This window comes from Thunnus thynnus, chromosome 19 (assembly GCF_963924715.1).
Source record: "Thunnus thynnus chromosome 19, fThuThy2.1, whole genome shotgun sequence".
Classification (NCBI taxonomy): domain Eukaryota; kingdom Metazoa; phylum Chordata; class Actinopteri; order Scombriformes; family Scombridae; genus Thunnus; species Thunnus thynnus.
The window spans coordinates 28057440-28345797 of record NC_089535.1 but is presented as its reverse complement, the minus strand read 5'-3'; the positions used below and the strand labels follow the sequence as shown (position 1 = coordinate 28345797).

The 288358-nt window shown below is 39.8% G+C and overlaps 14 protein-coding genes across 24 annotated transcripts; 7 read left to right on the top strand and 7 right to left on the bottom strand.

Moving 5' to 3' along the window:
• Positions 1-8188: 8188 nt before the first annotated feature.
• Positions 8189-55315, bottom strand: LOC137171332 (rapamycin-insensitive companion of mTOR-like). Its single transcript, XM_067575294.1, has 39 exons — positions 55228-55315; positions 47085-47221; positions 46900-46947; positions 43102-43199; positions 42884-42948; positions 42617-42748; positions 42244-42307; positions 38284-38410; positions 37932-38101; positions 37778-37845; positions 37620-37687; positions 37276-37358; positions 36182-36269; positions 35999-36089; positions 35840-35906; positions 35676-35756; positions 35477-35577; positions 35168-35333; positions 33664-33765; positions 33351-33397; positions 33056-33191; positions 32043-32242; positions 31668-31794; positions 31113-31277; positions 30937-31013; positions 30779-30857; positions 30581-30690; positions 28991-29078; positions 27278-27370; positions 27063-27169; positions 23529-23764; positions 22479-23445; positions 21337-21514; positions 21138-21222; positions 20316-20510; positions 19503-19661; positions 19277-19400; positions 19053-19191; positions 8189-9418 (listed from the first exon to the last, which is right to left on the bottom strand). The coding sequence occupies exons 2-39, from the start codon at positions 47134-47136 to the stop codon at positions 9347-9349; spliced, it is 5055 nt and encodes a 1684-aa protein (XP_067431395.1). The 5' UTR covers positions 47137-47221; positions 55228-55315; the 3' UTR covers positions 8189-9346.
• Positions 55265-64254, top strand: derl2 (derlin 2). Its single transcript, XM_067575296.1, has 7 exons — positions 55265-55414; positions 58622-58687; positions 59140-59213; positions 59908-60001; positions 61272-61467; positions 61610-61700; positions 63702-64254. Exons 1-7 carry the CDS (start codon positions 55322-55324, stop codon positions 63805-63807), a joined length of 720 nt encoding a protein of 239 aa, XP_067431397.1. The 5' UTR covers positions 55265-55321; the 3' UTR covers positions 63808-64254.
• A 139-nt stretch (positions 64255-64393) lies between these two features.
• On the top strand, positions 64394-75134 carry LOC137171333 (SWI/SNF-related matrix-associated actin-dependent regulator of chromatin subfamily B member 1). The gene is made up of 9 exons (XM_067575295.1): positions 64394-66688; positions 67800-67911; positions 68724-68832; positions 69358-69495; positions 70607-70734; positions 70852-71018; positions 71641-71831; positions 72118-72249; positions 72997-75134. Exons 1-9 carry the CDS (start codon positions 66599-66601, stop codon positions 73034-73036), a joined length of 1107 nt encoding a protein of 368 aa, XP_067431396.1. The 5' UTR covers positions 64394-66598; the 3' UTR covers positions 73037-75134.
• Positions 75135-83479: 8345 nt separating this feature from the next.
• Positions 83480-113720, bottom strand: LOC137170487 (stromelysin-3-like). The gene is made up of 8 exons (XM_067573910.1): positions 113004-113720; positions 105078-105355; positions 98420-98563; positions 95855-95988; positions 95479-95693; positions 95139-95343; positions 93536-93796; positions 83480-93369 (listed from the first exon to the last, which is right to left on the bottom strand). Exons 1-8 carry the CDS (start codon positions 113115-113117, stop codon positions 93242-93244), a joined length of 1479 nt encoding a protein of 492 aa, XP_067430011.1. The 5' UTR covers positions 113118-113720; the 3' UTR covers positions 83480-93241.
• Positions 113721-118396: 4676 nt separating this feature from the next.
• On the top strand, positions 118397-125769 carry ppp6c (protein phosphatase 6, catalytic subunit). Its single transcript, XM_067574051.1, has 7 exons — positions 118397-118590; positions 120975-121070; positions 121459-121524; positions 122318-122459; positions 122571-122650; positions 124079-124288; positions 124969-125769. The coding sequence occupies exons 1-7, from the start codon at positions 118516-118518 to the stop codon at positions 125215-125217; spliced, it is 918 nt and encodes a 305-aa protein (XP_067430152.1). The 5' UTR covers positions 118397-118515; the 3' UTR covers positions 125218-125769.
• Positions 125770-131054: 5285 nt separating this feature from the next.
• Positions 131055-159648, top strand: scai (suppressor of cancer cell invasion). The gene is made up of 17 exons (XM_067574212.1): positions 131055-131380; positions 132737-132861; positions 139679-139774; positions 140100-140186; positions 141010-141108; positions 142754-142850; positions 145038-145136; positions 145380-145532; positions 148345-148446; positions 149471-149572; positions 150018-150096; positions 150720-150819; positions 151026-151107; positions 151219-151291; positions 151518-151691; positions 152496-152596; positions 153081-159648. Exons 2-17 carry the CDS (start codon positions 132755-132757, stop codon positions 153225-153227), a joined length of 1698 nt encoding a protein of 565 aa, XP_067430313.1. The 5' UTR covers positions 131055-131380; positions 132737-132754; the 3' UTR covers positions 153228-159648.
• Positions 159649-161650: 2002 nt separating this feature from the next.
• Positions 161651-174919, top strand: odf2a (outer dense fiber of sperm tails 2a). The gene is made up of 19 exons (XM_067574475.1): positions 161651-161812; positions 162635-162751; positions 164118-164234; positions 164342-164524; positions 165747-165934; positions 167017-167158; positions 167306-167431; positions 169164-169238; positions 169461-169532; positions 169721-169837; positions 170061-170246; positions 170459-170568; positions 170817-170952; positions 171191-171301; positions 171421-171684; positions 171960-172060; positions 173257-173419; positions 173735-173860; positions 173946-174919. Exons 1-19 carry the CDS (start codon positions 161810-161812, stop codon positions 174114-174116), a joined length of 2508 nt encoding a protein of 835 aa, XP_067430576.1. The 5' UTR covers positions 161651-161809; the 3' UTR covers positions 174117-174919.
• A 9996-nt stretch (positions 174920-184915) lies between these two features.
• On the top strand, positions 184916-209367 carry sptan1 (spectrin alpha, non-erythrocytic 1). 6 transcript variants are annotated; one of them, XM_067573612.1, is made up of 55 exons: positions 184916-185173; positions 185411-185536; positions 186154-186294; positions 186952-187232; positions 187388-187532; positions 187640-187794; positions 188091-188226; positions 188363-188464; positions 188570-188707; positions 188789-188899; positions 189004-189081; positions 189195-189350; positions 189486-189690; positions 189822-190003; positions 190118-190361; positions 190480-190602; positions 190706-190923; positions 191010-191102; positions 191265-191399; positions 191914-192062; positions 194168-194366; positions 194863-194967; positions 195072-195104; positions 195227-195262; positions 195815-195862; positions 196587-196678; positions 197313-197457; positions 197571-197752; positions 197929-198028; positions 198142-198339; positions 198422-198568; positions 198661-198764; positions 198845-199007; positions 199389-199403; positions 200356-200487; positions 200867-201004; positions 201090-201194; positions 201404-201612; positions 201739-201859; positions 202522-202643; positions 202746-202878; positions 202988-203086; positions 203208-203367; positions 203659-203735; positions 203828-204037; positions 204198-204494; positions 204614-204726; positions 206288-206305; positions 206570-206632; positions 207650-207704; positions 207796-207992; positions 208082-208135; positions 208215-208361; positions 208690-208837; positions 208924-209367. In XM_067573612.1, exons 1-55 carry the CDS (start codon positions 184916-184918, stop codon positions 209047-209049), a joined length of 7467 nt encoding a protein of 2488 aa, XP_067429713.1. In that variant the 3' UTR covers positions 209050-209367. The 6 variants fall into 6 exon arrangements, with proteins under 6 accessions (XP_067429713.1, XP_067429712.1, XP_067429715.1 ...); XM_067573611.1 differs by having other exon boundaries at positions 195072-195107; XM_067573614.1 differs by lacking the exon at positions 206570-206632.
• On the bottom strand, positions 209097-214835 carry dync2i2 (dynein 2 intermediate chain 2). The gene is made up of 10 exons (XM_067573618.1): positions 214579-214835; positions 213991-214304; positions 212641-212901; positions 212436-212545; positions 212176-212333; positions 211826-211935; positions 211494-211667; positions 210258-210490; positions 209998-210155; positions 209097-209715 (listed from the first exon to the last, which is right to left on the bottom strand). Exons 2-10 carry the CDS (start codon positions 214066-214068, stop codon positions 209477-209479), a joined length of 1521 nt encoding a protein of 506 aa, XP_067429719.1. The 5' UTR covers positions 214069-214304; positions 214579-214835; the 3' UTR covers positions 209097-209476.
• A 601-nt stretch (positions 214836-215436) lies between these two features.
• On the bottom strand, positions 215437-223339 carry LOC137170329 (protein SET-like). Its single transcript, XM_067573619.1, has 8 exons — positions 223114-223339; positions 221248-221305; positions 221013-221155; positions 220691-220794; positions 220491-220604; positions 220109-220279; positions 219092-219226; positions 215437-218477 (listed from the first exon to the last, which is right to left on the bottom strand). The coding sequence occupies exons 1-8, from the start codon at positions 223181-223183 to the stop codon at positions 218457-218459; spliced, it is 816 nt and encodes a 271-aa protein (XP_067429720.1). The 5' UTR covers positions 223184-223339; the 3' UTR covers positions 215437-218456.
• A 3111-nt stretch (positions 223340-226450) lies between these two features.
• On the top strand, positions 226451-247470 carry pkn3 (protein kinase N3). The gene is made up of 22 exons (XM_067573769.1): positions 226451-226688; positions 229848-230124; positions 231813-231982; positions 232927-233050; positions 233398-233549; positions 234768-234972; positions 235122-235304; positions 235884-235993; positions 237960-238103; positions 238287-238362; positions 239530-239689; positions 240955-241045; positions 241267-241328; positions 241731-241800; positions 241957-242048; positions 243297-243473; positions 243562-243624; positions 243714-243790; positions 243965-244107; positions 245965-246072; positions 246215-246295; positions 246595-247470. Exons 1-22 carry the CDS (start codon positions 226668-226670, stop codon positions 246793-246795), a joined length of 2787 nt encoding a protein of 928 aa, XP_067429870.1. The 5' UTR covers positions 226451-226667; the 3' UTR covers positions 246796-247470.
• Positions 247471-247480: 10 nt separating this feature from the next.
• On the bottom strand, positions 247481-252967 carry zdhhc12b (zinc finger DHHC-type palmitoyltransferase 12b). The gene is made up of 5 exons (XM_067573772.1): positions 252484-252967; positions 251379-251518; positions 250834-250926; positions 249286-249452; positions 247481-249199 (listed from the first exon to the last, which is right to left on the bottom strand). Exons 1-5 carry the CDS (start codon positions 252578-252580, stop codon positions 248884-248886), a joined length of 813 nt encoding a protein of 270 aa, XP_067429873.1. The 5' UTR covers positions 252581-252967; the 3' UTR covers positions 247481-248883.
• A 960-nt stretch (positions 252968-253927) lies between these two features.
• Positions 253928-260559, bottom strand: uap1l1 (UDP-N-acetylglucosamine pyrophosphorylase 1, like 1). 2 transcript variants are annotated; one of them, XM_067573770.1, is made up of 10 exons: positions 260222-260559; positions 259793-260081; positions 258684-258888; positions 258338-258513; positions 258037-258209; positions 257185-257378; positions 255935-256075; positions 255639-255824; positions 254581-254647; positions 253928-254367 (listed from the first exon to the last, which is right to left on the bottom strand). In XM_067573770.1, the coding sequence occupies exons 2-10, from the start codon at positions 260070-260072 to the stop codon at positions 254281-254283; spliced, it is 1509 nt and encodes a 502-aa protein (XP_067429871.1). In that variant the 5' UTR covers positions 260073-260081; positions 260222-260559; the 3' UTR covers positions 253928-254280. The 2 variants fall into 2 exon arrangements, with proteins under 2 accessions (XP_067429871.1, XP_067429872.1); XM_067573771.1 differs by having other exon boundaries at positions 260277-260559.
• A 1798-nt stretch (positions 260560-262357) lies between these two features.
• slc25a25b (solute carrier family 25 member 25b) lies at positions 262358-285674 on the bottom strand. 5 transcript variants are annotated; one of them, XR_010924632.1, is made up of 11 exons: positions 284123-285674; positions 269723-269849; positions 269264-269351; positions 267873-267984; positions 267065-267223; positions 266830-266982; positions 266642-266749; positions 266016-266183; positions 265782-265932; positions 264881-265586; positions 262358-264601 (listed from the first exon to the last, which is right to left on the bottom strand). XR_010924632.1 is itself a non-coding variant. In XM_067574042.1 (11 exons), exons 2-11 carry the CDS (start codon positions 284453-284455, stop codon positions 265402-265404), a joined length of 1584 nt encoding a protein of 527 aa, XP_067430143.1. In that variant the 5' UTR covers positions 284456-284464; positions 284733-285674; the 3' UTR covers positions 262358-265401. The 5 variants fall into 5 exon arrangements, 4 of the variants coding, with proteins under 4 accessions (XP_067430143.1, XP_067430142.1, XP_067430144.1 ...); XM_067574042.1 differs by having other exon boundaries at positions 262358-265586; positions 284123-284464; positions 284733-285674; XM_067574041.1 differs by having other exon boundaries at positions 262358-265586.
• Between the last annotated feature and the right edge of the window lie 2684 nt (positions 285675-288358).

The following is a 288358-nucleotide window of genomic DNA, read 5'->3' as shown; positions in this document are numbered from 1 at the left end:
GCTCAGTTGGGTAACACTTCATTTTACAGGTCCGCAAATTTCATGGTAATTAGGTGGTAATTAGTAAGTAACTTCTTTGAAATTTCTTTGAAATTACCCCAAAATTTACCTAGAATTTCTGGTGTTTTTCTTGTACAGCCTTTTGAAACTGTATTTAGAGAGGATTTGGCATATTTTTCATGGGCGCAACCCACATACTCAGCTCTGCTGCTCATACCACAAATGCATGTTCCTCACAAATGTGGTACCATTTAAAAGGGAAATAAACAGGCTTTCCAACGGTATAAGATTTATTCCCAAGAAATATTGCTACATCAAAGAAATATTCTACCAAACACAAATTTCCTTACTTTTGTGCTATGTTTATATGTGTTTTCTGTAAATTACTTGCATGCTTGATACACAAATGAAATGTATCCTCTGTTGGACCAAAAATGCAGACTCAGAAAGACCTCCTAAGAAACCATTTCTGACCAACAATTTGAATTATGGCCTGAACTAAAAGCCTAAACTGACCCTAAGGCCGCCTGGACCTGAGAAAACAACTCCCACCTTAGATGGAACACAGACTCTTATCACCAAAGCCATAAACTAACCCACATTCCTAAGGACTTTGTTAACCCTCCCTGCAAATGTGTGGCAAACCTGAACTTCATGTAAATTAAATGTCTAATCATTATGCAACTCATATGATTATGTCTAATCATTTTGCAACTCATATCATGTTATTTGTCATGCAAATACAAGAAGAATGGTATAACTTTCATAGTTGTATGACTATCTACTAAAGAGATATGAGACTTAGATTTTATCAACCTTTGTACTGAAGCAATTGCCAATTCATTTAGATATCCCTTTCTCTCTCTCAACCCAACTGGTCAAAGCAGATGGCCGCCCACCAAGAGCCGGGTTCTGCTTGAGGTTTCTACCCGTTAAAGGGGAGTTTTTCCTTATTGCTGTCGCCAAGTGCTTGCTCATGGGGGAATTGTTGGGTCTCTGTAAATTAAAGAGTATGGTCTTGACCTGCTCTATGTGAAAAGTGCCTTGAGATGACTTTTGTTGTGATATGGCGCTTGATAAATAAAAATTGATTGATTGATTGATTGATTGATTGATTGATTGATTGATTGATATAGAGAGGCTGGATGAAGGACCTGGTATGGCAACCACTCTTCAGTTGCATCAAGCAAAGTGGCATACATCCTGCTGTCTGAAATTCAACACCACCAAGCTGAAGAGAGCAGAGAAGAAAGCTGAGAAGAGATCAGCACCTCAAGATGAACCCACCGTCATGAAGAAGTACACTTGGTCAAGTGATCAACATGAAAAAGAAGAGAATATGTGCTTTTGTTTGAAGATTTGACATCTGCTGAGCCACTTCATGAAGCATGTACCTTTCAAATTGATGGTCATGTCAGAAAATGTGCTGTAAACTTGCAAGATGAGCGACTACTAGCAAAAATGTGTGCAGGCGATATGGTTGCAATAGGGGCAAAATACTATGCACGTTGCTTAGCAAGATACTATAACAAAGCTACCAAACTGCACAAAAAAGAGAGTCATGATACCAATGACATGGTATGTCAAAGCATAGCCTTTGCTGAGCTGGTTTGCTATATTAAGGATGTCCATGTAGATGAAGAAATGCCATCTGTCTTTAGGCTTGCTGAGTTAAACAAAATGTACTCCTCTCGCCTAGATCAACTGGGGCTGGAACATGTCGGGTTAACTCCACACATTTGAAAAATAGAATACTGAGAGAGTTTCCTGACATGACTGAGCAAAAAGATGGAAAAGCTGTATTACTCGCATTTAAGGAGGACATCGATGTTGCTCTCAGATCATCCTTTCAGAATAATCTTGATGATGAGGCTGTCATTCTATCCAAAGCTACCAAGATTGTACGTTGGGATATGCATCAGATGAAGGCAAAGTTCACTGGTTCATTTGAGCAAGACTGTCAAAAGACATCTCTACCCAAATCACTGCCATCTCTAGTTGGCATGGTTCTTGATGGCCCTGACATCAAATCTCAATCTGAGGGTGTGCCTCAAGCTGTGCTCAGCATAGCTCAGCTTGTTCAGTTTAATAGCTGCATTCAGAGGCGTGATGGACACAAGAACCCAAAGCACAACCATTACCAGTGTATGTAGGACTCAGTGTTCATGCCAAGACATGAAAAAAAGACCTTGTCGACACACTCTTTCAGCTAGGACTCTCAATATCATATGACAGAGTGATGGACGTCACCACAGCAATGGGCAACCATGTGAGCGAGCTGTATCACAGAGAGCAAGTGGTGTGTCCAATGGCATTGAGAGAAGGATTGTTCACAACAGCAGCAGTGGACAACATAGACCACAACCCTAGTTCTACATCTTCGACTGGCACAAGAATTTCACTATTCCAGCATCCCATCAGCCAAAATAAGAGGATTGACCGCAGAGTGGGATGTGACCTTGATTTGTCACCCGTCTCAAGGAGAATCTCTGATCTGCCAGCATATTTCACCACTATTCAACCTACCTACCTGAGAAATACAGAAGCAACTATCCCCAAAGCCATCAGTCCAGTCCAGGGAAATGGGTCTGCTGTCATTGATGCAATGAGAGAGGAGAGAAGGTAAATATAGTGTCTTCCTTATATAACAAATATACTAAATTCATTTCTTGCATGTGAAATCATGAAATAGTATTATGATGTTGTAAGGTAGCCTGTGTAAGTGAAATAACTTTACTGTTTTTTACTAAATTTTTGTATGTTCATTCTCTTTCAGGTGGCTTGAGTCAGTGACTAAATGTGTCCTGGAAGATCAACCTGTAGAAAACATCTCCTGGGCAGCCTTTCATGCCAGTCAGCTGCAACCAAAGGAGCTCACCCCTGCCATCTCAGCTCTCCTTCCCCTTGTCCCTTATGACTCCAAATCTCTGGCCATGATTTGTCATGCAATGAATGTCATCAATCAAGCAGTACAGAGGGTAAATCCAGGGCAGGTACCTGTTGTCACTATGGACCACCCTCTGTACAGCATAGCCAAACAAATACAGTGGAGTTGGCCTATTACACATGGGGAAGATCATTTTGTCATTGTCTAAGGAGGACTGCATATTGAGATGGCGGCTCTCGAGATACTAGGGGACTGGCTAGCAGGTAGTGGTTGGGTGGAAGCCCTTGTCCAAGCCAACATAGCCACCCAGGGAGTTGCAGAGTCCTTCCTGAAAGTGTCCCATGTCACACGGACAAGGTGTGCACATCAAGTAACTGCCAGTAGTCTCCACATCCTGATGACAAAAGCCTATCATCAGTACACTGAATCAAGACTGCCTGCTGATCCGCTTGTCACCATTGACAACTGGTGTACCATGAGACAGCAAGAAAGTCCTCAGTTTCTGTTTTGGCACACTGCCCTGCAGATGGAGCTCCTTGTCTTGTCATTTGTAAGATCCCTGTGTGAGGCTGACTTCAGTCTCTATGTGGATAGCATGAAAAGGCTTGTCCCATGTTGCTTTAGCCTTGACCACACAAATTATGCACGCTGGTTTCCTGTTCATGTTAAAGGCATGGCAGGTCTCTCCAAAACCAATCCAGCTCTGGCAAAGGAATTTCTTGCAGGGAAATTCACAGTCACAAAGAGTCAAAAAGTGTTTTCAGCAATGGCTATAAATCAAGCACATGAGCAAAACAATGCTACAGTGAAGGGAGATGGAGGAGCAGTTGGTCTGATGCAAAACCAGGATTCTCTCTGTCACTGGACTGTTGCTGGACCAGAAGTGTCTCGTGTGATTGATGAGTTTGAGAATGCCATGGAGTTCAGCAGTAAGGGTGTCTCTGAAAACAGACAACATGAACAGGCCAAAAGTGTCCAGCTGAAATTCAAAAGACATGTGAATGAATTAGTTGACGTGATTGAGGGAAACCCCTTCACAGAAGACAGCAACAACCTTCTGAAGCTGGACTCAAGAGAATTAGCAGATCAAGCTGTTGTGGATGCTGTTCGGGTTGCAGAGAGGATGGGCCAAGAGCAGTACAAACTCTTTGTTGAAGAGAGGATGCAGGGCACAAAATCCATCATTGCCCCTTTAAAGGGGAACAAGCTTCCTCTTTTTAAAACAGCTCCAATAAGAGGACAGTCTAAGACAAAACTCACAGAAAAATCACTGAAAAATGACTGTGCACTGTTTTCCAGACTCTACATTGCCTGTCAGACCCGTGATAGGAACCTGGAAAAGTTCTTCAAACACAAAGATCAGGCCCACCCCCCCCCATCACTCTCCCTTCATGGTGGACTACGCTTGGGAAACAAGGCTGATCTGTTAAGTTGCCTAGAGAACAGTACAAGCAGTGCCCCAAACACTGCCTCACAAAACAGTGCCCCAGACAGTGAGGTTCAAATACTTGATGGGTCAGCAGTCATAAATATCCTGAAACCAAGTATAACTAAAACTTTCAATGACTTTTCCAGTAAGATCTTCATACCTTATATCAAAGAGAAACTTGAAAGAGCCAGCAGAGTGGATGTTGTATGGGACTGTTATGAAATTAACAGCTTAAAATCCCAGACAAGACAGAAGCAGGAAATGGGGACAAGAACAAGAGTGGATGGAAAGAACAAGATACCGACCAACTGGACAGGCTTCCTGAGAGTGGATGATAACACAACAGAGCTCTTTCACTTTCTGGCCAGGAACCTTGTGGAAATGTTGACTGCCAAACAAGTTGTTTCAACTTGTGGACCCAATGTTCTGTCATCTCACCCACAAGAAACAGATAAGATTGTCCCCTGCACACATGAAGAGGCAGACAAAAGGATGCTACTCCATGCAGCAGATGCTGCAAGAGAAGGTTTTAAAAAGATCACTCTGTGGACTGTGGACACAGATGTTGTGGTACTAGCCATCGCGCATGTGTCAGAGTTGGACATTGAGGAGCTGTGGGTGGCATTTGGGACTGGCAAGAACTTCTGATACATACCTGCCCATGAGATTGCCAAGTCTTTGGGTCCTAACAAATCCAAGGCCCTTCCTGTGTTCCATGCCTTCACTGGCTGTGACACAGTATCTGCATTTGCAACCAAGGGCAAGAAGACAGCATGGGATACCTGGAATGCCAATGACATGGCAACAGAGGCCTTCATGACTTTGTCAAAGGTTCCAAAGCATTCCAGAATAAGTCATTTCCATTATAGAGCGCTTCACAATTCTCCTCTATGATCACACCAGCAGCCAGCTCAACATTGATCAAGCTCGTCTTGAGTTGTTCACCAAAAAAGGAAAAAGAATGGAGCAAATTCCCCCCAATAAGGATGCACTGGTGCAGCACCTAGGAAGAGCTGGGTACCAATGGAGGATACTGTTGGGGACAAGCCCTTGAGGTGGCACCAAATATGCCATCTCCAACAGACTGCGGTTGGGCGGACCCAAGTGATTGGAGACCAGTGTGGTCAACTCTTCCACAGGACAGCCAGTCCATCCTTGAACTCTTAAGTTGTGGCTGCAAGAAAGGCTTGATGTGAAATTTGATGTGATAGTGTTCACAGTTTTTAGTTTTATTGACATTATTTTAATAAGTTACACAGCAAGCTAACTTGTATTGTTAGTCAGACAAAGCATTTTGCAAAGTTATAAAGTGATATACACTTATTTGTGAGTGCTGATGACTTCATGTTATATTTGTGATTTTTGGGTCAGCACCCATTACACTGTGAGCTGAGCATACCGGTTATTTTGCTTAAGCTTTTCATATTTTTGGACCGCAGTAACTCTCAAGTTTTTATAGTATTTTTTAAGGTCGGCCAACAGAACTGCTCTCAAGACTATTCTATAAGAAATATAGCTCAGTAAAGTTAGTGTAGCAGAAAAAATGTATTCGACATTCCACCACAAATCACAAGGAATCAAGGGCGTACATCTGACTGCCTCGGGAGAACCACACCGGTGGCGCATCGATCTTGGACTTCTGCTCCATTGACCCTGAAGTAAGACCGCTGCATCTGCTGGGAGGCTCTGCAGGTAAACAGGCTTGCACCTCTGTAGTAGGCCATGTAAGTGGACTCAGCACTGCACAACAATTTCTGAATCAGCTGAAACGGGCTCATCTCTGCACAACGCTCCAACAAGTAGGTGAACTCCACATCTGTCTACGATATGAGTTAATGTCGAAAAGAACTAATTCCCTTTGAGCATTTGATTATTTACCCCAGCATCCTGCTGTTCTTTGTATAACCCTTAATCACATACTTCAGTTCGCTCTTGCCAACTAAGTGATCAGGTTATCTTACTAGGGGTGTAATGGATCACAAAACTCTGTTAGGATCGTACCACGATTTTGAGTCACGGATCAGATCATTTTTCAGATCAGCAAAAAAAGGGGGGGAAACAAATAACTTTGCTTTCCATTTATTCTATAAAACACTTAAAGCCAAGAACTTTTGCCCATGGTCTTAAATGAAAACAACATTCAAGATATCCAATGTTTAAATCAAATCTTAAAATAAATAAAACATTCAATACTCAATTGTTAAATTAAATTGCAATATGAGGCATGATACTTTCCTCTTTTATACATGGTAGTGAATGAAACAACAGCCTGTGTCCACATCATCATAACTTGATGATAACTTACAAACATGAACACACGTCTTATCCTGCAGCTTAGCTTGTTGAACGAGCCACCAAACAAACATTCACTGGGGAAAATTGCACCACTAGTTACGCCTAGGACACACTGGATGCAGCATGTGCGCACCGTGGAACCTCTTGCAATTCATTTCGGCACCCATGTTAACAGGTTAGAGCAGTCACACACCCCGGCTGCTGTGTTGCGTCATCTAGAGATTCGAGGTCTTGCCTATTTTCTCTGCATGACGCGCGCAGTTATCAGCAAAAATAGGCAGGGAACACGATAGAAAGATAGGGCTGGCAGTGGCAGAAGCGCCGTAGCAGACACGCTTCCTACGTGGACGCTGCAAGCATATGAGACGCAGCAGTTCAGCGACGCACACACACTGCTTGAGGTTCACGCATCCAGTGTGTCCCAGGCGTTAGTCAGCTGCAGCACATTAAACAGCATGTAAACATAACTGCAGATGTAACTTCGGACCCGTTACGCCTGGGACACACTGGATGCGTGTCTTCGCGCATCACGCGGAGAAAATAGGTGAGACCTCGAATCTCTAGATGATGTGACGCAGCAGCACATGAGGCAGTGTGGCTGCTCTAACCTGTTAACATCATGGATGTATAAAGAGAACTGGATACAGCGTCGGAGGCGGGGCCCCGTTTGTTCCTATGAAAGTTGCTCAGTGGCGCATGAAGCCAAAAAAATCAACTTCCCGGTATGAAAGTACCCTGATCTTCCACATTGTGCGGCCGATAGAGCTTGCACACTAGTGACTTTCGCTGGCCGAGTCAGCTACTTCCGGTTTAGCCCTCCGGCTAACTTGAAATGATAAAACAATTCAATCATGCGGCTCTTCTAGGCTTTTGAAATGTGATTGGACCGAACGGATTTGATTCTGATAGTGAGACTTTCGCGGGGGTTGTGATGCTCAGAAAAATTTATCAGCTGATTTACAGACTTCTCTTTCACAATGTAAGTCTATGGGAAAAAGTCTTTTTGGGCCAGTGTGCATCACGTGACGTTGTAATTACACGGTTTGGCCACTATGTCAAATTTGCTTCAAAGCCTGGCGCTCTTCCTGTTTCCAATTCTTTTTATACATCCATGGTTAACATGGGCACCGAAATGAAAAGCAAGAGGTTCCGCGATGCACACGCGCCGCTCACACATCCAGTGTGTCACAGGCGTTAGATGTTGGTTTAGTGGTAGCTCTTCAAAATCCCTGTTGCTGACACACTGCCTGTCCATGACTTGTGGCTACAGCAGTTTGTTTACTTGGTCTCCACTTAGACATTAAATTTTGCAGTTAATCTTGGGGGGTGATCCGTACGGATCACGGATCAACTACATTCCGTTATACCACTATATCTTACCAATTAAAAGATTTCTTTTTTTATTCATGTTATATCCTTTTCTTCAATTATATACTCCTTATTAATGACTGATTTATTCAATTATTGATAGACATTTAGCTATAAATAAATGCACTCATTTATCATTGAGTTGTCTGTATGTGTTCCTTAAAGCAGATGACAGAGGTCCCTGTATCAAAAAGAATGACAACTTCTGGTTATGAGACTGTTTAATTTGGTTTATTTATTTTCCTTCTAATGAAAGTGGTGCCCCAATTTTTAAAGGGTGCAAAGATTTAATTTCTAAAAGTAGTTATATTGCTACAGTGGCAAAAAAGCCAAACAGTGTCCGAAACCCCAGACTAATACCTTAATATGGCACAATCCTTGTTGATATTAAACAATAGTTATGGCCACAATTTTTTTCTTTTCTGTTCATATACTTCTGTCTTCACATATTTGTCCCGAATGCCATTTCCACTTTGATATGATGGACTTCTTTGTGCAAATCTCAAACCCAAAAACCAAAAATAACCACATAACTGGTGGAAAAATGCTTTGTAACAACAAATTACTAGAAAGTCAAGAAATGCAAGTAACTTTAGGCTATATTAATACATAGACGTACCTGATGTCCAAAAAAAATTGCACTACATAATTATGTTCATGTTCATAAACGTTTGAATGTTCACTCAAATACTTATCAGGCAAAAACAAAACAAAACTGAATTGAATACAGTAGTTAGATTAATCAAGTGTTTTTAACTGATGAAATAAATCACCATGTATGTTCCATTAATGTAAGTGCTTAAGATTGCTAAAATTACTAGAACACAATGAAAGAAGGGGAAGGTGCATTTCTTTGTAAGTAATCACCAAACTGCATCAGTGACCGAAGATTGTCTGACTTCACTCCATCTGTTTTTACATCCTCTGCTCATGTGCAAACATCAGACAAATCAACATCTACAACAAGAGTCGTCACAATGAGGAAAAGTTTGTTGTTACTGTATATCAAAAGCACAGGTACTGTATTGGCACATCAGCTTTAGTGTTGTGTTAAAAGTTTCACTTTGGGAACACTTTTTTCATCTTTTTGTCATAACAATGGTGAGATCCAGACACTCACACAATCACAGGGTACCAGAAACAAAAGGTGAGGGGAAAAAACAACTTCAGCTGGCATCAACAGAAGTGATCAGATGGATGTACTAAGAAAATATTTCTGAAAGTTGTTGCTCCCCCTCTCTCTCATGTGTGGTGAGCAGACAGCAGCTGCAGGGGATGTTGGGATTGCAGTGAGTGAGGGGGAGAGGTCAGTGCTGGATTAGAATTCACAAACAGGATTGAGTTGAGGGTGAGTCAGGCTTCAGCCGTCAGAGGTGAGAGGGTGGAGCTGAGGCCCTCTGTGGAGACATGGACAGGATGCTCTCTGCCTCTTCATACATCTGAGAAATAGACAGAGACAGTCGATCAGCATGCAGAATGTCGTGTGTTTATTTACAGTAGTGTACTGTGCTTCAGTACCAGTAAAAGCCACAGTGACTTAACTGTTTAATTACATGAATCATGTCTTCAAGTTTGTACCACAAGCTGCTGGAATGTGTCAGCTATCGAGAAACTTTTAGCTTTATTCACCTCTTACCCACTTACTATTAAGTAGAAATAAGTAATTAAGTAGAATTTTTTTTTAAAAATTATTTTTATATATTAATGGTGATATACATCATAGATCATTAGCTCTCTTTGAAACCTCATATTTTTTATAATAAATTTTATATTTATTTATCACATTTCCTTTTTATATATATGAATGTCTTTTGTTTTTATATCATTATTATTCAGTGGATGGTGAACACTTCTGTTCATTTTGTGTGTTTCTTAGTGTCATTTATTTTCTCTACATTTTTAAAAATATTTGTTGAGTTTTTGTTTTCTAAACACTAAACTAAAAGCCTAAATTGATTGCATGAAAATGTACAGAGGTTGTTTGTGTTAAGATCAGTGGATGATGACAACAAAAGGAAATTGTTTATGGGATTTAAAACAGTCTCATTACTATTAACAAACAAATGTCAAATTACATAACTCATAAAACACAACACACAGTGCAGAGTGATTTGTATCTGTTAATATGTGTCTGTGCCTCTAATTTACCACTGATATATCATCATTTGTACATCAACTACAGCATTTTTAAATGGAAATATATTTGTGAATCTCCACCTATTTGTGTGGAATCTTTTAAGACTGTTGTACCATGCTGTTTCACACAAAATCCACAAATGCAGGGAGTACTTGACCCCTAAAATATTGCATGACTGCTGCCTCATAAAACACAATGCACAAATAAATGCAGCATGAATTCCTGTTGAGACCTTTGCACTGCACTGTATGTGTCACTCAAAATCTACAAATGCAGGGAGGATCATGGACTTTCCAGTCCATGCAATGCAAAATGCAACATTTATGGATGCCAACCGCTGTTAAACTAAATAGAAGAATAAGAAAACCAAGCGCTGGTTGCTTGCTTGTCAAGTGAAGGGGCAGGAGCAGCATAGCTAGTGATATTTCCCCCAAGACAACTTCAACTGTAAGTGCTGTGACCAGAGCTCTGGCTACCCGCCTGAAGAGATACACAGGAGAAGCAGAAGCCAGGAGAATAAATAGGATGTTCTCCACAAAACCATCCAAAGTGTACTCTCAGTGGAAAGGTAATAACATGAGAACAGGGCTGAGACTGAACACCTGGCAGCACAATTGAACCAACTGCTGATGGATGAGACGCACCCAGAGTGGTTAACCCAAGGTCGAACAGTCCTGATCATGAAGGACCACCAGAAGGGCATGATCCCATCCAACTACCGGCCAATAACCTGCCTCTGTACAACATGGAAGCTCCTGTCAGGCATCATAGTGGCTAAGATGAATAGGCACATGGCCCAATACATGAGCAGGGCCCAATACATGAGCAGGGCAGGAATTGGTAGTAATACCAGGGGTGCTTAGCACCAGCTACTGGCCGATGGAGCAGTCACCCAAGACTGCAAGACCAGGCAGACCAACCTGTGCACCGCCTGGATTGACTACAAGAAAGCCTATGACTCAATGCCACACATGGATACTGGAATGCCTGGAAATGTACAACATCAACAGGACACTAAGAGCCTTCATCAAGAACTCAGTGGGGCTGTGGAAAACGACTCTGGAGGCCAACTCAAAACCAATTGCACAAGTTACCATCAAGTGCGGCATATACCAAGGTGATGCACTATCCCCGCTGCTGTTCTGCATAGGCCTTAATCCCCTCTGCCAGATCATCTCAAAGAGTGGCTACAGGTACCACTTCCGAAGTGGAACAACCATCAGTCACCTCCTCTACATGGATGACATCAAGCTGTATGCCGGGAATGAGCAAGACATCGACTCACTGATCCACCTCACCAGGATCTACAGCAACAATATCGGAATGTCATTCGGACTAGATAAATGTGGTCGGATGGTATCGAAGAGAGGGAAGATGATCAGAACCAAGGGGGTTGAACTACCAGAAGGCAGCATTGCAGATGTTCAGGACAGCTACAAATACCTTAGGATCCCGCAGGCAAATGGGAACCTTGACAAGGCCACAAGGAAGTCAGCCGCAGTCAAATACCTACACAGAGTAAGGCAGGTCCTGAAAAGTCGGCTGAATGGGAAGAACAAGATACGAGCCATCAACATGTGCGCCCTGCCAGTCATCAGATACCCTGCTGGTATAGTAAGCTGGCCAAAGGAGGAGATAGAGGCCACCAATATCAGGACAAGGAAGCTCCTCACAATGCATGGAGGGTTTCACCCCAAGTCCCACACCCTGAGACTGTACACTAAGCGGAACGAGGGAGGCGGAGGACTGGTGAGCATCAGAGCCACTGTCCAGGATGAAACAACCAACATCCAGGAATACATCAGGAAGATGGCCCCCAAAGATGAACTGTTTAGTGAATACTTCAGGCAGCAGAAACCCGATGATGCAGAGGAGGAGGAGGTACCATCATCCAGGGACAAGCCCCTACACGGCATGTACCACCAACAGATAGAAGAAGTGGCTGATGTCAAGAAATCCTACCAGTGGCTGGAAAAGGCTGGACTGAAGTACAGCACAGAAGCACTAATCATGGCAGCACAAGAACAGGCACTTAGTACAAGATCAATAGAGGCGGGGACCTACCACACCAGATGGACCCCAGGTGCAGGCTGTGCAAAGATGCTCCTGAGACAGTTCAGCACATAATAGCAGGGTGTAAGATGCAGGCAGGAACAGCGTACATGGAACGCCATAACCAAGTGGCTGGCATAGTGTACAGGAACATCTGCAATGAGTATGGGCTGGAAGTCCCAAGGTCACAATGGAAGACACCTCCTAAGGTGGTTGAGAATGACCAAGCCAAAATCCTATGGGACTTCCAGGTCCAGACTGACATACTGGTGATGGCTAACCAACCGGACATCATGTTGATTGACAAACAACAGAAGAAGGCAGTAGTGATAGACGTAGCAATCCCAAGCAACAGCAACATCAAGAAGAAGGAACACGAGAAGCTCGAATAATACCAAGGGCTGAAAGAGGAGCTAGAAAAGATGTGGGGAGTAAAGGCAACAGTGGTGCCAGTGGTAATTGGAGCACTGGGGGCTGTGACCCACAAACTGGGAGAGTGGCTCCAGCAGATTCCAGGTACAACATCTGAGGTCTCTGTCCAGAAGAGTGCAGTCCTAGGAACAGCTAAGATACTGCGCAGAACCCTCAAACACCCAGGCATCTGGTAAAGGACCCAAGCTTGAGGAAGACACACCACCACCACCCCATGGGAGGGGGGTGTGAGGGAGATTTTTTTTTTTAAAAAAATTTGTATATATATATATATAAATAATAACTGAATAATAAATCAAATCACTTGGTCTTCCCTGCATTTGTGGATTTTGCGTGACACATGATGATGTAAGAGTGGTAAATTAGAGGCACAGATGCAGATACAGATTTACAGATACAAATCACTCAACTGTTCAGCCAGAGATAAACTCATGCATTTTTTTGTGCATTTTGTTTTACAAGTTGCATAACTTGACATTTGTTTATGAATAGTAATGAGACTATTTTAATCCCTTAATTTCATTTTAAAACTCAGCATGCACATACTGTGAAGGAATTTTCATATATATGATACATGAATACTCCTTCAACCAAGCAAGCAGAGAAGAGCAGACGGCGGTCCTCTCCATGGTTAAGCGGACCTTTCTTCGTGGCTGTTGCCATGAGAACCTTGGTGCTAAAGTAAACAATCTTATGGCAAGGTTTAGTTATGTTTTGTCTAGAGCCAAGGCTGTTTTAACTAAGCATTGCTTAGAGCTCTCCCTCCAACTTTGGGGTAAAATTCACTTCAGTGTCCAATCTGTGCACTTAAGACTGTATCCCAATGTCTCCTTGGTTGCCAATAAATCTTTTTGCTTCAAGACATCCACATCTCCTGGTGCCTCTGAATTGGCAAACTCAAGATTTCTACAACAAACTGGCATCACGAAACAGGATTTCAGTCTGGTTGGAGGCACAACACTGGGTAAAGTAAAAAGGATTTAATGTTTTCATTACCTTTTCACTCACCCTGTGCTCCACCTGATAATTTACATTTTATGCAATTTGGCTGTGTATATCTGATATCTCAATAATCAGATTTCGATGAACAGATTTCAGTGTCTGCAGACAAGGAAAGAAATCATGCGAGTTGAAAAATTGTCTTGTCTGAAATTAAATTGAAAGCTGATGTCAGTGGTCAGCAGGTAAATTTGAGGTTCCCCATTGGGGAATTGAGGGTTTTTTCTGGGACAACTTGAGGTTGTGGCCCGGCACAGATTAGTCCATCAGTGAGGTTATACCCTCTGGGAGACGTTCTGAGTAAGATGGATAAAGGCTTATTTTGGTGTAATCAAAATGTGTGGTGCGTCTGTGTCCATTGGGAAAGGGAGGCTCTGAAATTGCTTCTGGCTTTTAAGTCTAGGCACCAATAAATTGTGTACACGGGTTCATTTATTATAGATAAATAAATGGATGGATAATATCAAATCGCTGCCAATGACAAAAATAAAGCACACTAGAGAGAGCGGAGACTTTGGATGCAGAAACAAGATTTAAAACAATCTAGCCGATCCAAGATCACTCCTGTAATATAAATATCCAGCTTAGGTGAGGTCACTTCCTCTTCCCTCTCACTCACTCTCACTCTCACTCTCTCTCTCTCTCTCTCTATCTCTCTCTCTCTCTGGCTGGTTGGGATGTTGGTAAGCAGAAATGTAAGCCCAATGTTCTCAACAGATTCTTTCTTAAGTCCTCAAGAGTCAGTGGTGAGTTATGTCTGTTATGTTAGTATTGTATTAGTACTGTCACTAAACAGCTCCCCACTAGCATAGCAGTTGGCATGACCTGCTGGTGCTGCTCCCAACTTGTTGCGTATTATTCTTCTTGGTTTTTGCCCGTGGTCCTTGGAATGCCAGGTTGTTTTAGATAAGTGGCTTCAGTTGCCTCCATGATTAAGAAATCTTCTCCCATTGTACCAGGTCGGGACTATGTGGTGCATGTTCCTCATTCGGTATTGAAATTTTGCAGGGTTTTTCGTGTTTTTACAATTAACATTTGAAATGATAGAGGCACTGCAAAGGGCAGGGTAATAGAAAATGTAAACCAGACTTTGGGGTTTCATTTGAATTCTTTAGCATGCCCTGCTACTCAGCATATGACGGCAATTTGTCATTCAGGATAGGAGAGGATCATTCCTTCCAGTTCCCACATATCTTTAAATGCTCACCTCCTTAAAATCAAGCCACACTCCATCCGTTGATTGAGGCAGAAAGTAAGCATGATTGCCTTGTTGTTGTTATTGAGACGAGCGCGTCTGCAAGACGAGATTTGTTGTAGACACCAATACCTATTTCTGATCTGATTCTCTACACTGACGGTTCAGCATGTAGACCATCTGATAGCAAATACCTTGCTGGCTGTGCCATAGAGAATGACTGGGTAGTGACAGAAGCTCAAGCGTAACCTAATGGCATCTCAGTATGAGCAGCCAAACTGTATGCACTTAAAAGAGTGCGTATTCTAGCCAAAGATAAAGTTGCAATCCTGTGATCCTATGACATGTGGAAATACAGTGGCTGATTCTGCAGCCAAACAAGCTGCTATTTTCTCTTCCTCCATGGTATGTTGTGTACATTGAGGTGTGTTTCTTTCCTCTGTCCATCCTCTATGTGCTGGTACATATTGCTCATGGGCCCACACGTAGGAAAATATTGTAAAGAGATCTTTGTCTTGTTCCTCTTCATCAGAGGGGTATTGCAAAATTGCCACAGCAATCTGGGTCTGTTTCTGGGATCCTTACTCATACTGTCCTTCATTCACCTTCTACACAAGTGAATCTGTGCGCAGCTGGTGAGGGTTCAAAATCGCCCAAGATCCAGAGGTCTACCTTCCCCGAGGACAGCTCATACTTGACTCCCGGGGTGAGAAGTGACTGCTTGGGGGGTTGTGGGGGAAGACGGTGTCATACGGCATTCCCATCAGAAGATACAATATTGAAGACCACAAAAGATACTGTAGGGTAAAGATAAATATAAACAAAGATAATTTGTAATAAACAAATGGATAAATGAAATAATGAATAACATCAATGACTGTCATGTCTAGGAGAGTCTCAGAATGACTGCAGAATAATAACAATTGACAAGTCTGATATAATGTGATGTACAAATAGCATCCTCATAAAGTACTAATGGGGAGTACCTTTGACAGCCCACAAAACCACCTGCTTTGGACTGATGAATACCTGGCAGAGTATGTTCGCTAACTGACTTACTGAACTAATACTAACAGAAACGGAAGAAAGTTGATGATTTGATGATTTTTGATGAGGTTGGTGATATTGTATTAATCAACTCTCTGGACAAAGTGTTTCTGTCTCCTAGGTGGAAAAGGAGCATTTCAGGTGTTGCTGACAACAGCATCAGCAGCAAAGGTCAGAGAGTCACTTGGGTCCATGCCAGCCACTGCAAGCAGGTGTGAGAACCAGAAGAGGGATTTCCACAAATCACAACAAACCGTAGCTGAGTAAAGTTGGGTAGTTTCTTCTGGCCAAGCCTCTGACTAGGTGAGACTCCACTGTTTCCCTAATAATCAGGGAATCTGCTGAAACGGTCACACTCATGAGTGAGTGGGGTTGTTCCCAGACTACACAAAAGAAAAAGAGGACCGACAATCACAGAAGTACTTAGCAGTAAACCAGTGGTTTGAGAGTCCAGGGCATAGTAGACATGTTTGCTGACCCTGGGATCCCACCAACACTGAAAACATAACAGCTGATGGGGTCATTACCACTGACTCTCCAAAGAACTGTGTTTGAATTCCTCATGGAGCTTGTGTCTGAACAATTCTTGTATAGATGTACAGGGGAGAATTGAAAGCACTGTACATACTAACTGACCCTTACTTGTCACATATTGAAACTGCTCACCAAGATAGGACAGGAGTCACAATAATAAGCTATATGTTTGAATATACAGGTCAGGCATCCATAAACTTAGTCAATCATAGATGTGAACAACTAGGTTTATACATGACTGACAACCCTGAACCCTCAACCCTGAGAAGGTGGGAAATAATTGAAGTTAGAGTAGGACTCATCACTGTCTGGACAAATCACCCGCAGTTGAGTGACAGAATAGAGAAATCACCCTCACATGGTATCCACACATTTTAAATTTACAAAAATCAAGCTAACACTTGATTGAAAATGGTAAGACTAGGTAGAGCTGTGTTGAGATGTAGCCCCAGAGCTACACTATATGTAGTCTTCATGATTACCACGTTAATTGTGCCGACAATGTTGTGGTTCTTAGAATAGGAGGAAAGGCAGAAAATAGTACGCACCTGAAAAGAATCACTACTGCTATTCAGGCCACTCAGCAGATAGTAAGCACTGGTGATAATGATTTGGAATTGATGTATGATAACCTTTGAGGGTTTGAAGATTGGGTTCCACCGGGTAATATCTTTCATGAAATTTTGAAGATGTTGAAGAAAAAAACCCTAATAGACAGATGGTGATTCATAAGTGCCTTATGTATGTGAACTAAGGTAAACATCATGTACTGCAGAACTGAATTTTGCCGTGTGTGTTTTCTTTTGGTTTAATGATTTATTCTTAAATTAATCTTACAGTTAAGTTTCTTTGCTGATGCAATAATCATTTATGAATCATTATGTTTTACTAGACTGCAAGTACTCCTAGGAATGCATATTGTTTATTTTTTGGTCTTTACTATATATTCAATTCAATTTCGCATTTGAATATATTTTCAATTCATATGCATAGTACTATGTACTCACATGGATGTACATAACTTTCATTGAACATTGATTGATATTTTTTGTTTATTAGTACGTATTTCAGATGATCACTACATGCTCCAAACACTAGAATTACTGTAATCATTAAGTACTTTTGGATCTAATATGCTACCTAATTGTTCATTTTTCCATATGGTTATTTTGATTGATCATTCATCACCACATATTTGATTTATGTCAATTATTTTAGCCTTAATTGGCTATTCTCAGAGTCAGGTAAAATGTGTGAATAGATGTTTAATTTTGTTTCTGTGGTGGTTTCTATGGTTTTCTTAAGACTCATTTTCCTCTGTGTTAACATGTCTAAGGGTTAGATATTTGAGATTTACTATATTACACTACACTGTAGTCATCGTATTAGTACTTTACATCCATCACATGAATCTTACATTACATTATTAATTCTTGTTATATAATCTGTTCATATTTATCTTTGTATATTTTGAAGGTTATTATGGTAGGTAATTAGTGGTGATCTTTTGATCAAAAAGGGGGGAACTGTGAAGGAATTTTCTTATATATCATACATAAATACTCCTTAAACCAAGCAGGCAGAGAGGAGCAGACAGCTGTCCTCTCCCTGGTCAAGCTGACCTATCTTCATGGCCGTAGCCATGGGAACCCCGTCACTATAGTAAACAATCTTATGGCAAGGTTTAGTTATGTTTTGTCTAGAGCCAAGGCTGTCTGGTAAACAAATCCTTATCAGAAGTTTTAACTAACTGTTGCTCAGGGCTCTCCTTTAGACTTTGGGGTAGCATTCTCCTCAGTGTCCACTCTGTGCACTTGACTGTATCCCAAGTGTATCCCCTTGGTTGCCAATAAATCTTTTTGCTTCAAGACATCCAAATCTCCTGGTGTTTCTGAATTAGCAAGCTCAAGATTTCTACAACACACACTAAGTTAAAGCAAAAAGTCTGTGGAGTCAAACTGTGGACTTCTGTAAGGAATCATTTCAAATGTTCAACTTTTAACTTTTTGGTTAGAAACCAAATAATTGGACAATAGGAACTTAATGAGTAATGTTTGGGCTCCTGTAAATGGTTGTGTGTGTGTTTGTGTTTGATGTGTGCGCATGTGTATTAAGGCTGATGAAAGTTTTGGCAGACCATCCATGATAAACCATTTCTGGTACATATTTGAGAAGAGGGCAGTTAATATTTCTTTTTTGCTCCTTTTCGATCATGGAATGTGTATTATGTTGTTACAGATTACAGTCTATGTTTTGTTTAAAACTGGTTGTGAAAGTGTACAGTGAAGTGATTGAGAAAATAATGAATCAATGAATGACGAATACAGCAGGCTGTCACAGAAAATATGAGTGATTTTTTGTCAACAATTTCAGTTTTTTTGTTGCTTAATTACTTTCTCTCCACCTTTTGCAACTCATCATATGTATATTCAAATTCATTTTCAGTAAACGCATTTTGAAAATGTTGTTACACCATCACCTTATCTCTGGCTGAACAGTTGAGTGCTTTTGTGACATTAACAGTGGTGGATCACTGATAAGCAGTATTTTTTGGTTATTTCTTTGATAGCAGCTAGTGGAGAGTTGACAAAAAAAAAACTCTGCTCAGATTTCTAATAATTGTGATCTTGATTAGCCAATAAAATCTATACAAAGTATAAAGTCCTTTTATGCTTACTGGTATAAAGGGCACATCTTGGAAGAGCTCCTGAATGAAGCGACGTGAGGGCAGGCGGAACATGCAGTGAGCCAGCAAGTACGATACCTCTGAATATAGACAGATGTCATCAAACGCGTGGGGGAACTTCTCCTTGATCCTGCCAAGAAAACAAGTTCGACCACCAAATCAGAAACTGTGGCAGAGCAGGGAAACTACGTGTGTAGAGACAGCTGGAGCCTTACGTTAACAGGCTGGTTTCATGGTTTTTGGTTCCCACGGAGGAGCTGAGATTGATCACCAGACGAAGCACTTCCTTCCTCAGGAGGACCCTGCCAGCTGGAGCATCCTCTGGGATGGACTTAACACCTGCCCAGGTAGAATAAACTGAATGAAGCAATGATCTGAAACAACTTTTTGCTTAATATCACATATTCAAATATGGATGGTAAAACTCTGTCAAGCACCTACCCAAAACAAATTCTGTGCTGCGACCACTACCCCCAGATCCCTGGGACACAGAGTCGCTACATCCAGACACCCCTGACAGCTTGGCTTGGACCATGACGTCTGGATGGTTTGCTGGAGGCGGACTGCACCACTCTGAGAATGGGGTCACCTCTGTAAGATCTGAAGAAGAGGGGGGGAAAAAAGAGCTTCACTATAGAACTAACACTAAAGGCCTTTTCATATGGTGTGATTTTCATCTGTCTGAGACAAAAGTTGACAATCATGAGAGAAACGTGGTAAAATCTTTGGTCATCAATCCAAAATGGTGCTCCTAGATCTCACTGTTAGACTTGTCCAGAGTGACTTAAGACAGCATGAGGCAAAATTCTGACAGTGCCAGAAATTTAAGACCAAATTGTCACAATGACTGCTGCTACAATCAACACCTACAAACAAACCAATCAGAATGCGACATGAAATGACACAGAATATGTTGGACAGCGTGACATTTCGTAAGTACAGTTTTTTAAAGACCAGGAGGAAAAACTTGTTCTCCTTAATACGTCAATGGCACACAAAAAACGAAACGAAAAAAAAATTTGTGATTTTCAAAACATCAGAGCTGCAGATGGATGATGCGAACTGATGATGTGCCTCTGGTCTCATACTTCTTTCTATTTACATCCAAGCACTACGATTCACTACACATTGATCTCACAATCTAACAGCCTCAAATTGAGATTGTGCGGTCAGACGCAGAGGCAGCTCACTAAAATAAATGAAGCCGTGAACAGCTTTACATTGTGTTTAATTTTTCCAGAAACAGGATCCCACCTGGGTTGCTGTTTTGAGAGCTGAGGCCAGACACAGAAAGTCCAGCACAGTACAGGCAGTTGTCATCGTTGTGTTCTCGGAGACCTGTCTCCTCTGAGCCCAGGATCTGCTGCTGTTCTGCCCGGCTTACCGCCATCACTTCAGTGATATTGAGCTGAGAGCGAAACCTTGCCGGCCGACATCCACCGCTGGGGCCTGAGGATGCACACAGCAGACATCATATACTCATATACTGTAGGTGTGGGCTGAAAATGTCTGATTTACATCAAAAATTTAATCATGTCTAAGTTTCTTAACAAAGTTTCTGGTGGCTGCAAGCTTAGCTTTAGTACACTTCAATGTCCTGCTTTGCTTGTCATCCAGCTGTAATGCAAAATCCAACTGCAGAAGTCACATACGCACTCAGCGTAGTGCTGGGTGGCGGTGGCCACGTGCTAAAGCTTCCCGTATATTTGATTTGACTGTTTTGTGTGATGTAGTAACGAGTTCATGAGCCATGAATTTCAAAATTTCAAATAGCTTATAAAGAGCGAGGAGATAGAAATGAGTATTTTATTTTATAAATGAGTATTTTATTTTATAAATTCCAAAGCAATTTTTTCTTGTTTTCCACAATACCAGCTCTTTAAAAATGTTAAGGCAGCTGGGAATTGGATCAAGAAAAACTGACATGTTAAAATGTCAAACTTTATAAAACATAAAGCATAAAACAAAATTTAAAAAGGGTTGAGTTGTTGCTGGGATCGCCAAACATGTTGTGATCTAACTGTAAATATGACCATGCTGTATGTAGATAGCGTCCTGTTTCTACAATTTTCTCACCATCAGTGTTTCCAGAGAAGAATTTAGCAGAGCGGTCCTCAGAGGGCGGGCTCATCCTCTTTTGGAAATATGGTGTTTCTTGAATCTGAAGGAGTCCAAGAACAAAATCACACTCCTACTCAGTTCAGGTTTCTAGAAAATCTCAGAGGTCTTTTGTGTTTTGTTAGCAAAATTCATTCCCATGGATTATTAGTATTACCTGGAACATGTTGTTGATATTAACAGGCAAGGCAAGGCCTATGTAGTCATCAGAGGAGCAATAGGTGGCAGTGGACACTATGGAGCGTACAGAAGAGGAGCGCTGGAGTGTGCTTTGGTTGATTGGGCTCAACAAGTCTTCCTTATCCAGAGATGCAAAGCTCAGAGCTTTCAGGAATCTGGAGAGAGAGGAACCCCAGGACACAGGTGGATAAAGTATGGTTTTCAGTCCTCTAGCCCACGCCTTATTTTGCCAGCTTGTTTTACATTATCACCTACATACAGTGGAGGTTTTACGCTTCCTCAGATATGATCCAAACTTGTCAATTAAGTGTACTAAAAACGTCCATCAAATTAATTACTCCTATTTTCTTGAGAGAAGTTTAAGTTTTTTATGCAACATATTGCTAAATACATAATCACAAGATTTTGTGAAGATAATTTGTGTGTGCTCACTTTATAGCACTTTTAACAAAAAGAGTGAACTTACAAGTTATTAAAACACCATCATCTGTTTTTATGCATCTACATGGCTGGCCACATTATATTAGTGTGTTAAGAGTTTATGCAGTTGTTAGATAGAGCTGTGTGTCTGTGCAAAGTAAGCATCTTAAAATTGCAGTTGTAAACACTGTAAATCTGTTAAGATGTGTTAAATTGTTCATTCTTTGCTTGTGAACCACATGGCAGTAATAGCTGGACGTTATTGGCTGGCAATTTTCTATATTTTTGTCAGCAATGCTCAGTGGCACCCTCCTTACACAGAACTACTCTCCAGAGACTGAAAATGTGATCACTGTTCTAAGTCTTTGGAACTGTTTCTAAACAAACTAATGAGACCAAACTCTTCATGATGAAGGAACATGTCACCCAGTGCAGCGGTGTGACTCACTGATGTGTTTTTAACAGTTTTTGGACAACAATGGAGCTCTACAGCACAGAGGAATAAGATATATCAGACTTTGGATACACACACAATACAGCATAAATAGATCAGTTCATGGTTGACTGGCTTTGATTTGGCTCTACACATGAGATTTGTTGACAATAAGAAAAATATAGAAAACCAGCCTCATCCTTATGAGGAGTATTTACAGATAATATAATAATATAATAATAAAAAATTTCTAACATCACAGGTACCTTCGTGAAGGGAGTCTGGAGTCCAGACTGCCTGTATTCATGGTGATGGCATCAGTGAAGAGTATGTCTTTGGCCGGGGAGCCAAGGGCCTCGCTGTGGGACAGAGATGTCCGGATGCGTTGGTATTGCAGCCTCCTCAGAGTGGCGTAGCCCAGAGCGTCGCGAGGACTTGTGCAGCCATTATGGGAGCTGGAGTACTTCAGCATGGTGTATCCCAATGCATCTCTGGAGCTGGAGTACATGAGGCTGTAGTCAGCTAAGCTGCTCAGGGTGGTTGCTGATGGAGACTTGAGAGACTGGGCTCGGCGGGGCAAAGTGTGAGAGGAGCCAGGACGTACAAGTGAGGTTGAGCAGGACTTGGGAATTGAGAGTGGCGTGGAGCAGGGTCGGGGTGTCACTGAGTGCATGCTCTGGATGGTTTGGGTGCTTATCACAGTGTTGAGGCTGACACAGTCAGTGTCCATGGTGGAGGGCAGGGTCTCCCTGGAGGGGCTGGAGCTCATGGAGCTGATGCCGCTGGTGGTGGTGTCTGTGTTAAAGCTGTGGCTACGGCTTTTAAATTGGGCTCCACTGCCTCCTTGAGGCCCATCTTCAGCCAAACGCCCATAGCTGCTCTGCTCCGGGTGGTTCTCAACTGTCTGGACCACTGACCCATCCATATCTCCCTTCCCAATGCTAGGGGTGCTCCCATGATTCTCTCCAAATGAGTAGCTGGCAGGTTCTGCATTAGAAAGCCCCTGTTTTCCACTCAGCCCTCCTGACTGGCCTTGGCTGCTGCTTTTAGGGAAAGGGGTTGTGCTGGGCTTCTTTCCAGGGAGAGACAGAGAGTGGAGAAGGCGGTTGCGGAAGCGGCTGGAGGCCAACATGGTGAAAGTGCTTCGGTCCTTCATCAGCTTGGGGCACATGTACAAAGACTCCTCTGACAAGTCACAGCCTTCTAGCCTGTCATCATCTAGCATATACAAACCTGCAAATAACACAGCAGCTTCTTTCAACAAAGTTATCAAAGCAATCAAATCATTCTTTGACTTTATTGGGATTTGGGCTTACTGGGTTGTACTGAGTCACTCTCTCTGTTGTGTCTGGAGCTGATGGACTCGGTAAGGCTGAGGGTACTGGGGACAGAGGACAGCAGGTTGTAGGGTTTGGGCTGCGGCTCCACCTCCTCAGGTACCACAGGCCACCATGTGCTATGGCTATGCCTTACAGCATCCCAGCCCTGCTGCTTCAATGTGTCGCAACCCTGCCTCGTCTTACTGATGAGGCCCAGCACATACAGACACGCCCTGCACAGAACCCAGAGACACCTTCTAAAAAACAGCCAGATGACTTATAATGATGGCTACCATTAGGTTTGAAGGACTTTCCTTGATTTTAAAATCATGATTTCCCAGGATAATATCAGTGTTCACAGGATTTCTCAAGGTACATAAAATTTCTGATGTTTTCTTTCAAATTGAAATAGTTTATGGACCCTATTTTCCAACCAGCAGAACAACCAGCAGAAGCAGCACTGACAGTTTGGTAAACTTGATTAACTTGACAAACTCACTTTACCCTTCTGTGTGGTGTTTTGGTGCCACAGAGTGCACAGTGCTCAGGTGGAAGGTTTATTCAAATGAGGCAGTGCAAAGCAAGTTTTTGGTTGAAATTGGGCCTAAGATAAGGAGGATTTGGAAAAATCAGGATCCAGTGTTTATTTTTATTTCGGGTTTTTATTTCGGCATACAGAGTTGATCCAGTTCTTAGAACTATTTCTAAAATATACAAGGGCCTTCATGAGTTCTGTGGGGCGAACACATCTTATATAGAAGAAAAGTGGAAAAGGGAAGGGAACTTTGTAATGTCATTGGAGGAATGGGAAAACCTAAACGATAAGCAGTGGAAATCAACCTTATCACTGTCTTGGAGAGAGTTTGGATGGAAAAAAGTGGTCAGATCTTTTATAATACCAGCACTTAAACAGTCTAATGTGAGGCAGCCAGCATGCTGGAGAGCCTGTGGCACTCAGAGAGCAAATCATTATTGTGTTTTGGGAATGCCCTGGGATTTCCAACTTCTGGATGATAATCGGAGATAGCATGGAAAAGGTTTTAAAAATCTGAAATGAATTTTGTTTTCAGGTGTTGGCAAGATGCAATCAGATCTTCTTGGTTTCTTTAAATTGTATGTCGTTTATGCAGGTTGCTAGTAAAAAAAAAAAAAGCCATCACCAAAAAATGGTTAATTCAAGGACTGCCCACATTATCACACTGGTTTGCATGACATTTTTGTGATGGAGAAATAGACATTTGCTTAAGACAAACATATATGATAAATGTTTGGAAAGGATGGAGTTTGACCACTTAGATCAGATTTTCTGTAAAAAGGCATCAGTTGTACTATAACCCCCCTAGTTCTGTACAATCAATTATAAGTTACCATAATTGACTATAATGAGTCTAATAAGTTGGATAAATGATCTGTACGACACAAGGACAAAGTATAGACTCTTGATCTCTTAGTCTCTTCTTCTTTTCTTTTCCTTTTCTTATTGCATCTTGTTTGAGTCATCTCTTTTATCAATGATTGTTGTATATCCAAAAAATTCTGCATGATACCTTGTGTTTGTTGGTTTTCTGTTTCTAGATAAAAGAAAATATCAAAATCTGTGGCAACATTACTCCGCTGGTGATTTTATCTATGTGAGCAAACAATACTTTCTGCAAATGCACAACAATAACAGATTAACGCTTAAAATATAAACAATTTCAATTAAACATTTCCCACCCTGTAGAGACATTTAAATCAGCTTTTTTTAATGTGGTTAAAGCAGGAACATAAATAAAATCAGTCTGCATTGATCTATGAATGAATGTGGGTGATTCTTACAGTATCTGCTGTCCACAGCTCCATTATACTGCTTGAAAAGCTTCTCCTTCAGTTCATTTAATCCCTGTAGCATCTGAAGGCAGCAGGACAGATATGTTGATATATCTGCAGCCTCTGATTTGAGAAGTGTCTATCTATTAATCACCACGCCTTTTTGCACTTTATGTTGCTGCACATACTTTAACATAAATAGCGGGAGATGCCCACACAGTCCGTGTGGCCACGACCTATAACTACTACTCTTTTTAAAAATGACACTATTTTCAAGGTGGAAAAAACACAATGCCAATCATCTGATCTCCTGCTAAAAATAAAAAAGTCCTCACAACTCTGGCGGAGCCCAGGTCTCATCCTGAGGACAAGGATTTCACTGTTTAAACTTGGAATCTGTGTGTAATGGATAACCTGTATGGTGTTTAGAAGAACACTTAGCATTAATTAGACAATCATTCACACTATTGTTCTTCAAAGTTTTATTCATTATTCTTCTGTATGGTTTTCGATCACTAACTACTTCTGCATACTTTCAGCGATTCAGCAATTTATATATTTTTTTACAGTATTAAAATGTATAATGGAAAGTCTGTGGGAGGAATGTTTGAAGGGTGATATCTCAAAAACTAAAAGTGCTTTAGTATTCATACTTTATGGACAGCTGGCTCATGTGGAAATGCTTAACAGATTAAAACATAACACCACCATGTCGTCAGTCAGAGTGTTCTTTGGATGATGCCGATTAGACTGATATACGCTACGCCCATTTGCGCCTGGAAAAATTTCCATCATTTTGAATATTTTTGCTTCTGTTGAAACATATTTCATCTGATCCATATTTAGATGACCCTGAACAAAAATTATGTTTGTTTTTGGGTATCACATTCCATTTGTCTGTAATTGGTAACCAAAATTTTGAAGGCGTGGTCTGATGCACTTAATGGGCTATAACTCTTCTATGCTACATTTGATTGCAACCGAATTTGGGAATGTTGTACATACAGCCACACTGCACAAGTGTGTGACATTTAGTGCAATTCTACTCACAGAGGGCACTACTGTAATGTTATAACATGATATTTTCACAATTCTGTTGTCTTAAATAAAATTAAACTTGTTACACAAGTTCTCCATGAGAATGTGAACGGCATATTGAAGCATGGCACCAATATCCCCACTTATTTATTACTTTACCTTATTTATATTTACTTACCTTACTTATTAACTGCCATATCTCTTAAATGTAATATTCCATGGTTACCAAATTCAGCAAAGTTGTACAGATGGGGATGCTGAACAAGTCTGTAGCATTTTCAGGAATGGTTTGCGATTTATTTCAGCTGTCAGCATTCACACACAATTTCCGCAGGAAATGCATTTTCTAGTTATCTTTTGTTCTCTCTGAAATAAGGACCAATGTCTGTGCTGATGTTATATGTGGAAGGAGCTTATATACATTTTATAGCTATATATTGTATTTCATCAAGGAGCACCTTTTTGGCTATTCTAATTTAATGGGACATTTGTTTGGGCAGTGTTGGCAATGCTAGAGTCTAAATGCTATTTCAGCACACAGCTGGTCTGCAAGCTGCCAGCAGGTACCAGCAGCTGAAAAGTTGATCCAGTTATATTACCATAATAGCAGCAATTCCCAGTATTTATCCCTATTTCACACTGTGAGCAGAGCTGAAACAAAGTGAAGCAGGTTAGAAGCCCTACCCTCTGATGGACAGAACCTCACAGTGGTGGGCCAGAGCCACAATGTCAGGGATCACCGCCTCCTCCAACAGCAGGTTCAGACCCCAGTTTGATGAGCCTATGTTTCCCTGGTAGAGAAGGCAACTTGTGAGCATCAACTATGATTTCCTTTTCTTAAAATTGCATATTTTTAAAGAAATCAAATATGCAAAAATAGAGGAAGTGCAATTGCTGACCAAAGCCCAAAGCGCTGCTTTCAGCTGTTTGATGCCCTCCCATTTGTCCAGGACTGGAGATCGAACACTGTAGCTCAAATCAGGAACCACATTCTACAGGAGGTAGAGGAAAGAACATGAACATAGAACACCATATGAAAGTAACCAGGAAGAGAAAGGAAAAATTCACCACGGTGAAAATAATGATTTCTTAAAACTATGTCCCCTATGTAGTAGAAATGTGCAAGGCTGTATATTCCTCATACCGCTCTTAAGGGGGAATCCTACAACAACCAGAATGCATTGTGCACGTCTCGTCCAATCAGACTGACTCTACTGACGGTGTGTTCACGGCCAGCTTAGCACCAAAGACAAAGTTAGTGAGTGTTTTATCTCCTTACTGGGGCTTATTATCATTTAAAAAAGGTTTTTCCTCATCGAGTCTGGATATATTGAAACAGTGTGCAAGCAAACACTGATTCTTTTACCTATTTTAGACGACGATGAGCCGGACCAGATTCTGGTCAAAGCTGAATGTAGCCACCCGCTAGTTACAGAAAACACACAGTCGCTGTTGTTCCATTCTGTATTCAGAGTTGGCAAAGTCTGATATAATATTCTGTCAGAAAACAAAGTCAGGTTTACCAAAGCACTGCGATGTTTGATGCAGTGTGGAGTTTTCTGTTCTCATTCTCTCTGTCGATCAGCACTGGTCGAAGCTGCAAACCTCTATTTCAGCTGCAGCTGTACCGTAGCTCCGGTGGTAGCTTTCTCCTCGATGCTCTATTTTGTCTGATTACACAGAGCGATATTCGGCCTCATAAGTTGTAATAGTTGCACCACGTCTCTGCTCCGACATTATATTGTAAAGCTAACAGACAAACTTAGCAGGTGAAGACAGGCTGCAGCCGTAGCATCACTTTGCTTCCTCTTCCAGACTCTGTTGTGTCTGATTCAACAGCATGATAGTCGGCCTTGTATCATGAAACTTGTTTTCTCCCAAATATATTGATATCTTAAAGTATTTAGTAGTATGATATTTTAGCGTCTGCTTTTCCCTAGTGCTAGTGTAACATGGTAGATGGCTTGTTTTGGGAGACCCATATTTTACCATCTTTGAAGTCACCACTACAGAAAATGTGGAAATGTAGTTCATAGTCTAAGGCAGATCTCCAAAGTTCACCAGATGACGTCAGATGTCAGATGCAAACAAACAAGAGTCACAAAGAAGTAAGAGTTTGTCTAAGACTTTGTATTGTATAAGAACACCAGAATCTTCTTCCATGAGATCCAATGATTGTGTCATTTCTAAATCTTGCATGATTAGCAAGTCTGGGAAAGTACTGCATTTCATGTTACAGCCAAGATTTAGCTTACAACATCAGGGCTCATTCATGCTCAGCAACCAGCAACCAGAAGTGCCTCTTCTGCAAACAAACTCCCAACACTGCTTTCATAGCAGTGGTGTATGAAAAAGGAAAAGGTTTGGACACCACATTGCTGGTGAGGAATTTACTGAAATGTGTGAAGGCAACACATACATTTCATCCAGTGACGCAATTAAATGTTTTTTTAGAAGCCCATTACTGCTGCAAGCCTGAATGAATGACTGTCAGCTGGTGAGTCATATGCCTTCTGTTTTTATGATTCCACTGTAAGGCACACAGCTATTAATTGTATTTCCCAAAATGTCAAACAGTGTGTAGCTGAGGTGCAACAAACAGATGTACTTACCTGGGCTTCAAGAAGCTGGCAGCCAGTCTTATCATGAACCAGTTGGCTATACAAGTGCACAGGAAGGTAAACATTTGGCCTCTGTAACCTGCGTACCACACAGAAGCACAGACGTTACAATAATGACTTGTTTTTAACTTCAGCTGAAAATTAATTCCTGCAAAAAACACCATTTTATATATAAGCTTAAAAAATATGATTGTCCTGTCCTTTCTTCCTTTGAAATATATATTTTTTAATATTTTAAATTACATCATTATTTGCAAATTTTATATTATTTGTACAATTGTGCATTACATGTACAGTTTATACTATGAACATTTGCACATTCCCCGGTCAATATTTTGGAAATTCCATTCTCCATTGAACATTTTTGTTTTATATTATCTATGATTACTTGACTTATGTTGTCCACAACACCAAGGCTTGTATGTGCAAACCTATTTGGCAATAAACCAAATGTGGGATAAATGTGGATCTTTGTGATTGAAGTTAGAGCAGCATTATGTCTCTTGTTTTTCATTCTGTGTTTATTGGTGACTTACTGATCTCAGTATTCATTGGTAGTGTTTTTAATTGCCAGGACTTTGTAATGTTTTTGCCTGGAGGGAATGGTGGGGAGGGTTGGTGTGGGTGAGGCTATGGGAATAATATGATATGGTTTGGGTGGTGCTATGTATTCTATTTATTTATTTATTTTCATAACTCCTTGTTTTCTGTCTGAAAGTATTATGTAGCTGAAGTACTACACACTATTGGTAGGAGGTATTGTAGTCATTTTAGAAAAGGCAAGAAATAAAAAGGCTGAGGAAGCCTTTTGGATGAAAGGTGAAACGTCTTCAAGAATCGACAACAGGTCCAGTCACTCTTGACTCAACGCTTTTGGATATGATTTTTTTTTTTGGATCATTCTACTGTGGTACCCACATTCCTCACTACATCAGACACATTATTAAAATTACAATAATCTCCCACCAAATCTTGATATCTGTAACTACGAGTATAGCACCTACATAACTGAAGTTTTAATCTAATCGAATGTCAGCATACTCTGTGATACCAAGCTTGAAACACATTTCAGTATCTGCTGCACCACATCTATTTTTTATGTTCATTGCTTTTGTTTTATTTCTGCTGATAGAAATATCTTCTTACATTTATGGAATACCACATGTTTTTATTTAGAGTAAATGTCCAATGAGGAATTTTATTATTCCATGGCTCAGATCAGAAAGAGAAAAAAATAAAATTTAAAAAATACCACTTGGTAATAATTTGGACCTATTTATACATATATAATTTGTCAATGTGTAAAAAAAATCATAATGGGAAGGTGTTTTTTTTCTATACCTACATCTTGTTTTTGTAGCTGACATAAAGGAGAAACCTGTTTCACAAAGGTGTGTGATTGGGGAGGACAGTAAAGTCTTCACCACATGCTGATACACAGGGGATGCTCAGCTTAAATGCACCGTCAGAAATTAAATGATTATATACTGTTTATAAATGCCAAACAAGGGGGCCTTAAAGTTAAGTGTTACCGGTTTATGTTTTAAAGCCCAATATGAAATACAGTAAACAGTGAGTGACCTTTGGTTGCTGCGGCGTACATAGTTGTCTCCATTAACAGGCTTGCGGTATGTGGTGAGGGCCTCATTGAGCTGCTCCTCTATCATGTCCACATACTTCAGGTTATACTCCTGCAGGGCCACACATAACATGGCACAGCCATTTAAGTTTTTGTTAATGTCAGAAAAGAGTGATGGATATATGCTGGTTGAAATGTACCTTCTGCCATTTCTCCATCTGTTTAGTGATATATCCTCTGTCGTTGAGATAGGAGAACCCCTTTGGGATAGATAAAAACCTGGTGACAACAGAGACAAAAGTGAGAGCTGTTTTGTCTGAACAATGATGTCATAGCCAGAGAGTGGTAGATATTTTACCTTAGCAGCAGTAGCACACCCTTGTCCCCCAGGTGTGTGAGAGCGGGTTTCATCTCTATCAGTGCATGAAGGTTGGTCTGAACAATAACGCATGGGGGAGGGGGATCTGATTAAGAGCCTGTTTTCTGAAACTCACCGGTCATGCTTCATGCAGATTGTGTGGTTTGCTCCCTCACCTTGTCTTCGCAGGCTTCATCCAGGATGTCTAGTGCCTCTTTGGAAATGGTCTTATTGCGGTCGTAAAGCTGAGTGACCAGGAGCTCGATGCCCCAGTTACTGAAGAATTCCACATTGGCACGCAGTAGAACCCGCAGGTGCTTAGTAGCATACAACCTGCAGGACTATGTTCACATGATTAGACACAGATGAGGAATTACTTATACAGCTAAAAACCATCTCTGAGTGAGTAGAGTTATGCTGATACTAAAGAGTTACAACTGTATTGAGTAAAATGGAAAATAGGAATAGAAATCAAAGATCTGCTCAATAACAGTCATTCATATTGCTGCAATTTAACTTTCCTCTTTTAGCAGATGAATGTGCAAGCAAACTCTGCACATACATCATTCTGCACAGTGAAGAGAACAACATTCAACTGAAGGAACAAGAAGAAAAACACATGTTTGAGTGGAGGGGGACTTTAAAGTCAATATTGATTTATATATTACACACACTATCAGAGCTTCTCTGATTAAATGAGAATCCTGTCAGAGAGCTGTGTTGACTCTTACATCAGTGGCAGCAGTGAGGATTTTTGACAGAATGACTCGAGCCAAACCGTCTCGACTGTAGTCAAGCGTGGAGACTGTCAACTTCAGCAGGTATTCTTGATTCTTCAGACTACACAGGTTCAGCAAGCTGGGAGAGCGAATGTGAAGGAGCGGCTGATTACAGACATAATGACAGCCACAGGGGAAATGAACCAAGTAACAAGATCTGAATGTGATTGTTTCAAATATTAAAAAACAAGTGTAGTGAAAGTAAACAAAAAGAGACTACTGAGGTGCCGGGTCCAAGGCCTTTTATCTTTTGTAAATTATAAAATTGTACTACCTAAATCTTTCTGCTAACACACATTAAAAATGAACTTTACAAAAGCTGCTCACCACTGGAAGACACTGCATTTCTCTAGCATCTTGACACCATGTGGGTGGGCTGACAGGGTGCCCAGGAAGAGGAAGTAGTACTGGCTGAGTGTGGTTAGCAGCCCGCTGCCCTGCAGACTTCGGTCAGGTTTGAGCGGAGCTGAGGAAAACAGCCACTGTACAATGTCCTTCACCAGGTCTTCCAGGTACACCTGACCCTCCTAACAGACCGACAAGTGGATTAGGAGACAGGGGTGACAGGATGTCAACTGCAGCATTTACTCAAACATTGCCCCCTTGGTGGGGAGTGAAACAAAATTAATGACAAGTTTATAATGTTAAATTCTTGCTCGCTTCTGCAAACTCAAAAAATTGTAACGGGGTACCTCAGTGATTTAGTATTGAGGAACTCACAAGAGTATCACAAAATTCAAGATCAAAACCAAAGCAGCAGAGGGAGACCCTAGTGAGCCAGCAATGGAGTAGAACATGTTTCATTAGGCTCCCACTGAACCTGATTTATTGTTTCAATAATGCTATGTCTTGTGTTATACATGTAATTCAGAAAAAAAAACACTTAATGTGAACCTGGAGGCAAGTTCCAAGCGTATTTGTTCTTGGCAATGGCAGCAAGTTTGAGCAAGTCCAAGTAGCCTCAGACTGGAGTAATGACTGTGAAGATTCTTAGTCATCCAGGTCATGATATATTCAAAAGTGTTGAGTCAAGAGCAACTGGACATGTTGCAGATTCTTGAAGACGTTTGGCTTCTCATCCAAAAGTAGTCACTCACCTATACCAGCAATGTTTAAACAGCGTCTGCTACCACAGACTGAATATAACCTTAGTTTGAGTTTGAGACAAGCAGAGTACCTTATTTCACCTTTTTTCTCAATCAACTGCATCAAAGAAAAACCAACCAACCCATCTCGGAAAATCAGAGCTAGGGGCTTTCTTTTAAAATCTGAAAATTGCCATTATAAGCGAAGATACATGCAAATACTAAATGCTACTGGTTACGAAAGTTCCCCCTCACCTCCTCAGACGCCAGGAGGAACTCTATGAACTGAGAGCCCACCACAGTGAGCTGTCTGGCCTTGGGATGCTCCAGCTCCAGGCTGCCATACAGCTTACTGCTGGGCTTGTAGAAGAAAAGCAGCTTTCGCACAAATCTGCCCAGAAAAATAAACCACACACACACACACACACACACACACAAACATATACACAATAACATACAAACAAGGTATGTGACTTGCCAAAAATCAAATGAGAGCTGAGAGAACATGTGAGATCATGTGAGATCATGTGAGAACATGTGCGGTACTAACTTATGCATTTGTTCATCCTTATTGCTACGTAGACCAACATTTGGGTACTAGAGACAAGAATAAAACACAAATTAAAATCATTAGAAGCACCTTACATTCCACAGCAATACTAGCTGGACAACAGTGGATAAGTTCAAACAGAATGAAATAATCAATCATCCTGGCCTACAACACAGGCTTGTTTCTGGCATAGGTAGGAATAGGAAAGCAGAAATCATTTTTAGTGAGCCGAAGCTCCAAAAACAAAGGTAAATTTCTCCGAAGGCTAATATTTTGAAATGTTTTGATCAGTTGAGCCTTGCATGTGTTTTACCTTTAAAATTGTTCCGATAAGGCACCAGTTCCAGTCCAGGTTCTCCTCGTGGCTGAGGATATGGCAATCTCTTATGTTTGTCATCAGAGTATCCTCAGTCTCCTACAGAACAGACACAGCTGGCTTTATTTACACTTAGCAACTAATGCTATCCAGTATGCAAAACTTATTTTTGTTTTTGAATGACTGATTCATTTATTGAGAGATGGATTTGGTTTTCATCTACCCCATACTTCAGAATTCAGCATTTATTTTGGAATGATTTCTGGATGCAATAATTCCAATTTTATGTTCTTAGCTAATTCAACCAAGTACGTTCAGTTTGTTTCCACACTGTTAGTACATGGCCAACAGTGCCACAACATACTGTATTTCACTTCACTTTAATGATCACAGAGATAAGCAATTGGAATTAGTTCTTGGTAAACGGTTCAATCAACACCATCACACATACATAATATTAGATTACAACAAACACAGGGCCACAATTCACATCACATATCAACTTAAAACATACAACAACACAACAGTTACAGATTGTGCAGTTCACTCAGAGGACAGTGGGTGGGATTGGCCTGAGGAGTTCAGGGTCTGTATTACAGTGGGGGAAAAGCTGTTTCAGAAACAGGTTGTGTGCTGGGTGAGTCTGACATAATTTTTCTTTTTTCTCTCTTTTGTGGATTTGAATGTCTGAACAGTTGTTATGCATGATGTGAGTATACTTTCAACTGCTGTGTAGAAATGAAGCATGAGGATTTGTCTTATTTGTGTTTGACAAGAGATTTGAACGAGGCAGAGATAGAGGTCATCATTGAGAAATGATGAAATATTTACCAGTTTGACAACACATATGCAGCACAGCGAAATACAATGTAAATACATAAGCATAAGCAAACACAGAAAACATCACAAAATACAGAAAACACAATTTGCAGTGTGTCTCTGCATTTGATTGTGTTTCCCGCATTTGCTTGTTTCTTCTGTATTTGCATCATGTGTTCCTGTATTTGTTCTTTTATTTCAGAGCGTGCCATTATGCTGTTGTCAAATTTGTGAAAGCTGGTGAAGAGTATTTCTACTATTTACATTCTTTACTAAAAGCGAAACAGATGATAGCCCCCTTCCTCCAACACACACGCACACAAACATGCAGAAAATACAGATAGCCTCTGGCACAATGAATCACTCGGAACTTGTCATGCCCAGTTTGACAAGAGTTGTATATGGCAAAACATGGTACATGACGTGAACCTGATCAGCAGACGCACTCTCTATCGTACAGAAACAACTATCTCCCATTTGTTGTCATGTTTACCCCGCATCCCACTCCACCACATGTCCTCACGCATTACCAAAAAAACATACAATTCCCTACTATTCAGTACTCATGTTTTCTTTTAAACCCAAATATCCATAACCTCCTTGAGTTCCAGTAAGTAGAAAAAGTCCTTTTTGAGTAGTGAAACAGCTTAAGATACACTGCAGGAATATGCAATCTGTGTACCTTGACAATGAAAATGTCTCTCTGAGGTCTAAGGTGCTGTTCACGACAACAATGCGATGCTCCTGATGTGCGGAGGATGTGGTCCAAATAGAGACTGTGAGGTTTGGGTCCACGCTTCTTCTTCTCATGAAAGCACTTCAGGTAGTTGACTGCAGCACTTGCCCGTCTGAAAAAAGCACCAATTGAAGTACAAATTCTCTTGACATTAATTGTTCTTTATAACATATTAGAAGACACTAGTTTTGCATAATTTACATTCTGCTGACCAAACCTGTGGCATCACTAGCACGTCTGGGGTGTGGTACTCACAGTCTCTTCCCGGGAGTGATATCAAAAGAGGCCGCCATGTTCATGAGGGTGGGTAAGCAGTGCAGGTGGTGGCTGTGGCTGTGAGGGAGGATGGTGTTGGCCTGTGTGGGAAAAATCACATTTACACACAAAAATAATCCAAAGAATCTCCTGTTCTGATGTATATTCTATCAGTAAATGGAACACGGGAGGGAGGTACCATATGGAGGAGTTCTCCCACCAATATGGTGGCCTGTATGGATATGGTGTCATCACTGCTCGTTATCACCTCGACCAGACCCTGTGGAAGACAGATACAGTGTGATACAAACACTGACTGGGTGATAAACTCACACACTAATTCTCTGTGGTAAATGATTGTACCTCTAGTAATCTACTCTTGATGAAGGCAGAAAGCACCAGAGCCTGGTAGTTGTCCATCAGGTCCGGTCTGGAGCAGAACAAGATACATGAAGTTTAAATATGATATGATATGACATATTCGTCACATATAATGAGATATATTGCTGTCTATATAGTTACCTAGAGCGTGATCCATGTGGGAGAAGTGTTTTAGCCTCAGAGGCTACAAATCCATCAGACAACCTCCAGCTATCTTGAAATTTACTGGGATCTAAACAGGGAATAGTTTCAACTAAGCTTCAAAGTTGAATTCAGGTACGTGAAAAAGAAAAAAGTTGATCAAGGTGATTTCACTATACCCACCTACACTAATAAGTGCTTCATTGAAGTCTGTAGTTGCTACAGGTATGGTAAGCTGGAAGATATCATACAACACCTCTAACAAACCTTTCTGTGGGGGAAAAAGACCTGATTTCAGCATGGTCAAACTTAAAATGACTTTTCAGTTTCATTTGATTCTATTTAGCCTTAAAAGAGGCATTACTCAGTTGTATTACAAATATATACACAACCAGGAAAAAGACAACCAAAACAAATGAAATTAATCAAATAAAATAAACTATTAATAGCATGTATCACAAACAAGGTGTTATGCGTAAAACTGAAGCATGACACAGGATAAAAACTAAAAGTTAACATTTCTAATACGCATAATGGACATAGCACATCCTATATCATTATCCAAACAATGTCTGTAGATTATCCAGACTAACAAGGGCACTAATTCTGGAAAGCCATGTGGCTGTAGAAATTTTTACATTTTTCAATGTTTGAACATAACAAATAAAATTCACCTCCATTATATTGGGGTGAAGCAGAAATATCTGGCAGATACCTCAAAACCAGGATAAATTATCTGCAAGCCACTAAGAGAGATTTTTATTTATATCAGTTATTAAATAAGTTTGCATTTTAAGTTAATTTCTATAGCACAATATCATACAGATGCTGTTTTAAGCGCTTTACAGTGATAAAGCAGAGTAAAAAACACTTTTCATACACTGCATGACAACATCACATGTACTGTGTATTGGAACACTTCCATATCATGCTGACATAAGACACCATGTTTTTATGGCTTCGCAAATGACCTGTGCATCATTTTATACAATACAACCCTAAAATTCAGTTAAAAATATACAGTACATACATTTTTGTTTATACATATTTTAAAACACATTTGAAACTGCCTGGTTGAAATGGTTATCAAGTTTCAGTGAAGTATTTCAGAGGAAATGAGAACCATTTCATGTTTCATATTTAGACTGATGCATTAATGTCTGGATTTACAAAGAAGCTCATGAAGAAGTTAATGCCTTTAGCTGGTGGGTGAAGGTTGTGTCCTTCCACAAAGCAAAACAAACAAATGGGTCTGTTACATTATACTGAATACCTACCCGCACTTCCATATTTGGTATACAGAGTAAGCCAATAAGAGACTGGATTCCAGAGTTGCCTGACTTGCAGAGGTTAATGATGCCTGCAAGGTGAATGGGCCCAGAGGGTGAGGTTAGCCAGAGAAACACAGGTTCTAAATAACTCTACACACTGTGTGATTTGCAGCATGGTCAAATATGCTGGCATTCTATAAACAATGAAATGTTAATAAGGCATTCAGAGATGAGGACAATGTAGAGTAAGAAGAATATCTTCTTAGTGCCACATGATTAAAAGAGGTGACTTTATTGTATACATATTTTGTCTGAACAAAACTGACTGTAAATTCCGTTTTATCATTTACCTGACCAGGAGCGAAACGAGGCAACTATAGACATTTTACTGGCCATGAATCGAGCCTCCCTGTCCTCCCTGAAGACAACACATAAAAATATTTTAACAATGACAAAAACTATCCTACAAAGTTAATGTTCTATGCTTTAACAGACTCTGTGGACTCACCTAAGCTGCCCATCTGCTATATCAGGAGTGTGTCTGTAGTGTAAATCAGTGTATGGGGCCAGGATTTGCTGAGACAGAGAGATGTGTGTTTTTAATAGCATCGTTCACACTTTAAGAGTTATTGTGTAAATGTCAATTAGAGATTTGTCAGTACCTCGAGTTCAACGTCTGAGCGGACGTACTGCCTTGTGTGAGGGTGGTTGAGGAGGTGCAGGATTGTGGTGATGAGAGCTTCATTGATGCGACTCAGCTGACAGTTGGTCACGCTCTTCAGAATGGTGCTGAGACCGCCACGCTGTGCCACCACAACAGGGTTCTTCAAGGCTGCAGAATAAAGGGGCCACACAGAGTTCTCCCGACACTGTTACACTGCTGACGTCAGAGCCAAAGTGTGTACGTATGTGAGTGAGTGTGTGTGTGTGCGTGTGTGTGTGTGTGTGTGTGTGTGTGTGTGTGTGTGTGTGTATGTGTGTGTGTATGTGTGTGTGCATATTATTTGTACTCACTGAGCTCACAGATGATGGCGATGCAGGCCCGCACCATACGATCTTGCTCATGCAGCCCATCGTTGCCCACAGCGATGAGGGAATTGGTGAGAGAGGAGGGGAAAAGCAGTGCATTTACAGTGATCATCTGTAAAAAGCAGCAGCACAAACACACAGTATGGTCAGTTTTTTTTGTTGTTTTTTTTTTAACTCTTCTTAGTTTATTAGAGTCAGAGTTAGCCAAGAAGGCCCATTTACATCTGCTGTCCCTGGCCATATATTAAAAAAGTACCCTAAAAAATAGTATCAAACAACATATCTTATAAAATTCATATAATAAATATGGCCACAACCGGCAATGATTGGGATCCAAGCCAATTGGGAGCATTTGGATGCTTGTTTCCCATTTAAATGTTAATGGATTGTAGTTTTCATGAATGCACGCTGAATTGATGAGACAGTCAGTCCAAGAACTTGAAGATTTTGTGGAGGGTGGGTCAAGATCAGAATGAGATCAGAGGATCAGAATATGATCTGATTTTGATCTTGACTTTGGACAACTTTGGATATTCCGACAATGGTTATTCCAGCAAATAATTTATATCAACCAATTGATATGATTAAAGACAGACTTAAATATATGTGGAATTTTTTAGGTGAATGTATGACTTCATGCATTTGCATTAAAATTGTTCTTTTGTAAATTTACTTTAATATATTCAGAAATTCTTGTATTATATCTTTGTATTATATTATTATTATTTGAATAAACATTTATTCAGATGTACGTTTGACCGTGATTGTTTATGAACTTTGTATCATACACTTACTACAAAACTTGAGGAAGAGAGACATTTTACAACAGTGTTTCTCAATAGCTCTATTACGGAAGACAGCTTTCCATATTCTAGCACATCCATGGATTCATCTGGACCCACTGAGCCAATTTTGTCTCGGAGACTTATGGTTCAAAAGTTACAGGCCAAAATGTAAAGTTCGTTGTTACAGCACCACCATCTAGCCAATCGGTATAATTTTCTGTCCTATCTGCCAAGTTTGAACAAGAAGAATCCTAACAAATACAGTAGAGTTCCAGCAGCTTCACTGTTTGGACCCCTAAATATACACAATATTGTACAACACATATCCACAAATTAATAATCACACATACACACACAGTTAGCTGCGATCCATACTAAGTAAGTGAGAGAGAAAAACACATGTAAGAGAAGGAATAGTAGAAGACTGATCTAGGCAGTCAAGACAAGACAGACATCAAGATGGCAGCAGGGAAGACAGCCAGTATCCTAATGTTGACATGTTTGATTATTAATGAGCCACAGCTTCGACTTGCCAGAGAAAGAACAATAAGTACATAAGTGAGTTCTCTGATGTGCACTGGTACAAAATTCTATTTTTTGACACTGTAGAAAAAAACATTGACAGATAGAAGACACTTCTTCTAATGGGAGTCATACAATCTCCTCTTACGGTGCCTCTGATAATCGACTGCGTGTTCTTTGTATAATAAATGTTTGAAGTGGAGGAGGAGCAGTACTATGTAAATACATTTTCTTTAAAAACAACACAAAGATGAACATATTTTATCAAATTTCCTCAGCTCAGTAGTTAAAATGTGACAGTTGTGATCTCTCTGTCTGTCTGTCTGGATGGATGGATCGACAGAACATATATGTATATACAGATGAATCTGAAATATAACAGATGTAATGGATAATGTAATAAATATAAGAAAACTAGAAATTTAACAGTATGATAATATCAACTTTCCATTGGTTTTGATATGGATTTTCACTTTTTCATGTGAGCTCTTAAGAACAGATTGGAAATTACACCACAGACCCAGCTACATGAACTCAGACAAAACTTGTAACTTTTTCCCTGATATGATTAGGTATATTTGGTTCAGAAGCTTTTTGAAAAGAACATTCTTACATTTTTAGTTACATTTAACTGAAGGTGTGGTCGGTTTCAACCTGCTGTATCACTGCTCATTCCATTAGTAAGTTTGTGCAACCATGTTCATAGATGACTGTATCATCAGCATATAGTGGGGGTGCGCAAAATGATTTAGTTATTTTAATTAGAATTTAAGTTATTTAAAGTTTTGCACTTAGCAGTTTATCTTTGCAATCATTTTTATTTTTGTGTTAAGTATTCATTTGACCCTTTATCTCAGGGCTGCTTTGGTTTCCTATTGACTGAGTGGACTAAAGGAAAATAAATCTTACTCAGAGTTGACATTGAGTAGCAAATGTTTACATTTGATTCAGTGTGATCTTTTTATTTGAGACCTATAAAAGTGTCTACTGCAGTAAAATGGAAAGAGTTACTCAAAACATCAGTCTAGAATCAAATCTATGAATGTATTGAATTGAGAATATATTTTGAATCGAGAATCGAATCGATTTTGAATCGTGAATCGTTTTGAATTGCGAATCAAAAATTGTGAATCGAATCGTGATCCCAAGTTCTATATACATGTTCCACGTACAAATCCTTGTGGGACACCAGTATAAGTTTTAAGAGCTGTGACTGTATGATTATGAATATTGTGTTCTGCCATTTACGTATGATCCTATCCATTTCAGAGAATCAGGTGAAAATTTTAACAAAAACACTGTCAAAAGTCACTGTCTTTCTAATATCAATGAGGACAACAACTACAATATCACCCTTATCTATCATTTAACTAGTAACCTACCATGTTAATCTTTTAATTCCCTTGATCAGTTACAAGTTACTTTTGAAAATACAGTGTTAGTATGTTATTGCATTATGTTTTGGATGTTCAGGAAGTAGGGGTGGGCCCAAATCCAAATACGTTATTTGGCAAAGCACAAATAGTGGTTTTTTTATGAACATTTATTTTGTACAAATACTTTTAAAAACATTTGTTTTTGGGAAGAAAAAAAATATCAAATACCAGCGTGCTGGTCATTTACATTGCTATCTCAGTCTCTCTCCTATGCTCTGCTGTTACATCTATCAACAGGTCTCAACCAGGGGAGTCACATCCACCTGCTACATGACGCACATTTCCTTATTTGGACATCACTACCAGAGTTGGGGGTGTTCGCCAGAGATAAAGCTGAGCTACTGACACTCGCAAAGTGCTTACAAGGGATTCTCCATAACCTGTTGTTCCCCTTCTCCATTCCACAAAGTTAGGTTGTAAAAAATAGGCAATGAATGAAAAGTGCAAAGCAAGAATCACTTTGAAGTTCTTCCCTACACGTTACACAGTGTGCTGTCTCTGTGTTATGGGTGTATAAATAGGTAGAGGTCTGTCTGCACATCTACGATGCACTTCGTTTTAGCTCAGTAGTCAGCACAGTCTTCTATGATCTGGGAGACTCAAGTTCAAGACCTCATGTGGAGACCTCCTTCGTAAGGTAGTTTATTCATAAACACCTATTCTAACACTTTAAAATCCTAAAATTGAAGCGTAATAAAAACAAAAACTGGATTTTTACGCCTATTTCCACTTTTATTCAACTACAATTACAAATATAAGTAATTTTGCTGCCTCAACAAATATAGATACAAAAACAAATACTGGACTCTATGCATATCCCTATCAGGAAGACAGTGAAATGACTACAGGGTAGCTACTATTCCTGGAAAAAAAATGAAAACACTGGGCAGATAACACAAAAATCTAATAACGCTCTGGAAAAACAAGGTCAGTCACATAGAAAGGAGTATTAAAATCGTATCACCTGTCCTGTTTCCTTGTGGTAGTGTAGCATCAAAACAACAATTTGAATTAGCTAATTCTAGGTTGTCCTAGACATAATGATCTTCAAATTAGACTTACATGATAAATGCATTATTGGTCAATTTAGATGCACTGTGTTCATGCATCTGGTCAGTTTCTAATGGTAAGCAGCAGTCATGCAACTATGTGAACACCTTATAGAGCTGATGGAAAGAGTATTTATTGTAAGGAGATCTCACCTTGCGTGCCAGTCTGAGAGCCTGTGTTCTCTCAATCTCATTGCTTTGCTGGATGTCTATGCACCTGGGGTGGAATCAAGAGGACAGCTTAATTGAAGGAGAATGCTAACTGTTATTAATCACAAAGATAAAGTTATACTACTTGAAGACAACTACTCATTAAACTCTCTGCCCTGTCATGAATGCAAACTAAAGGCGCATTCAAATCAAAGATTTCACCACCTTTCTCTTACAGTTGTAAACTTTCCACTCAGACAGCCCAAAATCATACAGTGTAAATGGCCTTAAGAAGTTGGTAATTGCTAAGTCTAAGCAAGACAACATTGTTTGGACATTTGTGTTGCTAAGGCAGAGGTTATAATATTTCACCCACCTTGCAATCAAATAGTCCACTTGCAGACGAAGCACCTTCTCTAGTACACTACTGTCTCGGATCAGGTAACGCAGAGCTCGTAACCCAGCTGCACGTACTTCCTTAGCCTCATTCAGCAATGCTAATCGAAGACTTGGGAGGAGAAAATCACAGCAAATCTTGAAGATTTGATGAAGAATTCTTGAACTCTTGTTCATAATTAAGAAAGTCAGTCTAATGAGCTGTGAGCTAGGAGCTTCAGCATGGCATACATGTCTAAATACTCACCAAATACTTATCTCCTCATATGTAAAGCCAAGCTTCTCCTCTGAGTGGCCAACACTGCAGAGAAGCTATGGGAGAAAGAATAAGATTAATAAAAGTGGCTGCAACTTCAGTAAATAGAAACCACCTACAGTATATGACGCCATGGTACACTTTCCATTGTCACCATCATTAGGATTTACAAGTGGGGAATTATGTTTTTTAGTGTTATTTCAACAAACCTTTACAAAGTTGTTCAGATGACCAAGCTTGCACATATTGGAGACTCCTTGCTGTTTTGATACATTTTGAAGAATTTCACGAAGGTTCTCTGCGGGATCTGAAATCGGTGAAGAGCAGCATGACTTTCAGTTCAAAGTACTACACACACTACACTACATCTCAACAGGAAAAATAAAAACTATTACTTTAAGACAATGAAATTAAATTTGCAGCAATACATTTAGCCCAGTAGATTCTTACATATTCTCTGTCAGGTTTGACCCATACTGTGTGAGACATGTTATTAACAAGTGTTAGAACTTGTTAAACAATAATCACATTAAACTGGAACAACAAACACAGCTAGGGTAAATATTGGTACCCTCACCGGAAGAACCATCTCCTTTTCACTATTACAAAGTCAGACGTAAACAGGGTCCACTGCTTTCTCTCTATTGTGGAACAATCCATCACTGGAATAGTCAATTAAAGCATAATAAAACTGCTATAAATGAATTGTCTGAGTCAGTCCGTTCTGATATGAAGAGGAGAATGGCACTTATTAGAACATTCTTTCTGTCATGCAACATGCCATGACTCTGCCCTCCCACATCATGTAATGTAATGTAATGTAATGAAGGAAGTAAGTAATATTATTTATATTAAGTACTGCAGCCCATGTAAGGGACTCTGTTGCACTCTGTTGAACCGCTCCTCATTTTCGCTTTCCATTTTCAGCATTCTATTCCAGGCTTGAGTGAAATCATTCTGCAGAGTGAAACTGTGCTAAGTGTTACTCAGCAGATTACTGTGATTTTACAGGGACACCATCTCCCTGTAATCAAAGCACCGTCACATCTGTTTCTGCACTCACAAAAATGTTGAAGTTTATGTTTTGTTATGGACAGTGGCACTAAAACACTGAAGCGATAAATGGTGAAATGGTGAGGTGAAAACCTCATAAGAAACATCTACTGCTAGTTAAGATATCCAAACAGCAGAATACTGAGATGAAAAATACAGAAAGGACAGAAGCAAAAAGAACATGCTTTTCACAGCAGCCATTGGGATAGAGCTGACTGACTGACTGGACACTGAAATATAAAAATTGTGATGCCATCCACATTATTTCATCATGTGATTCTTTGTGTTCTACATGTTGGTGATCACAAATCTGACATCTGGCAATACTTGCCTGTATTGCAATAAGACTGTACAACAAGTAGCACTAAGCAGGCCCACAGCCAGGACATTACTGATGTAGTCTACATTTCCCCAGCGCAATCCACCTCCCTAAGACATGCTTGACTAGCCACAACATAATGATTATCTCACAACATAATGATCTAAAAGCTGTTTCAGAGTCTCCTCCACATTGCTTTCAAACCAAAACCTTTCAAACCAGTGCATGTACCAACAGCATCTAGTCAGCCTTTTCCCACTTTTCACCTCACATAAGTCCTGCCTGAGTGGTCTAGAGCTGAGAATGACTCCACGAAGAGGCAACATTTACATTTGGGCAGAAACAGAGCATGACCAATGAGTATTAGTTTTCTGGCAAGAATATTTAATAATTTGATGCTACTAAGCATCAATCCCCCCATATGTGGAAGCTGTAAATACATTCTTTCATTGAATATTAAAAGGATCCAGTGTCAGGGGCATGATGTTCAGCATATGTCGCCTCAACATATGCATATCCACGAGCTATGTGAGGTCAACACCACTCTCTTTGATAATGTAGCCTCTTCTGCTCATCCTTTACTGGAAGTTGCATAAAGTAAGCATGAATTATCTCAAATATGTCAGCCAGTTTACAATGTGCATACAATGTGCAATTTGGTATGAAGGAAATGACTGTATGTACTTTGCAACACTTGACTTTTATTTGGGGTGCAGGGTCAGCCAGTTTGCCACTTTGAAAAAGACTGGAGCTGCATATGATGTTCTTTTCCTCTTTTGTGCAGCACTTAGAAAGTTGTGATTGTGAATCCATCTTACCCAAATGTGTAGCTCCCTTTCTGAAAAGTGAAGCCAATGCAGAAGTGACTTAAACCTGGATTCACTCTAATTGCCAGCAGGGGGCGACTCCACTGGTTGCAAAAAGAAGTCAGATTGTATGGAAGTCTATGAGAAAATGACCCTACTTCTCACTTGATTTATTACCTCAGTAAACACTTTCCAAATGAGTTTATGGTCTCAGTTGCTAGTTTCAAGTCTTCTTCAATACAGCACAATGTTAATTTTGTAAATTATGGTCCTATTTAAAGTAAAACAGACGGTAAAGCAGCTTTAAGGTGTGGCTACCTTGTGATTGACAAGTTGCTACCACAGCAACAACGTTGACTACATAACGTGACCATGGCGTAATCCAAGTCAATGATCTTACCTCGGCTACACTAATGTCATTGATTATATTTCTATTCATAATACCGTGAATTAAAGATGAAACATCTTTTTGGCTGACGTAAATCTAAATCTACAGTATGTCCAAAGGTTTGACTGGTACTGCAGACTAGTATTCACACCATACTATTAAACTATCGAATGAACATCTTGAATATCAGTGGTGTATACACTTTGGCTACTTTATTAGGTGCATCTGTAGTCTAATGCAATGCAGTCCTTTACAAAAAGACCACCCGCTACAACCTCAATAATAAACATAAAAGCCTGGTTATAGTAGTAGAATAGTAGTAGAATTCAAGCCAGAGTTAGTGCATTGGATTGTATTAGATTGTAGGTGTTGCTCAAGTGGCCTGTGAGTGTATAACACACTGAAGAAGCTTTCCGCAAGAAACACATATAGAGGATGTTGGGTAGGTACTTTAGCTCTTTTAATTCAACTTCTGAGGGAGTCAGTTTTTTTTAATATCCTCAAAGGATAAAGCTGGTGTTTTTCTGTATCTTTCTTTTTGTCAACAAATTCCATGAAAACACAAAAACCAACAATGTGTTAGTCCATCTGTCAATACCTTTGAACTTCCCCACCCTGTCTGTAGCACACAGCTCTATGTTAGTTTATTGCAGGTTTTATCGTTACTCAATCAGGAGGAAATAGTGCATTTGTTGGGGACTATTCTCCGCGGCAGATGAATCCACATTTGGTATTCTAGTGAGTATTTCAAGCAGCAAAATGTTTGATCATTGATGTGTTTTTTATGGTCTGGGGAGGCTTTGGATTCACATACAATACTTATTAGTAGATCAATTAATTGTTGGTTTTGGTTGTGAGACTAACTGACAATAAGAAAAGGTATATTGTTTGCGAGTACATTGAGAGCCATTGGAAACCGGAGACAAATGTGTGTGTTGAAACACACTTGGCCAATGAAGCTGATTCTGATTCTTGATATTGCTGCTGTCTCATCCTTTAACATCATTAGAAAGTGAAAAATTTAAATGATCCATGACATTATCCATGTTGATGACAGAGAGCATAGATGTAATATTATTGCTATGATATTTATCACTAACTCAAAGTCATGATTTGCTTTTTTTTTTTTTTAAATCACTGCTACCTGCGTTTTTAATAGCACTACGAGGTTCAAATGTTTGTACTGAAAAAGGCAGTACATGTTTTGAAGTTTTGACAGTACTACTTCGCAGATTAACAGTGATGACTTTGTGCGTTTGGCACAGACAGTAAAAGCCAAACCATTTAACACCAAGTTTGACCATGACGTCACCCACGAAAACGTACCTATACAGAAAACACAGTGACATACCGGTAAGACAAGCAGAAAGTGAGCGGCAGTGCTGCTAAATGTGGCTGCTGCCTGAGTCTTCATGTTTCGGGTAACAGAGTTGAAACCTACCTCTTGACAGATCCAGTGGGACGTGTTCCTCACCGTTGTCAGTCCGACCTGTCAGCACAAACACAAAGTTATGAATGAGGTCAGCTGGTGACAGGCTCGACACAACCTCGGCGCTGATGATAATTCAGTATCTGAAGTCTTGCTGAAATTGCGGTCTAGCCCTGTGAGTGAAAAATCCGGCTCACCTCGCATCCGACTGCTCCGTAACGGGCGACCTCGGATGCTGCTGACTGCCATCTTTACAGGAGCCGCTCTGACACTATCGCGAGAGTCACTTTTCTTATCCCCTGTGCCTCATCTTCATCATCACACTGACCCCCACCTCCATCAGTGATGGTAAATAAAGGATAATGGCACGTTCATAAACAAAACACAAACACATGTAAATTACATCAGCTTATAAGTACAACTACTCATCTATCAAATAGGGGGGAATAGTAAAGTTTATGTCTATGTGTTTGCCTACATCCAGTAAAAGCTGTCATATCTTGCTTTCTTCTGTTTTGGAATTCTGCCTATTAACAGATTTTAAGGTAACAAACTTGTTCTAATTTGTCCTCGTTGGTTTTTAATGATCTGTGTGTTTTTCAGAAACACAGAGACCCATTTTGGTAATCCATTTAGGAGATTCATGTGAAGAACCATTCATTAGGGTGGAGCAAAATATAAAATAGTTTTTTTTTTATGATAATTATAACAATATACAAAATTTCATTTCTGGGGAAAGATGCCCCCTTGTGACCATGTTTTTCAGTGCAGTCGGACTTTTGTTGAAATTAATAAAAGACACAATTACTGAAATTCCTGGAAAAACTAAGACCTGACATCATGTTTTAATGAAAGGACATGAAATCAACTCATAATGCTACTAGCTTATTTGCTGTTAGCAAAACCTAAGCTAACTACAATTAGCATTCAAATTTTAAAAAAATATGATTAGTGAAGAATATAACTACAATTTACAATAATTTAGTCATTGAGCTGTCTTCAAAATGTAGAAATGTTGACAAAAAAACATTATTTTGCTTTGTTTAAGGTCTAAACCCTTTAGAGCTACACTTCATTAAAACTGCCAATTTAAAATAACTTGGCCTTTTTTAAATAAATATATGTTATTTAACTCAATATAAGAAAGGAATCGATAAAAGCAAATGCTCTTGATGAGACAGTATGCATTATGTTAATTACAAAGTCTGTAGATACCTAAAATCAAAATTACTAGAGGGGGCATCTTACCCCCTAAAATGTCCTTTAGTGTTTTTTTTGTTTTGTTTTGTTTTGTTTTGGGTTTTTTGGGGGGGAGGGTGGGGGGGGGGTTGTATTTGCTATAGAACTACATTTAACACTATACCAACATATTACCCCACAAACTGTGTTGGTTTATGCATAATGATACTGTGCACACTAAAATCACATTCAAACACCTTGTGTCTTTTCAGTAAATTAACAATGTTCTTAAGGGGGGCATTCCCCCATAATGTTTCTTCTGTTATTTGTAGACTTACTAATAAGAATGTTTGAACAAGGATGTAGAACTGGTACTTAATCTGGTACCTAATCTCAAGATAATGTCGGGTGCAAGGTTGCAATCAAGTCTAGGGTAAAGCCATCTCCAGCGTGATGATGGCTTTATGCTGAAACATGTTTGTTTTCTGTCCACAATCAAAATATAAAAGAAGATGGATTGGTGAGTGCTGTTGTTTTTGTTTTGTTTGTTTGAACGAGGATGTAAAAATATGGTTTGACATCATATTTTAATGCAATAGGGTGTAATTTTTGCAACATAAAGAGAAAAAATAAGTTGCGGCATTATTTGGAGTGAGCCCTGGTACCATCTCCAAAGTGAAGGCCAAGTTTCATATAAGGGGGGATATCAGAGACAGGCCGCGAAGTGGGCGTCCCAAGAAGACGCCACCCCAAGAAGACCGTTCCCTCACCCTGTCAGCACGTAGGCTGTCTTCTACAGATTTGTAGTCAAGGTTTGCAGGACGATATGGCCGACGGCTTTCTACCCAGACAATCTGGAACAGACTGCACGCAGCCAATCTCCGGTCTCATAGGGCTGTCATGACTGCCCTTCACCATCAGGCCCGTTTGCGTTGGTGCTGGCAACACATACACTGGAACCTGAACATGTAGAGGAACGTTATGTTCAGTGATGAGTCCAGATTCTGCCTACGGCAATTGGATCATAGGGTCAAAGTGTGGAGAAGACGTGGAGAATGCTATGCTGATTGCTGCACCAATAGAGTAACATCTTTTGGTGGAGGCAGTGTGATTGTGTGGGGTGGCATCTCGCTCACTGGAAAAAACGAGGCTTGTCATCGTTGGAGGCAATCTCAATGCAGAGAAATATCGAGATGAGATTCTGCAACCAGTGCCAATCCCATATCTCCACAGTCTGGGACAGAACTGAAAGATGACAACGCTCGCCCCCACAGAGCGAGGTTTATCAGAGACTACCTCCAGAATTTGGGAGTGGAGAGGATGGAATGGCCTGCCAGCAGTCCTGACCTCAACCCCATTGAACACTTGTGGGATCAGCTTGGGCGTGCTGTTTGTGCCAGAGTGACCAACACAACCAAGTTGACTGACATGCCATCCCACAGCAGTGTGTGACCAGGCTGGTGACCAGCATGAGGAGGAGGTGCCAGGCTGTTGTGGCTGTGTATGGTTCTTCCACACGCTATTGAGGCTCCTGTTTGTTAAATGAATAAATTGTTAAATTGCCAATATGTCTTGTTTCTTCAAACTTCAATCATCCAATCCACCAAACACCAAACAAGAGTCAATGGCAGAATAAGCTGTTTGGCATTGGCAGAGAAGATTTGGCAAATTTTTCATGGGTGCAACCCACATACTCAGCTCTGCTGTTCATCCCACATATGCATGTTCCTTACAAATGTGGCACAATTTAAAAGGGAAATAAACAGGCTTTCCAACGGTATAAGATTTATTGCTAAGAAGCATTGTTAGAACAAAGAAATAATCTACCAAACACAAATTTCCTTACTTTTTGTGCTAAGTTTATATGTCATAGACTACATGAAAGCAAAAAACTTCATATAAGAAAACAGAGCAAAATCACCATGAACTTGCAAATTAGCTGCAAAACACACCAAAAAAAAAAAAAACTAGCAGGGGGGGGGTCTCCCTAAACCTTCCCTTGCTATAACAAGAATTTGTTAAAGTCCAGGGCCCAGGTTTAAACTTCATTGCATCAGTTGCATCTTTTACATGGTGGATGCTCAGCACAGTAATTCAGAGAAAAAATATATTAATGTGACTTAAACTAAGTAAACATTTCATGTGGAACTTACAGTATGTGCCAAGAAATGCAAATACACTTAAACGCAAAATCAAATCGTGTTGGTTGTTTAATTATGAAAGTTGTCTTTAACTGAAGGTAAACTTAAATGAGATCATTGATCAGTGACAGGCCTCTCCCCCCACTACTGGACACCTTCCAACATTGTGGGTGACCCCTGTCACCCCTCCCACAGTCTTTTTACCCTCCTGCTGTCTGGGAAAAAGCATCCGAGCCAGCTCCACCACTCATCCTCACTCAACAACAGATGCACAAGCCACTTTAATCAGTGCTATCCACGCAGTGCCAAACTATACTTATATCTTGCATTTTGTATATAATAGTAAACAACTTAATGTGAACATTTTTGTATCTATAATGTATAATGTGAACATTTTTATAATTATTGTTATGTATATATTGTTAGATTTATATTCTGTATATAAACTGTATTTATTGTGCACACTTGTCTCTTGTCTATATTTGTTGCACTGTGTCCCTGGAGGAACGAAATTTCACTCGTCTGTATGTCCTGCACATACTGTGGATTGACAATAAAGCTTGATAAGTGAAAGGATTCAATTAAAATGAGAATGTGGTGTGTCAACATATTGTTACCCAAAATATTGTATTAGTCTGCTGTATTTTGAGTACCGTTTTGGGGCTCACATTTGTTATTTTTAACTTTTGGATAAATAAAAACTTTTTTTTAAATTGAAAGCCTGCATCCTACCACTTTCTGCCGAGCCCATAACATGCTGACAGAATTGTATTTAAATATTGTTTGGATCTGACATTTTTATTTGATCATGTAAAGTTATTATGTATATTTGTAGTATGATATCTAAGTCAATAAACTATATGAGTTATGGATGTAGGCTGTTTGCTGAGTTGAACCTGACATACAAAATCACTTGGCTCTTTTCTTTCAGTTCAGACCAGTTTTTGTGAAAAGATTGTTTGTGGAATCGCATTTGCATGAATACATTATGTCTGTTTATCATTATCCACATTACCTGCTCATTACTGTCTTTTGGTTCATTCCCCAGTTTAGTCTGCCTCGCTATACTAAACTCATTTACAGTGGTGGAAAGTAACTAAGTAGAGGTACTTGTACTTTACTTGAGTATTTCCATTTGATGCTACTTTATACTTCCACTCCACTAAATTTCAGAGGGAAATATTATATCATATTTATATCATATAATATCATATCAGAGCCAGAAATAAGTACCTTTGTTTTATCCTCATTTAAATTAAGGAGGTTTTGAGACATCCAGCTTCTCATAGAGTCCAAGCAGTCCTTTAAGTCAGACAGATGCTGGGATTGTCACATTTGACGGAAATGTACAGCTATGTGTTGTCTGTGTAAAAGTGGAAAGACACATTAAAACGACGAATTAGAAGGCCCAACAGTAGCATATAAATAGAAATTAAGAGGGCCGAGAATAGACTCTTGAGGCACTCCATAACTCAAGGCAGCAGCATCAAACAGAAACTTGTCTATTTGATAAATATAATAGGCTATAAACCAGCTAAGAGTAGGACCAGATAGGCCAACCCACTATCATAGCCTGTCAATGAGGATTCTATGATCCACTGTATTGAAAGCCGAGCTAAGATCCAACAACACAAGTGCAACAAAAGTCCCCAGAGCCAGCTTTTATTAAAATGCCACCTTTAGGAGAGCAAGCACTGTACTGTGCTTTTGACGAAAGCCAGACTGAAACTTTTCTTAATTACAGTTGGCTTCTAGATTCTCAATTAACTGTGTGGCACTTTTCACTTTTTCTAAAATCTTTGAAATAAAAGGTAATTTTGAGATAGGCCTGAAATTATTACATAAAGTTGGATCCAGATCAGGATTTTTGAGCAGGGACTGCACATTAGCTAACTTAACACAGTTAGGAACAACCAGAGTTGAGGGATGCATTAGTAATGGCCAATAACCAAGGACCTAACCAAGGACCTACAGAACCTATTTCAGAAATTTCTCAGGAATGCAATCATAAGGACTGAAAGAAGGTTGTAGATGTGACACTGTCTCCATTAAGCTATTGATAGAGGTGGGTGCGGACTGGTATAGTGTTACTGAATGGTTGCATGATGGGATTATATACAAATCTGTGGATGGAGCTGTGATTGATGCTCTGATGATCTTGATCTTGTCTACAAAAAAAATCTAAAAATTGTTCAGAATCAATGCAAAAAGCATTATCAGAAAATGGGGATAAGTTCAATGTCATGGAGGTGAAAACGGAGCAAAGAAATATCAGCCGATGAGTATGACAATATTAGCATTTATGATGGTGGTATTGGAGGACAGTATCAAAAACATTGGACTTATGGTGTGTGATAAAAATATCCTCCAGGCACAGTGAATTTATACTTAGGCCCAGGGTAAAAATCAAATCTAAAATGTTCCCACGATTATGTGTGGAGTTTGAAATGTTCTGTAAATTGAAAAACTGTGAATGTTTAAAAACTACAAGGTGGCCTATAGGAAGAAGCACTATCAACTGTGTGGACATTAAAACTACCTGCCATTACTACCTTATCATAATCAAGTACAATGGATGACGTTGACATGACATTGACACAAGCCGTGTTGGAGAGTTTGGTTAAAAAGGCATGATTGGGTTTTGGTGGTCGGTATACAATAACATAAAACAGGGCAGTTACAGTTGATCCAAAGCTGTAGCTTTCCATATTTGTCTGCAAGTTTTTCCATATGGAAAGTTGTCCACAAGAGGGTCTTCCACAGCCACAGCTAGAGGAATTTTTCACACTCTGGTAACCAAAAACTTGTTCCTAATAATAGCTTACAGCTGAATATTTTCTTGGACTTTGATTATTATTAAAGCCATTAATTAGCACTTACAAACCCTTTATAAAGGATGACTTATTACAAAGTTTTACGCCCAGCGTGTTTTGTCATTTGCAGGTTTAGGTATTATATAATAAAATTGTGATTTTGTCTGGTCATTTTCACTTTTTTTTTAAGTCAATCAAATAAAATTATTGACATCTTTCTCATTTCAGCCTACCCAAGATTATTTTTTCAAAACTTTTGAGCCAATAATCAAATACATTTGAGCAGTGTTTTCAGACATATATTTTTAATATGACAAAAGAGTAAAACCATTTAAAGCTGTACCTGGATGCAGACAAAATGGCAGACAGTTGTCTGCTGTCCGCAGGTGACAGGAAATCACATGACCTTAACAGCGAAAGTTGGTCTTCTTCATGTTGTTTTTACATGAACATGTGCATTGCACATGTGCGTAGTCTACTTTTGGCAGTCAGTAAAGGTGAGAGGGCGGGAGGACTTTACAGCAGTAAGAGGCCTTAAGGATCTTTTAAAAAGTTTGTTGGCTTTTCTAAGGTTTTATACAATGTTGTCTATCAAACTTTAATATATTGAAGAATCCAGCAAGCGTAGGTATACCGATATGGAGAAAATACATTTGAAAATGCCAAGTGGCTCCAAGCATTTAACATTAGCAATATTTGTCTCGATGTTGCATGTAAGCACTTTTTTAAAGTATTTGGTTAAAATGAATCCTGAGTTTAAATGACTTTAAAATAGATACTGTACTGTTGAGTTTGACAAACTGTTTGATTCGCATTACATTAGCTCGCTAATAGGAAGCAGAGGTTAGCTGCTGGGATGCTCAGTCTGGCTAATGCCTGACGTTAGAGCTTGTACTGTAGCACACAGTTGACATTAGCCTGACTATTACCACAACTAACCATCTGTAGTGTAGGGCCTGGCTTCATCATAGTCCAGGAAAGCAGCTCATAATGTAAGCTGTGTGTGTTACTGGTTAAAGTCACTTTAATGACGCCTCCACATTTTCTTTAAGTTTAAGATATGTTATTAATCATGAAGGGGTTCTGCTCAATTTGGCACATTAATGATATAATTTGCAATTGGTTTAATATAGTTTAAGCTGCCAGAGGTGCTTTGCTCCCATGCAATTCTCCACAGTGTTTCGGTAGATGATTGTAGTAAAAATGTTGATTATCTGGTTGTAAAAGTCAAAGTGAAGCTATTTAGCTGAGGTCTTCTCATGAACGCAAATGATCTTGCTTTTAATTTGACAAGCTTACATTACTAATTTCTAGTTGACATTGTGGGTGTATGTGATGTGCTATTGTGTGTAGCTTTGTATTTCGTATTATGTGTCCTGTGTGTTTTTTGCTTTGTATTGTTTGTTATTGTGCTGTTATATGTTTTAATTGTGATCTACTGAAGGGACTGCAGATGAAAATGAGCTATAAGCTAACTCTGGTACAATACATCAAATGGTAACATTTATGTTTAACACTGTACACTGGTCCCAGTAAATAAATAAGACAAGATAATACATCAATAAATAAATAAAAATAAAGAGCAGACATAAACAAAACTAATTTAAATTAATTACAAATCAAATTCATTACAAGGCTTCATACAATATTTAAATTGGGAAGTTTGCCATTAGTACAGATTTAAAAATGGACCAAGGCTCTAGTATTCACAGCTTTATAGTTTGTGCGGTATTTTAGATTGTCCAGTAGGATTTTAAGTAGGACATGAAGAAAGTAAAGTTGGGTTTCTGTATTGCAAATTTGCTGGCGTGTATATGGAATTCTGCTAATAAAGAAATAAGATTAATAATATACATTTTCTTTACAGACATTTCATTAGCTAACAATAATAATAATAATAATAATAATAATAATAATAATAATAATAATAATAATAATAATAATAATAACAACTACATATTATTTGAAACAAAAAAATATTTTAGTAATAAACATGTTTTTTTTTTTTGTTTACAGATTATTCCAAACAAATACCGAAGCAGTTTTACTAATTGTGCAATCCGGATTATCTCCGTTACATATTTATTCTTATTTTTTATACTCAAAAAAGGATGTGAATTCCCTATATACAATTCTGGTGGAGTTGTTTGATGGATAATATTTCTGGTTGGTTAATATTCTGGCAAATAACAGCAGAATTTTAATACCTGACGTAACAGCATCCCACGTGGGTGAACGCAACACCATTCGCCTTGTGAATGACGTGTCAACAAAGTGCCGGAAGCTTTCAGTCTGTCCAAAATGGCTTACCAGACCTTACAGCAGGAGTATTTACAGATCCCTGTTGTTACCAGGGCATATACAACCGCCTGTGTCCTCACAACTGCTGCAGTGGTAAGACAAATTCATAAGCTCACCGTGTTGGCTAGGGCAAAGCTTGGTGTCGCTTAACGGAGTTAAGGTAACCTGTTTACTTTGCTACTAGCTCGATGCTTTAGCTATAGCTCCTCTGAGAAGGATACGTGTCCAAACCCGGTTATCCAGGATGTTAACGCTCTGATTGAAGTTACAAAATAAGCTGAAAGCCGAGCTGCCTGTCTCCGGAGCCGACGGACTTTATTTTAATACGTGAACCAAAACTGAAGGCGCCCGGTAAGTTGCGTTTCCGTAGTTTGGCAGATTACAGAATGGCGACACGGCTATTATGTGTTTTCCTGTTAATGCTGCCAGGTAACAGTTCTCTTCTCTCAAGAGGAAACCTGCTAAAAATCCTCCCGAATGATCTAGTACCGTATCATGGTAAACTTACATTATAAACATTACATGCATGCACATTATCTATCTATCTATAAATGACAATAACAGTGGTGGGCAGTTTAATCAATAAGAATGCAACATTTGTTAGAAATTGATCATATATTATCGCATTTCTTCTCGTCTCGCTTTCTTAAAATAACGGTGAGATGTCCATATGAAGAGTGAAAGAGGTTTTCCTCGCCGTAATCATTCCTCCTGTTCATACCGGCTATTAAAAGATCCCCTTCAAATGTGCTTGTAAGTGATTGAGGCCAAAATCAAGTTTGTCCATTTAAAAGTGTCATTTAAAAGTGTATCTGAAGCTTATATGAGGCTTCATCAGTCTGAGTTAGTCACATCAAGTGGATATCTGACACATTTACAGTCTTTTTAGCATCAAATTCCCTCTTTGTGTTTCCTTGGACAGTGTTTCTCTGCTGAGCTGCGGTGGAAGTATAGTAACAAAAAGAGGGACTTTGGCACTAAGAAGACTTTGAAAGCTTCATTTCAGCGTTAGATAAACTTTTAAATACATTTTTACACAGAAGGAGGACTGTGGATTTTGTCCCCCATCACTTACATTGTAAGTGCATTATGAAGGGATCTTCTAATGGTCAGTATGAACAGGAGGAATGATTACAGCAAGAAAAATATGTTTCAATGTTCATTCGGGCTCCTAACTGTTGTTTTAAGACAGACTTGAAAAACTGTAACTCTGTCCTTAATCCCGTAGGTAACTAGTAATTCCATCTGTCAAATAAATATTTCTCTCTGACTCACTGAATAATGATAATATAGATAGAGGGACGGAGAGAGAGAGAGATATTGACAACCATTCAAAATGGTGACGTACACACAACCCTGAGAGGATGATCTGTATGTACACTGAAGTTTTGGTGTCGGTGCAGAGCATGTATGACTTGAAGAAGCAGGTGCTGCACAGGGGAATCAGCCAGAGTGTTTCAGGAGCCCATTTCACAAATTGATTCGCTAGCACTGTTTACAAAAAGGTGCCAGCGTCCTGTTTCATAAATGATTGTCACTGGAAAACTACAGATAAATTTGTGAGTCCTGCAGTCCTCTCGAAGGCTCATACTCAGGTCACAAGTGTGGTGTTTATTTTGATTAGTTCAACGTGTCCAAATGATTGTGAGAGGGAATGATCTTGTGTGTTGCAGATTTAGTGTTAAACAGGTACCTGGGTCACATATACAGGCTGCTAGGGTTTTTGCATTGGGTTCCCATAACTATAGAAACATACTGTGACTGTTGTTAAGATGTAAAGGAAGTTTTGGTTGCATCCCATAAGTGGTGGTGCCGTTGTCATAGTGTTGGTATTGTGTTTTTGTATGTCTGTGCAGCGCAAATATCCTATAACTTTTGATGCAATACAGGTAATGTGAGGATATTTTGGGTGTCACAGTCTGATAACAAGGATAAAAAAGTTGTATCACTTGACTGTACTCCAGTTTCATCATTCACTATACCACAATAAGACAACAAGACACTTTGATATTTTCCTATTTCTCTCAATGAACTCTGTCTGTAATATAATTCACAGGACAGAAGCTGTCATGCATAATGACCTTTATTTTTAGTGGGGGGTTAATGGAGTCATTTGCAACTGAGGAATAATGAAATTTAGTCTTAATCTAATTGAACTTGCATCAACCTTTACATTAATAAGCTGGCTAATTGGTCACACAATTGAAACCCTGGCCTCATTTTCTCTGTACTCTTCTCTGAAGTGTTCATACAACTGTGGTTTTTTTAGTCGACTTTCATTCTGTCCTGAGGAGAAGTGATACTCCCTACTTTGCATATGGTTCCACAAGAGAAACCGGAGGTGAAGTAGATTAGGCTGAGAATTTATTCAAGGCTGTCCGCTTGTTTAGTCAATGGTCCAATAAATGGATTTTATTGAGGGAACTCTTAATAAAACAAAACACCCAAAAGTGAGAAAGTGTTTCATTTGCACTTGTTTGGTCACCTCAGACTTATTGCGTCAAAACGGGTAATAACACGTTCACTATTCCACCTTCCGTTTCTGATGCACAAACGTGACACTGCACTCGACCATAAACCACATGCACTTCGTGTACAATATTCAGAGGTAAACTGTTGGTTTTTCTTGTAAGGTGTTGTCACAGTTTCCCCCACCCCACTGAAAATTCTCTACACTGATAGGCTGCACTTTAGCTTCATGCAGCTGGCAGCTCTTCAAAGGCTAGTGCTCTTTTCTGATGCATCGGGTAATAAAAAAATCCATATTGTCTTGTGAAGTTGATATTTCACAAAAATGATCATGAATAACTGTAATGCATTAAAGACATTAGTTTCATGCAGATGCGTGCAGATGTGGAATCTGTAATGTTGACGGACACATCTAGTCATAGGTTTTAACAGAGAGATTTCAGTGTGTTTTGGTTAAACAAAGTAATGACAGTTGGATTTTATGAGTCAACAGTGAGTCAATTTATATTCACATATTCAAATATTCTCTTACTGAGGTTATGTGTAAACACCACGTACCAAGTTTATGACTGAATATTGATTTAAAGCAGAAGCACTCTTCTAATGTCGTTACATGTATCCAAATAATACACCACAAATGTACAAACTGAAACTCCATTTCCATGTAGAGCAGTAGCTTCCGTTAAGTTCCCACGTATCATTCAGTGTAAATGTCTTATCTCAAGAGCTCAGCCAGGAAAAGATGTTTGTCACATCTGGATCATTTTGCGAAGTTCTTTATTATTATTGTTACCGTCTGTAACATTGTCTTTTGTTGTCTTCTTCTCACAGCAACTAGAGATCATCACACCCTTTCAGCTATACTTCAATCCGGATTTGATTCTAAGGAATTACCAGGTGAGTAATCTGGCTCATCTCATCTCATCCGCTCATCTTCATCCTCAGGGGTTAGTGTCAGGGCACATACCATTTCACATACTTCACAGCCTCAATTATCTCAGCTACCTGACTTATTTGGGCAACAAGTGGTTTTTTTAATGAGAACAGACATCTACCACATGGATTGTCAATGGTTTTTGCACATCATTTTATAAATCAAATATAATTAGCTCTGTTGTCCTAAGGTGGGATGGCTTGCACAAGGAACGGGTCTCTTATAATAACTGCATAAATAGTTATCATTCACGTCATGCGGCCTGCCTCACTTCAGTATGTTGACTAACTGCTGGACATTCTGCAGTTAAACAAAGCCTCTAATCACTCTAATCAAGGAAATGACCTCTGGATTTGTTTATTCTACTGTATGCTTATATGTTACGTACAGCTGAATGTTCTCTCTCTCTTTGTAGGTATGGCGGCTAATAACCAACTTCCTGTTTTTTGGTCCAGTTGGCTTCAATTTCCTGTTCAATATGATTTTTTTGTATCCTTCTCAGTTCTCAGTTTCATTGCATTTATCATGTGAAGTGAGTTTACATACTTTCTGTTTCACAAGGGGTACGTGTTTTCAGAGATGGGATGATGCAACTTCACAGTAAAATGTTGTCTTTATATATAAATGGAGTCATGTCGGTTTTTTATTTATATAACCCAATATCACAAACCACAAATGGTAAAATGGGCTACATTTTATATAGAGCTTTTCTAGTCTTCCGACCACTCAAAGTGCTTTACGCTACATTCACCCTTTCACACACACATTCTTACATTGCAGGCAGAGGCTGCCATGCAAGTTGCCAACCAGCTCATCAGGAGATCTAATTTAATACTCATTCACACACACAATCACTCACCGATGGCACAGCCTTCGGGAGCAATTTGGGGTTCAGTATCTTGCCCAAGGACACTTCAACATGGGGACTGGAAGAGCCGGGGATCGAACCGCTGATCTTCTGATTAGTGGATGACCCACTCTATCTCCTGAGCCACAGCCGCCACAAATTTTACAATCTTTATAGTATACAACATTGAGAAACTTCTACTCAGTCTTCTCAATCATTCAAACCAGTGACAAACACATATGCTGTGGCAGTTCTTCGTTATGTAGGTGATGAGGAAATCTGTAAAACGGTTCTGGCAGACTTTCTGTGTACATTTCCTTAACCATCTGCTTTCAGGTACAGATACTGTCGGATGCTAGAGGAAGGCTCTTTCAGGGGACGCACGGCTGACTTTGTCTTCATGTTCCTCTTTGGTGGGCTTCTGATGACTGTATCCTTCCCATGAAAGTGAAAAACATTTTAATATACAGATAATGAGATCCTTGTTGAACAATTCAATGACCAGTATGTCATTTATTACTTATACTGACCTCAACATTGACAGCTCTCTGGTATAGCTTGGCAGAAAAATTTAAGGCAGAAAGAAGAAGAATGTAGGATTTGTGTAACAACTGGTTGATGTTCTTGCATATTTGTCTCTTTATCAAACAAATATGCAATACGACTGTACACGTTACTAGAACCCTTTTCACATCAGCACTACTAACCTCCGTAAACCTGTTTTTTATTTAGTTTTCCTATTTTTTTCCTCATATTTTGTTTGGTATTCATATTTATCTGTTCTGCAGCTCACAGAGCTCAATAGCCTCAACAAGCCTCAAAAGTCTACAGCTACACTAGCAGCTCTGTGAGACTGTAGTCAAGCACAGTTGTGCTTTAAGCTAAATGCTGACATCAGCATACTAAAAGGGTCACAGTGACAATGGTAACATGTCCTAGTTAGCTCTACACCAAGTACAGCTGAGGTTTATGGGAATGTTACTGTTTTTTTGCAGGTATTTGTCATAAACAAAGGTATTGGACATATTTTGACCTGATGTTGGCGCCAGATGAAAAGTTTCAGGGGTCGCTAGAGTTATTAAAATTCATCCTGAAAGGGACATAAATGCCTATACTAAACTTCATGGCAATCTGTGGAGTAGTTTTCATTTTTAGTAGACATTTCACTCAAAGTCACAGATGTGAACCTTGTGGTGATTTGTTCTTTATTAGGCATATCATCAGCACAGCAGCAGTATATATCAGTAATAACCATCATGTGGTGGTGGGGAGAGGTATGTGCCAGTGGAATATAAAGTGAAATGTTATTGTCATGTGACATACCACTATAGTCAGTGGCATTACACAAAGAATCGGCATATGACACTAAAACAATATTGGCGCCCAACCAGTATATGCCGGTAAAGGGTGGTTTCTGTCAGAGGAGCATGAGTGACATAATGTTTGTATGTAAGTGCTATAAGCCACTACAACAGCAGCAGCATACCAAAACCCATAAGCATATATGATTAAAATAAGAGTAGCATGCCTTCAGCTGCTTTTTGACCTCGGACTGCACAAATGCAACTAATAATAGCAGCATTAAATAACTGGCCAAAAATATATCACTTAATGTTAGAACTCAGCATGGTGCCAGTTTGTCCCTCATGATACAGTCAGTAGAATTCACTTATTCGCCATGTTCTTTAACAAGGTTTCAGATATTTGGAACTTTTGTGAGTCTGGTGTTCCTGGGCCAAGCCTTCACTATCATGCTGGTGTACGTTTGGAGTCGACGAAACCCAAACGTTCGCATGAATTTCTTTGGGCTGCTGAATTTCCAGGCACCCTTCCTGCCATGGGTGCTGATGGGATTCTCACTTCTGCTGGGCAACTCCATCATCGTGGATCTTCTAGGTACCTATCACTGTCACCTGCAGTCATTGTTGTTTATTCCTTACTGATTTAAAACATCAGTAAGGCTGAAGGGAACTGATATGGTTGGTGGTGTACAGTATGAATGGTGCTTGTGTTAAAATGATTTTTTACCTTTCTTGAGGTATCGCTGTTGGTCATGTGTACTTCTTCCTGGAGGATGTTTTCCCCAACCAGCCAGGTGGTGGAAGGTGGCTCAAGACCCCATCTATCATGTGAGTCCCTAGCTTCCTCTAACATTTTAGGTGAAAAGCTTTACTAGCAGCTCCAGCAAATGCAATGTTCAACACACCTTACACTCTAAAAGTGCAGGAATGAATGTTAGAACTTTATTTGCATGGGAGCTAATGGGTAAGTAAATTTCATGGCAGTCTGCCTATTAGATTGTGATGTATTTGATTGTATTTTTGTACAAATTTGACATTTAGTCCTCATGGTGGTTTCAGAGGAAAGTTCACAGAGTGACCAAAATGGAGGTAGTTCCAAAGTATTCAATATGAAATAAATAAAAATGAAATATATAATCACATGAATAAATTCTGCAAAATTTATAAATGAACCAATAAGTTGTGAAGTGATTTCAGAAAGCATTAAAACTCAACTCATTATGAAATTTATCATTCTTATCTCCATAATAACAGAGTTGTATAGGACTTCATTTTTATTTCTTAATAGACCTTTTTATTTAAAAATTGCCTTTATCAAAAGTATGTTTTATTTCATAATGTCACTATTTATAAAGACGCATTTTATTTTATAATGTAATTTTCATGACAGTGGTGTTATCATCGCCCCTTCACCTTTCATCACATGCCCCTTTCCTCCAAGCAAGCTCAACAACTGCTACCAAATTTAGCCAGTTAGTTCCTGTTATCTAGACTAGAGTGACGTCGGTGTCTCCATTATCAAAAGTGACATCAGGAAATAAAACTTGATGAAAAAAAGTGTCATTGGTTAAAATACCAAAATTAAATTAAATAAAACTTTAGAAAAGGGGAATAAATGTTTAAATAAACAGTGTATAATGATATCCATTAAAATTATTGTATCGAAATGATTCATAATAATAATGAACCAACACTTAACTTTTGTTAATTGTTGGTTCAACTTAAGATACAATATAATAATAATGTTAGTCAGCTAGGTCAGTAATGGATGCAGTGCGTGGATTGTGTGTGTGATGCATGCAAACATAATGCACATCACAAACAAACAAACAAGCAAGCAACAACAAGCAAACAAACAAAACCATCTGTCTTGTGGAGGCCTTGGAGGAAGAGAACAGAGAGAGGTTAACAATGAAGCCACTTAAATAGGCTGATGCCTCAATTACTCAGGTGTAGGTAGTTTCCTGATGCCCATTGGCTTCTGAGCCAGGAAGCCAAACCAATCTCACAAGCAGAAGGCAGAGAGAGAGAGGGACTTTGGTTAGGAAATTTCATGGCTATTTTCCAATGAGATTTTTTGAGATTTCTTGTGTATGAGTGGAAATTTGTCCTTGATGAAAGGTCACAGGCTCACCAAAACATAAGGAATCATCCTTTTGGGACCATTAAAAGACATGCTAAATCTGGCCAGAAGGAGCTCCCCCGTGACTTATGGGTTAAGACACCAACCAATGAACCACAACGTCCCCATTTAAAATCCAGCTGGGGAACACTCTCCCTCGCTCCCTGCCCTCTCTACTCTGTCGTGTAGATACAAAATGCCCACAAAAATCTATTTTTTATCTGGCTAGTAGTCCAGATGTTTTGATCTGGATCAGAGTGTTTGATAGAGAGACTGATCAACATGGCAACTCTTAATGGGGCAGCTGTGGATCAGGAGGTAGAGCAGGTTGTCCACCAATCGGAAGATCGGGCAAGATACTGAACCCCGAATTGCTGCTGATGGCTGTGCCATCAGTGTGTGAATGTGGGTGAATGATTAGATTCCCTCTGATGGGCACGTTGGAACCTTGCATGGTAGCCTCCCCTGCCATCAGCGTATGATAAAAAGCGCTTTGAGTGGGCAGAAGACTAGAAAGGCGCTATATAAGTACAGTCCATTTACCATTTACCATTCCAAAGCCCCAAACCACCAACACTAACAGTCATGCAGAGATGTATTGTCTTTATTTACATAGATGTCGGCCTAAAGAATCATCACATCAATTATGAACACTTCTGTATGTCTTAAGAAATCCTGCATCATCCTCCTCTGTGTGTCTCCCACAGAAAGATGCTGTTTGACACTCCAGAGGAAGATGCCAACTACAACCCCCTGCCTGAGGAGCGCCCGGGAGGTTTTGCCTGGGGGGAGGGACAACGCCTTGGAGGTTAAATACACCCCGAGATCATCCCTGATTGTCAGGTCACTTTCAAGGACATTCCCTCCGAGAGATGAAGGGGACGAACATGGTCTTTGTTCTTGACGTGTTTGTTTAGTTCTGGATGAAGAATGCCAAACAACCAGAACTTGTCTGGAGATAACCATCTGTTGTCTTTGTATATGGGCTTAAATCATCCTCAGAAACTCTTCTTGATGCCAGATTGTTGCTCTAAGACTATTTTAGAGGACACAAGCTTTGGATGGACGGTGAGCCTTATGGCTTGGTTGATGTTTGTCTTCATCTCGGGAAAAAAAAAAAATTGACAATACAACAACTGTCATATAAAAGAGTCAAAAAATGACAGCAGTAAAATATTATCGAAATGAATTTATTCAGATGGAGAGTGCTTTTTTTCTTTCATTTCACTTTTTTAAAGAATAAATGTGTGTGGCAAATGATGCTTTGGTTTCATCTCTTTTGACTGTTGTAGTACTGCATGAAACCAAAGAAGTCTCAACTTATTAGTAGAATTGAGCCATACACATAACATTATGCTCAGTAGAAAATTGTTTTATGGATTATGGAAGGGAACTTCATTCTCTCTACACAGCAGGTCAGTTATAGTAGGTTACACAGTTTTTGTTCAGTGCATTCAACTTGAAATATAGTAATTAATACTACATTAAAGTGCCAAGTTTCAGATTTAATTTGAGGCTTACATCAATATAGAAAGAAGTGTATGGGAGATATAGTCCTTTTAACACATGGTGCCCAATGTTTAGGAGTTCGAACGTAATTGGGCAAATACACATGAAGTCAAACAAAATGACCATATCATGGAAAATCCTTTGAAGTCAATGCCTGAAGTCTTGGAGCCAAAGACAACAGCTTTGTATCTTCTCCTGTGTTGCTCTCCCAGGCCTTCACTGCAGACACCATCAGCTCTTGCTCGTTGTGGGCTCTCTCTGCCTTTAATCTGGTCCTCAGCTGGTGGATTGCAGCTCAATCGGACTGAGATCTGGTCATCAAGCCTTCTCCTGGTCATTAACAAGGAAATGTACGCCTACACCCTGGAATGCATTCTTGACTTGCTGTGCAGTCACCAAGGGCTTTTTATTCACAAGACTTGTGCTCCTCAGTGTACCAGCTTGTTTGCCATTTTCTAGTTTTCCTGTGTTCACCTGTTTTTTTCAGATGTACCCAACTATTGATTTTGGCAAAATGGCTACCTTTGATCTCTTTCTCTTGCATCTCTTTACTCATATTGACATACTACTCAATCTCAATCTAAATGGCAACTCTCAATCAGCTTTGAGCCACATGTGAGCTCTTTTGCGCTGAACTAATGTTGAAATGACACACAACTACCCAACAAAGATTGAATAGCAAGTTTTCAGGTGTCCAGATATGTTTGGGCTATATCTCCCACACAGTTCTTTCTACATATATTGATGTAATCCTGCTCAAATTAAAGCTGAGATTTGGCACTTTAATGTAGTATCCATAACTTTATTTCAAATTGAATGTGCTGATGCACAGAGCCTGAAGAACAAAAACTGTGTAACTGTCCAAATACTTACAGTCTGGACTGTATATCAAGTTTTGTACCATGTTCTCAACTTCATTCAAGGTTTTCTTTCTTTCATTTGATTCATACAGCCTTAAATCTGATATGTAGGTGTGTTACACAATCCGCTTTCAAAAAGGGTGTGAGTAATGCCTTTTATTTGTATGTGACAATGCTTCTGTTTTTATATAATGGATATTGCACACATTTTTATTTATTTCTTTATTTTTATGTTGCATGTGACCTAGTTTACTGGCCCAGCAGCATGTGTGGGAGGGATTATAAATCCCAGTAAAGAATGTTCAGCCTATGTTTGTTGCTCTTGAGAAGGGTACAAGACAAGTTATAATTCGTGGCAATGGCAAAAAAAAACCTTCATGGGCCTTAAGTTGAGTTTCTAATAATATACTGTGGATCTTATTGAGTGGGTTGAGATGAGTAATGGACTGTAAGCTTTTTCAAAAGCTATAGCTGACTGTAGTGGTATTGTTTTGTTTTTATTTTAATTTACTTTATTTTATTTTTCAGTAATCTTGTGCAAAATGTAGTTGGATTTTACTTCTACAGATACAAATGTCCTTTCACAAATCCTTCTTAGGGGTGCTGCGCAGGTCAAGTTCTAATCAACATATTGTACGGTATTTCAATGTAATATTAAGTACTTTTCATTCATATATAATTCATATTTTTATTCATATTCATATGTATGTTTTGATCTATCTAATTATAACGTTTTTGTTGTAATGCAGCACATGAGATTTACAAGAAAATTTTCAGTAATCCGCAATGAGATGGAAATAGATAAACTTTACAGATGAACAGTTAAATCTTTTTCTCACTTTACATCAGCAGGTGGTGGTAATGTACTTTGTAAATTGTTCCTCTACCTTTTTTATGAACGAAGAGTAAGGTCAATGCAGCGTTTACTATTTTCAGAAAAAAAGCCTCCTACAATAGTCGTGAAAAACCACTTCTTGGATGTGTTCACATAACGTGTTTTTTAAAGCGGGGAGTGAATCGTGGTGGTTGTAATTTTCTGATGATTTTGGATACTCTTTATATCGTTTTACACTTACGAGCAGATATGCTCTCAGTTGTTTTTTAAAGGCAGAGGAGCTTCAGTGAGCGCTATTTTCCAGGACACTCTGATGTCCCATTTTTGTCGTAGACCTGAAACACATCTGGAGGAAGGAAGGCTGTGTACGTGTAGTTAGCTGGTTAGCGACTGCGTAAAGATGCAATTGGCTCTTAGTAAAACGTTTGGCCAGAAGCCAGTTAAATTTCAGTTAGAGCAAGATGGGGACTTTTACATGGTTGGGTCGGAGGTATGTAACTATCTACTCATTGTTTTGCAATGCTTTATTTAGGTCTCTAATGTTAGCATCAGTTACCCATTCTTCTGGCTAGTTGATGCTAGCGTGCTAACGAGCACCCATTGATGGCTTCATAAACAAAGAAATGCCTCACAACGAAGGACGAGATTGAACAGGGTAACGTCAGGTCAACAACTGGCGAATGAAACATCATTTATGCTGTTCTAAATCAAATAAATAACAGCTCACAAATGTTGCTGTTTTGCATTAACTTTCTCATTCCAACTAGTTAGTTGTGCTGGACCACTAACGTTAAGTTAACTTAGCTGCATCAATGTGAAGTCACGTTAACGTGCAAGAGTCAAAATGTGTGTTTTTCTCTGATATTTAAACATTACAGTTATGAACAGGCCATGCACACGTGTTATAATATATTTAAATGTGACCTAGTAAAGTAAATTAAGCCAAACCATTTATCATATTGGTTTCGAAGTAAAGATAAAGTGTGTGCTGTAGTGTACAGAAGTCTACTGTGTGAACTGGCTGTGTTTGAAGCGCCAGGTCATGGTCTGTGTGGTCTCTCCGTGTAGAGACTGAGGGAGTGTGTTAAAGGACATCTCCAACTTTTTGCCGTGTCCAACTTTGTCTCACTGCCCAACCAGTGAGACAGTGAGTGAGTGGAAAAAGCTTCTGGGCTTTGATGAATCAAAGTTTAGCTTTTTTCACCATCAAACTTAAACACACTGATTAATGAATGTTAAACACAAGACCAGCTGCAGGCAGACACACACCATCCCCAGCATGGAGCTGATGGTGGCAGCATCTAGCTGTGAGGGGAGAGGGTCAAATCAAAGTTTTACAAAGAAGACTAAGGGAGACATTTTCATGTGCACATGTGTAAAGCTGATGCAGACATATCCAGTTACTGAATGTGTATTAATTGGACTTGTACATTATACACATTTGTAGAGATTTGTTTACTCTCTCTATTTTCTCTCTTATTAAATAGACAGTAAGAACACCTTAGAAACGTGTAGCACCTCTAAAGCTGGATGGTTAAGCTAAAAGGTGAATCTAAAGGGATGCACTTTCAGTCACAGAACATTTGCCTTTTGTTCTCCAGGTTGGAAACTATCTGCGTATGTTCAGAGGCTCTTTGTATAAAAGATATCCATCTTTATGGAGGAGGCTGGCATCAGTGGAGGAGAGGAAGAAAATTGTAGCGTCATCACATGGTGAGTGCCAACACAGTCAGTTTGGACTACTCCCAGTTTGGAAGGTCCAAGTGTTATCTATAATGGTTAATATTGCTGATTTAAATAGTTCAAATGACAATTCATTTTTGAATTAAGGACCCAGTTAGACTAGAGACTTGGTTCAAAAAAAGCCTAAACAATTAAGATAGTATCTCAAACGAAAGAATAAAGTAAAATAAGTTTTTGAACTTATGTCCATATTTTCATTTTGCTAGAGATATTCACTTAATCTTCTACCAGTGTGTGTGTGTGATCAGGGTAAGTCCTCGGGCATACAGGAGGTGATGGAGGTGGTGAACTGGTGGTCAGTCATAGCCACCATAATAAATCACCAAGTAAAGATCGACGCCTAGAGAAAACCAGGATTTCATCGACAGAAAATCCCACATTATTGTGTCACAGTAGTGGTGTCAGTGATTAACAAGTGCAAAAATGCAACAGTTACAGCAGCTTCCACTTCAGTTGTAACTAGCAACACATAATGATAAGATACAGTAACTACAGCCTTATTGGGTTGAATAAACACCTCTGAAAGTGTCGACAACAAATAAAAGGTTTCACAAAAGTAGGATCTATTACAGGACTGTGATATTAGATTACATTGCAGTGTCAAGTTTTCTGGTCACTCAGTGTAATGGTGTTTGGTTTCGGGATGTTAGCCCTCTGATGTAAGAGTGATGCAACATGTAGCCACAAAGCCTTAATGCACTTCATATTTACCACTTGAAATTTGTGCACAAGTTGTCTAGCATCTCTTTTTTTTTTTTTCCTACTCCATCGTCCATCTGTAGCCACCAGTGTTACTCTGCTGAAGGCATCAGAATGTGAAGAGATCTTCGAGGGTAATGATGAGAAATACAAGGCGGTGTCCATCAGCACAGAGCCCCCGGCTTACCTCAGGTAATCTCTATCAGATGATGAGTGATCCAGCATTTGTCTGTTTTTGTTGTTGTTGTTTACAATTTTATCATTTTACAGTTGTCTACTTGTTTTTTCCTGGACCAAACAAGCAAGTTTGTGTGTGTGTGTGGGCATGTGTGTCAGTCAATATGTATACTCTAGGTAGTAAACAGTTTAAGGAGCACTTTGCACATTTTAGCAAAGAGAGTGTTCCAAATTACAGAGAATAACCCTGTTGAGGTAATAGTGAGGTCATCATTGCGTTACAAACTGAGGGTGCGCAATTTGAAAGATATGGGCATTTACCAGCCAGGAAGGGTTTAAGGACAGTATCAAGTTGCATTAGGGGAAGTGTAGGATCCAGCTTTTATGGAGCTCGACCTGTACTAGAGAACAGAAGTCTGTGAATATCTCGGCCTCTGCTTCGTCGCTTCTGGCCATTCAGTCCAACAACTTTATGAAAGTGCACTATTGGATCACTAAAGTACCCTTCTCAACAGTATGTTTCTGATCCTTTCTGTAAAGGGAGCAGAAAGCAAAGAGGAGCAGTCAGTGGGTCCCCACGCTGCCTAACAGCTCTCACCATCTAGACGCCGTGCCATGCTCCACCACCATCAACCGCAACCGAATGGGTCGTGACAAGAAGAGGACCTTCCCACTGTGGTAAGAAAGCCACAGTATGGCACAAGCTGTGTATCCTGCTGTGTTTCTAATATTTAGTCCATTTAAATATCTACAGGAGTAAAAAAATATTAGAAACACATTACAATATGATGCAGTTAACAACACCACAAACTCAAGACTTATTAAATGAAACAGACACCTCGAGACCGACACATAAGATTGCCATCACATTTACATAACAAGGTGCGAGTCTTTGAAGAGGCTTTAGTAACATGAGTATCACTGCCAACACAGCACAAGTCTCGTTAGAGTCGGTCATATTAAAGAAAAGGCTGCAGCAGCACAAGGTTAAATAAGCAGAGAGATATTAAAATGCATGTCTTCTTCTGAAGAAAGTATAAGTTTCATAAACTTCAAAACTAGAAATGCACCAATTGCAATTTTCTTGGCCAATTCTGATTTTTTTTAAGTCTGACCTGCCGATTCCCATTTTGTTTCTTTATAAGAATTTAGTAAGAAGTATTTGTAACTTTTCTTTAATGGAATATTGAAATTCAATTGTTTGTTTATTAACTATTTACATTTTTCTTCTTGAAATCGGCGTGTTGGTTTCTTGGCTACACTGTGTGTGTGTGAGCAGGCATGTTGTCTGTGTGCGTGGCTGTCTGTAGCGTGCATTTTGTGTGTGTGTGTGTGTTGGTACACTGTCTGTGCTGCAGCTGCTGCCGTGTGCACGACGTGAACCATAGCCTGTCTATGTGCGGAAAATATGACCAGCAAAAAATCAGCTACATGAGACTGATTGGCCGGTCACCAGTCATGGCCAACAGCTGAAAACAGGACGATTTCGATCGGTGCATCTCTATTCAAAACACTGTGAATGAGTCCAATTTAAGATTCTCCTCATGTCTGATCAGAGGTGTGGGGAGGGGAAGAGATAAAGAAAAAAAACCTTAGCATAACCACAGTAATAATCACATCTTATGTTTTCAGTTTTGGGTGATCGCACACCAGGTGACTCTTGACTCCATAAATATCCTGTCATGTCAATAAAGCCATAACAAACATTTACACAACAGCCACATCTGTCTGAACACCAAAAAGCCTTCGTTTGTATATTGAGTTTTGTTGTGTCTTGTGTCTCACTCAGCTTTGATGACCATGACCCTGCAGTGATCCATGAGAATGCAGCCCAGGTAGAGGCGCTGGTTCCCATTCGTCTAGACATGGAGATAGACGGACAGAAACTGCGAGATGCCTTCACATGGAACATGAACGGTAAAGTCAGCTAGCTGCCAACATCCAAGCATACAGTATCGTTTGCTGTCTGATTTGTCTTGTGTCAAGTTATCCACTTTGAATATTTTGTCTAACCTCACCAATCCCTCCCTCCAGAGAAACTGATGACCCCAGAGATGTTTGCAGAAATTCTGTGTGATGACCTGGACCTGAATCCTCTAGCCTTCGTCCCCGCCATCGCCTCTGCCATTCGTCAGCAGATTGAGTCCTACCCCACTGACAGCATACTAGAAGAGCAGGCAGACCAGAGAGTCATCATCAAGGTTGGTTCTGAACAAACAAGTCCTCAGAGGAGTTGAGGAATATAACCAGTATCCTGGTTATGCTTTGCACATAACACCATAAACAGGATAAGCCCTGATCCTGGTTTTGATAAACCTGGACATGCTAGCTGGAGTACTGATAGAAACCAGGATACTGTGGCATGTAAACACCTGATCCAGGTTTTTGATCATTCTCTGCCATGTGTGCGGGTGCGTCATCAACTCAAGTTATGTACTGGTTAGTCTGTCATTGTGTAGATACCCAAATATCAAACAGTCTTCAGTAACTCAGCATTACAGAAATCATGGTGACATATTCGATGACAGCCTCAGCTTAGACAGACATGTTAAATCAATAGTCCAGTCCTGTTTTTTACATCTCCGAAACATTTCAAGTATTAGACCTTTTCCGTCTGCCAAAATCCTTGAAACTGTTATTCAGCCTTCATAACCAGTGGCTTGGATTACTGTAACTCCCTGCTCTCTGGCATCAGTAGTCAGTCATCTCTCTCCTGCTTACAGCTCACCCATTGTGCCTTGTTTTTTATTGTAAAGCACTTTGTAACTGTTTTGAAAAGTGCTATATAAATAAAGTTTATTATTATTTTTGTGTGTTCCACAGCTGAACATCCACGTCGGCAACATCTCTCTGGTGGACCAGTTTGAGTGGGACATGTCAGAGAGGGAGAACTCCCCGGAGTCTTTTGCACTTAAGCTCTGCTCTGAGCTGGGTCTGGGCGGAGAGTTTGTTACCACTATCGCCTACAGCATTCGTGGTCAGCTCAGCTGGCACCAGAGGACCTACGCCTTCAGGTAACACACACACACACACACACACACACAGAGCTGTTAAAATCAGCGGCTTCAGTGGTCTCACACACACACAAACACACATCGTTCCTTTCCTCCTAACAGCAGAGTGCAAGCTTTGATTCAGTCAAAAGCTGGACATAGAAAACAGTAAAAGTGTTTGACTTTTTTGATTTATGAAATAACTTCATCTGACAGTTGTGAAGCATTTTGTGTATACTTTAATCTCATCCCTAACTTTGGTGTTATGATGCACTGAATTGTGTACTGCCGTGCTTGTACTTTGTAGTGAGAACCCGCTGCCCACAGTAGAGATTGCCATCCGCAACACAGGCGATGCAGACCAGTGGTGCCCCCTGCTAGAGACCCTCACAGATGCCGAAATGGAGAAGAAGATCCGAGACCAAGATAGGAACACAAGGTGAGACAGTCAGATACTTTGAATAGGGATATATTTACTCTGCTGCAGCTGCTACCGCTGCCTGTAACTGTTGAGTCAACAGTTACAAGAACTGTAGGTTAAATCACACAGCTGGCCGCCGTTTACTGCTAGTTGTGGGAAAGAGGATCTTTAGCACACTTCTCACTCAGTAAACAGAAAATCTAGCACAACACTCCAACATCAGTTAAAAAAGTTATCTTTGATGGAGCTCCAATATTATGATTCACCGCGGCAACAAGTAAATAAAAGGCGGAGCCTCCATTTGAATCCGGAAGAGCTGGAAATAAATACATGCCTTTTATGCAGACTGAATACATCTTAACAAAATCATTGTGTAGTCCTGTATTCTACAGAAGTTTAGAATACATTGATTCATATGTGGGACAGGGTCAACCACAAGTATTAGTTTTGTTTAATAACTCCATTCTTGCACACTAAAGGAAGTTGGCTTTGTATTGGTTTCTATTTCTCTCATCTACAGTTGCAACACACTGCCATGTACACTGTGTGTTTACATTAATTTGCGTTTTTGCTACTCCCCTCCACAAGTTGTGAAGAAACATTACATGTGGACATTATGTGTGGGAGGATGCATTACTGGTGTGGTTATGTAGCTACTGTAGAGGAGCCAGTCCATGTCAGTCCTGTCTAGCTAGAGAAGGTTCAGATCATCCCTACAGCTTTAACAGAATCTTGAAATAATGTGAATAAAATGTGTTTTTCTAGGCGTATGAGACGACTGGCCAACACCGCTCCCTCCTGGTAGAGAGAGACATGAAGCTGCATCAGATGACATGTCCTCTGGAGACTCCTGTTACTTTGAAATGATCAAGCAAACTTACACACACACACTCACACACAGGTCATCCACAAAGCATCTGGACGTTCCTGTAAGCATGAATGCACTCATACATACACACATGGTCAGTGTGAGGGAACCTGCCTCTCATCAACGCAAACACACACCCAGGCATTCCTCTGCTCACACACTCTACCATCCTCATGTTTCCTTTTGCCTTTAGCACATCAGTCATGGCAACAATTCAAGTGTAACACAAGATCACCGTTAACTGGTGTTGTCATTTATCTGAGGAGTGTTCCACAGACATTCTGCATCACAGCACAGCGGACTGAGCTTAATGTATCTGTATGAATGGTGTGTGACATTACATTGATCTGGACAGCATGTGTATAACATCACCACAGCAACTTCAAATCTTCAGACTTCTGTCACATTTGCATCAGAGGTGTTATTTTTTTCTGGCTACCATGGCGACACAGGTGATAACTAATAACATTAAGTATGGTGTGTCCAGAGCCCTGTACTGACACAGTTGTATAGAATGAAGTCATCATTAATATGAATGCCACCATAAGTCAAGATGTCTGCTGGGAAAAAGGCCTGTTCTTACCTCTGTTCCACATGACCAGTGGTTGGTGTTACTGAGTCAGGGCGTCCTGCAGAGCTTTTTAATCATCATTTTCTGGGCGAAAAGAGTGAAAAATGTCTTAACATTTTTCTTGTTTTAGCTTCTCAAATGAGAGGATTTCCTGCTCTGATCTCATTGTGAATTAGAAATATATTTGCACTGTTGATTGGATAAAACAAGACATTTAAACATGTCACCATGTGCTCTGGGAAGTTGTGATGGACATATTTTCACTAATGTTTTTATTTGTTTATAGACAAAAAAAATTAATTGAAAAAACTGGCAGATAAATCAGTAATGAAAATAATTGTCCAGATGGCAGAGGTGTTGTGTTTAGTAGTGTCAAACTGACCTCACACATCAACACTTTGTTGGTGGACGTTTCCCCAGAAATAGTAAATGAAGCAGCTTAAAGCTGTGGTACCAAAACAGATGAAAAGTCAGTGCTGTAGACAGAACTTTGCAGACTTTGCTTAAAGGAATAACCCATAATGCATAGTGTGACATGATGACTTCAACATATGTTGATCTCAACAAGGAGCCAAAAAAAAAAAAACACTCCAAGGGCCCATTTCAGAGTAGGAAATTTGCGAGTAGGCTACTGCTTCCATGCAAATCAAAAATCAAAACATTGTACGAAACATCTTGATGAAATGTGATGGAATAATTTCTCCATTTCCAAACACAGTGCGTCAGTGTTTCAATTGGCCGACTGAGCACATCTGCACAAAGGTGAGTCTGAGCCGACTGGTGATCGGAACAGGAAACAGCAGAGCAGATAATTTGAGGACTGGAAGTGTAATGTGACCATATTTGCTAACTGTGATGTCAGTAGCTGCGCTATAGAATACACCGGTTCTTACTGGAATAGTGGGAATTGTTGAACAAACTATCAGAATTATTTGTCAGATGCAGTACATCTCACAAATGACCAGTGTGCATGTGTAAAATCAAACTAGTGATGTCACTGCTGTCCAGACAGGTCATTAGACACCATGGCTGGGATTTGCAGCCAATCACAGAGGAGTTGTGGTTTAAGTATGTAGCTTCTGAGCTCTGATTCTGACAAGTAATGTGCACCAGTGTTCATCTGCATGCTGAAACATAGCTAGCTCATACTGTACCCTGTGCATGAGGGAACAACTGTTCCCATAGTTGTGTGTTGCACTGTGCCTCACATAGCATTAGTGTCAGCAGACTGGAGCCTCTGTTTCACTGATGCTGTGGTCGGGTAATACAGAGGATAAAAAACAAGCTGACGTGAACCAATGGTGTCTTTTAAAGTGATGATTTTTCAACTTGAACATACTCCGTAGAATGATGTAAACGTATGTACTGACGCTTCTTGTTATCTTGTTTTGTAAAATTGCTTTACCTTTATAGTGGACTTGTTTTTTATATTAAAAGTAACAATAAAGGAACTTGTTTAAAATATGTTGTTTTCAATGTGGATATTAGGTGAATCTCCTTCAAGTATGAAATGAATAGCTTTGCTGAAGGTGCAGATGTAGCATATCCATGGGAACATGTTTCAAGTGGGGGGTACTGTAGGGATGACACAATATGTATGGAGGGGGTCTCCATCCTCAACACACACATGAAAAAGAACTTTATAAATGATATATGCTGTAAAACGTACATTGGTTTATGCATGTTTTCTTATATGATTATGGCCCTTAAAAATAAGTTCTATACTTTGATGAACATACAATATTTGTTTATGAAAGGAATAACAATCATGTAAGAAAGAACATTTTGAACCTAAAATCCACCCAACAACCACTTACTGAAATCAAATATCATTACAATATGAACATAACCAACAAAAATAAAATGAAACTTCTTCAAGTTTTTAACCATTAGAGATATAGACCGCCATAGACCGATTCTTGTCTTTTTTAGGGGGGAACAGGATACTTAGGGGAAGATAGCAGGTCAACAGTATATGCCATATAAAAGTGGTATACATCATCTGAAAGCTGGGAACTTAATTTGAGATGTAGCTCAGCACTGTGGACCAAATTTTTCTAGTCATAAATCTGTAATAAGCATTGTGTTTTGGTTAGGCGCCTATTCAAATTTTGATTAGAACATTATGATGGAAGTACATGAGGCCCATTCCCATGCTCAGTAATTTCTCAAGATGTTGCAGCAATTTTGGGGTTGGTACCATTTGTTACACAGATTTGGTGCAAAATTGAATCATTTTTGAGACCTTGAGGAACACCACAGTCAAATTCATGCTATGATTTGGTATGAAAAACCTTTGACATTTGGAGATTTCTGTAAGAATTGAATTTTTTGGTGGTTGGATGGCAAGCACTTCTGTTCTGGAAATTGCTCAGAAACCCCCTTATTATCCATATACCGAGGAGCCATACATCCTCTGAAGGCCCTAGGTCTCTAGTTTGTGGATGTAAAGTTTCACGAGGCTGTGATTATCCTAGAGGTCACATTAGGTAATTTTATACAGTGAGGTCAAGTTTCAAAAAATGGTCTCACTACAATGAAATGTCTATGGGGACTAACATCATCACACATGAATACATTTGGGCTCCATGAATCCACAAGAGTCTCAGCTTTCCAGTCATATAAAATTTATGCAATTCCAAGACTGTTTAGGGACCCCAGTATGCAGAAATATTCAAATACACCATTTGAATATTGGCAACAATAACACACTTATACTGCATGCAAAAAACTGCATGGTTTTTGCCCAAAACTGCACGGGATTAGCATAAAGTGGGCATGTATGTAAAGGGGAGACTCGTGGACTCGAGCTCTTATAATACATCCATGGTAACCACAGAACCCATTTTCGTTCAGATATCTTGAGCTGAGAGGTCAAGAGACGCCTCTGAAAATGGCCATGCTAGTTTTTCCCTGCTAACTTTGGAGCTTTATTTAGCACAGTTCCCGATAAGCTAGCATGACATGGTTGGTACCAATCGATGCCTTAGATTGTCTAGTTTCATATGATACCATGATACCTTCACTCTAGCTTTAAAAACCTGAGCCTGCTAAATCCTTGTATACGGCCCTTAAACCTCAGAGTGTACTTTCAGTTCAGTATTTATAACTTCCAATTCTAGGAAAAACACTAATATTTTTTTAGAAACTACAATTCCCCAGAGCCGCACCATGCAGCTTGATACAAATCAGTTAGAGGATTGTACAACTCAGTCATAATGTACTATTTTTATGCAATTTCTTTCCATTGAATGGAGGATTCATGGTAGATTAGGTGATTTTTCTGAGCTTTCGCACTGCAAAATAAAGGCATCAAAGGACAAATGACACGAAGACCCTCAGCTTTTTTACACTCTGAGTCTAATTCTGCACAGACAGCTTCCCTGCTGTATATGTGTCAGTGCTCCCAGTCTGTCTGTGAGCTTGGGCAACAGATACCCTTCACTTGCTACGGTGGGCAGGGAAATAAAATCGATGAATCGATAAATACAAACACGGTTGATTTCCTCTCATGGAACCAACATGCAAACTATTTTGAAACTGTAAATTTCTGCTGTCAGTCAGTCTGGTGAAGGCAGTTTGACAGACAAAATGGCGGCCACGGAGGCAGACATCTTGAACCTCTGCCTCCGCCATTGACAGGAAATTATGTGACCTCAGCAGCAGAAGTTGGTCTTCTTCATGTTGTTTTTGTGTGAACATCTGCACTGCGCATGTGTGTAGTCCACTTGTGGCAGAAAAGGTGAGAAGGCAGGAGGACTTTTGAAGATACAGCATCTGCATCTGTATCTGTATCAGTGTTCAGATACAGAGTCTGTACAGTTTTAAGATACAGAGTCTATAAAGGATCTCTAAAAAAGAGTTTGTTGGCTTTTCTAAGGTTTATTTAATATTTGATTATCAAACTTTAATACATCGAAGAATCCAGTGAGCGTAGGTATACCGATACGGAGAAAATAGATTTGAAAATGCCAAGTGGCTCCAAGCATTTAACAATGGCAATTTTTGTCTCATTGTTGTAGGTCATGTAAGCACTTTTTAAAAATATTTGTGTAAATGAATCCTGAGTTTAAATGAGTTTAAAATGGATAGCGTACTGTTGAGTACAAACTGTGTGAATCATGTTACGAGATTCAATTGGAGATTCAACAGGTCTGAGATGTCTCCCTCCGTGTCCGCCATTTTGTCTGCAGCTAGGTACTCTTGCTCAGCTCCCCAGGAGTTGCAGCTACAGACGGCTGCTTCTGTGAACAGAGATGCTGAATGCAGGTCGGAGATCATCATCTCTGGACAATGTTGAATTCATCATTTTTTCTGAAGAATGAGCTGTAGCAAAACACAGTAGAAACTATGTTTATTTGTTATTTACCTAATTGATGTGCACCTGTTTCATTTCAGCACAGTGAGAAGCTCTCTACTGCATTTTGCTGCCATTTATGGTCGTGCTGAGTTTCTCTCCTCTCCTCTGTTTCACCACGGGTGGGGCTGCCCCTCCACACCAAGCCCCCAGGAACAGCGCTGGGTTGTGAAGCCTATTTGACATAGCGGCCAAACCATGTAATTACAACATCATGTGACACTATCAGGCCCAAAAAGACTTTTTCCCATAGACTTACACTGTGAAAGAGACATCCGTAAATCAGCGGATACATTTTTTTGAGCATCACAACCCCCGCGAAATGACTTGTCTCACAATCAGAATCTGATCCGTTTGGTCCGATCGCATTTCGAAAGCCTAAAAGAGCCGCACAATTGAATTGTTTTATCCCCATTCAAGTTAGCCTGAGGGCTAAACTGGAAGTAGCCAACTAGGCCGGCGAAAGTCACTGGTGTGCTTGCTCTATGGGCCCAATGATCCCAGAAGATCCGGGTAACTTTATAGGCAGAAGTCGAACTTTTTTGGCTTCATGCGCCACTGAGCAACTTTCATAGGAATGATTGGCGTCCCGCCTCCAATGCTGTATCCAGTTCTCTTTATACATCCATGCTCCACACACTAAGAGCTAAGTGTAGCAGTGGAGAGACAGTGGAGTTGATGACAACATTTGTTGCGTTACTGTTGCTCAGTTGTTTGCCTACTTTTGAGCCACTATAGGCTAGTTGTGAGGGACGGTGGCTCACTTCAGTCAGGCGGGTAGCGCTCATTTTATAGATTTTGGAGCCATCTGTTTTTGTGAACGTATTATGACATTTAAAAGTCTAGACCCCAAGTATAAGACACTCCACTTTTTCAGATGAATTTCCTGGAAAAAAACCTGTCTAGTATTCGGACCAATGTGGTAATTGTCCTTAAACAAAATCTAAACCTTCATTTATAAGTCCATGGGTTTTACCATCCTTTTGTTCTCCTTGGTCTCACTGAAAGAGCAGGGATCCATGTGCTAAATTTGTGTGTGTGTGTGTGTGTGTGTGTGTGTGTGTGTGTGTGTGTGTGTGTGTGTGTGTGTTCCTAGAGATAGGTTATGCTAGCAAGTGGTGCTATCAGTTCACACTTGGGATGTGATTCCCATCTTGCTGGCTCCTGTAGCTTGAAGGATCAAAGGGGGTTTGGGTCAGGTCTGGTCTGGTTTAGTGGCCATGTAGGAGGAAAGGGGTCTTCTTATCGTGATCATTGCTGCTTTCCAGATGTTGTGAATATCATTGATGTCTTTGTTAGTCAGCATTCCTGGGGGGTTGGAGAAGGAGCTGGTCTTGTAGCTTGAGGGTACTGTCTGCAATCAAAGCCATAAGGGAACTTTCCCCTACAATATACATTATCATCCTTACTGAGTGTCTGTTGGCATACTACCAATGATAAATGTTTTAAAATTCTTTATTTGTTTCCCTCCAAAATGCCTTCAACATTGGACAAAACCACAAAATAGCATGATTTTCACTTTATCACTATATATATAGATTGTACATTATAATTAGTTTGTTCAATCAGTTAAATTAAAATGCACATCTGTATTTTGAGTGTGCATGCTGTCCAGAAACTAGATGCAGTAATTGTATGTATTGTTCTATGTATCTCCCCTATTGCCCTATAGTTAAACGCAAAATATGTAATTCCTGACGTTAGGGGTCTCTCAATTAAAACAATAACAAAATACAGACTGTGATGATGGTGTGAAGTAGCGTGGGATCATGGGAGTTGTTGTCTTCATTGTTAAACAACCGGCGTCTTGGGGTTAGGATTACTTCAGTGTTCATCATTCAGGATGTTTTTACAGGAAGCCGAATTATCCATAGATGTCTCCTCCTCTCCAAAACAAATAGATCCAGTGATTAAAACAGGTAAAAACACTGAATAAAGCAGTTTCACGTTAAAAAATAACTGTTTTTCCGATGCTATTTGGTGGACTTACGGTAGGGGCTGTGAGCTGAGCTGCTGTTTACATTAGCTTGTTTCTCTGATAACGTAAGATACAGACATTCAGCAGGTTTTAACCGTGAGCCGAATTATCCACAGAGGTCTCCTTCTCTCCAAAACAAATACCCGGAGAATAACACTGTAAAAACAGTAAATAAAGCAATTTTACGTTAAAAAACGGTGTTTCTCTGATGCTGTTCAGCGGAAAGAGGCCATTGTACCAGACAACCACAATGCCAACACACACAATCTTGTGTGTGTATACCCTTCGGTAGAGGGTTTGATTGACAGGCAACCAAATGAAACAGACCATTACCTTGATTAAATTACTGATTTCTCTGGGTTTGAAAATTGTTGGAAACATTTGAGATAATGTAAGTACACAACCCAACAAAATATATAACATAGGTCTAGTTGTTTTTAGACATTTTAATGCAGAACAGTTACATATTATAGCTTTAAGTGTATTTATTCATTTGAGTTGTTGATTTACACTGCAAATCATGGACTCCAGCAATGTATGAGTGCCAGCTGTACACTGGAGTCATTTACCTGTTGATGTAGTCAGTTCATGTATTTCATCATCATACAAAGCCGGTACCCCTAGACAATGAAGTATAACTGGACAGCTGTTTACTATTATACACTGGAAACAATGAAATCTCACATGTCTGAGCTGCCATCTGCTGCATAGCAATCTAACCGCAGCAGGACGACTGCAGCGTGACTCGTGCGCAAAATTGGAGAGACAAAACCTGGAAATAATCAGTATTTGGAGCTGAGCTTTATAAACATACAGTATGTGGGCATCATTTTTTTATTCTATATACCTCTGTTCTTCTCTTCTGCATAACTGATACCTCAGTGATTCTGAAACAAACTCTGGAAAGTCCTATTTTATCCTAGTAGTAGTAATGATAATAACAATAAACTTTTGAGAAGGCAATTTAAATAACTTTACTTTCACCCCACTAATTGAGGCATTTATAAGCAGTATATAGATAGTATCTACAGTGTAAGGACAGGTTCACAGTTTTTCAAGTCTGACTTAAAACAAGAGTCAGGAGCCCAAATGAACATTGAAACATGTTTTTCTTGCTGTAATCATTCCTCCTGTTCATACTGACCATTAGAAGATCCCTTCATAATGCTTATGGTGTAAGTGATGGGGGACAAAATCCACAGTCCTCCTTCTGTGCAAAAATGTATTTAAAAGTTTTTCTGAAGCTAATATGAAGCTTCAGCGTCCAAATGAGTCAAATCAAGTAGATATCTTTCAACGTTACAGTCTTTTTAGTGCCAAAGTCCCTCGTTTTGTTACTATACTTCCACCACAGCTCAACAGGGAAACACTGACCAAGGAAACACAAAGAGGGAATTTGCTAAAAAGACTGTAAATGTGTCAGATATCCACTTGATATGACTAACTCAGACTGCTGAAGCCTCATATAAGCTTCAGATACACTTTTAAATGCATTTTTGCTCAAAATGACTGTGTCGGCACACTGTGGATTTTGGCCTCCATCACTTACATTGAAAGCACATTTGAAGGAGAGCCAGTATGAACAGGAGGAATGATCACAGCGAGGAAAACCCCTTTCACTGTTTATATGGACACATGACTGTTGTTTTAAGACACACTTGAACAATTTCTAACCTATCCTGTTTATAACATACTACAATGTTGTTGTAAGCAAATCTATGCACATTTCAGTTCATGATGTATTAATAACGCAGTATAACACAGCTGTAATCATATTAAATGATATATGTTTATACAAATGAACAAATCCTCACAGCATGCCTCAAAGCATTTGTACACATGTATAAATCAGACACAGGCAGGTTCAAAACTGTTTATGAAGGTGGTCAAAACTAATAAAGACATGTTGAGTTTCAAGGTTAAAAATAGTACTTCCTGTAGTAATTAAGTATTTATAAATTCATATTTTAAGTGTTATTAATACATACTTCATATTTCATATCGATCTAATATAATATTTCTTATCTACAATGTTTTAATTTATTTTACTACTCAAGGACATAGAGTTCTGTAATTTAGTTTTTTAGATATATATTTATTGTGTGTTCTTTTTTGCTTATATGTGTGATGGGCTTGCACTGGACACTGTAGAGATGACACTTCATTCAACTAGATGTGTGAATTAACATGTGGTTGAGTGACAAACTTGAAGTTGAACTTGATATGAATACATATCATTACACATTTTATATTATCAATCATTTGTTAACTGTTTATACAGCACTAAAAGATGCTTCACAAGAGGATTTATAGTCGTTGACAAATGAATTATCCTTATATCTGTTAACAACTACAAGACAGTGTGTTGATTATAAATGTGTAATAATGGGCTTAGAATAAGTGTTACAGATAAAAGTGTAACAAAAAGTCAAGTAATATCTGTTACAGATCTGGGAGTGGATTTAGAGGTACACCTCAATTGTATTTGCCATTTTTAACAGGGTGACAAATTCTGAAATGCTGATACAAGCTTTTATTACAAGTCGCCTAAATGATTGCAATACTTGAACAAATTCAATAAAAACAACAACTGCAGCCGGGGATCTAGACTAATACAAAAGGAGATCATTCCACTACTTGCAACACTGCACTGCCTACTGGTACATTTTAGAGCCTTCCTACTTATTATGACCTAAAGTATACATATATATATATATATATATATATATATATATATATATATATATATATATATATATATATGTGTGTGTGTGTATATATATATATATATATATATATATATATATATATATATATATATATATATATATAAAAATATATATATTGTATTTTTAAAATAAGCTATTCAAAACATTGGAGCTCAGGAGATGTTTTATATAATCTGTTTAAATGTTTAAATAATTTCTATTACATTTTGATAAGAATTCTGATATAAATACTATCTAGGTTTAATGAAGTAGTTATTTGTAGGCCTATGTCATTTTTGTCAGTATTATATATACATATATGTATATATATATATATATATATATATATATATATATATATATATATATATATATATATATATATAGTGTGTGTGTGTGTGTGTGTATATATATATATATATATATATATATATATATATATATATATATATATAGTGTGTGTGTGTGTGTGTGTATATATATATATATATATATATATATATATATATATATATATATATATATATATATATATATATATATGCATTCATGGACAGAACTAGATTTCCCAATCTTGTCTCTTATCTCTTATCTTCTGAGACAGTGTGTATTATTACTGTAATGCACATAAAGGAACAACTGTATTTGGTCTGTATTTGAATGACAACCCTGTACTAGAAAACACATGGGCCACAATTGAAATGTGCATCATGCAGGCCATGATGTGATGGTTGGGATGGAAAAGGTGCTCTGTACATACTAGACCTGAAAGCATTACATTTTTAATTTGTTATTACAATATACAGTATGTTGAGTTATTACATTTTTTAACAAAAAAAGTTACTCATAATGTAGTAACTTGCACAAAATAATAATTCATTACATTATGCACAAAAGTTATTACATTTTGCAGTCACTGATTTTATTACATTATTGTCAGATTATTACATTATCAGTTTTTATTACATTTTAATTACATTATGCAGTTATCACATTATGAGTTTCTACAGGGCTATTTGCTGTATACCAACACTACCTCAGCACAACACAACTGATAGTCTCACATTAAGAGGACAAGAAATTCCACCAATTAACTTTTGACAAGTCACACTTGTTAATTGAAAACCATTCCTGGTGATGACCTCATGGCGCTGGTTAAGATATTGCCAAGAGTGTGCAAAGCTGTCATCAAGGCAAACAGTGGCTACTTTGAAGAATCAAGAATATGAAAGATGTTTTGGTTTATTTTACACTTTTTTGTTTACTGCATAATTCCATATGTGCTACTTCATAGTTTTAATGTCTTCAGTATTGTTCTACAATGTAGAAACTAGTGAAAGTAAAGAAAAATATTTGAATGAGTAAGTGTGACCAAACCTTTGACTGGTACTGTTCATAATCTCATTTTAATACTGTCGTCAGGCTGCCAAATATCAGAGTTTATAAATAACTAGAAAATGCAATTTATGGAGAAATTGCATGTGAATGCTGGCTGTTGAAAGGCTGAACTGGATTGCTGGCTTTAATTTGGACGAAGCAGTTGAAGGAGTATGAATGAGTTGGAAAAAGTAGGAAATGAGTGGGTCAAATTAGGAAATCTCAATCAGCTGTTGAATGTTGAAAGTTGAGAGCTGTGAATATTTAAAAAAAAGTATGAATGGGATTTAAAAGCTGAATAAAACTCCTAATGTGTGAAAGATGTGGAACATTTTAAGGTTTGAATGGAGTATGAATCAGTGGATAAGAGTTGGAGAAGTATGATAAAGCAGCAGAAGCAATATAAATAGTTGGAAAAGTGGGAGAGGGATGAAGGACGCAAAATATAGACTAAGCAATGAAAGACGTTCAAATGGGAGTTTTAGAGCAAGGACTTAAATGAGCTTAAGTGTACTGAGAAGGAGTTGAGGTTTCCTTTAATTATCTTTGTTGGAATAAAGATAAAACATTAGCTGAGGTCTAAGCCTTGACAAGATTTGAACTATAAGCACTTTTATTTTGAAATACTAGGTAAATCTATAGTTTCCTATTAACATATAGTGACTGTTGGGGGCTTTTATTTTGAAAAAAACAAGCCTCATCCTGTGGTTCCTGTTATGATAAAGTTACCATCTTGGGCTTTAATTTAAAAAATCGGAAATGACTGTGTGTGTGTGTGTGTGTGTGTGTGTGAGTATGAGAGAGAGGAAGGTTTGAATTGTGAATTAAACCTGAAACAGCTGAAGGCTATTGACAGTCAGACAGTGTGACAATGAGACTTTTAGATAGCACCCTTTGCTCTTTTAGGCAATTTATTTAAATGGAAGTAACTTGGGATAAGAGACAAATTTGTCTGCATTTTGATGTATAAATTATGCTCGTAGAGTGGAAGCTGTGTGAATAAGGTAATAATGTCTTTAAGATTTTTGATAAAATTTCAAGGCCTGGACCTACAGTGACTGATGTCACTCTATGTAGGTCTGAACATTCTGCACAATACACACTAATGTAAAAATCTGAGAAGGGCTGAAAATTTCATCAAACTTGAACTGCAATTGTGTAAAAAGTATGAACAATATGAAAATGTAGAATTAATGTGAGAAAGTCCCAAGTGTTGTAAATGTTTTAAAGTTTGAATGAAGTTTCTACGTGAATGTATGAATGATTTGGAAGAGGTTGAAGATGAGTGGGTTTGAATATTTTTCTAATTGACTTCCATTATAACTAAGGTTTAAACAAACTTGAATATTTTGAAACGTTTTAAAGGGATTTGAAAGTAATACCTTGAATGTATTAAAGATGTGTAACATTTCAAAGTTTGAATGAAGTTTGAAGCTGAAAGTATGAATGAGTAGATATGTCATGGACTCATGATTTTTGGACTTTTGGTTTCCTGTGTTACACTTCTGTGGTACAGTACTTTTGGTCATATGGTTTTGCTCATTCATATGATTTGGGTTCTATCTTTAAAGGACTGTCTTGCATGATCATTTAGCTTACAGTGTTGTGTACTTTAAGTTTATATTCATGTATATTCTTGGACGGATTGATTTGTATTGTAATTTGTATTAAGAGGTTTTATGTTTTCTGGGTTTTGGGTTTCCTGCTGTGCGTTTCCCTTCCTGTGCCCCTGTACTGATTTTTCCTCCTTTTCCCATCTGCACACCTGCTCTGCAACTAACCTCGTTAGCCCTGCCCTGCTCCCTTTGTTTCCCTTAACCAATCAGCTCCCTGTCTGTTCTCCTGTTTCATCACCTCACTCCCCTCTCCTGAGCTTCTCCGCCCATCTACCCACATGTACCTAATCTCCGTGTTAGTTCAGTTAGTTTTTAAGCCCTGTTTTTTTGTTCAGTCTTTGTTAGATCTCCTTTTCTGTTTCTTCAGTCTTGTTCTGTATTCTGTTTTGCTCAGATCAGTCAGCTTTTGTTTTTGCCTGCACAATGTCAGAATAAAGAAGTTTCTTCAGTCTCACTCAGCCCACAGTGCTTTTGGGTCCACCTGCTATGCTACTCTAACAAGAAAAGAGTTGAAAATGCATGAAAAAGTATAAAAATGTGTAAATTTTGAACGTTCCGTCCATTCATTTGAGTGAAGCAAAATTGCTGGAAAACACTGAATATTTCAGAAACTATGAAGGGTATGAATGAGAAAAGTAATAGTAACAATGTCCTAATTGAGCTGAATGTTTTGATGTTTGAATGAAGTTTCTATGTTGAATAATGTGGAAGGAGTTAAGTGCCAAAACAAGGGGGCGGAATAATAATAAAGAATGTAGAATAACATGTTGTGAATGCTTTCTAGCATTTACACAATAAATGCCTTTCTGTGTGAACATGTGCAGGCCTGCTGACCCTCAAGGAAAGTTCCTGCTGCTCAAAATGCAGACAGCAAATGTATCCTTCAGTGTCATCGGCAAAAATGTACAGGGAGGAACTGAGTACTACTTTCAATTAATTTATGATTTATATTGATAGATGAAGGAAAATGTTTCAGGCTGATTTTGGTTGATTCTTTAAGTCGTTTCACATACTGTAAAGTGCATTAGGATGCCCAAGGCAGGATGATAAAACGGTGCCTCCTTACATTCAGCGACACACAGGTAACAGCTCTCCAGAAGCTGTGTGGAACTACATTATTTGTAGAATTGGGGGCAGGGGCGTAAGTTTAAATGATTCGTTTTGAGGTTTTATTGTAAACAAAAAACTTTACAGATTTATTCACATGAGAAATACACATTCTGACTGAAAAAAAACTGAATATAAAAGGAAGACAGTTAAGTATATATTGAAGGTATATCAAAATAGTTTTCAAGACATGATGTCATTGTTTAAAGTCATGACTCACAGTCTCCAAGCTAAACCAGACTGCTATTATTGCAGACACAACACAGTGTATTAAACAAGTCAATGCAACCATCAGTGTCCTGCACTGATTACAAACAATAACACCTTGAATACAGATTTAATATCTATAAAACAATATACATTGAGTGAAGCTCTGTCTCATTTCTCTGATTAGGACTGAAACACTTGATTTAACATTACTATTTTAGATTATAATATAAACCAAAGTATGTTTGTTTCTAACGAAGGCACCATAACAATCAGAGAACTGAAACAAAGCTATTCAACAGATAATGAGGACTATCGTATGGCTCTGTAAAAATGCACCAAAGAAGTTCACTGAATAGTGGAAAGAACAGATTTATTTGAACTTTATTAGAATCTACTGTATTTGCATTTGTGTAATATGAGGTACTGGTTTCCCTTGCCTGCAGAAAATAGTTTTAGCACCTTAAATATTCAAAGATGTAGCACACGTCTGGAGTGAATTTAGATAAATCACCGTGAGGAAATAGACACACAGTTGATTTTCAATACTGACTGTCAATGAATATCATTCAATGGACAGAGCAGAGGTGATGAGGAGGTGATGGGCAGGTATGGCACCAAGGACAGGAATGTGGAAGGACCAAGCGGCAACCTCTGGGGCTGTAAAATAAAGCCAATGCGGAAGTGCCAAAAACTGCAGTTCCTTGAATGGCCACTTGAGGCTGGCTCCAAAAGTGAGTCATCCCCCATAGACCCCCATGTTAAAATGCCCAACTTTACAGCAGAAATAAATGTTTACAGCCTGGTACAAAAAACAGTTTTGGTCTCTAAAGCTAATTTCTCCTTTCATGACAACTGTATGGGGGGGTGAATTTTTTTTATAACTCACCCGTTTAAATTTTATTAACATGGCTGCTTTGAGTGACAGGTCCGCCAGCCACTAGGTGGCTTATTTTAGCCATTCGGCCCGCCTCTTTGCCCATTTTTGATTGGCTGGGAGTTAGGCAGCGTCACGCACAGATGGCGACTGCCGGAGTGGCTCACTTTGAGTTTCAAAACAATGGTGATGGACAGGTTGACAGACGAGATAAGGCAGGAGTCTCCGTGGACTATGATGTTCACGGATGACATTGTGATCTGTAGTGAGAGTAGGGAGCAGGTTGAGGAGAGTCTGGACAGGTGGAAGTATGCACTGGAGAAAGAGGAATGACAGTCAGTAGGCGCAAGACGGAATTCATGTGCATGAATGGGAGGGAGAACAGCAGAATGGTGAGCATGCGAGGCGTGGAGGTGGTGAAGGTGGATGAGTTTAAATACTTGGGGTCAACTATTAATAGTAATGGGGAATGTGGAAGAGAGGTGAAGAAGAGAGTGCAGGCAGGGTGGAGTGGGTGGAGAAGAGTGTCAGTAGTGATTTGCAACAGAAGGGTACTAGCAAGAGTGAAAGGGAAGGTTTACAAGAGGTTTATGAGGCCAGCTATGTTGTATTTTGGAGGCACAAACCATACAACTTCGCTAATGACACAGATGAAAAGACAGGAGGTGGAGCTGGAGGTGGCAGAGTTGAAATTCTTTTTGGAAACGGTTTGGAAACAAATCAAGAGAGGTATGATTGAAATGGTTTGAACATGTTCGGAGGAGATATGCTGGTTAGTTTGAGAGAGGGATGCTGAAGATGGAGCTGCCAGCCAAGAGGAAAAGAGGAAGGCCAAATAGGAGGTTCATGGATATGGTGAGGGAAGACATGCAGGTGGTTGGCGTGACAGAGGAAGATGCAGAGGACAGGAAGAAATGGAGCCGGATGATCCGCTGTGGCAACCTCTAACGGGTACAGCCAAAAGAAGAAGTCGTCTGTGCAGATCTAAACTGTCAGTGGTTGAGGTGGCTACAGGAGGCTGTGTGGAGATGACTGGCTGCACAGACCACCAAGCTCCAACCTACATAGTGTTTTGGACTACCCAGTGGGTTGGCAAGCTCAAGAACCAAACAACCAGGAAATAAAACCAAAGGAAACTGAGGAAGTAATCAAAGCACAATTGCAATTAACATGTTTTGGAAATAAAAAATAAAGGCCAGAATAGATATGTAAGGCTGGGCAAAGGTAAGGTATTTGCTGCCAAAAATGCTGAGTGGCTCTTTTGTGTGTTGTGTGACTCCCTTTACAACAGATCATCAGTTTCACTGGGTCAGCTATATGTACATGCATATCCAGGTGGCACTAAGATGCAAAACTACAGCCATGCTAGTAGATCTGTGAGGTTGTACTGAGGCACAGTGATACTTTGAGCGACATGCTAACATCAGGATGCTAGCATGCTCACAATGATAATATTAATGCTAACATTTAGCAGGTGTAAAGTTTACTATGTTTATCATCTGAGATTAGCGTGTTAGCATGTTAATATTTGCTACTTAGCACTAAACAAAGTACAGCTGAGGTCGATGTCATTAGTTTCACAAGTAATTTCAGTGGTAAAGCTTAGTATTGGAGACATTGAGATTTTGAACTGATGATGGTACTAGGTGAAAAGTGAAGGGATCACCAAAGTTATTACATCATTAATCCTAAGGGGGACATGAATGTCTGTACCAAATTTAATGGCAATCCATCCAATAGTTTTCGTGATATTTCACTTAAAACCGCAAACCACAAATGCCAACCACATGGTGGCGCTAGAGGAAAAGTCAGAGGATCACCAAAGTCAATTGGATTCATCTTCTGGGTGCAATCAATGTCTCTTCATTGTAGTCCATTTGTTAGTTGTTGATAATTAGATATTTCAGTCTGGACCAATGCTAGCGTGGTAAAAAGCACCACTGTAGGAACCCAAATTCAGTTTCTGGTTTCAGTGCTGACTTAGCTGGTTACAATGTTACAATGTTACAATTTCACAGAGTTAATACAACACAAGCAAGGATCTAGTCAGGAGAGAACAACACGAGCAAGTGCCATAAAGCTAAGTTAGGTCCGATAGGATGTAGGTGCCAACATGCAGTGCATAGAAGCGGATAATAGTTAGTTTGTTTGTTTTTTTAAATTTATTTTATATGACCATCAGGTGCAGAGGTGTCCACGAAAGAGCTGGGTGTTTAGCTTCTTCTTAAAGATCGAGAGGGACTCTGCAGATCGAATGGAGTTTGATAACTCGTTCCAACTACAGAAGAGAAGAGTTTAGCTAGGGACTTAGTGCCCTGTTGTTAGTACCAGGCACCCTTCATTGGCAAAGCGTAGTGAGTGGGAGGGAGTGTAGACCTGAATGGGGGAGTTCAGGTAGGTGGGAGCTGTTTTGTAAGCAAGTGTCAAGGTTTTGAATTTGGTGCGGTCAGAAATTGGGAGCCAGTGGAGGGATATGAACAGCGGAGTGATATGTGCTGTTTTGGACTGATTGAAGACCAGACATGCCACCACACTCTGGATCATATGCAGAGGTTTGAACATGGGGAGACCTGCCAGTAAGGAGTTGCAAATCAATACAACCAAGCAATTGAGGCCACGTGAACCTTAAAGGTTAGTTGGTCATCAATCATGACACCCAAGTTTCAGGCAGACTTTGTGGGCATGAGTTGGGCTGATTCGAGCTGGATATTGATCTGTTGTTGTATAGAAGGACTGGCTGGGATGACAAGAACCTCAGTCTTAGCGAAGGTAAGCTGAAGGTGGCGTTCCTTCATCCATGCCACGATATCGGCAAGGCATGACGAGTTCCATGCCGAGACTGTGAGGTCTTCCGGCAGGAACAGTAGTATCGTCAGCATAGCAATGGTATGAGAATACATGGGAGTGGCTCATTGCACCAAGTGAGGTGGCGTATATTGAGAAGAGAAGGGGACCGAGCACTAACTCTTGAGGAACCCCTGTGAGTAATTTCCCCCTCAAACACAACTGGCAGAGTTGTCAAGCACAGGCAACAAAGCCAGTGGCTCCAATGGATGAAACAGTTAACCAACATTATATGACATGAGGGACGAACACACACAATTTACATAGTGTTCTTCAAAGGGAAAGATGGAAAAGTTGGCAGCTTTTTAAATGTGTAGTCTTAAAGGCTTCAGTATGCTTCAAACAAAGTGTCTAACAGCACCTGAAATCCCATTTCCGACAGCAGCATCAGGAATTTTTGTAACTTTCCTGAACAGAAAGTCTGACTAATCTGGCAGTCATGGGCACTTTACATAGCTGCTGACCAGGTGTGAAGAGGTGAGAGAGTGTGTGGTAAATCATCCCCATTTGTATGATTCATCGCATTGAGACTATGGGTGAGTTTTATGGACATAAAACTTATCGGTCCTGATGAATTTTGTACAGTTAACACAAATCAAAAAGAATGTCAGCAGTTATTTTTGCATGTACAACAGTTGAAACTAACAGATTTAAGCTTTAAAAATAATTTCAGAAATGAAAAAATACAAAATGCAAAATACTAAACTACACTACGGTGGTGTTTAATGGCAGATGGTTATTGTATGGATCATTGTGATGCTGAGTAAAATCATCAATTACTATTACACGGGTGAAACATTGTGATTACTGGATAATCAGTGTGTCCAGAGAAGTGAATTCAACTTCAAAAGGGTCATCATCTCTTTTGAAGAGATGGTGACTCCAGAGGTGCACCCAGTGAGCCTGGCCATGAAAATACTGTATATTTAGATCACTCTTTTCCCAAGACTCCTGGGATTTCTTGCTGAATATGGAGTTTATAATCCGAGTGGTTACAAGTAGTTACAGAGTATTATATAACCACCTTTATGGTCGCCTGAGGTTATTACTCCGCAGAGTTAGATTGATAATCACATTAGACTGCCATTTTGTTTTCACTTCATTATGTATTATTATTAATATTATTTATATTATTTTTATTTGGCTATTATTATTGTATTGTTATTACCATTTATTTCACTGAAAAACTGAAATGTGAATGGTGATTCAAAGGCCCAAAAAAAGACTAGTGTGGAGTGGAAGAGAGGGTATATCTGTGTAATGCATCAGTTTCAGCATGTTATTTCTGTGGTTTGAGGAACAGGAGAGTTGTTCTTTAGTTGTTATGTTAGGGTTAAACGCTGCTCTGCAATCTGATTTGGGGTTGTCTGATGATAGTGTTTGTGTATATAGATTTTGCAGATTTGTTCACACAACTGAACAATGGGCTGCCATTTTAGCATGAAAAAAAAAGTTGATCCAGTTATAGTGCCATGATGATGGTGTTTCAGGTTCAGAGTGTATTTACAACAGTTGCGTGGTAGAGTTAATGAGGTTCGCTGAAGGCATGTTTGTTTCAGTACATAGTAGCCTTCAGTATGTGAACACAGACACACAAGCAGACACATACCATCAATCCACAGGCATTTTTCCCAAGAAAATGGGAGCAGATTTTGACAAGAATTTCTGGGAAATATGGGGATCTCAATTCTCAGTATTCAACCCTAGATGCAGTGAGAGGGGAACTATGACAGCAGGCTTTTTGCCCCACCTTCAGGTGTGGTCATTCAGAACAGGTATAATCATTTTTGCACTTACACGGTCAGACAAAAACAACAAATTCTATTTGGCCATACTGAAGCCTTAATACATGCCTCAAGTTTGCTAATGAGCAAGGTGTTGCTTGATTTGTCTCAGGTTTTCCTACTGCAGGCATTTAAGAGTACTTGCACCCAGTCTGCTTGCACTGTCAACATTTGGTGGATGCTCCTTCCACAACCACAGCAGTTCACATTGCATTATAGGGCATTGCTACAGACAGGAACTTTTCAACCCACAGAGGTCAGTGCAGCAGTACTGCTCTTCCTAGATCTAGAGTGGAGTTGCTCTTTAAATGTGGACAAACACTTGTAGTACTTGGGCAGTGGGTTTTGGCACCAAAGCCTGAGGGTGAAGCTTTGTCAGGGTTGAATTACCTGTCTCCAGATGTTTACTGTCCTTTCAAATTGAGAAAATCATTTGTGGACTGTTCCTGCAAACTTATATTTACAGTAAAATCTAGAATTTACGTGTAAATTCAAATACAAATGCATTGTTTTCAAAAGATAATTTGGTTGCAGCAGAAGATGACTTTGACAAGTGGCTGCCGTTATAGTTATATGGATTTTGAGTCATCTCAATGAAATACATCAGCCTTCAGTATATTTTCAAAATGACCAGAATGTGCTGTATGGGATATAAAGCTGAAAAATCAACCCACTCCTCTTCAGAAGTTTACCAGATGTACTGTATGTGTTTGAACTTATTTGGACCGTAAGGCAGAGCAGCCAAAGAAATCCATGCCGATGCTGCGGGGGTAGCCTTCTAGCATCTTCAGTGCCACAGGGTCAAACTTCCAATAGTGCGACCCACTCAGGAAATTGGCGTAGCCTGTCAGGATGGGAGAAAAGGCAACAGTCAGCTATGGGTTTGCAGGTTAAAACAATCTCCCGACTTTTATCAGTCACTAGCACAGAGGCACAGAAAACTAATATGAAATTATTATTATTATTATTAATATTATTAAATTATTATTTCCCGTCATCCCAGTCCTCACCATATCTGTCCCGAAAACCTGCATCAATTTGGAGGGGCACTCCTCCCCACTCATGCAAGCTGCGCGGGTGGACATCAGAGACTCGATTCTCGCGAGGATTGAAGGGCCAGTAAGAAGTGGACTTGAAGAGGTAGACTTTCTCGACTTTGTCTTCTTCCCACTTCACAGCTGCTTGGATGTCTGTTACGGGAAGACCCAGCTGCTGCACTGAATCTGGTCCTGTTATCTTCCTCTCTGCATCAAACACCCAGTAGTTTCCACCTGTCACGATATGAACATGGACTTAAAACCCAAAATTTGAACTTCATTTACCTGGATTTATTTCACCATTAGTTTTCTTCAAGGCAGTGCCCTAATCCAGAACAAAACATTTACAGCTGGTCTGAAAGTACTGTAGCAATGATAAGAATAAGAATAACAAAAAATATTTTCATGAATACTTTTTTTCCACTTTTTTGTTATTGAGCCTATTTTGTCTCTTTTTTTGTTTTGTCGTCTTCTCTAAAATGAATCTTTAGTCACTTCATCCATCTCAAACAGTGACTGAATACTAGACTGAAAAGCCACTTCAGGCTGACCACACTCAATATCACTGATGGATGTGGTTGTATGTGCTCTGCTGCACCTGTAACCACACTCAACAGTGAAATCACAATGTACTGACGCACCCTTTCCATCACTGCTGTGAGCTGAGAAGTTAAATCACTGGAGGTCAGCAAGAAAAAAAATATTTTCAGCTGCTAAGTTGCTTATTTGTCCAGTAGAAAGAGGTTTCAATGTAAACTGACAGCATATTCTGAATTTTTCAGAGTAACCAGGACATTGTTTCAGGAAAGACATTGCTGATGGATGTTTTATGTGTACATTAAGTGCCAGATCACACCAGAAAGTGGCAATGTCAAATTTATTTGTGCATCCTCAGGAGGTGGGTGATCCTACATTCTTAGTTGCATAGCAACTACTTGCGCTCTTGCCCACTAACCAGACAAAAAGGTAACATAGTTAAATCACCTAACACTCCTGTCTCACTGCAAACATCTCTTTTGTGGAGTTGACTTTGGCAGAGCAGGGTTATATAAAATTGGACACAGCTAATAAGATAGCTTCCTCCATACTGGTTAAGAATACAAAAGGTGCCACATCAAGAAATTTTCCACCGTAACAATAATAGTTATATACAGTACATACAGTACTGTGTGTTTTACGCACTAAAAGTTAAGTGAGGATGCTTTCAAAAATAATGGCATCAATTGTTGTTGTTATTTGTCAATTAACATGACGGGGAAATCCCTGTGTTTAAAGGGGATGAAATTAGCAAATATGACTAGCCACAACTGGTGCAGCCTCTAACACACCCACTTATAATGTCTTCTTTCTCATCCCACCCTGTATCCACTTGACTGTGGTCTGTGCTGTGCCGCTGGTTTTGCAAAGATTGGGCCCTTTAACTTATATTTTAACTTCTTTCAGCACTTCCAATTTATCTATTTTAAATACCATTTGACCTATTCAACTGTTTCAGTATTTCAATTATTTCATTAATTTCAACTGCAAGTTTTCGGCAGGGAGCAAACTTTTCTTGTTAGTCTCTATTATGACCAACCTCGGAAGAACCAGATGTTGCCAGACTTGTCTTCATACGCAGCATCAATGTTGTCAGGAATGCCCCTCCAGTGGCGTGAAGCCAAGGCTGGATAGCCAGGTTGTAGCTGCCCATCACGGATACGCCAAACATATCGAGACTTAAAGAAGAACAGCTCTCCCCTGATCATGGACACAGCATCAAAGGTTGTTCTGCAGGCATCCGGCTGGGGCACAACGACATACACAGCGGGGGAATTTTTGTGTGTGCACTAACATGTAAGTTGCAATACAAAACTGGTGAAATCTTGTAAAAACAGTACATGTAGGTTTGAGGTCCAATCCCAGTATTATTGTCTCACCACTCCAATGCCAATCTCATTGGTCTCTGTCATCTCAGGCGGTGCATGCCGAGGGGGGCCATACAGATACTGGATGCCCCTCTTGTCATCCTCGCTCAGTTTCAGTGGGTAGGAGGTGCTGTAGAAAGGGCACATCACAGCATCCGGCTCCAGAGAATGCTGCAGGCCCAGGACATGGCCAAACTCATGGGCTGCCACTTGTAGGAGATCTGTGCCTAAACGGGACAACAAAGGATAAAGAGACAGTGAGACTAAAATTAGCTGATGAATGTGTTACTCTTTCGGGGAAGTTGTCAATTTAGAGAATTTTAAAACCAGGTTCTTTCAACATAAAGCACAACCACTGTTTACCTTAACATTTTTCACATGTACTTACCCACATCATTGCCCACAGTCCAATGCTCATCATAGTCAAAGTGGACTTCTCCCTGTCTGTGTGTTCGGGGGAAAAAGGCATGGGCGAGGATTCCTCCAGGACCATCAAATGGTAAGTCATCTCCATGCCAGTACCTACACAAGCACATCTATTATGTAATATCACCCCTTTGTAGATATTTCTCTATGCTTAGCATGTTGGAAATCCAGGTGGGAAGATAAAAAGCAAAAATTGTTTAAAATTGCATCATTTAGGGTGTCTGATTTATCCAAAAGTACCTTCTTCCTTTTTATGAGGCACAGTTGAGTAAACATGTGCTCTGTGAAAGCTGAAATGCTAACCTGAACATTACTGCAGTCAGGAGAGAAAAACTTTCCTTTGGTAGTTGCCGAAATTTACATGAACAAGAACAAACCTGCTAGCATTTACGTCAGCTCCTGTCTGTGAGCACTCACGGGATTACTAAATTGACGCACTGCATTTTTTTATCCTCAAAAGTTTATTTTTAGGAGGCATTCATTTGGATTTCTCACTGTGGTGACTATGGTGATTATTTTTATAGCTTGTGTTCTTTTCAAATGAAGTTCTGGGTTTTTAAAAAAATTCTTGTCATTTTGGTAACACTTTAGATCACGGCCTGCAACGTACAGTGTAATTATTCCCAATTTACAATTGTGTCCATTTTTGTGTCACAGTACAGTATGTACCAATACATACATGTAGGTACAAGGGAACAAGATGTGTAGTTAGGGAATAAGGAGGGGACAATCTGGTAACTTACAAAGAATTTATACGGAAGGTATTTTAAAAATAACAGGTACCTCCTCTAATATCACAGGTACAGCATGACCTACTGAGCAACACAGCTCAGCAAGCAAGTTCACAGCTGTTACATACTGTACAGTAACAGGACATCATAAAAATGCTTTTCTACTTACTGCATTCAGAACTACAGAACTCATTACCCCATCTTCCCCTAAACTTCCAGCTTTATTGCTCAGTAACGGTCATACTGTAACCTGTAATAATAGAATAAATGCCTGTGGTTAAGATTCTTATAGTGTAAGTTCTCCTCAAGTTCCTCCCATATGTCAGATTGTTGCTCAGTAGGTCATACATACTGTATACCAGTAATATTAGAAAAGGTAACCATTACTTTAAAAAGTACCTACAGTATAAATTCTTTTTTATGGCCAGATTGTCCCCTCCTTATTCCCTAACTTCACATCTTGTTCTCTTGTACATACATGTATGTATTGCTACATACTGTTAAACTAAGAATTACATTGTAAATTGGGAATAATTACGCTGTAAATTGTAGGCTGTAATCTATAGTGTTACTGTAAATTTTTGTATTTTCAGTATGTACTTAAAGAACATTTTAACAATAAAATATATTTGAATCTTTTTGTAGTATACCTCAGTTAAAAGTACTGATGCACTTCCCCTATATGTGGACCAAACATGGTGTCATGTACAGTATATACAGCAGTAAACACAACCCCATAACTTGCGAGAGTTCAGGAATTTGTTTGGTCTAAAACCACATGTCCATACACTAAACTCATTCTCGGCCACATACAGTATGTGCAAATACCTTTTTGACTGCTGTGTTAATAGTTGTGTGTAAGAAATGTTTGTTGTCTTTTATTTTTATTTCATACTTTCATACTCCTGTTTCCATGTTCTTTGTTAAGTGTTGCCTGACAACTTGAGTGAAGGCTAAAAGCTGAACTGCATCAGTTTCATTATAAAGTTGCTTTCAATAATACAAGAATGGAATGCTTGGTTTTGCAATCTGGGGTGGGCTGATGCCCCTCAGCAGCTCTGGCTGCAACATGTTCTGATCAATTTTTATGATCAAGACCCTGGGGATGAGGTGAAAATATTGTGAACTTAAGTTCATCAGCACCCACAGAGCTGTCAACCGTGCTCACTCACTCACTGAGTGGCTGCAATAACTTTAATTTAGCAGCTAATTATTCACAAATAGAGAGCAGCTTGATTTGTTTGAACCATTTTGTTATGTTTTCAGTTAAGGGAAGGATCCTTTAAGGGCCTTGCTTTCTCTTTAAAGTGAATATATAATTTAAGATTTAGCTTCCCTCCAAACGCAGTAATCTTCAAATAGTCCCTAACAGCAGAGATGAAAGCGAGTTATGAAAGTAACTTGCACAGGTCAAGTCTCAAACTAAAAAAGGGGCTTGGCAGAGTGGTTATGAGACTGTAATGTGGGTGTAAAGTTGTTATGACATGGAAGTATTGTAAACCAAATTCCAAAATGACTCATCTGAGTTTTAAAAAATGTAGCTGGAGGCACGCTATTATAAATCTTGCCAAACAAGTCCTGTGTTGCATTCATTCATGTTTGTGATATTCTATCGGGCCTGGCTAGGACACATCTGGTTTGGTTTTTCTTTAACAAGAGATCCAAGAGATGCATGTCAAGGTCAAATAACTGAGATTATCTGGAGCAGCTCTGCTCTCTGAAATCTATCATTAAGCAAAATTGTGCCTATTAACAACAAAACTGTGTTCTGGTGCTTGCTGTGGAGCCTTTTTTACCTGTTGAAGTCAATAATGATGTCAGCTTTGTCATTGGTGACCTCTGTGAACCTCAGAGGAGTCACTGCGCTCCACACACCAAATGCCTCCTGTAAGATCCGGCGCACTTTGTCCTCACTCATCTGCCAAGGGAAACGCACAATCCTATTGGATACACACAAAGACAAACACACACACACAGCACTTGTGAAAAAACATATTTGTGTCCTGTAACCATGTTAAATTCCTGCATAGGCTGACTTTCTGTGACTTTCCATATGTACTTTCAACTTTCCAATAAAGATTTAGGGCTCTCTTTTCATGGAGGCACAATGGCTAGTGTAAGCAGCACTCTGGTATTTTCCTGACCTTGAAACTTGCTTTGCCCATCTGCGTAGTATTTTGGTGAGCAACGCAGAGCCATGGTGCAGAGGAGGCTCATTTAGCAGCATAAAGCCAGTTATTGCATTTTGGTTGAAATTTGGTTGAAAAACAAATGTCTCAGGACCACATCTGTTTCTGGAGCAGCATCAATCTACTGCTGTTGCCGCTGTGATTTTATCAACAAGAGCAAACTAAATATTTATTGTACCAGTACCATTACACATGGTCGTTCACTGTGTTTACCTTCATTAAATCACTTGATGCTACCAGGCTGCTACAGAATAACCTCACACACCTCTTCATACATCAAACTGGTTGTGTTATAACTCGATATCCTGCCTGTTTATGAGTTTATGATGGAGATATCAGGTTAGCAGGGCTCATCAGCCTCTTTTTCAACTTTCTTTTCAACAAAAGTTGTGCTTCTTGTTTTATTCTTGAGATGCATTGTGATGCAAACGCTGTTGTGTAACATTAATTACTAAACTTTGTGACCATTTACAAGGTGAACTACATTAGAGTTATGGCTCTATAGTTGCGTCGGTCCAATGCAATCACCAAATATAGCCTTTAAAAAAAAAAAGTTTGATTTCTATTGTTATTATAGCAACTTATAATGAAAAAAAACTACTCTATCTGTCTTTAGGTGCAGATTTGTAGTGATGTGTGTTCATGTCGGCACTCTGCACCATCCAGACATTTCCTCAAGAGAAGCTTTCTGTTTGTTGAGCTGTCGTTATCATGTTTAAATGTGATTGGCTTAGCTGTTTAAGAGCAATGAGAGCAGTGACGTGACTGGCTGAGACAGTATTTAATCATCACCACACCTACTGATCTATATCCACCTTCACTCAGCCCTTTTGCACTTTGCGTTGCTAGACATACATGAAACAAAATAGCAGGTGCGCATGGAGATGCCCACACAGTCCTACCACAACGTGCTTGTCGTTGGCACTTGCGTGGTTAAAATATGGCCATGTGTATCACGAGCTTGTCGTTGCGCTTGCGCAGTTAAAACATGGCCATATGTATCACTTCATGTCTACCTCCCACAGCAGCTGGGAAGTACTGTCTTCATGTCACGAGTGAATGACACAAAAGGTTGACTAAAAAAGTAGAATTACCAAAAAGCACTTAAATTTCATAATAATTACCAAAAACACTAAAATACCACAAAATGTATCACTAAAAGGAAACATAGTACATACAATTGTTGAACCTGCTAACACATAATTGCCATGGATAAAAGTGCTCATGTGAAAGCCTTGAAATTCCAAGTCTAGTGTGGATCGGTAGTATCTTTTACACGATGATGATTGTAGCCTGTAGCTAAAGTGTACACCATCAAAATTTAAAAAACACATTTCCTGGAGAAAATGCATGTGATTGCTGAAAGCAGAAAGTTACAGCCTGCTTAAGAACAGTGTATTATAACAATGCATTTCACAGTTGGAATTATAAATTGTAGACAGAAAAGAAGGAGTGTTATAAGCACTGTGAAATAAGGAGAAAAGAGAAAAGGTACAGTTACTACAGATTTACTCTGACCAATCCTAATTCTACTTTATTGTTAAACCCAAGCCAACTTGATTTGTGCTGACATAGTCACGGTACTTAGTGAGTATATTTTTACAAAATACTTGTCTATATTTTACTTTTAGGCTAACTTGGTGAAATATAATTATATCATGCAACTACCTGACACTGAAGTACTTTGCAAATCATTATATCTGGTATCGGTGACAGTCTTACTTCCATTAATACTCAAAATTTCCTGTAACACAGCTCCAAAACCATATTAATTGATTACATTAAAACAGGAAAAAAAATTGTTGTATGTTCAAACAAGTAAGTAAGACAGCTCTGAACCATGCATGACACATGCATATACACGTTTATTGAAATTTATTGAAATTTATTGTAAATTTTTTGGTACAAGATATAAAACCTCCGCACCAGACTCTCCAACTACAATAAATAAACCATACAACAAAACAATACCACAAACAAACAATAATTTCACAAATAATCAAAAATCAGCATTATAATTATACAAAATATCCTTTGTTGACCAGAATGTATCCAATCTAATTTTAAAAGAGTTAACTGAAGGAGACTACATCCTTCAGTTACACTACATCCTCTGGAAGTTTGTTCCATGTTTTTAAAGCACGAAGTGTGAAGAAGTTTTTTTTTCTTTTCAGAGGAACACTTTAGTGGGAATAATTTTAAGTTCCCTCTTAAATCATACCTATTATTCCAAAAGTGGATGACAGGCTCAGCTGTGATATCATATGTTCTGTGAACAAGTTTATCGACGTAATCATGTCTCAATCATGTCTCCTCTATGTTTTTTTTCTATACATTTTAATTTATAAGGACACCAGACTGAACTTGCAAATTCAAGATGAGATCTCACAAAGGGTTTATATAATGGAGAAACTATTTCCTTGCATAGATTTTGAAAAGTTCTTCTGATTATTGCCACTAGAGAGTTTGCCTTTTTGTGTTTTTCTAAAATATGCATGTGGAATTCAAGTGAACTATCAGCCATTACACCTATATCATTTTTCTCTTCCACTCGCTGAACTATCCAACTGTACCATTAACTATGTTATCATTTGAATTCCCAGTGTGTAAATGTTTACATTTTTCTGGATCTTCTTGCAGATGGGCTGTGTCGGTGTCCTTTGTAATTATTCTAAATATTTTTGTGTCGTCACCGGTCACCGGTTTCCAGCCTGAAGTGGCACCATTTACACATCTGCTGCTTCCTATTATGTATGCAGTCTGTAACTCTGTTGTCTATGCAATAGGATTATAATGAGGAACTGTATCAAAAGCTTTTTTGAAGTCCATATATGTGCAATCGACTGACTGTCCTCTATCCAAAGCTGCTGACCACTTATCAAGAACCATGAGAAGTTGAGGTGTAGTCAGTCTTCCAGATATAAATCCATACTGCTTATTGCTAAAAAGTCTGTTTTCAGATGGTCAACATTGTACAGTATGTCTTGATTAGATTTTCCATTGTCTCATATACTACAAATGTCAGACTAACTGGCCTGTAGCTTCCCGCTAATGATTTGTTTCCTTTTTTTGAAAATTGCACCGATTTGAGCTTCTTTCCATTCACAGGGTAAAATTGATTCTTTAAACGATTGATTATATAATACTAATAGATATTCAGCAATCACACCATTCCTTTAAAATCCTAGGATGTATCGCATCTGAACATGGTGATTTATAGATGTTAATATTCTGTAGAAGCAGTTTTGTATCAGTAGTTCTTATAAAACGTTCTATTTGCTGAACTTCCAATCTTGGCAATTCAGGTATGTGCCCTTCAGGTTTGTTCACAAATACACTGCTTAAGTATTCTGACAATATTTCTGCCTTTTCTGTTTTTGGGGAGTTATTATTACTGTGATATAATTCTCCTGCTGATGTTTTAATTTTTGTCCTGTACAAATGCAGCTGCTCTGTTGTTTTTACATCCTGAATCTGTTAAATCCATTTGTTAATATAATTGTTTTAACCTAAATTCAAACCAGGGACAGGAGCTGCAAATCTGTTTCATCTGATGCATTGCCTCTCCATATGTACCTATGTTTATTTGCATTACTGGTATTGTCCCTCTTAAATAAAATAACAAATATATAACCCCATTCCATGCTTCGCAATGTGTTTGATTATGAAATGACTGCACAAGGTCAATTCAGTTAAGTTTATGAACCCTGATACTTTGTAAAGGTCTTAAAACTCTCATCTGTCAAGCAATGCAGCACAGCAGTTCTCAACATAGATTTAATGAAGCCATTTCTCAGTTTACATTTTCACACTTCTTCCCATGCATGGTTTTACTTTTATCCCAAATCAGTTTGATCCAAGTGTTTAAAATGTAAACTGATTTCAAAAAGCAATACGTAATAAAGTAAGCCTATATGCATACATGGTGGTCATAACCCTCAGTGTTCAGTGATCTTGTGATATTGTGTTAACAGACAGTGATTAGAGAATGGGTTCCTTCTTATTGTTCAGCTGTGTGGACGAGCTCAGACACATCAGACAGGATGTAATCTGAACTTCTTTACCTCTGGCAAGTATCACTGACAGTGTTAAGAGACCCCTCTCACTTCAAACAGATGATGAGCTTACTGCTGTGTAAGGAAACTCGTGTCAAAAATGAAAATTAGAAGTCAGCAGAGTTTGAACATACTGCCTTGCTGTGGTGTACACAGTTAAACCCCCCACCCCACCCCCACCCTGAAACTAATGACATTCCCATCAGCCTCAACTGTAATGTAATGTAATGAGTAAAAAATCAGCAGTTACCAAACAGTTTCCAAAGGTTGTTTCAAATGAGGGAAAGTAAATATGATTTCAGAGGAATATGTATGTTCAAACAAAGGGAGTTAATCTATGAAACAACTGTAGTGAAGAAATGAAAACATGTACAACATTAAGTAAGTTTAAACAAATCTTTAAAAATAACATATTGAACAGATACAGAATGAATGAACATAGAGGTGGACTGGAATAATATCATTTGGTACAGAGTCTCTTTTTGACTTGTGTTGTTTTTGTTTGTTGTTATTGTTTCTATTCTTTTAGTTTATTTTTTACATTTCTTTTAGTTTTAAGTTTGCTGTTATTTTTGTTTTGTTTTGTTTCGTTTCCTATATATTTTATTTTGTTATTTTAACATGTTCGAAATTAAAAAAAAAAAAAAAAGTGTTCTGTGCTAATTGATAAATGTAAGCGAGCTATGATGCTAAACTAACCTGATGAGCACGGTAAACATTACTTCTGAAACATCAGTGTATCACTGTCACCATGTTAGTAGCCTATGCGGATGTGAGCATTTAGCTTAGCACTGCCGTGCCTAACTATAACCTCAAAGAAACCCCATGGGCCATAGACTTTTGGTCTTGTTTTTAGCTAGCTGCATGAAAAATATCCCGGTATGACACCACTTAGCCACAAAAACTGTAGGCCAAAACTAAAAATAGTTTTTGGCCACATGGGGGCAGCATAACAAGGCATATTATTACCCTGTGAAGTTGATGTGTGTTAGCGAACAGTTGCCTACATCCAGCAGACACAGAACAACATTATCGTTCTTTTAGAGTCGTGTTTCTAGCCACCTGGTGATTATTAGTCTAATATTCTCTCTCCCTTTAAGCATTTTTTTTAGTCTCTATCAACCCCTGAGAGAAACATCTCAGGGGGTTAGTGCTAAATGCTTCACTATATTCACCACTTAACTGCTAACTTTGGCTGCTCTTCAGTGCATTTCTTCTGAAAAATTGTATGCTGCTGCTGGAAACACGGTTGATGAGAATAGACTGAACCAAAACAAGCCACTAAAAGTTCCATAGGGCTGAAAGGACAACAGTTATCAGTACACACAGTGAAATGTACCAGAAACTGGATGAGCATTCCCACGGATCCCAGTATTCATGTTATATGATGTTTTGATTTTGCATGTAGAATAGAAGTTTTATTTTTAAATCAATGTTTCTTCTTATTGGCAAAAACACCAGTGTCTCAAGTTTTTCTTGAATGTTTACTGCCCACTGCTCACACATAGATACTTTACAGGCTCAGTTACATTGTTGAAGCCCACGGAGCGCAATCTGTTTGTCATCCTATTCAAATGTTTTCTTGAGTTTACACACTGCACAATAAAAAGAGTCTGTGTAGACTGTTAACACAAGAACATATGCACACACACAAAGTATTTCAGAATGAGGCTGACTTGATTCAGAACTCTACTTTTGTCACACTTACCACCCTGATAAACTCATAAATAACAGAGTATCTACTACAATCATTATTGGGTAATCTAACTTTTAATTACAGGATGATTCCAGAATTTACGAGGCAGCTGGCAGCCCTACTTCACTGCTTTCACAAACTGAATCTTCAAACAATCTACACCACAATGCTTCGTGCAAAGTTAAAATGTAAACACATTTTCATGTAACTAACAATTAGCTCCTTACTAAACTTGAGCCTTCAGTTTTGTTTTGCTCCAACATACTGAAATGGATTTGTTTCTCTGGAGGTCATGACACCCTTGAGCCAAACTGCAAAGAGAAGCTGTCTATTAACTGTGATTTAAGACAGGCAGACTTTGAGAGACTCTTTATTTATCTTGTAATATATTCAGCTAATCACCAGGGGAAAAAAACACATGAAACATTTCTTAGTCATTGTTGAAAAAGTTCACATTAGCTGTAAAACTGAGTCTTTCCAATGTATTTACAGACAGAATGTTTGTGTTTCTTACTTGTAAGTGAGGTCAGTATTCTCCCAGCGCCCTCCAAAGAGTGCAAATCGCTTCATGCGCTGCTGTCTGCTCAGTCCTCCCGTCTCCTTCAGGTTGTAGTATGACAGGCTGACCTGTGTTAAGGTGGGATAGTCCGGGACTCCACAGCGAGGACGCTTCCAGAACTCTGTGTCATTTTTTGGGGGCAGTGCAGACTTCAAATGGTACTCTCCATTGAGCGTGTCTTGTTCATGTCGTCCCTTCTTCAGATCAACATGACTGTTGCTGTGAGGCCATCCCTGCAAACACAGGCACAGTCATTGAGGACAGATACAGACAACAACCATCTGTATTATTTTAATTACTGATTTATTAGCCGTGTGCTTTAAATGTGAATTTAACAAATCACTTCATGAATTGTTTTTATTGAAATTACTATTTCTGTTTACTTTAACAATGATTACCTGCTTAACAAGTCAAGAGTAATAAGCTGGACACACCACACCTTCCATACAGAACAATTAAGAGAGACTGGGAAATAGCAAATGTGGACAGACACTGAAAAGCAAGTTCCAGTCCTGCAGAGATATAGCTTCAGCATTAGACCCAACCTAGAACTGCACTAGGTAGGCACTAACAATTAATTTAATTTTAAATGATCAATTTCTTTTTTGGATTAACTGATTCATCGTTTTGTCAATAAAAATAGTGAAGAGTGCCAGAATTTTCCATAGTTCAGATTTAAATAACATGTTCGTCAGACCAACAATCCAAAACCCAATAATATGTCAGATGATATAAAACAAAGAAAAACAGCAAATCCTCTCAAGCTGGAACCAGAGAATGTTTCTGTATGATGAATGAATTAAGTGATTAGTTGATCAAAATTGTTGGCAACTAATTGTCTGCAGATTGAGTAAGACTTTTATTGTCTCACAGAGCCAGACTTTTGCTTAAATTATCTGTTCCACACTGCTCCCGAAGTGCTAAAGAGCCACATACTTTCAGTGGAAAAGATCTTCCAATTTACAGTCAAAAGGCTCAACCAGTGAAGGAGTGTTACAAGTACAGTGGCACCATTACAATGACTAGACAGTCTCATAACAAAATGATGGTGACTGTCCCAGTAACAACACTCTACAATGTCTCGTAGTGCGAGCTTCCCTCCGTGCAGGCAAGGACATCTTGTTTACCAAAAATGAACTGTATCAAACACAGTTTTAATACTTTTCTAGTAACCCTGTGATTGACCATCAGTCACACAGACTTTTTTCTTGTCCATGAAGGTCTTTGTTTTAGTTGTAAACCCATGGGGCCAAACTTAGGTGGGTCTCACAGGGAGCAGGCTAGACGATGACTTAGAATAGTTGCATAAATTATCTTAGAGCTATCATTCAGACCTTCACAAGTACATTTTATCATCTTTCACAATTTAAACACCTAACCCCACTCCAATCTACTGGCTGCAGCAAGGGATAGTTGATTTTAAATACACAGCTGCTAAATTTGACTGATGGCATCCTTTAGGGCTGATGGGACTTACCAAATATTGATATAATTTGAGGATATTTGGCGGTAAACTCTAATGATCTTAGTTTATTGTGACATTTTTGGACTCGATTCAGGCACTTTCCTTTTCCTCTTCATCGTCTTCGTGCTGTCATAAGGCTGTGGAGTTGTTGTGCTGAGTTGTACTGATTCAGATTTGTTGACTGATGTGTCAGTTGGACCAGAAGTCACTGATGTAGGTATACTATATGTAACAAATATATATGAATTCTTTTTTCGTTCTAATATTGCCTCTAAAAATATACTTAATGTAAACCTGTAGAGGTGAGGGGGACTGCAGAGTTGGTGATAATTCGTCACTATAAGCGACTACTTGACACATTATACATAGTCATTGGATCCATTGTTAATATAAAAATATTGATTAGAGCAGCTTTAAGAAACTTCAAGAGCTGTAGTCAGATGAGAGTCTAAGCTCATAAATCCATGTGATGACAGCAGCTTATGAATGTCATATGCTGCTATGCTGGGTGGCCAACCTTCCCCACACAATGAAGTCAGTTACTTGCTGATACAGTTTGATTTCTATTCTGCTGACATGACTGTTTCAAGCCAGCAGGGTCGGCTATTACACTAGCTTATAATTGTTGGTACAATTCAGGTTCAGAGTCGCTGAGTGGGACATTTTAAGACAAGAAGACAACAAGCTTGACCGCAAAAAATACTGTAGCTGAGAATGAGCAGGAGGGTGGAAATTATTAGGTGAGAACTGTAACGGGGATGGTGAATCATTGTCTTGTATCACTATTTGAGATGAATGTGATTCAAAACATGGAAAGTATTACTGTCATTCATTCTGGAAAACATGTTTGTGCTGTTTTCATCTGATATCAGACCACCTACAGTTTCACTGCTTTGAACTAATGTAATAAAATGCTTGTCAGAATGAACCTATGATATATGAATCTACACTAGAAAAGTTCCAACAACCACTAATCTGCCAGCTAAGACAAACACCTGTGCTCTTTGTTCTGCAAAACTAGGGATAAAACAAACAGGATTATTCTCTCTCCACAGACAAAGGGACCGTTTTAGCTTCGAGTTACGTTAACCTAGCAACCTAAACAAGTCCCCACCCCTCAGTGCAGAGTCTAATTAAACAGTATAATTTATTGATTAATTGTCCTTCATGACTTTAAAGCAAATAAGACCATGAATGAGAGGAATTTCAAGCTTAAACAAAGCTTCAAACGTGCTCTAATGTACAAGGATTATGGCTTAACACAGATGTTTGTTCAAACACTTGACAATCAAAAGCCACGCTGGTTCTGAGACAGCCTTGAAAAACAACAAAGTCTCTCGAATTAAGTCAGGTGTGCCATCTGGGCCAAATCAATCCGTTCATTATGCTGTCTAGAGAAGAGAAGTGTGCCTTAGTGCTTAAAGATGGGTAATTAATGGGCCACAAATCACAAGTGCCATTCCTACGACACCTAAATATGTCTAATTAGAGTCCATACTATATATACTTTCTCTACACCCATATATTTCTAATCAGGGTTAATGAGGCTGGAGCATCGCCCAGCATATATTAGTTGAAAGGCAGGGAAAAAATAGCAAAAGAGCATTATAACGCATCTCTGATTAACCATGTCTAAACTTAATTTTGGCACCTGCATGGCTTTGAAATACTTAAAGTCCCCTTGACTAAAAAATGTGTTTTGCTTCCTTTTACTTCCGTTGAATGTTTGAGCCCCACTGTGCAGAATGATGTGCAGTTTGTTTTCACATTCATCAGCTAAAAGGAGAAAGTTTCTCTGTGCTCACCCTAAATCTCAGTGTAACACCTAAACGCACCAGCAGCATTATTGTGACATCAGAACTTATTTGGAGACTACATTTACATTTACATTTACATTTTTCGTTTGGCAGACGCTTTTATCCAAAGCGACGTACATCTGAGACTGATACAACACAAGCAGGGATCTAGTCAGGAGACAACAACACATGTATGTACCATAAAGCTTAAGCCTGAGTCCGATAGGACGTAGGTGCCAACAGTCAAGTACGTTGTCCAGTATGCAAATTGTGTGATGTGAAAACTTGAAGCCTCCATTGCACATAAACTGAGAATGGACTTTACAATGAAGTAGGACACATCTTTTGTCCAGCAGTTAAACTTTTGAAATGAACGTACATATTCATAGATAGAGATATGATGTCATCAGGGTTATCTTGGCCCTGATGATGTCATCAGGGTTATCTCATCCGAGTGAGTTTGAGACGTTTTTAATAGAAAGCTCAATATATTGTATTATTTCACAATATTTTAAAAGTGGTTTACTCCAAAAAGTTAAGTTTGAAGTTTTCCTCACTTTGTGACATCACATATACTGTATATGTTTTGTATCTGCTTGTTCTAACCCTTAACTGAAGCTATATGATGCTTACACTGACGGAAATGTCAGATGTTTCAGTTGCTGCATCAGTTCATCAAAGGAAAAATTTCTAGTTCTCTTCTGAATAATTCTAATACATTTGTATATATAAGAAAATGTTGAGATTAGTGTTGAAACTAATGATTATTGTCATTATTATTAATCTGTCACTTATTTTATTGATTGCACATTGTGTCTATAAAATGTGAAAAATACCAGGGATGCACGTATGTATGATCAAGAAAGACAATATATGAAGGAAGAATTTAGGAAGCCTTAAAACTTTAATGAATTTGCCAAGTGGGTGGAGCAGGATTAATGTGTAGGATTTAATCTCTGGTCCACACTCCGGAGCAGAAGGTGGCGGTAATGCACCTAATACGCTGGTTGCCAACTGCCGTTATAAACCAAAAAGATTTTTTTTTTCCAAACAGAGTGGTACATCCTGTCAGCCAAGGTGTTTCCTATCTGTGCAGCCGAACTTAGCAGCACCTCAACGGGTTGCTTCTGCCTGACGGTCCCGGTGCTTCTTCCGCAGTCTCCACCTCACTCAAGCTGCCTGTCAGACCCACTGCTTCTTCCAACTTTAACTTGAATAACAAACCAGGGCTCGGTGCTCCGGTTGGATCCACATTGAGAGCCGGGGATAACGTTAGCTGAGAGGCTAGCGGAGCGTTAGCCGCAGCATGACCAGAGGAAAGCACAGCCAGCTAGCCTCTGCTAGCCTCCCAGCTAACGTTAGCCCCGGTTCTAATTGTGGATCCAACCAGAGCACTGAGCCCCGGTTTGTTATTAAAGTTAAAGTGGGAAGAAGCAGCGGGTCTGACGGGCAGCTTGAGTGAAGTGGAGCCTGCGGAGGAAGGACCGGGACCGTCAGGGTGAAACAGTCTGTGGAGGGAAGCACAGTCAGGCGGCGGAGGAGTTGGCAACAAATCAGCCTGTCATAATCAGCAGAAATGGCCGATGACCTGCGTGAAAATACCATTACCCAACTTCTTAGAGCCCAAAGTGACATTTTCAGATTGCTTGATTTGTCTGACCAACGGTCCAAAACCCAAGGATTTTCAGTTTATCATTTATGACAAAAAAAGCAGTAAATCTTACCTCTGAGAAGTGAATGATTGCTTGAAAGATGACTGAAACAACTTAATTATTAAAATAGTTGCCTATTCATTTTATGATGTCTAACTAATTGTTAACTTGTGTTATTATTATTATTATTAATGATTAACTAATTGACTAATCGTGTCAGCTCTAGTTGAGATCTTCACTGTAAAATAAACTTCTGCTAGTTTGAACACAGCTCTCATGCACAACATGAGCACATAATAATAGACCAACTGATTTGTCTGGCAGGGTTGAAGAGGTTTTAACCACTTCAACAAAGATGAAGCCACAGGCCACAAGTGTATGGGCAAGTTTTCATTTAAAAAGCATAAGCACAAAATCACATGACCCTAAAACAAAGTTTTTTCTATGTCAGGGGAATCCAGGAGATGGAGCTAACATGTCACTACAGGACACTGTGGCTGTGGTTGTGGACGTGCCCGAGCTTCAACCCAAATTAAGTGCTGAGCCCGTCTACAGAGTAGAGCATTGTTGTTTTATTTAATAGGTGTCATCTGTTACATTGGGGAGTCTTTGTTGATGTCACTCAAACATGTAAATACAAAGTGTGCATGCAGGTATGAGCATGCACAAGACTGCAAAAATGTGCACCACTAACAAACACACACTGGCACAGAAATCTATTTTACAAACCTCCACAAAGTTGCATGACACACACTGACCAGATGTCTGGAAATTCCCACTTTAGTCATGACATCAGTGTGTCTGCACCATAACATGGGGGTGTGTTATGAGAGGTTTCAAGGATGCTGATCTGACATTATTGTGAATGACTAACTTCAAAACTTGCAGCAACAATACATGTGCAGAATCTGATCTGACTCCCTAAACCACCACACTACAATTGTGATAAGATGTACTCCCACGGACATTCTCGGGCAGATAAAATGTAGTCCAAACTTTAGATAAATAATGTACATGAATTCTCTCAAAGGTAAATATTTAATCGCAGAAGCTCCCAGATATCAGCAAGTATTCTGTGTTTTGTGCACACATACAAGTACCAAGGGGGTGGAATGTTTGCAGGATGAAGAGTGGATAAGAGACTGATCCTCCACTGTAAACATCCCTTACTAAACCTCTTGAACCTCTCATTAAACATTTTTGACTTTACTTTCATAGATTTCCACATAAAATGCACTTATAGAGCAACTTCTGAATATGCCAATAAACAAATTATTAGCAAACTAGAAAAGCAAACATAAATTATTTACTTGTAGTCACAAAGGGTCTTATGGGGTGGCTTCATGCATGCTGTCAGGGCTTGACTGAATGTTGGGGAAGATTAATCTGTCAGCAGCAAGTCTGGTTTGACTATGAAGATTAAGTGCTTAAATATCTTGGATCATATAATGAATACCGATGTTTGGTTGTGTTTGCAGCGTCGTCCTGTTTGGTGTGGCTTGTTGTTTTCTTGCTGAAACTCAGTATAATATGCATACAGAAGTCTCAGTGGCAGGTTGCTCAGTTTCTGAGTGTCTGTTTGCCTGATGTGCCTCTTTCTGAGTGGCTGTATCTGCTGTTTTCTGCTTTTCTGCTCGAGTCAGCAAATGAGCAGATTTTTTAGCTTCCACAGACTGCCAGATGACTTGCCTGTGCCTGCATAATGTGAATCTTTCAGTCATGCTGTAGACAGCCACACCGGAAACCTGGCCTGGCATCCATCAAGTTGCAAAAAGTTTGACACAAATGACTGTTCTGTTTGGATATATAGTGCAATGACACAATATGCACAATGCTTTGTTTGTTGTTGTTTTTTCCTGAAAGAAAAGGAATGGTTGATTCTAATCTATAAAGACATCCGATCTAGTACAAACACTGCTATTGCATCACAACCACAGCACCATTGAGTTCCTCGAGGTCAATAATCCTTTAAGGCACCAGCTTTCAATGAGAAACTTCACATCTTTAATAGCATATCAGCCAGATAAATCAAGCTTATTATGAAGTGGAAAAGCATTTGCAGTGCATGGCAGGCCTCCGTTTGAACTAAAAGTTGACATATAGCCTTGCATGAAACTGACGTTTGAAATTCTGCCTTTTATTACAACTGAGCACATAAAAAGCAGAGCACAATTTCACCATTTTTTAGCAGTTTTATGAGAAACATGTCATGAAAGTGCTGACTAGGACCATTACACCCATTTTAAAGTCCTTACATTGGTTGCCTGTGAGTTTCTGTATTGATTTTAAAATTCTTTTACTTGTTTTTAAAGCACTTCATGGTCATGCACCAGCCTACCTGTCTGACATGCTTTCAGTGTATGAACCAGGACAGTCCATCAGGTCCTCTGGCACGAGGCTTTCAGTTGTTCCAAAGCGCAGGAAAGACTTTTGGTGAAGCACCGAGCTGTTGGAGCAGTCTGACGAGGATCTGAGAGCAGCTGGAAGTGTTGATATAAGCCTGGCTTTTTAATTAGAATTATTATGGCCATTATTTATTTAAGTACATATTTCTTATATTCATGTTTTAAAATGTTCTATTCCCTCTCACCGATTGTATTTGTCCTTGTTTATTTTAAATTATTTTTATTTTATTTTTTATCTGTTTTATTGGTTTTATTACTTTTATTTCATCATCTCTTTCTCTTGTGCATTAGTCTCAATTTGTTTTACTGTTTACATTTGTTCTGTCTTATTACCAGCTTGTCAGTCATTAGTAAAGAACTTTGAAATGCACTAATTTGCACGAAAGATGCTATACAAATAAAGTTTGAGTGATTGACTAAGTCAACAAATTCAGTATCATGTAATTCTTCTGTATACCATGACCTGTGCCTTTAACTCCATTTCTCTATTTCTGTTATACACACTCACCGCATCCTGCACGAGGCTGTGAGATCTCTGGCAGCTAAAGTAACGTTTCACTCACCTGTAGTTGCTTGTACCTGCTGACGGCCGTCCGCTCCAGCACTGGCAGAGAGTGAACGCAGAGCAAGAGGTGCAAAGGCAAGATGCTGCTGCAAAACACGACAGCCTGCATCATGTCCGCACAGACACAAGCTGAAACAATGACACGGTGTGCAGAGCAGAGAGCACGAGCTTTAATGAACGCTGCCGCCGAGCTGTGGAGGACGATGTGTTGTGGAAATCAATGACTGCAGGGGGATTTCTTTGTCCTCTTCAAATGACACTTTTTACAAGCTCCCAAGTGCTCAACTACACTGCACACGTCAGTTAACCCCTTTTACTCCAACTGTACAACGACTAATGGAAATGTGCAAAAACGCTTCATAAATTTGACTCTTGCCGGTGTTTTAACTGACAGAAAGTACTTAGTTTTCAGCGTGTAGTTTTATGTGTCAAACTTTTTTTTTTCAATCATTTCCCAAAGGTAACTGCTGTGTAACTGTTAATTCAGGGTTATGTAATTTGGTAGTCTACAGGAAATGAGCTCATTGTGAAGATTTTCAGAACTTAATTTGCTCATTTGTAGTTTGACACACAAAACTACACACTAAAAACTAAGTATTTCCTGTCAGTTAAAGAATTGTGAAGTGTGTAATTTAAAAGAATTTTTGTTTCTGTTTTTTCCTACAAATTGTCATAGTCCAAGCATATGGGTAATTGTGTGGTTTCCATTGTTAATACTTGCATTAAAGGGTCATCCAACCAACTTGGGAAATCATGCAGCCATAAAGAGAGTTCTTGAAATACCCTCTGAACAGCAGTAAGCGTTGTTATACGACCTTTTGGGTTTCTCAAACATCACTGAATATTTATCTTTTAGAGACATGGATGCTTAGCTCTGCAGCTCAGATGCAAGCTAATACACGAGAGATACAAACTGGGGCTAGACCCATACTAGGGATTTAGCATTGCAAAGGGCAATGCTAAATCACTTGATTGCCCCTTTAAGGAATATTTGATTGTTTTTCGCCATTCAGAAACTGCATTGTTTGAATTTTTTGGACAATAGGGAGCAGAAGAACTTTGCAGCTAATTGACAGACACGCCTCTGACATTTTACCACCTTATTAAGTTGTTATGGCTAACATGTTAGCAAATAATTTCCTATTTCCAGGGACATAGTAGGACACTCAGACCATGTCCTCTGTATTTTTTCTGGGAATTTGAGGAGTTTTGCAGGCAGGGGAAATTACATTTTTTTTCTCAAATTACTTTTAAAAACTTGCTGGATATGCTTTTGACTGACTCCAGTATTTTCAAACTTAATATGTTTAATATATTGAATAAGAATTCACTATTATCCCACCAGAATTTTATCCCAGACAGTTTGGAGAAGGCTTTGAAACAGCATTTACACATTAATGTTTGGAAATAACATCTACAGAAAATATAACTGAATAATTACTGAATGAAAAAAAAAAGTGATTTGAATTGAGACTGAATTTATGTGTTTATTGTATGGGCCTGCCTATTTATGAGTCAAATAGAGTCATGTAGTGTGCAGTTCACACATCCAGCAGACACAGGACGACATTATCATTCATTTGGAGTCGTATTTCTGGCCAACTGATAAATATAAGTTCAATATTGACGCTACCAACTCCTGAGAGAAATATCTGGCTTTTTAACTTGCTACATGTTCAACTTTCTTCCTAAGCTAACACTATTCACTCACTTTGTGTGGTGTTTGGTGGTAGACAGGTTGTGTACAGTGGGTTTATTTTATTTTGGGGGGGTTTATTTGGGTTCACTGAGAACAGTTGCCTGCACCAGATAGAAAAGTAGTTGATAATCGCTGTGGGAGAACCACAGCAGTGAATCCAAAACAATGAGCTTAAAGAGGCTAAAACACTCCAAAGAGGTGATGTTACTTGTAGTTAATATGAAAGGAAACCTTGAGCTTGACTAAGAACAGATTGCCCTCCATGCTTTACCCTTCAGAGAACACCTGAACATGAACCACAACCGACTGGTGAGGTCAAGACCTCTGATGAACTGGAGGCCTTTTGCCAACAGACACAGGAGACCTTCATATCTCTGCCTGAGCTCGACATATACATTAAATCATCAGCGGAAGAAAGCAGAGCAGGCCACAAAGCTAGAGCCCTACGCAAGGGAAAGGATGCCTTACTCACTGAACTGAAGTTTTAGTAAATGCTCCAAACAGAAAGGCTCCCTATGCTGTGGTTTTATTAGAGAGAGAGACAAAGATCAAGGTTCTGAGCCTTTTTGTCAAGACAGACTCTGCAGAGGAGGGTCTGCAAAGTCAATAAAGTTTGAGAAACTCTCCAAGAGGTTAAGTCCTGTTTTTTAAAGGTTGTAAATGACATGCAGCAGACCCTGTAGGAGAAGGAGAACGTTTGTAAAGTGAGCAGGGGTATGATGGACAGCATTATTGATCTGGACTACAATATGGAATAGATTAAACAGACACCAAAGAAAAGTTCTTCTCTGCAGAAAAAAAGTCCTCCAGTACTTCAAACCAGTCCACTTCTTCAAATGAGCTGGTACAGTTTATTGTGGGTATGTCGAAATCTCCCAGGTCTCATGCTTCAAGTTGCACCCATCCACTCACTCCACCCCATTTTCCCAACACTTTACCCTCTAATTTTCTCCAATAAAACATCATGTTTGGACAAAGCTTTCATAGTTTTTATTCCACAGTATTTCCAGTTGTTTTTATTGTGGTTTTCTGTTGTTCATCTGGTGTTGCAGTTGTATAATTTAAACAGTGTTAAAAGAAATCTTTCTCATTTCCTCCAGGTTGAAAATTTAAGCCTTGTTTTGTAAAATATCTCTACTACCTGCTCTCCCTCATGAGCCCCTCGCCTGTGGAATTCTAGTCAAATAAAAACAACCAATCCCTTAAATCTGGCTACAGTTTAGAAAAGAATGGATTCATAGCAATGCCCCTTTCAGCACAAACAGATTACATATTTTTCTCCCCTTCCATCACTGGGTCAGGGTTAGATTCTGCTTTTATGTTTGCGTTCTGATTGTGAGAAAACCGAGGCGTCTAAAGTGGAAACATGAAACACCGCCCACCAACACTCATTGGTTAAGGGATCTAATGTTTTTTTTTGCAATTAGAGGAAGTTGGTGTCACTCTGAGGGGATGCACTCATACATTTTATAAGGCCTGGCAGTCTTTCATCACCCACGCTGGATAACAGACTGTGGGTGTAATTATGTCTGGATGTGAATGCTGCTGAAACATGCATTAAAACTGAAGACAGTATATCAGTTGCAAACAATTATAGGTATTTACAGTGACGTTATCCTTAATGTACAGGACAAATTATTTATTGTAGTAAAATTGCCATTTGACATTTACTAGTAACCAGCTGGATAAAAGCCTTTTTGTGTAGGAGTTCAGGTGTGCTCTTTATTCTCAATGATTTACGAGTAAAACAGATGAAAAGTATAATAGTGACTTTGGAGTCCGTTAAACTGCAGAAGGTGGACATCTGTTTTGGAAAACTAAAAAAAAAAGTATAAAGTCATTTTCTAATGTTCCTTTGATTACTTTCCAATGTAGCTGGCTCGAAAAATGAAACTGAAATGAGTTCTGTTTAAGATTATACCGAATGTTTAGCAGCAGGATGTTGTTGGGCTGTTGAATCTCTCATCTCGGTTCATCACAGTTTGGATTGGAGTTGTTTTGAAGAAGGTGATTGAGTTTCTTTTCATCCAAACACAGCTGCTGTCAGATAGGCGTCTCCGTTTTCTTCAACTCAAAACTTGAAGAAGAATTCCACAGATGACTCCCACTATCAAACTCCTGCTGCTCACCTTTGCTGTACAGGTTATTAAACCACAGCTCATGTGTGGAACAATTGATTCTCTGTCTCCCGTCGAGGTAGTAGTTGTGGTACGGCTTTGTAGAACGAGTTGCTCATCTGTCTTGGGCATGTCTGATTGTCTCTCTGTCTAGCTTTATGTTTGCAGGGGTTGTACAGTCAGAACAGCTGCTGCAACTGTCTGGGAGGCAATACTGTGCAGGTTCTTCATGTAAGATGTTAAGATTGACAGGAGTGGGAAGGATTGGTTGCTAGATGCAGATTCATGTTGGCTTTGATTCATGGTAACAGAGCCGTCAGTCATTGCTTCATATGCTAATAGTTGGATGTCTGAGTTTGGAAACTCCTCAGACGAAGTGAGAGCACTGGCTAATAACTGGGTGGTGCTGAGGTTTGATGATGGGTTCAGTTGGCACGAGCTACATCTGAGCTTCACAAGTTCACACATACAGAATTCATTTTGAACACTTGCAGGGAATCACATTTATTACCTTTTTATTACAAAATAAAGAACAATTAAATGTTACTTGGGTTATGCTCCCAACTCTTACTTAATATTTATCTCATTAATTGTCAAACTGGTTAATTTCAAATGCATTTATTACAAAGGCTTGTAAAATACTTCGGGGTAAATACCATTAAAATAACACAGATGTCTCCAATTTATTAAAAACATAACTGTACCATTGTATATGCAAATAAAACTACTGCTAATACATTACAAAGATAACAGACACCAGTTTAACACCTGTAAAATCTGCCCAATATATTAGCCAGACTATAAAATCTTTTCTTAACTAAGTTTATAATATCAAGTGTTCACTGCAGGTAGTGCAGGGTTTAAATTGGATTATATTATGTTGAAATGTTTCTAATATTTTGTCCACAACTATAGTTAGTTAAGTTTTACTTATGATGGGGACTGAATACTTAATACAGAGGATTTATATGGACCCCACGTGTGTCCAAAGATCTTTAAAATCCAAAACCCTGCTGTTAAATTAATAATACAGTCCTGAAAGCCCTTTGTAACAGAGACCTTTTTGTGTCATTGAGTTACTCAAGTATTTGTTCTACAAGAGGAAAACCAAGTACATGTTGTCTTGTCGGTTTAGTTGTCCCAGTGTCTCTGGAACATATGTCTTCTGTTTTAACGACTACCTGTTATGGACGCCACATTTCTATCAATGTCATTTAAATACATGTGCACGATACAAAATGAAATGCACGACCAGGTGTAAAAACGCCGTAAAAATGACGCAACTACATAACGCATAACTGAGAAAACAAAACATACAGTTGTAACAGCGTGTTTGCACCAGCAGGGGACGACGTTAGGTCACGTTACCTTCCGATTATTTCACGTTAATGTTACCTTCGAAATAAAGGTGTACAAACTGTTACTGGCATTTTTAGAACATTTGCCGAAATTGGCGTCTAAAGTAACAGACGTGAAACATTCATTTTGAAGAGCTTGCTGGATTTCATTTTGTGTTCGTCATTACCGGAAGACCGTCTTGTCAGTCAAGATTTTTATTTTGAAGGTCCTTACAGGATGTGCTTGACTCGATACCGGAAACGAAGGTTGACTGTGAAGGAGCGGTAAAGAGGAAGAAGAGGAACTTGCTAGCTGGCTAACTACCTTAGCATTTTTCTGGTTTTAGCGTCTTGATAATGGCGCCTTTAGACCTGGATAAGTACGTTGAAATAGCAAGACACTGCAAATATCTGCCGGAAAATGATCTAAAGGTGAGTTAAAGTAACTGGAAGGTGCGTTAATATCAGTGGAAGCTAACGTTGTGATACTAGGTTAAGTTTGTTCAACAAGCGTGGCTAGTAACTTATTTATTAACGTTACTCGTATGTAGCAAGGATTGTTGTTTCTTTTTTACCTTTTACCAGCGTCACAGATCATGGCGATCATCGGCTAAGTTAACGAAAGAAACGAAACGAGAAGATGTTAGTGTGGACATGAAAGTTACTCTATGCTACGAGCTAGCGTTAGCAGGTAAATGTTCCCAACGAGACACGGCAGCGCAAACCGAACAGGTATCAGCTAGTTTCATCGGCAGTTTAAATCAGTACATCGTTTCTCACCAGAGTCACTAAGAGTATTATAAACTTCAAATGTGTGTCGCCCAAATATCATTTAAAGCAGTGCTTCCCAACCTTGGGGGTCGGGACCCCCAGCAGGGGCCGCTCGATTAATCAAAGGGGTCGCGAGATTATAGGCCAGGATATGATACAGTGGGGGGAAAAAAACATTTTGGAAACATAAAAATTGTTGTTGTTTTTTTTTAGCTTTCTTCTGATTTTTGCTTTTCTTCTTTTGGATTTCTATTTGGTGAATGAATAATTGTTTTAGTCATATTAAAGCAAAAATGGGGGGAAAAAAGCTGGTTTCAACTTCTCAACTGTGGTGATTTATTGCTTTTCTTTGTGGAACATGATGATAAACTGAATATCTTTGGGTTTTGGACTGTAAGATCAAACCAGACATTTGAAGATGTAACTTTGGACTGTGGGGAACTTAAACGTAAATGATATTTTCAGCATTTTCTGACATTTTATGGGCAGAATGATTAACTAGTGAATCAAGTCAATCGTCAGTAACTTAACTGGTATACAATGCAACATGTGAAGACTTTGCTTTATTTTAAGGGGTCACAGGCAAAAAATGTTCGTAACCAATGAGTTAAAGGATAACTAGCATGAAAACACTTGTTTATGAGAGCAACAATACGTGTGTTGAACCCAGAATCTGACAAACAAGCCTTAGAATTATATCTGTCATTTCATCCTCCTCTCCAACCTGGTCTGTGAGCATCTCATCCAGCTGTTTGCAGTTATATTTGGACTTTCTCTATTACTTTCCTGTGCATTTTATCTGTCACACTATAGTGCAGTTTGTTGGCTTCATATTTCTGCAACAAGTGTAAATTAGTTTGTTTATCTACATACTTTGTTTATCTCCTGACCCACTGTGAGAACCCCACTGGTATTGAGACTTCCTGTTAAGAACTATAAATGATCTTTGTAGCACTTTGACTTCAGGTGGGTTAGTTTTTCTGAGTTTATACTTCCAACAATTATGAAAACAAACAAGATAATTGAGATAAAACTATTATTGTGCTGTATTCTGTTTTGCAATGATGCTCTAGTTTTGTCTTGTGTGTCGCCTCATTAGCAATACATACAAGGAAGTGCTGTAGTATTGATTTAGGACCAGTTTAGGATGAGGGGAGGACGTTTCTCTTTGTTACCATGAAACAATCAGAAAATAACATTTTATTTATCTGACTCAGGCTTTGCTCTCGCCAGCATCGCTCCCTCTCTTTATTCACTCTCTGGCTCGCTCGACCACCGCTGTCTCTCTCTCTTTCTCTCGCCCTCTCTAAAATGAGTCAGGAAGCTGAACTTTAATTTAATGTTAGCAAACATTAGCAGTTGTCAGTAGGTTGTTGCAGTGCACTCCAACATATTCTAATTGATTTTGGTCTAATTTATTTTTATTTATTATTGTGTGTGTGTATTTATTTTATTTATCTCAATTTTACATTTATTTCTTTTATGTTTTTCAATTTAATTATATTTAAAGTTAAAGGAAATCCACTGTTAAACAGTTTTAAAGTTCAATAGATGCATGATGTTTCCAAAGTCAATGAGTAATGGTGTTAGCTTTAATATAGACATAAACAATTTCTGAATACAGTGTCTCAGTTATGAGCATTTCCTGTTTTTCTTTGCCATATATGATAGTAAACTGTCTTTTGATTGTTGATTGATGATTAGATAAAAAGGAATTTTGTGATGTCGCTTTGGGTTTTGACATTTTTATAGATAAACCGATGAATTGAGAAACTACTTGTCAGATTAATCGATAATGAAGAATAAATAAGCATTTCAGCCCTGATATAGAATGAATCTCGCTGATCATCTGGAGTTTTGAAACCTCTGTAGCTCCCACCTGTGCATCCAGCCGTTTCCATGTCAGAGTTAAACAACAGTAGTTAAATATTGAAAAGCTATCATTAATTTGAAACCATGGAGTACAACAGCTGATCAGTCAGCGTGATTCTGTAATGTAAGACCGTGAAGAGTGACCTTTGTCATGTTTTTTTTTTTTTTTCCAGAGATTATGTGATTATGTTTGTGATTTACTGCTGGAAGAATCCAATGTTCAGCCAGTCTCTACTCCAGTTACTGTTTGTGGAGATATCCATGGTCAGGTAAGCATGTCCTCTAACCGTCTACCTAAATTACTCACTTGGGGAAAAAAAATTCTGATTTGATTTTGCACATTATTGCTTTATTGTTCTTTTCAATGGCTAATCTAGCATCTGATCAACAGTTGAAAATGAGTCTTGTGGCTAACACTGGCACATTTACAATGATTGTAATTAATGTGCATTATACCTGTAAAAAACAGCCTAAGCAGATATCAGATACTTGCAATTATATTCAGCTCTTCTAAACCTTCTATCATCTAAAACACAGTCCATGTAAAACACAAAATGAGTTTGTTTATTCTTATTACATGTCTAATACTGTGGTTGTTATGAACAATCATAGTCATGAATTCAAGAATAAATGAGCTTTCTTTCATTTTCTTTCTAGTTTTATGATCTTTGCGAGCTCTTCAGAACTGGAGGCCAAGTTCCAGACACAAATTACATTTTCATGGTAAGTTAGTTTTCTATCAATCATGCCTTATTTTCAGTTAGTCAACCTCCACGTTGAAAAAAACATCTGAACTCTGTCTTTCCTTTTGAATAATGACATTTTAGAGATATCATTTACACAGATATTATGATGATCGTCTTGCAACAAATGTATATATATATATTATATATTGCAATGTTATTTTGATGTTAACTCTAACCCTAAAACATACATAGCATTGTTTCCTGAGTTAACCTGTGAATTCCAGTTTTGTTGTCAAAACGCTAACACCGCACTGAATCTGTCTCTGTTTCAGTCCAATTTTACATATAAGCATGTTTCCACGTGTTGGGGAGCACTACTGCATATGTGTAAAAAAGTAGTGTAAAGACTTTTGTGTTTCCAGAGGGAACTGTTTGAAATCTGATGAATTGCCTCAAGTGATGTCACTTGAGTAAGCGTGGACTGAGGTTACCATCTCTGCTCTAGCTTGCTGCTCCTGGCTACGTTAGGGGCTACAAGCGTTAACATACCAGAATCTGCACAGTTGAGTGAATCGAGTCGAGGTGCATTGTGGGTAATGATGGTGATAGGTGGTTTTGACAAGGATGAAGATTGCTCAGAATAAAAACAAAACGATATCTCTGGTTCCGCTGCACTGATTTGGATCTTCTTTTTTTTTTAAAAATACTGTCCATCTCAAGTCTGAAAGTGTTACAGGAGAGTGATGCTAAATCAGAGTCCTGAAGAGATGTGTTTTGAATGGATTTAGGGAGGATCTTGGTGGTCTCTGATGGTCTTTTCCTTCTTTTAGGGAGATTTTGTAGACCGAGGATATTATAGCTTGGAGACATTTACACATCTGCTAGCTTTAAAAGCGAAGTGGCCGGATCGTATCACGCTCCTACGAGGAAACCACGAGAGCAGGCAAATAACACAAGTGTACGGCTTTTACGGTAGGTGACACGTGATTCTTCGTCTACTATTTATGTATGCAAATTTGTTCAGCTTTCATATTTCACAAGCTCATCCAACCACATCGCCATGTATGTTCTGCTTATTTTTAGACGAGTGCCAAACAAAATATGGAAACGCAAATGCCTGGCGGTATTGCACAAAAGTGTTTGACATGCTAACTGTGGCAGCTGTAAGTGCATTTATGGTTTTTTATGTTCTTTTTTTTAATTTATGGTTCACATTGGTAACATGATAACATTTGGCTGTTGGGCCTTTTTTAATTGTCACATAGTGTGAATCTTTAATCGTAAGTAAACGTGGATAAATTCTCCCCTAAAGCAATAATTCAGAGGTCTTCACTCTGTATTGAAGACTCTTGAATTGAACTCAGACTGCTGAAGCCTCATATAAGCTTCACATCCATTTTTTTTAAATGAAAGCACATTTGAATCTTTATGAAGAGTAGGAATGATTACAGAGAGGAAAACCTCTTTCAGTGTTCATATGGACACCTGACTGCTATTTTAAGACACACTTGAAAAATTGTGAACCTGTCCTTTTTAATCAATAAAAACACATTTTCCTACTTACCCCTAGTTGTATCTAGTTATTTATCTTTAGACATTTTCAGTATCATCTACATTTGTTAGAAAAAGGGGTTTCAGCTGTGCTTTGAGCTAAATGCTAACATCTGCATTTTAGCATGCTCACAGTTACAACGCTAGTCTGTTTAGCAGGTATTATTTTTTACCATCTTAGTGTAGTATCTTAACATGCTAACATTTGCTAATTAACACTAAATACAAAATACAACTCATGGGAATGTCATTAGTTTTGCAGGTATTTGGTCATAAACCAAACTAGGACAATTTGGACAAACAAATCCTGACCTGATGATGGCACTAAATGAAAGGTCGGGGGAACAAAGTTTTTAAAATTCATCCTATGGGGACATAAATGACTCAACCAAATTTCATGGTCAACCTCATGGTGGTGCTGGTCAGGGAATCACCAAAGTCAGTAGGAATCATCCTCTGTAGACAAGGAATGTGTGTACAATATTTGATTGCAATCCATTCAATATTTGGTGAGACATTTCAGTCTGGACCAAAGTGGTGAATGACCAACCAACATGGTCGTTCATTTAGCCAGGCTGCTAGCATGACCAAAAAGAGCCCCACAGACACAGCGCAGTTCATCATGGTGGCAACATTAGTAGCAGAACTCATTCAGGTGAGAATCTGCATTAGATTTAAAGTGATGAAACAATGCCTGATAGTTAGTCAGCTAATAACAGGACTGTATTCCCACACTCACTGAGAAGTAGATACTGTAATCTGAGCAGTTGTTATTTACAGGGGGAGCCTCTGCCATGCTGCCATGTCACTGATCTCCCCAAGTAATGTACAGTATGCAGTAATGCAGTATGCACCTTCACATGAGCCGATATCAACAGAATCATTAAGTTTCCCCAGTGTATCATCTGATATCCTTATTTTAAGTACAATTTGTATAATTGTAGTTGTTGCTGAGCATTTAGACTCAGGTCATTTGTTGCTGAGATATTTTCAGAACTACCTGATTTTCTAATGCCATCTTTTTATTTTTGAATTTCCAGTTGATAGATGAGCAGGTCCTGTGTGTTCACGGTGGTCTTTCACCCGACATCAAGACTTTGGACCAAATCCGCACTATCGAACGCAACCAAGAGATTCCCCACAAGGGGGCCTTCTGTGATCTGGTGTGGTCAGATCCAGAGGATGTGGACACCTGGGCTATCAGTCCTCGAGGTGCAGGCTGGCTGTTTGGCTCCAAGGTTACCAATGAGGTAAGTAACGTTTATTTTCATTATCAGTGAATCAATTGATTATGTTTTCGATTAATCAATTATTTGTGCTTCATCTAAAATATCTGAAAATTGTGAAAGAATTGCATCACAAGTACGCAGAGCTCATAGTAACTTTTCAACATGTCTTGTTTTGTCCGACCAACAGTCAAAAGATATTCGGTTTATCATCACAGAAGAGTCTGACGCCCAGAAAATAATCCCCTTTTGGGAAGCTGGAAGCAATGGATTATTGCTTAAATAATTGCTTAAATGATTATAGGGCTGCAACTAACAATTATTTTCATTATTGATTAATCTGCAGATGATTTTCATGATCAATCTTTTAATCATTTTGTGCATAAAATGTCAGAAAATAGTGAAAAATGTTGATTTGTCCAACCAACAGTCAATGATATTCACTTTATAGTCATGTATGACAAAGAAAGCATTTGATAATCACATTTGAGGAGTTAAAACCAGCAATTATTTGGCATTTTTGCTTAAAAATGAATGAAAGGATTGTTCTATTGTCAAAATAGTTGCAGATTAATTTTCTGTCGACCAAGTGATTAATCAACAAATCATTGCAGTTCTAGAAGTAAGCTGTATCGTCAACATTTGAAACTGAGTGGAAACTTCAGTTGTATGAAATTAATGCTCACACCTCCTTTTTGTTTTAGTTTGTTCACATCAACAACCTGAAGCTCATCTGCCGTGCACATCAGCTGGTTCACGAAGGCTACAAGTTCATGTTTGACGAGAAGCTGGTGACCGTGTGGTCAGCGCCCAACTACTGCTACCGCTGCGGGAACATCGCGTCCATCATGGTCTTCAAGGACGTGAACAGACGAGAGCCCAAGCTGTTCCGCGCCGTCCCCGACTCCGAGCGCGTCATACCTCCCCGAACAACCACTCCCTACTTCCTCTAATGACAAGAGCCAGCTCTCTCTCTTTCCTCTCCACCTTGTCAAACTTATTTATATGCAACATATTTTGAGAAAGTCACAAGAGTAACATCCCTTTCAGGTCTACAGTATCTTGAATAGGGTTTCTTCCAAAGCTACTGTATGTTTGCACCACACTCACTTTGTTCTGTCATAACAAAAAGAAATCCTCCTCTACCCGCGATCAGAAAATTATAGTTATTTCTTCATGAATTTCTTCATATTTTAAATAAGGAAAATGTTAAATTTTGATGTCAGGCATTACTGAAGCACATTAAACATTTAAACTGGGTGCTGACTGCCAATAATACATGTTCAAATAAAGTGATATATCATTTTTTCCTTTAAGTATCAGTATACCAGTTTGGTCTTGTTGCCTTTTGAGAGACTAGTTTGCTTCTTCTCAGTGTGAAAATAAACTTGTTGAATTAGGAAGTAAATTGAGCTGTAAGTTACACCTCAGACTCATTGTATAAAGACTGTTAGCTGCTGAGCCCACCATACAGTGTCCTGTCTTAAATGCTGGTTTCATTTCAACTCAGTCTCTTTTTTTAATTTATTGTTTTAAAAAAGCTCTGTATCCTGTCAGCTCAAGTCAAGTCAATTTTATTTATATGGCACCAAATCATAACAGAAGTTATCTCAGGGCACTTTTCATATAGAGCAGGTGTAAACCGTACTCTGTACAGACCCAACATTGCCCCATGAGCAGCACTTTGCGACAGTGGCAAGGAAAAGCTCCCCTTTAACATGAAGAAACTTCGAGCAGAACTGAGCTCTAGGTCGGTGGCCATCTGCCTTGACCAGTTGGGTTGAGAGAGAAGGAGGGAGGGAGCATGTCACGATGCAAGTTCTACATAGATATGTATAGTAATAATAATAAGACTAATAATAATAATTGTAGCAGTGGGTGGCTTGCAATCACAGATTCTACATAGAGAGAAGATGCCGAGTTAGTAACATGCATTAATGGGACGTGAATGAGCACAAATGGAGAGGGAGTGGAGGAGAGAGGAGCTCAATGCATCATGGCAAGTCTCCCGGCAGTCTAGGCCTATAGCAGCATAACTAGTTGGTCTAAAGCAAGCCTAGGCCAGCCCTAACTATAAGCTTTATCAAAACAGGAAAGTTTTACGTCTACTCTTAGACGTAGAGAAGGTGTCTGTCTCCTGAACCCAAACTGGAAGATGGTTCCACAGGACAGGAGCCTGATAGCTGAAGGTTCTGCCTCCCATTCTACTTTTGGAAACTCTAGGAACCACAAGTAAGTCTCCAGCCTGGGAGTGTAGTGTTGTAGTGGGGTAATAGAGTACTATGAGCTCTTTAAAATATGATGGTGCCTGACCATTAAGGGCTTTGTTGGTGAGGAGAAGTATTTTAAATTCAATTCTGGATTATACAGGGAGCCAATGCAAAAAAGCTAATATGGAAGCACACATAAGGTATTTTTTGTTATGACAAACATCCACAAGTGTCTTAAACTAGCAATGAATTTTGCAGTTTCTTTTCACTGTCTCTCTGACTAATTTGATAGATTGATGACTTGTTGCTGAAACAGTTCTGTGTACCTACATGTATGTAATAGGCTTTCAAAAGCAATATGAGTTACATTTTAAAGAAAACAAATCACACAGTGAAAGTGCATTTTCTTGATTAGCTCAGCTCAGTAGTTGTGTATGAAGCAGCGAACATTGCTATTTGACATTGTTCCCCTGTTTTGTAATTTGAATAAAACATTCATTAAGTCTGTGAACTAAATTTTTTTTTAAATGTTGTCACAACCAATGTAAAATGTGGGAAAACATGGTTACAATGAACAGGACATGTCAGAGAGATCCATGCTTCATGTTTTGAACTGAACTAAATATCAACAAGTGGGTGTTCAGGGACTGCTTAAAGTGGAATTCAGGATAAGCTGGTGACTGTCAACATGAGGTGAGAGGCTGGAATACCTAAGAGTTACCTCAGTAGATTTAAAGCATAAACCATTGAGATAATTGCAAGTGGTCCACTTTGTGTACACATATACACAATAAAAGTTTGGACACATCTGCTCATTCAAGGGCTTTTCTTTATTTTCAGTATTTTCTACATTGTAGAGCATACTGAAGACATCAAAATTGAAATAACACATGGAATAATGTAGTAAACACAATAGTGTTAAACCAAAATGTATTTCATATTTTAGATTCCTCAAAGTAGCCACATGATGAGCATATGTTGGCTGCTTTTCCTTCACTCTGCGGTCCAATTCATCCCAAACCATCTCAGTTGGGTTTAGGTCAGGTAGTATGTAGTGGTAGCCATGCTGGTTAAGTGTGCCTTGAATTCTAAATTAATCTCCAACAGTGTCACACCTCCTCCTCCATTCTTTATGGTGGGATCCACACATGCAGATACCATCTGTTCACCTATTCTGCATCTCACAAAGACACAGCAGCTGGAACCAAAAATCTCACATCTGGACTCGTTAGACCAAAGCACAAATTTCCACTGGTCTAACGTCCATTCCTTGTGTTTCTTGGCCCAAACAATTCTCTTCTTATTCGTCTCCCTCAGTTGATCTGCAGCAATTCGGCCACAAAGGCCTGATTCGCACAGTGTCCTCTGAACAGTTGATGTTGAGATGTGTCTGCTACTTGAACTTTGGGAAGCATTGATGTCGGCTCTAATCTGAGGTGCCGTTAATTGGCGATTTATGATGCTGGTAACTCTAATAAACTTAACTTCTTCAGCAGAGGTAACCCTTGGTCTTCCTTTCCTGGGATGGTCCTCATGAGAGCCAGTTTCATCACGGTGTTTGATGGTTTTTGTTGCTGTACCTAAAGAAATTTCAAAGTTCTTGAACTTTTCTGGATTGCCTGACCTTCATGTTGTAAAGTAATGATGGACTGTCATTTGTCTTTACTTAGCTTGACAGTTCTTGCCATAATATGGATTACTACAGTAGTGGAATAGGGCTATTTGCTGTATACCAAAACTACCTCAGCACAACACAACTGATGGTCTGTAACGCATTAAGAAGGCAAGAAATTCTACCACTTAACTTTTGACAAGGCAGACCTGTTAATTGAAAACCATTCCAGGTAACAACCTCATGAAGCTGGTTGAGATATTGCCAAGAGTGTACAAAGCTGTCATCAAGGCAAACAGGGGCTAATTTGAGGGATCTAAAATGTGAAACACTTTGTTGTTTACTACATGATTCCATATATGTTATTTCATAGTTTTGATGTCTTCAGTATTGTTCTACAATGTAGGAAATAGTAAAAATAAAGAAAAATCCTTGAATGAGTTTGTGTGTCCAAACTTTTGACTCATACTGTTGTTGTATTGAATATCTGTCTTTTGACCTGACCTTTGGCACTGTAGACCGCACACCTGCAGTACATTACTTAGTCCTATTACATAACTTTGTCACTGCTTTGCTGCTCTTATCTTTATTTTAGAGATTTTACCTTTTACTTCTAAAGAAAAGGCTTGGCACATGGCAACAAGTGGATCTTAACATCATTTCAGGGTCACAATGGAAGTTGACATTTCAAGACATGGTGTAGAAAATAAACAACAAAAAAACATGCATTAAAGAGGGGGCCCAGTTAACAATGACATAAAATGAGAGAGTAAACAATCCCATATACAGGGGATTCTTAGCCATGAAAGAAATCTAGACACACACATCATCTTTTTCTAAATATTAGTCTAGAAAAAAATGTTCCAAGCTACATTTTAGTCTACTGGGCACTGACTGCTTAAGCTTTAGCTACTTTCCAGTGTCCTAGTAATCGACATGTTGCCCCTTTACAGTCATTTTGTCAATTTCAGGTTCATTTTTGTCTCATGAGAGACAAATGATTTGATCTGACCTTTAATTCCCAAGCTCTTACTTTTCACAGACTTCACCATCACATCTTTACATTCTAAAAGTTCATATATGACTCAACATTTAGTGAGTCCATGGTTGCAAAGCTAAATGCACCAGGCAGAAGCTTAATGTGATGCATCATGGAACCTTTTTTTAAACCAGGATAGTTTCACTGAGGTGAAAGAGTCTCCTCCTCAGAAACACTCTGCTTTACACTCAAATAGCCTTGCTCAAAGGCACCTCAACTGCAGTAATGAGTTAGGGATAAGTGCAGCTATTTTATTACCAGCATAAAAGATGTAACTACTTCAAAAGTAAATAATATCAATGATGTAAATAACTATATCCCTTTTTTATTAATAGTTAAAAATACAGTAGTTGGATAGGGATAGTCTATGGTTCTACTAAACACTGACAGATCCCCTCTAGACATGTTTTCAGACATAAAAAATACTGGACTGGTTTGACGTTTTGTGTAAATGCCTGTGTGCAGGTTGACTCACAGGTCGGTCTCTAAACACTTCACTCATAGAGACTGAGGATAATCTTCCAGGTTTTGTTGTTAAAAATGTGTGGAAACAATTAGAGAGTTTAAAAAAAAAAACCCTGAATTGCAGAACCAATCCAAGGTCTTTAGGACAGCCCTTCATCATTTCCAGTGAGCCGTGTCCTTGACAAAATCTGAGATCAGATCATCTGAGACAGGCTGAAGGTGCGGGGTGGAAGACACCTCAGCAGTCATGGCAAGACTGAGGGGAGAGGCTGAGGGGAGAGGTTTTAAGGTCACTGCCAAGTGAAGTGCGGGAGTTTTCCCTCCCTAACAGTGTCAGCTGAGACTCAAGGATGGCAGGAGGAGGGCATGGGGGGGGCTGTTGTCCTTTGCTACTCCAAGCCTTGGGAGTTTGGAGGCTGTGAAGGGAAGGCATTGCACGCAGCTGCCGTGAAGGTCAGAAACATTAGAGCTCTGCAGGACGTCAGGGAGCATCAGTGGCAGGACGCTCTGAGAGGGCAGACTATGGAAAGGTTTAGGTGGGGGCTTTAAAAGAACAGGGGATGTTTGGTGGAGGGTGCTTCATGAAGCCCTAGTGACTAATTTTCCTGAGAATTTCCTGAGACTTTTGCACGTGTTCACTGAATGTAGCTGTGTGTCACCAGTTCTTGCTCTGTTGAATGTGCTATGTGGAAAAATGGGGGCTCTTTTTTCTGTGGGGTTGTACGTTCTGGGACCATTGTATTCTGTGAAGTGTGCTGATGAACTTTCTGTTTGGGCAGGCTAAACTGGCTACTTGGCTCACAAGGAGGAATAAAGTGAAGGCCTGTGGGCCGGTAGAGCCAGTGTTAGTGTTAGAGGGGCTGGTCTCTAAGGGCTGAGTATGCTCATTACAGTCTGGTAAATGATATTGCTGGGTTTCAGAAGGTGTGGTGTATAGAAAGGGCTGTTTGTAGTGTGAGGGAGGAGGGTCTCTGTATATGTATCTGAAGGGGAAGGCTTGATATGTTTTGGTCTTCTTATAAGGAATGCTGCTGTACAGGGCTGCAGCTGTGTGTGTGGGTGTGTATGCAAACATGTGCGGTGCGGGTGAGGGGTGTGTGTGCATGTGTTTGAGGCGTGATTGGTGGATGGCTTAAAGGGTGTCGTGGGGTGTGATTTTGGTTTATGTTACTTTCTCTCAATGGGTAGGAGCTATACCTGGTGTTATTTTTAAGTGCCTTGGTTTTTATTAAAAGGCATTAAAAGTCTCTCTATCTCTATCTCTCTCAACTCTGTCTTTACAAACACCAACGTCAAATCCTGCATAGTATACCTTTTATGTAATAGAATAATAATTGTTCTGATCCACACTCCAATCCAGAAGGTGGCAGTAATGCAGCTGAAAGTTGTTTGCAAACCGCCATTAAACAATAAGAGAAGAAGAAGTAGCAGAAGACGCTTTTATTTTGAAAATGTTGACCCAGAAGTAGCTAGCCAGTTGTAGTGGAACGGAGCCAGCAGCTGTCCTCACCTCCTCACCTCCTCACCCTGCCTCCCACTGCCTCCCGCTGCCTCCCAAGCCTCTGTGCCTGCTACGGGACAACAGCCTTTCATACGGAGTAACATTAGGCTTCAGCAGGTTGCTGGAGGACAGGCTCAGCAGACAACGGTCCGGGTGTCAGTCACGCAGTGAGATGCCAAGAAAGGCGCCGCTTCACCGACACAGCTCGTCGTGGCTTTTGCACTGATTTGTGAGAAGCATCTCTGTGGTTCTCTGTCCTGTTCACCATCAACGTTATCCGGCTGGCGAGGTAGGAACAAATGTGAATTACACAAGCAAGGGAGGTTCAAACTGATGTAAGTTAACCAGGCGGTGTAACTGACACATATTACTGGTTATCGTCGTCAGCGTTTGTTGTCCAGGTGTTTATTTAGTTGTGACGTTAATGGAGTCGTGTCCTGACTTTAATTGAACGATGTTGGGGATGATGGAAGGCTGATATAACGTTAGATACAGAGCATTAGCCATGTCATAGCTTACGGCTAAATTAGGCTTGGTCCCATTAGTGGCTAGTTTGGTAGATTAATGTTACCTCGAGGGCATCACTGTCACAGTAGTTTACATTACACGTTCAGTATGGATATTAAATAATAAACAATTCACAACTAGCAACCATTGACCGAGTCCTTGTTATTTTCTGCACATTTGCTGTGACATGCTTTTCTTCATTAAGAAGTATTTCATGTATGTGTCCTGTCTCGCCGTGCACGGCTCATTGTAGTTTCTTTCTCCAATCATTGCGTCCGCAGACGTCCCGTCATGTTCACGTCAAAAACCGCGGCGGCGTGAGCTCTTTTCTCGTAAAGTGAATGAGAGCTGTGGGATGTGTAGTGTTCAGTCCTGCAAGGAAAATACCTGCATATTTTTTTTATCATCTTAGAACAATATGTCCGAGGCGAGAAGCGTTTATTGAGGTATAGCTACAGTATATCAGACCCTAATGAAGGATAACAGGATATACGCATGCTGGAGGTTTTATAGTAGTGCATTGGTTGGAGATAGTACTCGGGATGTACAGCAGCTGAGGTGATCCTGCAGGCTTTCTCTGGCGACACTAACAGCCTCCCACCATCATACATAAATAGGCACACACATCTCCTAAAGCTAGCCATGATACAGTCAGTCACTCATGAGGCAGAATAAACATTTTACTGGCTGCAAATGGTTCTAATAAAGTTAGTATTTAGGTGAAAAATGTGACCTGACTGTGTGCTGCCTTGACCTGATTGCACCATCTTAGCGTACTGGAGGTTGCAGTCACTGTGAAAATGAAATCTGGGACAGCCCAGGTCAACCTAAAAAAGGTGACCATGTGACGCATTTCCTCCATAGTTTCTTATTTCTATTCATATGTAAGTAGGGCACCTGTAAGACACTCTGCAACCGGCGACGTCTACTTAGATATCAGTAGTTTCTTCTCACTAATTGAAATGCATGTCTTATTTAACATGAACATATCAGTCGTTCACATTGGTACAGATTTGCTGTGTTTGCTGCATGTTGTACTATTTTTAACCATTTATAACTAACCAGTAATTGTTTTTTTAATGCAGTACCCCCCACAGTCTATATACACTATTTCTGTTTTGTTTTTTTTGGTAATCAGGTGTGAAAAGTCACTGTCATGACTGGAGCTGAGACTGAGGATGATATTCCATTAGGCGAAAGGAAGACTGTCACAGATTTCTGCTATCTCCTGGACAAGTCCAAACAACTCTTCAATGGGCTAAGGTCAGCTTTTGTTGTATTTAATCTGTTCTGCTGTGTTCCTTCTTTTTGTAATCAAGCATTAGGGCTGTGAGATATGATATATATCATGTGATGATAGAAAAATGTATACTGTTTCATCCCAGTCTTTACGGCAATATTTTTCGTCATTTGGAGTCTGTTCATCTTTTGTGCAGATTACATTAATAAATTACTCTTCTTAGCTTTTTACTCACAACGCTTTTATTTCACTTACAGTAAAGTAATGAATGTAGTTGTTATCAACTTGCGTACCTCACCTGATTCACTGTTTCTCCTCTGCTCCGTTGTGTGTGCAGCACACACATGGAGAGCTCATCCCCACCTGTGGTGAAACACAGAGCAGAGGAGAGCAGCGTTACCATAAATGACAGCAAAACGCAGTAGAGACTATGTTATTTATGTTATTTAACAAATTTATGTGCACTCGTTTCATTTCAGCTCAATAAGAGTCTCTATTGCGTTTTGCTCTCAGTTATTGTCGCGCTACTCTCCTCTACTCTCTGTGTATCACCTCTGTGCACACAGCGCAGCAGAGGAGAGACAGTGAACCAGGTTTAGTTCTCAAGTTGATGATAACTACTGTCATTACCTTACTGTAAGTGCAATAAAAGCTTTGCAAGTAGAAAGCCAAGAAGAGAAATTTATTCCATGCAAAAGATGCACCAGGGGGTGTATCTAAAATTCTAGCCCAGTACTCTGAGGAAGTACATTCATATATGATAACTCTGCAGCAAACAATTTATGTCTAGTACCCCTGGAGGAAGTAGTGTGTCTATTATATAAGGGTGTGGAGGAGAGAAAATTCAAGTGCATTCCATTCGTTCAGTCACTTGCTGAATCTCCTGCAGTCCCTGGCCTCTTGTTACCTATATGAAAATATGTCATTCCTGTGCAGTGAGCTATACAGATTTTAAATTTGGGAAATGGTATTGGAGAGGTTCTCAGTATCTGCAGATACCCCGAGATTACGTGCCAGAATAAACATCAGGAGAAAAAAATTAGGGTATCCTCTTAAAGGGGACATATTCTGCTTTTTGAAATTTTCTTTTATTTATATCCTGTTATGATGTTGGATGTTAAACGTGGTCAAAGTTTTCCAAAACTTGAAGTATGTAGAAATGCTCCCTGCAAGTCAAAAGTTAGGCCTTCAACCTGCTCTGAAAGCTTAGTTTGTAATGTTTTTTCTGCCTTGCTGACGAGCTGACATCAGCTCGTTGCACATGCCCATAACTGTTGTTCCGTAGCCTTGGTTGTTAAGGTTGTTGCTATGGTTTTTCCATGTGTTGTTTGCGTTGTCCAGTAGGGCCGGGCGATATGACCAAAATCTCATATCCCGATATAGCTCATTTCATATCCTGATAACGATACCTATCATGATATAGCACATTTTAATTCAATGTATGAATAGTTGGTCCGTCCTTCCGCCTCCGTGTTTGCTTTTATATAGCATGCAGGTGTTCCGGATTCAGAGGCGTGATGAAGATCAGACTGATCAGAGCTGTAAACTCTGCCATGAGGGAGGACAAAAACGTTACTAGGACGAGGGGAGGACATTTCTCTTTGTTTTACAACATTAAAAATGAAGTTAGACTTTTCTGTCGGCTTCCCGACTCATTTTAAAAAAGACGAGAGAAAAAGAGAGAGAGCAGCTGCGGTCATGTGAGCTAGAGAGTGAATGAAGAGAGGGAGCGCTGGTGGTGAGAAAGCCGGTGAATCAGATCAATAAAACGTTATTTTCCGATTGTTTCAGAGCGGTTACTTCTAAAGCACAAACACGCCCACACACCTCCGCTCAACACTGTGGCTGTAGCAGAGACTCTCACACACTGAGCTCAAATTAAAAGAGTGCACATACATTAAGTAAATAACATAAATAAAGACAGTCTCTACTGCGTTTTGCTGTCATTTATGGTTGCTGTCTCGCTGCTACTTTGCTCTTTCTCACCGCGGCGGGTCTGAGCCTTCCGTGTGCGTGTGAAGCGCGGCAGAGGAGACTGACAGCGGTGGAGAGTTGTCGACAGCTTCGGCTCAAACTTGTACGGATCTTTATGAGAAGTTGACATTTTGAGTAAAGAACAAGAAAAAGTAGTGAAATCGCACTACTACAGTTAGTTTCATAGTTTGTTGACGTACCCTCTGGAGTTGGCAGAAGCCTCCTGAGGGACAGCTTCCAAGAGCTGGCCAATCAGCACAGAGTGGGCTCATCAGGAGGGGCGGGGCCTCAAAGAGACAGGAGCTAAATGGCTGAACTGAGGGGCCGCATAAGGGCCAGTATGAGTTAAATAAGGAGTTTTTTTAAATGTAAATCATGCAAAGATATTCCAGTAGAGCTCCAGAATATAAATATAGACCTGGAAATGTGCAATTGCAATGTACAGATATTGTAAAATGAATTGACTTTAATATGTTGTCATTGAACATAATACGGGGTTCGGCAATGATAGTTTTTGAAAGAACCTCTGCATGTAGAACTCAAACTTTCCTCATCCTCTTTGTCTGTCTTTATGAGGAGCAGGAACCATTTATTATGTGTGTTCCCACCAAAGCACCCATCTAATCCTGTATCTGCTTTGGACGTTTTGTTGTGAGATGATAAATATCCACACAGTGGAATTTAATCTCCCATCTTTATTGGCTTTAGTGGCACTTTCTTCCTCAGGCAGAACTGTTAATAAACATAACAGCATGTACGCCTGCTTCACTGACATTCTGCCAGCTTCTATTTATGGCAGATATTTGACTACTTTCCTGATCTGGAAATTGAAACCTTTTTCTTTCTTTTTTTTCTCCTTGTGATTATGTAATTGAAGCAATTACCAGCTGAACATCACTGACCTATTTATATTAATAGGCTAATTGTGAATGGTTGTAGATTAACCGATGCTCCACTATCACAGTTATATACTGTCATCTTTATTTATTTTTTTGTCACTCAGAATTTTTTATCGGCAAGACATTTTCAATATTAAATAATAGCAGTAACAAAAATGTAAACAGTTTGAGAGATATATTTCTGTCAGTCATCCATAAGTCCACTTTCCCATTTTCTTCCAGTTCCGTCTTGTAGTCTCAAAATATGTGGTGTCTCCATCAAGAAGATTTCTGCAAAAATGACAAGTTGTTGGTCCTGAGTCAAGGAAGCTACTTTTCCCTACTTTCTTGTAATCACCTGTAATACCTGCTATTAATGGCATTTTAACAACATATCTATGGTTTCCTAGTACAGTTCTTCAGAGTGAAATATCTAGAGGGCTACAGTGATTGGGCTATATTCATTATCGATCCTCTGATTATTTTCTCAATTAACTTATTGAGAAAACACGTAAAAAAAAAAAAAAAAGGGTTAGGGTTAGACCAACAATCCAAAACCAAAATAATTCAGTTTACTATAATAAAGGACAAGGACAAGCAGCAAATTGTCACGTTTAAAAAGCTGGAACAAATATTCACCTGAAAAGGGACTTAGACTATAATTTGATTATCAAAATAGTTGTCGATTCATTTTCTGACTATCGACGAATGGATAAATCAGATAATCATCTCAGCTCTAGTGATCCATATAAAAGAATCCACACTCTCTCCAAAATATCTGATGTCTATTTAACTGCTTGCATTTTATCCAGAGAATGTCCCTCCATATCTGTGAACTGGTGTACAGTATGTTTCATTTCTTTATGGTAGTAAACTCTAAGTTGCAGGTATCCAAAACAGGAGTGCTGTTTTTTTTTTTTCTAAGGCACCCCAAGCACTGATTCCTTTTTCTGCCCATCGAACTGGTTTAAACTTACTATCAAAAGCTTTCCATCGGAATACATTTTATCCTTCTGTATCTTAGACACTGTTAGTATTTTGAACCACAAACATGCACAGTTGAACACTGGCTTCAACAAATTCATTTGGTACTGTAACCTACTAACATATCTATGTAAAGTAAATGCTTGACTGCTGCTGTCAGTAATATACTCGTAATGAGATTCTCAGTTTTCAGTGTTACAAACATTTTACTGATACACATCAAAATCAGTTTAGTCATTAGCAGGAGTGCTACTGTGAAAACACTGGTATCATGTCTTCTGTGGCTCTGGAGGAGGTCTGTAAAAGATCAGAAAACAGTGAAAACGCCCATCATTATTTCCTAGAGTCATCACATGTCTTGTTTTGTCCGAAGTCCAAAGACAATCCATTTACTATAATGTAAGAACACAAAAGGAGCACATTTTCACATTTAAGAACCCAGAACCATCACATTTTTGGCATTTTTTGCTTGAAAATTGACTTATGCGATTATTCTATTATTAAAATATATAAAAGGTTAAATTAAAGGTGATACTAAATCACCTTTAACAAATAATAACCTTACCTGCCAGCATTTCTTCTGTAAATAATTGCTTTCCTCATTTAGTAATTTTTGTTTCAAGTCCAGTAAACATATTACAGAATTTAAACTTGATTTAGAAATATAAATAAGATATTAGAAAACACCAATAGGTCTTATTTTCCCACCTACTCCAAAGTTACATTTTTTTTTCTTTGTGTCAGTCTGTTTCATATGTCAGGGATATATTAAATACATAATTTAATAAACTATTAAAATTCCAGTGAATCTACCATATACGTGCACATCATTGTGATTTCTCAGAATTTCCATTCATCAGTGATATGAAGAGCTGCCTCACCTGCTGAGAGAGCAGTAGGTTGTGAGGATGTGATCATAGAATGCAGGAGACACCTTGTCTTTGTTAAATCGGTGGCATTAGGAAACCTAAAATCTCAATATCATTCTTCTTCTTCAGTTCAAATTTTTGAAAATGCTGCTGCTGGCACTGATTCCAGCACTGAAAACAAATAAATAACAGATTTGCCTCAAAACTGAAACTGCATCAATCTTCTTAAGACTACTCAGGTGCTCCTACCTGAATCTAGCAGGATGTTTTATATTTGAATTCTAGATCAAATCCTCAGGTTGACTCTTGTGTGTTAAATGATCTTGAATGTTTTTGTTCTGATATGGTTCCCGTGAAAATCACAATACGCTCAGAAAGACTGTAGAGTGCAAACAGACAGACCGGCCATCTGGAGTAGCAGTTTTCCTGCTGAGCTAGTGAACCTGTCATCTGGTGAGCCAACAGGATAACACCGACAACACTGACAGAGAAACAGAAAAGCGCCAGGCCGGAGCTTGATTGATAGAGGAATGCACGAAACGATAAATCGATTAGACAGACAAACACCCACTCCTGGTACGTCGTGTTTGTTATGATCTCAGCTGAGTGACACATCGGGTTTGTGCTGAATTAGTCAGAAGTGATGCTGCGTTCTGGTCGTGTTTGTATCACCAACAGAATGGCACGATCATCAGCTCAAAGCACCCGTTTTAAAGGGCTCACACACTCAGAGCCATGTGAAATGATTTTAGCGTTCACACTGAGCTTGAGTATTCTGACTGGCCTTACAGGGCCTGACTGATACTGGATTTTTTGGACAGATGCCATCACCAATATTAGGGAGTACAAAAAATTCCAATATCAATATATTTGCAGATGATCTTATTTATACTGAATATATACATAAACGCACATTTTTTGCAATGATCTCTCAAATGTGGTTATCAAACACTTGTGATGGAGGTATGATATTTTACAGTTTAGTCAGTGCACTGAAACAGTAAGCTTCACTGGGAATTTCATAATTATAAATAACTATAAATTAAAAAAACACTAACATGTACGTATATATTAACCTTGAGTTAAACAAAAGGATCAAATAAATACAAAATGCTGCCTATATAACTTTAAACTGACAATATCGGCTGATCAATATATCGGACGAAATAAAAAATCCAGCTGGCTGTTGCATCTTCTCCTGTCCTTCTACTGTTACAGTCATGAAATGTGATAGATGAATGGATTCATCAGATCAGATGCCGCCTGGCAACTACTCAGTAATGGTATGGTCTTTTGTAGTACATTAATGGACGGGTCAACAGTCAGGTGTCCACATGAACAGTGAAAGAGGTTTTTTCCTCGCTGTAATCATTCCTCCTGTTCCTCCCCACTCACTGTACCCTTTAAATGTGACATTATAAGTATATTATGAAAGGATCTTCTAATGGTCAGCATGAACAGGAGGAATGATTACAGCAAGAAAAACATGTTCATGTTCAATGTTCATTTGGGCTCCTTTAATACTATGAATTCATGCAAATAAATTAGGGCTTTGTAAAGATTACATGGTTAAATGAAATAAGGATTTCTATTTATTATTGGAAGACAGGAATTCATAGATACCAGGACAGTAAATATTTATTGTCCCATACTATTTTCTTTTTTTTCTTTTTAAAATTTGCTAACGAGAATTTTTGTATTTCTTTGTATACCAAAATCCTGTTTTTACAAAATTCTCACATAGAGATATTATGATAAAAAAAACATTTAACAAAGTGGGCACCATGAGCAAAGTTTTTATCACGTACTTCAGCTGACACTGAAGTGTAGAACTCTTAATTTGGATATGTTTTTGAGGTCTGTTTTAATGTCACTACTGTGTAGAGTAATCTCCTGGTCATAAAGAAAAGTGACTGAAGTGTTGACTACTGGTGTAAAGGACCAAAAGGTCAAGGCTCTTCCTTGGATGTTCCAAAGTCATTCACCGGTATCATGTGTAGAAAAGTCTGAAAACTCTCCTCACCCACAGGAACTAAAGCACCATGAGTGCAAACAACTGTATTTCCTGAAATTAATTGCAGGCTGTATTTGACGTTTTCTTATCTCTCCTCTGTCTGTTGTGCTCTTTGCTGCAGAGACCTTCCTCAGTATGGACACAAGCAGTGGCAGTCCTACTTTGGACGGACATTTGATGTCTACACTAAGCTGTGGAAATTTCAGCAGCAGCACAGGTTATTTCCATCTCTTACTATTGTAATAGTTCACAAAGTGTTTGCAAAGTCAGAATGGATGGATGAAGAGTGCTGTGTTTCTGTGAGGTGAAGGGTGGCTATTCGATTCAGCAGTCACATTTTTAGTTGAATTAATTCAGCAATGACTAAACATACTGAGTTGAATCAATTTGTTTGAATGAGCTTTGAGACATATACAGTGTCACAGTTTTGCCCAAAGACAGATGTACATGTAATAGGTGTTTACCAGATGTTCTGTCACTGCCAGGTGTTAAATGACATCATTGTCTGGTGTTCAGTGTTATAATTTCTCATTTATTGACAGGCAGGTTCTGGACAGTCGCTACGGGCTGAAGAGATGGCAGATTGGGGAAGTAGCATCCAAAATTGGACAGCTTTACTACCACTACTAGTAAGTCACACTGTGTCTCAGCCGCATGCATCACGGTCTCACTGTCTGTTTTCAAATAGTTTTTGATATTAGAGAAAAGGCCAGAATACTTCTGCAAATAGTTAAGTCTCTAACTATAAATCATTCTACAACTTTTGGTCACGATATAATTTCTGAGATAATAGAGTTTGCCTGCAAGTGGGGCAGCTTGAGGGTGTATGAACAAAAATACATTACCTTAATTTAAAGGACCAGTGTGTAAGATTTAGTGGCATCTATCAGAAAGGCAGAAATGGAATATGATATTCATAAGTATGTGCATTAGTGTATAATCACCTGAAAGTAAGAATCATTGTGTTTTTGTTACCTTAGAATGAGCCCTTTATATCTACATAGGGAGGATGTCCTCTTCCACGGAGCCCACCATGTTGTACCGCCATGTTTCTACAGTAGCCCAGAACGGACAAACCAAACATTGACTCTAGAGAAGGCCTTTTGTGTTTTCGCGAGTTTCGTGGCCACTGTAGACTCTTCTACACACTTGGAAGGAGAGGGTGAGGGGGGTATATTCATTTGGGTGCAATCTGCAACCTCACCACTAGATGCCACTAAATCTTACACACTGGTCCTTTAATAATGTAATTATTATTATTAAATGAATTCTCATAGATGTATAAAATTCAAACAAATATTCAAAAACAAGAGTTATGGCACAAATAATTAAAGTTAATTTGAATGCACGACTAACTGATTAGATGTATTCACATTTGCGCACACAAGCGCAGATGAAATGTGCTCCGCAGAGACAGTAATACACTTTGTATTTTCTAATCTTTATTGACAGCCTTCGTACCTCAGAAACAAGTTACCTGAATGAGGCCTTTTCATTCTACTCAGCCATCCGTCAGCGATCCTACTACTTTCAGGTCAACAAAGAGGACAGGTAAGTTCCAGAAACACTTCTTAAAAAATCCTTCTTAAAATTCTTAAAGTTCTTAAAATATTGTTATTTGCTGCTAACTACTGTCGTTGCCTTTACTTGGCATATAATAAATCGTATGGACATTCAATTTTGTTAAAGCTGCATTAATCGACTACTTGTGCAGAGTGGAAGAAGCTGTAAACACAATATTATCACCTTTTAAAGTTGATATGGTGTACATATCAGCTTCCTGCTGCTGCTGCTGGAAACAAGGTTGATCAGAGTTTGTGGGCCAGAAAACCAAAATAATAAGCTGAAAGACACTGAAAGGCCTCTCTGTGATCCCTTTCATATCTGACATAGTAATTGAATCTATTGTAAATATAAAAATATTGATCAGTGCAGCTTTAACCTTCTGACAGGTAACTAACTAAATGAATGAAATGCATCAGTGAAGTGAGCTGTTGCAGTGAAATGCAGACCTACATACAGGGCGCCATTTGTGAAAAAATCAGATGCTATTCATGAAAATAAATCAGAGCCACAGTGGGCCTATGTAGACTATGAAGCATATTAGACTTTTTCTTGCAGGTGTTCCAGTAACATTTATCAAATAATTATGAGCTTTAATAAAATAATTAAGAAACTTGAACTTGACCACTGCATTCGCAGAAATATTTTAATCCGTTTAAAAAAAAAAAATCATCAAGTAGTGCAATATTTTCACTCTCAGTGATGTGATGTCAAGTTCACGTCTTGTCTTTCCTCATGCAGACACATAGATCGTATACAACAAAACAAAAGGTTAAATGCTAATTTAAAATACCAGAATGAAATCCCTCAACGCTCCTTTCAGTACTGTGGATAGCACCACTTGGCCAGACGTGCCAATACACTTAAAGTCATTCTTGCAAGTCCCTGTTTAATTCAGCTCTATGCACAGCGCGAGGCAAACTTCAATATTAAATACAAAATAATCACAACATGCAGTAGCACAATGTGCCGTCATTATAAAAATAAAAAGGCTACAGTATGTACCTACCTGTCAGACTAAGAAAACAGTCTGCTTCAATGATGGACTTCTGTCTTTATTTATGCTTCCCTGTGGAGGGGTCATATGCGGCGTCTCGCTCCTCTTTTACCCACATCTCTGCAAATCTGCAAGTAGGGAAGGAGGCGACCCCTGACCTCCATTTACTGCATCATCACATAGCCTAGACGCCATGTCATCTCTATTGTCACGCAAGCGCTGACAGTGGAAGTCCAGTACTGACTTTATTGTCGTTGCACTATAGACTTTACTTCGATTTTTTTTCAAAATAGCCTAGTTTTATTTTAGATATTTTTATATGGTCTATGGGTGAACATCTAGAAAAAATTGTGAACTCCTCATATATTCTGCTGTTTTAAAAATGAAGCCAAACAACACTTTTCTTGTTCCAAAGATTATGAATATGTTCAGCAAATTTCAAGTCTAGGGTATTTCTTAAAATTTCTCAACCACAGACAACGACCAGTCGTATGTAAAAACACAAATTGTAATCCTCAGATTGATGAGTGAACCATAAGCTGTTATGCCTTAATGAACAAAGCTTGAAATGTGACTGTACTTTACTGTGGATTTGTTTTACCTCACAAGTTCTTATCTTCTCTCATCTTCTGTTAGGCCAGAATTAGTAGTGAAGAAGCTTCGATATTATGCTCGCTACATAGTCGTCTGTTTACTGCTCAACAAGATGGACCTAGTCAAAGTTTTGGTGAAGGTATGGAAGCAAAATTTTATGACTTGTATCATAAACACCCCCCCCCCCCCGCGCCCTCTGTGTACCCCATGTAGCATTCATAGCATTCATTTCAATGTCACACTATTGGATATGGAGACACCTGGGATTCCTGTAAGAAGATTATGCTGAAATTACACACTGGAAAGGATTTTCACCGTTTCTCAAACACTCTCAACTTACAGTTATTAAGGGACCTGGTGGAGGACACTCTCTCCGTCTTGGTTGTATAACACTTGCACTACTCATGAGCCAAGCAGCTCTGTATGACATGAGACAGCAGGTCCTTGCACAGAGGGAGGTGTCATGAACAGCCACAGAGTAGCTGCTTCTGCCAGCCAGGGCATGAACGGCCAGTGAGGAGTGATTCAAATTAGGTAAACAATTCTTCCATAATCCTGAGGCGAGTACAGGAAATGTATTCTCTGAAAAGGTGTAACGGTAACACAACAGCTAACACACAACAAGAACTGGCTCACTGCAAAAACTTTCCAGATAGAACTCTTATGTAAGAATTTGACAAGAAGACAATCACTAATCATCATCATATTGCATCATCACTGTCAGCTGTGGACTCCAACAGTAGAAAGTAGTGTATACACAGTGAAAAGGTGAATATACGTACCATTACACCCCTAACCTGTATGGATGCATCTACTGTCAGTGGTGTGTTCCAGTCTTTCTACAAACACGACTGCCTTTGCAATCTGTGCCCAGATCTGATTTACTATATCTTCCATTTCCTGTGCAGGGAATTGCCCCGGACAGCAGATCTGCACCTAAAATCTGAACCCTGCATTGTTCCACAGTATGGATTAGTCTACCTGCCTGTGCAAATGATGGGAACACAGCTGCCCTTGATCACAGATGAAGGCCACCATGGTCATATTGTCCTTCCTCACAGTACATGATGGCCTCAGGAAATGGAAGAAAATGTTTTAGCATTTAGAAGACTGCTGATAGCAATAAATAGTTAATATGTGCATTTTTGAGATGGCACAGTCCTGCCCTTTTAGGCCAGATAGCTTTGGTATCAAGAGCTCTGATGAATGTTGCAACAAGAGCCTGAGCACTGCGGCTGTTCAGAGATGCTCACATGGAGGTTTGGGTTGGACCTGAAAGGCACCTGGGTGAAAGTCTGACTAGAAGGCAGCTGCACCATGGCCTGCATCTTACCTGGAAGACAGAGCTGCTTGGCTGTATTCTCATGCTTCTTGGAAAAACTTGAATGTCCAAAATATCCTGCTTTTCCTTAGCGGAGAAGTGGGTCAGTTAGACCAGCCTGGCCCAAGACCACCTGGTTACAGTGCTGGACACACAAACAAATGTTGGTACTTTGTAATGGTAATCTCACCAGTGGCTATGAGAACAGACACCTGATAGATCATATACAGTACATATACAGTATATACAACATAGAGCGCCAGCGTCAAAACACCTGTTTGTCGTTACTCTGAAAATACGTGATGTATCCCATAGTCCCAAATGCTTCCTTTTAAAAAATAGGATATTTGGACTAATAATGTTGTACTCTCTGTAAATGTAATAAAGAAAAACATTTTGAAAGGGAGCATTTGACAGTGTTGCAAGTCCCTAGGAAGCAGGAAGTATCCACAATTTTTTGGACTCAGCACCTGGACATGAAAGATGTGTGTGTTCTGCACACTGATTGAAAGAAGGGGAACATTCTTGCTTAAAGTGACTACATATAACTTTTGAATGAAGATGAAACACATTTGTTGTATAAATTGCTTTAATTTGAATGGAGGTTTGAATTAACAATGGGGAAATGTAATCAGTGATTGTGTTATAACTTCGCCACCTAGCCATCTCCATCATTGGTACACCTTGGTTTTTTTATCCGTCTTTTGTTCATCAGCAGTCTTTTCACAATTCTTACAAATGAAGCCCATATGATGCCACGTAATAACACAGAGACACAAACAGCTGGATAAGAGAATCCAGGCAGCTGGAAGTGATTGGTGACACTGGCTTCAGGAGGAAAACTAAAACTTTGTTTCAGTTTCCCAGTTTCCCCTTTCAGAATACTGGAGGAAGTTGGCCGTCATCCTGTAATGTGCATGAGACCTTCTTTTATAAATCAGTAGTCTGAAAAAAGTGTTTGTATATTTGTAAATATGCATCTTCCTACCTGTCTGCTACCTGCAGGAGTTATCTGAGGAAATCGAAGATTACACCCAGCGATTCAACACAGAGGACCAATTGGAATGGAACCTAGTGCTACAGGAAGTTGCAGCTTTTGTAGAGGTAATACACTCTCCAAAAATAAAGTAACTCAGAACGTTAACTGTTTGTTTTATTGCCCAACATGCATATTACAAAATGGTTTTATTAGATGTGTCCCATAACTGTGTAGTCTGTGGCTGGGTAAGACAAAAATTCTAACATTAGTGCAACTTTTCACCTTTCTGGAAAGACAGCCAGGTAAATAAAGAAGTTCCTTTTTGTGAGTTGTCTGCTGACTGGTGTTTCTCTCCATTTGTACAACAGGCAGACCCAGTGGTCGTACTGAATGACAACAATTCTGTCGTCGTCACCAGCAACCGGCTGCAGGAGGGAAGTGTGCCTCCCCTGGAACAAGGCATGGTGGTTGGGCAGCTCGTCCTTGCAGATGCACTAATCATCGGCAACTGTAACAACCAGGTTTTAACCCACTAATTCTAATTTACAGTTCCTAACACTTCAAACACATAGACACAGTTGTTGATCTGGTTGGAGAAAAACCTATGATGTTGGAGAAAGGAAAAAAAAAAACCTGAACGCTTTTCACTTAAGAACAGTGTCAGTTTTACCTGCAGCTCTGTCGTGCTCATTGCTGATATTTTCACTACTGTACTACAGTATGGGTGAAGTACTGTATGTCAGTTGTGTAAACCAACTTTTGATAGATGGTGCATGCCATGTACCACTCCTCAAACTGTAACCCACTGTTTTTAACCACAGCCAGTAGTATTGTGACAGCTGCCATTCTTTAACAAAATAACAACAATAAGGATAGAGCCAATGGGTCTCATGCAAGAACCACTCACACGAATACATTCATTCATCTGTTACAGGTACGAGTGATTGAAGTGAACTTGAGGTATGAAGGAAATTCACAAGTGTTCCAGGCCTGATGCACTAATCACACACAGATGGTCTGCAGTTCTCAACAGGAGTAAAAGTTCCTGTTTGACTCAAAGGACCGGTGTGGGTTTTTTTTTTTTTTTAGGATTTAGTGGCATCTAGCAGTGAGGTTGCAGATTGCAACCAAATGAATACCCCTCACCATCCCCTTCCAAGCATGTAGGAGAACCTACAGTGGTCACAAAAAACACAAAAGGTCCTCTCTAGAGACTGTGTTTGGTTTGTCCGTTCTGGGCTACTATAGAAACATCATATTTTCATGGCATTATCAGTGTGATGTAAACTACATCATGGCTGCTGATTTACTAAGCACCTGACATCCTCATCACACCTGACAGAGGAAGACCACCTGTAACACTCGTCAGGTTAAAGTAAGAAACATACAACAAGTTTGTGTAGTTAAGAGAGTTTGATAAATTTGACATAGAACAATGGTACGAGCAAACCTTGCAGAGAGGTTTAGGATAACAATATAAAACGTTCTTGCAGTAGACCCATTGTTTAATTGTCAGCTGCTTCTCGATCCACTGTCTGATGCACAGATCTGCATTTCCACTCTGGTCATAACACTAACACAACACTATGGGGAAGGGAAGTGTTCACCTACATTTTCAAGACATTGCTTCTACCAGAGCAGAATCTTCATTCATATCTTCACTGACTGATTTTTCTAATAAAAATAATGATACATACAGGATATGAATTGTCTGAGGTAGGAACCCTACTACTAAAGGGCAGCTTTATCACTTCCCCTCCCTGTAAATCTTTACAAAGCAATATGATGAGAAAGCAAAGGTCACCATATAGTTATAGTATAATACACATTTTAGGGAGCACACTGCACATTTAGCTTTTCTAAGGATGCTTCTCATTTGTCTTAAATGTCTCCTTGTTTTCCTCACCAGCGTCTTTATGCATCCCACATGAGATGCATAATGTAAAATAGATGTTGATTATTAGTCTTAAAAAGGACTGACAAGCATCTGCACATACTAAATTAACCCTGTATTCATCCTGCATAGTTTGTACATTGACCTCCCTTCTCAGGCACTGCATGTACATGAGCCACTTCTACATATAATAATTATTTGCACCAGCATTTATAGGTATTTTGCTTTTTAGCTCATCATTTGATAGTCTATGTTATAATTAGAGTGCCTGATTACATGTAGAAATAATTTATCAGCCTAAAGGGGGAAAATGGAAGTGATGAAGTGAATTCTGGCTCATATTAAAATAGTGACTGATTTATAGTGTCGCATGTGAGAAAATGTGTTTACGGATCAAAGACTGCATGTCAAAGACTTGTCTGCTCTTCCTGACTATGAACCAAAGATACAGGCTTTCATTAAAGGAGAATCTTCATGAATGATGGGACACAGAAACAATATGAAAGTTGTTTTGTTAGTCATCCTAAAGTTACTACACATCCACTTGGGAATAACATGATCCCAGAGTCTGTCATTTGTCTGGGTATAAAACGATGATGTCCTGATCATCTGTCTGATAAAAGACTTCCTCAAAGAACTTTGTCGCGTATCCTCACTCAACCCTCTTCAATCCTCCATCCTCAATCCCCCTGAGCAATAAAAAGGGGTTTTTTGAGACGTCCTTAATTATGGTGGACCAGATTGATTTCCAGGTCAGTCAAGGAGCAAGCAGACATGAAGTAAGGCAAATGTGAAGCACCAGCACTCACAACATGAACCAGAAACTTGTTTGATGTCGGCCCTTCAGTTATTTTAGGGAGGCAGTGGAGGTAAAGTGCATGTAAACCAAATCTGTGTGTGTTTTCAGGCTGTGTAATAATGCAGGCAGTTTACAGAATACATATCATTCAAACAACCATCATCACACATTTACATTTGTAAGGAGATTTCAAGAAAGGTCATTCATGTTTGGGAAAGTGGTAAAGTCCCACTTTTTTAGCTGACAGTAGCTCTGTATCCATGGAAGTGTATAGTTTATTCCCCTGACACACATTCAGGTGTTATGGAGATGTTATCTCACCCTCTCTGCTCTCTGTGTGTCTGATCTGAGGCGTCTGTACTGTATAACACCTCATCTCCTGTTGGGAGGTGCAGTGCCCCCTGCTGGCTGTAAAACCACACTGACGTAAAAATAAAATCCCTGTTTCAACTAATTCTGAGAGGATTTTTACTGCCTTTTTTTCTCTTAGTTTTTAGCCCTGATTTGTCTTTGAATGCAGTAAACAAGTGTTTTTAGCCTTCAAACTAATTTTTTGTGTTGTAAAAAACATCATGACACTGCCTAAAATCCACAAATCTCTTAATAATAAGTTGAGTCTTGCTTTCTTCCTTTTTTTTAGGTGAAGTTCAGCGAGTTAACCATCGACATGTTCCGCATGCTTCAAGCTCTGGAGAGGGAACCCGTCAACCTGGCCACACAGACTTCTAAACAAGGAACGCTGGTGAGTTTCAGTGTGTTGTTGTTTTTCTCATGTGAATCCTCTTTTTATTTTAGTATTTGAATGTCAAAACTCAGAGCAGAATATTCTCACCATGGCAACAGTAAACATGTTGTGTCTCATAAATAATGCAGTCTCTCTCAGGACCAGTCGGTAGCAAATACCTGTATGTCACCTTGTTTTAGTCCGTGATAGCAGACCTGTAATTAGCTATAACTGAGTGCATCGTTCCCTCCAGAGTTGCATCATTCCCCGCTGGAGTCTGACTAATGAACAAATGAACACATAACTGCATGGATACCCTCCTAGAGACAGTGGTGGAAGAAGTACTCATCCTTTATAAGTAAAAGTAGAAATACCACAATGTAAAAATACTCCATTACAAGTAAAAGTCCCGCTTAAGTAAAAGTAGAAGTAGTATTAACAAGTAAATTTACTCAAAGTATTAAAAGCAAAAGTACCTGTTTTGCAGAAAACTGAGCTGTGACTACAAATATGTTTAATGAAGTACATTAATAATGCTGATGAATCAGTGCATAAGCAGCATTTTGTTGTCATTATTGGATCTTCAGGACTTAATAAGAGTCACCAGATAAATCTGAGGGACTGTCAGATGATAGTTTGTGTAGGAAAGAAGAAGAAAGTTCTGATACATTTGGACTCATTTTCCAGACCTTTTCTCTCATCTTTGTGTTTTTGTGAAATATTGCAGTTTTCCCTCTCTGGGTTTTATTAATTTGAAACAAAGTTAAAAGGGGCAACTCATAGACATCTGAAACAGGACAAACAGACACAACTACAAACTGATTTCATGTGAAGTTTGGGGACCGCTGTAAAGTAATTAAAGCTGTCAGATAAATGTAGTGGAGTAGAAAGTACAAAGTAACAGAAAATTCAAAACTTAAGTACAGTACTTGAGTAAATGTACTTAGTTAGTTTCCACTGCTGCCGAGAGGACTGATTACCCTGTTGTACATCAAATAAACTTGAAATATGATGGATAATTATTTGAAATGTTTCTCCACAGGAGCCCAATGAGAAGCCAGCTAAAAGAGAAAACCCTCACAAGTATCTGCTCTACAAGCCAACATTCAGCCAGCTTTTTACTTTCTTGTCTGCCTCTTTTAAGGTCAGTACTGACTTCAATCTTAACCTCTCCCGGTTAAATGTCACTTAAGTTAATAGTTTATTATTAGACATGCAAAGTTGTCAAGATATGTCACTTCAAGTATTACACACACGGCTGCGTTACATTGTTACTGATTGATTCTCAGCTTTCCTCTGCCGTTTTTATGTAAACATCCAAACATTGTTTTAATGGTAAGATACATGAGTTGGGAGGTCATCCTGTCTTAAGGGTCAAGTTATTTACTGACTAGGGGAGATTTGAACTATTGGGCACCCATATTTGGATAGGTTATCATCTGCATCCCTAGACATGAGCTATTTTTAGTCATTTCATTTGAGCCTTTCAAGTATATGTTGCACTCATATCATAGTCATATCATATATCATAGATATAGTGGTATAACTTAGCTACATTATCTTTTATTTTTCATTGCTTTAATTTCTAGGAATTGCCTGCAAACAGCGTTCTGCTTGTCTACCTGTCAGCTACTGGAGTCTTCCCTGCTGGACATTCAGATTATGAAGGTAAAATGACATTTATTAGAACAGAGTCTGCCACTGTTGTTCCACCAATCAAAAGTATGTATATATATTAATATTATATTATTATACATTTACAAATTAAAAGGCCAACATGTGCATTGTTTGCATTTTAGTGTATATCTGAGCACAGCACTCAGCCTCCGAGACTATGTACACACTGAAAACACTGTTAACATGTGAAAACATTTTCAAGTTGTTTTTGTAAAGCTTCCCATCATACAATTGAACCAGCATGAAATAGTGATTTGATGTGGGCTCATAAGTTTCTGCCAGATGGCCTCTGACTGCATGTGAGCAGGCTGACGTCCGTGTTTTTGAGTTTTGGTGTGAAAAATGCCACCTTAGTGTGGACGGAAAGCCAAAACAGACTGAAAAAAAACTAAAGTCAGATCAGAAACATTTTGTTTGTTAGTGTCAAGTCATTTGTCAAAGCAATCTGTAAAACCGCAATCTAAAAAAGAATGTTCTTCATCAAGTTAGATGTAGTGACCTCATCATGTGTTAAAAGCATACATACATCATGTAGAGTTACAATGATCTACATGTCACAATCTGTCTTTTCAAGTTGAAGCAATGAAGCTTTTATCTGTGGGTGTTTCTGATAGGACCGTATGATTTTGGAGGAGTTCTCACGAATACGAATCGAGACGTGGTGAATGGAGAGACGGTGCAGAAGAGGAATCAGGCCCAGAAAGAAATGCACTGGTGAGAAACTAACTCATCATGTCTGATGTCATCAAATGTTCAGTTAACTTTTTAGGAAAAGCTTAAGTTCAGATTAGTAACTCTAACTGTGTGCACAACCTGAGAAACTACTCATATATCTTCTATCCCAGCAAGTTCACCATGAGTTTACTGGGATATAAATGGAGCTTCCTGACACTGACTAATGCTTGTTTGTAATGTTGCAGCCTTCATCCTGGAGACTTGTTCCCTTTCACCAGGAAGCCACTATTTGTCATTGTGGATTCTTCAAACAGCACAGCCTACAAGGTACCTGAACACGTGTATTTCTTTGAAAAAAAATATCTGTATCATGTGATCACACTAAGAATGTATATTCTCATTCATATAACCTTTTCTGTCTTTTGCTTATGTTAATAGAATTTCACAAATCTGTTTGGCCAGCCTCTGGTGTGCCTACTATCACCTACTGTATATCCCAAGAGTGTACAAGGTGTGTGTCACTCTACAACAACAAATCATTACAGCAAAAGTCTCTTTGTTGGTTGTGGTCTTTCATGAGATTTGTTGATAATAAGAAAAATCTAGAATATTACCTTAAAGTAAATGAAATGTTTTTACTGGTTTATGTATCTTTGTGATGTACTCAGATCACCGTATTTATGTGACCAGATAAAATGTGTCGTATGTTCTGACCGTGTGTCTTCTTACCTGTTCAGATCAGTCTCAGCGTGGGAGTCTCTTCACTCTGTTCCTCTACAGCCCACTCTTGGCTTTCTCCTCTGTGTGCGGCTTAAACAACGTGCGGCGAGGACTGTGGGAGAGGGCTCAAGAATTCCTTTGCAAAGTCTACCATGACATCGGCCAGATGATAACTCGATCACGGACCATAGGTAGTATACAGTATTTCTGATCCATTCTTTTATGTCTGCTAGTATATTATGAAGAGTATGACATTAGACTGGACTGTGGATCATTTGTTTTCATGCATGTTTTAACATTTTTTTTAGCCATGCTAGCAGTACAGCTCCAGGTACGGCAATGTCAGTCAGTCAGTCCAGCAGCACTTGAATCCAGACTGAAATATCTCAACAACTATTAGATGGATGGATATGAAATTTGGTTCACACATTAATGTTCCTTAGAGGATGAATAGTAAGAACTTTGATCTCCTGACTTCTCATCTGGCGCCATCATCTGGTCAAAATCTCATTTTGTCCACTCCTGTAGTTTATAACCAAATATCTTCAGAACTAATGACATTCCCACCAACCTCAGCTGTGCTTTGTGGTTAATGCTAATTAGCAAATATTAGCAAGCTAACATGCTAAACCAACAGGGTGAACATGGTAAATACATATGCATGCTAGCATTGTCCTTGTGAGCATGTTGATGCATGCTGATGGTAGCGTTTAGCTCAAGTACAGCCTCACTCAGTCTTTTTTCTGGAATTGATAGCTCTGAAATGGTATTGGATGGTTGTATAGACATTAGTCTGTAAAACCGTCACTACTTCAGTCTTCATAGTACTGGTTTTGTTAGAGCAACTATTCAAACCAGTGAAAATCCTCACTTTTGAGAAGCTGAAAGCAGTGAATGTTTGTTATTTTTTTCTTGACAAATGATTTAAGTGTAAATGATTATCAAAAATGTCATCTCCTTGTCTCAGCACTTATTGTATCTGGCTTTCTTCACAGATCAAGCCTTTTTGCAATTCTTCGGTGACGAGTTCCTTCGGCTGCTGCTGATCCGTTTCGTTTTCTGCTCAGCTGCACTGAGACTGCATAAACTCTTCCGGGTAAGTCACTGCCGCTGAAGTTACCCTAAAGAAGTTGCATTGTTTATTTAAATGCCAAAAATGCAATGCATGGTAAGGTAAGAATAGGGTCTGTCCCACTACCCACAGTCTGGAGCACTTAAGTCACGTTCACGCACCATTAGGTACGCAGGAAAGTGTGTCCCACTTCTTCAAAATGCCAACACACAGTACACTTAAACCGACGCACACTCGTCCTAACAACACTTCAGAGCATCTATTTAGAGCTAAGTGCATCCCACAGTACATCACAATCTACTGCACGTCATTGTTAATACACCTATACGCTGGTTTGCTGATCCACATCACATGCAGATAGAAGCTGATAATTCCAAGGTCATGAAGTGTGCAAATACAATGGTGCAAATGTATCTCAGTTAATGGCAGCTAGTAATAATGGAAAACATGTCTGCTAGTCTCTAGTGTTTGTTGTGATATTTATATATATTTAATGTCGTGCTTGCAGGAGGCGCGGAGCTTCCCAGAGTCGTACCCTGAGCTCCCCAAACAGGACACAGTGGAGAGCAGCGTTTTACAGAAGCATATATTGGAGCTGGCCACCATGCTGGACGTGCAGAGCCTATTTTGGGATGATTCACTGGAGGCCTACTAACATCTCCGCACAGGGCGAAATGGCAAAACGTGTACATACAGACACATAGGACTCAACTGCCACAGCCCTTGCAGTTGCTTTTCTTTTTTTTTTTTCTTTTTTTTTTTTCTTTTTTACAGGTAATCCAATAACTGATTCACACATAAAAATTCATGTCCTGCATTTAACTGTTACTTGTGCAAAATGTAGTGCAACATCAAAATGTTCACATAGGTAAGTCAGAGTTTAATATAGTGTAAATTCCCCCATTTTTGAGTCTCAGCGGCTTGCATCGTGAATATAACCATCATATAAGACATAACCAACCAATAAGAGGCTATGAATAACTCTTCGACTCACCATTCCCCATTCAAACGCAAAAGTTTAAAACTGCAGCCAGTAACTTCACTCCTCGTGTCAGATAATTGTGAAGTTGGTTGTCTTGGTGGTGTTTTTTTTTAAGTAATATTTACCATTGTTTATTAGAATGAAGGTTGTGTAAGCCTCAAGGATAGAGAATATGAACCTGGGCTTCTTCCAGGTGTGACTTTATCTATCTGCATGAAGGCAAAGCGTGGTGGGTGGTGCTGAACTAATCCCTTCACTGCATCAGTAAATGTTAAAAACAGTTACAATGTTGGAATTTGAAAGATTTCACCAAAAATATAATTACTGGTCTGGATTTTTGTATTTGCCCAACAGCTGAACTTGTAGCAGGCAGAGGTGCATGAGGTTTGTTCTGCGAGTTCTGTTGCTTGCTGTAGGCCATAATTAGTTGTAAAAATATCACACTCCTTCATGTCATCAACCAGCAATCCACTTAACACCTTTAATCATACATCATTCAAAAAAGCCATGTGTGTTTTGAAAGTGGTATTTATCCCTTTTTGATATCACTGTGCTGTATTTGCATGCAAAAAGGCAAAGAAATGTATCTGTTTAGTTTTTATCCACAAAGTATGGCCTCCACCTTCAAGGGTACAAAAGAAATCCTTCTATAAAAGGGTTGCAGGTTTTAAAGTGGCATGCCATAGGGAGGTAAATGGAGCCAGTGCATGTGTTGAATTACTCAAAAGCTTGCATGGGCCTGTGCATTTGTAGTTGAGTCACCAAATGAAGACAATCTAGGTTGAGATTAGAGGAGATGACTTAAAGAAAAGGTATGCACACCATTTTTTTTTCACTAACATGCACCATTCAGCATATTACTTACATGACTATCCAAATCACCTGTGTAACCTTACGATGTCAAGATTATCATGTGACCTGCCAGTTGAGTAGCTTGAATGGAAAACCATTGGCAGCGTTACTCATCTTCCTGCAGTCATGTTACTTTCCAAACATGTCTGTTACATTGATTTGACTCTTCTGCCATTCACCTTCAAGAATACAGATTTGTCAGTCAGCGGAACCACAAAACACAAAAAGAGAGGAAGCCTGAGTGGAGACAAGTAGGGATGAGCAAGTAGCAACCACCATGGCTAACTTTAACTGTGGAAAATTGCAACTGTGACCTTTGTGGATTTTTATTTGCTTTGTGTCTTGAGATAGAACTTGAAGACTTTTTTTTTTTTTTTTTACTTTTTTACTTTCACACGTACTGACCCAAACACTGGAGGCTTGACAGAGTGCCTTTCATTGGTGCACTCCAAAAACCCGACCAGCACAGTGCCAGTTTGATTATCAGCCAGTAGAGATTCAGTGCTGCCTGCACTCCATTTAAGTGTTCCTACATAACAAGCAGCTCTCCCACACAGCCAAATGGAGCTCAGTCATTGTGAATTGAAACTCAGAATAACCTTCTAGCACGACCGCCAAGACTGAGGTGTGGCCTAGAAACATAATGTTGGGAAGCTGGGAAAGGTTTAAATACGAGACAACCAGTCTCGCTTGTGAAACAGAAGCACATGGTTGTTTTGTACTACTCAGTTGTAATGGGAGTATACTGGCAGCTTAACGCTTGAGTGGTCTGAGACTTCTTGTAGCCATCATCTTGTGGTTGTTAGAGGAGCTGCAGCTGTATGCTCTTCATCATGCGGTCATGGTGGTTGCTAATGCAAGCAAGAACACTTGAGATATTTAGAAAATGATCGTAGTGTGTAGGTAGTTTAGATTTTCTGATTCAAAGTGGATCACAGAAAGCATCATATTGTCTAAACCGACTACCTGAGTAACTGTTCTTGTGACTGAAGTATAGCGGTCAAAGACACATCCCATGATGCCTTGGGCTCTATATGGCCCAGTACCCTAATCATCTTTTTTCCTTCTTTCTCTCTCAGTGGATTCTGTCTCCACTTTCAGTTCTCAAATAGCAACACATTACAGAGCATTTGAGCCTAACTTTCAGATAGCATGAGCGCTATCCTAGCTAGCACTTGCAGAGACATGGTCTAAGTACTTTTTCATTTGCTTCATATATTGTTTTTGTCTTTTACGTGGTGTGTTATTGTCTGCTGAGTTTCTCTGTATGCATGTAGGCAGCATCCAAACATTGTGGCATCTCACTCCTGCTCACCTGATCGCAAGTCTGTTTGAGTCTTGTTCTGCAGTAGAAAGTAGCATTTCAGAAGACTTCAGTAGTCTGCTGTCACCCTGGTGCCAAAATTAAATTCCCCGCGCAATCTCACAGGATACATATTCATCTCCACACTCATCCCGGCTGATAGCGGAATTGTTATCAAATTGCTGATTTGCTGAAAAGTAGATTTCTAAAGATTTTGATACTCAAATACTTTTGTCCAAAATAAGGTATCTCCAGAACTGCTGACCAAACATTGCTGTCCATGGTTCCCAAACAATGAACACTAAAACTCCCTTGACCAAAATATTAGCTTGGCACACATCTCACAATCTAACAAGCACATTGCCATGACATTGACTCTAGCTCAAACAATAAGGCGAGCATTATTCTGTATTTGGCTTTTTTTTGTTGTTGTTGTTTGTTGTTTTTTTCTTAAATCCATGAAAAGACCAATGCATTAGTCCATATCTCTTCCTCCCTGGTTTGTCTCTACCCTGCCGGTCTGACAAGCCAAGGAGGAAATAGTGCATTTGTTGGGGACTATTTTCAGCGGTGGATTAATCCACATTTGGTGCTCTAGTGAGTATTTCTGGCAGCAGGAGGGTGTGTGTAGGATAAAGACAAAATAAACTACAGTGTGTGTTCATGGTAGTGAAGGAACATGTCACCCAGTGCAACAGTGTGTGGTGTCATTGATGTGATTTCAATAGTTTTTGGACAACAATGGAGCTCTACGGCACAGAGGAATAAGATATATCAGGCTTTGACACAGTTGCCGTCGGGGATTTATTTTTGGCACCAGCAGAGAGGAGTGATCGCACAGGCCATTGTAGCGATGCTGATAGAAACCAGCTGACAGTTAACTGCCCTCGACCAAAATCATAAAATGATGCAGTGATACAGGAAGTAACCTAGCCGGCTGGTGGAAATTAAGACTTTTGAATTGACATTAATTATAAGAACACTATTTTTTAGTGTTTATTATATTTATTGATAATGTTAGAGCGTGTACAGATGATGTAAAGCGATGTTTCAGCACAGATGTGTTTGTTCAGTATTTAGTAAGTCTATCAAATGTGTAATTGAAATATGAAGTGAAGAACGAGAAAGAGCGAACCAATAACGTTAATGTGGCCAGTTTGTTCTTTGGCCGTTTTTCTAATGATGTTACATTCCAACTTTTCAAGGACTTGAAGAGATGCAGAGGAAAACTAACCGCTGTTTTCTCCATTTTACATTTGTCTGGGAAAGTGAGACGTTTATACATTTTCCTCTATTTTCATTGTAATATCAGCCACTACATTCCCTTGTGTTGACAGTTATGATGATTAAGATATTATAGGCTTGCACTTTATGAAGTTAAATATTGTTATGATCTTGTTTGTTGTGCTTTTAGGGGGAAGAAAAAAAAAGAGAAAAATCCTTCCATGCTATTGTTGTTCATGCCAGCCCTTCACACTGGTGACCTTTTTTACAAAGAGTGTGAAGTCAAGAGCGATTTCAAACATTTTCCAATCGGAACTTTTCATCCGCTGTCACTTTTTTAACGGCATCTGCCTGAAATGTGTCAAACATGTTGGCTGATTTTTTTTAAACGTGTTGAATAGGCAACTTTAACATGTTAGTTTATGTGTGTCAAAGAATTAGAAAAAAAAATGTGTTTTATAGCCAGTGGTGCTCTAAAACGATGCTGTCAGTTGGGGATTGAAACACCAGTCATGTTTTGTTTTTTTTGTTTTTTTACTTTACAAAGGAATATCAGCAAAAAAAAAAAAAGAAGTGAAGAAATGTATTGATTTAAAATGTCAAATATTGCATGTTAACAAGTTGGTATGTTAAGTCTCAGAAACTCATGTTTATATGTTCATAACATGTTATTGTACGGTGTTTTCCTGAGTCTATAAAAAGAGCAAATATTGTGGCCTAATGGCACAAAATAAGCATTATGTAATGGAAAATATACACAATCAGTGTGGTGACACTGTAATCAGCTAGATAAAGAATTGAAGACATTAGATCACTTTTAGCTTCTTTTAAGAGCGTTTGCTGTAGTGATGGCTTCTGTGCTTCATATTTTAAACCAGACCAGACCATGAAGATGACCAGTTCATTCATTATGCAGCACCAGTGGGATCATTAGCGTCAAAAAAAAGAGTACCATTTGAATTAGCTTGAAACAGGATTATGCATCAGACAGTTTTGTGAATATTTGTTTTTCATTTTATTTTGAAAATTTCACATAAGCTACCCTGCAGCATATGAAGCATGGTGCAATAGTGTAAAACTGATTGTGATGATGAATGGCATTTCCTTCTTCACCTAATCTGATTGGTGTATCAGAGTAGATTGTTATGGGGCCCTGCAGTCCTGGAAGCTGATAAGCTTTTTTTTTCTATCACAAGATCTTTGCACTAAATCTTGAACACACAAGATAACTTGTGCAAACCTAGATATTAACTTATGCGAGCAAGAGAACAACATGTTAACATAACTTTAAAAACTTGTGTAAACAAGGTACTAACCTTTGCAAACAAGATATTGTGCAAACCAGAGATTAACGTCTGCGAACAAGATATTAAGTTGTGAAAATTTGTATAAACAAGACACTTGTTTGTGCAGACAGGATATTTATTGGTCCCAACGAGATATTAACAAGACATAGATATATATATAATAACTTGTGCAAACAAAATATTAACTGGTGCAAACAAGATATTGTGTGAAAAAGATGAGATCATAAACTGTCTAAACATGATGCTGTACGTTTTGCAAACTAGATAATAACTTGTGCACATAAAATAGTAATTAGTGCACACACGATCTTTTTGATAGTCTGAAGTGACTATTACATGTTAGAATCTGTGGCTGATCTACAGGAGCACGCTGTGTTCATATTAATATGGGATTATAAAGCTTTATGCAGGGTGGACACTGCTTCTCTGCTGTCATTGCCTTTTATTGAAATAGTTTACAAACTGCTGAGTGTCTCGGAAGTGATGCATATGTTGTAACCAGATTCAGCCTTATTGGATAAAACCTTGATTTAAAACTTTTTGGGGTATCACAATACACCCGCTGTTTAATGCATGCATCTACTGTAAAACAATACACAAATATTTTTGCAGTCCTGGACCCATACTGAGGTCTTTTCCTTATTTCTGTGAATAACTGTTAAATTTGGATAAATATAGATGATGTGATGTACTTTCCTAGCAGAAAATGCTTTAAGCATTTTATCGCAGTCCCACAGAATTAACGGTTTCTTTTCTAAAGCTGCCATTTTGCAACATTTATACAGAGAAAAGGTGCAGAAGAAGTGATTAACCAGCATGATAGAAACTAGCAAAAGGGAGGATTTGAAGGCTGGTGAAACCAAATCAGTGCTCGCCCTGCATAACCAGTGTTAGAATCCACCAGAGCAGATTAAATAAACTTGACATGGACGCACAAGCACAAATGGCCACTGTTCTACGTAATGGACCCACATCTATAGAGAAGCATGTTGAGCACGCCTCTCGGGAACACATCTTAAATAACTGCCGTCTGATCAATCTTGTTTTCTCCCCCCCAGTTCTCCAGGGGTCATTTCTACTTTTTTATACTTATAAAAATGTCCAAAAGATGGGTGCAGCCCTCATTTATAGCAACACGTGTGACTTGCTTGTTGTGATTTTCAGTCAGTGTCAAACTGTCAGTTGTATTTTGAATATTTCAGTTTAGAAAAAAAAAATGCACAGATGATAATGTCTGTAAGCAGCATGTTTGTTTAGAATAGAAAGTGCCAAAGACTGGTGTACTCTCACTTTCCCATCCTAACCATGACTGAGATCAATTATTGTATCAGATGTTTTTTTTTTTCCTTCTGTGTGTTGCCAGATGGAGCCAATAAAAGATAAAAGAAAATTTGGTATCATGAAAGGACCATTAAGTGTCTTTATTGTGGGACTGGGAAGGATGTTTAAATGCACTGCTTTGTTTCCCATCACTTTGCCAAGACAAGTTCAACCTTTTTAGCAATCAAAATCAAACCATATACAGTAGAGTCCAAAAGTCTCTGTGTATGGTACTACTGTATATGGTAGTGTAATTGAATTATCAGCTTTATCTCTTACTCACTGTTTGTTAGGAGAGTGGATGATCTGGTGCATTCAATTGCACTCTTAGGCAGACACTGTCAAAATATGTGTACTGTATAAAGGGTATGTTTAGAACAATCTTGTGAGCAGTATCATTCATAGTTTGGACTTTTATCTGACTTATTGTAGTGAACTCTTAATTAGTTAAGTAGTGTATTCAGCTGATTTTTTTTTTTTCCTCAAACTTTATTCTGACCTCTAAAACAATCCAGTGTTTGTGATCTAAATGAGGTCTATGTGTCTGTCATGGATATAACATCTGTATCAGCTGTTCCTTTAGTAAAGACCATAAAGGTTTTGGAGCTGTTGTGACCACTCAGACAACTGACTAAACAGGTTCACACAACACTACGCATTTAGTTTACTTCATCAGCTAATTTGTCATAACTAAGGATTATTGTGTTGCTTATTCGATTTGCCAAATACAATGCTTGGACTTTTTATTTATTTTATATTATCAACTTTAATGTGACAATGATGAAGACAGAAATCAGTGAAGTACAGAGATGAAATCTTATGACTCCATTCCTGTACCAACATACCAATAGATGGCAACATGATACATGGATTCACAGACACCAGGTGAAACTTCTCCTGTTCACTGGGGGTAAAAATATTACATCACAGAACAAACAGTTCTGCTATACTGGAACATTACCTAACCTCAGGTTTGTCTGTGTGTAGGTTTTTAGTAATTTGATTAAATACACACTCATGTGCACCATGTAAACACAATATTCAAAAAGAAAAGGAGAAAACTGACACAACAGTGTTAATATCAGTATCATCGCACCGCTAAAATGCTCTCCAATAATCTTCAATAAATACTACCAATCAGTCTTCTGTCCTCTTCATTTACATGCAGTAGTTGGTGAGGAACAGTTTGATCTACTTTGATCATTTGTATTTTGAAGGTTCTTACCGGACGTGTCGCTATGTGACTGTGTCTACTTTGACCATGGTGGAGTTGTGTTGACTGCCCTCCAGTAGTCACAGTGAGGAACTACAACTTCACATTCTTCAGTAGGGAATGAGACACATTATCCTCAGTGTTTTTATTTTTCTCTTTTCTCTTTCTCATATTGTGTTCTGTCTCCTTTCTCCTCTGTTGTCTTCTGTGTGTGATGAACTGTCTTGTGTGTGAAGTGCTTTATAAATAGAGTTGAATTAGTTAATAATAATAATAATAATAATACATTTAATTTGTACCGCACTTTTCATTCATAGTGAAACTCAAAGTGCTGCAGTATTAATAACAACATAAAGAAAATAGTAATAAGAGTTAAGATGAAAAAGCCTTCCTCTGCTATAAGTACTATGTTTTTCTTTCTTTCTTTCTTTCTGTCTTTCTTTTTTGGACATGATATTAATGATATTGTGGTTTTAAATAATTTTATTTGAAAGGTTTTCACCATAATAGTTATAGGCATGTTGTTTCTGACTTGATGCCGGCTGTTGGTCATGTACTCTGCGGTAAACAAAACGACTTCAAATTATATTCTCAGGTTTCCGTTGTTAAATGTGCTTTACTGGATATTCCCGAACAAGATTTGCAGTTATTTGAAGCCATTTAACAACAGCCTTACATCAGCCGATATTTCCCATTCGATGCATTTTAAAGGGACGATGTACGTTCAAGAGAGGATTAAATTTTCACATACTGAGTATCTTTGATACTTGCCGCAGTTTGGGGTTGTGCAGAGTGTTGCTAAGGAACGTTAGAAATTCGGCTCTTGTCCAATCACTGCTGGAGAAAAATATCACGTGCTTTAAACTGACCAACCAGAGAGCGGTCAGCGTCATTACCTGATGAAGTTTATCCAAGCTTCTGCTGTAACAGAGTTTTTATGTTAACCGAGCTGCTTATTTTGCGTGCATAACAGCAAACGCTGCTTTGCTAATGAAATATATTTTCAAGTCTTGACGAGTATAAATCGGTTTCTCATATGGTAAGACTTAGAAGTTGTTAGTTAATTGCATAGGGTATCCTCCGAGGTTGTCAAGGTTAGCTGATAAGCTAAGGCTAATGTATACTTTTAGCTAAGCTACATTGACTTTGTATATATATGTGTCCTTTTCATTATAAGACTGACTCAGCCACCACACGCAACAAAAACATTGCCGAATTCTACATGATACGAATTCAATACATGTGTTTTAAGTAAGAATTCATAGCTCTGATTATTTGTGTAGAACTTGGCAACTCAATTTAATTTAGTTTTATTGGTAACTGTTAATGGGATTAACTAGTGTTTGCAACTACATTTATTCTACTTTATCCTCATAGTTTTTAATTATTATATTCCACATTATTCTACTCCAAAGTGATGAAACAGGTCAGAAACGCCATTCTATTTTTCACCATTTTGCTTTGTTTTGTTTAATTCACAGAGTTTGCCTGTAAGAGTCTGGACATTTAGGTAGAAGAAGATAGAAGAATAGTAGAAGATAGAAGATATATTTGAGAGATAACTGTGTAAATGCAGATTTACTTCATTACCTCTTGACATGATGGCATTTACACAGTTATCTCTCAAATATACACACCAGTAGTCGTACATTTTTGTACCATGGAGATGTTAACCACTTTATCTTGAAGGAAAAGCTGAAATGTGTTGCAATCAAATTAATCTCAAATATCATATTATATGTTGTAATTTGGCCTGTCATGAGCAGAGCACTGAGCTAAACACTGATGTCTATTTTAGATTCTGATGGGAATGATTACATTGGTTGGAGACACTAATGACTCTATTTGTAACATTCTACAGAGGAAAGCAATGAGAACCCGCTCAAGTTCACCTCCAATTCATGTGCACGTCAATGATGACACACCAGTCCATGTGCATGTGAAGAGCCAGAGGACCAGTCCTGCCAGGACACCTAAGGTTAGACGTTTACAGATATTTGGACTGTGTGTCATAGTGATGTCTTTCATTATCTGCGCCTGGCGTAAGGCTGTAGGTTGTTTGGTCGTGTGTGTCTGTGTGTGTATATGTCAGCAGCTAATCTCACATACTACTGGACTCATCAGCCTAATATTTATTGTGCACATTTATAACTGTATGCTCAAGGACCTCTAGTGGTTGTGGTGATTCACAATTTTTGAAAAACCTTTTTTATAACGCTGATCCTTATGAGCTTATCGTAAAGCTTAAAGGGGACCTATTATGCATTTTCTTATTTTCAGTGATATATATAATGTTACAATGTTGGATGTTCATATTAAACATGGCCAAAGTGTCAAATAATGTGGTAAACATATGTAGTAGTAATCCCTGTGAGCAAAAAGCACCGGCTTCAGACTGCTCTGAATGCTTGGTTTCCAGCGGTTTTGTCTACTTTCAGCCCGAGCTGATGTCAGCTTGTGATGAATTTCTTTATATGATCATCTGCACAGTGTGCAAGTTCACTGCTCTGCTCCACTAACATTATGGCATTTTTCCATTTCCATTCAGAAAGATGGCCAATCAGAACAGAGTGGGCTCATCATGAGGGGGGCCTTAAAGAGACAGGAACTAAAACTGCCTGTTAGAGACCGAGGCTGAACTGTGGGGCTGCATAAAGGGCCAGTATGAGATAAACCAGGAGTTTTATGAACTGTGAATCATGCAAAAGTTATTCTAGTGGAGTCCCAGAATAAAAATATAGAGCTGGAAATGAGCATAATAGGTCTTCTTTAGACTTTTGTCTTTTCAACAGTCCTCGACATTTTATGATATGCATTGCAACATAGCAAAAGGAATTTCTGGCAATTGGTTAGGCTACAAACAAGTCTTACTTAGTCTGTTAAAGGCCACATTTTGGCCTGTCGTGGCTCAAAAACTGATATCCATAGAAAAGTTTGGTCTCATCTTGAACCAGAGCATCTGTTGATTAATTCCTTACCTGATATGTTATGATCCATTAAAGTTAGGCATGATATGAGATGAATAAATCCCCATCTTTGTTATCTTCACCACCATCTTGACTGTAAACACCTGGCAGAGATCTTCTCTCTCCCTCTCTCTTTTAGTTTTTACTGTTTTCATGAATTCATTTTTCATTTTAAATGTGCACCTTTTGAAGACGTGTGCCTCCTTGATCTTTTGTCCTTGATTTTTTAAAAATTCTTGATCAATCAATCAGTCATGATTGAATCTTATTCCACATAGTCCATAGTATACACACCATATGATGGAGATATTATGGGCAGCATAGACAAGCCTGACAGTAAGCAATGACATGCTTCTGAACACAATCTGTGTTTTAAAGGGGAAGACCAAGGTCGACAAAGGAAACCTCCGTCCTGCAGCCAAAGTCAAAACTAGAGCGCCATGGATTCCTCCAGGGAAGGCTCCCGGGATACGGGATGGGTCATACAAGTGGGAGGTAACACTCTATCCTCCATGATGATTTTAAAAGTTTTTGTCTCTGCATTGTGAAAGAACTGATCCAGTCAAAGATGTATTGTTACTGAGAGTTTATTTTGCACCAAGGGGCCAACACATCGCCTTGAGATCACACCATCATTCCCTGAACCAGAGCTTGAACATCCCCAGAGTGCACTGCGTTTGGCTGACCTCACATCAGAGGAAGAGGAAGGGCTGCACGGACGGATCAGCCAGTATGAGAGGAAGATTGACAGCTTACTGACAGAAGTCAGCTCTCTGAAGAATGAGGTCAGTTTGTCCTTCCTTATCAGGTCCCTGTTTATCGTTTCTGTAAGGTGCAAAGTGCTTCACACATGTCAAAACAGTGAAATGGCAAATGATTGGTGCAATGCAAAAAAGAGGTTGATTCATACTGATGACCCCAAGCTGATCCAAAGAGTTCAAAGAGACAGGACTCAAAAAGACCACGTAACCCTTTTTAACAGACATTTAAAAGAAGTTACTGACATAGCAGATGAATTTGAACAGGAGAGCAATTCAGAGTTTGGGGGCCCTTATTGCAAAGGCACAATGTTCTAGTTGTAGTCTAGACTGGGGGACACTATCAGAGATATGTTGCAGAGTAGGAATTGTTACAGCAATCAGAACCCATTTCCATGTACATATTAGCACTGTCTGCCACATTTACAGTCTTCTTAGCATCAAATTAGCTCTTTGTGTTTCCCTGTTGAGCTGCAGTGGAAGTATAGGAACAAATGTTAAAAGATACAACTGAAGCTTCATATTAGCTTCAGTTAATGTTTAAATACATTTTTGCACAGAAGGACTGTGGATTTTGTCCTCCATCACTTCCATTGTAAGTGCATTATGAAGGGATCTTCTAATGGTCAGTATGAACAGGAAGAAATGATTACAACAAGAAAAACATGTTTCAATGTTCATTTGGGCTCCTGACTGTTGTTTCAAGACAGACTTGAAAAATTGTGAACCCGTCCTTTAATGGTAATAATATGATCCTGACAGCTGTAATAATGCTGTAATAATGCTGAGGTATCACTCCTGTCATGAAGTGTCCATAAGACTGTTTTGACAATTTTACACATGGTCATTATTTTTATCGTTTTGATAGACTTCATTCAAATACTCAATATTTAGGAGCTCATTATCACTACTCCATGATGTCATTTTATGGAGTGAAGGTACAGAAAGAGCTTTTCTGATTGAATCCAAATGTCTGGACTTCCTCAAACTTCACATGTGTGTAGTGGTGAAGCACACAATTTTCCCATGTGAACTCCAGGCAGAACCATTCAGAAAAATACAGTGAGATGGATTACAGGATCAACGTCTCAGCTTTGATTGAATCTATTTGTAAACGACTGAGATTTGAAGTCTTGTCTCTCTACATCTACTTGATGTGTGAACAGTGAGTGCTTCAGACACATCAGAGTTTGTATGACTGCAGTAACACACTGTATGTGTGTGTCTGTCCACATCTTTGTGTATGCAGGTAGAACTGCGGAAGAAGGAACAGCTGCTAGAACGTCAGTCAGAGCAGCTGAGTGTCTCCCAGCGGGTGATCGCAGAGCAGGAGGAGGAGCTGGCTGAGGTGACCAAAGAGCTGGAGGAGACTGAGCGGGAAAACTCACGACTACGCCAATCCATGGAGAAGATGCTGGAGGACACCGACTACAGCAGGCAAATATCATACTGAACACTTTCACTTTTACACTATGTGAAGTCTTCTTCTTCTTCTTTTTCTTTCTTCTTCTTCTTCGTCTTCTTTCTTATTATTATTCTTCTTCGTCTTCTCTTTCTTCATTGTCTTCATTTTCTTCTTCTTCTTTCTTCTTCTTTTTCTTCTTCATCATCTTATCCTTCTTCATTGTCTTTGTTTTCTTCTTCTTCTTCTTCTTCTTCACCTTATTCTTGTTCATTGTCTTTGTTTTCTTCTTCTTCTTCCTCTCACTTTTATCTTCTTCTCAGTCATTGCCAGTGAGACAGCCAGGGTGCAGAGTTTAGGACAGAGTTGATCTCACCTTAACAAATCACACTCAGACTCCCAAGACTCATGCTGAAAGTTCAGCTGGCACTGAAAACACTCCTAAAAACTGAGAGATAATGATGAAGACTTTCAGCAGGAGGAGGAGGGACGACTCCTGGCTGGGAGAGAGTGTGACTTTGCTGTTTTACCACATTCTTAGCTGCTGATAATTGTGGTTTGAAGTATTAAATAAGGGTTAAATTGTAAATTCGGGACATTTTCACAGTCTGAAAATTAGGGCCATTCTTGAGATGATTGATAAATACGGCACTGGACTTTAAAAAAAAAAACACTCATCGGAAATAGTGAGAATATTTGTCTGCTTTGCAGTCCGACAGGCCTTTTTTTAGCCATGTTTTTTTAAGAAATTGTATTACATCTGGCATACAGAATAAACAAATCCTGAGTGAATCCAGGGTTAAAATGTTCCCGATAAAGAACAGCTGCTCTGTCTGATGCCTCCCCCGTGGGAAGAAGAAATTAGATTCTGTTTCTCCAGTGCCTGAAGGCAGATCTGATGTCATTGCTCTTCTTTAATGCTGTCCTCTATTGCAGGGTTATTATTCTGATCTGACAAAATCTCAAAACAACAACACAGCCCAGCAGTCTACTGAAAACATTTCACATACTATTTCTGTAAAAACTCAATAACAGCATCCATGTATTATATATTCATGTGGAGCTAATATTCAGTCAGAAGTGTGTGTTCACTGGTTGTAACTGTCTTTTCTTGCAGACTAGAGAGGGACAGTGTGCTACAAGACAAAGATACTCTGCTCAGGAAATTGATGGAGGCTGAGGTGGATGGGACAGCAGCTGCCAAGCAGGTGTCAGCTCTGCGAGAATCTGTGTCTAAATTGGCCGGCACTAGTGGCAGCGTGAGTATCAGTTCAGTATCCACGGCAATCAATCGGGTGAACTTGGAAATTGTTCACGGGACTATTTTCAGACATTATGAGATTGTCTTGAAATGTTTGTTTCTTGGGTACACATGACTTTGCTCCTCTCTGTCTTTGCTGGTGAAGAGGCTGTCGGGCTCTGACTCATCAGTCTTGGCCCGTCAGAAGGAGCTGTTGCTGCAGAAACTGGAGACATTTGAGGCTACAAACAGAACTCTGCGGCTCCTTCTCCGAGAGCAGCACGGGTCCCAGGTACTGTGTGTGTTGGCAGGGGAACGCCTTAGAATGAATCTCCAAAACACTCGCTGTGTCTCACTTTCATGCTACATACTAATTGTGTATACTTGTGTTTTTTGCAGTTAGTATACAAAAAATGAACAGACTAAATTGTTAAATACTATCAGGAAATGATGCAAAACTTTTGTGGAGTCAATGTTACTTTAGATTTTGTCCAGTTGTGAGCAGCTCCTCTATTTTCTTTGTGCATTTACTTTGTGCAAAATAGTGTCAACAACAGCACACTCAGAAATCAAAGGCTTTTTAGTTTGCAAACCAGCTGTTGAGAATATTCTTAATTCCGTCACTTTCCGGTGTTAACACACTCCATAACCTGCTTAGAATCAGTGTGTAGTCTGGATTTAATAAACAGCTCCTGTCACATCTGCTAATAAACCAGAGAGTCACATGTTGAACTGGTTACACAGATAACACTCTGGTCAAATTGTGATTTGGGTGTCTGTAGCGAGTCTTTGCAAGGTGAGTGTCTGTCCATGTTGCATATGCATTTGAGGGAGACTCGTGCAAAGTGTAGTCATGTTAACAATATGTATTGCAGTGGATCTGATAAGGTCATGCTATTTGTGATGGTCAGTTTTGCTGCAAAATCTCAGCCTCTGAAGACAGTTGGGATTTACACAAGCTGTTAGGAAGGTTCTGGTGGAAATAGAAACATGACTTGAATGTTATTACACAGAAATCTCAACAATATCACATACAGAGTAGACGCACCACAAAAATATCCATGTCATTTATCTGTATCTAGAAATAGATAAACTAACAGAAATATTGAATTCTATGTATCTAACACCAATTCTTAAAAAGCAGAAACACAATATCTGATTATTAGCAGCAAACAAATGGGATGTGGAGCTGTGGTTTGAGCTAGGAGATCACTACCTTTTATAAGATATTTACACTGACTGTTGGACTGCATTTACCTCAGCTGTATCTATACCATCACCACCTCCACCTGCTGCACTGCTGCAGCCTCACCCTCTATCTCCACTGGTTGACTTACTGGTATCATTTTTATAAGCAATAGTTCATCTCAGCTGGGATGGAACTATGGAAGAAGTACATTTTGAAATGAAGACGGCTATATTATCACGTCTTTATGATCTTGACATTGTCTCAGATTCATCTGTGAGCTCTGCGTCATTCTACAAACACAGCTGCTAACTTAATTCAGTTTGAGCTGTGTCATTGTTTTAGTAAAGTATTAAAGGAATTTAAAGGCTTTACATGTTTAAGCTCACTTGTCACGATCAGTCCCTATATCAATTGATTTTATGACATCAATTGATATCATGATGTGCAAGATTGTAATTAAACTGAGAAAGTTTATATAGATGAAATAGCTTGACAGCAATGTCTGTTTATAGCTGATAGTCAACTAAACACCTGACAAATCAAGATACTTCATTACACTGCAAAAAGACAACAATCCAACTCATTGGATTCCATCCGACACAAAGTCGTCCTGCTCATTTGTATACAACATTGCCTGCAATACAAGCAGAGATGTTAAAGGGATAGTCATCATGGTATACACAGCAGAGAAATGCCTCTGACAAATGTATATTGCCTCATGGTATGTATTGTTATGTTGCCTTTCCCTGCTCCTTAAATAGTTGTCTTGGTTCTTCAGCAGCGATATTAAATATATAAGCAGAGTCACTAACTTCATGTGTGTTGTTTTTAACAGATGGAGTCAATGCGTCTGTCAGAGCAGAAGGATGCATTACTCAAGACTCTGGCAGATACGGAGGCAGAGAATGCTGTGAGTTGAATAGAAGCCTCAAATTTTTATTTCATTTAATTAGCCTAAATTATTTTTTGTTTCTATTTTTCTCTCACAGACAAGCTAATGCCTATCAGAAGTTGGATTTACATTCTTTTACATGTTTTTTTTTTTTCATCTCATCATGGAAAGCACGCTGAGTTCTCTCTGTTTATGAAATGCGCTGTATAAACAAAGCTTGCCTTGCTTTTCCTTTCACAGCATCTTGTGGTGAAACTTCAAGAGAAAGAGAAAGAGGTTAATCAGCTCGGCAGACTTTTAGATACTGAAAAGGTACTGTGAGCACAGCTTTCACTATTTATGATGTGTTCTATTATAAATACAACTCTATGGAGCTGTCTCAAACAGGGATCCAAAACACAGAAATATCTTACTGAGGCATTTCATCTTTCACTCAGGGAAATCAAAGCACAATACATATGTGTTACTAATGTAAATTCTGCTGGATTTTGTGACTGCAGGACAATGCAAAGAGCACAGCAGATTTATCCAAGACTCTGGAGTCAACAAGAGCACATTTACAAGGACAGCTCCGCAGCAAAGAAGCTGAGAACAACCGGCTGGCTGTGCAGATAAAGGTCTGTCATGCCATCATGTGTAATTATCTATTGTTGCTTGTGGTGATTCTATTATAGTTGAACATGAAGATGATGAAGTTTGAATGACACTTTACTGCAGTCAGATGTAATTGTTGTGCCTGCAGTCACACTGGGAGTCATTGAGTGCCAGTCTGCCTCTTGTTTATCTCGTCTGATACTCTTAACAGTGAAACCGGTTCTTTTGTCCTTTCCGCTGGTTCAGAACCTGGAGCGAGCAGCCAACCAGCAGAAGGTGGAGATGGATCATCTGACAGAGCAGCTGATGAGACTGAAGGAGCAGTCCGGTGCAGACCGAGAGGCTCTGAAACGAGCCACGCGGGCCCAGAAACAGAGAGCTGAACGTAGCGAGGACACCGCAGGCCAGCTGAGCGAGCAGCTGCTGGACATGGTAGGCCTCTGTCACAGAGCAGGTAGACTGTTCTACTAAAGAAACAGGCATCCTACATTCATATAGTCTTATTCAGTAGTTCTCTTATTCATTTTTAAAGAAAGCGTCAATCCTTCTCTTGTCATATACACCCACCCTTATTCTGCACTGGTGTCTGTAACAGAATCAAACAAAAACAATCCACCATGACAGTTTTTTATTTCTTGCAACAGGAGAAGCAGATGTCAGATGCACTATTAGCAGCTGAGACCTGGGAAAGTCGCCATGCACAAGAAGTGAGAGAGAAAAGTAAACTGGAGATTGAACTGTCTCTGTTGAACAGGTAACTACAGAGTCTGTCCTTCTGTCCAGACACCTGGAACAACAGCAGTAGTCACAGCTGAAAGACAGTTGATCACTTCCATTAGCTTTTTTTGAGGTTTGTGGAAAAAAAATAGAATGTGAAAATCAGTCCAAATAGTGCACCATCAACATTATATTTCATTCTACTAGGTCTGTAACTATTATTGTCATTGTCAAAGTTGCTACTAAGATTTCAAGAGCAAGCTATCTTTCTGTAACGTGATGCAGCCGTGTAGTGGAGCTGACCGAGCAGCTGCATGGCGCAGAGGATAAAGGGCGAGCAGAGAGAGAATCCCTGTTGGATCACCTGCATGGACTGACCACACAGAGTACTGCTGCCAAACTGGAGAACCAGTCTCTGAAGGTGAAACACCCAACCACCCACAGAAAGCTTTCATTCACTTTACAGTGACAACACATTCATTAAATGTTAACCTGGCTTCGCCCCAATCACAATTTGTTCATATTTACATCTTACATAATGTCCTTCCTATCCCTATTTTTTACTCTAACAGACTTAGACTGACTTATATTACATTAGGAGGATGGACTGTCCCGTTAATTTCATAACTAATGACGCATCATGTGAAACTGTGTGTCAGGCTACAGCATCTGCAGTGGAGGAGAAGCTGGCCTTGTCTCAGTCAGAGCTCCAGCACGTCAAAGCCTCCATCAAGCAATATGAAAGCCTGCTGGAAAGCTATAAGATCCAGGTACGTGAAGCAGACTGTGCTACCAGGGGGTACAGAGATTCCGATAGTACAGGAGACGCTGTTGAAGTCCATGAAAAGTCTGAAACCAGTTCTTCCCTCTGTCAACTGTTTCTGTACAGGTCGGGAAAACCCGGGCTGAGGCGGATGAGTACTGTGCTCGGCTGGCTCAGGCGGAGCAGGAGGCTCAGGCAGTGCAAAGGGAGCTGGAGCAGGAGATAGAGCAAGTGCGCAGGCAGCTGCTGGAGCGGCTGGCGGAGCTGGAGCCTCTTCCTGAAGCCTTGCGACGCTCCGAACTCCAGCTGCAGGAGGCTCAGGAGAGGGAGCGCAGCCAGGAGAGACGCAGCATGGAGCTCAGCTCAACCCTGACTGATCTCCGCATGAAGGTCACAACAGTCCTGTGCATGATGTTCAAAATAGCATCACAAAATAATTTAAATTCCAAGTTAACCTCAGATATTACCACAGCCATTTAGAGAAAACAGTAAGGCCACTGCAAACACTGGCCTCTGCACCATGCATCACATCAATCCTGCTAGAATCTATAGTCAGAGCACATTTATGTTCAAATACTTTTAGCAAGTGCACAGTAGCAGCACCAAAAAGCAAACCAAATACAGTCAGAGCCATTCGATAAAGGACTTGTTTTATATTGTTTAAGGTGGAGACTCAGAGCAGCCAAACGGAGCTTCTCAGGCAGAAGAACAAGGTGCTGCTGGAGGAGAACAGACAGCTTCAGCAGCAAGTGGAGATTCTGGAAAGGTCCGTACCTCACCGACAGCCTCTCTGCTGGCTTCGACACTTTGTACAGACTATACAGCACATCCTTTATTTAATGATCAGCAACTTGTTTGATGAAAATTCAAAAGCTTCACTATCTAGCATCATCAAGGTCTTACAATTTAGATAACCAAGTTTTAGGTGGATCTGGTTAACCTGATAGGAGAAGTTAGTAAAAGTTAGGGGTCTATAACTTGCTGTTGCCAGTAGGTGTTGCTATTACTATGATTCAATATTGTCCTCTACATGTCTTCAGACCAGGACTCTTATCAGACATGTGATATTTGGGAAAGATCTGACGATCTGTCAAGTAACAGTTTGTTTTTTCATGTGGAAACATTGAAATTCGCTGCATCACCATAGCAATGGCTTTCGATGAAAACTCACAAGCTTCACAATATAGCATCATTAAGGTCTTAAGGCTTTTCTAATCAAATTTGAGGTGGATCTGGTTAACCTGCAAGGCAGGGATTGTAAAAGTACAGCACCTGCAACGTCCTGTTGCCCGTAGGTGGCGCTATGACGATGACGCAATATTGAAATGTAGATGTGTTCAGGCCTGGACTCTTATTAAGCATGAGAAACTAGGGACAGATCGGACAATGTACATTTGAGTTACAAAAACTTCCTTTTTCATGGCGAAACATCAAAATTTGATGTGTTGCCACAGCAAGAGCGTTCCATGAACACTCAAGAGCGTAATAACTTTGCATCACAAAGGTCTTTAGGTGACATCCACCAAATTTGAAGTCACTCTGGCTAATTCTCTAGGAAAAGTTTGTTATCATGCCTGTAAATGGGAAAACCATTGCACAGTAAATTCAAAATGGCTGACTTCCTGTTAGGTTTAGGGTATGGCTCCAGGAGGCTGTTTTGTAAGTCTGGATATGTTACATCTGCCTACCAAATTTCAGTCATCTATGGCAAACTTAAAGGTGGGGGATTTGACTTTGAAAATTGTTAGGAGGCGCTATCGAGCCAACTTGCCATGCCCAAGACATCAATTTTCACCACGTCTGATGTCTGTGCCAAGTCTCATGAGTTTTCGAGCCACTCAAGCACCTCGTCTTTAAGATTGAGTTCGGCAAATAACTATCATAATAATAATCCTTAGAATAACAATATCAGTCCACTGGTTGACAGTTAAACTAACTGTCTGTTTTTGTGCCATCTCACAGAAAGCTCGAGGAGGTTGGCGGTCAGAACAGTGACCTGCTGGCAGTCATCGCCAAACGGGAAGAGACCGTCCACGGCAATCAGCTCCGACTGGAAGAAAAAACAAGGGAATGTTCTTTGCTGAGCCGAAAGCTAGAGGAAGCTCTGGATGATGCTCGCCAACAGGTCTGAACCCAGCAACAGCTGGAACATGTTAAACATCAATCATACAAAAGTGTGCACTCTTAGATTGGCATTAAGTTTGCTAACGCAGAGCTTCGTTGGTAAAAAAAAACACAAAGTTGTCTGGCAAAACCTGAACCTGAGCTTTGTATTTTCTTTAATGCAGTGCTATTTTCCATCTGAACTCAAGGCCTACTGCAGTGTGGGTGTTAAGTGCTGTATGTAATTATAAATGTGCATGTCTTGATGTGCATGTTGTTACGGATATATATCATTGACGCCCATTAATTAAGTCCAATATGTCATACTTTTCTCCAGATGTCTGCAACCGTAGAACGTGCTACAACCAAAGAACGCTCCACCCAGTCCAAGATAGAGGACCTAGAGACCCAGCTCAGCAGGACTACCTCAGAAATCAACCAACTACGACGCAGCAAAGAAGAGGTAAAGGCCCATCAACACTTCGCTCAAAGGTTTTGTGTGTATAAGCTGTTTGTAGATCTGTAATCGGTGTATTTATGATGGTCAGGTGGAGCGGCGGTACCAGAGCAGACTGCAGGATATGAAGGATCGCCTGGAGCAGTCAGACAGCACCAACCGCAGCCTGCAGAACTACGTCCAGTTCCTCAAAGCCTCCTACGCCAATGTGTTTGGGGACTCGGCTCTAAGCAGCTCACTGCGCGCCCCCTCACCCATCTAACAACCTGTCCATCAGACGTTGAAATATATATATATATATATACGCACACATTCCAAAACAGTATGGTGAATTGTGCCTGTTACATTTAGCCTCGCTAACATGAGCTGGAGGCTGTAAGGATGACGATGTCACCCAGTTAACTGGTTGCTTGTTTCATTCCACTTTGAACCAGTTGGGTGAAGAGACACAACATCAGTGCATCACCAATGAGGATCCTGTAAACTTTACAGGAACAATTAACCTTCACAGTATAACGGTTCACTGGGACTGAATTGGTAGACTATAACATATGTCATTAGGATAAAAAAAACAAAAAGCTAAACTGAGACTCTTTTTGATTGTAGCTTTTCAAACTGAATGTTGTCTCTTCATGAATGTAATATTATATCTTGAAGTCAGTTTGCATTTTACATGCCAAACACAACGGAAATGGCAATTTTCTAAAAGAATTATACTACACACTATATTTGTACTACTATATACTAAAATTATTGTTTTGTTTTTTTACAATTATACAACTTTGTAACCAAGCCATCCATGACACATTATGTGCTTAAATGCATCTGTGCTCTTTGATTGTATGGAGCTGAAAACATTGGTGCTATCTCTGTCCTTTGGCTGGTTCAAGACAGTGTCAAAACAATGATTTTGGGTTTACAGTCTGACATATTGCATTAGATGAATCAATAGTTGTTGCTCCTATTTTTTTCCAGAACTGTTTCATAGAGAGTATTTTAATAACTGAATAACTTAAAAGCAATAAAACAGTGTTTCCCACCTCAGTCACACTGACTGAAGATTAATGGTGAATGTGTCGCTTTGTCATGTAATGTTAAACAGGATACAAACCAACATACCGTTTCTTCTTGTTGCTCTATCGACTCTTTGTTGTCAAGGCTTACAGCTGTCAATCAAAAAATCCTACTTAACTTATCTGTTGTCCCATAGCAGCTGTTCAATTATTCACAGTCTCCTCGCAACAGTGAGTCTCTGGTGTGTTCAGCTTAAGCAGGAAACTTAAAACTGAATTGGACAATAAATAGGACTATAAGATGAACTGTCTCCCGTTTATATGCACAACACAGAGGTGTGATTACATTTAAAAATGTACATTTTTAGATTAGAGAAGGCAGTTACATATGGAAATTACTCAGGCTAAGGAATGTATCCACCAGTATGTAACAGCTCATGCACAGATGATGTCTTGTTTGAGGTCCTTGTGGTAGTCAGCTGATGGAGAAGCTGCTGAGGCAATTCCCACAGACAGCACTGATGGTTACAGAGAGAACTAGTGTGAGCTGAACACACACTTTGCAGTGTTATAAACTGGTACTCACTGAAAGTCTGTTTACTGATACAGCGATGATATTTTGTGCATCAACAATATGCCAGAGCCTGTAGGGATGGGAGCACAGTTTCTGATCTGAGTGAAATGAAGACGCCCAGTCCTGCATTGCCCTGCACTAATTTTATAAGGCTTGACCAGCCTAATAAATGAGCAGCAAGCCTATCATAACTCCTTCAGTCCACTGACTGTATATAAATACCTGTCTCTGTACACAGTCGATGCTTCAGTCCTGTGATATTTGTATTTGTCTTACAGTGTATTCCTGTACAGTAGGGTGTAAGTATGCTTCAACATCAGAACATTTTGATAATGCAGCCCTCCGTCATTCAGCTCTCATTACTCAGTGAGTGCTGATCTCTACCAAATAATGCTGCTTCTACTAAGCATTATAATAATATGATCCTTTGTCAACTGAAGTAACAAATATGATCACATTTTGTGTTGAGCTTGTTGTGGACGCCCAGTGTTTCGGGTCCTTTCGGCATTGTTCGGTTCTTTCCGTACAGCTGCAGAAAATTACGTCACATTAGGTTAAAAAAAAAGCAGCCTCCCATCCTTCGTCGTCGATCCGCCTGGACAGCTACCACTTCGTAAGCTCTTTCGAAAAACAGACCGAGGTAATAAAAATGCTTACATTTTTTATTGAGTTTGCACTATTAAAACAGATACACGACACAATGTGGACCGTGTTCTGATGATTCAATTAGTCTTCCCGGGCTGATATGGATTCGCTAGCTTGGTGGCTAACGTTAGCTAGCTGCAAGCATTCCTTTTGTTGGTGATATTTACTGTTCGGTTCGTGGCATTAAAGCGAATAACGGTAGAAGAAGTCAGTTTGTCCCTAAAGCTGTCAGAGAGTTAGATCGATATTATCTAAATAATAACATTAGCCACCCTACCAAATGACATTAGCTTGCAGCGACACCCAACGACCTGCGTTGCCTTCATACAAATGTTTAACATTCATAAGTCGATATATTTAACGATATGCTTTTCGTTTGGAAAAGGTTATAATATTACTTGCTAAGTTAAAACTGTTCAGCGACGTATCCCAGGAGTTTATCATAAGCAGCTGTCTGCTAGCTTTGTCTGGTAGTTTGCTCTGCAAATTTGCAGTAATTAAACATGATTCAGCGATATTTACTGAAATAAGTCTTCCCTCACTGTTTGTACATTGTGTGTTTTGAATCAATGAATCAAATAGCACTGGAATAAACATATCAAGGTTATGTAGGCGGCTGCATGAGCAGTCGGCCTTGACTGAATGGGAGCCGCCCAGTACAGCTAGATACCTTTGGACATATGCGGCCCCAGCTGTCAGTCCTCTTGTTACCCTGCATTTATTTAAATACGCAGAGTGTCACGGTTTATCATTCACACACATCCTCTGGCGGACTGATACATAATTTACAAATGCGTAAGCAGATTGTCAGACGGCTTTGTCAAATGTATTGTCATTAACTACATGTTTTAATGAGTTGAACAAAGGATATGAAGACACCCTGGTATTCAACAAAGCATGACGGATCATAGTGCACATAAAGATAGAGTGTCGTTTGCATGAAGACGGTTGTGGACAGTAATAACAGCATGTCGCTATCTCACGACTGACTGCTCCAGCAACTGGCTTTGTCAGGGTGGTGCAAAGTTCCTCACATACCAGTTACCCCCTCCCCCCTATGCTATGTCATATCTATGCTTCCAAGAATTTAAATGTGTTAAATTTTATAGCTCAGAAATATCCCATAGTTCTTTACTTAGGCTATGAACTCATTCAGTGGTCATACAGTTTCTTAAAGAAAAAAACTTATAGTTCAGAAACTTTGGATTAAACTTTACTTATGTTTATTATATTTAGTCTACATTTTGCCAGTCTGCATTCACTATTTGATGTATCAGTGTTGCATATTTGTGGGTCATGACCTTTTAGAGCAGATGTGTTTGAAGCAGTCTTTGCATTTGATAGGAAGTGGAGTGATTGGCTTTAAGATATGAGTATATATTCATCTGTCTGTCCATTCAGTCACATGTCCTAGTCAGGCTCATGGTTGCACTGCTGTGTTAGATTTATGTTATATTTGTTATTTGGCTGTTACACCCACCTTAAATGTAACAAGCCCCCTGCCAGTTAAATGTAAAATGGCAGCAACAAAGTATAGGAGAGAATTATGGACTCACACAGTAATTAATTAGTATTTTCTGAGTTCAGCCAAGCAGTTCTGTTTATTACACCATTATTATGCTTTAAAATCATGTGGGGCAAAAGTTGATGAGCTGATGATTTTGCCTCGTCATTAGATTAGACAAAGATTGTATTGTATGATAGTTTGGCAGCAGTCAGTGCAAACTCCTTGGTGATGAAAGGGTTTTGTCCACCTGTCAGACCCTCAAGTTGTGACCTTTTGCTGGCGTTGTGGACGGCATCGGGTGAGCGCTGGAGACTGACCTGATGTTGCTGTGATACAGGAACATGGAGGCAAAATGGGACAGGTCTTTGAGCTGCACTGCCTAAAATACTCCCCAGATATTCCCAAGACAAATGATATGTCCCTCCAGGCTGCCCCATTTTAATTGGGTTGTATTATGATCAGCACTTGAATACATGTCATATAAATATTGTTCTCCATCTTAAAACTGACAGACAGCATGATTATTGAAAAGAAATGTTTGACTCTGAACAACTGAGGTGCTTTTTACACATGCTTATGCAGACACATAGTTGAGTGTGCCTAGTTACAGTAGGGCACATGGCTGCAACGAACCATTATTTTCATTATCAATTGATCTGTTGATTGTTTTCTTGATTAATAGATGAGTTGTTTGTCCATATAATGTCAGAAAATGCCCAAAATGACGTCCTCAACTGCTTGTTTTGTCCCAACCAACAGTCCCAAACCTAAAGATATTCAGTTTACTGTTACACAAACCAGAAAATGGTCACATCTGAGAAAGTTCAATCAGAAGAGAGAGAGAATTTGGACATTTTTTCTTAGAGAACAACTCCAAACAATTAATCAATTATCAAAATAGTTGGCAACTAATAGATGAATCATTGCAGCTCTAGCCATAGATGGGTTTTTTTTACAGTAAAAACACAAGCTCATCCCATTATTTGGCAGAATACCTGGACAAGGGCATCAGTTAGCAGTGCTTCCAGCCAGTGTTTGTAATGCAGGATAAACCCATCTCAACATTTAGTCTAATGTATTAGATTATTGATGGTGCTAGAAAGCTATTTAAGTAGGGCGGGGTGTATTGTTTGTGCAGGGTCAGCTCTGCAGTCATTCGTCATTGACCTCTTTGTTTTATCGGTGTAATATTAATAACTTCTATCATTTGAAGATGACTAGACAACAGTCGACCTTTGCCGTATGTGCTACAGTGAATCAAAACCTTTTTGTATTTCTCTTCTCCAAACTCCCTCTCACCCTGTCAAGTTTCACCTAACCTGCTACAGCCTGCAAATTGTCTTTTTTTTTTTGCTGTAACAGTGGTGTGACCACCATGACCCAAATAGAAAATAGGCCTCGGTGTCTCCAGGGCTGTCAGGTTTGGTGCTGGGCCTGTTAACTCATTGTCATTCTACTGCTGGCACAGACTACTTTCCAGACATTTTGTGTGGAAGAGTCTGGTTCTTTCCATCTCAAATGTACCATGATCTCTGTGTTGCATTGCTTCCTGAAACATTATCATAATGAACTTCCTGTGAAAGCATCTTCTTATTCTGACTACTCATTGCCTCTCACTGATTGTGCCATGAATGTTATGCCCTGTAGCCAGCATACACAGATACGCAACATGGCGACGTTTACTAAACCCAAACTCAAGGTAACCACCGTGTTTGTCTCACTACTGCGTGCTTGTGTGTGTCTGTGTGTCTTTCGGGCTATACAGGGAAGAAGATTCGAGAGAGGTGTAGGGCAGCGGTGATGTTGTTTTGCTGAGTAAAGGGATGAGGGGGCGGGGGGTGGGGGAGAGGGAGAGAGAGGGAGGGGTAGGAGCAGGGAGAGACGCATGGGCTGGGCTACATCTTGGCTTGCTCTTTTGTACAGCACAGTCACTGCAGGTGCAATGCGTCTGTCTGTGCTGTGGAGTAGATAAGACTTTGCTTCTTCAATCACTAACTATACTTTTTAAGGATTGAACAGCAGACGTACAGGCTGGCGCACACTATGACTTCGCCACAGATGTAGCCTTCTGATCAGCCAAGAGACATACAAGAAAACCTGAGGATCCAGGCTAGAAAAAATCTGACGTGTGTATGCTTTTGCTTTTTGCATTATTTGTCTTCTTTTCATCCTGTCAAACTGTCAGCTCAGTATGTAAAATGCAGTGTTTGATTTAATTTGAATGTCACAGTTTGGTTTGGTAAGTGGCTGGTGATCTGAATTGTACATGCATCTGTGTGTGTGTGTGTGTGTGTGTGTGTGTGTGTGTGTGTTTCTGTTGCCCTTGGCTCACACTGAGCCAGGACTGTCCTGCTCAGTATGGAATAACAGTCATTAGTGGACTTATTATACTGCATGCCTTTTGTTGCTGTGACATTCTTTGCATGGAAGTGATGTGCAGTCATACGTACCTTGCTGATTCAAGCATTTCAAAGTTGGACACAGTGACCAGTCCTTCAGGAAACACTGAAGATAGTTTGTATATTCCTTGATGCCTGCTAGTTATCAGCCTGATTTGAGTAGTGAGAGGCTAGTTTAACTGACTGGACTGGAGCTTCAGTCGGCCCTCTCAGGCCAGTAAAAATGGCTGCTCTCATTAGAGTAGTTCTGTAACACCTTTTACTCTTCATATAAATTCAATTTTAGCTATCAATGTCACATTTTGAAGACTTGTAGTTGGTTGCTAAAGTGTAGTTGAAGTTGTACATCACTTATCGATCTGTTTGATTTGTGATAATTCTTTGGGTGAGGCTACTTCCATAAACTCATTGAGTAGTAAACGGCCACGCTGTAAAGCAAAGGAAACGACAGTCAGCTGCAGGTTGTACAAAGTTCAGTTTGAGGAAAAGGGAGAGCCGTGTTGTTGCTGTTACATCATCGTCTTCATCCTACTCTCTCTCTCTCTCATGAGACTCTCCCATTTCCTGCAAATTCCTTTAGCTTCCATCCTCCCAGTATGGCGTCAGTGTGATTCCCTATTCAAAGCAGATGGTTCACCATAGTAACTGGGAGTTGCTAAGTGAATGACTTCATCCACTCCTCTGTGGACTTCTGATCATGACAGAGGACAATCTATTTATCTAATGGAGTGATGCTGTATTCTCAGAGAGAGTCTTAATGTCAGGGTGTAGCCTTGCTTCATGCACAGCAACACCCAATATTACTTTACACATACAGTGCTTAGCTAACAAAGCTGAGTGAATGTAGTTTAGCTTAAACATGGATTCAGTTTGGTCTATCACGACATGTGGGATTTATCCTTTTGGGCCAGCTGACCTCTTCTGACTAACGTTCCCTGAGCTGTTGTTTAAGTTAAAGTAGCTTCACGAACTCTTAGAGACCCTGAAGGTTGTTTTGTATCAGTGTAGCAGTTTGCCGTACATCATTGTTTTACCAGGAAGGAAGCATAGACCTTGGTAGAGGCTTTCTAATGTATAATCCAGGTGATAGCTGTTGTATGTGGGCAGTCATTTTGTTGGGAGTGAATCGATCTGTTGCCCTCCATTCATCCACCCACACACACACACAGGCATGTCTTATCTCTTTTTTTTTTCTCTTAGCACTTAGATACAGCATGAGATCTACACAGCACCTCTAAAAATATATTTCTGTGCAGTAGCTCTTTGAGAAAAGCCTGATTTGTTGCACAGAAATGATAAAAAAAAATTCATAATTGTTTTAATACAGATTATTCTAATCATGTAATGGGATAAGAAGGTTTTGTTTTTTTTAAGAGCAAGAGTAAACTGAGAAATTAGACCAGAAATACACAATTACTGCTTTCCTTAAGCAAAACCAGTATTGCAACATTATTTAAACAGAATTAACATCCTCCCTTATGCTTTTTCTGAATTGCTGCATTATATTTGAGTGTTGTATCAGGGGTATATGCCACTGATAAAACAGCATGACACTACCACTACCACTTCACATCAGCTGATGCTTTCTAACACTGGTATGTGTTTAGTAGATATGACCCTTGCTGTTTCTGTGCCTGTTAAAAGTAGATAATTGAACTTTGAGAGTCACACGCAGCAGACGTCGTTTCAAAGTTCCAACTCGGCATTAAAATTTAAACATGCCTGGAAGAAATGGAAGAAAGGGTAATATGACCACAACCATCAGTGGAAGAGAAGCGCGCTGTACTGCTGGCTGCTATCAGAGTGTGTGTGGGTGTTTTGCTGGAGAGGCAGCACAGAGGTGCCGAGAGGGAACGCTGTTATCTACTGATACAAGATGGGAGGAAGGGCTATCAGCGGTTGCAGCGCTGTATTTCAGGGGCGTCAGAGAGCTGTGACGTTAGTTTTGCCTCGTTTTCAAATATATTCAAGTCCAGTTTATTCCATTCTGATTGATATTAGACTATATGAAACCAAATAATAATAATTAAGTTAATAATATGATAAAATAATGTTCCATCAGCTCATAAGGTAACTTGTCCTCTTGAAAGACTCAAGATTCAAAAAAGGGGCAAGTTTGCTTTACAGACAGTAGTTCAACACAAATGCATACATCATACACAACACAGCACAATCCATATCTCCTACACTGTCATCATGAATCATAGGAAAAAGAAAGACACCGTGACATCCAAGGTTATAATGTATTTAAGACACCAATAGCAGATGGAACGAAGGATAATCTGTATCTATCAGACATGCTTGTAAAAATGTGCTGTGTCATTGCAATTTTAACACAGTGCGCCCTGGATGGCATCAGATGACTTAGATTTTGTCATGTGACAGTACTGAGAGGGGTTTTTTTCAGCTTTTATGATTTTTATTGGCACATTTCAGCACAGCTCTATTAACACGTCACTGGTAGCTGTATTCATATTTTCTAAATGTTTCAGGTCCTCTAATATGACTACTGACACTGCTAAATGTGTTATGTTTTTGTCTGCTTGATGAGAATTGATGCAACAATGTGTGAAATCTTTCTTTGTAGTCTGTGATGACTTTTTTTGCTAATGAAGCTTGTCCACAAACAGAGCAGAACAGGTCGTCTTATATGGCAATTTTAGGGGCACAGATTATGTTAATGATCAGATCTCATGAACAGGTGACATTCATCAAGCTGAAACAAGTGATTTATGACATATTTTAAATTTGAGCAAACCTCACAGAAAAAAGTAAGAGAACTTTAGGATAAGAATACAAAATTTTCTTGCATGAGGCCCAATTTCTAACTACACTACTATGCAGATGATCTACCGCTGTATATGTTTAGAATGAGTAGAAACTGTACTGGGAAGGTGATTGTAAAACATTGTGGTGTCTAATTAAGCATGATTCTTAGTAAAAACTTTCCCAGGACAAAACACAAATTATTTATAACTGCTCAAGACTCCAACTTCATACATGGTCACCTTTTGAAAATGCCCCATGTGTCGTCAGAGTTGGGGTATGCAGGTTCAAGGCAGATACAGAACATACTTGATATTTCTGACATCTGATGATTTTGTCAGTCTGACCTATTAAATTGTAGCTATTTATGTCACCAGTCATCTACCTGAGTGTTACTAAGTCTTATCTGCTATAATTTTTAATTTAGTAAGTAATTGAGACCAGTAAAGTAACTCTCTGTCCTTATTTTCAGCCAGGTAGTAAATGGGGCAAATGGGGTTTTTGCATGTGGGGTGAACACAACTTGTAACCCTGTGCTGTTAAAGTTAGAATGAGAGTCAGTTAGATTTGTTTGTCCCCTTTTACTGACATCACTGTGTAGAATGAGGCGGAGGTCAGTTAAATCCCTCAGATGATTTAAGCTCTCTGTGAACTGGGGCAAGTTAGGAGATGGGGGAGGGGTGTTAGCTACCATTCTGGTCACTTTTTCAGGCAGTGGGTTGATGCCACTAATCGGCTTTACTGTATACACAGTGATGCTACGTTGTTGTTGTTTGTTTGATTGTGTGTTTATTTCAGTTTCAACTGCAACATGCATTAGGTGAATAATGTAGACTGAGCTCATATGATTTATTAAGACTCGAAACAAACTGGACTTAACAGAGAAGGAAGATACTTGCTCATTAGCTTTACAGTATGTGCGGGCTCACCGGGATGCTTGCATGTCTGGAAAGCTAATGGTGCCTCTGGGGACCAAAGCATCTCTGTCCTCTGGCTCTGGTTTAAAAGCCAACTGCAACTGCACTGCTGACACCACTAATCCTCCCATTGAGCACAGACATGGACCAGTGGACTGTCTCACATCAGTCCATCTCTTTTTGTCTCACTGTCTGCAACATCAACAAAAACCCATGTACAAATCTACATTTCGGCCTGACAGACTGCAACCCCCCCACCCCCTCGCCCCACCATCACCCTGCACTCAGCTATTCTGCTTGGAGTTTGATTGACCTTGGGTTACGTAGACAGATCAATGTCTGTCTATGTCTTCCTGTTTGTGTGTAGCACACAAACAGAGAAGACACAATCTGGCAAAAACATCAATAGTCCCACTTTGATTAGTGTCACTGATAATCACTTTTGTTTTGAATTTCTGAATGGGTTCATCTCTTGTACTGGCTTTGCTTTTATCGATTCTGAGAAACTAGAACAACTGGTTTGGATGTCAGCTCATGACCGTGGTTTGTCATGATTCAACGGGGGCTGCTAACTAGACATTATCCACAGTTTGAGGCTACACTGGTCTGGGCCAGAGGCACAGAGGACAGAGAAGCTGACTGCAGCGATCCCATTGTTTAGTGAAGCCTGGTTACTGTTCGCATGCATGTGGAATTTCCGCCCCCACCCCCGTTTGGCATTTCAGTATTTCAGCTGCTAGCCCCTTGGTTGCTCAGCTTGAGACAGGATGGGGGAGGGTGGTGGGTGTTTACGCAAACAGCCTTGACTTTTATATCCTATATCAGGGCTTCTCAAAAGTCTGGACCGAACGGCAAGTCAGTCTGGACCCAGCCCATGCCTCATGTTAAGAGTGCAATACATTATGAAGAGTAAATAGAGTAAAAATATTCTATTGCTGCCGAGTTCATGCATTAACGTTGCACCCCCCCGACCTCTGACATTGAATAAAAATCAGTTGCGGACCTTTGAGTAATAAGTTTGAGAACCCTTGTCCTATATTATACTCAAATAGAGTAGAGTAGCTATCGTAACAGTAGTTGTTTGTTTAGCCAGTGTTATCAATATCTGGGTGGCCTGAGAAGGTAACTTTTTATTTCAATGACTTTTCTGCACAAATCTGTCCTGTTCTGGATGTAATTGAAACTGATGTAATAGAAAACAATTTAATGCTGTGATACATGTTACTTATAAGTCTTATCTATGGTGTGTTTTCCCCAGAAAATGGACACCGCAGGGGCCAAAGTGCTGGAGACAGCAGAAGACATCCAGGAGCGCCGGCAGCAGGTGCTGGACCGCTACCGGCGTTTCAAGGACCTGTCGATTATGCGCCGGCAGAAGCTGGAGGACTCTTACCGCTTTCAGTTTTTCCGCCGTGACGCAGATGAGTTGGAGAAGTGGATCCAGGAGAAGCTGCAGATCGCCTCTGATGAGAACTACAAGGACCCCTCCAACCTGCAGGTTTGACAGCCTGGTTTCATTGTCTCTCTATGTATTTGAACCCTGCCAGACTGTTAGGTTGCCATTGGTACTGACCCCAGAATTCATAGTTGACAAGGTAGATAAGCTTTTGCTCATCTGTGTTTTGATGGTTTTGTAAGTCACTAGTCATATGCTCTGACTACAGCAGACTTGGTCATGATTTCTACATATTTTTATGATTTTATATATCTTATATGTCTGTTTTCTTCTCCACAGGGTAAGCTGCAGAAACATCAGGCCTTTGAAGCTGAAGTTCAGGCCAACTCTGGGGCCATTGTCAAACTGGACGACACAGGAAACCTCATGATCACCGAGGGCCACTTCGCCTCTGAGACCATCCGAGTAAGACACATAATGTTGAACATGCTGTGTATTTATGGTGGGCTGGACTGTTAGATTGCATTATTATGGACAAACAGAAACTTCCAGGCACATTGAAACATGCAGATAAACCTCACCTAGTTTTGTTCCCTGGATATCTTGTTCCTTGTTAACCCCTTCCAACCAATTCAGTCCTACACGCCTTACCGGACACAACGGAGACCCATAGTTACAAGTCTCAATATGGCTGAGTATATAAAAGTAGGTGTTGAACTGCGGTGGATAACACGACGACTCTTGAGTGCAGTGAAAATTCTTCCACTTCCACCCTTTTTTCAGCCAGCTTTCCCCTTTTTTCATTCTGTTGTTAGGAAATGAACTGATGTTTTTTATTGCATGTAGTGTGTTTCATATGGGAGTTACTTAGTATAGTAAGTATTTGTAAAACTTAAAAAGATATCAAGTAAAGATTCAGAGGAGATTTATAATTGAACACAGAAGGGAAAAAAGTTATTTGGTAATATGTTGGAGTAGAGATGTTTGCCTACTAGTCTTTTACCTTTTTGTACTTATTTTCACATTTCCTTTGAGCTTTCTCTCACCACCAACAAAAAAAATTCCTCTCTCCTGTGCACTAGACTCGTCTGGAGGAGCTGCATCGCCTGTGGGACCTCTTGCTGCAGAGGACCAAGGAGAAGGGCATGCGTCTGCTGCAGGCCCAGAAACTGGTTCAGTACCTGCGTGAGTGTGAAGATGCTCTGGACTGGATCAGTGATAAGGTAAGACTGGCACTGACCAAATTTTACAAAACAAGAAAAATGAAAAAATATTGGTGCCAGAGTGAACAAATAAATATTTTTATTTGTAATACTTATTTTTGTATTTGATAATTGAAAGTTACATCTTTCAGTTTTCTTCTGGCCATTTGTTAGAATATAGGAAGTAGTGTTTCTGTGTTTGTTCTTAAGCTTCTCTAACAGAAAAGGTGCCTGTATTTAGCTGTCCTCATTAAAAGGAAATGATCATTGGAATGAGAAGCTAAAAAGCTGGCCTGAGGCTTAATGTACCAATTAATTTGAATGAGGAATGAGAACAAGACTATTTTCGCAGGTAGCAAAACAACCAAAGGAGAACACTTAACTTCACCAGTAACTAATAAAGAAAACTAAGCAACTTAAAATTCAGTGCAAGGTCAGTGCACAAAGAATCTTGAAGTTGTGAGATTATCCAGTTCAGTTGGTAGTAGGAGGGATTAAGATGCCTGTTGCTCAAATATTACTCAAAGTTCATTATGTAGTGGTCCCAACTGTTGATGACCTTCTTCAAACCTTGTAAATTAAACACAATGGTTTATATGCCATTTTCTTCTTTAACCACATAAAAGCATAAAACTTTGTCTTGGAGTGTTCACGTTGTTGGTCCATGTCCACCTATAGGAGGCCATGGCCACCTCAGAGGAGCTGGGTCAGGACCTGGAGCATGTGGAGCTTCTGCAGAAGAAGTTTGAGGAGTTCCAGACAGACCTGGCAGCCCATGAGGAGCGCGTCAATGAGGTGAACCAGCTTGCAGCCAAGCTGATACAGGAAACCCACCCTGAGGCTGAGCTGATAGTTCGTAAGCAGGACGAGGTCAATGCTGCTTGGCAGCGCCTGAAGGGTCTGGCCCAGGCGAGGCAGGGCAAACTGTTTGGAGCTGCTGAGGTGCAGCGCTTCAACAGGTAAACAGAATCAGAGCAACATCTGGACAGCTTTCACATTTTACATATGTATCAGTTAAAATATGGATGTTTTTTTTCTCTTTACTGATTTTGACAGTAAGTGATTGTGTATTGACAGTGTAAATATAAATCTGTTTGTTTGATTCTAACAACAGGGATGTGGATGAGACCATCAGTTGGATCAAGGAGAAGGAGCAGCTGATGGCCTCAGATGACTTTGGCCGTGACCTGGCCAGTGTGCAGGCTCTCCTGCGCAAACACGAGGGTCTGGAGAGAGACCTGGCTGCCCTGGAAGATAAGGCAAGAGGATGCTTTACAGATTATCCACACATATACAGAACAATCATAAAGTTACATAAAACTTGAAATTCTAACTTCTTATTTTCTCCTCCTCTTCTTTCAATCAGGTTAACACACTGGGCGGTGATGCAGAGCGTCTACAGCAAACACATCCCCAAAACGCCTCCCAGATCCACCTGAAGAAGGATGAACTCATCACCAACTGGGAGCAGATTCGCACTCTGGCTGCTGAGCGTCACGCTCGCCTGAACGACTCCTACCGGTAAAATACCAGACACTGCTTGGATAAACTGTCAGAAGTACTGCTATTTATTCATTATTTATGTATGAAATTATCAGGTGTTGAGGGCACACATTCTCTAAAGCAGTCTGAGACTTGGGAGGTTACATAAACAACTAATAGCTGTAGGATTTCACTTCTTTATCTGGTGATTTACTCAAAATGGAAACTTATTGACAGTATACAAGGCTTGTGGTGTTACATCAAAGAGCCACTCTGTTAAACATCTCTCCACAGAAGTCTGCTCACTCCTGCCCTCTTGTGACAATATCTTTCAGGCTGCAGCGTTTCACTGCAGACTTCAGGGATCTAACCAGCTGGGTGACAGAGATGAAGGCCCTGATCAACGCTGATGAACTGGCCAATGACGTAGCTGGAGCTGAGGCTCTGCTAGACCGCCACCAGGAGCATAAGGTAAATTCACCATGAAAACCATATTAGCTTTGACCTTTTTTAAAGCTGAATACAAAATGAAATGCAACATGTACTTGACATTTGTGTTGAATAAGCAATGTAAGGTTGGTAAGTGTGTGTCTTCTGTGCTACACAGGGAGAGATTGATGCTCATGAGGACAGCTTCAGAGCCACTGATGAAGCTGGCCAGGCTCTGCTCAATACAGGACACTATGCCTCTGACGAGGTCAAGGAAAAGGTAGGACTGTCAGAGCTTTCAGATAGAGCTTTGTTTCTTTAGTGTAATGTTATCTTGCTGTATGGACACCATGTGCCATGTTTAAAATGTGTGTGTTGTGTGTAGCTGGGCATCCTTTCTGAGGAGAAGGAGTCTCTGCTGGAGTTGTGGGAGGTTCGCAGGCAGCAATATGAGCAGTGCATGGACCTGCAGCTCTTCTACAGAGATACTGAGCAAGTTGACAACTGGATGAGCAAACAAGAGGTAACAAACTAACATCAATACCTCTCTTCAGGCTAGTAGATGTGATTTGTCAGTTTCTAATGTTGTCTGTTCACTGTATAGGCTTTCCTCCTGAATGAAGATCTTGGAGACTCCCTGGACAGTGTGGAGGCACTGCTGAAGAAACATGAGGACTTTGAGAAGTCACTCAGTGCCCAAGAAGAGAAGATCACTGTAAGTTACACTAGTTATCTACAAGAATATTTTTCAAGCTGTACAGTCACAGCCAGATTTTACTCTTTTCCTTCGTTTAACTTCCTTTCCTTGTACATCTCCAGGCCCTTGATGAGTTTGCTACCAAACTAATCCAGAACAATCACTATGCCAAAGAGGATGTGGCCACCCGCAGAGATGCTGTAAGTGCAGTACCTTAAATCACACTAGTTCTGACTGCTACAGTAGCTAGCATGATTTTGTTATTTCTTTCAGTGGAACTAAAAACATCTTCTTTTCCTGTGCACATCTCTAGCTGCTCAGCCGCCGCAACGCCCTGCATGAGCGCGCTCAGTCTCGTCGTGCTGCCTTGGAGGACTCTTTCCACCTGCAGCAGTTCTTCAGGGACTCAGACGAGCTCAAGAGCTGGATCAACGAGAAGATGAAGACTGCCACTGATGAGGCTTACAAGGTAGTTCATCAAAGAGTTTGAGATCTTGTTGTGCAGAGATGTGTCCTCCATTTTGAAATGTGTTTGTTCATCTATGCTCAGTGTTTCTGATTTCCCCATCCTCTAATCTGTGCTCCTCTGCTCTCCTCACAACAGGACCCCTCCAACCTGCAGGGCAAGGTGCAGAAACACCAGGCCTTCGAAGCGGAGCTGTCGGCTAACCAGAGCCGCATCGATGCCCTGCAGAAGTCTGGCCAGGAGCTGCTGGATGGGAAGCACTATGCCTCTGATGAGGTGGCTGGTCGCATGGAGGAGGTCAGCTCTCAGTGGAAGAAACTGCTGGAGGCCACTGATCTCAAAGGTACCAACTTAAAAAAAAAAAAAGCAAACTGAAGACACTGTTGATGCAAAATGGATAGATTACAGAGTACAAATGTGAAGTTACTACTCAATATCAGTGTAGGATAAAGATTTTCTACTATTTTATCATAGGCATCAAGCTCCGTGAGGCCAACCAGCAGCAGCAGTTCAACAGGAACGTAGAGGACATTGAGCTGTGGCTGTATGAGGTTGAGGGTCACCTGGCTTCAGACGACTATGGAAAAGACCTGACCAGTGTCCAGAACCTGCAGAAGAAACATGCCCTGCTGGAGGCTGACGTGGCTGCTCACCAGGTACCCGACACTACCAGACAACCTTCATGAAGGCGTGCCTGAAACTAATGGATGCTTGTTTATGTTTTGTACACTGAAGTGTAATAGTAAATCCTTACATGAATGTCTTCTCAGGACCGAATTGACGGCATAACAATCCAGGCTCGCCAGTTCCAAGAGGCTGGACACTTTGATGCAGACAACATCCGCAAGAAACAGGAGGCTTTGGTGGTTCGTTACGAAGGTCTGCGCGAGCCCATGGCTGCACGCAAGCAGAAACTGTCCGACTCTCTTCGGCTCCAGCAGCTGTTCAGAGACGTAGAGGATGAGGAGACTTGGATCCGTGAGAAAGAGCCCATCGCTGCCTCTACTAACAGAGGTAAAACTCAGGCCACTATATTGTACAGTACTAAAACTAGGCTCCAGTTTTTGCTCATGTGAAGAAAACACAGAAAGGAAGCAAAGATGAAGAATGTTTCTCTTGGTATCTTCCTCAGGCAAAGATCTGATTGGTGTCCAGAACCTACTGAAGAAGCACCAGGCCCTGCAGGCTGAGATCACCGGTCATGAGCCTCGCATTAAAGCCGTCACCCAGAAAGGAGAGGCCATGGTGGAGGAAGGTATATATTTAAATTCCTATACCCTGTTTGCTATCTTAAATGAGATGATTGTGACCTTAAGCAAATGAAACATTACATACCAACATCCATGTGTGGTTCTCAGGGCACTTTGCTGGTGAGGATGTGAAATCTAAGCTGGCTGAACTACATGGACGCTGGGACACGCTGAAGGCCAAGGCCTCCCAGAGGAGACAAGACCTGGAAGATTCTCTACAGGCCCAGCAGTACTTTGCCGATGCCAACGAGGCTGAGTCTTGGATGAGGGAGAAGGAGCCCATCGTTGGAAGCACAGACTACGGCAAAGACGAGGACTCTGCTGAGGTAGACGTTACATTTATTGCACAAACCTCTTGTTTATGTCCTCTCTGTGACAAATGCAGTTGTGCTGAATAGTTTGTCTTCTACAGGCTCTGCTGAAGAAGCACGAAGCCCTGATGTCTGACCTGAGTGCGTACGGCAGCAGCATCCAGGCCTTGAAGGAACAGGCCCAGTCCTGCAGGGTAAAACCTCAATCCTTCTTCACACCTCAACCCTGCACATATGCTTAGATCCAGGAGAGGGGTTTTACTGAGTCATACAGCTCTGAATTCTAGATCTAGAATCAAATTATCTTTTGTTTAAGCAGAGAGTATAAATCAGTGACACATACTATTTCATTGCAGCAACAAGTGGCACCAACTGATGATGAGACCGGGAAGGAGCTGGTCCTGGCTCTGTACGACTACCAGGAGAAGAGCCCCCGTGAAGTTACCATGAAGAAGGGCGACATCCTCACCCTGCTCAACAGCACCAACAAGGTACAGATAAAACTAGACTAAACTGACCCGACATTCAGCATGGAGAAGTGTAGCTCAAGCTGTTGAGGGTTAAGATTAATGTTAGGGATGACATTGATTAGAGAAGACTGATTTTTCAGACTTTGATACACACACAATACTTGTTAATAGTAACAGTTCAAGAAAAATGTAGAATATTGCCAGCTTCATCCTTTGAATTTTGCCACAGGAAACAGCCACACAAGAACTTTGCCTAAATAAAATACAGTCTAACATTAGCAAACTGATGGTTTAAATCAGAAGATATATCATTAAAGAATAAGTAAGTAAGACTCTGACAAGAGTTTTTGATACTCATTACACACACTACAGAAAAACTATCTGATGTTAGATACCCAGTCCTATATAAATCGAAGCTCAATCCATTCTTGTATCATCAAGAACAGTTGCACCGTACACATTTTTAACAACAATTAACTAAAGATCAATTAAATAACATCACTTGATGATATTACTTTCTTTCCATCCGCTGCAGGACTGGTGGAAGGTGGAGGTCAATGATCGCCAGGGCTTTGTTCCTGCTGCTTACGTTAAGAAACTGGACCCCACCCAGTCCTCTTCTAGGGAAAACCTGCTGGATGAACACGGCAGCATCGCACTGCGCCAAGACCAGATCGACAATCAGTAAGAAAGCCACTCCACCTCCTCAGTTTACAACTGAACGTACTTTACTAACTCATCTCTCCTTTTCAACTAGATTTATTTAACTATTCCTCCTAAGTGCTCTGTTTTTAAACCTTTCTTTTTTTAACTTCCTTTTCAACTCTAACTAATGACCTTGCCCGTGGCCTCTTTCTCTGTCTCCTCTGCTATCCTTGCTCTACTTAACAACTAAATCTTGCTGTGCATTCGCCTCGCCTTGCCATCGTGCAGGCTTGTTACCAAGGAGGCCTGCAGCGTGTCTGTGCGCATGAAGCAGGTGGAAGAGCTGTGAGTAGGAACCCGTGTCCCTCTGCGTGTTCTTGTGATCGTGATAAACCGCTAAACATCATCAACAGTTTTACATCCTTTCCCCACCCCAAAACTCTGAAAAAAAAAAAAAACCCATGTTCTGTGACACTGCATCTACTTCACCCTCGTCTTCTATTCAGCACAGGGATAGAAGTAACTTTGATGTACACCCTCCACATCCTTTTCATCCCAGACTGGATGTTCATTTATCATTTTCCTCTTTTTTTTTACTGTCTGAAATTCTGTCTTATGTATCACGGGCCATAAAGTGCCATGTCATAAGATGTCCTGTTCTGCACATATTGGGCTCTGATTCAGTTTAGTGATAGGTTTACCTCATATTCCAAGGCTCAGGTGCTAGTCAGAGAAATTAGCTCATACATTGGCCTGGTAACATTTGTTCAACCTATTCTGTAGAAGCACCTATAGATAAACCATGTAGGTTATAATAGTTGATGTATAGTGACTTCTCAGGGCTTTCCCTAGGAAATTGGTTAGCTTAAGTGGTAACCTGTCATGATTAATTACTTATCAATGTAGTTATTAGATGGCAGATTTGTGTGATGTGGCGCCACTGTGTGTTTTCTCTGAAGGCTCGAAGATCTCCTTCAGATATGTTTTGGGGACATATAAAATACTCTGCTTTGAACAATAATTTATGTCTGATGTAGCTTTTTTCCATCTGTTCATTTTCCCCTTCTTTAAAAAACCAGAAACTATGAATATGTAAATATTAGTCATTTTATAAGATGTCTCCTACTTCACTGTAAAGTCCATTCTCAGTGTTTGTGCTCTGGAGGCTTCAGGTTTCCACATCACACTTGTATAAGTTGCATACTGGACCAGGATTGGCTCCAAACTAGTTGTGATTTGACAAAATCATGTCATACATACATGTGTTAAACTCAAACAAGCTGTACATACATTATTCTGCACAGTGAAGCTCAAACATCCAACAACTAGCAAAATATATTTGAGTGGAGGGGCTTTAATATTTCACAAAAATGTATTGATTTCTTCTGATGTTAGCAGAGACAGTGTTAGCATCAGGCTAGGTGGAACGCTTCCATTTTGAACACTGAGGGGAACCCTGCTTCTGCTTGTAAGGCATGTGTGGTCACAGTTGGGCATCACATCAACATACACTTATAACAGTGTTTGGCTGGACCCCAAACCTGCCTGGAAAAATATTTCTAATTATTGTTTAGGGACTGTGAAATAAGTTTTAGACCAGATTCCCTCATTCAAAAATACAGGTGATTTCAGTGACTGGTTAACAAAAATAATGTTTAATGTATTAGAGCTTATAACACAAAAAGCTTGAAAAATGTTATAAATGTCAATTGACTAATGGATTCAGCCCTGCAGGAGTGAGTTTGTTGTTTTGATCTTGAGATCAGTTTTTAGCAGAGAAATATGATCACAAAGAAAAATCTAAAGGAGCAGATTCTGTAAAAAATGACTCACTTTTAATCTGTAGAGAAGGACCAGAGTATGAGAGGACACATTAAATGATTTGATGGTTGCAACTTGTAAGTAAAAGCTGGTTCATGCTGTTCATTCAAAGTGTTCATGGAATAATCGTTTTCGACCATCATTTAAAAGTTATTTTTTTACATTTAAAATTCATAAAGCTCATAAATCAGTTACACAGCAAGGCTTCCTTCTCATGTTCTATGTGCGTAATCTCTCGACACCCAGCATGTCAGTGTTTCTCCAGTGACTAACTCTTCCAGCGGTTCCCTAACGTGATGCTTCCTGTTACCTCCTTTTTCAAGATACGGCACCCTGTTAGAGCTGGGAGAGAAACGCAAGGACATGCTGGAGAAGAGCTGCAAGAAGTTCATGTTGTTCAGGGAGGCCAACGAGCTGCAGCAGTGGATCAATGAGAAGGAGGGCGCCCTCACTAACGAAGAGATGGGCTCTGACCTGGAGCAGGTCGAGGTCCTGCAGAAGAAGTTTGACGACTTCCAGAAGGTAATGTCTCTCAATCTCACATTCCTGTAGACTCAGTGTGCCAATGTGGCTCCAATACTCCCCATATTTAGCATTCATAAGCAGTGTATAAAAATTGAATAAATGGTTTATAACACACTGTAATGTAGTGCTTATAGTCTGTAGTATATAGTGCTTATAAATGTTAAATAGAGGGACTTAAAGTTAAGTGTTACCATGTCATTTGATTGAAATTGGCTGAACTAGCTGTACATTTTGGTCCATTGTTATACAAAACCCAATCAGTAGAATTGAGTGTATTCTTTAGTCATAACCAGTTTGTATGTATGGAACATGATCATTAGCTTCCAACTGGTGTTTCCTAACTGGTACTTGGATGTTCCAACACATGTTTCTGCTTGTTTCTCCTGAATTACATTTCAAGCTGCTGTGTGTATTGTTGAGATTGTTTGTACATGATCTAGATCATGTCTCACATAAAGCGTCTGATGTTCTTTTTTTTTTTTCTGCACTCCAGGACCTGAAGGCCAACGAGTCTCGTCTGAGGGACATCAACAAAGTGGCGTCTGAGCTGGAGTCTGAAGGCCTCATGGCTGAGGAGGCCCCCATGATGCAGGCTCAGGTCAGTTCCTCCTCACTGGATCTGTCGGATCACACATATGAGCCATCTTTCATGTTTCAGCTACAATTTAATGTTGATCCTGTTTTTTTTTTTTTCATTTGCAGCAACAAGAGCTGCTTGGCTCTGCTCCTGGCAAGGTTGTAAGCATTTCTCTCATTTCTATAACATTATACATGATGTTTAAGAAACAGTTCTAACGTCACAACAGTGTCATTTATTCATACCAACATCACGCCTTTGTTTTTGTTTTTTTTAATAGGATGAAGCTGATTCCAAGACTGCATCTCCATGGAAGGTAAACTTCATCTAACACTGTTTAATCTGTTTCCAGAATATTCATCCAAACATTTTTTGTAAAATGTATCAACTGCAAAGACTTGACAGCCTGTCAGTCTTGATCTGATACTGTAACTGTGCATGCCTGTTCAGCATTGGGTTTGACACTGGTGTGTGTGGAATTAACTGAAATCATGCCCAATAATGTCATAATGTTATGTTACTGGCATGGGGCGTAATGTTACATGTCCTCATGGAATATGATTAGACATTGACGAGACGGCCTGGGAGTCTTTTTATATCCCTTGAATGTTAAATGACGTCTCAAGATGTCTTAATCGTTTACAAATCTCTTGTTTGATTCATCATAATCCAGTGTTGGTCGGTCGGGTCTGCTATAGTCATGGTTGCAGTGCTTACAATGTCCTGACTGGTGTAAAGTCTTGGTAGAAGACCAAGACCAACCCTGAGAGTTTCCATAACACTTGACTGGTGTGGTGTTTTTCTGTTTTTGTCCTTCCTTTTTCCCTCCTCCTTCCTTCCATGTTATTTTTTTCACCTTCAACTGTAGAATATACGCTTGGCTGTTCAAACAACGGCTAACTTTAATACTATCAAGGTAAGATTAACTAGTCCACCGACCTCATTTTGAATCGTTCCTCCTCTTGATCCAGTGTCGTGCATCGTGATCAGAAAACTAACCCCATCGTCCGTCATGGTTTCCTTTTTGATGTCACATGATCTGTCTCTTCCTGTCCTCTGAAACCTGACTCTAGAGTTTGGAGTGTTCAGTCTTATTCGGTTCCATTCAGTTTCCCGCAGCTTTTGTCCGTCCTGTTATTGTCCCTCGGTTGCTGTATGTAGTATGAATGATTGCCGGCATACTACATGAGTCCTCAGCATCTTTTAGTAGATCCTGAATATTTTCTTTGTTCTTGTGCTGTGTGATGTTCTTCCCATGCATCCATCTGTTGCAACTCTCCCTCATCATCCAGCTTCCTTTGTTTGTCCATGACTGTCTGTGTCCATCAAACAGACATCAAGCACAAACTATGCAAATACACTCACATATTACATTATATTTGCATGATTAGAAGTCAAATATGTTTATTTAGTGTTCCTCCAAGTTTATCTGACATTGATGCCATTTAATCCTAATTTCTCTACACATTTATAATCTTACACATGTGTATTGATCACTCGAGCCCCTCTTTGATTGAGGGTGTGTTTAGTTCACAAATAATCGCACATTTTAATGCCAAAATTAGAACACACAAGCAGAAGGAATGAGCAAATTCTGTGAAGAGTGTAGAGTGCTGGTTTAATACTGATTTCATGTGCAGGAGCTGAATAATCGCTGGCGGTCCCTGCAGCAGCTGGCTGAAGAAAGGAGCAACATGCTGGGCAGTGCCCACGAGGTGCAGAGGTTCCACAGGTAGGAAAACACACATGTAGTATCTGCAACATTACCTAGTGGTTTTTGGAAGGTCTGATTCAAAGCTCACTCTCATCTGTGACAGTTATTAAAGCATTACAATTCAAATATAGGTAAGAATGGTGGAGTGATGCTGGAAACCAGCAACAGCCATGACAGTCAAAAAAAACTAATAACCAAATCTACATTTGGATTTGAGAGAATTTAAAGCTGACATAGTTACAAGTTAGCCTGGTTGCAGCCCTCAGTGATTCAAACAGGTCTGTTGTTCTCATGGACAGCTGCTAGCTGGAGGAAACAATTGACCAATTAGAGGTTTGTACGTGAGATTACAAATGGGGACGTCATCTTCCTACATCCTTGAAAAATAGCATCAGGTTAGATCAGACACTTTAAATACCTGGTCATACCAGAGCAGGAAGAATGGAAACCTTATCCTGACTAGTAATAGAAACTGGCATAGACATTTGAAGTGTTGAATACATTGTTTGTGTTGTGATGTTTTACAGAAAGGAAAGAAACACTGATAAAGTGTGAAACCCTCGGTCCTTCTCACAGCTTACTTGCACACAAGAACACGTTCTTATCACTGTTGATCACAGAGTGATTTGAGCAAAGTTGTCTTTCTCCTCAGGGATGCTGATGAAACTAAAGAGTGGATTGAGGAGAAGAACCAGGCCCTCAACACTGACAACTACGGTCACGACTTGGCCAGTGTCCAAGCTCTGCAGCGCAAACATGAAGGCTTTGAGAGAGACCTGGCAGCCCTGGGTGACAAGGTCAGATTGGCTTTTAGTCATTTAAATGAGATTTTGGCTGATCTACAAGCAAATCTCTAGCTAAAATGTTTATCTGATGAAGCTGTTGCTAATTTTTTCTAATCCTTGCCTAGGTGAACTCCCTTGGGGAGACAGCGGAGCGTCTGATCCAGTCCCACCCTGAAGCAGTGGACGACATCCAGGAGAAATGCACTGAGCTGAACACTGCCTGGAGCAGCCTGGTGGGACGTGCCGACCAACGCAAAGACAAGCTTGGCAACTCTCACGACCTGCAGCGCTTCCTCTCTGACTTCAGGTGAGACGAGAACTGCCACCGGATGTCACTGGGTTAGATTTGTTGTTCAGTTGAAGAACTGGATTGAAAGTGAGGTGTAGCTATTTAGGAAAATAACACAGTGAGTCAAATAGATGCAGTTAAGATGTGTGTAGTGAACAATGTGGTATGAACTGTAACTCTTCATCTGTACACAGAGATCTGATGTCCTGGATCAATGGAATTCGAGGACTGGTGTCCTCAGAGGAGCTGGCCAAAGATGTGACCGGAGCCGAGGCCCTTCTGGAAAGACACCAGGTACTGAATTCTTTCCCTCTGTTATATGATGTACAGTACTGTAAACGTCAGCACAAGTTAGTGCACATCTAAACACTCCCCACCCATCTTTCTTTCCTTGTCCATCTTTCCAGGAACACCGCACTGAGATCGACGCTCGTGCTGGTACCTTCCAGGCCTTTGAACAGTTCGGTCAGCAGCTGCTAGCACGAGGCCACTATGCCAGTCCCGAGATTCAGCAGAAACTGGAGGCTCTAGACCGTGAGCGTGCCGACCTGGAGAAGGCCTGGGTGCAGCGCCGCATGATGTTGGACCAGTGCCTTGAGCTCCAGGTAATGAAGTGCTAAGCCATGAGATGACCAGTTAGAAACGGTTATTACATAGTCACTGACAGCTGCCCGTTTCTCTCCACAGCTCTTCAACAGGGACTGTGAACAGGCTGAGAACTGGATGGCAGCTCGTGAAGCCTTCCTGGCCAGTGACGACAAGGGAGACTCCCTGGACAGCGTGGAGGCCCTCATCAAGAAACACGAAGACTTTGATAAAGCCATTAACGTGCAGGTCAGTGAGATGTTTCAGAGCTCAGTGAAAGCTTTGAAAACTGATGGCTGGCTGTGTTCTGTGAATTATTAAATGTTTGCCTTGCTGTACAGGAGGAGAAGATTGCTGCTCTGCAGTCCTTTGCTGACCAGCTGATTGGAGCTGATCATTACGCCAAACCTGAGATCTTCAATCGCCGCAACGAAGTGCTCGACAGGTAAGAAACGTTTGCATATTTAAACTACATATGCTTGTGTTTGAGCTTTCTTTTAAACGCTACACTATGATTTTTGAAAGGTGGCGTCGACTGAAGGCCCAGATGATCGAAAAGCGTTCTAAACTGGGTGAATCCCAGACCCTGCAGCAGTTCAGCCGGGATGTGGACGAGATAGAAGCTTGGATCAGCGAAAAGCTGCAGACTGCAACTGATGAGTCCTACAAGGACCCGACCAACATCCAGGTACACATTTGTCTTCTCCTAGCATGGACCTAACCTACACAATTTAATAGCAGTGCAGTTAATGTGAAAGCAGTGCATGGGATCCCTCCAGAAGTGTGATCCAGTGAATAGAAAAGACCCTTTCTTCGCAGTTTCTTTGTCTGAGAAATAGTCGAAGAAAAGTTCAGGGAAAAGAAGTTAAGAGAATATAAATTCTCACAAATTGTAACCGTGTAAGTGGTTAAACCAAAAGATAACAAAGTGTCATCCTAAATTAAAACTGCTAATCTGTTTTGTCTTGTTATATTGACGATAACTCTTCTTTAATTGTGTGAAATCCCTCCCTGTGTCCTGTCTGAAGTGAGACTGAATTTTTCTCTCACTGTCTTTATTTTTTTATAGCTGTCCAAGCTGCTGGTAAGTTTGAGTAGTGTGTCAGCTAACTAACAACCGAGCAGGTTATCCTCCATGTGTCCACGTCCTTGCTGTGTGTCTAGATACGACGTAGAACAAGCATTCCGTCCATCTTGAGTTTGTCCCTCATCAGCACTGTTGAGTGCCAGCTTCTTTTCCACTTGGGTTTTAATTTAGTTCATTTAAAAAAAAAAAAAGAAAAGATTTTTATCATTTCTGTGTTCATGTTTGTATTTTATTCTAGGTTTGTTTTTGTCATCGAAGGCTACTAGTTGTTGGGTGTGGCTTCCATTTTTATTTTTTTAATTCTGGCGGGGTCATCTTGAAAATTGCTTCAGATGTTTAATTCCTTCATTAATTCTACAGGCAAAACAAATCAAATTTACCTTGAAATGAAACTGAGAAGACTTCATATTTCTAATGATAGTGGTGTGGAGCTGAAACAGAAGCAGTCCCTGCTCCCTAATTGAATCTGATGTAAAAAGACAATATTTACTTGAGCCAGCTGAGAGGGAAATAGAAATATAAACAGATACAAACATGAAGCAACTTTTAAGTGACTCTTCCTTCAGTAAGTTTTCTCAAAGTCAGCTGTGTTGCAGATGTTTCCATTTTGTGTTCTTCATTCGTTTGTCATGTGTCTGTCCATGTCCAACACATTGTCTGCCATAGTCGGCGTCCTGTGTTCAATTTTTAATGTTTTTTAATATATAATTTTCAGCTACAAACACAAAATTTTTTACACACATTAATATAAGCCTCAGAATGCTTAAGATAAAAGGTTGATGAAAAAGCTTGACATTCATTTCAGCTTTTGCACTGAATGTAAGTATGAGAGCTTTGCTAGATTTGCAGTCTTAATTGACGTCTCTCAATTGAAGAAGGGTTGTGAACATGTGCGCCGTAGAGCGGGAGGTTCTCATGCTGTGTCCGTGTTCCCTCCTGCCTCTGTCAGAGTAAACACCAGAAGCATCAGGCGTTCGAGGCCGAGCTGCACGCCAACGCAGACCGAATCCGCGGGGTCATCGATACCGGTAACGCCCTGATCCAGAGAGGAGCCTGTGCTGGCAGCGAGGATGCGGTCAAGGTATACTCATCATGTCTGTATACTGTGTTTGAGTTAGAATAGAATACAAGTTTATTATTTCCAATAAAATATCTAGAATATTGACAGACTTATCCTTTAATGGGGTTCTAATAAAAATGAGTAAGGCAGCATGGGATAATAATCTTATGACCAATCCTATGGTAATAGGCTATAGGTAAGAGAGATGTTCTTATATGATGGTAATGATTTATACATTTGAAATGTTAGTTATCTGTTGATGGATCGTGCTTCTTGATTTTATTGAAAATGAAGAGGCCTTCTAGCTTTCTACAATGTATGTGTGAGAACATTAACGTAACTGCAGCAGTGTTGTGAAGTGAAAACAACTTTATTCAAACGGGACTTTTCTGTTTCTCAGGTGCGCCTCAACGCTCTGGATGAACAGTGGCAGTTCCTCGTCAACAAATCTGCAGAAAAGAGCCAGAAACTGAAAGAAGCCAACAAGCAGCAGAACTTCAATACGGGCATCAAGGACTTTGACTTCTGGCTCTCTGAGGTGACAATCTCCATGCCAGATAGAAACACAGATACACAGATGATCACAATCATCTCAAAGACTGACACATGTTGTTGTTTCTCAGGTGGAAGCCCTTCTCGCCTCTGAGGATTATGGTAAAGATCTGGCATCAGTCAACAACCTTCTGAAGAAACACCAGCTGCTGGAGGCTGATATTTCTGCCCATGAGGTACGCAGCTCGTTATCACACGAATAACTCCGCATGGGGTCAGCTGCAACACCGGAGTACATTTGTCAATTTTCAACTCACTGTCACAAATGACAGAATACATAGCAAGGCAAAAGGTCTAGTTGGTAACAAAAAAAGAGTTAGAAGTAAAACAAGGAAATCTATTCAGTTGTGACGAGACCCTCTGACCCCGCTCTTCCTCCCTGCAGGATCGTCTGAAGGATCTGAACGGCCAGGCTGACAGCCTGATGGCCAGCAACGCCTTCGACACCTCGCAGGTGAAGGACAAGCGCGATGCCGTCAACGGCCGCTTCACCAAGATCAAGAGCATGGCAGCCGGCCGCCGCGCTAAACTCAACGAGTCCCACCGCCTGCATCAGTTCTTCAGGGACCTGGATGATGAAGAGTCTTGGATCAAGTAAGAGAGCTCCCTCGGTTCATGAAGGGAATCAATAGTGGAGATGAACGTCTATTTCTATCTATCTCTGTCTTTATTTATGGCAAGACACTTAAAAGTACACATTTGTGCTCTGACCTCACACAGAGAAAAGAAATTGCTTGTGAGTTCGGAAGACTACGGACGTGATTTGACAGGAGTACAGAATCTGAGGAAGAAACACAAGAGGCTGGAGGCCGAGCTGGGAGCCCATGAGCCGGCCATTCAGGTACAGGAGTCATCTGTTCATCATATATAGCCTTTTGTAGATTGTGTCAGACGGTCTAATTGTAACAGAATAATTCAACATTTTGGAAAATGTATTTACTTTCATTCTGAAAGTTAGATGAGAAGTGTGTGAAATCAGGACGTGGTTAGCTTAGTGTAGCATAAAGACTGGAAGCAGGGAGAAATAGGTACTAAAAGACTTTACTGTTGGAAGATACTCACTTGATTTGACTTACTCTGACTGCTGAAGCCTTATATTAACTGACCAGTATGAACAGGAGGAATAATTACAGCAAGCTAAACCTGCTTTGTGAACCTCAAGGTGATGGTGGGTGTATTTTTCCACTTTTGACAGAGCCAAGCTAGCTGTTTCCCCCCTGCTTCCAGTCCTTATGCTAAGCTAGGTTATGTGACACAGACACACAGTATCAATCTTATCACAGCAGAGAAAGAAAGAAAGGACATTTCCCTAAATGATGAACCGCCAATACTTCACATGTCTCATTTGAGGCAGCTATCAGAGCTCTAAATAGATTATACAAATGCTGATTATACTGATATATGTCCTGCAAACCCATCTGTAAATGAAATGACGATACAATAGCATTTTATTACTCTGACTTTGATATGCAGTGATCAGATCTTTGTTCTGTGTGCTCTCAGTCGGTGCTGGACACTGGGAAGAAGCTGTCTGATGACAACACCATCGGTCAGGAGGAGATCCAGCAGAGGCTTGCCCAGTTTGTCGACCACTGGAAGGAACTCAAAGACTTATCTGGAGCAAGGTAAGCCTGCTGTGATACACACTCAGTCTGCCAGACAGGTGCAGCCCAGGACACAAGCACACAGATAGAAACAGGAGTGTAAATGTGTGTGTTTGCTTCCAGGGGACAGAGACTGGAGGAGTCGCTGGAGTACCAGCAGTTTGTGGCGAACGTGGAAGAAGAAGAAGCTTGGATTAATGAGAAGTTGAATCTAGTGGGAAGCGAAGACTATGGAGACACACTGGCTGCTGTGCAGGTGCTTTGCCGTTGCAGACAACAGAACTCTACATTCCATTACATAAAATCAGTGTTTTTAGACCGTAGTAAGTGATGATGAGTTTCAAGAAAACCTGTCTTCCCCTCAGGGCTTGCTGAAAAAGCATGAAGCATTCGAGACCGACTTCACCGTGCACAGAGACAGAGTCAACGATGTGTGTGCTAACGGAGAGGAGCTTATCAAGAAGGTACCAACTCTCTAGCATGAAGAGAAATGTTTTTTCAAAGCGGTGAAACAATCATTTATGTCCATTTGTGCAGAATGTCAACAGAATCAAAGTATTGAAATGATCTTTATGCTTCCAACAGAACAACCATCACGTGGACAACATCAGTGCCAAGATGTCGGCTCTGCGAGGTAAAGTGTCTGAGCTGGAGAGGGCAGCAGCTCAGAGGAAGGCCAAGCTGGATGAAAACTCAGCATTCCTGCAGTTCAACTGGAAGGCTGACGTGGTGGAGTCCTGGATCGGTATGAATACATTAAGACTTCCGTCCTCATTTTCAGTACAAGCAGTCTCAGTCCAAAACAAGACATCGACAAATGCCACATACCTCATACATACCTTCAGTCCTCCACAGACTAAAATCTTACTGCTACAATATATTCACTCCAAAGAATACATATATACTGTAAGGGTTTTGTATTTTTATTTGAAGCAAATGGTGATGTAATTAATGCTTAATAAAAACTACTAGGGTGGCTTTTCAACTCTTTGGTCATTGAGAAATATCTAAACCTCTGGATGTGCTTTGTGTTTAGGTGAGAAAGAGAACAGCCTGAAGACTGATGACTACGGCAGAGACTTGTCCTCTGTGCAGACCCTGCTCACCAAGCAGGTACTGCCTCCTCCTAAACACTGTTCTATATTACCTCTGTACACTGTTACTCTCTCCACCGACTGTCTTTTTCTCTCTATGTCTGTTCGCAGGAGACATTTGATGCCGGTCTCCAGGCCTTCCAGCAGGAGGGCATCACCAACATCACGGCTCTCAAAGACCAGCTGCTGGCTGCCAAGCACGTCCAATCGAAAGCCATCGAAGCTCGTCATGCTGCCTTGATGAAGCGCTGGAACCAGCTGCTGTCCAACTCAGCCGCTCGCAAGAAGAAGCTTCTGGAGGCTCAAGAGCACTTCAGAAAGGTAAAGAGGCCTGAGGAGGGTCTTGTGTTGATGGGGTATTTTTGTTTAAAACTCTGATATGATAGAGTCCAACATATGAGCTTACATACAACTGAATCAAAGCATTTTCAGTAAATTGAACCTGTTTTTAAGGATCACATCTTCTCTCCACTCACCCCAGGTTGAGGACTTGTTCCTGACATTCGCCAAGAAGGCGTCGGCTTTCAACAGTTGGTTTGAGAACGCAGAGGAGGATCTGACAGACCCTGTGAGGTGCAACTCTCTGGAGGAGATCAGGGCGCTGCGCGAAGCCCACGAGGCCTTCCGCTCCTCACTGAGCTCTGCTCAGGCAGACTTCAACCAGCTAGCTGAACTGGACCAGCAGATCAAGAGCTACCAGGTGGTGTCTAACCCCTACACCTGGTTCACCATGGAGGCCCTGGAGGAGACCTGGAGGAACCTGCAGAAGATCATCAAGGTCGCCACATTCAAGATTATATATACATAGTCTGCTAGTGTGCTCCTTCACTTTCAACTGTGAACCAGACACACCTTTCTGCCCCCAGCCAACATACAACATGTTCTGTCTGTCTGTAGGAGCGAGAGCTGGAGCTGCAGAAGGAGCAGAGGAGGCAGGAGGAAAACGACAAGTTGCGTCAGGAGTTTGCACAGCACGCCAACGCTTTCCACCAGTGGCTGCAGGAGACCAGGTAGAGGATGGCGTTCTTCCAGCTGAGGCTTTATAAGCCTGGGTTGAGATTTTACAGTCTGTCAGCTCTGCTTTCAAACAGTTTGAACATTAAGAACAATCATTTCAGCCCAGGTGCTCAGCATGAATATTGTGTTTTGAAAATGAAAACATCTAAGTTGCACAATGGTCTGTAGCTGCATGCACGCTGTGTTTTTAGCACACTGCTGTTCACTGAATAAGTCCTGATGCAGATGTGTGGCGGTGCTCTCTGCAGTGTTTGTGTGTCTGTAAAGCCTTGGCCCTGGTCACACCAGTGTTTCACACATAGACTGTAAAAAACATGGACGTAGTCACCACGACATCACCCATTGGTTTATGAACTGCTGTTTTGAAGCCTCGAGTTAGTAATTTGACCGTCGCCATGTTTGATTTTTGGAGCCAGAAGTGACTATATGTGACTTTAACTGCGATAGTACTAATGCTAATGCTAATTTCCGCTAGTGAAAACCTAAAACCTTAAAACAAAATGTACTTACCGAAAAAACTGAACAGCCGACTCCTTAGAAGGTCTTTTAATACAACCAAATATTGAACAAGACTTTTTAGGCGACCAAAATGTTGCAATTAACTTTCATGAACTGAAAACACACTGAGATAGCAGCAGCTATGCCTATACTGTGTGAATCTGGGGTTACACCATGGTTACATTACGTTATCAACGTTGCCCTAGTAGCGACTTATCAATCACAAGGTACCTGTGCCCTAAAGCATACCCTGCTTTATTGTCTATTTTAATCTAAATAGGACCATAATTTACGAAAGTAAAAAAAAAATCTGTATTGAAGAAGACTTGAAACTAGCAACTGAGACCATAAACTCATCAGGAAAGTGTTTACTGAGGTAATAAATCAAGTGAGAAGTAGGGTCATTTTCTCATAGATTTCCATACAATCTGACTTATTTTTGCAACCAGTGCAGTCGCCCCCTGCTGGCCATTAGAGACAATGCAGGTTTAAGTCACTTCCGCATTGGCTTCACTTTTCAGAAAGGGAGCTACCTGCTTCGTTTCAAACTGGAACATTTTGCTGTAAATTCATTTCATTCTAATGGAATCAGTGGATTTCCTACCAGAGTGAAGAATCCAAGTTTTTTTGCTTGAAGTTCAACTTCTGTGAACTTTGACAGGTAAATTTGAATTTCATCTCGACTAGAGATGAAGGGACGGAGAGTCAGAGACATGCTCACAAACTGTTGTACACTGAAGTAAACGAACAGTAATGCAATTGCTGCAGTCAGTTGCTGCAGATCTTCAAACTCAACGGAACATTTCAAAATGCAAAATGAATGAAGGTGACTTTCTGGTGTGACCACAGCTTAAGCTCAGCACAAAGCATGCTCAGTGTTTTCTCACAGTAGAACACAGCTCGTTCCACACCAGGGTTTCAGCTTGTTGTTGTGTTGTTTGCAGTGAGCACTGTGTCGTTGCCTCATGTTGTTAACATGTTGTTTTCTCTCTCTCTGTCCCTCCCCTTTCTCCTCTCGACTGCTTCCTCGCTGATGCTTGGGATTACTCTAATCAGGACATATCTGCTGGATGGGTTAATATCACTTTTTCTCTTTACATGAGTGTATGATCAAATGTGTGTGCTTGTGAAAAGTGTGCAGGTTATGATGATGAAAACAGATGTGTGATCTCACAGGTGGGTGTTTTTAAATGATCAAGCTTTGTAGGACCAGTTAAAACCATGTGTTGACTATTCTCCCTTGATGTAGATGATGTTATTCCCTGTTTTCCCTCCATTTTTTTGTCTGCTGTTTAATCTCTGGTCCTCCCTCCTCCCCCCCACCCTCTCTTTGAATAGCATAGCCTATCGACGGGTTATCTGTGTCTATCAGTACCAAGTTGCTGATGATCTGTCTGGAAGGTCAACCTCTCTCAAGCCTCGTTCTGGTTTCTTTTGTTTTTTCCTGACCCATGCAGTGCCCTCAGGGCTGTGTGATCTCATGCACTGTAGTCTAAAGACACCATGTGGAGCTCTGGTGTGCTCAGTACCATCCTGCTGTACTAACCTCCACTCAGTCCTCCAACACAACCCACCCACCAGGCTTCAGTCAGCACCCTTTCAGCCAGTGGACTGGCTATTTGTCACCTTGTTTACTGAGCGTACTGCAGGGATGGAAACCGCAACTTATTGGCTTCTCTTGTACACAGACACACAGAGAGAAGTAGTATTTTTTATGCAGCTTTTAGTGCATTTTCCTGCATGTGTGCAGTGACTTCAGGGTGCACTCGCCATGCATCTTCTGACTCATGTACATGTACCAATGCTCTGCTGCAGTTTCCAGTCCTGTGTGCAGTAGCCCTAACCTTGCATGGTTTGGGTTACCAGTAGATTTCTGGCATGAATGCAGTTCCACTCTGTGGCAGTTAAGACTGCATCACTGTCAAATGAAGATAATTTAGTTACTATATTCACATGCCAAATGATACACCCAAGAACCAATTAATTTCACACTTCCAAACACTATACTAGAGCTGCCGCGGTATTGATTTCTTCCTTATCACACAAATTATTAGCAAAGCCATTCATACCGTTGCAGTAACCGCCATTAAAAAAACATTTAAACCTCCTTCAACACATCATTCTTTATGTCAAGCCTGAGAGAATAACTAATGTCCTGTAATCACTTGAGCCGCTCACTCAGCGGTGATCAGCTTGACTGATATGATATGATAGCGTTAACACAGTAATGCAGTAACCGCAGCAGCTCTACACTATACAAGAGCTAACCGTAGTTAATACAGGTGTCACTGGAAACACTGGATGTTGTAGAGAATGTAAGTATTCCTAATACCAGTGTGTGTATGTGAGTGTGAGTGAGTGTAGTGGTTTTCCAGACTGTGCTGCTTCCTTTCTAACAGCAGTTTCTGTTGGCGTCAGGTCATGTATGGTGGAAGAGTCTGGCACACTGGAGTCCCAGTTGGAGGCCACCAAGGTAAATATGAATGTTAACACTGCTGCTAGAGGTGAGCGTCTGGACTCGAACGTAGCACAAGCAAATCAAAAATGTGTGTGTGTGTGTGTAGCGTAAGCACCAGGAGATCCGGGCCATGCGCAGCCAGCTGAAGAAGATTGAAGACTTGGGTGCAGCTATGGAGGAAGCATTGATCTTAGATAACAAGTACACAGAGCACAGTACAGTGGGCCTGGCCCAGCAATGGGACCAACTGGACCAGCTGGGAATGAGGATGCAGCACAACTTGGAGCAACAGATACAGGCCAGGTACACACCAACACACTAATAGTTACGTGATGTTGGCAGAGTTGGTCTGGAACACTTTAATCTCATGTTTGTCCCTCTTCCTCTCTCAGGAACACCACTGGAGTGACAGAGGAGGCTCTGAAGGAGTTCAGCATGATGTTCAAGTAAGCGGTTTTCACCAGACTTCAGCTTGAGATGTTTGTGTGTCCCATCACATCCTCATCTACGACTGTTTATTTGCAGGCACTTCGACAAGGAGAAGTCTGGTCGTCTGAACCACCAGGAGTTCAAGTCGTGTCTGCGCTCGCTGGGTTACGACCTGCCCATGGTGGAAGAAGGCGAACCCGATCCTGAATTTGAATCCATACTCGACACTGTGGATCCCAACAGGTTTGTCACATAGTTTAAGACATTACACTGAGTGTGTTTACATGCGTTAAAGTAGCCAGTTTACTCCAAGAAACGGACAACACGGCTAACATGCACTGTAGTAACCAGATAACGCAGAGTTATTCAGCACAGGCGTATATTACAAACCTGGTAACCGGGAGAAATGCAGGAGAAGTCTATCTGGTGAAATCAGATGTTTTGTTAAGATGACATTTAAGACATCACCTTACTGGAGAAAGCTGACTGCAACCTGCTTACTTGAGTGCATATTAACACACTGATAATGTGTAAATTTGAACAGCTGACTAACTGTGAGGAATCTTTGCAGGGATGGCAACGTGTCGTTGCAGGAGTACATGGCGTTCATGATCAGCCGCGAGACAGAGAACGTCAAGTCCAGCGAGGAGATAGAGAGCGCCTTCAGAGCTCTCAGCACCGAGAACAAACCCTACGTGACTAAAGAAGAGCTCTATCAGGTCCGATGTGTTCCCTGCTCACTGTCTGGTTTGTGTTTCAGTGTGAAATCTGCATGTAGGTCTAACTCTTACCTTCTTTCTTTCAGAACCTGACCAAGGAGCAGGCGGACTACTGCCTCTCACACATGAAGCCCTACCTCGACAGCAAGGGCCGCGAGCTGCCATCAGCTTTCGACTTTGTCGAATTCACCCGCTCGCTCTTCGTCAACTGATCCCTCGCCCACCAGTGACCAATCGGGATGCGTTTTTCCCCACACACACTTTAACACGAACACACGGCTGAAACTGCATGACTGTGACACTGGGAATACTCACTAATAACAACTATCTGTACTATTTATCTTGCTCTACCCTTAACTCTGTGTGCTTCTCATGATAGCATAGTGGATCTGTCTGCATTTGAATGTGATTGTTTTAGCTGTTTTAGCTTGTGCTTTCGATGAATTTAAGAACCTAATAGTAACAATAATGTTGGAACACCTTAACAACTGCAGTGTGCTTTAATAAACGCTACTGGTTAGAACTGGAAACCTCTACTGTTTTTATTTCACTTCCACAATAAATATAAAACAATCCATAAGATTTTTTTTTTTTTTTTTTTACAAAACAGTCCAATACTGTAGTCCATGGTAATATGTCTCATTCTGCCACTTGATTGGCTATCTGCTCCAGCTGGCTGCTCTCTCTGGGGCTCTGCTCCGTCAAATAGGTGCTCAGCTGCCAGATGCCAACTGTCCCATCTGTTCTCCCCACTGCCAGCAGATGAGGGTTCTGACAGTTGAAGGACAAACACGTTGCAGCCTGGCCGGCCCCTCCCTGGTCAATGGTGGCTGCTGGCCTCAGGGACCTGTGGCCTAGGTCGAATATCTGCACCTCACCTAAAGAGAGAGACAAACATCTGTCTGACGCCCACAAGTGCTGCTCTATTTACACGAGATGTTGGAAATGCTGTGAGTGATGGACACATGGACGTCCTGACCCAACTGCAATTTAGTGACCCTTTTCCCAAAATCAAGACTGATCTAAGCTCTGATCTGCTTACAATAGAATGGCATTAAGATCATCTTAGCTTTAAGATGGTCTTGAGAAATGGGGCCCAGATCTACCTCCTGATCAGAATCTGATTTGGGACATGTGTAAATCCAGTTTTGATGCTGTACCTTGTCCAGTGGCTGCAGCAAAAAGCAGCGGTCTGGTTGGAGACCACTGCACCTGGAAGATGTAGGAGTCTGAGACCCTGAGAGACAGCAGCGGGTTGGCCTGCAGCAGAGAGTGGAGGTGGGCCACGCCGTCAGTCCCTGCACTCACAAACAGGTTCCTGTAAACAGAACAACATCAGTGCTGAGTCATCACACCTCACATAGCTGCTGATCACATCTGGATTGATCACATGTTTGGTCACAGTGGGCTGAGTCTTCACCTGTGGAAAGGTGAGCAGTGTATGGAGTGGACCGGGCCGCTGAGAGGTCTGAATGAGAAGACTGCCGGGGCTCTCAGTGTCACACTCTGGCCTTCAGAGGACACTGTGGCTGGCGTTTGGGAGGAGAAGGAGCATCTGAGCAGCAGGCCGCCCTCAGAGCCCACCAGGAAGGTGTCAGAGTCCCAGGGAGACAGAGCCAGAGAAGTGACACCCACGGTGCTGCTGCCTCGAGCCTACAAGCAACACAAACCTACAAGTGTCACTTTTTACCTCCAGTCAACACACAGTTTAGGAACCATTTGAAGATTATAGAAAATATACTTGTTTGGGTTTTTTGGGGTTTACATACTTAATCTTCAATCAATCACATCTGTGCTTTGTTGTGTAAAATGTCAACTCTTCAGGCGCTATCAGATTTTCAGGATGCATTTATCAAAGAACAACCATCTTTATTCCCTCACTGTTCACTGCAACAGTAAGTGACCTGTGTGTACGAGCAGAATGACCCTCCATCCAACTGAACACACAGGTGTGAAGTAGCCGTAATAAAGACAGTGAATATACAACTGTCAGGAAGAACCACACCTGAATGTCTACACTGATGCTGCAACTAACATTTATTTTCATTCTGCATAAATCTGTAGATTATTTGCTTGATTAATCGATTAGTTGTTTTGTCCATAAAATGATGAAACATGTTGGTCACTCTTTCCCAAAACCCAAGATGACCAACAATCCACAACCCAAAGATATTCAGTTTAGTGTCAGAGGACTAAAGAGACCAGAAAATATTCACATTTAACAAGCTGGAATCAGAGAATTTTGTCATTTATTTCTTTAAAAAGAAAATCGCTCAAAACGTTTCATCAGTTATCAAAATAGTTGGTGATTAATTTTCTGTGGATCGACTAATCATTGCAGCTCTGGTTTACAATATTTCATGACAATCCATTCATTGTTTAGATATTTCAGTCTGGATCAAAGGACAGAGCGACATCTCCATGCTGCTAGCATCCAGTATATTACCGTCTCTGAAACTGTGCCATCATACTCTGCCTAATTTACTGGCCTTTTGTTCCTTGAAGCTTCATTTCAGTAAACTATGTGGATTAGTGAAGCACTGACTGATCCCGATCACTCCCTGGAGAGTTCTGTAGATATTATAAGCTTCATCCTTCTACACTGACACTGGATGAATTCCACAATGTGTCAGCATTCTGTCATCCTGAGCCTCACCTTGTAGCTGCTGCTGCTGCTGCTGTGTGGAACCTGCTGTCGCACCAAAGCGTAGGCTGCATTCAGGACAAGCCTGCCCTGGTCCGAGTCCACCGTCCACAGCAGCACCCTTCCCCCTGAGCTGGCACTCAGCACCCCAAACTCTCCTCTCTTCTGCAGGGGCACCCAGGCAACCTACACACACACACACACACACACACACACACACACACACTAATCAATTAATTGACTAATCATTGCAGTTCTACCGATTGCAATAACAGTAGTGGAGCATGCTGATTGGATAATAGAGCATCAGTGGAAAGATGGACTGGCAGATTGTGTGCACTCACCTGATAAACAGGCTCTCTGTGGCTGTCTGCAGACATCCCAGTCTGGGCCAGCACAGGGTCCTGAGTCCGACTAGTATCCCAGAGCACCACCTCTCCACTGTACAGACCCCCTGCAGCCACAGCACACACACACACACACACACACACACACACACGATGTGGTATTTAAACAAATGTGATGAACAATTCAATCACAGCAAGTCCAACAGCAGATAACAAGCAAGATCAAATCCATTCCCACCAAATGCACCATCCATAATATATATAAATCTCAATGTAAATACATTGAAAGCATCCAGAAACAGGCTGTTATCAGCTCCGTGACGTGAGGCCGCAGACCGGTGGCGTACCTGTGATGAGGGCGGGCTGTTTGGGGTGACAGCACAGAGCGGTGACTGCGGTGGGAACATCTATGACCAGATCAGCTTGTTTGGGGTTCAGGCCTCGACGGTCCAGGTTCCACGTGCAAACATACGACTTCTCAGTGCTCCAGTCACCGTCATCTATGCTGTTGAGTGAAAACACACGGTTTTTATCTCGTGTGAACTACACCAAGTGCATAATGACTACAGGAAAGCTACTCAAACAGCGAAGTGAGCCACCAACATACCGACCATAAGCGCAGGCGATAACTGAACCTGTACAACTCCAGGACACGCTGGTTACATGAAGATCTCTCTCTTGTGCGCTGGGATGTTGAAGGCGATGGAGGCATGAAACCTGCAAACATATCAGAGCAGTCTAACATTATATAATATATAACAGACAAACACCTCCACTTCTTACAGTATGTTTAATTTGTTGATCCTGCTTACCAGTTGACTATGATCCTCCCAGTTCACCTGGAACCAGTCGAAGGCATGACTCCTGGCATTTCTCACCAACTCTCTGATGACAGCGTCCTCAACCCGCTGCAGGAAGTCCTTGAGGCCGGGTGGTTCTGGCTCATTGTGGTGTTGTTGGAGGAGCTGCTCTGTGGCCTGGTCCTGTGGTTCCGTCTGAGTACAGCTGCTGGTGGTGGACACAGTCTGGACCTCTGCCTCAGTGCTGTGAACCGCCCTGGTCTGACAGCCTCTCTGAAATACAAATAAGTTGCATCCCACATGTATTATATTCAAGTCTTAAAAAACAAGACGCAGCAACAGTGTTTGGTAGCTTTTTGTTTTCTGTCAAAGCAGTTAGTTTAGAAGCTAACAGATGACTTTGTAACAATTAATGCCCGTTTACCTTGTACTGGTTTTCAAGCTGACACAAATTATTTTGTCATTCTTTAGCAAGCTACAGGTTGTTCTCTTGCAGTGTAAAGCTACTTGGTATTTTTCAAGTTTGTCTTAAAACAAAAGTCAGGTGCTCGTATTAACATGGAAACATGTTTTTCATGTTGTAATCATTCCTCCTGTTCATACTGATCATGAGAGTGATGTGATGGAGGACAAAGTCCACAGTCCTCCTCCTGTGCAAAAATGTATTCAAAAGTTTATCTGAAGCTAATATGAAGCTTCAGCGTCCAAATGAGTCAAATCAAGTAGATATCTTTCAATGTTACAGTCTTTTTAGTGCCAAAGTTCCTCTTTTTGTTACTATACTTCCACCACAGCTCAACAGGGAAACACTGTCTGAAGAAACCCAAAGAGGGAATGTGATGCTAAAAAGACTGTAAATGTGTCAGATATCCACTTGATGTGATTAACTCAGACTGATGAAGCCTCATAAAAGCTTCACATCAACTTTTAAATGAGGACACACTGTGGATTTTGGCCTCCATCACTTACACTGAAAACACATTTGAAGGGGATTTTTAATAGTCAGTATGAACAGGAGGAATCATTACAGTGAGGAAAACATCTTTCATTGTTCATATGGACACCTGACTGTTGTTTTAAGACCCACTTGAAAAAATGTGAACCTGTCCTTTAATACATCCCACGATACAATAACGTTAGCTCCATCTCTGAGCACATCTCCTGTGGTTAGCTAATTTACACTTCCGAGGAACACCTGAATGTAACAGCGTGTAAACAAATGTTAGCTTCTTTCGGCTGGCTAACTAACATTACCATAGGACAATGTTGTTTCTGAACTGTATGAAATATTCGGTAGCTATAGCAACAAGTATATTGTCAGTCACGTTAACATAGCACTTTGGGAGTGTTGCTCATACATACCGACTCCTGCGTGGACTGCTGAGACTTCCTCCACAGTGAGGGAACACTGACTGAGTCCAGAGCTTCGTCAGTAAACATGCTAATGAGTCTGGTTTACTCGGGCAAAAGGGAGAAAGGTTAATATTATCCAGCGAAACTAACTGAGACAATGGCTTTTGGTATGTTTTTGTGATGTTAGCTGTTTTTCACTGCAGGAGCCATTTTCTACAAAGCGGACGTTACCTTGGTTACGGAGAGAGGATACCCAGAAACAAGAGAGAAATCCCGCGTTTACTTCCGTTTCCGCTTTATTCCAGGTTTGAAATCCTAGCTCTCTAAAAAAAATAGTGTTTTAATGTGAAGCCGCTGCTGTACAGTGTTTATATGAAACAACTATTTAAAGTTAATAACACATAAATATCTGTCTCCCCCATATGTTCAAGTTGTAGCTAATATGCTGCCATACTGTATATGATGGACGCATCTGTACTTCCTGTAGAGGCCCGTCCGTCTCTCCTCAGTATTAAACTCTAACATGCACAAACTGGCGTTTAAACCGTCCTAAATGCCCTATGCTCTGTATGTCTCTAGAATTATTGGGATATTTACCACGTTTTATTCTAGTCAGTTTTCTCAAACATTAAAGTATTATTCTGTCATTGTTCTCCGTTTTTTTAGTCCTTGCCAGAGCGCAGAGGTCAAATGGTGGTTACTGCGGTAGTGTGTTTGCTGTAGTTGAGCTGTTCTCTGCTGACACTATTTTTGAATTTTCTCTACTGTCTCTGTGGATGTATTATAAGATCTTATTACATCCAGGATTGTCTCTCAAACACAATGTAAAAGCAGGAAAGGCCTGGTCGGGATGGTGTCAGCCAAACACTTTTCTCCAAGCGTCACTTCATGTGAGAGATGTCTGACACCTATTGGTGGGAGAACTACATGACAAATGTTCATTTGTAGAAGATTAAAGAGGTTGGTTTTTTTAGGTTAACAGAGATACAGAGTCACTGCTGCAGGTAGAGGGTAGTTTACTAACAATAAGCTCTGTAATAGCAGGAATCATTTCCCCAAATCCTCTACTATGTTGTGCAGAAAGATGAGCTACTTCCATAATGTAACATTCACCTGTAGAGCCTGTTACTATCCTATCAACATACACTAAGAGCCACTGTGTATCAGCTTAGTGAGCCATGTAATTGATGTTGTTTGGACCCCAATAGGAAAGGCACATACATGTCAACAAAGACAATTGACACACTGCACAGGGTCATTTTTAACTGTCTGAACAAATAAAATACCTGTCTGTTTTATCATTTATCTTTTTGTTATATGATTAAGTTCACTGTGTGACATTTCAGGTGTGTAACCAGCTAAGCTCTGGACGGACACAGAAGTGATCAGCATGTGAAAAGAAAAACTATAGCGCCAATTAGAAAATACCCAAATACGATCAAACTACTCCAAACATCATGTATACATTTATTTATTGTAACAAAGCAACTGGTACACTTAATTTAATGTGAACAGGTTTCCAGTGGAACAGGAGATTCTACAGAGATCTTTTTTCCCCTCCTCTCTCCCATCTCAAAATGTTAAGCCAAGCTCAAAATTAGATTTTTAGGCTGTTTTTATAAAAAAATGTACATTTCAAACTTTGTTGTGGGTGCCTGAAAAACAACATAATGAAAATTTATTTAACAGAACTCCAGAGTCGGTGTCAACCCCCGCTGCCCTACCACACCCTCCCCATTAAACTGTGTACAATTAACCACTGTCTTACCAAGATACATGAATATCCCAAAAACATTTACAACAGTTGAAAGGAACAAGCTGGTGCTTTCAATCAGTTCCATTTCTACAATAAGTCACAAAGGAAAATGCAACTTCTAATAAGCCTTAGTACCCCCCAACCACTGGATATATTATAATATACATTTATATATATAAAAGTGGCTAAGGATGCTATGATTAAGTTATCACTGCACCATGGCTTATTTTTTATTGAACTCACAACTTCAACAGAAACTGTAACTTCATATCTTACATAGAAATTGCTATTGTACGTATTTTAAATCTACGTAGGATGACGTGCAGAATGCTACAAATTTTTTTTTATTCTTTTGCATGTCTTTGGGAGATGTAGATAAACAATGACAGGTGAGACTTCCAGAGAGCCACCGACACCCCCACTGCACCCGATGTAGACCTGCTGTGTACAGTTGTATGCAAAAGTTTGGGCACCCCTTGACAAATAACATATTTTGGTCTTTTTTTTCCATTTAAAAGATGTAAATAGTTTCTCTAGGATATGGAGAAAAACACAACGTCATCAGCAAACATGAATGCATAGTTAGTTTTGATGTCATAAATTGAACAAAAGTTATTTTAAAAAAAATAATAAAAACACTGACATGTATAAGTTTGGGCACCTTAAGAGTTCTGAAGTATCTGATTCTTTTTACAAGGTCTCAGATCTTGATCAGCTGGTTAGGCCTGAGGCATGTCAACAATTGTCATTAGGAAATGTCAGCTGGTGCCAATGTCAGAGCTTTACAAATACTCTGACTCATCAAGTCTTGTGTGAACACTCAGCAACCAGGACTTCCTCTAAACAGCTGTGTGAGACTGTAATGAAAGATATTGACATCCACAATACAGAGGAAGGCTACAAGACAGCACAGTGTTGTCAGCTTGCAGTTTCCACAGTGTGAAATGTAATTAAGAGATGGTAGTTTAGGGCAACTGTGGAGATCAAGATGAGATCTGGAAGACCAAGAAAACTCTGGGAGAGGACTGCTCATGTACTGGTCAGAAAATCAAAACCCCCATTTGACTGCAAAAATCCTGCAGCAAGATTTAGCAGACACAGGAGCGGCGGTGCACTGTTCCACCGTGCAGCGATGCTCGCACAAACAAGACCTTCATGGAGGAGTCATTAGAAGAAAACCTTACCTGCGTCCTCATCATAAAATCCAACGTCAGAAGTACGAAAAGGAACATCTACAGAAGCCGTTTTGGAAACAAGTTCTGCAGACTGATGAAGTTAAAAAAGAATTCTTTGGCCACAGTCAGCAAAGGTATGTTTAGAGAAAAACAGGAGCAGCATTTCATGAAAAGAAAATCTTGCCAACTGTTAAGCATGGGGGTGGATCTATCATGCTTCAGGGTTGTGTTGCAGCCAGAGGTGCAGGAAACACTGCACAGGTCCAGGGAAGAATGGATTCCACTAAATGCCAGCAAATTCTGGAGGCAAAAATCCAACCGACTGTATAAAAAAAAAAAAAAAAGCTGAAGCTGAAAAGAGGATGGCTTCTACAACAGGATGATGATCCTAAACATACCTCGAAATCCACGTGGACTACCTCAAGAGACGCAAACTGAAGGTTTTGGTATATCAGCTCAGGGGACTGAGATACACATTTCTATTACAGATGAGAAAGACTGGTCCAAAAACATGGCTGCCATCAACCAAAATATCTTTGCAAACGGCGGAGCTTAGAGAATATTGGTCAGAACTCATTAACCATCTTGGTAAATAACAGTCTGTCATTGGGAACAGTCTAGCAAAGCATTTGGAGCCTGACCCATAGGGGGCACCACAAATGTCTATCTGAAAGCCCAGTGCACAGAACCTCACCAAAATTGGGGTGCATGCTCTGAAGACAATTATTAACCAAAATTTGAAGCACCATATTGATTGGTGCAAGTGGGCGTGGCCTATCACATATTTGCTCAACTAACTCAAGATGCCTTTGAGCAATCCTGACTAAACTCACTGGAGACATCCTGCACTAGCTCCTGAACACACTCACACAAAGATTCATTCACATCGGTTGAAGGGGGGACAAATAGTGGAACTTTGAGTGTGCAATTCTTGAAATACTGCAGGCTTTGTTATGATGAAACAAGTGTGTGATTGGTCTCACTCCTCCTTCAAACAGAATCAAAGTAGCTGAGGACACTTTACTCATGTTTGTGCAGCCTGAAACCTGCTTTCATTTGGGCTGATTGAGCTGCTTCCTCCTGTTGAGCACAAAAAGTTTTGGACCCATGAATTGCCATTTGCAGCTATATTTATTTTTGTTCAATTCATGACATAAAAAGTAACTATGCATTAATGTTTGCTGAAAATACTGTTTTAAGTTCCATATCCTAGAGAGCCTGTGTTTACATCTTTTCAATTAAAAAACTAAAAACTAAAACAAACAAACAAACAAACAAACAAACAAATATGTTATTTGTCAAGGGGTGCCCAAACTTTTGCATACAACTGTATGGAGCTGGTCTTGAGACATGGCATTATGGACAGGCTGTGGCTGCAGAGGAAGAGGACGGACAGGCTGACGACACACAGGGAAAAAAAAAAGTTTTGTTTTTGTTTTTTTTTTTACAAAATCCCCCTCCCCAAAACAAACAAAATATTTTGCTCCCATGGGTTGTAGGATGATCACGAAGGGAGGACTGGGAAAAGATGTTGGCTGAAACGTTTAATCGTCCTCACCATCATCCTGAAAGAAAAAATAAAGATTTCACTGATTGTTCCAAGAAAACGTTTCAGAAGTCCTTTGAGTTACCATTGTTCTATTGGACAGAATGTTTTCATTAGGGCCTGACCCATACTGAATTTATGAGGCCAATACCGATATTAGAAAGTAAAAAAATTCTGATATCAACATATCGGTCAACAATCTTATATATACACAGAATATAATGCATGTTTTTTGCAATGATCCCTAAAATGTTGTTATCAAACACTTGTGACAAAGATGTGTCATGGAGACAGAATATTTACAGTGTAACAATAAACTTTATTGTATAAAATGACATCAGTGCACTTCAAATAAAAAACACATGTACGTATGTATTAAACTTGAATTAAGAAAAAGGATCAAATATTCATAAAATGCTGCCTATATAACTAATTTTATATATATATATATATATATGCACATATCAGACAACATATATGCCGATACCGATATATCTGCGGTAGTCAAATATCGGCCAATAATATCAGCCGACCGATATATCGGTCAGGCTCTAGTTGTCACTGATTACAGTCACTAGTTCAACACTACAGAGAATGGCAAGAAAGTTGCTTTGTGATCAGTGCTGTCCTTACCTCTCCATCTTCTCCATCACCATCCTCATCTTCATCTTCACCTTCTTCTTCCTCCCCCTCGTCAATATCTTCCAGACCCTCCTCTTCATCGTCGTCATCATCACCGTCACCTTCCTCGTCCTCCATGTCGGGGACCTTGGTAACATTTAGACATTAACCACCTGGTACTGGTTTCTTGAGTGTAAAGTGACAGTATAAGAAAACATTGTGACCAAGATGCTGGTCGGTTCTTCTCTGGTAGACTATGTTATGGAGGCACTGTTTCTAAATGACATCACACTTCACTGTTTTGGCATTTCTGTGCTGCAATCTCTTGTTACTTCAGCCAACATATATCTACATTGATACATACACTCACCAAACACTTTATTAATGCTATCCTATACAACAGCTCTGCCATAAATTCTACTTTTACCAAGCGTATACACTTTCAGTTTTTGTTGACATTGTCAGAATGGTGATAATTCTACTTTATGTTTATTACTGAGGTCGTAGTGGGTGCTTGTGGTGTACTGGAGTCATGTATGTTTATGAGTGGACAAAACATTAGGAACACTTCTCAATATAATACAACATGAAAGTTTCCTCAGAGAGAGCGCTCCTCATTCTTGTCTATCTTTCTGACTTTAATACAACAGCACAAGGAATTTAGCAAACTCAACCAACCCTGCAGTGCCTGCCGGTTCATAAAGTACCGCCATGTGATTGGTTGGAAACAGCTTTGTTCCTGTGATGTGGTTGGTTGTTTTGACATTGTCAACCAATGTTACTTCAATATATTGAGGAAATTCTGTCTCAATCAGTGTTTATATCACTGTCCTAAGATATAACAATAATAAAGGTTGCATGGTAACTGATAAACCATCGCCATGACAATGAAGCAACTTTCATGTGAACTTAAAAACAACATTAAAAAAATGTAAGTGTGTGTCAGAAGTGTGATTGGAGGGCCAGTGTGTGGCCAGCTCAGAGTGAAGTTAAGACTAAAGGAGAGCAAGGTGAAAGTGATCATCCTACCAGGTAGTACTGCAGCGGGTTGGGCCAGATGTCGTCCTTGATCACTTCTCCCAGCTCGTCAGCTCCTGCATCCGAGTGGTCAGTAAACCAGGTGAAGAAGCTCTCTGGCTCCTCATGCTGCCTTTTCTTCCCGGCTTTGTTTGGCGTCTGGCCTGTGCGCTTTGTCAGGTCCTGAGGAGGAAAACGTGTTCAGAGAAAAATAAGTGTAAGCAAACAGAAACAAGAAGAAAACCCAACGGGGAGATGAGAGAGAGGCAGTAAAATTGTGCTCTTATAATAAAAAGTTTTCTCACTCCTTACATTAATGTGTTGTAGTATTAAATACGTAAGTAAATCTTTCATCAAACCACATACAAACCAAAGAAAAAAAAAGCAAACCAACCTTTCCAGCTTTCCATTTGATTTCAGTCGATTTGGAAACAGGATCTCCGCTCTCATTTACATTAAACTCTTTGGAGAGGGCTTTGTTCTCAAAGTACGGATTCTCATCAAAATACTGAAAAAAAAAGGACATCTGAGTCAATTTCCATCAGCGTACGGCCGTTAAGAATGTACAACGACAAAGTGGACATGACTACTCACAAAATCTATTCTATATCCTGACTTGATATCCTCGAACTCGGTGACCTCCACCCTCGACAAGTAATGAAGTGCTTCCTCGTCTTCCTCTCCCAGAAGAGCTGAAACTACACGTCGCCGTGCAAAACACAAGCACAGACTGTTAGCTGCTGATCCCACACTTCTCTGTGTGCAATGTCAACATGTAAAAAATAATGTCACATTTAAAAGTAGTAAATACAACAAGACAATTACTCTTTACTCCACTGATGATCATTTGTGTTATAAGCAAAGTTTGTTCTTTACAGAGTCATGCACATGCAGACACAACAAAACAGTAACTTACCTTGTGGATGGTTGACGAATGTTGTGACCCAGAAGTTGGGGATTTTGGCTATGAGTTCTGATCGCTTCTGAAAGAATGGCTGGCGTAATTTGTTGTACTTCTGCTCTACTTTTAAAATTTCTTCACTTGCCTGTTCATTCAGTCTGAGGGGGGGGGGGGGGGGCAAAACACATGAGTAAAAAAACTTTCTCCACACATACACACATTTACCATAGCTTAAAAAGACCAAACTCACCTGTCAATTTCATTCTGTACTTCATCAATGTGTTCAATTGCTTCCTGTTGCTCTTTTTCTGAAAAGGAAAAAGAAACTTAGGGATCTTGGAACGAAAGCCGCATACTCCTGCCACCAATAACAAATATGGCTGACTCAAGTTACTAGGTAACTGAGGTTACTGTAATCTAAGGCTGAGGGATTCTGATTAAAAATAATAAATAATGTGACAGAACAAAGATATGCAAAAACCACATGAATTTAATTGATGCTTGTTGCATCCTGGACATCCTTATATTATTAACAGGAATTGTGACCTTTCCTTCATCCGTTCTCTTGCAGCAACTATTAAGGTGTGGCTCACAAAGCAAATATACACTGTCCACCACACTCTCATCCAACCATTGTCAGAAAAACTAATCTCAGCCTCACACAGACATGTTTAATCATATGATTAATGACGCAGCTGCTGTTTATTTATGTGAATACCACATTTTTCACTGCAAGTGTGATGAATGGAATTAAATGTCTTCTGACTAATACAGTTTATAGTTGCTGCGAGGAAAACGACAGTCAGTAGTACTGAAGGATTAACAGCAGCACTTCATTTACTTGCTTCTACTCAAGTTCTGCTTATTTTAAACATTGAATATGTTTTATTAATCTTGTCTTGGTTTTCGACACTATCTTGCTTTCATCTATTTTGAAGTCATGTTTACAATTTCTTGACATGAAATGCACTCACAAAATGCAATCATGTGCAATAAATCTATTTCAAAACGAGCACAGAAAAAAAGTTTTGCTGCCGTCTTCTGAAGCATGATAAATAAACGGACTTTTTTCATGAATATAATCACATTTCTCATTATCAGATTTTCTTTTTTAAACTGTCAATGTCGGTACAGACGTCAGGCATCCATCAGCAATTCGGGACACATTTAAACAACCAAAACTTAACTTTGCAAAAACATCACCCTTTAAAGGTTAAACGATCCCCCAAGTAATTCATCACAATGTTTAACGTACATTTTAGCGATTGCAGACGAACTCTATTCTCGGTCATTTCTCCACAGTACACACGGTGTGTTAAACAGTGTGTGTTTGTGTGTGTGTGTGGTGGATCCAGGCAGACAGACCCTCTGCCTCCTGCAGTCTGGAGCTTCCTGTTGCTGCTAAAGGCGGCCTGGTTTGAATGAGACGCTGTCCGCTTCACGCTGATAATTACACACTCCGAGGTCCTCCAGAGCTTATTTACGCATTATAAACACACATTAACATTCGTAATGCCACCAAATAGCGATGCTTCAACTGTATGAGCGAATAAAAAGTGGTTGTTTACATTTTGTCCAGCTACTAACTCGCACACTAAAGCCAAGCTAGCACGCATGGTTATTAAAGTTATTATCATTATTCGAGTTATCAGTGCTCGGCCTCTCCTGGCTGCTGGGACTCTGAATACAGTCAATGTTGCACTAACGTCAGCTACTAATGTCGAAAACAACCGTTTAGGAAGCTCCGGACACAAACGTGTTGTAAAGGAAACGCTCAGCTGCACGCGTTTTCATCAATACCACTCAAAAACAAACCTCCCACATGTGGCTGAATGAACAACAATCACGCAAAATGCAGGCTGTGCAGCACAAAAACCGGCCTCCTTCATGTGAACTACTAGCTAGTGTAAGCTAATGTAGCTAATGTTAACCACTCACGTTGACTAAACAGTTAGCACATGCTAGCATGCTACATCACTGTACAGTCCTACAAGGCTAAATTAAACTCCATACACACATGTATCATTTGAACTCAGCAGTCCACTGAAAATAACAAAATGACGAAAAACAAATGAAAATGGCGTTGTGCGGGATAACCGCCATTCCTTCACGTTACCGGAGGTCTCGTCCGCTCCGTCGTGATTTGAATTCTCCTTTCTGCTGACTTTCGCCGATGAAGCCGACATGGTTATCGTTTGCCGTGAGTCTTTAGACCAGATGTATATCCCGGGTGGTTTCTAACTCTTCTCTGGAGGATAAAAGTTTCTTCCACCTTACAGAGTGCGTGTTTCTCGGAGCCCACGATGAGGAGGACTGATGTTTCCCTCGGCGGCGCTCGGTCGGTGAACACATTTATGGTGCTCTGCTGCCGCCAGCTGGCTGGAGTGCGACACAACAGGCAGGACATTAAACTCCTCTTCAGCGCGCTGGTTATTAGAGACGGCAGGTTCGACTCTTTTCACTCACTAAAGAGAATCGAGTTTTCGAGTCATTCGAGTCACCGAGTTAGTCACCCAAAGCCCGGAGAATCTAACACTCCTCCACTGATTACAGCCTGCAACCCGGGCCCTGACTAGTTCAAATAAATACATCTCATGAAATATTTCTCTTGGAGAATGTTGGTGATTTGAATAGAGGTGTCTGATGGTTCAAACTTTTCACCCTCCTCTCATTTTCACCTCTACCCATCATACTTTTTGCACTTTTGAAAGGCAGAGTTGTTCAGGTTTTGTGTTATCTATGATGGAAGGAGTGAAGGTGTATATGTGTGGTGATGCTATGGAGACCTTTGGGACCCCATGGGTGGAAATCATTTGTGGTTAATTCGTGGTCACTGGGGAGGCCTGAATTACTTCACTCATGCGGATATATATGTACTCAATTCTAATGCAGTGAGTCTGCTAATCAGAAATTGCAGACTGTTGAATTTCATGATTGATCAATCAGAATCGAGTAGTAGTATATTACTTAAAAAGGACAAATTAAACTTCATGGACAGCTGACTGTGGCAAAGAACTTGTGGGTGAGTGATTTGTGCTGAGTCAGACCTTCAGCTCTGAGCTGGGAGAGCGAGTACTGAGTTGAAACAAATGCCAGAATGGTTGCTTTTCTCACAGGTCTAGGTTAATACAGTAATTCACTTGATACATCTCCACAAATACAGTTACATTACAATTGTCTTCATAGTTCCCACTAGCTAGCTAGCAGGTAGGAGGGGCAGTGAACAAGTTAGTGGAGACGAAGACTTGTCACTCAGTAAAAAGAGTCTTTCTTTTCAAACGATTCGTTCATGACTCACACATCACTACTGGTTCTGTACTTTGCTTGTCCATCCAGGACAACTACATGTTCAGTAAACTAAATGTTATACTTACAAAAAAATAATTTGCAAGCATAGTCACATTTTCAAACAATTTCCATACATTTATCCCTTTTCTTCAATTTAACATTTTCCTGTTCAGAATTAATGTAAATATTCATTGTTCTTGTTGAATGAAGAATTTCCAAAAGATCCAAATGGGTCAAAACTGTTCCCATTGCACTTAATTACAAGCTATATGACCATGCTACAGTATCACATAGCATTTCTGTATTTATTTTAGGAAACTAGCTGTTAATATAACTGTAAAGCTGACATATGACACCTACTATATGTATATAAAGTAGCATGTCATTTTTTTTTACCATTTTTTTTTTTTTTTTTTACCAAATATCATTATTTTGTGTGGGTACACTGAGAGCTACTAAACATTAGTCAATCTCCCTGTATGTGTAAAGATACCTGGCCAGTAAAGATGATTCTGATTCTGTATGGGTGGTGGCAAACTGCAGTGTCCATATACAGTCAATTTAAATGTCAAGATCATTATTACAAAGTATAATCACTGGCCAAACAATACCAAATCAAATACACAGTGTGCAGCCAACACTGCAACATTTTTCCTGTCGTATTCAAGCCTCTAGTCTATGCAAAATCCAAATCCTCCCCTTTACCACACCCATGTATGGATGTCTTTCACTGTTGGTCACTGGTTCTCTCTAGCAAGCCTCAGGAATCATTTTTCTTGCTTACAGCTTTGGGTTCACATTCATGATTTATACATTTACAGATTTTTTTAAACGTATGATATGTTTTTTACTCTTACACTAAGCTGGACTTGATTTGACGCTGTATTATCTGATACAATAGCAAAACACACTGTTTTTTCTAGTCGGGGCCCAGGAGTTTTCATTCTTCAACAGAACCAGCTCTATTGTAATACTGACTCTATTCCCTGTAGTGTAAGTAGATTAACTGGCAGCAAGGCAGCATCACATGTTTTGTTTTGTTTTTTCTAGCCTTTCATATTTAACTGATGTTTGAAATGTTGAGACTAACAAACTTTTAAGTATAACTATATTACATCATAGCCATATCCTATTACAAGGAGAAAGTGAGCTGCATATTCAGAACTTTCACTGGTGTCTTCATTAGCCACAGTAGGCCGTGTAGTGTTCACATGCTACTGGACAAATCAAAATAAAAAGCTGAGAACACTTAAATCACCAACAAAGTCAAGTTGGTGGGCGGCTGGTATTCCTGGTGAAACCTTGTGACAGCGTGCTGATATGTTAAAAGTGTTGTGTAGTTTACCTTTATTTCTACTCTATTTAACTCTATTTAACCTTTAGCTCAACTCAACTGTTATTGTTGTACTGTTATTCGGTTTCTTGTTGGGTTTTTTTTTTAACCCAGTCGTTTTTCTTCTTAGCTGTTCATAGAAACAGGACAACACTCAAAACCATGTTTACATAAAGTGCAGAGACTCTGCCAGTACTGTAACCTCATGGAGAAAAAGATGAGAGCACACTTTTTATTTACATGACATGCCCAAGGTACAACAAGAATTAGACACAATTTCCATCACCACCCACTCTGAGTGTGTGTGTCTTGGCGAAATGACAGGCAGCTGGACAAGTAACTTTTCACATGTGAAAAGGAGTCTCTGTCAGCCACCACAGACTGCAGCAACAGATTATGTTAAAAACCGATTAATGGCTCTGACAGAAGTTTCAATTCTAGTTCATTTTTTAAAACTTTATTTATGTATACTCATAACTACAACAGAAGCCAAGACGAAGGGGTGGTCTTTACATAACACATTAACAGAAATGAATGTTATTTAAAGAGAAGATTATGTTAATCTAGCTACTTTTGGTTTTCAATAATGATTAAGTTAAATAAATGTGTGGATATGGTATTTCGCCAGTCTAAATTTTAAATTAATTAATTATATTTCTCTCTGTTTGTTTCTCTGAGGGCTGTAGGCTAGACCCAAAACAAAAACCTAACGTAAGTGCAGTCTTCCTCACAAGGAGTACGTGCAGGTGTATTGAATACTTGAATGTGATTGGTTCCTGAGGCGTATTTGTCATTAACCGACTGCCAATCAATCCTGCCGCCGTGTCCTGACGTCAGCTTTACGTTAAGCCCCAGTTTAACTCAATTCAAATTTCAGGCAGATTTGTTTCCAGTATGAACACAAGTACACCTGCATGGAAAGCTCGTGAGCAGCCGTAGCAGACTTTGACTGTCACCTGCCGCCGTCAGGTTACCTGCTCTCGTGTCGTTCCTCTTGGAGCTGTTTCCTGCTTTCTGGCCCGAAGAAGACCGATAAAAAAACAGCCACCATGTCAGGTTTAACGCTACAGGCAAATTTAATGTCACTGCTTGTCTCATTCGTCTAATGCAGTTTCGTTGTTTCGGGGACATTAGAAGAACTCATTCCCTGACGTTTAGGTTATTTAAATAAGCTCTTTGGTGGACAGTCACACTGGATTTTCCTGTTTGTCTTGTTTGGTTTTCCTCAGAGTTCCTCTGTCATTGTGACAGTCAGTCACATATAACGTCCAGCCCTTTGTTTACTGGTTAGTTTCTTAAAGAAAACATGTTCATAATAGTTATGTTACCTACCGGACATAACTTTAAAAGTTCTTCCAGAATCGTTTAACGCTAGTGAGTTTGTTATTTGAGCTAACATCCAGTCCCAAAAGGCGTTTATTTCAATAGCTACCTCACATTTGGAATCTTTTTTGTGTTGTGTTGTTGAAAGAAGATGGATTGCTTTAGAAACGTTTTAACCCATAGGTTGACATGGTATGAAAATAAGTCGTTTTTTATTATTAAAAGAATACAACCTGTAGTCTAATTCAAAGAAATCATTTTAGAGCTAAGGCGGCATCCATTGGTCACTTGATATAAATACATTCTGGTTTCATCGTCTTTAATGGAATCCAGACTTAACAGCACTTCCTAGAACCAAAACAGGTCTGCTTGTTTTGATTGGCGGGATGTGTCCTTTTGTTAATACAGTAGCTAGATAACACTCATAGAAATGAATAAATACCAGTGATACCAAACACAAAGGACAGCTCACCTGCTGCCTACCTGCTGTCATTTAGCTAACGCCTAAGCCACTAATATAGTAGCAAAGTAATGATCTAGTAGTTAGTGTAGGTTGATAATTGTGTAGGTATTTGGCTTTGTATCCAGTGGTGGAGTAGATGTACAGTAAAGGCTTAAAAGCTGACCTAAACTAATATGAAACAAATTCAGTAATTTTGTCATAAAATGTTCCTACAAAGCTTTTTTTCATGTAACCGAATTCAGTTTAGTTTGTTGATTAATCGAAAAACTTTTTATTCACTTAAGTGTCAGATAATAGAAAAACATGCCCAACATCATTTTATAAAGTCTAAAGTGATGTCAACACATTTCTTGTTTTGTCTGATCAACAGTCCAAATGTTTGGAAGATATTAACAAAAAAAGCCAAAAAAATGCTTTTAGGATCTACTATCAATTTCATTTTGAGGAAGATGTGAAGAGTTTACTTATAATGTGAATTTACTTACAATAAGTCATAATTTACTTGGAGCTATCTATCTATTTCATTTTTCAGATTCAGTCAAAAGCTAATCTGTAAATACCTTTTACATGCAGATTACATACAATTTAAGGGCAAAGTAACTTCAGTCCGTTCTTCTATGAATATTTTGACAAGGACAAATATCTTAAAAACTTATTAGGGCTTATCATAATAGGCTAATAAGTTCAGTTTGCTAGCCTGTGTAGGTTTCTTTGGAGTGTGCTGGTCTTCTATAATCCAAAGACATGCAAGATAGGTGAACTGGAAACTAGAAATTGTCATTCAGTAGGTGTGAATGTGTCTGTGTGTGTTAGCCCTGTGGTCGACAGGCAACATGTTGAGAGTGTAGGATGCCTCTTACCAATGCATGCTGGGATAGACACCAGCTCCACATTACCTGATCAAGACAAGGGGTTTAAAAAATGGATACAAGAATGTGCTGCTTCTCGCACTCACAAATGTCACCTGGGTTGAGGAAGGGTGCAGCCACTGTCAAGAGTCACTGTGTAATTATATGAAGGCGTTAGTGCAGTACAACAGGTAAGGCTGTCACTCAAACCAAACTCTCACTTTAGCAAAGTTTACTGAAATTTGAACTGTGCGACTAGCTGCTCAGTGTAGATATAGTTTTGGTTTTGTCCTTCTCTGAAATCTCTGCTTCCAGCCCAATTTAATGCACCGAAAACCAAAGAAATCACACTGTCAGTGTGCCACTCCAGGATGGTGGTTTGACAGTGATGTAAGACACAAAATGAACTAAAAGAATTTATCTTGTAGAGCTGAAACAATGAGTTGATCAGTCAATCAAAAACAACTTCCATAAATGACAGATATTCTGTGGTACGAGCTTCTAAAATGTGAAGGTTTGCTGCTTTTGTGTGTTTTTACATCATTTTGAATGAAAGATTTTTGGGTTTTGGACTATTGGTTGTAGAACTGCAACTAAAGATTGTTTTCATAACCGGTTTGTCTGTTGTTTATTTTCTAGATTGATTGATTAATTGTTTGCTCTATAAAACACCAGAAAACAGTGAAAAATGCCCATCAAAGTTTCCCAGAACTCACTGTGACGTCTTCAAATGGTTTTTTTGTTTGTTTTTTTGTCTAACCAACAGTTCTAACCCCAAAAATATCTAATTTATTATCATAAGACAAGGAAAAGCTGCACATGTTCACATTTGAGAAGCTGGAACCATCAAGTTTGGCATATTTGCTTGAGAAATTACATTAACAATTAATTGATTATGAGGGTAGTTTCAAACTTATTTAATCAATACATCGACTAATTGTTGAAGCTCTAGTTAATTGAACAAAATAAGACATTTGAAAACCACACATTGAACACCCAGAACATAAGCATTTTTAGTTGGAAACCAAACAATTACTCAAAAAAAAACAACAACCCAACAGATGAATGGATAATGAAAATAATCATTAGTTGCAGCCCTACTCTTGACACAGCCGCTGGTTTCCTGACACATAGAGGATGCTTATTTATGAATGAAGTGACTGCTGTAATAGTTCCACTGGGATTAATGAGGTATGCTATCCAGAAAGCTCAGCTGATCTGTAGCCACAAGAGGGAAGCATTGTGTCATTTATTGTTGTTGATGCATTGTTGGTTTGACTGTCACAGGTTGGTTGAACTTAACAGTCAGGTGTCCATATGAACAGTGAAAGAGGTTTTCCTCACTGTAATCATTCCTCCTGTTCATACTGACTGTTAAAAGATCCTTCAAATGTGCTTTCAATGTAAGTGATGGAGGCCAAAATCCACAGTGTGTCCACACAGTCATTTAAAAGTTGATGTGAAGCTTATATGAGGCTTCAGCAGTCTGAGTTAGTCATATCAAGTGGATATCTGACACATATACAGTCTTTTTAGCATCAAATTAAAAATAACAAGGTCAGTGATTGAAGCTGTTGTTGTGTTGTTTCCTTCAGAACGGCTGCCTGCAGGGGCTGGATGAAGGGGATATTCTTGACCCACAGTTTCAGCAGCGATTGGAAGATGCCCGTACTCTGCTCAGGCAGGAGATCCAGCGAGAGCTGAAGATCAAGGAGGCTGCTGAGAGGCTGCGACGGGCAGTCACCAATCGCAAGAGTGCGGCCGACGTGGAAGGCCAACTCAAGGCCTCGAGCCGCAAGCTGGAGAAGTTGCACTGGGAACTACAGGAGCTCAACGCCAGGTCTATGGCCACAGAGAAGGACAACACCACAGGTAGCTGAAATACAATGCTTGTGTTGTTGTCTGATAAAAGTGTCCTGAATTTATTGCCTGGGAAAAGCAGATGTAAAATCTGTGGCACTGGTTTGTTGGACACATATAGGTGGAAAGACAGGCAGCAAGACAATGTCCTCCAATGTCAGAAAATACTTTCTCTCCAGACATGCACAACATATGTCAAAACATCTTGGCATCACATGTTGTTTAGTTGCTCTTCATGCAGACCAGATGAAATGTGTCTGTGACTCATTTACATCTGTAGTCTTTATTAATGTTCCACTGAAGATGAAAAAACGCAGTGGATCAAAGTGTTTTCCGCCCCTAACAGTGATTTGGGACAGGCTTAGTAAATATCACTGATAGTCTTGGAGAACCTACTGTAGATCCTCATTTATTAATAAATACATTCACAAAGTTATATAACAGTATTTATCATATGCCTGCTGTAAAATGCTTGAAACCAGGGTTTTTCTATTGTTTTTTTCTGCTATTTGAGTGTTTTGTAGTGTCTTATAAACTACTCTAGCACTGATGAGCCACTTCTGTCTCTAATTATGCATCTAGGCTGGATTATAAGTAGCAGCCTTGGTAAATTGTAATCCATCTACCTTGCACTTGTAAATTTATATCTAGGTCCATATTTACTGCCTCTTCATTTTCCAAGTGGCATCAACAGTAGTGTGAATCAGCAACAAGTAGTAGACTGGTTTCTTACCAGGCAATTATATCTAACATCCCTATTTATTTGAACTCTCTAACTCTGGCAAAGATGTGTCTTTTGTGGTAAACCAGATGTTTATTCTCTCCCCTAAGAATAGCATGCAGGTACACAATAGTGAGGCAGTGTTCACATTGAGAAGCAAGCAACAACAACCAACAGTTTCAACATTCTCTTCCCCACCTCGGCTTGTTTTTGATCCTAGATGGACACAAGTGTACCTAAAGCTTATACCATAGGTTTAGTTAGTTTAAAGGACAGGTCCACAAAAGTTAATCTGAAGCTAAAATAAAGCGTTATGAGTTAAATCAAGTAGATATGTTTCAATGTTACAATCTTTTTAGTGCCAAAGTTCCTCTTTTTGTCACTATACTTCCACCACAGCTCAACAGGTAAACACTGCCAGAGGAAACACAAAGAGGGAACTTGATGCTAAAAAGACTGTAAATGTGTCAGATATCCACTTGATATGACTAACTCAGACTGCTGAAGCCTCATATAAGCTTCACATCAACTTTTAAATGACTGTGGAGACACACTGTTTATTTTGGCCTCCATCACTTACACTGAAAGCACATTTGAAGGGGATCTTTTAATAGTCAGTATGAACAGGAGGAATGATTACAGAGAGGAAAACCTCTTTCACTGTTCATATGGACACCTGACTGTTGTTTTGACACACTTGAAGAATTGTGAACCTGTCCTTTTAAAACCACTATGTGTTGAATTTGAACATTTTTGGACGTTAGCGTCCCCCAGTGGTAGTTTCAAAAAAAGACACCATGGCAGAGAGCAATGCACACCGCTACCCCGGGATTGAGTTGGGATACAAAAAATGTACACCATCAATGCTACACAGTGTCTTCAACCAGTTATTCAACTTTCACCAATCAATCACCACTAAAGAAAGAGAATTATTTCCCAAGATATCCAAATCCTTACTCATATTATTATTTTTACGCAGGCTGCTCGGAAGAAGAAGACAACCTGTCACCAGAATCGTGCCAGTGGGAAGAGATCACATCACCACTGGCAGGGCGAGTCAGAACCCTGAAGAAACAGCTCACCATGGAAACCAAAGTCAAACAGGGTGCTGAGAACATCATCCAGACCTACAACAACAGTTCAGTCAAGGTAAACACACACATACATCAGTGACTTGACGGTGACTCACGTGGTGAATTGCTAGCAGCAGCAGACAGCATCTCTGATGTGTAAGGAGGGACAGGAATGGACTGCAGAGAGTGTACTTGGGGACACAGCAGCTCCTCAGGGGGGAGGATGGTACTAGCATGAGATCAGGCCTTTGTCTGCTTACTTTACATCCTGAACTCCATTGCTATTTCATTTTATCTTTTCATCTTTTAATTTCTTTATAATTTTGTCTCTATCCTTTTGTGTTGTGTAAATGTATTATGCTACATTCTTATTTAAGTTTATGTGAAGCGTAATTAAGTGTAAAATGTGGTAATTGTGTGTATTGATGTAAAGAATGCTGCCTGAGGAAGCACACTGAGCTTGAAACACAACACCTAACACATCTGTATTCTCAGTATCTTATGTTTATATTTCTTTGTTGCTTCTCTCTTGGTCTGTTGGAAGTCCTGTATTTTACATAGATAATTGTATGTATTAGTAAGTCATTCAAAGTATAGAAAACAGAATTTACAGCCATGCTAGTAGCTCTGTGAGGCTACATGTTCACACTGATAATGCTAGCATGTTCACCATGGTAAACAGGTATTTGGTCAAAAACCCAAGTACTGGACACAATCTCATTTATAGCACCAGATGAAAAGTAAGGAGATCAAAGTTACAATTCCTCATGTGAACCAAATTTCACAGCTATCCCTCCGATAGTTGGAGATATTTCAATAAAGAAGTCAAACGCTGACCTCATGGTGGCACTAGAGGAAAAGTCAGAGGATGACCAAAATCATTAGACTTCATCATGTAGGAACCCTGAATGTTTAAACCAAATTTTGTGTCAATCTATTGAGGAAATGTTGAGCTATATTACAGCATAAGTGAAAGTTTTGACTCGCTGGTGGTCTTAACTCGTCCATTTTATTTTACAGGACAGGAAGATGCTGTCTTCAGCCCAGCAGATGGTGCAGGACAGCCGCACTAAGATTGAGCTGCTGCGCATGCAGATTATCAAAGTCAGTCAAGCCAAAGACGGGGAACGAGATGGTATACATGGTAAATCGCCCTGGCCTTATAATCTCCATCAGTACACTCTATAAAACACACGTTATCTGTCTGCTGCATTGATTTTCTTTTGCATTGTGAGTCTGAAAATGTTATATGAGTGCAGAATACTCTTTTCTGTGATTACAATTCATGAAAGCTAATTGGACCACAAAATGACACATCTGACAGCATTTAAGAAAATCATGAAATGGATATAATGCAGGAACTGGAATATAAAACAGCATGAGTTCATTCATTGAGGTCAAGTACAATATAAATATGTAATAGCTGAGATGAGATCCAGAGGTCTAGCTCTGTCAGACCTCTTGGCTAACCTGCTGATGATGTTCCCTCAGGTCATCCTTTGGAGTTGATCAGTCCTCTGGAGCTGCGGGTGGCTGAACTCATGCACCACATGAAGATTGAATCAGCCGTAGCAGAAGGCGCCAAAAATGTGGTGAGACAGTTGAGTGGGCGTAAGATCCAGGACCGCCGCATACTTGCAGAGGTGGGTACCAGCTGGAAAGTCCTCAGTTACACCAGCTGTTAGTCTGTGACCTGAGATCAGGTCACCTCTGTGTCTGCATACAGGGAAACATCAGCTGCAGCTAACAAAATCATACAAGAGTCATGATTGTTTAGAGACTAAACGGTATAAATGTTTCTAGGGACTCTTCATCTGCCATGTTGATTTTAAGAATTATTGAAAGAAAAAAACAACAACCTGGCAGATGTATCTTAGAGTGAGATTAATGGGTTAGCTGGATATCTGTGGGCTTAACTCAGCCTTTCATGTGAACAGTGTTCATCAGATGAAGTTTGTCTTTGTTATATATCTTATTTTACTGTAAGTGCACTTGACAGATACAGTAGGTGAAATTTACAAGTAGTCTAGACTTGTAAAAAAACTGCTATGTGTCTCTGAAGTACAAATCTGGTTGTTGGAGTGCTTCTTGCATGCAGCTTGGTGTCTTTTACTAGAAAAGAATTACATTACTTTTACGTTTTTATGTGCATCACATATTCAGAATGGTTTGTTCACCATCAGGAAAATGTTGCGCTCTATACATACTGAAAATATCAAACACATATAATTCCCACAATGATTCATAGCTTTACCCTTACTTTTGATTTTTCTATCCTATCCTTGTAAACATTTCACTTCTTTAAATATCACTTTTTGTTGCCACCATTACCTAATTTCCCCACTGGTATCACTGTTTCATGTCATGCCACATTAAGCACTTCACTCTTGGTTCTGCTGATGTAGCTTGTCATTAAAAATGATATTCATGTGAACGTGCTCAGAGCTGTATAGGAAACTCAGTCAGTTGATAACCAGCTTCATGATACCGGTTATCCAGGATCACTGATGTTGGACTCAGTGAAGCCAGCTGACCCAAAGAGAGCCTGACTCAGTTAAACTTACAGGCCACTAGTTAACTTTTATGTAACCAAGATGATCTCTACAGATCCAAATTTTTTTGTCAACTGAGTCCTGCCAAAAGTTTATTTTTGCTGACATTAAATGAACTCCCCACCAGCTTATATACTCAGTGTATAATGTGTGGATGTAATAAATGCTAAAGGTCTGATTGGGATGTGAATGTGAATTTTTGTGGACGGTATATTCATATACAGGTTGACTCACCATCCTTTTAGTGATATGCATGTTGTGTTAATAGATATCTTCCACTCTGAGGAAATAATGTTGTGTGTCCTTCAGGCCCAGGCACGAATGCAAGAGTCGTCTCAGAAGGTGGATCTGTTACGTCTCTCTCTGGAAAGACGTTTGAGCGAGCTGCCTCAGGACCATCCCAAACACACTGCCATTAAAGAGGAACTACTGTTGAGAACCTCGCCTTCCTACGGCACACCAAAGAAGCAACCTCCATCTTCTTCCTCCTTCTTCAAACCAGCTAGTTTAACAGGTAGCCACCAACATATTTCAATATGCATTCATTTCATTTCCTTGCTGAATAACTTCTCATCTGACCTCATCTTTTTATGTGATTTGCAATAAATGTTTTCCGTTAAATTTGAGTATTTTCTCAAGACTGAATCGGTTACTTCTCCTCAGGGCGGTTAGAAGTATGTTTGATGGGCTGCCAAGACCTGTTGGAGTCTGTTCCGGGCCGTGGTCGTGTGACCAGTGTCTCAGCTACTCCTGGAAGCCTGTCAGATGGAAAGTCTCTGAAGGTGAGAGCGGGACTCTCAGGACGTAATGCCAACGGCAAGACAACCAAGGCTGATGACCTGTCCTGTAAGTGTCCAACTAACTGCCCTTCATTTTACTTCCCTTTGTGTAGATCATTTGTCTGCTTGTTAGTATGTTTGTGTTTTGTATGAATTCCTGTAGATGGATTTACAATGAATTTACAAGTCTACAGGTGTAGTTTCAGGATGGACGGTAGGGGAGGTGGGGGTGGTGGCACAATGGAACTTGGGGTTTTTCAACCTGACAAAACACACAAAAAATCTTATATTAACTTAGCAAATAACAGATTATAATGAAATTGGTCCACATGTCTAACAAAGGAATTAGAAATGAGGCTTAAAGCTTTGTGTTATTGACACTAACAATATATTGGAACACTGACAAATGTGTTTTCATTTCAAGAAGTTATGATTGTTGACAATTATAATACATTCATAAACACTTAACCTGTCCTTATATCTGCTTATAACTACATGATAGTGTGTTATAATGTAGATGTTTGTATACTGTGTATAAATGCTAAATACTGTCTATTTAAAATATCCACACAGCCTGTTACAACCTCAACTAGTATGTTAGTTTCTGTCTGTATTATTTTTGAACTTGAGTATTTTTGTGTCTCAGCTGAGATAAGCGCCGTGCTGAAGGTGGACAACATGATAGTGGGACGCACTCACTGGAGACAGCTGGGGAAAGAAGCCTGGGGCCAGAGCTTCAGCATTGAACTGGAACGGGTCAGTGGCTTTCACTTCAGCAAGCAACTCAAATTACAACACAACACTTACTCCACTAACCTGCTTTTGGGAAGACATGAAAACATCCTCATTATTGAGCTACTGTCTCTCGACGAAATGAGGGAAATAATAATAATAATAAAAATATTCCTCTCTCTGGGCACTAATGCCTCTACATGAGTTAGTATCTTAATTACTAACAAACAACATTTTATTTACTGTGTTAGATGTTATCACAGATAAACAGGGTCATGATGTTGCTTTGGAGAATTGAAGAATGAAAGGCTCATTTGAGTAATCTGTATGCATAAAATGTGACAAAAGCTGCCTTTTTGTCATCATTATTTGTCATGTGAATAATTAATAATTGTATAATTATGTCATGTGTTAGTACACTGATGTACTGCATTATTGCTTTTGGGTGGTGATGCCTCTGTGAATCACTACCAGCTGACAGACTCCTGTTTCTTGCTTTTAAAGAATTACTGAAGATGGTCATTGACTCATATGTGGCACATAATTAATATATTCTCTGCTTAAGCTTTAACCATAATTTATATTGTGCAGCAAAATGCTTAATTTTGCAAATCTGTTTGATTAATACTGACTATAAGCTATTTTCAAAAATATTAGTAGTATTATAACAGAAACAAGAAAATTGAATTCATCCAGATGAGTGGGATGACTTTAATCTAACATCATAATGAAGCTACTACAAATAGTGCAAAACATCAGTATCAATATATTGCAATATCACTGGATGCTGAGAAAGCATTTTACAGGATTGAATGGATACATGAGTTAAAACCCAGAAGGCAGCAAAGCACTGTATAATGAACCAGTCTCAACAACTACTCTCAACTGCTTTCAGCTCAACCGTTACACTAGACAAGGGTGTCTCTTGACTGTGTCGCTGTTCATATCTGGCTCGGTGCTGTCGGCATACAATTATATGCTGCTCATACACTACAAACAGATGTTACAGGTGTTCCAGTAGCTTTGCTGAGTTCCATTAAGGACAATCCTTTTATCTGCAGAGGTGTTGATGATGAACATACTTCCAAGGTTGAGTTTTTGTTTGTCCGGACCGTCTGCTTGTCCTCTTTTTGACTATTTGAATGAAGAGAAATATATTTAATATTGAATGTGATATATAAATCAGTATTAGTATTAATGTCATTTTTAGTGATGGTGGCTGTTTTTTTTCCAGATTGAGTCTAGTTTTAATGTAGTAATCAAATTGAACTGAACACTCATTTGACAGTAGATTTCTTGTCTTGCTGGCTGCACTGTATCAGTGTAGTTTGCTGTTGTCTCTTGGTTCAACTAAAAACTGTTAATGCCTTTTTGGCCAGATTATTAATCCCAGAATCTCTGTCGCCTCTAATGGTGAACATCTGTTAGCAACTCAACAACAATAACAGAGCTGTGACTCCTCATCACTCTGTGAGTCAGAATGACTAAAGTATGTCTTTGATACTCTGTCAAACTTGTTCTCCCCACATGTAATCCCACTGCTAATCCTTTGACATTTGCTCTAATCTGGTTTTACCCGTACAAGCCCAGCAGCACTCAAGCTCTCTTTTGAAGTCACTGATTTTGTACAAACAGGTCAGTTTACATTAGATGCTAGGAGCACAGAGTTTGAAACACTTGGGCGTTTACTAGACACAGAGGTGGATTGCTAAATTTCTGACTCTCAAAATATTTCTCAGGCTGGTGTCATTTTTATTTTGTTTATTGTTATTTATATTATTTTATTTTTACTATTTTTCTCAAGTGTTCCAGTGAGTGAAATCCCATCATTTGTGCATCAGACAAATTTGTCTATTACCTCTTTTTAGTAATTTGAGAGATGAAGCCATTCTGCCACAGCAAATGTAGTAATCCAGTTTCAAAATAAAAATGTATTGAAATATAAAATGATGAACATGTATGAATATTTGTAATGTGTGTGTTAATCCAGTCCAGGGAGCTGGAAATTGCTGTGTACTGGAGAGACTGGCGAGCGTTAAGTGGGGTGAAGTTCCTGCGGCTGGAGGATTTCCTGGATAATCGGAGACACGGCATGTGTCTGCAGCTGGAGCCTCAGGGCATCCTCTTCATTGAGGTTCTCACTCTCATATCTAACCTGTCAACAGTTTAATTAGTGCATGACACCTGCATCTCTTTCTAATCAAACTACACTTAAAATCATCACCAAGCAAATCCTAAATAATAAACAATACAATTTTACAGCTGAGCTTTTAACACAGTGTGCCGAATCATAATGCACTCCTCTGTTTGTTTCCAGGTGACGTTTATCAATCCTGTCATTGAACGGCGCTCCAAGCTCCAGAGGCAGAGAAGAATTTTCCCTAAAGAAAAAGGTAGCGACAGCAGACATTTCTTCAGATGTTATCTTCTTGTTGATAGAAATTGTATTATCAGTATTTGCCAAGTTGTATCAGTCTCTAACTGTCAATTGGTTCATTAACAGAAGAGCTATTGCTGTGTAGACATACATCAGTTCATATTATGAAGATGATAATTGACAGATTAAAGATGGAGGTTGTGTCTAATTTGTATTTGACATTATGAAAAGGACATTAAATCACACACATCTACAAAAATGGCAAAGACATTACAAAACCCAAGACTTATTTCCATTGTGGTGCTTGATGTACAGAGAGAAACACCTGACTGTTGTTTTATGACAGACTTGAAAAATTGTGAACCTGTCCTTTAAGCTTTAGCGCAGTAGCGAGTGATTTACGGACTACTTTTGCCCTGAGTTTCACCTCTCAGGCAACGTACACACTGTCCTATTGTCTTGGTGGAAGACTACAGACAACACTCAGAGTTGAAAACATTATTTGAAACATTACGTTTTGGGTTTAATGATTCATTGTTGAAATTTGAAATAGTTTTTGATTATTTTTTTTTTTGTCAAATATGTTTTTAGAAAGCATCATAAACTCATTTATCATATCAGTATCTGGTGTTTGTCAAGGAAATTATAGATGATTTCATAATGCAGTAATTTGATGACCAATTTAGTCATTCATTGTGCCGCAAACACACACACAAACACACACACACACACACACACACTTCTGAAAGCAGATCTACGCCCTTGGGTAGAAGTATTATGAACCACACTGACTTGTAGTTGTGTTTGGCTCTAACCAGAAAGCGTAGCCACCCAAGCTGTTTGTGCTCCTGAGTTCACACCCACACAACCCAGACTAACCTGTTCTGTTGTTGTCATTTGCCTTTAAGTGTTTTTCTCAGACACATCACAAACAGACTGAATTGTCAAAACAACTCAAAAAAAGAGAACTGACCAACTTCATTTATCAATGAAGTATTTCTACCCAAAAACCTGTTGAGATCCAGTTGAAGTATGAATATATTTTGCTTTTCATTAAATGCAATCCTGAGATAGACAGGCTAACTGTAGCATTCCACAGCCACTAAACATTAGACACTAATGTGTCTGTGCAGTAAATCCCTTTAAAACAGTCTTTCTCATCTCACTACTAACATGCTCACAGGGAAGGACTTTCTGCGAGCTGCCCAGATGAACATGAACTTTGCCACTTGGGGCCGTCTGATGATGAGCATCCTGCCTCCCTGCAGCTCCCTTGAGCCTATGAGCCCTCCATTAACAGGCCCTAACAGTGGCCCCACATCATCCACCACCTCTCCAGCACGGTAAGACACTGTGACCCAGAAACATCTCTTTGTCACTTCTATGAAAGAACAGTTACAAAAGTCAGCTATTAACTTCTTTCCATAGCTTCCCAAAATGACTTGAGGCTATTTTTCTGCCCTCTTGTTGTCTGAGACTAGAGAGAATGTGACTGCAGTGAAGGGCTGATAGCAACATTATCACTGATTCTGCATCCACAGTTAAGAGAAGTCAGTCAGTGGTTGAATGATAAAAATGAGGTGATATTTATTTGTATTTTTCTCATTGTCAGCAAAACTAATGGAAAGACTCTACTGTCAAAGCCTGATATATCTTATTCCTCTGTGCTATAGAGCTCCATTGTTGTCCAAAACTATTAAAAACACATCCATGAGCACACACACACACACACACACACACACACACACACACACACACACACACACACACACACACACTGTCTCATAGTTATAAACACTCACCAGAGCACCAAACACGGATTCATCCACAGCTAAAAATAGTCCCCAACAAACACTGTTTCCTCCTGTTTCAGTAACGTTTGGTAAAACTACAGTGACCAGCTGTTTAGGAAATAACTCGTCCTTTTTTTCAACTTAAATTTGTGAGATGTTTTTGAAGCTTTATGTCTCCAGTAGGAATAAAAGGCTAAGAGATGAACTGATGCTCAGTTGGTTTTGGTCTTTTTATGGATTTGTAGACGATACAAAATTATAGAACAACACCAGTCTGACCCTTACAAGACAAGAGCATAACACCTTCCAATAAATACAAAAAACCAGACATGCAAAAAAAAATCAGTATATATCTATGTTAAATGATAAAAGAAAGACCTGATAAACTGGTAACAAAGAAGAAACAAATAATTTTGAGCCTCTAGACCTTTATGAAAGCAACACAAAATCTAACGGTTATGCAGGAGAGCATGCCAAGGTTCTGGAGATGCCAACTGCAGTTGAAAACATGAAAGGCCTTCAGTGTTTGTTTGTTTGTTTTTTGTGTTCCTTATGCACTAGTACTTTTTTGGCTAGTTTCTTCATTGAAACAGTTATGCAAAAATTATATTTAACACTGTGGCAATATGTCAGTGGGTTTGAGACGGTAACTTTTTGACTGTTTGCTGTGGAGATGCTGCATAAGGGAACAAAGGAAATCCAGGACTAAAGCTAGCAATACTTAGCTTAGCAATAGCAATACTCGACATGAGACCACATTAAAACCAGTAAGAATAATCAACATCAGTGTAAAAGCTGGTCTTCTTGGTTTTCAGAGAACCTGCTGTGGTGAGTCTGAATTTTACTGAGGAACAACCAGGCAGATCTCCACATCGCACCAGAAAGAACACTAAAGACTCTCCACTGGTAAGCACGTCAGCTTTACTGGTGAATATAGTTATATGAGGATAAAACCAGTTAAACATTGTATAATTTCCTTTGTATAATGTTAAAACCAAGTCTAGAGCAGTGGTTGTTTCTGTTGCTCTGCAAATCAAGGTTGACTTTTCAGTTTCTATTTTTTCTTTGTGTTTGAGTGATTCAGTTTCACTTTTTCTTTTGTCTGTTTACATCATGGCAAAAACCAGTCTCCCAGTATGAAGAAGAGCCCAACGCCTGTACGACAACCCTCCATCCATCCACCTCCAAAGTAAGTCATACTGAGCAGGAATGTGAAAAATAAACAATCCTAAATTTACTTTAATATATTTTGTTTGTTGTAAACTGAAACTGCAACTGTCAAGTTTACAACTCAGCCTGACATTTAAATAAAGACTCCAGAGAAGTTCTCCAGACTATCAGTGTGGAATATTCCCACTCTCATCAGCACCTGTCTGATAATATAACACAGAGTAGCTGACAGCAGTCTGGAAGTAAGAAAGGTTTGTTTCTTTCTTCTTTGCAGAGCTGGATGTCAGGAAGTAAATAATGTACATTTAGTGGTAGTTTTTCATGTTATGAGTGCAGAGAACACAATTTAAACGTGTAGGAAATGATTCATAACACATTTTTCATTCCTAAAATATTTGTGCATTTTTGTGTTTTCATGAAGGAGGCATGAAGGGCTACAGCTGGAAGACTTCAACTGCATTTCAGTTCTAGGAAGAGGTCATTTTGGAAAGGTACACATGTTCTTCTGTCCACTAGACCTTTGACGTCCCTCATTTCAGCTGAGCTCTCTACTGTACTCACTAATAAAGGCAAACACATGCCTAAAATGTAGAAATGAAGGTTAATATGGATCCAACATTTCTCCTCTGTTTTCTAACTGAACCAAGGTGCTGCTAGCAGAGTATAAGAAGTCTGGAAAACTGTTCGCCATCAAAGCCCTGAAGAAAGGAGACATCGTGACACGTGATGAAGTTGACAGGTTGGAAACCTAATCCTAGTGGAAATGCTTCTCTCCAGTTCTCTGATATGTTTCTAATGGATATGATGATGTTTTGTAAAGCAAGTCTTAGGTTGATCTCTCATGTTCCAGACAGTCGTTTGTTTCAGTTCATGTCTCTGCAGTATGAAGAAGAGACTTGAACCTTTCAGGACACAGTTAATCCATCACTGAACTTTTTGCCTGCCAGTGTTTTTCCTGGACAAAGTTACATTAGCACTGAGTGGTAATGAGGTTAGAGTTAATATGAGAGGCGGTCAGTCAGAGTATTATAGGCTACAGTAGGTGATGTTACACTGTCAGCTGCAACATGAGATGATACTGGACAGAGAGCTACTGACAGACACAGAGCCAGCTGTTTACTACTACCACTGAAATGCTGCTGTGCTGAAATATCACAATTAAATCTAAAAAAAATTACTCTCAAACCATTATAATGATAATATTGTGAATAGAATATTAATTGAGCACCTCCAAACCTCCAAATTCATTCAGATTAGGACATTATGATTCTAAAGAATTTTAGAAAATGATGAGTCTGATGTGTTTTTGCCCTTTGAATAAAGGCAGGTGTGCACCAGTGAATCCAACACATTCTGTGAAGTCATCTGTACAGTATGTGCCACTAAAGCATTAACCACACTCCACCAGATTTTACACATGAAAATCACTTGTCATGATTAATATTATTAAACCTATGAAATCAGTTGTATGATGTCTTCTGTGGCTCTGGAGGAGTTTTGTCAGAGTCAACAAAAATAACTCCTGATGATGTCATGAGGGTCATCTCAACTTGGGGGAAATTTGTACTTTCTACTTAACTACATCTATTTGACAGCTTGACACAATGAATAATATAACAAGCTTTTAAAATACAACACATTGTTAAAGATGAAACCAGTGGTTACAAAAAGCAGTGTGTAGTCGGGGTCACATTTCACATGTCTATGAGTTGTTAACAGCTCCACCAAATAGTGATTTTTCCCTCTAAACTTCTCACATGCTTTCATTTCAATAAATGTTCAAATGATCCAGTATTTCAGCAAAAATCAAAGATTAGAGAACAAGTCCAAAAACAGAAAACAGATTTATGTATGTTCCCAAGTTCATAACATATAACTTAACTGCTACAAATAGCCCATTATGCTGAATAAAAAGTTAATAATACAGCACATGCTGGATAAGTTAAATATGACAAATGTGTGCGTTTGTGTGTGTGTTTATGTTCAGCCTCACATGTGAAAAGAGGATCTTTGAAGTCATCAACGCGTCACATCATCCTTTCCTGGTGAACCTGCACGGCTGCTTCCAGACTGCAGACCACGTGTGCTTTGTGATGGCCTACTCCCCCGGAGGAGACCTGATGAAGCACATTCACACCAGCATCTTCACTGAGAAACAGACCCGGTGAGCAGACAGCACTGGAATGTCATCAGAAATCCAGGATGATGTTGTTGTCACGTCTGCATCATCTTCACTTCTGCTTTGTTTTAAGGTTTTATTCATCGTGCGTGCTGCTGGGTCTGGAGTTTCTCCACCAAAACAAAATAGTTTACAGGTGAGTTTTCTCAAGCTGTTTTCACCACGGTCGTACCTGAGAGCTTGTAGCATCATTGATCTCTTTTTACCCGTCTGTGTGTGTCTCAGGGATCTGAAGCTGGATAACCTGCTAATGGATGCAGACGGCTTTGTCAGGATAGCAGACTTTGGTTTGTGTAAAGAAGGTAAAAGACGAAAGAATTAAATTGTTAAACTTCAATCTGTTGACTACATGTACTACTCATGAAAATAGTATTTTTCCAATTCATTATGTGATGTAACTTCTTATCTTCAGTACGTTTTTTGCTAAATCTCAATATACTCACTATGATATGCAAGTGAAGCTGTACTGTGTGTAGGTATGGGCCACGGGGATCGCACCTCCACATTCTGTGGAACACCAGAGTTTCTGGCTCCAGAGGTGCTGACAGACAACAACTACACCCGCAGTGTGGACTGGTGGGGACTGGGGGTCCTCATCTATGAGATGCTGGTGGGGGAGGTCAGTGTAAACAAGCAGCATGATTTGACAAAAGATTTCTGTCAGTGTGGAAACGGATCCAGATGTTTAGTGAGTAAGGTCCCTCAGACTAACTGGCAGTTATTGTTTTTGGTTGAACAATAAGTCATAAAACATTTTAGCGCTAAACACATCTCTGAAGACAGAGACAGAGGAGTTACAGGTTGTCCAGTGAATCCTGAGTGACTGACACCTGCTCACAGTCAGTCGGCCGCTGCAAGTAATGAAGAAAAATACCAAAATATTGATGTTTTAAAAGCAGATTTTCATGTCGGGTAATAAGTTTCCATGCAGCTCATCAACAAGTCCAAACAAATCAATAACACAAGTGTTGACTGCACAAGTCTGCACTACTGTGACTCTGGAAAAAGGCAGTTTGCAGAGATTTCTGTCAGTTATTCCTCAAACTAAACACGCCCTCCTCAACATCAGATGTTTGACAGTTCATTAGATAATCACTCACTGCAGTGAATACAAAAATAAACTAGATTTCATGGCCATTACTGCATTAGCCAGTAAAATTAGCATTATATGTAGAATTATCTCACCATTTCCAATCAAACATTCAGCTGTAATAATATATCCTACTATCAACATGCAGATGATGTTAGATAGATAGACTCATGTATGAAATCTGTGATAAAGCCAAACCACTGATACAACACTGTGGACGTAATGAGCTTTGTGAAAAGGACTTCAGAGGAAACTTTTAGTGTCTTTTAGAGGACTCCTGGTGGTAAGATAAGATACTTGTGAATCTGGAGATCAGAGCTTATATTCATGAAGGATAATTCATCAGTAAATATTTTATAAACTGTGTCACAGATGTCATACATGATACAAAAAACTAACATGTCAAGCAGCTTGTATCTGGCATCTAACACATCTGCATGTTGATTCTGTGATATTTGTTCCAGTTGACTGAGCAAATCTTCATCCTTTGATGTTCTACATAAAGCACTTTTTTTTTAAATCAGATAATCAAGCTGTGGCCACAACATCAGCTTTCTATCTTGTGGTACAAGGTTGAGTGTAAAGGTGGTGAATAATTTGAACATATTCATCAGTGCTGTAAACTGCAGTCCTACAGTGTCCAACAAGCGTTAGTGTATTGTTTAGATATTTTGTTGAGCTGATTGGATCCTTGGCCCTCCATCAAAATATGTTTTCAAAAGACTGACTGAGTGGATAGTGACTCCCTCTAACTTCTCTCAGATGTGGGAGCTGATTTTAGTGCTGAAATGTTTTGGGAATAAATCCAATTAGAGCAAAAACAGGATTCCTAAAGTTAGGACTGACATGCTCCTTATTTTTAATTTTCTCCTGACTCAGCCAGTTAGGAGTTACTTTTAGCCTCAGGATGTTTTAGTGGAACACTAAATACAAAATGTATTTTGGTCATGTTGTACACCTTCAACACTAATATTTTATAACTGGAGGTTTGCAGGAAATCCCACAGTGGAGAGAGTAAACAGCCTCCAGTATGAAAGAATGGAACCACACATCTGATTCACTGCCAGCAGCATTGATCCATTAATGCAAAACCTGAAGAAGGATTTGATAGCATCACTGTGTTGCCTAACTGTAAACCTGCTCCTGTTCAGGATTAGGGTTAGACCCTAATGTTGAGTGCTGTGTTTTGCTGGGATGGAAGTTAATTCTGAGAATATATTCTGTGGTTTGTGTTGTTTGTTGTTCTCCAGTCAAATCAGACGAGAGTTCTTAAGCTTGAATCATTTATTGCTCTATGAACGGGGCCAAGAAAGCCTGACACTGTAATATAACCACAGAGGGAACAGAATAGTTTGAAATATGTGCTGCCTCTGTTCTTTTTTTCAGTCGCCCTTCCCCGGCGATGATGAAGAAGAAGTGTTTGACAGCATCGTCAACGATGACGTGCGCTATCCTCGCTTCCTCTCACCTGAGTCCGTGTCCCTCATGCAAAAGGTCGGCGTCTTGTCAAATGGATTTGAATTCTCCATATGTGGTTTATTTCATGATCTTTTCAGATGACTGACTCACTCTGGAGTGTTAAAACGTGTGTGTCCTGTTGTTTTGACTCCTCTACTCTGCTCTCGCTGTGTTTCAGCTGCTGCAGAAAAATCCTGAGATGAGACTCGGAGGAGGACAGGAAGACGCCTCACAGATCAAAAAACACAAATTCTTCCAGGTCATTATCCAGCCAGGCGCTGCTCACCTCCCTGCACTGTCACCTCTTTCCTCCAAAACATCTCAAGTGTCTGACTGGCTTTAGAGTAGATATTAGTGCTGAGTGAAGTTCAAGTGGAAGTTATAGCTGTAAACCATAGTTTGTTCAGGTCTGCTATGATATGTTGACAGATAATACACATATACATACAGATTTCATATCATAATGGCAGGTGTTTTTCAGTTTAATCATCTTTTTTTGTGTGTGTGTGTGACCTCCCAGTGATTTCTTGTGTTCATGAAGCTGTGGTCTGTTAACAGGGAGTGGACTGGGACGCTCTTCTGGCCAAGAAGGTGAAGCCGCCCTTCCTGCCGGTCATCAGAGCGCAGCAGGACGTCAGTAACTTCGACGAGGAGTTCACTCGCCTCAAGCCGGTCCTCACCCTCCCGCGAACACCCTGCGTCCTCACCGCCGAGCAACAAGAAGTCTTTGCTGACTTTGACTTCTCTTTCATCAGTTGACCAGAAGGGATTCACCCTCCGTGCTGCCGCATCACCGTCAAAAGTTGTACCTGCTTTTATTTGCCAAAAGCTCCTCTGATTCAACAGAAGCTGAGAAACTGGTCCTGCCTTTTTCACGTCCACGCAGTTCCACATTTCCAGGTTCACATCATCTCTGTCTGCGGCTGGTTTACTGCAGTCCTTCAGATACACTGTACAAACTCAGCCTGACACTTCATGCTGAGATGTTGGATCAAAAGGATATTTACTGTTTCCACTCTGAATGAACTGTCTCAAGAGCAATAATGGGTTTTTTGCTTTTTTTAACAAACAGGCATTGTGCCAGTGATGCTCAGAACATCATTACTGCTTTCACAATCTGAAGTACTACACTGTAAATATTTATGATCTCAATGAAGGAGGCTGAAGCACTGAATGTACCGTCTGCTACTCAGTGTAACCGTTACAACTGTTGTTAACCTCTTATGTTGTTGAATGTAATATACTGAAAAAAGCCATATTTGTTAATTTAAGCTCTTTCATAGATATTGTTTTGTAGTATCAGTTGTATTTGGAGTTTTTAATCACTGCTATCATGAAGATTATGCTTATACAGAATAAACCAGCTTATATGTAAAGTGTAAACGACATGAAGGAAAATATGAATGAATAAATTTATATCTGCTGGACTTTAAATGACCAGGAATGTCTTCATGAAACATTTATTTATTAATGTATACAGTATTTTCAAAGTAGTAAAAAACATTGCATGACAGTATTGCATATAACTTCAAAAGTACACAACATGAATTAAATGTTAATTCATATAAACCACAGCTCAAACTGGAGGCAATCTGCATTTAGTCCAACACTACTGCTGTACATTAAACGTATCACCACATTTATTGCTCTCTTACAAGATTACTATTGCACAAGGAAAAGCTCATATGGAAATACCAAACTACTGTATATATTGCACTCAAAGCTCTCTACTTCCTCTTACTGCTCCACAGTATTCTTTGAGTTACTCTGTTAAAACAGTCATACAAAAATCTAAAGCTGTTTTCTGGTTCAAAATAGTTTAAAAATGATTTACAATATAAAACAGCTTGAAATGCTGTCTGTTGAAAGTCAAAGCATCCTGTACATCATGGTTAGATTAAATGCAAGGAACAGTACGCTTCAGTTTTCACACCTTCAAATATCAAACCAGCTCAGGTTCGCTAAATAAATAAATAAATAATGTGTCATTCTCTCACTTTAACAGCTTTTTCTTTCGAAACAAAAGCTGTTGAAGCAAGTGGACCCTGTAAACCTCTCTGCAGAGTAAATAACATACAGCAAGTTATCACATGAAACAATAAAACTTTCTACACTAAAAATGACAAATGTACCAATTTTAAAAAATCAGAAGAGAGAAACCATAGATCAGGATTGTCTACACATGCATCTAAAACAAGTCTTTTTTCACTCAAATGCAGTATTTGACATGTATAAAAAAAGTAAACTTCAGAATTGATTAACAGTCCATCAGTCAGGATTACCATGTGAGTCAAAGCATGTTGTTCCAGTGGGGGGAAGCAGGAGTGAGGTCAAGTGGGATGTGGGTGCATCAACAAAGACTGAGCTTGAGTCAACAGGGATTTATGACTGATTTCACTCAGAGCCTTTAAACACAGCAGTAAAGTGCCTGCAGATAATGTGGATGGTTTCCTATTTTTAGGGCAATGCTATACTTGAATGATTGCAAACAACAGTTGGGACGAGGAGAAACGACGTAGTGCTGGTAACCTGTTGTCCACACAGATGGTAACTAGGAGCAGGAAGCTCTTTCTGGGCACATGTTGGGACAATTTTTAGTGTATTGACAGCGAGAGAGATTTAAAAAAAAACAAAACAACACAAGTAAGCAATGTGCTGCAGTACTGAACCACTGACAGGAGAGATGTTCAAGAAGATAGGAAGTGTTACAAAGTTATGGCACAACAATACAAGTGCCTATATAAAGGTAACCTGCACACAAGGATAGTATATCGCCCAACTTTGTGGTCATATGTGATTCCTCAATCCAGAAAGGTTTTTGGAAGTTGTTAATGAGTGGAATCCAGTCTAGACTTGGTCGCTGCCCTCTCTGAAGTACACCTGTTCCCACACCACTGAGCCCCACACACAGAAGAAACCCCAGAGGTTGTGGAAGGTGCCGCGGTCGAACGGGTTTTCGTCGGCACCACAGTGTTTGAGGTAGGAGATGCGGTGGCGTGACATGAACTCCCAGGTGGTGGTGTTGAGAGAGACCAGGTAGAGGTGGGAGCCGAGCAGTAGCAGCACGATCAGCGAGAGCAGAGCCACCAGCATGGCGACGGCCAGCAGCATGCCGTTAGTACGCAGCCACAGCTGCCAGGTGGGCACGTAGCTGAAACCCGTCCTGAGGAAACGAGAAAGGAAGCTGCAATTGGTGAACGGTGACATCATGGACCGCAGAGACGGTCTCACTGATAGGGTGGTACTCACCAGGCTATGTGCAGACCCCACAGCAGCACCAGCAGCTGCACGGCCAGATAAAGCACAAACCAGCGGTGGTTTCTCTCGCCCACACAGTTCTCAATCCACGGGCAGTGATGGTCGTAACGCCGGACACAGTGCTGACACGTCTGGCAGTGCTTTGATCTCATTGGCTGCTGCTTGAAATAAAGGTCATTGTAGTTAGAAAGACACTTTTTCTGTCACATGAATAAACATCTGTATTAAAAACCACACAAGTTAAACTCTGTTGTTGTGACACTTTGACTATCGGTCAGGTGTGATGTGAAGTAGTCCTGGCCAGTCTTCTGTAAAGCTCATTCATCTTGACCATTGGTGTGAAAAATAGCTGCTGCTGCTCATCAGTGCAGAAAAATGTTCTAATTTCATTTCTGAAGCTGCAGACCTTCACTGAACCACAGTGCACCTGAGTCTCAGTGGAGAATGTTTGGGAGTGTGGAACAGCACTCTCTGTCCTGGGAAAACAGCCATATGAACCATCTGTTAAGTCACACACAGCCACAAAGCATCCAGGGAGCTGGAGAGCTCTCATCTCTGCGTTCACAGCTCCATCATGAGAAAAAATAGAGCATGTTAATCTCAGTGTAAGGAGGAGGAAGAGCTGCCTGCTAAGAAAACGAAAAAGGCTCATGATCATCCTCAGTTGTGAGATATAGAACAGAAATCAGGACAGAGATGAAGCTTTTGGGTGCTGATGTGTCTTTTCACACACAGAGGCACTAAAGGGTTGTATGTAGAGTGTACATTTATGTTGAAACATCAAGATTCATTCTTGACCTTTGATGCAGACTGTGAGATGTGGCTGAAAGCTCCGGCAAAGGCACCTTGAGTTAGGATTTTTCTGCCACAATGGAAGTGGCTTCACAAGTTCTTAATGTTTTGGTTGAAATCATTTCTCAGCTGCTCATAACTGAAAATCTTAAATAGCATTAGATTTAGTTGTTGTCTTGTTGTAAAAGACTGTCAATCAATCTGAATTATACCAGCTTGCAATCCTGTGTTTTGATTTTTCATAGTCAGATTAAACTTGGGTTTACATTTGGATTACAGACTGTGACCTTAAAGTGAAAGACAAAATGCAGACATATCTCTGTACATAAAGAGCTGCCTGTGTGAATAACTCCTGCTCCTGGATCATAGGATGTTTTGTGTGGACTGGAGTAGTACAGGTGTGTAACATAGAACTGTGCTGCTTGGCAACCCATCTGTTATTCTATACCACTAAGGGATCCTACAAGTACTGTAGAACTTCAAGTGTCACATTTCATCCTGAGAGGCAGACTAGCACAAAGACATGACAAGTTACAAACACCACATACACACACAATCAGTGACTCCTAAAAAAAAAAATGCAGAATTTTTTGTGAAAAGTACAAAAAAACCCACAGTGACAAAAATATCAACAGACTCTGACACTCTTTCGCTTCTGAATCTGTGAAAGTGTGTCATCCTGAAAAAAAACAACCACATGCCACATGAGCCCACAGCAGCCTGCTGACACGGTGGCGGGTGGCGTACCTGAAGCAGACAGTGGCCACAGCGCCGCTGTCGCAGGGATTTGGAAGTGGGTGGGATCATGTCCTGCTGCTCCTCAGTCACTCCCAGCGTGAACTGGCACAACACAGGAGACAGAACTGGTCAGGGGAGCCACTGCCCGTTTTCAGTTCAAGCTTTTTTTTCCATCACCTGCTGTTTAGCTTGTATGTTCTAGTGTGTGCTCGTTTGTTACTTCAGTGTTTCCCACAGGTGTGATGCACACATACTCCTGGGTCTTTATCATGAGTTGTTTATCAGAACAGTTTTAATATTTAAATAATTAGCAAATGAAGCAGCTTAACATTCTCCAGGATACTATGAATTATATTAATATATTTCACACACAGCATTATCTTTAAACATAAGTCAATATCACTGTTTTTTAACCAGAAACATCTATTCAATTGCCTTGCTCCTAGTCCTTGTCAAACCATTATAGCTGCTCCTTTGACTCCTGATACAAACAGGTTTAACAAAGAGTTATTGTACGTGTGATGATAGAAATATACATTAGGATCACTGTTCACCTGCAAATCGCTGTCATCAGACAAGATGAACCCAGGGTCCATCAGAGAAACAGCGAAGTAGAGCAACACAGACACCAACACCAGCAGGACGAAGAGCACCGGCTGGACGAGCTGGCCTGTCTCCTCCTGCTTCCTCAGCTCTTCAACCGAAAACACACAAGAGAGACAGTTTTAACTCAATAACACGTCAGAGGCCAGCTAGGATCCTACAGGCTCCTCACACGCAAAGTTCATTTCAAAAATTACAGCTGCTGACAGACGATGCTGAAGTTAGATTCTGATTTGGGGTTAAGTGGGACGTTAAGGGAAATATAAATAATGATATTTAGCAGCTGATTCTCCATTTTTCACCACTTATGAAAAAAAGGGTGATTTCACTGACATATCTCTAGACCACATTAAACCAGGCCCAGATTAAAAACCACTGTATTTGTCAAATCTGGACTAGATTACCAATGAGACTCCAGAGAACTCATTAGAATACAGTTGCAGATTTGTGAAACCTTAATTCTATTTGTGATAAAAAATAAAAAAATAAAAGTCATGCTTTTCCTCCCATCCAGACCACATCAGACCAAGTCTAGACCTAAAACCACTATATTTAGACATGTCAAATCTAGACTAGATTATGATTAAGATTTGACAAGTCTAAGTATAGTGGTTGATTTAGGCTTGGTTTAATGTGGTCTGGATGGGAAAAAAAGGAGTGAAATCGCCCTTTTTTGTGTTTTTATAAGCCAAGTAAAGGTTCACAAATCTGTGTTTAATCAGCGTCACGGCTTTTGCTAAGATGTCTAACACTTTTTCACAAGTGGTGAAAAACGGAGAATCTGCCGCTAAATATCATTATTTATGTTTAGCTTAACTTTCCCCTTAACCTCGAATCAGAAGCTAACTTCAGCGTCGTTACAAATAGTGTAAATGTCAACTTGCCAACAGCTTTCTTACTCAGCTCACATCAGTATTTATGGCATCATCATTAGTTATACATGGAGAATTAGTCATTCAACATGTTATATATTATATATTACTTTAAACCTACAGCGAACATGATGTAGTTTATCGCTATAATGCGTTATGATGTATAGGAATGTGACAGGCTTACCTGTATCATGTAGAAAGAGTATTAACGTTATGACCCATGTCAGAATCACATGAGCTGTTCTCACCAGAAACCCTGAGCCGAAAACATTTTTGAACATGGTTCTAGCATGTTACAGCATCCATCGCAGTCTGCAGACTGACAGGACGGTCAGTGTAGAGTGACAACTGGCATCCTGCGTACAACAACAGACCAAGCGCGTCCTGTCGGCAAGCGAGCTAACAGTTAATGTCGTCAGAGAATTAACGGTTAGCAATATTGGGACCGTCTGAGCAGCCTGCGACGTTGGCGTTATTTGTTTCGCGGTACTGGACCAAACATTGAATTAAATGCAAGTCAAAAAACATAATTAATGAATGTCAGCGTTTTATTTAGGCCCTAATAACTATATTGACACCGAATTTGTAATTTTAACGCAAACCGTCCGCTTCGATGCACTTGTTTTGTGTTGTCGTCCTAATATAGTGTCCGGTGTGATTGGCCAGCGTCGATCACGAGACAGTCCAGGATTGGGTGGCCGGGAGGGACAGGTACGTACTGTACGTGCTGTACGTACTGTACGTACTGCTGTTAGTTCACCTCTGGCATGCAAACACTTGACTTCAAACAGAATGGAGATGAGTGAAGGAATGACAGTAGAGGATAAAACACAGCTTTTTCAGATTGGTAGATAATATATGTTTATCTGTAAGAATGTCAGATAGTTAATATTGGAATTTACATTCAGTTACATTTAATTTACATTTCACTGTTACAAAGGGCAAGTTGAAAAGGTGAAAATAACGTTCATTACACTCTATTTACTTATTTCAAATTGAGAGTTATTTTTTAAATTCTGTGTATATGTATTTTCTCCTGTTTTATCTGTCTCATTCTACTTTAGCTTATTTTTATTTTCTCTTTAATTGTTAACTGTAATTGTATTTAAATGTCTTTTTGTATTGCATTATGTTCCTTTTACATTTTGTCTTGATGCTTTTTATGTTTTATGTAAAGTACTTTGAATTGCCTTGTAGTTGAAATGTGCTATACAAATAAATTTGATTTGTCTTGCTCTGTCAGTTCAGACTTTGGACCCAAAGGTACACAATTGAAGTCATGCTAATTTAAAACCCATCTACTTTTACATCACAGTAAAGGCTCTATGTTCCATCTCTCATTTTGTTATCTACTACTTTTCCTGCTTTTATTAATTAACTTCTTGTGTGTTATATTGATCAAAACAGATGTCGAGCTGGTATGGATCATTCACAGCTCCACAGCTCAGACCTTCTACTGAAGCTGTTGGGCTTAGTTAACTACATTTCCTTCATAAATATCATGAAACATTCTCATACATATCCTGAAACAATTGAAAATTGACTTCTGGAAATTTTGGACCTTTCAAAATTAAAAAGGTAATAAATATAGAAGAGAGAAGAATCATCATAATTTCCTAAAAAAAATATCGGGGAAGGACACAAGGTGATGTATTTTGATTATATTTTTTGTTACATGTAAAACAAAACAATGTTCATATAAATTCCCATGATCATAGAGTCCCTTATTTGAAGCATTTGTTTTCAAGTGATCACATCACATGCTTTGTGGCAAAGTGACAGTTACATGAGATGCATGACATGGCAGTTTGATATGATTATCTTCACACAGGCCTACTGTTCAAATATTCATTTAAACAACTGCACATTCTCAGGCTGAAACTACCAAAACACATCCATCCAGGGTTGTATCTCCATACTGTACTCCACTGTAGTGGGATCTCTACTGCCATCACATAATATTTCATTCATCAGAAAAATGTTACAGAGCCTGCAGCTCTTTGGCTCGTTTTTCATCCAGAATGAAGGGAGTTGGCAGTGTCTTCCCTTTAAGCAGCGGCTCCAGGCCCTGGCAGAGGAAATGAGAAGGAAGTTCAATTACAGCAGCTTATTGAAGAAGGAATAGAGTATTCACTGTCCACAAATAGTCTTGAATAATCTCAATCTAAAAATGAAAACAATATTTTTTTTTAATTAAGGGAACAACCTATAACTGCTTTATATGTTTAACACTGTAACCCAACAATATGTTTTGGCCTGTGGCACTATACAGTGTTCTCACCTCTCCAAAGTAAGAGACCAGTGGTGAAATCTCACATTGTGCTTGAGGATTGTCTCCTGCTGACACACTATTGGGAAAAAACACATATTTTTAGATCTCAAGAATATATTCAGTCTATCTTAATACAACACCCACAAGCAAAGTGAAACAGCCATTGGTTGCTGTGTATCATTTCTCATCACCATAGTAGGAATTTTGTACTAAAAAGGGTTGTCAAGTCTGCTGAAGCCACCTATTAGCTTTGGCTCAAATTCAGAATGAATTTTTGTGCAGAACTAGGACTGTGACTGTCCCGCGTCATTTGTTACAGTGTTGTCCCCTTAGGAAGGGATCACTTCATGGCCAGCATGGAAAGTTCTTTTTACAGTAAGATCTGCATTTTGTTCCCCTCATAGTTAAAGCCACTGTGTACTAGAGCACTAGAGTTGTTTTACACGATTACAGCATCTTTCATATTATTCTGATGTCATCCATTTTTGTTTGTGGACTGTCTACCACAATGTCAAACTACCACCAAATAGCACCACAGTAAGGATTTAGATCAGGAAGTGGAGAATGAGGGGAAAATAAACAAATGAGAAATGCCAGGCAACCAGTCACTGCACCCGGCCAAGAAACAGCTCCAGCTCTAACTCCCCATAAAACTACTACTTATCATTTTTACATTTCAGTTTATGTGCATATTATACAAACATGTTAATTAGTGAGCTTTAGCGGTGCTGGTATGTGATCTTTTTTCACTTTGATCAGAGCCAGGCTAGCAATTTCCCCCTGCTTCCTGTCTGTATGCTAAGCTAAGCTAACCAGCTGCTGGCTGTAGTTGCATATTTACCTTAAAGACATGAGTGTGGTATCAATATTCTCATCTAACTGTTGGCTAGAAGGCATATTTCCCAACATTATTCCTGAGTAGTCAAATTGTCTGCCGTGAAAAAAGTCCCCAACCAACCCGGGGGAACAGAATAAGTGGACTTTTTCTTACATTTTGACCAGGGTTAGGGTTCATGTTCTGACATAATCTGTTGCTGCAGGGTGTAAATAGAACATTTGCCTCTGACCTGGCTGTAGGAGGAAGGGTATTCCCATGTTCATCCAGCAGTGTGGCTTCTGCAGCTATGGCCCAGCGGCAGTGTTGAGCTAGCAAAGAGTTTCTGGCGGTGGTTGGATTGTCTGTGGCTGCCCCGTCAGCATTTTTCAGAGGGGAGAACTCATCCTGCCTCTCAACCTCAAACGCAACAAAGTTCCTTCCAAAGACAGATAGTAGATGTTTTAACTTTTTAACTAGCTGTAGAGACACAATGTTATGACCCAAGTCATTTTATGTACAGTAAAACAATATAATAATGAACAATACCTTGAGAATGGAAAGACATCAAACACAAATTTTTCCATCTTTATGCCATTAGGTTTGGTGGGTTTGACTTGATTGCCACATGTGTCCACAAAGGGCACTTTCTTCATTGCAACATGTTGTTTCAGTTGGCTTTCAAATTTCCTGTAAGATAACAAAAACATAGTAGGGAATCAAAAACTAAACTTACAGGACCTAACAACATGTAAAGGAACATAGATACAGATGTTTAAAGCCTGCAAGAGCATTTGAGCCAGCAATAAGCCAAAAAAACCCTGCTTACTCTCTCTTATGAGAGTCTGAATCCTGTGAGCACAAACTCAAACTGTAGATTAGTTTCTGGCACAACTTCACCTGCCTTCAAGTTGCACTGAGAAGGGAAAAAAGTCTAAAGAGGTCAGAACTTCTGCAACACTTGTAGTATATAGAACAACTTTATTGTTAGACCAAAGCGTTTCGGCTTGTGGCCTTCATATGGGTCATCATGACACACATTGCAAACATTTAAACAGGATAGGTATGAAGCAGAAAAAAATCGAAAAGGTAAAAAAATATATAAAAGACAACCAATCATGTACATCCAGACACATATCAGCCAATGGGGCACCTACAAAGATGGGTTGGGTATATGGTCATGTGCCTTCAGGCCAATCGTTGTCCCAGACTGGTAGAGAAACTAGGGGAGTGTCCAACACACAAGCCCAAACTGACAGCAAAGCGTATACTGCTCGGGTTGACCTGGAAGTTATTGAAGTTATTCTTTTAGATCCCTTTGTCAATAAAATTAAACCTGGGACAATGGCTTTTTTTAACCACTCAATGGCGAGAAAGAGAATATCTGGTGTCTGAATTATAACAGTCTAAATGTGTTAACAGTAAATGACTAAAAACCCATTCCATTATATACAGTACAACCTGATTTTCAACATTTTTTATTGCTTTGTTTTCAAATCCAGGTGATTTGCTTAATAGATATGAAAGGTAATTCTATATTTTTACTATATTTATTCTGTGCAGGCTGGCTCAAAACTGATAATGTTTACAAATCTGTGCTTGTGCGCTCTCAAATTAACTGAATGGCAGTCAAATTTGTTGTCGTTCACTCATGACTCTTGTCATCTATGTCTCTGTAACCCCCTAATCTGTGGCTCTTTTCACTCAAATCAGTGTAATTTGATTTGCTATGACTCCCATGTTGTGCTGTCAGAAGTATCCTACCAACACGTGCCGTATGTGACAGTAAAGGCTCTTACTCTGCCACGTCCTGCAGGAAAGCCCTGGTAAAGAAGTGATTGCAGATGTTTCCAGCACTGTAGACCAACTCCCCTCCAGGTCCTCGGAGTTCAGCCGTCTCCGGTTGGATCTCGCTGTACTCCACCACCTGGGAAACACCTTGCACCCTGCAAACCACGCCCACTGGCTCTGCAGGGTATGCCTTCTCCACCACCTGACACATAAGATGTGTGTTAGGTATGGAAAAGGTGATTAGCCTTGCTTAGCATAAAGAGTGGAAATACCATACATACATAGAAATGTAAAAATCACAGTTTGTGTTGAGGAGAGTTCTACGTATTGTAACTATTTCTTGGCGAACAACAGTTTATCCATCCACCTTGTATTACTGTGCAGCATGTCCAGTTACAGGTAAGCACATGGTTTAGTATTGATCTTTATTCAAGCTGGACAGCACCAAACCTGGCAACCTTGCGCTGATGACTGGACTCCTGGAAAGTCACTGCATTCAGCTGTTGTTTGCCAAGAAATAGTACCAGCAGGAAACTTCCTAGAATTGCAAATTCGTTTTACATTTTTGTGTGGATGCAGATTAAACGAACAAGATATAATGTGTAAATTAGTGAGTCTGAGAGGTGTTGGTAGGTATGTTTTTAAATTTTGGACAGTCAGGCTAGCGACTTCCAGTCAATACGCTAAGCTAGGCTAATCACCTCCCTGCTCCAGTTCTGTATTTAATGCAGAAATGAGAGTGGGGGTAATCTTCTCACCTCATTCTCAGAGAGGAAGCAAATAACCTTATTTGCCATAATGCTGGGTTATTCCTTTAATGCACTGAAGTTCATGCACTCTACTGTCTAATATTACTCTACCTTGGCTCCACAGTCAGCCCCTTTGCTAACACAAAACCCAATAAACACGGGGTCAGCCATCTTGACCAGGATGTTGTCCACACAGTACACATGCAGGTACTCCACTCCCCTCTTCTTCATGTCCTCCAGCACCTTGTTTTCCACCAACGCCCGGTACAGACCACCATTCCCATCTGACAGACAGTGCAGTGGTTTTTGAAACAAACTATCCTGGACATATATCTGTGGCATTAAGTGAAAGCACTGATGATTCCACTGGTATTTGTTGCTGGATGTTGTGACTGAGCTGATATGCACCTACCTGGGGCCATGGCTATCTTCCCTTTACTCTGCAGGATGACCTTTCCATCAAAGGTGACTGCTGGGATCATCCTTTGCTCAAACATAACAATGTTTGATGGCTCCAGACCAAAGTAGTTGTTGTCCTTGAAGAACTGCTCAGTGGGAGCCAGAGTGAACTCACTGGTCATTATGTACCTGAGGAGTTGCAATAGTACACACAATAGTTTTAAGATTATATTTGCTTGCTATAATCTTCTCATAAAACGTCTCTAAGGTTAGTCATAGAGGCAATGACAGCCATGTTTTTATCACCTTACATTCCACAAATGATCAGAGTAGTGGAGTAAGGTTCATCATAGTCTTACCATGGAACGGTGCATTTTGAACCATGCTTGGCGTCTGCCAGCTCCTGGATTTTGTGAATGCGCTCTGCCTGTATTTGATACAAGGTTTTGCCACTTGGTAGCCCAACGTTATACATCCCTTTGGGATACTGAACGCCAAGACGGGTCCCCTGACCGCCAGCCAAGAGCAGGACTCCAACTCGATTCTGTGAGATTTGCAACAGCCCTGTCAAAAAATAGTAGTACTATGAGCAGAAGTACAGTAGGATGTATTGTACGTAAGTGAACTTTACTAATTTGTGATCAAGGCCTTTAAACTTTACAACAGCCTTAATAGAACACTATCACCCTTTGACATACTCTTAAAGTGAAAACTTTTATAAAACTTTACTAGCTTGCTATTAACCTTTAACTTATGACTGCTTTCACAATGCTGTGGTAGAGTTGTTCAGTGGTTTAAAGGACAGGTTCACAGTTTTTCAAGTGTGTCTTAAAACAACAGTCAGGAGCCCAAATGAACACTGAAACATGTTTTTCTTGCTGTTATCATTCCCCCTGTTCATACTGACCATTAGAAGATCTCTTCATAATGCACTTACAATGGAAGAAATGGGGGACAAAATCACTTGATATGACTAACTCAGACTGCTGAAGCCTCATATAAGCTTCAGACCAACGTTTAAATGCATGCTTGCACAAAATGACGATTGTAAAAATAGAAAAACACTTTATTTTAAGCAATGGAAATGTTTCTTCTTTTTTACTTTCCGGTTAATCCTGTTGCAAGATGTGATGTGAGATGGTGATACATGTTCAGGATGAATTGATTAATCTCAAGACATTTCTAAGTATATACAAGTAAATGTTCATGGTGTTAAGAAAAACAGGGAGACAATGGCTGCCTGCGAAGCAGAAACACACTTTCATAAATCTCATGTGTATTAGTGGTAAGATCAGCAAGCAGGGAAAAAGTTTTAACATATCTGACAAAAATACAAAGTCTTGTTTGTTATGTTGTTATTTGTTATTCAGTTATCTGACTCTTCCTCTTCTTTTATTCTACACACTTTCGCAATTTACAAATTACCGTAATCCCTCTAAAATACTGCACCGGTGATGTTGAAATTCACCTTCATTTTCCCACTCTGCAAGAGACTTTTTGTCACTTTTCCTCACGCTGCCGATGAACTCTGGAGGGACTGGCTCCATGTGTTGGTCCAGGCTGTCAGGCGGGGAGGCTGCAGCCCTCACAGCCCCATCACAGTGACCCTTCAGTCCCTTTAGATCCAGCTGAGACAGCTCCAGGAGAAAACTGTCCCTCTCCTCTTCACACAGCTCCGGCCAAAACTGCAGGATGTGAGCCTGTCCCGCTCTCTCTAAACTCTGCTTCACTTGCTCCAAAGAAAGCATGTTGTCTCTCTGTAACAAAGCAAACCGTGGAGTAGATCAACAGATGCACACATCAAACTTCCTTCTGCCAGTAGGATGAAGGTACTGTAGGACTGTGGCTACTAGTTTGGAGGAAATGACTGTGTGTCATGAGCAACTCGTGACCGTACTCTCGGATCCAAACAAGGATCCTGCGGTGAAATACTCAAATATAACAGGATATACTTCTCCAGCCGAATGAAAGACGTCTTTATGCTGCTACAGGTTTACACACACGGACAAACATGTCTGAAATAGCTTTCTGAAAAAAATGACTTCCTGTCAGTCTGCACCGAGCCATTAGACCAGAGGTTAAAATGTGCTGACTCAGCGTCGGCATCAGCTGATACCGCCCGATATTCAAACCAGTCAGTGCAGCATAAAGTAACAATATATATGTAACAGTATATCAATATATTTACAGACGGCATCAAACGTTCTACGCTTTACGGCCCCTTGCCGTTACGCGTCAATAACTAGCTGCGTAGGGACCGTCTCCAAATTTCACACCAAGAAAAAAACATTCACCCAAGGTGGTAATATAATTTAATGTTCATTTTATTTCAGCTAAAATATAATTAATAGATAATTAACTACAATTACACGCACTTATTACCAAATTAGGCATCAAATGTGGAAAGTAAAAAAAGTACATAAAATATTACTAATTTGTACTACGTGATAATTATAATGTAATTAATTCAAATACAGTAGACTACTTAGAGAATCACAAAATGTCCATATATATATGTGTGTTTTTGAAAAAAGTGCATATTCACAGATTCTGGATTTTTCAATGAGGGGGAGGTAGCAGATGTAATTTTAAGAATTTTAGCTCAGAAATCAAACTTTTTGTTGTGGAAGCAGAGCATTTTATACGTCTTCCTCTAGACATAGAGGAAGACTTATGAAATGCTCTGCTTGGAATAGTAATTTTATATAAAATCCAGAATCTGTGAATATGCACTTTTTTAAAAAAGCATATATATTTTTGGTCATTTTGTGCTTTTTATTTGATAGTGAAGAGATGGCAGGAAGCTAGGGGAGAGAGAGATGGGTTATGGCATGCAGCAAAGGTCTGCTCCTGCAATTGAACCGCAGATGTTGCAGCAATGTGGCACACATCCCAACCAGCTGCAAATATTTTTTATTTCAAACATTTCACTGCTGGATACAAGATGTCACCTACTTCACACTTGTGTAAGTTTAATACTGGACCACAATTGGTTCCAGACTAGTTGTGATGTCACAAATCATGCTCATATGAACAGGTGTTACACTGGGATTTAAGGTGAACACAGAGAAACTTTCCTCCTTCAGCAGATGAATGTGAAAACAAACTCTGCACATACATCGTTCTGCACAGAGAAGCTCAAACATCCGACTGCAGGAACAAGAACAAAAAACATATTTTTGAGTGGAAGTGTTTTACTTTAGTCAAATGTTGAGTGCAAGACTTTTACTGGTAATTACAAGTGTGAAAGAAAAGATCCGTGTGTAAATCATGTGCCCAGGGATTTGCAATCTTTTCAATAGCTTCCATGTCATGTGACCAAGTGACTCATAATTAATACTGAATTGTATTACTACACTTGACAAATAAGATACACCTCTTTTTTTATTGGATTTTAATGCCTAATTGTTCAGTTTGGCCGGGTGGCCAGATTTAGGAAGACTGTTGTTGGTTCCAAACTTCTTCAGTTTGAGAATAATGGAGGATACTGTGCTCTTGGGCACTTTCAATACTGCAGAAATTTTCTTGTATCCTTCCCCAGAACTGTGCCTTGACACAGTCCTGTCTCGCAGAACTACAGACAATTCTCTCAACCTCATGACTTGCTTTTCACTCTGACATACACCATCAACTGTGAGACCTTATACAGACAGGTGTGTGCCTTTCCTAATCATGTCCAATGAATTCAATTAGGCACAGGTGGACTCCAATCAAGTTGTAGAAGCTTCTCAAGGACCATTGATAGAAGAAGAATGAATCAGAGCTCAATTGCGAGTGTCATAAAAAAGGGTCTGAATACTTGTGTAAATGACATATTTCAGTATTTTATCTTTTATTAATGAACAAAACACTCCAAAAACCTGTTTTTGCTTTGTCATTGTGGTGTGTTGTATGTAGAGTGATGATGGGAGAAAAAAATTATTTGAATCCATTTTAAGATAGAAGTAGGATGGAAGATTTTTATTAAACACTAATAAAACATTTAATGTGGGAGTTTAATGTCAAATGAACCCAAATGAAAACACTCAACCAGTTCAATGCTGAACTAATTTATTTAACAGCTGATCTCAAACAAGCATAAATATTATTGTCAGCATAACATTCTTTCATTGGATGCATCTACACACTGACAACTACTGTACAAGTTCTCACATACTCATACATCTTGGTCACTTACAGCTAGCATAGTAAAATAAATTAGAAATATATATATATTGAATACATTTAGTAAACTATGCCACCATTTACCAATATACATTGTAGCCTTCAGTTTGTATAGTCTAGTAGTTCCTGTACATTTAAAGTTCCACTGGCGATTTGCCCCACTGCCTGTTGGTCAGTACAACATCCAGTAAAGGCGACTTTTAAGACATCAGAACGCTACTGTTCACTGTACAAAATATGGAAAAAAACATTTACACGCAGCCACAGAGTGACATCATTCTGTGTCACTGCTTTATGCATATATATCAGTATTGAGCAAATGTAATCTTTTCTTCTCCACCAGTTACAAAGACACAGCGCGGTTTCAAAAGCAAGTAAGGCAGCTGACAAAAGCAGCCTGACATTCTGCATTATACACTGATTGTACAGTCCAATGGTTTGTACAGCAGGGGAGCTGGCCTTTTAATGAACACACACTCATTCAGTCCCGAGAGATCCTGTTCAGATAGTGTCAGTCAGATGAAATGCAGGGTTTGTAGCTTTTTTGTTGAACTGTCTCTGATGTGAAAAATCAGACGGTGTCATCAGAGGAATCTTGAATATTAAACCATACCAAAGTCGCATCTATCACTCCAAAACAAACCACGAGCCTCAGTTTACTCTAAAATATCAAAGAGCCACCTGAATATGAAATCATTCAGCACAACCAACAGATCAAATTCAGTCAATCAATCAATTTTTTGTAAAAATAAATACATAAATACAGTCATAAATAAATTTAAAAAAAAACACAGGAAGTAAAGCAGAGTAAAGTAAAGTGCAAACAACGTCCCACAGACTCCACCTTTTACAGTGTTCAGGTGCTTTACAGAGAGGCTCGGCACCCAAGGCACTCACGGGAATCTGATCATTTGACACAGGCAGCAGTCGTGTTGAGTGTTACCTCTGCTCGGATGTCATGCCATTTGACTATAAGGAGTGTTTATTTGCATCGTACAAGCCGGTGAAGTCAGATGTATCCCACAACCAGCTTCTGTTCACAGCTCTAAACTTTACAACAATGACCTGTTATTACTGAACAAACCACAGATCATTGTGATGTTTGAAGAGAGGAGCTCCGTGTGGTAGTGTAATCCTCCCGACAATATGTAGAACAGCATCTTCCTGTTTGATTTCTATTTTTTTCTGAGATTTGAAAGTAGTATTTTTAATTCCATTAGTCCCATATTCACGTTATAATATTTTCTATTCTATCTGAAGCATACTGCAGTTGAAGCCATAATCAGATTAACATTATTAAAACTAAAGTTTCATGACTTGTGTTCTGTAAAATCAGGATTATTTCATTTGTTAAGACCAGATTGTTGCTCTGGAGGCAAAGTTAAAGCAGCTTAAGCCTGCTGCTATGGCAACAATAAAATCACTACAAATCCTACAGAGCACATCGAAGAACAGACACAGATTTGTAAATGGTGCTTTGCCTGATTGGAAATTTCTACAATTATGGCAAGAATTCAAGCTTTTACTTGGTAGGGAGTGCAAAGTTTTCCAGTGCTTCACAGCAACCACATGACATCATATGTAACATCCAAAAATAGGGAAGCTGTTCTCCTGATCTTTAGTATTAAAGACTACTTCTGTTTATAATCCTCCCTCACTATGATGACCAGCCCCCAAACCTATCCAAGTAGCTTCAGTCAGAGTTGGTCTCGTTGTGCTGTTTCTCTTGCTGTCACTCAGTTTACAGGGAAATTTATAATTCACAATAATGCACAATAACTGTGTGTTCAGACAGAGAATCTTGGGGAACAAATTCAATGTGGATTAGCACAACCAAACATAAATGAATACCTTTTTTCCATCCGCTCTTCAAAGCGTCCTCGCTAGCAGCCACGTTCGTTACACCCCACAGTGCAAAAGTGCAGCTTGGAACAAAACATAATAACAGTTGTGCTATTTCTAGATCCTCGGCTTGATAATGTTTCAAAATAAAAGGATTCCTTCCTTTGGAAGCATGAATGTGTTCAAGTAATTTCTTGACAAAATGTCTATGGAAAGTTCATATTTGGGCCTGAGGGGGCGCCGCAGTGTCCATGATAGAAAGCTTCATCCTCTGGGGAGAATGAATGGAAATATTGAGATATTGAAAATGACAAACACAAAGCATTGTGATTGTTTTGTGTGTGGCTGATCTATTCTGCAGGAGGTGTGTGCTTTCACAAAGTCAATGTTTTTAGAATGCTGTCACAACCTTCATGCAAGGTAGTGGACGTAAGAATAAACAGTGGCGATAAAAAGTAGATGAAAAAAAAAGATCTTGACCTGTCAGAAGCTAGCTGCAGCTGAATCTATTTTACATAATATGACACATGCACAGTGGAAAGCTACATACCTTAAAGGGTTACATCCTCATCAGCTATGGTCAGAGTCACTGTACTTTTGATAAGTAGTGTGCAGGTCTTCCAGTAGGGAGACATGGGAAATGCTTTGTGATTTGTCTTAGCAAAGCCCTTCAAGACAGAGACGATACCCACCAGCAGCACAGTCAGTGCCCACATTAAGCAAGTACATTACTGGAACACCAGTAAACCACTTCAATGAATTCAATGTAAACGTTTGTCTTTTAAGATAAAGTGAACAGGTGTTGAAGCAGTGCTGGGTATTTAGAATGCTTTAAATAAGAGCAAACAACAGAAAAAGCTTCAATCAAGTTTTCGTCCATCCAGGAAGTCTTCATTCCTACTTTCAGATTCTCGTCCCTCTTCGATCACATATCCTATTTATCCTTTAACCCTGGAAATTGATCATTTGACATAAATGTCTTTCATTTCAGCTGCTTTTCAATCTTCGGCCCCAAAGAAAAGCAAAAAAAAAAAACCTTTGGCCCTTGATCTCCTGTGTCCGCTTCCCTCCTCACTGTGACTGGACACCCAGCGTGATCTTGAGGTACTCGTAGACCACATAGCTGATGCTGACGGATGGAATGACCTTCATGAAGTTGGGTGCCAGGCCTCGGTAGAGTCCCATGGCCCCTTCGGTCCTGACGATGTGTCTGAACAGGCTTGTCATGTTCATCTGAGGGCCTCCTTCCAGGGTAGCTGAGGAAAAACAGAGGAAAGACCGTCTGACCAAACACTACGCCAGCTTCACTACTTCAACATATTTGGCTTTCTAGAGGCTGCTATTCACACAGCGAAACTTCCTGATTACTAAATAATATTACATTATAATGTTTCTTCATATCCTCCTGAGATGATGTCAGCAGCCGTCTAGACTAGACACAGTGGAGTTACCTTGCGCCTGCATTCGAGTCCTGACCAGTGCGAGCGGGTAGCTGGCGAGCTGTCCACACGTGCTGGAGGTGGTCCCGCAAGCCAGGAGCACAAACACTCCTGGATTAGCGCTGTCTGTGGCGTAGCGCTGCAGCCAGGAATTCTTCAGAGTCTGAGGAGAGGAGGAAAAAGAGTCAGATTCAACTAGAAAAAAAAAACAGATAAGCCATCCCCACACACCTGACAACCACGCACCTCATATACAGCCAAGTCGATGCCAGCGTAGGGGATGATGCCCAGCATGTTGGGGACGTAGCCCTTATAGAAAGCAGCCACACCCTCCTTCTGGAAGATGTGTTTGGCACAATGCAAGATGCCCGAGTACTGGCCCGTCTTCCTCAGGGCTAACCGTGTCTTCAGGACCTGAGACGACAGGAAGTGATGTCAGGCCTTCCGGCGGATGAGAGTAAACTCCACTTCTAGTCGCAGAACATCTTTCATACTTGTACATACATGTAAGCGTGCATTATCTCCCATATTAAAATAAGTTGGGTGTTATGAACCTCGTTTACATAAATGACTTGCTCACACTTTGTGCATAACTGAAGGTCTGTGAGTCTGCGTGTGAAGGTCTGTTTTCCTCCAGATAAGAGGTCACAGTACTGTTTCACATGATGGGTTCAAGGCTAAAAGTTAAAATGGGCAGTCAGTCACAAGACAAACATAATCCATGTGGATATTTCTGCATACAAACACAATGTATCAAGAGTTGCCACATAGCATTTATAGAATTTATACAAAACTTATGACCACTTATTTTTTTATTTTTAGGTGATGCTTAAATTATTGTTTCATTCTTTCTGTGTTATGTGCTCTCTCACCTCCATGGGGTAGATGCTGCTCTGAGCGATGGCTCCAGCCAGAGAGCCTGCCACCAGTCTCTCCGCGATGCCCAGCGTCTCCTGGTTACTTCCAATTAATCGTTTAATCTGACAGACAAGACATCCTCTTTTGTTAAGCGGTAACACTCATAAATGCTTACTGAAGCCAGAGCTATACTGGTGCGTACCTGTTCATAGGCCATGAACTTGATAGCAGACTCGGGGGCGATTTTGATAACATTGATGCCGTTCCCTCGCCACAGTGACCTCACACCGCCCTCCCTGATCATCTGGCCGAAGCCACCGGCCATGTGCATGCTGTTGCTCTTGGAGGCGTGAACCTGTGCAGGCAGGGAGCAGGACAAACATGTATTCATTGTCCTCTTCAGTTGGTCTATAATGAAAACGTCAGCTGTGTTTTACCTGCATGAGTACTTTGAGCCTATCCAGTGGTGCAGTGCAGGTTCGAGACACTGCGCCGGCTCCTCCTCCGGCCACTAGGTGTCGCCACCACATGCCTGTATTCTTCTCTTCTGCTGTGAACTCATCAGGCACCATTAAACTCTCCCCAACATCAAAGATCTGCAGAGGAAGCAAGAGTTTTTCAGCCTGGTGACACTATAATCCTGAAGACATAGACAGAGCTGGTGACAGGAGAACACCATGAAGAAAGTAAAGTAATCAACATGAACTGTTGCTGCAAGGTGTTTACTGTAATGACACTGCAATGTTACTGCTCCTCAGCAGCTGCTTCTGTATAAACAAGAATGTGCTGCTGGAAAATCATGTGACCCTCATCCCTGATGGGCTTATTAAAGTATTCAGTACTAGTATAAATATTAGTACTATTCAAATATTTACCAGTAATTGAATCACCTGTGAGATGACACTAAGACGGTTCTTTGATGTGCCTGCAGGGACTTGTCCGTTAATGGTTGTCTTTTGTTTCCGACATCACATTAGTTATGAACAAGCTGGTGTGTGCCCGGTTATTAAAATCGATTCCTATTAGAGCTACGAGTTACAGCTGTAGAGTTACACTTTTAAAATGATAATAATTAGAACTGAGATACAGCACGTGTCACCTGATCTCCCCTAGACAAATCAATCCCACCTGAGCTGGTCTCTAGTCAACGATTTATTGCTGTACCAGAGCTGACACAAACTGATTTTAGTAGAAAAGATTTTGACTTGATTTTGATTGTGACGAGCGGAGAGGAAGACTGTGTACCGTGGAGTGTTTCCAGTAGAGGATGATCTCAGGAATGTTGTCTGCTGGATGTAGGAGGTGGTAATCCCGCCACTCATTCCAGTCAATTGTCATTGTTCCGTTTTTGTCCATACTGGGGATGTAAAATAACACAGCGGATACAGACTGTTAGAGATGTGACAGTTTTTGGATAGTGAAGCACAAGCTTTCTGCTTACATGCACATTAATGGTGACATTTGTTCTTGTGTATTCTGTTGTAGCAGGATACTTTCATTTGTGATTTCATTTCTTCTGAAAGTACCAGCTGGTGACTGAATGAGACAGTGTTAGTGCAGCGCGGGCTGAGAAAGCAGACTATAGAAGCTACTACTTACTACACGATAGGGGCCCAGATATGACCCCTCCTTATTCTGAGACCAGCCAGAGAGAAGAACAGACAGACACACAGACAGGAGGTTAGAGGAACGACACAAGGATCACACTGAGCGATAACAACACAAGCCAGAAAATCCTCAGCTGGAAGCCAGGGTTGAGCTGAGGAGGGACGAAGCAGCAGCAAGCACCCTGGTGGACTGTGATAGGCTGAGAAACCTGTCAATCTGGCTACTATTATGGGCATGTTGGGGAACTGAACATACCTGTCCTCGGGTCTAAATATCATCTTAAAAATAGCTACCAAAAACCCATCAGAAGAAGCTGTTAAGACTTTCTACTTGTAGATATGTTGGAAGATATATAGTCAGAGTTTTCTTAAAGCCAGTGTGCATCTAGAGACCCTGAACACATCGGCTTCAACAGTCACTATTGTGGCTGCTGCCAGATAAACATGAGTAGTGACAGGCACCATACAGCTGAAAAGCCTTTTCAGACACGGAATATGTAACATTGCTGGTTTCACTGAGCTGTTAAAGTGATGGATTTTTGTCATTCGGTTATGTTATGTTAATGTTATGTAGGGTTTTATTCACACATGACAGCACTGTTATAAAAAAAGAGCCACAACGCTGATGTGATATTTGGTTCTACCCACGTTTCCTGTTTCTCTGCACTGTGCATATTTAACCTGCTGCTGCTGTAGCCTTTATGTTAATGTCACGGTATTTAATTCAGACTTGTGTTGGAGGTGTTACAGGTCAGACCTAGACCAACCAACATGTTATAAACTGAAGAGATGCATGTGTGAAAGAGAAGAGTGCTGCTTTAACTTCAACAGATATGAAAAAAACTGGTCCTTTGTGAGGGGGGTATACTGTACTACAATACCTACAACAGCTCATCAGAATCAGATAACACATAAAAATGAGAGTTATAATATTATAAAATGAAAAGAAGGGAGACATCACACACTCACAAACAGAGACTGAACGGAGCATACAGTATCAGAGGCTGTGGATCGCAGCATCACTCTCACCTTTTGAGAATCTTGTCAGCCTGTTCCTCAGAGATGTTCACTCCCAGGTCACGCAGAGACTGCATGATTTCTTGTGAGTCGATCCGACCTGCACCACAGAAATGAATTAGTTATTTATTCATTTAAGTGTGACACATGGTAGCATTTAAGTAGACAGTTAAGTAGTCACAGAGAGTACAACTCAGCCTGTGAGAACAGTTGTATAAAGATATGGATATTTACCAGGCAGTGAGGGTCTAACAAAAAAGGTGCCTTATGGCTGATGGGAAATGTAGGCTCCAACAACTACAAGTCAGGATATCTCTGCCTTTGCTGCTTCACTGTTCAATATTCTTCTTTAATCTCTCTCTTTGTATGGACGTGCAACACTTAATTGCCCTTTAATTATTTTATGATCTTGGTTCGATCTGTTCTCAGTACCCTACAGCAGACATGAAAAGTTGTAACAAGATTCCTCACCATCGTTCTTCTTGTCCAGACTCTTGAAGACCAGCCGCAGTTTCTTCTCGTGGTCTCTGAGATAATGAACAAACTCCTCAAAGTCTAATTGTCCATCCAGGTCTTTGTCTCCGGCTTTTACTATTTTCTGAAAGGAGAGCAGACACAGGAGAACCCTTGAGAGGACTTGCATCCAGTTTCAGACACAAACATGTGAGGAAAGCAGCTGTGGAGAATGGAGCCTGCTGTTAAAAATGTTGGCTCATTTTTGTATTTAAGCAATGTCTACATGTGTCAGTAAGCATGATGCATTAGGGGTTTATACAGTAAGATAATTAACTTGAACTAATTCACCATGGTTGTTAAAGATGTGACAAACAGCAGTAGAAGTCAGAGCATCTCCTGCCATCTGTGCAATGTTGACTCAGTCTGCAATTTAGAGCACTTAACAGCCTTCACACATATCAGGTTAAGAGTCATCTTAGACAATCCAGGGAACCTTCTGTCAAGCCAACTGGAACCAGAGTTTCCTGGAACATGAATATACACATATTGGAAGGAAAAGGCTACCTGAAGGAAGGAGCAGCTGGGTGTGCAGGGTGGAGAGGAAATCCACATGATGCACCTGAGCAATACTTTACCAAATGACTTGCTCTGTTAGTGAGGGGGCAAAAATGACTGAGCATCACACACACACAAAAAAAATCAACCATGTGCACCACTGGACTCACAGGATGGAGCCCAGTACATGGTCCACTGTTTGATGGACTGGCTGTGTTTTTCCACTGAAGAGCAACTATTTGAACAAGTGTTTTCTCATGTTTCAGCCATTTGTGTCTGCTTTTAGACACACTATGTTGTCATAGCACTGTAATGTAAGTGCAGTAGTGAGTAAACATATCAGCAGCAAAATGTTGGTTAAGTATCAAAGTCAAAGTCTCATAATGAGCAAAGTACCTTAAAACTCTGCTTAAGTACAGTAACAGTACTAAATGTATTTAGTTACTTTCAACCGGCTCTGCAATCAGTAGATTTTTATGCTGTAAGTTCAAACATCATGACTGCCTTAAAAAAGATAGAAAACTTTGCAGAGTTGGTTGGTCATAATATGGACATGATCTGTAGAAAATTGGTGTAAACCTGTTTATTTGTTGTTGTCTATATGTCTGTTCTTCCAAGAGTGCATACGTGTTGTAAAGTCATTCAAATCTTTTAAAGTAATAGACACACTGAAGTAATTTAATCAAGCTACAAAAGTACATGATAGATCCGAAATTTGGAGAACTGAAAATTTCAGACTTTGGCACAATCTCGTGAATCTAAAAAAAAAAACACTACAATGCAGTAGGGATGTGCAGAGAGTCCAGTATTTGTATTTGTGTCTGTATAAAAGTGGAAAGAGGCTTACAAATCCTGTTTTTGCTTTTATTACACTTTTAATTTTAGAAAATTAAAGTGTTACAATAAGTGTTTATGAATAAACTACCTTATGAAGGAGGTCCCAAAACTGGGTCTCGAACTGGAGTCTCCCAGATCATAGACGACTGTGCTGACTACTGAAGTAAAACTTTACTCTTCACCTCTTTGCAGACAGACCTCTAACTAACAAATATTTTAAAAAAATATTTGTATGAAACAAATATTCGTAAAAAACCCACTATTTGTGCTTTGCCAAATAATGTATTTGTATTTCGGCACACCCCTACAATGCAGGTTCCCAAGTTGATAACATTACTATTGCTTCTAATTCAGTCTAACTTAAAACATGGTTCAAAAGACGCTACTTAACATAAAAATTCACTAATTTGCATAGATTTGTTGACAATGGCAAAGCACCATATCCTTGGCAACAATGAGTAGAAATAATTATACAAATACATGACGGCACATTTAAAATGATACTTTTATGAATTTGCATTCTAGACAGAATTTGAGAAACAACTTCTAATTAAAGCCACACTGGTGTTCATCATTTGACAAAAACTATTAGTAAAGACAGGTCACACTATTATTACACTGAGAAACATCTTTCATACAAGACAAAAAGAACATAAACTCTGCACCTAATTAAGCCTTAAAGGTAAATCACACCATTAGAATGATTAGTATTCATTCATACCTTTTTCCACATATGATATGTCGTCAGTTCATGTGAGGGGAGAAATAAACTCAGCTTGAACACTGATTTTATTTCAGATGGTAATCCATTTGTTTCAAAGTATTCAAATTCATTGTGGCCCACATTGGACACTGGCACATAGAGACACAGACACATCAGGTTTACTCTATAGTCCAACAGAAAGTACTAAAGGATACACAGACTGTATAGAGAGCTGGTTGTAATACTGAAAACCAGTATCATTAGACTACAGATATACAGCAGTGGGAGCTCTACACCCGCCCACCAAGACACCAGCCTGCCAGTCATTGGATCCATTTACAGAGATTAAACAGCACTCCCATTGGATCATCAACGGTTCACTAAGTAATCTCTTAGAGAGCACAACAGCAGAAAATGTGACTCCATCATTGACTGTACAAGTATTAAGGACAAAACAAACATGGGTAATACATTTTATAAAAAAGATACACAAATCATTTCTCAGAGTGTGAACACTGAGCTTCAAGGCAGAAAAGTAGTGACAAAGCAAAGCCTTACAGTCATTACACACAAAACACTGAAAAACAGTGACACTGATCACTGCAAGAAAGCTCATTTATCAGTGAGATGATTCAAACTGTACAGACCTTATTATATATAAATGAGTTAATCTATCATGTGCTAATAGATGTACGGATAACCACTGTTAACCTTGGTTCAAAATAGAAGTGGTTTGAAAAACGAAAACTATCATTTTAGACTTTAAAAATGTTCAAGTTAAAGTTAGAGTTGAAAATACAGTTTTAGTTTTTATTCCATATTATTACAATGATCAGCAATGAGGTGGAGCACTCTCATACTACTCAATAAATGACTGAACACAGCGGACAATGGTTGAGTAAGCGGCAACAATGACATCATCATCTACTGTATGTGAGCAGACCGAGGTTGAATATATTTTGTTTCACCTGAGGCAGTTAGAGGATGTCGTGCCTTTTCTCAGGAACAGAGCGTACGAGTTAAATGCAGCGAGGTGAAATTAGTTACTCAATAAACCATTTAAACAAATGTATTCAAACAGTTGAGTCACTGCATTTCATGATTTTCTAAGGAAGTGAGGGTCTGTGAGTAAAACAGCAATGCAAACTACGCAGCTGTTATGAGATGTTTTGACCAAAGCTGCTTGCTGCTTGATTTTATCTAAGGCAACTTGACTTCTCCCACATGATCATTATTGAGGAGCAACATATGGTGAAACCACAGTGGCAGCTCATTTCGAACACAATGCCTCATTCCTTTGATGCTTGAATAAATTTGTCACCATTCAACAGCAAAAACAATTGTGTAACCAGTGAATATTCAACCACATCAATCTCTAACATAAGTGGTCATTTGGGCAAAGACCAGAGAGGAAAGCCAACATCTCTAATGAATGTTTGTTACAGTGACCTTTACCTTTAAAAGTCTTTAAAAGTCCATTTCAGAACAGTTTTCAATAGTGTATAAAGAATGGAAAACAGGTTGTTTCTGCAAGCAGCTGCACATGATCAGCTTTGGATGGACTAGTCTTATGAAGGGATGGGAAAAAGCCTGTACAGCAAGTAGGAGCAAATCAAAGGAAGGAAAATATGGTACTTTGGAAAGAGTTAAAAAGCAGTGAAGATAAAAATGCATGCTGAGCTCATTGAATGAATAGAAGACAAAAAAAAGAAAAAAAACAGCAGTCCAAGCAAAGGCTCCTGTTTAATCCCCAGAGTGGCACAAACATTCTGCAGTGCTTCTGCAGCGTAAGCAGCACTTTGCTCAAGGCCACCTTCACAACTGAGCAAAGGCACACATCCCTTCACAGCTCTAAGGGAGCTGCTCGGCTGCCAAAAGATCAGTGTGGTTGTACTTGTGAATGCGTGAGTGAGGAGCAGTGTGTTCCTAGAAAAAAGTTCAGTGAATCAACACTGGGTAAAGAAAGGTTAACAAGACTGAGAGTCTACATCCATGCTAGCGGCTCTGTGAGGCAGTACTTAGGCCTTAGGTCATTGATTTGAATGAGAGCAGTGTGTTGATGCAGTGGGGGTGCCAACATAAAGGGTCGTCTGGCAAAAAAGTTGAATCTGGATCAACTTTTACAACAACGCAGTGCAACGTCATCCAGCAAGGTGCTACGCTGACCAATTATATACATGAATATGGACTTTGGTGGATTTGATGGATGTAATGTGAATGTTGTATTTCTACTGTTTAAATGGTAAATGGTAAATTGACTGTACTTGTATAGTGCCTTTCTAGTCTTCTGACCACTCAAAGAGCTTTTACACTACAAATCACATTCACCCATTCGCACACATTCATATGCTGAATGGGTACAGGGGCTACCATGCAAGGTCCCAACCTGCCCATCAGAGGAAGCTAACCATTCACACACATTCATACACTGATGGAACAGCCATCAGGAGCAATTTGGGGTTAAGTGTCTTGCCCAAGGACACATCGACATGTGGACTGGAGGAGCCGGGAATCGAATCGCTGATCGTCCGATTAGTGGACGACCTGCTCTACCTCCTGAGCCACAGTCGCCCACATTCATTGCGTTTTGGTGTCTGATAAGACATTACTCCAACTGGACTTCCTGGATATTATTTCATTGTCTCCGCGGTACCTTACACAACATTCCCCCACCAGCACAGCCCCCTGTGCTGTGCTTCAGGGCTGATTTCAGCCTGAACTCAGCCTTTGGCACAGCAATGGGAATGCCAATAATTGTACAGGTATAAGTCATAAACCAAAGCATTGGGCAAATTGAAATGTTGACCCAATGGTGGCGCTACATGAGAAGTCAGTGGATCAGCAAAGGTATAACTATTTATCCTGAGGGGAACATGAAAGTCTGAATTGCAATCTATCCAAAAGTTTTTGAGACGTTCCACTCAAAACCAAAAGTATCTCACTGAGGGTGGGACTGAAAAATCAGGGGATCATCAAAGTAATTAGGATCCATTGTCTGGGAACTGTGAAAGTCTCTACCAAATTTTGGTAGATGATGAGGACAGATGTTCAGGACAATTTAAATCTCTGACGTGATGGTTTTGCAGGATAAAAAGTCAAGGCATGAACAAAGTCGTTAAGATTCATCCTCTATATTTACTCATGCCTGTACCAAGTTTTCTTTGCAATCCATCGTGTAAGATATCTTAACAACAAAAGCTGTGGACCGACAGACATAGCCATCTCCAGAGCCTCACACTAGAGTGACTTTCTCTAATATAATCAAGAGTAGACATGAACCTGACATGAGATTCATAAACACTTCAATCCTAAAAAAAGAACATGACAGATTTGGTAAGTATCAGGTTTAATCAGTTCTCATCACCTGTAATTTATTGTTGTTATTCAACTATGGAGGAAAGGTTCATTCATAAATAATCCTCATCAGAAAGTTGAGCAGTAGCTCTCCTTATAGAAACTATCCTTTGAGTGAGATGTGGTTGAAAGCTCTGGTAAAAGGTAATAAGTTGACCTTGAAATGAGATGTTATTTTTTGGAGGGGGGGGGGGGGCATGGTCAAGAGTGAACTTTCACATTCAGTTCTACATATCAGACGTTGATCTATGGTACAGTATACTATTGTAATATGAGAGGAAGAGGATGCAGACAGCTAATTTATCCTACCTGTTGAAGATCTGTAGGTGGTGCCACCATGATTAATACTGTGGTCTTCTTTGGAGTAACATTACTCTTGCTGATTTCTTTACCGTCAGAGGAGTGTGTGGTCTTTCCCTGGGGATCGGTTTGCAGCTCTCTGCGGGTGCCAGTCGCCTCAGTCTCTTTCTCCTCTGGCAACTGGGTTTCAGCAGGCTTACATTGTGTCCTGCCAAAAAGTCTCTGGCACAGGAAACTCAGCATGTCCTTCAGCATCCTCAGACTGGGATCTACTGTGTGAGAGTGTGTGATGAATGTGCAGACTGCCCTCTGCTCGAACACAAAGAGGCCGCTTAACCGTGTCTGTCGGCTAAAGCAAAGAGTTGAACTAGCAGAGCAAGTGTAGAGAGGTCAGCTGAGGACACGCGGGACTCACTGCACTTCACTGCTCCAGCTCAGCGTCTCATCTTCTTACGATATCACACGTCCAGGCTCAAGTCCACAGGCATCAAATGCAGCAGGAAAAAAAAGAAATCCTCCTGGCTAACTCTTACCATGTAACTTGTGAGACATGAATAGTTCTCCAATGATCAAAGCAATAATTTCCCGCTGTAGATATTTCATGCTGAGTATGTTAAAACGATGGCAGCAGCAGCAGCAGACAGGACTTGCCACTTAGCCGGCTTCAGTATGAGCAGCCAGAAAAATGCAGCAAAGAGAGCCTCTAGAAACCTGCATCCTCACTGCAGCTGAGCCCGACCAATCACTGCAGTCCGTACTGGCAGGTCCGACTGTTGAGCCATGGAACGAGCCCCTCAGCCAATAGAGGACAGGCTAGCAGCATGGAAATTAATTTATGCCTTCAGTTGTCGGTCAGAGTAGAGGGAGGGGGTAGGATGAAGCCGAGGGTTTCCCCTCAGTTGCACCTCCCTCTCTGTAGAAAATCCGCTGAGTGATGACTCCCTCCTCCCTCCCTCGCGGTCCTCTGAATCATTCCAAGCACATCGTCAGCATCCAGCAGGCGATCCCATCCACAGCGATGACCGAGCTCCGCCGCGTTTCAAGTCTGAGCACGTACTGGGTTCCTCCTGCTGGGAGGACTACAGTATGACGCAGCAAAGTAGGTCCATCTCTGCATAAAACCCTCATTACTTCCAGCTGCTCTCTGCAGTCCTGCTTTGCTGACTGCACTGCTTTCAGTGTAACTGATTACTGACAGAAACAGGAATTCTCAATTACAGTACGTCCACTGTAAAATCTGCAAGAAGTCTCTACTCCCATGTCTCTACCCACCAACACGAGAGATTTTCACCATTAAGCAAAGAAACACTTTTAGGTATTGATGGTTAAGGCTGGTTTTATTCTATTTCTATTTCTTATTGTCAACAAATACAATAAAAATAGCACTAACAACAATGTGTTAGTCTGTTTTCACTACCCTGTCTGTCTATTGGTCTATTGGTTAGTACTGAAAATAAAAATCTTTAAAAATAGCTCACAATAATATAATTTTGTAACAACTGTTGTTTTTAGCAAACAAACAGGAAAATACTGAATTTGTTGGGGACTATTTTCAATGGTGGATGAATTCACATTTGTTGCTCTAGTGAGTATTTCTGGCAGCAGGGCGGTGTGTGTGTGAGGGATTGAGTGAAAATAAACTACAGTGTGTGTGTGTTCATGATAATGAAGGAACATGTCAGTGCAGCAGTGTGGCTCACTGATGTGTTTTAATAGTTTTTGGAGAATAATGCAGCTCTACAGCACAGAGGAGTAAGATACATCAGGCTTTGATACACACACACAGTACTGGAGAGGATCACGATGGAAATAAGCCTTCAGGCTTTATTGTGTTTTCATCCTTGGTGATTTTTAGTGTGTGTAATGACTGCAGTGCAGTATTATATGTGTTGTTTAAAATTGTCAAATAAATTCATTCACTCACAGTGGTTCTGGTCTTTCGTAGGATTTGTATAGAATGTTTTTTGACAACCTGGGTTTTTATTTATCTCTGCAGGTCTAAACTTCACTCCTAATGGTTATGTTTATATTTTAATCAACAATTTAACTGCTGTAGTTTGAGGATCTGGATCTAGAGTCCAGAGGGGAAAGTAACACCAGCATGCAGACAATCAGACTGGTTGTTAACTATTTCCCAGTTTTATAGACTATCTAGTCTTAATTATTTGGAAGAAGAAATGCTCTTGGGTAAAAACCTTAACAAATATGTAAGTCTTTCCTAACAGATGATTTGGTTCAGATGCTAGGGGTGACAGGAAATAAGTGTTGCTTGCTACAACATGGAAAAAACACTTTCAGTTTGGGTTCAGGGGGGAAATTCTCCACATTTTTTATGATCAGAATTACAGATTTAGATGATTATGCAGCCTCTCTGTGTTTCTGTTGGACAGTATTCGGTGTCCGTGTGGTTCACAGTATTTTACACTAAAGCCATTTTGTTAGGACAAACACACATTCCCAGCCGTAGACTTTGAGCAGCTGTGTCATAAGAGAACAAGGTCTGCTGCAGGTAGATGAGCTGTTGTCTGTTTTACTGGCTGACAGCAGTGAGTTGGCGGTAGATTATTATCTGTGAAGAGGCGTGGAGAGGCCTGGAGAGTCTCCTTCATGGAGAAATGCTTCTTATCTCGCAGGAAGAGGAAGCGTCACAGCGTTTACTACGCTGAGTGTTTGTCTTGAAAGGGGAGCGCGTTACATGTAAGGCTGTAAACATATAAAGGTTCACAGTGGCTGATCAGCACACTGTTCAACACTGTGGTCAACTACAGTCATGTGACTTAAAAACCTTAAAACTCCATTTATGAGAGTGACGGGGAACGTTTGATCCATCTTCTTATCTGCAGCACAGGAGAACTTTTCATCAAATAAACAGCAGATTCTAAGTTGAATCAACACTGAGAGCAACTACAGACAGACAGAAAGGTGTTCCTACATTGTTTCTTTACGTCATCTAATTGTGCTGTATGTCTGTATGGCCACGACCAACAATTGTCTTCTTCAGTCAATTAATCTTTTGATCAATTAAGTAACCAACAGTCCGCAAAACCCCAAAATATCAATCACCTGAATGATCTTATATGACAAAGAACAGCAGCACATCCTCAAATTTTAGCTGCTGTTTGATAAATGACTGACACAGTTACTTAATTATCAAAATAATTGCAGATTTATTTTCTGTCAATTGACCAATCCATCATCTAATCGTTTCAGCTCTTATTGGACAGCAGTAGACTCATCTGAGCCAAATAATAAAATAATGAAACACATAAAATGATGCCAACTGTAATTCCTTTTCCTCGTCTAGTAAAACACAAAGTGTTTGTAAGCAATGATGCATGTTAATGTGGTCAGAAAAGCAGCCAGTTTCAGACAGGAAGCTTCTGTCTCTCTTGGCACAGTCACACATTAACAATAGATGAGGCAGTGACACACTAATTAAATAACTTGTCACAAACTGGCTTCAACATTACACTTGTGCTCCAACAACACTGAACATGAGCGCTTTCATTATGCAGCAATCAATCTGCACTCAAGAGCTAATTACTACTAATTGGTTTATCCACACAATGGACAAATATTAACTGATACATTCACTCAGGTCTGTGATTAATTTGCATTTAGCTGCCTGCTCCACCAGTCTTTACACCTGTCAATCAAACAATCGGTAATAGAAGAAGTGTGGTTTCACAGATTGTGTTGCACCAACGAGGTTCTCCAACAGCCAGCACAGCTTTCATTACACACGGCTGTGCGGTTCTTTATATCATCAATGTCATTAATTCATCACATGGACCTGTAAACCATCGTTAGTAGTGATATCCCAGAAATGTTATCAATGATAAGTTTGTAGCTCTTGTATCTGAACTGACTTTACAAGGTGTGACACGACTACCTATAAAAAGATAACAGCAAAATAAAATGTTTACTCCTATGTAATCAAAAGAAAGCGTGAGATACATTCTCACCACATATTCTATGTTTCATTCTGTGTCTGCCGGGGGTTGGAGTGTGGAAGGAAGGTGAAGAGATGAACCACGGGACACCTATGGGTTCATCCCTCCAGTAGAGTTCAGAGAAAATCAGTGCCACAGCGGATGAACACCATTCTTCCAAAAGATATTCCCTCATCTGGTGTTTTGATGATGGTGGTGGAGAGCGCTGTCTAACAAGTCGGTCCAAAATCTACCATAGGTGTTCAACTGGGTTGAGATCTGGTGACTGTGAAGGTCATAACATATGATTCACATCATTTTCATACTCAAACCATTCCATGACCCCTCGTGTCCTGTGAATTGGGGTGTTGTCATCCTGGAAGAGACCACTCCCATCAGGATAGAAATGTTTCATCATAGGATAAAGGTGATCACTCACAACAAGTATGTATTGATTAGCAGTGATCCTTCCCTCTAAGGGGACAAGTGGACCCAAACCATGCCAGCAAAATGCCCCCCAAAGCATAACAGAGCCACCAGTTCCCTTCACTGTAGGGGTCAAGCATTCACACCTGCACCAGTCCATAAAAAAGTTATGTTTTTTAACATCCAAGTGTTCTATTTTCACATGGTCATTGATAATATGTTAATGTTTTACAATGATGTGTTGACACATGGTGATATGAGTGTGTGTTGGTTCATGCTAAACTATATCTTCAGACTGATTATTTTACAAATTCTAAAGATAAATGAACCAATCGACAAACTGTGACTGAGCAATAAAAGCATTTAACTTGGAGATTTGACTTTGCATGGTTCTGCATGTTATGTGTTGATGGCAGAAGGGTCTAAATCTTTAAGAGGTCTGCTCTTAGAAAAACAGCTTGAAAACTGATTTTCTGAGACGAAATTTCAGTCACGGATAAAAGGATTTTGAAGGAAAACAACAGTAATAATGTAGGTCAACAGGAGGCAGTCTGTCTCATACTGTATTTGGACTTGGCTAAAAGCTGCTAGATTCCTGACAGGGATGTTATGACCCTGGACTGTGGCTGGGAAACACAGCCAACCATAAGAGCTGCTGTCAGTTAAGGTTTAGAACATCATGCTGTGTGTGCATGCTTATGTATGAAGCATGTGTGTGTACATGTGCATCAGCAGCACACACCTCCTTACTTACAATGTCCTAGACCGGTTTATAGTTTAACCCTATGAGTATGAACATTAGCTGTTACGTAACAGCCTGGGGGATATCCCTGTACCTCTGAACCCAGAACAAATCAGCGTGTCAGTGCAGCCTTCACACCCCATTTCCTAGTCGTGTTACAGTTGATACTCAAATGTCAAATCAGACAAACTTGAGTGATGTTCATCATATGGCCCGGGGGAAAGCAGCAGCACACAACTTTTTATATCCTACTGATGTCTTTCTTGTCAAACCTGCGTTAGCTGATTTTATGCCCACTAAGTGGCAGCGAAAACAAGTCGAGAACACAACGTTGACATATCATCACCTTTTCAATTGATATGGCAGACCTGTTAGCAAACAGTTGCTTATTTCTGCATCCAGCAGTTGCGGAGCAACATCATCATTAATTTGGAGTCGTGTTTCTGTTCACCTGGTGAATGTAAGTCCAGTATTCACTCTCCTGTTCACCAGCTGGTCTACAGCTAACTGTGTCTGTTTGGCTTTTGGTGTTTCAGAAAGCAGGTTCAACAAACTCTGAGATGAGAAACTCCAAGTTTTCAGTTTCAGAACAGCTCATCAGAATCAGTTCAATCAACTCTGAGTATGTTTACTCTGAGTTAAGCGCATGCATGATGAATGAAAAAAGCCATTATCAATGGAGCTCCGATACTACGATTCACCATGGCAACAGGTAAATAAAAGGCAGAGCCTCCATTTGAATCCAGTGAATGTAGAGATATTAATGTATGTGTACATTCATACGCTGCACATTTATCTTTAAAAATAGAGCCTGAGTCAGAACGGGAAAAATGTCAATAAGTTAACACAATAAAGTTTTATTCAGTGTCGATCATTACTTCATCATTTACCAGACTTATATTTGCTTAATGATGATAAAGTGGAATCTGACTGTGTATCAGGCTGCAGCTACATGACATTTTAAATATATTTGTTCAGCTTTAATCTGACGGACAAAACACAGAGAGCAACAACTAAAGATGAAAAATATAGTTAAAGATTTAAAAGCTATATAGATCAAAGACATAGAGACATGACCGTAAGCTCACAGTCTGATCAGTAATAATGTGTTTGGTGATTTGTACTTGCTGTGTAATATCTGAATGTGAGAGAGAAAAAACGCTGTTCAAAGAAATGACTGACGCACATTAAAGCGGTAACTTTGGAAAGTCCTTGAGTAACTAAACTAATATCCAACCAGGAATTAGATTCTGACAGATAGTGACCCTCCGCTAATGAATGCACTTTGATACGGATTGAATGAATGAGGAAATGAAACAGCGTGTCTGGCTCTGTAAGAGGGAGGAGACAGAGAGAGACTCAGGGTTTATTGAGGAAAACCTGCCAGTGAGCAGGTTAACTTCACAGAGTCAGTTACTGCGGTGACTGACCCCAAGTTTAAGTTAGCTCTCTTTCTGGAACTGAAAACCCAGAGTTTCCCTCAACTCAGGGTGAACAAACTCAGAGTTTTCACTAAACCTGCTTTCTGAAAGAGGGCCCTGGTAGTGTACAGTGGCTTTTTAGAGCTTTTTCTCTGAAAACAGCTGCCTGCTGCGACTGAAAACGACACTATGAGAGCGCTGAGAATGAACCAAAACAGTAAAGTTACAGCTGGACAGCTCAACAAAAGTACATCACACTGCTTGGTGTGAAATGTGAGATGTTATCATCTGTGTTGATCACACACACAGCAGGATGGATCCATAGATCCAAGCTGTTTAAAAGCTTCTTCTGGCGCTGCTGAAGCCAATCATAAACGTTCAACTATTCGTGTGTTCAAATGTTTGTTGTACGGAGCTGTTATTTGTCTTCTTGAGGCTTTCCTGTTAGCTTTCCATTTTCCCAGCTATTCCACACAACAACCGCTGACATTTTGTCCATCTTCATTCTAAACTCGGAGGACGACTGCATTTCTGAGACGCTGACACACACTGACATTTCACAATTATTCTGGCACCAACAACGAAACCATGTTCAGCCACTGAGATAATGACTCTCACCCATTCTAATGTTTAGTCAAGCAGTAACTGAAATTTGACTGCAGGCAATCATTGACTCTTTCACTGAAATGCAAAAGCATTGATGAGTATGTGTACCTTCTGTATATTCAATACTGAAAAAAAAACATAACTCTCAAATCTCAAAGGAAAGTTCTTTATTTATATCCAGTGTATTTCAAAATATTTTTAAATTTTAAATTGTAAAGTATTATTTTGAAATACACTGGAGCAAACCTCCTTCTCTGTGGTCTGACAGTTTCAAGTTGCAGATACAGAAGCTGGAAACAATGGATTGTTCTTAGAGGTTAATCCTGTGACCTCTGTGGTCTTGGACATTTGCCACCATGTCAAACCGCATGCAGAAAGTACCGTAATCCAGGATTATGTGACTATCCTCAACAAAGAAAAGAGAAATTTCCAGAGAAGCAGAGATTTCCACAACTTTGCTCTGCCTACAGACCAGATGAGTTGAGGAGGGATTCACTCAGTTACTATTTCTGCTAAGTAGCTGTTATTATAACAAAGCTTCATTACATGACAGCAATGGCTACCCTGTCTCCACCACTTTTCCTAATTTACTGATGTTGACAGATGTGTCATGGTGACAGCTTTACTTCCTTTATAGAAGATTCATTCACCAAATTCCAGTCAAATAGCAAAGAAACTGTGTTTCCTCTCAGTATGATACAGCAAGTACAACACACCAGATCTAATGTGTTTTAAATTTCCATAGCTCATGGAAAAACAATTGCACATAAACCCACGATGGTTAGCTTGTCTTTCAGGTACTGTAGCTGTTTTATTTATTTAAATAAAACATCATAATAAAAGGTTGTGATGTCAAACACTGGCTCCCGTTCAGGCTGTCCTGTCACACTTTGTATGCAGACAGAACTTGACTGAAGTCTGTTAAATCCCTGCATGTGTTCAAAACTTAAAGTTAAAAGCAGGTTAAGTTTGGCTAAAAATTTTTTTTTTTTTAGATGTCTTGGTTACATACAGTATATTTTTCTCTGACATTATTCGTCAGTGTGTAGTTTCTTCACATTGAAATATGTGTTGAAACAACATCTATATCCTAGATGTCTAAAACACTTCTACCAAACTTGTTTTAAATGAGACATCTAAATGTCTTCTGGCCTACAAAGATAACCAAATTATTGCTTGCCAAGTCACTAATATATCTGATTCAAAGAGCTGTGAGTCTTCATGTTTCCCAAAATGTTCCATCTGTTTTACTGTACATTTCTACTCATGCTTTCAGTATTAGTACTATCCCTGCTGTTGTACTGTGTCTTTGTAAGTAACACCCAACAGGTTGTCTGTTTCTTCTCTTCTATCCTGCATTCATCATTTTCTTTTCCATTATATAAATAAATGTATGCACTGTTATCTTCCAACTGGAAACGCATTTTTAATTTTGCACGTGGAAACAATAAGGGACAGCAACGCAACCAGATGACAGGGAGAGGGAACAGGGAAAAAAGCATTACGACATCTCAACTGAGCTGAAACATGTTGACTTACCATTAGCTCGTGTTCAGTGCGATGAACCCCTAGTTTCTTGAGCCCAATCGTCAGGTCGTTGACACAAATGCCCCCATCACCGTTCACATCCAGGACCTGGAACAGCACTTTCAGCCTGTGCTCCTGCTCAGGGCCTCCACATATGTCGCATGGATGAGCTGCTTGGCTTGGGTCCGAGTTCCAGTCACCGGCCACCGGCTGCCGTGTGACCGGTTTAGATGGTGAAGCTGAGGGGGGGTCCTCGGCGTGCCCCCCTCCGCCGCCAGGGTCGACCCCTGGGTGGGTCTCGGCCGACCGGCACTGGCAGAACACATCACTGAGCAAGGCGGGCATCAAGGAGCCCTGCTGGTGCATCATCAATGTCCGTCACTGTTCAGCTGTTGTATAGCTCGAACATAGACTGTCTATCAAGATATATACAGATATATACAGTCTAAGCTCGACTCGTAGCTTCGTCAGAGAGCAGAGGCCACTGTTCACCTCGAGCCCGGACTACCACGTCACATGTCCCTCCATTTCAGCCGGCTCTGAAAGCATAAAAACTACAACTGCCGGTGAGCTTAAACCCGGCTTTTCACCACTAACACATCTAATCATTCGCGGAGCTCACCTGAGACAGAAAAGCGACCTCTCGGTAATTCCTCTTGCTCACTTGGCGCGGCTACCGAGCGTTTTCAACGTAACCTAATGTGATGTTGTACTAGCGAAGGATACGTGGTGCCGGGTGTTTCGTTTCAACGAGTGACCGTGTTAATTGGTGACTCTCAGCAGAATGCATTTGTGGTTGTCGTAGTGACGGCAGCTGTGGAAAACACGACCAGAACACGTAGTTGTCCTCGTAAAAGCCTTAAATTCTCTTAAATTGAATGTTCAGTATAGTATATATTCGTCTGGTCCTGTTTGTGGAGAAAAAACATAGATTAGCATAGCAGCTAGCGTCTTCTGAGGAATTTGACATTATACAGATTAATTGGTTGAATATGGTCCACTTTCCAATTGAGGATAACAGCATAAAAACCCAAAATAAACTATATGTTTGTTTCCCACATTATAAGAAACGTTACTTGGGGTGAATGCGTCTTGCTGAGCACAATTTAACTTACATAAACGAGTGGCGTAGATAATACACACAAATGAGTATGTATTTAAAATTGATTAAAGTAAAACTGAAGGCTGTTCTTGTATTTTTCAATAGCTGCCGTCCCTACGAGCAACCAAAACTCATTCGGTTGAGAGTCACCAGTTAACACGGTCACTCGTTAAACCGCAACACCGGGATGAGGAGGACCCTGAGCTGTCAGCGCCCTGACTGAAAATACTGACTGAAAATACTTTAAATACTGACTGAAAATACCTTCACAGCAGAACGTTAGAGTTCATATTGAGCTCGTGTGTCGCACATCACGCACAATACGTTTCCTGTTATAAACACCGTTATGGAGAAGTGTTCATCCCGATGTTTGAATACCGTTAACTTCCCGACCGTTGAAGAGAAAACGATATTTGGCTCCGGGAACCGGGTGCGCCCAACGTCTCGCTTTAAAACGCGAGATTAGAGCGTGATCGCATCAGGAGTCTAGATGCAGACCTACACGACACACCCACTTTACTACATGACACGCCCACTTTACTAGACGACACTTTACTGCGCGACATGTCCTTCAGCAAATAACTCGTGAAAAACTTAAATAGAAAATAGAGAATGTTTAAAGACAATATAAGAATATAGGATAAAAGTCAGAGAATATTGGGAAATCTGGTGACAGTTATTTCAGGATGAAACACTTTGTACTGTGGCCAGTGCAACATTTCTTCCAGCATCAACTTTTTTTTTCAAGCAATTAGCACTGTACTTATTTCATGTCTATGAATAAAAGGTAATTCACACCAGAAACCTTGTAGCTGAATTTATCTAATATGTAAAACTTTGGTGGAACATGGGCAAACATGTGCTCCCTGTTGTTAGATAATGCATGTATGATGCAATGTTATGATATAACAAGACAAAGTTAAACATTTTCTGAAAAAAGTTTTGAATGGAAAACCCTCTTCAAGACCTTTCCTTTTTCTACATTATTTTATTTGAGAAACATGGATCTATTTTTTTCTTTGTAAAGTTAAATTAGGTATTGGCAGTGTTGGGTGATTTGACCATAAACACAGTGAAACAAAGGGATTTTGTCATTGTTGTTATTTTTGTCATGTTTTTTATTTTTTATTTTTTTTTAGCTATTCTGTAAATAGCTAGGAAATGTAAATCAGGACTGCTTTAAGCCAATACTGGATTTACAGGATTCATGAATTGAAGTATCTTTATTTGTCAGGTATTGAAATAACTGGATAAGCTAAAAGCAGACATCATCTGGATGTTTATATATAATATAATATAAAATTAAGATTTTATCTATATTGCCCAATTATTATTACATATACAGTCAAAAGTGTGGGCACACTTTCTCATTCAAGTACTATACTTCAAATGATACTAGTAATCCGTCTATTAGATCTTTGTCATTTTAGTGCTCTATTTAGCACTACAACTATTGCTGAAATGGCTCCAGCAAAACTTTTTACAGCAGACATTTTGACATGTGACAGTAGGAAAATAATAAACGTAATGATGGCTGAATTGCATTCAGGTTCAGGGTCTTGGTATTGTTTATGCTGGATCACTGTCACAGTGTCATGGCTTACTGGGACAGAGCCATGGTTAATGTTATTTTGTAACACCTGTGCTTTTCCTATTATGACAAGTCTAAATGTCTGCTGTGAAAAAGGCCTGTATGCAACTGCTGCCACTCTTCCTGCTGTTAATTATTAATACTATTACTACTGTTAATACTAGTATATTTACTGCCAGTAAAGATACATATGTTATTTTATGTAGATAACACATCTTTAGATTGCTTTTTTTAGTACTTCTGCTCCTGCTTGTTTAAGTTACTACTACTATTACTGTTAATACTTGCCTGACTATTGGTACTGCAAGTACTGCTATGCATTGACTGCTGTTTGCTGTGCTGTGGCAAACTCATTCTAATGACTCAGTAACAGATGGAAGGACTTCAGGAGGGTCTGACCCTCCCTAACCCTTTGACAATGTCCCTTCCAAATACGTGCTTCCTGTTGTCCAGAATTCAATGTAAACAGGTTTATTTGAATTCTCTATTTTTATCTCGTATTTATGAAGAAGAGAAAAAGTATAAACAGTAGCTAAGCTGCTAACTGGAAATGTGTTCTACTAGTTTCAGCCACAAGAGCTCAGGAGTGCACAGTTGTACAAGCTCCTTTAAAAGTTCCTTGTGGAGTTTTTGATTACTAGTGCAGTTATGGAGCAGTGTTTTGATGACTAACTTCCTGTTCTGTTTGTATCTTGTGCTCCACTAACATGTGCACGAGGACACACGCATACACTCATGAGTATGTGAGTGACTAGATACACATCACTGCTGACAGTTTCACACTGTTAAACCGACTGAGAGTTGATGGTGGTATTGTACCAAAACACATAGCAAGAGGCAGGACAAAGACTGCCCACTGATGTAAACAACACAGCTTTCACAATATGTAAAAAATGCACTCAACAGGTTTGTTAGGTCTCAAGGATACACACAATAGAATGAGAAACACTAAATATAAATAATATTACTCCACAGAATACCTTGAAGCTCACCACAATGTCTAAACTGTTGTCTGAATCATTCCATAAATACATTCCTACTTTTCCCAACATTACACATTTTGTAAATATCAAGCATTAAGCCTTTAGTGTAAGTAAGTGAAATATGATAAAGACAGAAGTAACCCTGAAAAATATTAAACTGAGCAAGAAAAAAAAATTATACTTGTTTGTTAAATAGTTGGTTGGTGTAAAATGTGTTATGAAGGAGAAGTTCATCATTTTGGGATATTTGCTTTCATTCTGAGAGTGAGATGAGACGATCAATATCAATCCCATGTCTATGCATCAAGTACAGAACTGCAGTGGTTAGCCTAGCTTAGCATAAAGACACCCAACACAGATTTATCTCACACTACTGCATCAGTCTGAGAGGGATCTAAATGGACTAGTTTGACATGGTTTTTCATTTTATCCCTCTTTCCATCTCTCTAACAGGAAAACAAAAAGAGGGAGCAGGAGAGCAGCTTCAGGGGCCCTTGAGGGGCCCCCACAAAAAAAGATCTAGTGAAGACCAGCTGTTGAGCCAGAGAGGAGATCCAGACCTCAACCTTCCA

What these genes read in the sequence shown, in the direction of transcription:
- LOC137171332 (XM_067575294.1), bottom strand. Translation starts at nt 47,136, where the DNA reads ATGGCAGTCAGCAGCATCCGAGGTCGCCCGTTACGGAGCAGTCGGATG. An exon ending in CTCTCAGACTGGCACGCAAG is followed by an intron (nt 38,411 to 42,243) that starts GTGAGATCTCCT and finishes TGCTTTTTACAG; the next exon opens with ATGATCACTGTAAATGCACT. An exon ending in GCCAGCTTCTTGAAGCCCAG is followed by an intron (nt 27,371 to 28,990) that starts GTAAGTACATCT and finishes TACCTCCTGTAG; the next exon opens with AATGTGGTTCCTGATTTGAG.
- derl2 (XM_067575296.1), top strand. Translation starts at nt 55,322, where the DNA reads ATGGCTTACCAGACCTTACAGCAGGAGTATTTACAGATCCCTGTTGTT. An exon ending in TCCTCACAACTGCTGCAGTG is followed by an intron (nt 55,415 to 58,621) that starts GTAAGACAAATT and finishes TTCTTCTCACAG; the next exon opens with CAACTAGAGATCATCACACC. An exon ending in CTCAAGACCCCATCTATCAT is followed by an intron (nt 61,701 to 63,701) that starts GTGAGTCCCTAG and finishes TGTCTCCCACAG; the next exon opens with AAAGATGCTGTTTGACACTC.
- LOC137171333 (XM_067575295.1), top strand. Translation starts at nt 66,599, where the DNA reads ATGCAATTGGCTCTTAGTAAAACGTTTGGCCAGAAGCCAGTTAAATTT. An exon ending in AAGAGGACCTTCCCACTGTG is followed by an intron (nt 69,496 to 70,606) that starts GTAAGAAAGCCA and finishes TGTCTCACTCAG; the next exon opens with CTTTGATGACCATGACCCTG. An exon ending in CAGAGGACCTACGCCTTCAG is followed by an intron (nt 71,832 to 72,117) that starts GTAACACACACA and finishes TGTACTTTGTAG; the next exon opens with TGAGAACCCGCTGCCCACAG.
- LOC137170487 (XM_067573910.1), bottom strand. Translation starts at nt 113,117, where the DNA reads ATGATGCAGGCTGTCGTGTTTTGCAGCAGCATCTTGCCTTTGCACCTC. An exon ending in AATACTGACCTCACTTACAA is followed by an intron (nt 98,564 to 105,077) that starts GTAAGAAACACA and finishes TGTATCCAATAG; the next exon opens with GATTGTGCGTTTCCCTTGGC. An exon ending in CAACATCTGGTTCTTCCGAG is followed by an intron (nt 93,797 to 95,138) that starts GTTGGTCATAAT and finishes ATATCGTGACAG; the next exon opens with GTGGAAACTACTGGGTGTTT.
- ppp6c (XM_067574051.1), top strand. Translation starts at nt 118,516, where the DNA reads ATGGCGCCTTTAGACCTGGATAAGTACGTTGAAATAGCAAGACACTGC. An exon ending in TGCCGGAAAATGATCTAAAG is followed by an intron (nt 118,591 to 120,974) that starts GTGAGTTAAAGT and finishes TTTTTTTTCCAG; the next exon opens with AGATTATGTGATTATGTTTG. An exon ending in ACACAAATTACATTTTCATG is followed by an intron (nt 121,525 to 122,317) that starts GTAAGTTAGTTT and finishes TCCTTCTTTTAG; the next exon opens with GGAGATTTTGTAGACCGAGG.
- scai (XM_067574212.1), top strand. Translation starts at nt 132,755, where the DNA reads ATGACTGGAGCTGAGACTGAGGATGATATTCCATTAGGCGAAAGGAAG. An exon ending in CTTCTAAACAAGGAACGCTG is followed by an intron (nt 148,447 to 149,470) that starts GTGAGTTTCAGT and finishes GTTTCTCCACAG; the next exon opens with GAGCCCAATGAGAAGCCAGC. An exon ending in TGGACATTCAGATTATGAAG is followed by an intron (nt 150,097 to 150,719) that starts GTAAAATGACAT and finishes TGTTTCTGATAG; the next exon opens with GACCGTATGATTTTGGAGGA.
- odf2a (XM_067574475.1), top strand. An exon ending in TCAGCTCTCTGAAGAATGAG is followed by an intron (nt 164,525 to 165,746) that starts GTCAGTTTGTCC and finishes TTGTGTATGCAG; the next exon opens with GTAGAACTGCGGAAGAAGGA. An exon ending in TGGCCGGCACTAGTGGCAGC is followed by an intron (nt 167,159 to 167,305) that starts GTGAGTATCAGT and finishes TTGCTGGTGAAG; the next exon opens with AGGCTGTCGGGCTCTGACTC.
- sptan1 (XM_067573611.1), top strand. Translation starts at nt 184,916, where the DNA reads ATGGTGTGTTTTCCCCAGAAAATGGACACCGCAGGGGCCAAAGTGCTG. An exon ending in TTGACTTCTGGCTCTCTGAG is followed by an intron (nt 201,005 to 201,089) that starts GTGACAATCTCC and finishes GTTGTTTCTCAG; the next exon opens with GTGGAAGCCCTTCTCGCCTC. An exon ending in ACCTGCAGAAGATCATCAAG is followed by an intron (nt 204,495 to 204,613) that starts GTCGCCACATTC and finishes GTCTGTCTGTAG; the next exon opens with GAGCGAGAGCTGGAGCTGCA.
- dync2i2 (XM_067573618.1), bottom strand. Translation starts at nt 214,068, where the DNA reads ATGTTTACTGACGAAGCTCTGGACTCAGTCAGTGTTCCCTCACTGTGG. An exon ending in ACAGCCCGCCCTCATCACAG is followed by an intron (nt 211,936 to 212,175) that starts GTACGCCACCGG and finishes CTGTGGCTGCAG; the next exon opens with GGGGTCTGTACAGTGGAGAG. An exon ending in ACAGAGAGCCTGTTTATCAG is followed by an intron (nt 211,668 to 211,825) that starts GTGAGTGCACAC and finishes GTGTGTGTGTAG; the next exon opens with GTTGCCTGGGTGCCCCTGCA.
- LOC137170329 (XM_067573619.1), bottom strand. Translation starts at nt 223,183, where the DNA reads ATGTCGGCTTCATCGGCGAAAGTCAGCAGAAAGGAGAATTCAAATCAC. An exon ending in CAGGATATAGAATAGATTTT is followed by an intron (nt 220,605 to 220,690) that starts GTGAGTAGTCAT and finishes TTTTTTTTTCAG; the next exon opens with TATTTTGATGAGAATCCGTA. An exon ending in TCAAATGGAAAGCTGGAAAG is followed by an intron (nt 220,280 to 220,490) that starts GTTGGTTTGCTT and finishes TTTCCTCCTCAG; the next exon opens with GACCTGACAAAGCGCACAGG.
- pkn3 (XM_067573769.1), top strand. Translation starts at nt 226,668, where the DNA reads ATGTCAGGTTTAACGCTACAG. An exon ending in GAAGAGGTCATTTTGGAAAG is followed by an intron (nt 241,801 to 241,956) that starts GTACACATGTTC and finishes AACTGAACCAAG; the next exon opens with GTGCTGCTAGCAGAGTATAA. An exon ending in ATGAGATGCTGGTGGGGGAG is followed by an intron (nt 244,108 to 245,964) that starts GTCAGTGTAAAC and finishes TCTTTTTTTCAG; the next exon opens with TCGCCCTTCCCCGGCGATGA.
- zdhhc12b (XM_067573772.1), bottom strand. Translation starts at nt 252,580, where the DNA reads ATGTTCAAAAATGTTTTCGGCTCAGGGTTTCTGGTGAGAACAGCTCAT. An exon ending in CTGATGACAGCGATTTGCAG is followed by an intron (nt 250,927 to 251,378) that starts GTGAACAGTGAT and finishes GTGTTGTGCCAG; the next exon opens with TTCACGCTGGGAGTGACTGA. An exon ending in TGGGGTCTGCACATAGCCTG is followed by an intron (nt 249,200 to 249,285) that starts GTGAGTACCACC and finishes TCGTTTCCTCAG; the next exon opens with GACGGGTTTCAGCTACGTGC.
- uap1l1 (XM_067573770.1), bottom strand. Translation starts at nt 260,072, where the DNA reads ATGCTTTCTTTGGAGCAAGTGAAGCAGAGTTTAGAGAGAGCGGGACAG. An exon ending in TCAAAATGCACCGTTCCATG is followed by an intron (nt 258,514 to 258,683) that starts GTAAGACTATGA and finishes GCAACTCCTCAG; the next exon opens with GTACATAATGACCAGTGAGT. An exon ending in TTCCTGCAGGACGTGGCAGA is followed by an intron (nt 256,076 to 257,184) that starts GTAAGAGCCTTT and finishes GTTATCTTACAG; the next exon opens with GAAATTTGAAAGCCAACTGA.
- slc25a25b (XM_067574041.1), bottom strand. Translation starts at nt 284,479, where the DNA reads ATGATGCACCAGCAGGGCTCCTTGATGCCCGCCTTGCTCAGTGATGTG. An exon ending in GCACTGAACACGAGCTAATG is followed by an intron (nt 269,850 to 284,122) that starts GTAAGTCAACAT and finishes CTCTCCTTTCAG; the next exon opens with AAAATAGTAAAAGCCGGAGA. An exon ending in GACTCGAATGCAGGCGCAAG is followed by an intron (nt 265,587 to 265,781) that starts GTAACTCCACTG and finishes GTTTTTCCTCAG; the next exon opens with CTACCCTGGAAGGAGGCCCT.